General features: G+C 42.6%; 5 protein-coding genes and 2 long non-coding RNA genes across 31 annotated transcripts in view; 1 reads left to right on the top strand and 6 right to left on the bottom strand.

Moving 5' to 3' along the window:
• Positions 1-2,898: 2,898 nt before the first annotated feature.
• On the bottom strand, positions 2,899-18,015 carry TNNI1 (troponin I1, slow skeletal type). Its single transcript, XM_083745980.1, has 8 exons — positions 17,897-18,015; positions 14,192-14,226; positions 11,637-11,678; positions 9,785-9,916; positions 9,023-9,112; positions 8,088-8,264; positions 5,988-6,098; positions 2,899-3,516 (listed from the first exon to the last, which is right to left on the bottom strand). The coding sequence occupies exons 4-7, from the start codon at positions 9,908-9,910 to the stop codon at positions 5,991-5,993; spliced, it is 501 nt and encodes a 166-aa protein (XP_083602106.1). The 5' UTR covers positions 9,911-9,916; positions 11,637-11,678; positions 14,192-14,226; positions 17,897-18,015; the 3' UTR covers positions 2,899-3,516; positions 5,988-5,990.
• A 27,875-nt stretch (positions 18,016-45,890) lies between these two features.
• On the bottom strand, positions 45,891-52,798 carry PHLDA3 (pleckstrin homology like domain family A member 3). Its single transcript, XM_083746688.1, has 2 exons — positions 51,823-52,798; positions 45,891-47,488 (listed from the first exon to the last, which is right to left on the bottom strand). The coding sequence occupies exons 1-2, from the start codon at positions 52,181-52,183 to the stop codon at positions 47,340-47,342; spliced, it is 510 nt and encodes a 169-aa protein (XP_083602814.1). The 5' UTR covers positions 52,184-52,798; the 3' UTR covers positions 45,891-47,339.
• Positions 52,799-53,962: 1,164 nt separating this feature from the next.
• On the bottom strand, positions 53,963-55,339 carry LOC310848092. Its single transcript, XR_014566155.1, has 2 exons — positions 55,100-55,339; positions 53,963-54,741 (listed from the first exon to the last, which is right to left on the bottom strand). It is a non-coding gene; the product is annotated as an uncharacterized lncRNA (long non-coding RNA).
• Positions 55,340-61,272: 5,933 nt separating this feature from the next.
• CSRP1 (cysteine and glycine rich protein 1) lies at positions 61,273-86,789 on the bottom strand. The gene is made up of 6 exons (XM_083746686.1): positions 86,477-86,789; positions 72,153-72,265; positions 66,078-66,246; positions 65,145-65,274; positions 63,730-63,823; positions 61,273-63,011 (listed from the first exon to the last, which is right to left on the bottom strand). The coding sequence occupies exons 2-6, from the start codon at positions 72,262-72,264 to the stop codon at positions 62,935-62,937; spliced, it is 582 nt and encodes a 193-aa protein (XP_083602812.1). The 5' UTR covers position 72,265; positions 86,477-86,789; the 3' UTR covers positions 61,273-62,934.
• Positions 86,790-92,862: 6,073 nt separating this feature from the next.
• On the top strand, positions 92,863-204,099 carry PPP1R12B (protein phosphatase 1 regulatory subunit 12B). 24 transcript variants are annotated; one of them, XR_014566135.1, is made up of 27 exons: positions 92,863-93,330; positions 110,433-110,563; positions 111,691-111,809; positions 113,157-113,316; positions 116,146-116,290; positions 119,666-119,740; positions 120,248-120,324; positions 121,305-121,447; positions 124,068-124,180; positions 131,717-131,917; positions 133,783-133,865; positions 135,422-135,547; positions 137,483-137,665; positions 139,043-139,228; positions 148,126-148,216; positions 149,227-149,418; positions 150,587-150,767; positions 151,577-151,689; positions 152,429-152,470; positions 168,284-168,485; positions 181,445-181,461; positions 181,879-182,023; positions 183,647-183,751; positions 183,994-184,047; positions 185,858-185,908; positions 190,129-190,256; positions 198,117-204,099. XR_014566135.1 is itself a non-coding variant. In XM_083746497.1 (26 exons), the coding sequence occupies exons 1-25, from the start codon at positions 93,055-93,057 to the stop codon at positions 193,889-193,891; spliced, it is 3,141 nt and encodes a 1,046-aa protein (XP_083602623.1). In that variant the 5' UTR covers positions 92,863-93,054; the 3' UTR covers positions 193,892-193,936; positions 198,117-204,099. The 24 variants fall into 24 exon arrangements, 17 of the variants coding, with proteins under 17 accessions (XP_083602623.1, XP_083602622.1, XP_083602621.1 ...); XR_014566131.1 differs by lacking the exon at positions 137,483-137,665 and having other exon boundaries at positions 183,997-184,047; XR_014566133.1 differs by lacking the exon at positions 190,129-190,256 and having other exon boundaries at positions 183,997-184,047.
• A 1,402-nt stretch (positions 204,100-205,501) lies between these two features.
• SYT2 (synaptotagmin 2) lies at positions 205,502-229,152 on the bottom strand. 2 transcript variants are annotated; one of them, XM_083746609.1, is made up of 8 exons: positions 228,921-229,152; positions 227,561-227,721; positions 220,752-220,880; positions 219,229-219,396; positions 218,789-218,956; positions 216,866-216,983; positions 215,760-215,893; positions 205,502-213,182 (listed from the first exon to the last, which is right to left on the bottom strand). In XM_083746609.1, the coding sequence occupies exons 1-8, from the start codon at positions 229,129-229,131 to the stop codon at positions 212,976-212,978; spliced, it is 1,296 nt and encodes a 431-aa protein (XP_083602735.1). In that variant the 5' UTR covers positions 229,132-229,152; the 3' UTR covers positions 205,502-212,975. The 2 variants fall into 2 exon arrangements, with proteins under 2 accessions (XP_083602735.1, XP_083602736.1); XM_083746610.1 differs by having other exon boundaries at positions 220,752-220,871.
• A 23,307-nt stretch (positions 229,153-252,459) lies between these two features.
• Positions 252,460-288,358, bottom strand: part of LOC310848084 — a 101,133-nt gene continuing 65,234 nt past the window's right edge. Inside the window, exon 3 of the long non-coding RNA XR_014566144.1 lies at positions 252,460-252,513. This is a non-coding gene — a long non-coding RNA (uncharacterized lncRNA). The remainder of the gene's footprint in view (positions 252,514-288,358) is intronic.

Raw genomic sequence — 288,358 nt, 5'->3', positions numbered from 1 at the left:
CTACAGCTGGAGAGACATGTTAGCGCTCAGGCTTATCTTAAGCTGAATTCCGAACTAAACTTACAAAACAGCTGGCTTATATTTTGAGATAGCCAATGCAGTGTGCATGGATCTCCACTTATGCAGTAGAGCTTCTCTGTCCTGTCCTCCCTACACAGGTAAAAGGTAAAGGACCCCTAGATGGTTAAGTCCAGTCAAAGGCAACTATGGTGTGTGGCACTCATCTTGCTTCAGGCCAAGGGAGCCAGTGTTTGTCCACAGACAGCTTTCCGGGTCATGTGGCCAGCATGACTAAACCGCTTCTGGCCTCACAAGACACCGTGACAAGTGCCAGAGCGCACGGAAATGCCTTTTACCTTCCACTGCAGTGGTACCTATTTATCTACTCACACTGGTGTGCTTTTGAACTGCTAGGTTGGCAGGAGCTGGGACCGAGCAATGGGAGCTCACCCCATTGTGCAGATTCAAACCACCAACCTTCTGACCGGCAAGCCCAAGAGGCTCAGTGGTTTAGTCCACAGTGCCACCCGCTCCTTTTACCTTTCCCCACACAGCCCTATATGCCCCCCCACCCCTTACCACTGCATCATAACCCATGAAAAGCCACTCTGGAAAGGGGAAAGGCCTTAGAAAGGGGAAAGGCTCGTTTTTCAATCCCTGCATTCTTCTGTCTGAAACCCCAAAGGACTGCTGCCAGTCAGTGCAGAGTCAGCAGAGTCATCTTCCTATGTTAAAGTCTGGAGGGCTTCCAGAGCAGCCTCTGGCAAAGTGCATGGCCCCAGGGTGCATCTGGGAGTGCAAGAAAATGTGATACAGAAGGCTCAAAAAGTGACGAGACCTTCAGCAAAAAATCATTAGCAACCCTCAATGAAAGACCTGCTGTTTTTTGTCTGGGATTGTCAAGAGTTATCAAGCCATCCTCATGTCCTCTTTTTCATGAGTATGTAAAATGAGAGTCATCGATCCATAGCTAAAAGTAAGGTAAAGGTAAAGGTACCCCTGCCCGTACGGGCCAGTCTTGCCAGGCTCTGGGGTTGGTGCGCCCATCTCACTCAAGAGGCCAGGGGCCAGCGCTGTCCGGAGACACTTCCGGGTCAAGTGGCCAGCGTGACATCACTGCTCTGGCCAGAGCCAGAGCCAGAGCCGCACACGGAAACGCCGTTTACCTTCCCGCTGGTAAGCGGTCCCTATTTATCTACTTGCACCCAGGGGTGCTTTCGAACTGCTAGGTTGGCAGGCGCTGGGACCGAGCAGCGGGAGCGCACCCCGCCGCAGGGATTCGAACCGCCGACCTTTCGATCGGCAAGCCCTAGGCGCTGAGGTTTTACCCACAGCGCCACCTGCTTCCCTATAGCTAAAAGTAGAAGTCGGCAAATGTGTCCTCTTTTTTATTCTTCAAGATATGGCAACCCTATAATCTGTGCCTATATGATATAGAGGGTGTTGCCACCTGCTGGTAATGAGTGAGCTTGCAATTCTCCTCTTTCGTCTATGGCATTGCAATTCGAAAACAAGCTTTTCAGAATGGCAATTCAGGCAGATGGTTCCAAAGGCCAGAACTCTAATGTATCTGCCAGAGATGGATCAAATGATCGGGACAGGGAAAACTCTTCCCTCCCGCAAGGGAGATGGCTTGGCAGTAGGAGATGGCAAGCAACTGTGTGCACCTGGCCTCCAGTCGCTAGTGTCGGGAGGGTGAAGGAGGAGCTGGTGGTGAGCTGCAGACACAGGACTGACTCCTCTAGTGTGGCACTGACCTTGCCATGGCCTCGCTCCTACCCTTCTCTGCCCCAGTATGCAGCAACAATGTGGGGGACAGCTGGCCAGGTGAGCACTGCTGCCCCACCCCTGCTGCTCTCTGCTGCAGTGACTTGTGTTGCAGTAATACTTGTTATGATTATTATTATTATTATTATCATCATCATCATCTATTCAACTTATACACCGCCCTATACCCAGAGGTCTCAGGGTAGTTCACAACAAAACCACAACATATAAAATCAAACCAAAAGCAGGAACCCAAGAACCCCACCCCCTAAAAAGCCACATTCTAAAAGGGTGTTGGATGTCAATAAGACCAGCCAAAAGCCTGGTTAAAAAGGAACGTTTTTGCCTGGTGCCTAAAAGTGTATAATGAAGGCGCCAGGCAAGCTTCCCTGGGGAGAGCATTCCACTGCAGAGAAGGCCCGTTCTCGTGTTTCCACCCTCTGGACCTCTTGAGGAGGCGGCACATGAAGGAAGATGATCTCAGGGACCAGGTAGGTTCATATGGGAAGAGGCGATCCTTGAGGTATTGCGGTCCTGAGCCATTTAAGGCTTTATAGGTCAAAACCAGCACTCTGACACTTACGAAAGGTGAAGTGGTCAGAATGCTGTACCTAAACTTGTTTTCTAAAATACATGCCTAATTCTCACCATCCTGTAGCAGAAAGCTGTCTGGACTTTGCGTCTTCATTCATCAGATAGGAGTGCATATTCAAAGCTCCCCCACTCAAAGTAATTCTTCCACAAAGAAATGTGATGTTGGGTAGTGGATGGTCATATGTGATCTGAGCAGCAATTAATGCAGCAATATTGGGGAAGCATCACAGTACAAACCATGAAGCAGAATAAATCCATCACTAAGACACTATTATTGTGTCTAGAACATGTTGGGGGATACACCCACAATTAAACACCTGCCTGTAGGGCCCAGAGACAGGAGACAAAACAAAGCAAGCTGGTGCCCTATTTGTAGAGAAGCAGGAAGATGTGGAATGGGCAATATGGAAACAGTGAAATGGCTCAAGCGCTTCTCACCTCCGTTAAACCTCATGATCTCGCAAGCAACAATTCAATCCACCCACCATCATGTATGGCATTCAAGGAAACTAGAAAGAAACACATTCTGTGTATTCATTCTCAGTGCTGCTGTGTTGTTGTTTTTAATGTACAGAGAGAAACAATGTTTGCATCGCCCCAAACTGCATGTATCAGAAGAATCAGCAAGGAGAGGTCAGGGGGACTTTTTGATTGAGAAAGACAGAGCACCAAAGCTTCCCTAGCAATGACATTAACAGCATTCAGTCTGTAAGTTATAGCATAAATAGAGCCCTCTGTATGGTCAAAAGATTTGTGCAGGATGGTCATCTATGATACAGGATCCTCTTTCCTTTTGCACTTTACAGATTCATAATCTTAGACCTGGCATGCCTCTCCCTCTGCCCGTAAGAGAATGCAAAGTGCCAATGATATGGCCTTGGAGGGAAGACTGCAGTGCAAGATCATTGCAATAGTCATCATCAGGACTCATGCTAGCAAGATGCTGGCTGCTTCCACAGGAAGCTCGATGGGCTCATGAAGGGCTGAGAGGACATGAAGTGCAAAGTCATAGTGATCTTTTAATAATGTCTGTACATGCAGCGACTCTACAGCTAATGCAGGAAGATGAGGCAAGACGAGGGAGCATGGGGCGGGGGGGGGGAAGAAAGAGGTGCAGGCACTGTGGGACAGGATCTTCATCTTTCCATGCAGGCCCTGGAAAAGAATGGAAAGCAATTGTTCAATTAAACTGGAGTTGGCCTCACTTACAGTGATCACACAGGCACTGTCACGATCCTTGAAGCCTTTCCTTTGCACAAACAAATATGTTTAATAACAAACATTCCAAGCAAAATAAAATACCTCAAGTAACAATAAAATAAAATGCCCATCATGGTTGGACTAAGTAGCCAACACTAGGTGACAGCTGAGCGAGGACCAAAGACTAAGGAATAACGATCATTACATCCACGCTTTCTATGGCCACTGCTTTCTGCACTGCTGTACCACCCAGGTGCAAACTATGCTGTGTTATTGTCAACTCTGACAGCAGAATTTCTGCTCTCTTGTGCCAAATTTTTAATGACTGAGCGCATTTATACAGGCAGTGTGTCACTGGATCCCATCACTTGGCAGTGTATTACATGTCTGTCTGCACCAAGAGCATCATGTGATGACTCCAACTGTGAGGAACCAAAACAACAACAACAACAACAAGTGCCCATTCTATCAGGCTACCTTAACTGTTTCAATCCCAGCTGGTCCTAAGTGTTGCCCCTTCCTGCCCATCCTTTTTTTCCTTTTGTGTCATGTCTTTTAGTTTGTAAGCCTGTAGGAAAGGACTGTCTTGCTACTGATCTTGTAAGCTCCTTTGGGATGCTTTTTGGATGAAGAGTGGGGTAAAATGCTTTAAATAAAAGGAAAGAAAAATCTGGACCAACAGGAACCTGCTGGAAGGGGCAGCAGCAGGAAGTGGATAGGAGGAATGATAGTTGGGTTACACAGTCATCTCACCAGTCAGGTTTTAGCTGAATGAGAATGGAATATTTTTCCCCCTTAAGTATGAGCTGGTTGGCTATATATCTCTTCTCACAAAAGTCAGAATTCAACATAAAGGCTTTGGAAGATGGAGGGACATGAGGAGAATGTGGTCAGATTAAGTATTCAGGCTTCTTTTTGCAGTTCACACTGGTTTTCTTCATTTGCCAGCCCTTAGTTCTGTTTCCTTTCCACATCTTTAGTCTGGGAATGAGAGCTGAGCATGTGGTGCAGTGATAGCTCTCTACATTGTATAAAGAGAAGTGACTGCTGGACTGGTGATACAGATTTTCAGGACTTGATCCTGAATCATACAACAACCTCCAGCTGACTCTGACTGGTTCTAACGCAGCTCAGTGAGATTTGGATCACTGTTTCTGACACTGAATGGCATGCAGAAAATGTGAAATAATTAAAAGCTTTGTGTCTGGGCAGATATATTCAGAGATTCGAAAGTGGTTTCCCGTCATTATCTCAGAGACAACGATTCAGTGCCCTGATTGGTATGTCCATAAGTCTATCAGCAAGTCAACTTTCTGTGTCCCGGTTGGCATCTTAATAGGGCACTTTCATGTTCAGGCTTGTAAAGATTGTGGCAGGTATCATACCTCCTGTTTCCAAAGCTGTGAAGCTTCCACTATATTTTTTATGATTGTTGTGACATGCAAAGCACCTTGTAGATCTGCAGTGGGGAATCTGTGATGAACACCCTCAAGAAGTTGTTGGACTCCCAGCTCCCATAATCTGTAGTCAGCATGGCCAATGGTCAGAAATAGGGATGGGGAAGAAGTTTGATTCAGTTCACACTGAAAGCCAAATTTATCAATTCACACTCTCTGAAACAGTTTTGAGAATGGATACACAGCCATCCTCCAAAATCCGCACTTATTTGGCTTTTGCAGTGCAGTTCTCCAATCAAACAAAAATGTATATGTTAGGGGAAAATGTGTATGGAAATGAACAGGGAAAATAACATACAAAAATACACTATATTAGGAGAAACTGCTTGCAAAATGTGTACGTTAATCAAAACTACAAAATGTGTACATTAATCAAAACTGCATGCAAAATGCTTTTATTGGGATTTTATAGAAATTATCAGTAACATGCGGAAGTGGCTTCTGGGGGATTTTTTTTTTTTTAATGCAATTTTCTGCAGAAATGTGGAGGAACCCAAAAGAAACAAAATTTACAAATCCTTCCAACCCTATTCAGGGATTATGGGAGTTGTAATCCAGCCCCACCTGACAGGCTACAGGTACCCTATCCCTGACATATATTATCTAGTGTGTGCCCCAAAATAAGTTTGAACCTGTTTTACATAAACAGGCAGTAGTTATTAAAGAGCTAAGAAAGAAAGAAAGAAAGAAAGAAAGAAAGAAAGAAAGAAAGAAAGAAAGAAAGAAAGAAGGCACAGACTAAACTTCCACTATTGAATTGAACTCAATGGAGCCAGGAAAATGGTGATGCTTGTATCTCTATGATACAATGGTTCAATTGCCCAACGTTGCCCATTGAGTGGCTTCTGCATTCAAGGAAGTATCAGTCAGGATTTGTGATGATGCTGAGACTGGAACCCTTTACCAATGATAGCAAAATTGTTGTGGACAGGAAACTAAATATATAGGAGTAAATTAAGACTGTCATACTTCTCACTGTCCTGTTGGAGCTTTGGCAGCATCGAACATTTTCTTCCTGCCTTCCATTCCTGACATGGCCTCCACATTCTTACGCCAGTCACCCACTTCTACAGGACGCTCCTGTAAAGAAAGCAGAAAGCTTACCTTAGTACCATGAGAACAGAATAGGAAGGGTGAATTCATAGCACCAGAGCTGTATGTGTATTGTGTGATTCCACCTTAACCACCGATTAAGTGCAGTATGGTGCATGGACTTTGGCATCTTGAGAACTCTACTTTCATTTCAAAGTTTCTAGTCCTCATGGCTGCGGAGGTGAAGGTGAAAGTGCCCATGGCATCTCAGAATTCAGAGGGAAAAGATTAGGCAGAATTTTCAAAGGCCGTGAGTTGGGACTTTGCATTCTGCATTATAACATCTTGCCTTTCTCCAAGTCCAAATTGGCTTGGGTGTGTGTACACATTTCACAGAATCCAGTGCAAATGAACTTTTGAATGAATGAAATTCACACATACTCAACTCTATGAGGACTATGCCTCCTCCTTGCCCACTGGCAACCCATCATGAGCAGACATTGCCATGTCCAAGATTAAATGTTTGCATGTTGAGTAAAATGTGTTTGTGCAGACGTTCAGAAAGTCTAATCCTGAGTTTTGCCCTCTTAAGGTGGAAGCCAATAGTATCAAGCTGGCCAGATATAATCACAGCTAAACATGGAGTTTTAAGTTCATGTTTTAATCATTGTTTTGCTAAGGTTTTCATTGTTTTAAGTTGGTTGTTGTTTCATTGTGCATTATATATCTTATGGTTATCTGTAATCTGCCTTATGAGGGCTACACCCTATGAGGTAGCCTAATAATATCCACATAAAACAAAGAGACCAGGCTCATCACAAACATGCACTGACCACCACATTTTCCCAGCATGCCCCAGTGCATGCAGAAAACATTATCTAAACCAGCTTTTCCCAGCCTGATAGCCTCCAGATGTATTGGACTACAACTCCCATCAGCCCCAGCCAGCATGGCCAATGGTCAGGAGAGATGGGAGCTATAGGCCAGAATATCTGAAGGCTACCAAGTTGAGTGAAGCTGATGTCAGGCTCCCTCCAGGCTGGGAAGCAACACACACAGGCTCCTTGTATGGCTACCACACCCTTAGATGTTTGGAAAGAGAGACCCGCACTGGTGTTCAGGGAGCTTAGCATGCTCTGTTAACCATGGGATACTTTGAGTATCAGGTTCAAGGCATCTTCTGAGCCTAAATGGCATTGTGCCAGAGTTTGGGCCAGTGTTTGGCAGGCACACCAGAGTCTGGGCCAGCTCCTTATCAGGAATTTACCCCATGCTGACATTTTTTCAGATCTGAATGACTTTATGAGTAATAAAGACAAACAGTCAGAACATTAAAATTTGCTTCCTCCATATGCAAGCTTGCAAAACACACTGTATGTGTAGTGATCTCCTCTACTTATTATGAAATAGTTTCTGTTAATATTGGGAAAGATAATATTCAAAACAGATCCCCATATGCTGGCCCAAGCAGTGATTTCTCCTCCTAAGAAAAGCAAAGTGTGAAGACTTTCAGCTCACATGAAAGCTGCTTACAAATGTTACCATTCTGATAGGGATCACTTGGTGTGGGAAGACCTGGGTTCAGCAGCCTTCATCCATGATTTCAGCCGTTCAATATGTGTACAGCTGCCACAAATGAACTATTTCAAAAGTGCTTAGCACAACTCTTCAAACAGCTAAATCAATCATGAACTGTCTCGACCGCGAGTCAAAACAAGACATAGTAGAAAGGTCAGCATGAGTAGATGTACCGACCACAGATAATGAGCAGCTCAAATAGACCATCTCCCACAGAGGTGTCTGGCCATGTGTCAAGATTGAGAAAGCCTGGCCTCAGTTTTCCATGCTCTGGTGTCCTCCAATTTAGACTATTTGAATGTGCTCCTTGTAGGACTTCTTTAGCAACTGCTCCCTTCAATTTAGATGGTTGGGAATATCCAAAGGATAGCATTAACATGCTATCATGCAGCCAGTTGAAAGAAGGTCAGCACACAGGTAAACCTTTCCTCCTTAAACCTTTAAGAAGCAACCACTGACCTTCTCAGTGTCCTCCTTTTTGACAGATTTGAGGTTGGCTCTCAAGTCCATGGATACTTTGTGCTTAGAGCCAAGCAGAGCCCTAAGCATAGCGTCAGCAGAGACACGGACCCTCCGCAAGGGAGGACGTTTGAATTTCCCCCGAAGGTCAAGCACCTTCAGTTTCAGGTCTTTAATCTGCAGAACAGGAGATCAGAAAAGAAGCCTCATAAGGTCATCAATGGGCATGCAAGATCTAAGGCTAAGTTGGTCAAGCCTTCTTTTCTAAACAGGAAGGAGTCCGTGTGATCTGACTACCTTTCTCTCCTGCAGGTATGGATGCTCTGGGAATCCCCTAGTGCTAACAGTGAGCGCTCACACCTTCCTTTGGGTCACATGGGATGCACCAGCTGGTTGGGCTGGTCTGCCTCCCTGTGCTAGTCATTGGAGGTTCCCACCAAACCTCAGTTAACCAATCAGCTCCGCTGGGAGGTGGGGCCAGTTGCATAAATAGGAGGTGGAGCCGGCAGCAAGCATACAGTCGGCTCCAGAGAGGCATTCCTGGGGGCAGTTTCACGCCTGAATCTTTTGGCATGCTCAAACAAAATAGAAAAAGCACACTGGGTCTCCTTTTCCCACGATCTTTGTGTGCTTTATTAAACAGCTCCTGCACCAGGAACATCAAACCTGAGAATGTCAGAAGAACTTCTGTGTGGTGAAAAACTAGAACACATGATCAGCCTAAGGCCTTCATTAAAAAAATATATATTCCAGAATGATTATAGATGTTCCAGGAGGTTGTGAATTTTCCTATTTTCAGTTCAAACCAGAGATCTCCACCTCCATTCTCTCAGGCCTAACTGCCCTAAGAACCATGTCCTGAGCCCAAGAATACAACAATACACTTTTACTGTTATATTGCGAAGATTGCAGCAGATGGCATTTTGTTTTCTTACCTCCCGCATGTTGTGGTTACATTTTGCTTCAATGTCATATCGCTCCTCATCCACAACATCCACCTTTTCATGTAGCTCTCTGCACAGATCCTAGAGAGAGAGGTTAAAAGGAAAAGTGGTGAGCCGGCATTTTCCTCCAGGACTAGTTTTGATAGAACTACTACACAAGAAGACATTTCCTTTTCCTTCTTATCTGGAAGATATGGTGTATTTTTGTCATGGGGGGGGGGGAGTCTCTCAACAGCAAATTTGACAAAAAAAGAAAAATAGACCAGATGAAAGTAAAAATAAAACATCAGTTGGCATTAATATTACAACAACTGTCAATACAAACCATCTCAGTTTAAACATATAAATTGATATATTCCCCTTGAGACAGTTCCTTTAAGCACTTCAAAGCTCTAGTCTAAATAAGAACATCTCCAGTGTGAAGGAAGAGACTTCTTATCCACCTCTGGCTGCATCTACACAGTTATTTAAAAAACGCTCTATAAATGCTTGGGATGTTTCAAAGCTCACAATGGAAAATTTCATAGAGTTCCAATTTCAGCTCTACAACACCATCTGGTGTCACAGTGTTATAAAGCATTTATAACGTTTTATTTTTACTATTGTAGCTGAGTCCAAAGGCAAAAAAATACAGCACAAGCTAGAAACCTAACTCTTAGTATGGCTCATCAGAGCTCTATAATGCTCAACAACATCAGCAAGTCTTCAGAAGCCATCTTTACTTCCACACAGCTCCCTCAACCAAGAGAGTACCTGGAGTTGGGCAAACGAAAGTCCGCTGGTCCGCAGAGGTGTGACCCTCTCTGCCAAATACCTCTCCTTTTCTCCTTGTTTGTCCACTTGCTCTTGTTCCCACTGTTCTTTAGCTTTAGCCAGCATCAAACTCTGAGACAGAGAAGTCAAAGCATTTGAAATTTGTAGGCTTTGAGGTTTTGTTTCTCTTTCCCCCACCAACGCCCCCCCATCGCCTGCTCTGTTGGCTGCCTGTTTATTTTGAAAGGCATGGAGGCTGCAGTAGTTGGTACAATGGTCGGTAGGGCATTGAATGTTTATAGCTCAGGATGAGAGCCTGTGCAGTCAGAATACTGATGAGATAAATTTCCTCACTGCTGTTCAGAGAGAGAGTCTTATTGACATACAACTCCCCCACCCCATGTATGCAGTCCCCATGTGGGAAGTGGAGTAGGAGATTCATCTTATTAGGATTGCAGTGTAGCCTTACTGGAGTTCACCGATTGGGTCTGCGTTGCTCTGGGACAGGAGGAAGGAAGTCAAAATGACACCGAGGTTGGTTCAAAGAAAGAGTTTGTTCTGCTCTCCGGATAGCAGAAGGCACCTGCGTGGTGAGTCCACAGCAAGTACAAAGAAATGACAGGTTTCATGCAGTTTATATATCCTCCAGGCACCCTCTCACTCCTCCCCTAGGAGCCCAACCACGTCGGCGTACGTACACAGGTTGACATCACATATGTTCCTGCTCTGGTACTCTCAACCATAAAAGGATCTTCCTTCCTGTACTTCTGACCATAAAAGGATATTCCTGTTCCTACTCCTATCTTGGAGCAAGAGGTCACTACTTCCGAGAACATGCTCTGGCGTTAGTCCCAGACTTGGGTCTCTGCGTCATTTGTGGTCAGGACATATGTCTGTGTCTGTTCTACTGGTAAAGTCAAGGCCAGTCTTGCCGTCAAACTGATAAGGGAGAGAGCTGTGTTCTTGTTTTGCATTTGCTCAACAGCTAAAGTTTATGCATTTTAGCTAAGGAGAAATGGGGATTTTGGTGCAGTTTAAAAACTGCCTGCACAGTCAGTTTTGGGGTTTGGGAAACCCATTCCTTCACCAGGAGGTCTGTCCAGCTGCCTTTGTCATACAAAGTGACTGGATGGGATTTTGTACTGAGGAATAAGGATGTGTTTGTTTACAGGGAACCAGGCAGAGGGCCTTCTTGGTAGTGGCACCCCCCTGTGGAATGCCCTCCCATCAGATGTCAAGGAAATAAACAACTATCTGACTTTTATAAGACATCTGAAGGCAACCCTGTTTAGGGAAGTTTTTAATGTTTGATGTTTTATCCCTTTATTTTTATTATTATTAATATTCTGTTGGGAGCCGCCCAGTGTGGCTGGGGAATCCCAGCCAGATGGGCGGGGTATAAATAAATTAGTAGTAGTAGTAGTATTTGTGAGTGTTACTAATTAATAGTATAATGTTTCTTTTAATAGGTTGTTACTTGATTATTATTGTATTGTATTTGTTTTCTGTTTTGTACATTGCTTTGAGATTATTTTGTCTTGCATTTAATTTCTAGCTTTTACATCACTTTGAGATTTTTAAAAAATTCAAAAAAGAAAAGGACAAGGAGAGGGATCCTTCAAAACATCATATTTTTTTTTAAATCAGTGCTACCATATTTTCTGAGATGTGAGTTCTAACATAGGTCAATGCAAACGTCTCATAGGCTTCCCCTACAATGCACAAGGTGGAATTCCTACACAATCCCCAACATTTGCTTAGGCTAGCTTCTCTTGTCTGCAGATCACTTTAACAAAAGCACTGTAGCTGGTTTGTGACCTCTGAGAGGATCTGGCATCGCATCCCGACTCACCTTCAAAAGGAGTTTGCGTGAGGCTGTGATTTTGGATTTCCTCTGAGGGAGAAAGACGAATACGTAAATAAAGGAAAACCACTTTAAAACAAATACATTATGCAATCAGTTGCAGAGTTGCACCGAAAAATAAAAAAGAATCCAGCAGCAACACTTACCTCCCTGCAGAAGTTCATTTGGTTGGAGGAATAAAGACAGGAAAAAGCAGAATGAATATGAGGAATATAAACTTTTGCTCAAGAGAAGAATTGCTACTGTATGGAAAAGTAAATCCATCACACCTCTAGTCCCCACTAATCCAGAGATTTCCAGAAGAAGTTGGGATTTTCCTACCCTCCCTATGCTGTGTTTTGGGTCAAAAATTGTTTTGGGAAGTGCAGATTTGGAAGGTTCGCCTCAAAATGTGAATCAAACTGAATTCCCACCCCCATCCCTAGTGAGAAGACCTTATCTGGGAATATGGCTGTTTTGCTTTCATTTAGACATGCGATTTAGATGTTATTCAGTATTTCTCTACAGTTCAGCTGTTCTTGGACCCAAATTAAACATTAAACATTCTCACGGGGTTTTCCATAAGAGACACATCCTATTTTATATGTTGACATAGATGTCCGCAGCTGTTCTCAAACCTAGAGATCCCCACTTTATGGTCACATCTACTAGTGGGATCATGGATTAGTTGTCAGTGGGTGAGCTGTGCCACTCTTCCAGTAGTGGACAATGACATCCCTGAAACAAAAGGGTTCAATGGACTGGCTAGCTCCAGCCTAAGGGGCAGAGAAATGGCACAGTTCCTTTGGCAAATCTCATTTTAGAACCGAGCCTCTAAATTTGGGAAGTGTAGGTTTTTCTCTGCCATCTAGTGGCTGGTTTGTAGAAGTGGTTTGTGAGTCTTACTAATGCTCTCAAAACTCAAAATTCTCTTTTATAAGTAAACTCGCTAGGCAGCCTCTGAATATTTGCTATTCAGCCAATGATCACTGAGTTCAAAATTTCATATCTTACCCTTGATATCTGATTATATTTGACATGCAATGGCATTTTGAATTTGGCACTATTAGAAACTAATGCCTGATAGCTATTATTTCAGACTTTCTGCCTTTGGGGAATACTTTCCTCTTTATATTCTCTGTGGTTAGACTGACACCAAACCTTTAAAGCACTCTTATACCACTTCAACAATGATGGCTGCCCCCAAAGAACCTTGGGAACTGCAATTCGTCAAGGGTCCTGACGAATCCCCAGCATCCTTAACTAACTATATTTCCCATGATCCTTTGTGGCGAATATATGGCTGCTGAAGTGGTATATGTGAGCTTTAAATGTAGAGTGTGACCTACAACGGAACCTTTGAACATTGTGGAGAAATTAGAGGCATGCTCAGTTCACACTAGAGAGTGTTTGAGGACACTATTGCCCACTACAACATGATAGTATGCCCTGGCTTATGTCTGAGCTGGCATGCATAGGATTGCACTAGAGCAAATCTTGATATGGCGCTGGTCATAGGATTGCTACTGAAAGCAGCAGCCCTGTATCACGTTCTGTTTTCCTCCCATTGGTCAACTCTCCTTGTTTCCCCACTATGATACAGGTGAACCTATGATACAGGTTCATGTTTCTCTTGGGTTATCAACTTTGCGGGTCCTTGGTCACATGTGCAAACTGGAGAAACTGTGATGTACACACACCACACTGATGCACTTCCCTCAGACACGTATGCAACCATATACCACAACTGCACACATATGCAACCCCTCACACATATGCATGCACGCACGCACGCACACACACACACCCTGCTAGCAATTAGGCTTGGGAAAATAATTTCTGCATTTTTCAAACCAAATTTGGAGCAGTGGCCATCTTCTTGGAGTGCACAACTGGGTAGCCAACAGCAAATCTTCCCTCCTTAGCTCTCCAAGAAGATCACTCCCCAACCCCACAACCAGGGGTGCCAAATTGAATAAAATATTGTGAGGGGTCCAGGTAAACCCTACCCTGCATAATCGATCACATGGCACAGTGCACACACACCATTTGAATGGGAATGCCCATCAACTTTGTGGGGTCCCAGCCCCCTCAATTATTTTATTGTAGGGGCCGAAGCCCCCATGGCTCCTAGGAGTTGGCTCCTTATGCCCACAACTATTAGGCTTGAAAAATGCCTGCTATGGAAGCCAATGGAAGATTTCATTCACTCTAACTGCAGCAGCGAAGGAGCAATTGGAGGCTGCAGTTGGGGTGGGAAGTATTAACCATTGCTTCACCAGTTTGGTTGCCCAAAACTGCCCTTCCCTTGTGGCAATTAGGCTTGAAAAAAGCCTTCTATTTAGCTAAAATAGAAGGCTTCTTTCAAGCCTACTGACATCTTTTTCAGCAGCATTCCTCAGGACAAGTCTCCCAAATCTAGTTCTGCTCTAAGTGCTAGATGTCATGCATGAGTTAATTTAGGCCAAAGTCAGAAGAGGAATCCAAGAAACGAGATCCAAACTAGATGTAAATAGAGGACACCTCAAGTGGCGGCAGACAGACGTAGTTGTTGTTTATCTTACTTACTGTTCAGGCATCGTGCAGTTGAATTGTGTGCCTACAATTTGAAAGAAAAAGAATCAGCAATAAAGAAGGAAACTGAAACCTAACCTTCGAACACCAGCACAAGTTCAGGGTCAGCCCTACATTCATACAAACATATAGTAATTTTATTTGCATGTTGCCATTCCATAGTTCAAACCGTGCTCAAGGTGGCTTATAACATGAAAAAATACATAGTGACAATATAACAAAAGTAGTCATAAACAATAAATAAAACATCAAAATACCAAAAGCAAGTTGAACAATTTGCACATGTATCATAATAAGATCTACAATAAAGATACAGAAAATTAATGGCAATAACAGCAACAATCCCTGAACAAAAACCCCTAAACAATACCCCAGCCCAAGAGCCTATTCGGCAGCCTCAGCTTTTGTAGCTGGAGTCAGTCCAGGCCCCACCCTCCTAGTGCAGGTGCAAAAAGGCCTACAAAGCAGGGAGCAGTTTCTCCAGGACTCACAACCAAGGTGGTCTCTGGCCTCTTCAGCAGCCTCAGCTTTTGTGGCTGGAGTCCATCAGGGCACCACCGGCCCAGGGCCTACCCATAAGACAGAGTGCGATGACAGCTCAAGTGGTAGATGCTGGTAGGATGCATCTAGCTATGGAATAGACCAGAAGTGTAAGTGCCACACAGCCTCCCCTGCATCCCCAAAGCTAACCCTGCCACCTTCAGATGAGGTGGTGGACCTGCATCATCTGTGTAGAAATACGGTAATATTTATCTGTCAGTCCAGTCAGCTTCTGTATGTGGAAGAGTGTGTGTGTGTGTGTGTGTGTGTGTGTGTGTGTGTGCATGCACGCCATCTTGCAAAATGGCCTCAGGCATTTGGAAAAGGCAGCTTTTGAATAACAACAATCTGTTGAAACAGCAATTAAGCTTTCAATGTGTTTATTTAATATTTAATCGCTTGGTAATAGATAACACTAGAATCAGATAATTGTAAAGTTGGAGGGTCCAACCCCCCAGTCCAACCCCCTGATATACAGGTATCTCAACTAGGTCTGTACCTTGTTTGTAGTGTTTCTGCAAAACTTTATGGAGCTAAGCCAATGATAAAACTGCAGAGTGCCAGCAGGTCCAGACCTCATTATTCTATGTTCTAGATCAGGCATCCCCAACCTGCAGCCCTCCCGATGTTTTGGCCTACAACTCCCATGATCCCTAGCTAACAGGACCAGTGGTCAGGGATGCTGGGAATTGTAGTCCAAAACATCTGGAGGGCCGAAGGATGGGGGTGCCTGTTCTAGATGGCTAGAGATGATGAGGATACTTTCCCCCTACAGGTGCTGCCTGGTGCAGCTACCCTAAATCCAAAGCGTAGTCACAGACTCACATAACCTAGTTGTACCTATTTGATCCTACCTTTTAAATATCAGGTTGGGCACACAGTGTTTATTGTGTATCCATGGAACAGCATTTAGACTATATGGATGGCTTATTCCAATTAACTCCTGGTAAAATCATCCCACCAATTCTTGGAGGCCCACTAATTGAAGATGCAAAAAAAAATACAATTGTCCCACACAAGGTGCTAAGAAAAATGAGGTCCTAGGCAACCCAGGTGACCTTTTTCTACCTCTGCTTACTGTAGGCATTTGCCATGCTATTCCAAGCTGAATCATCTAAATGCATAAAAGGCAGGGAGAAGCAGTAGACACAAGACAGCCTAGCATCTGATCAAATTAGAGACTTCTGCTCAAGATGGAGCATTACCCTCCCAGAATGTCTCTGATAGCCAGCACACCTCTATTGTTTACTTTTTTGGACCTTCTGCTGCCATGGAGAGAGATACTAGAAAAGCTGTGATGTACAGGAGGTCAGCCTCAAATTAAGGGAGCAAGAAATGCCATAGACAGGAGGGTGTGCCATGTCAAGCATATCTACAATTCAGCAACTTGGCTTCAAGGGTTTAGCTACTTCTCGAATGCTAATTACCCACAACCCCTCTCAGTCGCTCAATTTTTACAAAATTATTTCTATTGACTGATATTTTGGAGGGTAAGATAAGGAACTTCTCCGAGAGGGATCAAGTATGTGAAAATCCAAGTCTTAAAATACATGTGTCTTAGATAAATGCCCACATTCAAATTTCAAATGTCTTTTTTTAAAATAAAAATTCAATTCAAATTCATAATGCATTTTTTGGTCTCACTTTTGCATTCCCTTAAGAAGCTGGTTTACACTCAGATTATTTGAAGCTTTCCTGCATCTGAGCAACTCTATAGGTAGCATAATAGATTTAAGAGCCTCAAAATTCCCTGCAGCATATTAGCTTTGGGCAAAATGACTGCATATCCGAAACCATTCTAAATAAATGTAAAGTAAATGTAAAATGGGGAATTCGATTGTAATGAAACCCATGATTCTCAGGATTCCTTTTACTATAGGGCTGAAGGTAACTTTGAATATTGTAGTATTTCTAATACTACTGCATACTTGGTAATATCACAATTTTGCATCCATAATTTGACCATAAAATTTCTTTTGTTCAGCTGCAAAAGCCTCATTTTCATTCCTACTCTTTGACGGCTCATATATATGCCTGCTTTTTGCTCAGTGGCTTCTATCTTTAAGTCATTCAGCGCATCTGTGCAGCCCATGTCTTCCACAAATAAGATATCCATTCTTAAGAACATACAAAAGGTCCTCCCATCTCAGACCCAATGCTCATCTAGTCTAGCATCCTATTCTCACAGTGGCCAACCAGATGTCTGTGAGAAACCCACTGGCAGGAGTTGAGCACGGCAGCATATTCCCCCCTTGTGATTCGTAGCTATTGATAGCCTCATGCTCCATAAATGTCACTTGGGAAAAGGTATGGAACTTGTGGAATACACATCCGTGACTGGATCATTCTGCTCTTTCAAATGAATTGTCCCAGTGGTCTGCGTATCACTACGGATGGCATTCAGAAACAGTTCCTCCAGTTTAGTTTCTGGTAGATAAATTACCCTGGCATAAGCAAAGTTCTCTCAAAGTTCTGTTAGGTGTCAGCAAATTTGTTTGACATCACCATGGTGTTAAAAAATGTAAGTATCCACAATAAAATAGAACAGAGAAGGCAACTTGAGAATAGACTTTTATAGATGCACTCACCACAAACGGAGACATAAAAATAATTAGCATCGTTTCTGCACCTGTCATCTACAAGAGAGCTGGAATTTGATGTGGGAGAAAGTCAATTTGTTTTTTCAGAGTTCCCATTTCCCCAAGAGCCTATTGGATCCTGTTAGACACCCATTCCCCTCGTGCAATGCCTTTTCCATCAGGGAATCTGATCACTGCCATCTGCTCTGGGGAATTTTCATAAGCATTTCTCTTCAGATCTAACGCTTCACCAACCGAAACCTGCCCTTAAGCTTCTGGCTAATCTATCTGCCTAGTATTTACAAAGTGCTCCGAGATTGAAAAGGGGAGGGAAAAAACCCATCTCCACCAGCCTGTGTCTGCATTAGTGCCTACATGCCATTGGCACTGCAAGTGTAATTGGTTTTAATGGCAGTTGCCTGGGTGCATCCCCTACAAAGCTCCTGCTCAACCAGCTGGTGTTCTCATTGCCTTGAGCAAAATAAGACGGTGATTTCTTTCTCTCTGCTCCAACCTATAAATCAACACATGACTACCTCCCACCCCAAGGCTACCCCTTTGATGAAAACACCTTACCTAGCACAGTCCAGGCGGGAGGGAGGTGCTGGCTGAAGGATGGAAGATTTCAGACTGTGAGGAGATGAGGAAAGGATGGGGGTATTAAGCTGAAGCCAGACCGCAACTGGTCAGTAAAAATAGAACAGATACAGATACCCTTCTGGGACGCCTGCATTCACAGAGCAAGAGGCGATGTCTAGAGATGCAGCAGACCACACACCCACACATTGTGTATACATTACGTGTGCACACTTTGCGCTGCATTATAATGAGAGTGGGGAAGCTTTTCCAGCCTGAGGGCCACATTCTCTCATGAGCAACGTTGCAGGGACCACATGCCAGCAGTGGATGGGTCAGGGATATGACTCTTGCCTCCCTACAGTATGTTGCATTCTGGCCATGCAAAAGTTAGAGGTTTCTAAACATCATCCCTTTATCTTCCAAGCAGACAAGCAGGAGGCATGATTGCTGCTCAAGGCACTGAAAGTCCAGGAAAGGTTATGGCCTGGAAAGACGTGCAGGAGAGTTAAGGAAGCCAAACTGTGAGACCTGGGGGGGGGCTTTTGGCCCCCAGTGTTGAGGTTCCTCACACACACACAACATGTTATACCTTTACATTGCATCCCCTGTGTACTCTGACTAGTGTACAAGGCACACATAACTTCTGCTCACATACTGAGAACACACTGCTCACACACTGAGAACAGGACACTGCAAGACACGGTTGATAAGAACAGTCAGTGAGCGGAAAATGAGGAGAGTGGATTACTCAGGATTGGATTAGTCCCCCAACTTCTAGGTTGTTCTTTTTCTCAATTTGAACCAAAGCTTAAAAAAAATGGGGGGGAGGGAGTGGACACATCAAAACACAGCATTTCATGAGGAAAAATATGGATTATACGGCTAATGTCCTGTGTGCACTGCCTCCCAAGCCAGCAAGGTGAATGTTCCAGATGCAGAGGGAAACAAAGTTTTGATCAACAATCAAGAGGCCATAATTGATTGCTAGAAGCAGCCTTTGTTAAGAAGAACCTTAGTCCCTTCCTGCGGGGGGAGCTCACTCTTTTGTCTCTAAAGTGGGTAGACTAGGGGCCCCTCAGGGTGGGGAGGAGGCCCAGAGAGCTGCCTTTGCACCTGTTTCCCTGGGTATTTTTGGAGCACATATGAGGAGAACACAACTCTATAGTCCAAGGAGGACAATGCTTGGCATTTTAATCCATGTTGCTATTATGGTGCGGGCAGAGAATACAGGAAAGATATTCAAAGGCAGTGACAGAGTGGTGAGCCCAGGGCCCTGCCCTGCAACACCAACACCCCCCTCTTTTCTGTGGGAATGAGCAGCAATCAGAGCAGCAATGAACCATCCTCATTCGAACCCAGCCTTCCTCAATCGGGTCCCATCCAGATGCTTTGGACTACAGTTCCCATCATCCCCAGCCAGCAGAGCCATGTTGGCTGGGACTGATGGAAGTTGTAGTCTAAAGCATCTGGACAGCACTAGGTGTGGAAACACTATTCTATTGTCTGTGTATTACATATGTATACAATTTGTCCATATATGCAGGTTTTGGTGTCCTCGGGTGTCTTCCCGTGTAAAAGTTGGGGTGTCTAGGCGACGTTTCGACGAGGTCTCACTCGTCATCTTCAGGCTGGTGCTTTCGGCTTCTTGTTACTGGAACAGAGCGGGATCTCAATGTTTGAGTTCCTATAAATACTGTAGAGGGGGTGTGGTGTCTAGCCTCCAATGTTCTGGGCAGAGAGGAAGTTCCCAGGCTAGTGTGCCTTTTCTTCTTTTGTTCCTTAATTACTTGAGAGATACCTTGAGTGATTTCTTGAGTGATATCCTGAGTACCACTTAGGTGGGTCATTAGGTGTGGATTAGTTGCTAAAGTCTTTGTGTCTTGACCTCTTGAACTTTGTGAAGAGTTTTCCTGAGAAGATGGCTGTATTGCACTTAGTTGTGCTTTGGCTTGGCTTCGTGTATAGGGGCGAGCTGTGGTTTTGTGGCTTGTGTCAGCCAGATCTGTGTAGGGATTGCAGGGGGGTGCAGCATCCGGAGGTGCCACCATGGATTGGCTACTGGATGGTGTCAGTAATTCATCTGTGGAGAGGGTCTGGGTTTGGGTCTGGTGTGGTTGATTGGTGTTGGCGTTCTGTGTGCCTCTGGATCTGGTGTCAGTTTTTGTGGGGAGGGCTAATTTCCAGATGTCTGGCAAGCGGGATGTGTCGTCACGCTTGTTCATGTTGTGAGGGTGTTTCTCTATCTCGATGGCTTCCATGATTATTCTCTTGTGGTGATGTTCCGTGTTAAAGAGCAATTTGGAATCTGCAAAATTTGTCCATATATATATATATATATATATATTGTTGCCCGCCACCCCAAGGGTTCCCGGAGCTCATCCAGGATTTATATTTTCTTTTGGAATGAGGGACAGCGTAGACTGTGGTGTCTTTATGATATATGGTTTATTTACACATATATACAAGCTGACGGAGAGGTTCACAGCATTAACACCACAAGAGGGTCTTCCTTCCCCTATAGCCACAGCCTTGGATTCAAACAGAAATCCAATGTTCCTCTGACTCTCTCTGCTACTTTTCCTCTGGCTCACATCACTTAACCCTCAATTCTCACCTTTGTCTTTTTCTAACTACCAGCCGGTTGATGCTCATTTCACAGACTCACTTCCTTTATTCTCCTGAATGGCCCATCACCCAGGAGGTCACCTCAACCGGGAGCTAGCCTGGCTTAGATTTTAACACTTACTGGATCCAGGGGTTTGGGGGTCTCTGTGTACAGCTTTATGCCCCAAACTCATAACAATACATAAAATGGTGTGCATGGCCCTTCCCTGCCCTCTTAATTCTCACGGCAGCTCTATGAAAGGGCAGTGAAAAAGTGCCTAGCCAATATCACCCCTTGAGCAACATAGCAGGGCTGTATACACTCAAGACATTTAAAGTACATTCTCCCACCCCATAGGAATCCTGGAAGCTGTGATTTATTAAGGCTGCTGGGAACTGTAGCTCTGTGAGGGGTTAAACTACAGTTCCCAGGATTCTCAGGGCCAGGGGGAATGTGCTTTAAATGTATGGTGTGTACACAACTGAAGTCTCTTTGGTCCTGACACTAGAACTTCTCACCACTAGGTACAAATGTCTGAAGATGGAGATTGGACTCAACCCATCACTAATTCTGAAACTTCCTGGCCAGTCCTTACTGTACTTGGCACCAAAACTGTTAAGTTGTGGGTGAACATATCAGACGACACAGCGATTCTTCAAACAGCTCTTGTTTATTCACAGGCCTGAACAGAACAGAACTGAAAGGTTCAGCCAGTCTGCTTATATAGAGCTCCACTAGAACACAACAGTAACCATTTTCTGTAACTATCCAATCACTGAACGTCACTTTCAATCCCTTATTTGCATATGTGGACCTGAGTAAAAACTGTCTACAGTATCCCCCTGCTGGCCCAGGGTGAGAACAACAGTGCATAACAAAAACAAAATCCTCCAATAAGATACATGCTCCTTATTAACATGCTGGGACGAATAGAAGAGCTAATTTCTTCGCTGAATTCCACCCCTATGTTTGGTTGCTAACCAATCACAATGCAGGAGGGACAATGGCAAAGTTAGATTTTAGCATGGATCTAAGCCACCACTAGCTGTGAGGTCCTGTTTTCTGATCCTTCCCACCATTTCCCTCCAGGCTGTATATCTGATGGTAATAGGCAGCTTTTTCTAACAAGTACTGGACCTGATAATAAGGACTGAGCAGCAGAAGTATGTCCATTAGAGTTCCAGGGGGCTTACTCCAGGTAAATGGGTATAAAATTGCAATCAAATATTGCAATCAAATATAGTCCTTTGTTCCTGTTGACATAAGGAGGACTTCCATTATAACTCAGCTGTTCCATTTATACTATAAAAATGTGACTGTTTATAGTTACCTTACGTAGATGTCCACTAGAATTGACCTTTTCTTTTAAAAAAGAAAGTGGGCCTTGCATATATCTTTTTTATTCTAGGTTTTACAGCACCCATATTTAAACACACACACACACACACACACACACACACACACGTTGCACCTTTTGCAACAGGTCAGGGCAAGATGAAGACAGTGCACACAGAGTGCATGGAAAACAGAGAAAGGATCTGCCTAGACAGATGAAAATTAGCCTGGCATCTTTGCCAAGACAGAGAATCCAGTATATGAACCTCCCAGACTGTTACTCAGAACATAATACAATAAAGATCTGTCTTACAGGATAAATACAGAGCTCAGTTTGGATTATTTCATGCAGGGAGATTTGGTAGAGTTAACAAGTTTAGTAGTGGAAGCCGTTTCTTTGAGAAATTTCATTAAAACACGGGATCTGTCTGAATGCCAGTTGCTGGTGATCAAGAGTACCTTCTCCTTAAGAGCATCTTCTTGCAAATCCTTGCCACTGGGCAGGAAGGGAGATTTGGAAAGAGTGTTTCCTGTGGTTTGAACCAAGAGCCAAACCATGGTTTCTCGTAATGTGAACAAAATGTGAGCTCACACATTCCCACCTCCACTCATGTCCTCCTTCATTGGTTCACCAGGGGTGAGCCAGAGCTTGTCATTACATCAGAACTAGCAAACCATGGGTTGTGTGTATCCTCCTTCAAAGTGAGGCATCATTGGGTGAGATGCTGGAGAGCATCTTTGCAAAAGAACAAGGGGTGGAGGGGAAGACAAGGGGATCAGGAGGACAGAGGAGGTTGATGTGTGTGGGGGGGGGTGCCTTTGGGTGCTGAATTTCCTGTGCTGGCCCTCATCACCTGCATACTTTTAGTCAGTCTATTGCAAAAGGCACAGGAGGAGAGCCAGGGAGAATGTGCCAAGACTGGGCTAAAGGAGTCAGCCAACAATCAGAAGCCAAGAAAGGTTGTAATCTCAGACTCTTTTCCCTGGGCGCCAGTGTGGTGTAGTGGTTAGGATAGGGAAGACCCAGGTTCAAATTCCTCACTCCTTCGTGAACCTCACTGAGGTGACCTTGGGCCAGCCTAACCTGCTACACAGGATAAAATTGGGATAAAATAAGCTCCTTTGAGGAAAGCTGACATATAAGTGATACAAATGAAGTAATAAATAGATAAACAAGCCCCATTTTAGTGAATGGGACTTACCACTGCATAGGCCTGTGTAGGATTCTGCTGTGACATGCTGGCCCAAAGTAATAATGGTGGCTCCAATGAAAACACTTTGAAAAATCTGTGGTAAACATGTGTAGTGTGCACTTATCGTATTTTTCGCCCCATAGGACGCACTTTTCCCCCTCCAAAAATGAAGGGGAAATGTGTATGTGTCCTATGGGGCAAATGCAGGCTTTCACTGAAGCCTGGAGAGCGAGAGGCATCGGTGCGCACCGACCCCTCTCACTCTCCAGGCTTCAGGAAGCTATGCGCAAGCATTGCAAGCCCGGCGGGAGTTCCCGCGGGCTCACAAGCCTTGCGGGCAGCAGCCTGCAGCCTGAAGCACGGGGCGCCCTCCGGAGGGCGCCCCGTGCTTCAGGTGGGTGTCCGCAAGGCTTGCGCGCCCAGCGGGAGGTCCCGCCGGGCGCACGAGGCTTGGGGCGGCAGCCTGCCACTCGAAGCATAGGCAGGTGTGCGCAAGGCTTCGGGCAGGTGTGCGCAAGGCTTGGGGCGGCAGCCGCGGCTGGGGGGAGAAAATATTTTTTTTTATTCATTTCCCCCAAAAAACCGAGGTGCGTCCTATGGGCCGGTGCGTCCTATAGGACAAAAAATATGGTAATTCTCCTAGAACCTGGGTTTTTTCAGCTGGAACTCAATGGAACTCAGTTCCAGCACCTCTCAGGTGGACGCCATTGCTATTCTAAGAGAATAAGGGAGGCGTTCATGGCGAGTTCCGGCACCTCTTTTTCTAGAAAAATAGTACTGCCTAGAACCAATTTGTTCAAGTACAAACAAAGCCTACAGCTTTGCAGCCGCCTTCAAAATGATAATAATAATAATGTTCCTCATTAACATGCCGGGACGAGTAGAAGAACTCGTTTCTTTGCTGAATTCCACCCCAGTCTTTGCACAGGGGATATTAAGCTTTAATCGGTTCTGCTGAAACCTTTATAAGGCAAGGGCCTGAGTGACTCTCTGTGTTCAGCTTTTGGCCTGGTGTCAAGATTGTGGTGACGAAGCCTGCTGAGAGGTTGTCTTCAGTGCTTGGGGAAGCTGGCATCAGCAAAGATGAAATGGGCTGCCCTTGGCCGGTTGGGCCCCTCAGTCACTGGCAAGGGGGACAGGCAGTCAAACAAAGAGGTTTTGCTCATCTCATTGACATCTCCTGTTCCAGAGCCAAGTTCACGCTTTTGTTGTGTGAGAGTGGGAAGGAGGACTGAATGACAGGAGAGTCTCGCGGAGGAAACAGAGACCAAATCAGGTAAAAGGGGGCAGAGAAATTAGAACAGTGCTTTCCCAAACTTTTGAACTCTGAAAGGGACATGGGTGGTGCTGTGGGTTAAACCACAGAGCCTAGGACTTGCCTATCAGAAGGTCGGCAGTTCGAATCCCTATGATGGGGTGAGCTCCCGTTGTTCGGTCCCTGCTCCTGCCAACCTAGCAGTTCGAAAGCACGTCAAAGTGCAAGTAGATAAATAGATACCACTCTGGCAGGAAGGTAAATGGCGTTTCCATGCGCTGCTCTGGTTCGCCAGAAGCGGCTTAGTCATGCTGGCCACATGACCCGGAAGCTGTACGCCGGCTCCCTTGGCCAATGAAGCAAGATGAGCGCCGCAACCCCAAAGTCGGTCACGACTGTACCTAATGGTCAGCGGTCCAGCAGTTATGCCTCTGAAAACTAGTGGCTGGGAAATACAGGTGGGCAGAGTACTGCTTCACTCATGTCCTGCTTTCGACTTTCCCACAGGCATCTGGTTGGCTGCTGTGAGAACAGGATACTGGACTAGATGGGCCATTGGCCTGATTCCTCAGACTCCCCATCCATTCTTAACTTCAAGGAGGCTTAAGAACCCCTCCTTCCCCATCTCCTAAGCCCACCAAATGCTAAACTTGCTTTTCTGCTGCATGTAAAGACCTGTGGATTAAAATTAAGTGGGGAAATAAATGAGTGGTTGATTGCAAAACTCTTACTAAAAGCGTTTTTTCTCCTGCCCTTTTATGGAAGAGATAAAGAAAAATAGACAACACTGAAATGTACAAAGCTTGGGGTGCCATCTTGGCAGGACTCCTGTGTCTTTAAAGGCTTGTCTGACAATGTAAGACTTCAGTGAGTGTTTCCCCGCCCCATCACTGCAGTCCTAAGCTGAAGAAAACTATTACTATCACATGTTTATGCCTGTTATGCAGTTGCTTAAAGGTACCAGGCCCCTGCGGGAGGAGGGGGCAGGCAGGAGAAGAGACTTGACTCTTCTTTGCTCTATATGGACACGTTCCAGCTTTTCTCAACTGCTTGATCCAGATCTCATAATAAAGTATGAAAACAGACGTTTGCTAAAAAATTCAGCCCTGTACCTCTCGGCAGGTTAGTTTCTGGGAGAGTAGCTAAGGTCACAAGTTTTTACGTCCCAAAGTTCAGGGGAGCAGATGCATACCGAATAACGCAGTCCTCTGTATGTCTACTCAGAAGTAAGCCTTAGTGAGTACAATGGAATTTGCCCCCAGGTAAGTGTGTATGCCATTGCAGTCTAAATAAAATTGTATCCCACCCTTCTTCTATAAAGCTCTGAGTTCTTTCCGCTCTCCAATTTCATCCTCACAACAAAATTGCAAGGTAGGTTAACCTGAGAGATGGAGACTGGCCCAGAGACTAAAATCCTCCCTCTGGGAGATCTTCCTGACTGTTGCTATTTTGTGGGTGGGACTCAATTGCAGAGGGTTGCCATTTTTCAAAAAGTAAAAACCAGGACACCGCGAAAGTTGTTGACTTGCCTAAGATCCAGGACAAAGCGCCGCCTTTTGTAAACTCCCCCCAGATGTCAATTTCACCTTTGAAATCCTGGCAATGTCCAGGAAAATCCAGACGTATGGCAGTCCTACAACTGCATTCCAGCACAATTAAAGTTAGTTTTGCCACTTTTGCACAAGAAACCTACTTTTTTAAAAAAAAAGGGGGCGGATTTTTCCAATAAGGAAAGAGATGAGGAAATGCAGTGGTAAAATATTTTTATCAAAAGGGGAAACTCTCTGCTCCGTGGGAATATTCATTCCTACAGCTTGTTCTAGAGGTTGAACAAACATTAATGCTAACTGAAGCATACCCACTTAGGTGATAAGAACATTCTCTGATCAATGATTAATTTCTTCCCTATGTCTGCAGCCCTGACATGGGAATCATTTTTTCCCCGCAAGCATGGTGTGCCAATGCTGTGTCATGGAAACTGATTTTAATTCCTGGAAGTTGTTTACACTATCTTAATTCACATTCTCCTTCCACCTCCCAAAAAAACACACACATCAAAACACCATCTTGCCTAACAAGTTGGTTGATGAGTAGACTATAACGATGCCCTCTTTTCACAGCACAAACTGATGTATGTTTACTTAGAAGTAAATCTCATTGTTTGGAATTTCACTGATCATAACTGTTCCCTCTCCTTTTATTATCTCTGCTTTCTCCTTCTTTTCCACTTTCTCCCATCTCACAGTTTTCTCAGTTCTGATCCTGCTCCTAACCTTGTAAGTATGGGAATCATATTGTCAAAATCCTTGGTACATGCACCATTGTTTTGTGATGTCTAATGAACAGGCTTTCATAACCACCTCTGCTTGTCAGTGGGCAAAACTGTGATCCTTCAGTACTTTTTTCAGTTACAGTAATTGGTGCTGCATTATCTGATTTTAAACTGGGCCAGGATTCCTTTGGGTCTTTCAGATTTATTTATTTGTTGCAAAAACTGCTCTTGGACAAGCACAAATGTGTCTCAGATTTTCCCTAGCTTAATGAAATGGGTGCTAAATATGAGGCTAAAAAACTCCAAGGAGAAATACAACACGCACAGAGAGAACAGTGTTTTATAACACTGCTAAAAACCTTGGAATGCATGGGATTTTAGGGCATTAAATACTTGTGATCCTAAACATGTTACAAAAAGATAATGCACTGGAGTGGAAAACTACCACAAATGTTATCAGAATAGTCTCATCACTGATGCCTCTGGTTTTCCAGACTACAAGAGCATGTAATGTTGTTGGCATCCATCTATCTCAGAGACAATGGAAGAATGCACCTTCGGGGGTGAAGTCAAACTGTTGGAGACTTACAGCACCTGCTGTGGCTGTGGAGACCAATACAGGAGAGACATGTTTTGTTGCAGCTGGGGCAGATGAAGGTGTCTGGTTGTGCTAATGCAGATGTACCATGGGGTTTCTTTTTTCTGCGCTCCTCTCAGCAGCCATTCATTCTCTGGTCACTGCTATGGATGCACAACCTGTCTTTCTCTAGGCACTCTAGGCTAGGCACTGTGGTCATCTGCAAGTGATCTGGGTCATCTGGGCACCACAGTTCAAGAAGGACACTGACAAACTGGAACGTATCCAGAGGAGGGCAACCAAAATGGTTAAAGGCCTGGAAACAATGCCTTATGAGGAACGGCTAAGGGAGCTGGGCATGTTTAGCCTGGAGAAGAGGAGGTTAAGGGGTGATATGATAGCCATGTTCAAATATATAAAAGGATGTCACATAGAGGAGGGAGAAAGGTTGTTTTCTGCTGCTCCAGAGAAGCGGACACGGAGCAATGGATCCAAACTACAAGAAAGAAGATTCCACCTAAACATTAGGAAGAACTTCCTGACAGTAAGAGCTGTTCGACAGTGGAATTTGCTGCCAAGGAGTGTGGTGGAGTCTCCTTCTTTGGAGGTCTTTAAGCAGGGGCTTGACAACCATATGTCAGGAGTGCTCTGATGGTGTTTCCTGCTTGGCAGGGGGTTGGACTCGATGGCCCTTGTGGTCTCTTCCAACTCTATGATTCTATGATACCCACATGGCAGGACTGATGTTGCCTGCCTTCCTGTCATGCTCGCAGATATCTTTGTCTGCCTGAATCCAGCTCCATGCAGAGGACATTCTTGGAGATCCTGCCTTTACGTTCTGTTTATAGTTGATTAAGGATATTTCTTCCTTTTGTTTAATCAGCAATTTTGTTTTGAAAGGTTTGTGCACTTATTATGTATATTTGACAAATGTTTAAATAAACAAATTGTAAGTGGGGGGGGAGAAAAGGGGGACCTGCTTGAATTCACCGGTGAACAAAAGTCAGCTACTGTATTTTTCCAAACTTGTTTAACAGAAAATAAAATCCACTGTGTGACAGGTGAAAAAAAATCAGACATGTAGAAAATTCTGCCTTTGCATGCATCTTATCAAGGGTTATTTTTTCAGATCATCAGTTTCACACATGTTCATTCTAACTCCGTCCCATCTGGTTTCTGCATCACCTTGATTTATTTTTAAACCTCACAAATATTTGCATTATTTTTGTACACACTTATCCTAATTTTGTGTGCATCATGTCCTAAAATGTTCATTCAAGGTCATTTTAACTGCAGCTTTATATGGACTTTTGGTACTTCTTTTGTCTGACAACAGTATTGCAAAATACATGAAAAAATATGGTTCTGGAATTGAAATATTAATAGAGAATGTGTAAAACATGCAGGGGTAAGCAAGAAAATAATAATTGAATCAACTGAATAATTATTAAATTATAACAACACAAGAAGATGGAAGAAGTAAATATTGAGATCACACTTGGGTGAAGGGGAGTGGGGGTATATGGGAACCTATAATATCATTTATAATATAATTTGTTAATTGCATTGTACTTACATGTAGCAAAGGGAAGCCTAGAGCAATTAGATATATTTTAATTTAGGTAATCTATGTAATAGGCATGTTAGACAATGAATATGGATTTTGAATTTGATGTTTGTAAATTTTTTTGGTTTTGAAAAAAAAACCAGACAGTATTGCAAAATTCAGAGAAAAACTGAAAGTGGGTGCTACCTCATCCTATCCATACATTTGTCTAGGAATTGCAAATCAGGACGGTTCATTTAAGCATGTGGATTGAATGAAATCCTTGAACATCCCTAGGCTACACGGGCCAGTCTTAAGAGATATGTCTTTAAAAAGCAATGTCCCAAACCAGTCCCATGCCCCGTCAAATGTGTGTGCCCTCTCTGTTTGCAGCTCTCTTTGAACAAAGGAATCATTCAGTCATCCCTCCCAGCTGACCTTTAAAGAGGTAATAGCTACCAAAGTGAATACTGTGTGGGACATCTTTAGAAACAACAGCTGAGCTTTTGTTGCCTTTAAAGATAGCTTTCTGGAGATAATTCCTCAAATATGTCTGTCCCCCTCAACCCTTGATTGCCCCCCACCGCTATTTTACATTGCCAGCTCCAAAATGTCAAGAGAGACTGGAATGCAGCCCAGACTACAACAGCTGCTGCCAGAAAAGTCTATTGTGTTGCAGAAGAGATATTTCCTAGGGATGCTTCTAAAACAAAATGAGGGTATTGCCAGGTTTTTAGCTGGAGCAAATGTCTCGTTACCTGTCTACATAGAAACTGAGTTATTGGTTTATGTATTTGAACGATGCCCCCACAGGGAGCTGGATTCAGGAACCAAGCTGATTAGCAGACCAACTCTGCTTTACAAAGATGTCTGCAAACATGGCATGAAGGCTGGCAACATCAGCCCCGCCCTGTGGGAATCCCTTGCAGATGACCGCAGTGCCTGGAGACAGGCTGTCAGGTCGTGTATCCACAGCAGTGATCAGAGGAGGACTTACCACTGGGAGGAGCACAGAGAGAAGTGCCAGGGTGCACCTGTAGCAGCACAACCAGACACCTTCATCAGCTGCAACAAAACATACCTCTCTCGTATCACAGCCACAGCAGGCACTGTAACTCTCTGATGGTTTAACTCCACCCCCAAAAGCACACTCCTCCAATTTCAAATTTCTCAAATTTCAGCCACACCCTGTGTGACACCAAAATTCAGCACTCCTGGCACCTCTCACCTTTCATTCTACATCATAGTTATATTGCCCCCTGTGGCACCCCCAAGACTCTGTGCCCAGTGTGACTGAACTGGTTGCGCTTCTCTAAATCTACCTCTGGTTCCATCTCTCAGGGAACTTAGGCATCCGTACTTTGGCACAGATCAGTGGAGGGTGGAATCCCTTGGGATTGTTAGGGCAGAAGGTAAGAAGCAGTGCCCAAGTGCACCACCTTGCCCCCGCAATTAAGGGCATGCTGATGTCATGCGCACACATCACACAATTTGCTGACATGTTGCGCAGACACCACAGGGCATGCTCAAGTGACACAGGCATGCCACGCGAGCTGCGCAATTAAGGTGAGCATGTCATGCAGTCTTGGTGGGCCCTTGGCTCCTCAGACCTCCCCCCCCCCCCGATGCTGTCTATGGTAGTGCCAATGGCAGACAGATTCAGAGTCAGTAATAGACAGAGCCAACTAATTCCAGTTCTGCTCTATCCTCCTTCCTGCTGAATTCTAAAAAGGTGACCCTGAGACCTCTCACCTCAAGGTGGGACGAATATATGAGGAGGAGCGGGAATGGGAAGGTATAAACAGGATGCAAGCTAAGGTTATCATTCTAAACATCAAAGAGATGGAGAGAAGTCTGCATAAAGATAAAGGTATAGGAATAATCTGGGAAGCGGGGGGTTCATCACTCTTATCTGCCTTAACCCATGCAAACCCTTCTCAACAAGCTGAGTTGCATGCAAAATTCCAACACTCTCAGGTAGGACTGGGAAAGACTCACCTGTCTGGAACTCTGGAGACCTGCTGCCTGCCAGTGTGTGGTCAGTACTGAGTTCAGAAAACCAATGATCTTACCAGTTATAAGTCAGATTCCTGTGTTTCTTATTCCATCCTCCTTTCCCAGATCTTGCCTTCCCAGATCTCAGCCCAGGTGTCACCCTCATAAAAATGCAGGGGGGGGGGATGATTAGTGGAAATGTAGGAGTCAGTGTCCCATGCTTTTTGTCTACTTGGCATTCTTGAATCAATGGCCCCAGTGAGGCCACAGTTCATTTGCCAAGCTCCTAACAATATGAAAGCAAAAAAACCAAGATCCCAACACAGGACTTATGCATAACGAAGAGAAGTCAATAGGGTGCCTCTAGAGGGCAGTGCAGAGCAGCTGATGGAGCATCTGGACTGTGAGCCAATTGGGATGCTGCCCAGGGAATGTCCCTCTTTGGGGGGTGGGGGTACATAGTGTTCTGATCCAAGAGGAACAGAGACAGCTGCAGTGTTCTTGACCAGAAGCCAAGGAAAGTAAACAGGCTTTGTTTTCTTATATATCGCAGTTCTAGCCAGCTTCATCCATGCCCACAAGGGATAGGTCTGGGAGCTTAATCACCTTGCAAAATCTATAGAAGACCCTCTGCCCTCTGGATTGAATCAGCATGCTGATTTCAGGATAGTTTGTTTTCCTTGCAGTTGTGTAGAATGGAGCCATGGGGAATATCGGCAGCCGTGCAGGTCAGCTTCTCGGGGAAAGTCCAATTAACCCACGCACAATCAAGCACAGATGCCACCACTGCTTTTCTCCATGAAAACCCACAATTTACCACTGAGTCATGCCAAATGGCAATTGGGTTTTTCGTGGATTGCTGTTTCTTCAGATTCAGGAGTGAAGAGTGTGTTATCCAGCAGAAAGCTGCGGGACAAACACAAAACAGCTCACACCTGTGCCCAGAAAGCATGGGGAAAGCAGAAAAACCACTTGGACCTGTCCTTTCTAGGCACAGGACAAGCAGATGTGTGCACAAAACACGCACACAATCAATTGTTGCTGTTGCTGTTGTTATTTGTACCCCTCCCATCTGACTGGGTTGCCACAGACACTAGGACAGCACCTCTTCTCTTTTGTGATCACAACATCCCTGTGAGGTAGGTTAGGCTCAGAATTTTATTTTATTTTATTCGTAAGATTTATAGCCCTCCCTTCATCAGACAGTGTCTGATCCAAGCAAGCTTCATGGATGGGTGGAGATTTAAACTTGGCTGTCCCCTAGCCACTGCACCACAGGGAGTGTCATAATCAGCTGTTCAGGTAAATAATACCAATGTTCTAAAAAGGTAAAAAGGTAAAGGTACCCCTGCCCGTGCGGGCCAGTCTTGACAGACTCTGGGGTTGTGCACCCATCTCACATAAGAGGCCAGGGGCCAGCGCTGTCCGGAGACACTTCCGGGTCACGTGGCCAGCGTGACATCGCTGCTCTGGCGAGCCAGAGCCGCACACGGAAACGCCGTTTACCTTCCCGCTGGTAAGCGGTCCCTATTTATCTACTTGCACCCGGAGGTGCTTTCGAACTGCTAGGTTGGCAGGCGCTGGGACCGAGCAGCGGGAGCGCACCCCGCCGCAGGGATTCGAACCACCGACCTTTCGATCGGCAAGTCCTAGGCGCTGAGGCTTTAACCCACAGCGCCACCTGCCTCCCACCAATGTTCTAGTTTAGTATAACTGTGGGATTTAGCTATATACTGTTTTACAACTGGGTAAAAAAAAAAATACAGAGGCATGCCTAATCATGAGGCTGAGGATCTCCATAAGGTGGCATATTTGGTCCATGATACAGGGGCAGCAACATTTTGAAAACACACACACACCAGTCCCACTCTTTTCTGGTTCAAATGTTGCTTAGGAGTGGGAGAAAAGAAGACGTCTGAGAGGCTACTGGGCACACTCAGTTTGCGTAGGATTTCTTAAAGAAGCTGCTCCCAGAAGGCTGAGGAGCAGAGCACTTCTTCCACTGTAATGCCAGAAATGGAGAATAATAATAATAATTTTATTCTTTATATGTTGCCCATCTGACTACGTTGCCCCAGCCACTCTGGGAGACTGATAAGGGTAACTGAGGACAGAGAAGTGATGCTGGCTTTTCACCAGTGGCATGAAAATGGCTAATGGTAGCCAAGCACATGGGCCGTGCTCAGAAGATTACCTGTTTGAGGCTCTGATCCTAAACACAGTTGGAGAAGCTCAGCCCCACTGTTTTTGGTCACAGAACTTAATTTCCAGATCAGTACGCTTAGGGTTGTTGCTTAGTGATATTTTTGCATGTATGTTGTCCAATGGAGGATTCATTAGTGCTGAATCTAGTCTGGTGATAGCTTGTGTACAGTGGTACCTCAGGTTACATACGCTTCAGGTTACACACTCAGCTAACCCAGAAATAGTGCTTCAGGTTAAGAACTTTGCTTCAGGATGAGAACAGAAATCGTGCTCCAGTGGTACGGGGGCAGCGGGAGGCCCCATTAGCTAAAGTGGTGCTTCAGGTTAAGAACAGTTTCAGGTTAAGAATGGACCTCTGGAACGAATTAAGTACTTAACCCCAGGTACCACTGTATTAATAAGATCATGCCTATACACGAGCTGCTTCTCTACATAAGGAATGCCACCATTTTATCTACATCCAGCCTCCACCCCAATCCACACAGCCTTCTGTTCACTTCCTTTAAAGGCTATGGATAGTAGAAGCGAAAGGCAGGCTCATTGCTTGGTTTTGCCTCACCCCATCCTAGTTCACTGACCTTAGTGGCTAACTCCCGTGACTCAGGCAAATCACTGGCAGAGTCCAAGGATGCAGTCATCTTGCTGATTGTCATAGTCTGTCAGGGTCCGGACAGGATCTAGATGGGGTGACTGTCCAGAAATCACCTTAAGGAAAGTGAGGGATAAATGTAATAAGTCATAACCAGTAATTAGTAATTTCTGCAAAAGCAGCCATAACAATCACTTCTTCATGTTACTTATGAGTACTTGTGCATTTGATAAAGCACATTAGGCTCTTAACTGGGTAGGTGGGATAGACTATGCTGGCTGCTGGAATCCCTACAAGCCAGAGTTTCCATTGAAATGAGGCTGTATTTTAATATTTTAATGTTTTAATGTTGTATTTTAATCTTATTTTTAAGTTGTATTTCAATCAATTTGTTTTTATATCGGGTGTTAGCTGCCCTGAGCCTGGTCTTGGCTGGGGAGGGGAGGGGAGGGCGGGGTATAAATATTTTTTTAAATTATTATTTATTTATTTATTCAGTCATTCATTCATTCCCCCATCACCTCTATTAAGGCTGTAATCCTATGCACTCTTACCTGGGAGAAAGCCCCACTGAATACAGTGGGACTTACTTGCAGGTAAGCATGTTTCACATTGCACACTAGTAGCATGGAAAACAGCCATACCAAGTTAGAGCATTGGTACATCTAGCTCAGCATTGTTTGCACTGATTGGCAGCTGCTCTCCAGGGTTTCAGGCAAGGACCTCTCCCAGCTCTCCCTGGAGATGACGGGGAATGAACTTGGGACCTTCTGCATGCAAAGCAGCTGCTCTCCTGCTAAACTACAGCCGTTCCCTGGATGATCAAAGGCTTCCGACCTCTCTCAGTTGCTATAATGTAGTGGAGATGGGGAACGAAGCCATCACCTCTTCCTGGAAGAATGTTTTTAGTCATCATTTAGAATGGAACCTGTGCAAACTTGCCAAGACTAGGAGCATTTAAGCTCCAAATATAGCTGTAAAACACACAGATGTACAGCCCAGAAGCTGAGTGCAAAGCTGCGGATGCATGCCACTGAAACAGACAGGAAGCAAAAGAAAGGGCTTGCTAAAGACCAGGGATAGTGATGGCTTATAGAAGAGGGAACATAAGAGACGGTACCAAGGCCGGCCCGCTGATAAGGCAAGGGGAGGCAACTGCCTCAGGCAGCAGAATCCACAGGGAGAGCAGATCCAGCTGCAAATCTTTATTCCCCTCTTGTTCCTCATGTAGATCTTCACTCAGCCCTTCTTCCCTGGCAGGGAAGGGGACACCATTTTGTGGTTCACCTCAGGTACCAAAATGTCTTGGGCTGGCCCTGGACAGTGCTATGGAGAGGACCAGAAATGCTTTGTGGAAGACAGTGCTTAGAAGAGGGACTTAAAGGGCGTGGTCTTGATGGATAGAAAGAAGGCCAGTGCATACAAATGAACTGCCCCACAGAAATCCCTTTAGATTAGGATTGCCATATTTCGAAAGGCAAACATTTGGACACAAAAAAGCCAGAGCCCAGGTTGCCCCATGCCAGAGCCTGAGCCTCAACCAGACCTGCCTGTGCACATTTTTTATTTTAAAACCAAAATCCAGGACATTTGCTTTGAAATGCAAAAATCCCCCAGATGGACATGTAGGATCCCACAAAGAGGACATGTCTGGAAATTTCCCAACATATGGCAACCCTACTTTAGATGGCTCCCTGGTTCAGTTGCCTCCACAAAGCAACCTGCTCATATGCCACTGCATTCCTTGGTTGGCTTTGTGCCACTTAAAGGTTTGAAAAAGGCCGACAAAACTACCCAATCAGTGCAGCAGGCCTCTGCATTTCCTCAAAGAAAACTTGCACAGGGATGGAAATATTTAGTTCCTTGTGGCCAACTGAAGCAAAGGTCGCTTCCGATGACCTCCTAAAGGTGCAGTCATCATGATCTGTTTGCAGGGAGGTTTAGATGACACCGGCTATTTACAGAGCACTCCTTCTTGTTGCTTTGTGGGGAAGTGAGATGATGTTGTGCCAATCAAGTGTTATCCCAGGGTGGATCTACACACAGGGGAAAAACACTATAAATAAGTCAGAAATTAAATCATTATAACAAAGGGGGGGAACGCTATGTAAAATTGCATAGAAAAGTTTTCTGCTCTACAGCACCATCTGGTGATACATGTTTATAACGCATTCAAAATGCTGGGTTTTTTTACTAATGTAGCTGAGTCCCCACACTTTCCAATGTACTTTCCTATCACTGTCCTTATTGCAAATAACCTGATGGGGTGGGGGAGAGCAGATTTATAGGGCAGAGCTTCTAAATTGACTTTAACTGTGCAACCTGACTTTGCTGGTATATGATTGAATCCCACACCAAAATAGTGAAAGGGTCCTTAATTATAGCAGTACTGTATATGCTATGAGGTACATGTCTTTTATGAGGTCAAGTCAATAGTCCATCTAGCTAAGCATCACCTGTACTGACTAGCAGTGGCTCTTCAGGGTTTCAAAGGTGAGTCCTTTGCAATTCTACCTGGAGATGCTGGGACCTCCTGTGTTTACCACTGAATGACTGTATCCTCCTTGCAACTGCACATGCTCACCTTCATGTTTCCCACCCTCTGTTGCAACCCAAGTTGTCCAGACATAGATTTGAGCACCTGCCCTTTTTTGCTTATGTGATTCTGTAAAGTTCCATTTACATTGATGGTGCTGTGATAGCAATACTAGTAGCAGTGGCAGCAGCATTGCAATTTATCTTTTTTCTCAAAAGCAAAAAGGTCATTGCTCTCCAGACAGGCTACCGTACTAAGCAATTTCCTGAACGCCTGTGGTTACTGAAAATAAAAAGCAAGCAAACTGACATCATTATGGCTGGAGAAATGTATTCCCACCATATCCAATCAATACAGAACTGTACATTCTGAGAAAACAGGATCTTAATCAGAATCATTAACTAATAATATCTATTGAGCAAATTGTGTAGTGTTCAAATGGACCACAAGAGGTCACCATTGGTATTCATCCCAGACATTTGGGATTATCTTGACAAGATGAAAAAGAACATCCGGACTGCATTGCTATGGACAAACAAGATAACCTAAAAAAGGAAGTTGCCATCATTCTCTAGCAACATTATGAGGCATGCAAAACACAACACTTTCAGCTAACATCTTACTGGTGATAGGAGACAACCATATTGTACACCTGTGAATGGTTAATAAATAGCTTCCCTGTGCATTTCTACTTAGAACTCCTGTTGAGTTCAATTGGACTTGCTCTTGGGTAGCTTAAACTCTTGTGCGGTTCCCAGCAGGATTTGCCCAAGAGAATTTCTCAGTAATTGCATCTGTGAACTTCAAATGCCATGTCATGTTTTGTTGTCTGTATTCACTCTATTGATATCTTGCTGTTACAGTGAGAAAGCAAAGTAAATTTCTTATGTTTGAAGCCAGAGTTGGTAATCATTTATTCATTTTAACAACAACAACAACACTTGTCTTAACTGCATTTTAGGAATTTAGAAGTGCATCAACTACTCGATAAAAAGCAGACCTCCAAAGAGTGGGTCAGAAACATAAACTGAACAGAGGATTTGTTGTTACTATTATTCAATCATTTATTAAATTTATATCCCAACCTTCCTCTCAAGGGAAACCTGAGCAGTGCTGCTGATGGATGGGTATAGAGTGTTTTAATCAGTGGCACGGTAACACCCAAAAAATAGAAAAATAAGTTTATTTAGAGAATCATTTCCTTGCAATTTGCCAAAAAAATGAAAAGAAAACACCTATGTTAAAATCTAGCAATGAAGTAAACTTTCACCCTAAAAGTCCAAAAGTTCATACTTAGGTAAATATTTGGTTCTAGTTGTGAAATTTCCATTTTTCAAAGCTTTGGAGCCAGCTGCACATGCTGTTCAGGACAAAAGTGCATAAGAAGGAATTTGAGCCCATGAGAGGAGAACTCCAGCGTTTCTGAAACTGATGCCATTTTCCTTGCTCCAGCAAGTTCCAAAAACCAAAAAGAAAATTGGATTTCTAGCCAAGGGAGATTGTCTCTGATTCCTTTCCAAAATAAAACTTGTGCCAAACACCTGGACTTTTCATGACTCCTTTGCCTTTATGTCTGATCCAGAGCATGCACGGATGTTTAGGTAACCTTGTTCTCTTGCTGCCACAACTAGCTCTGTGTGCCAGCAAACAGATCAATGCACTTGTTTCATTTAAACCACTGAATACACGAAATAAAAATTAAAGATAGGCAAAATACAATCAGAAACAAACACTTGGAATGCTTGGAAAAATCCATTCCCAGCCAGCTTGACCTCTTGACTGCTAAAAGTCATCCCAAGGGGGAAAGAAAAAGTCTCAGGAGGACTGGATTTTGGTTTACATGGTTGCATAACCTCACAGAAGCTGCTTTTTGAACAGCTTGCTATGTGTATCTGAGTAGTGCATTGGCACTGATATATACAAATGCACCATGACTGTTTACTAAAAATGAGTGTGAGAGAGCCTTAGCACACGGCATGTGCTGTCAAAGTAGCGGGGGGAGGGCACGTCATATGGATTTTCCTTTGAGGATAAACAATTGTCCTGCTCACGGGTGGCGCTGTGGGTTAAACCACAGAGCCTAGGACTTGCCGATGCGGTTCGAATCCCCGCGACGGGGTGAGCTCCTGTTGCTCGGTCCCTGCTCCTGCCAACCTATCAGTTCAAAAGCACATCAAAGTGCAAGTAGATAAATAGGTATCGCTCCAGCGGGAAGGTAAACGGCGTTTCCATGCGCTGCTCTGGTTTGCCAGAAGCGGCTTAGTCATGCTGGCCACATGACCTGGAAGCTGTACACCAGCTCCCTCAGCCAATAAAGCAAGATGAGCACCGCAACCCCAGAGTTGTCCATGACTGGACCTAATGGTCAGGGGTCCCTTTACCTTTAATTGTCCTGCTAGTCTGTGGTTTGGTATATTGCCAAAAATACATGAAATGTAATAACACTGAATTTGTGATAACATACATTTTGCTAGTGTGATGGGACAGTAAACAATGATCTTCAGCATGATGGGCCCACAGCCTTCTATAGCTTTGATACATTAGGTGACACTTTAACTCCGCGGCTTTCAATCATTACAATTGCTGTTTTTGTTGGACCACATGCAAAATATGCTCCCAAATGAATCATTATGCTGGGCTGTTAAATGTTTTCATAAAGACTGTAAAATCTATGAAGGATGGTTATTGCAGTTCACCGCCGTCTCCTTGATGGCGGTTGTTCCAAAGATGACAATCCAGGTATTATAAGCCCTTTCAGAAGAAAACCAAGCTTTCGTCTCATCCTCCCTTGCAGATTAGCTGCTTCCTCTGCTCTGTGTTATGATAACACAGAAAGATTTAAGGAGTGGAACACCTTGCCAATTGTTGGTGAATCCTCCTCTCCCTTTCTTTGGCATTCCCAAAATCACATTGTGTCCTTTGTTGTGGCAGCTTTTTTATAGGTCCCAAATGTTATTAAAGAGAATGTGTCTTTGGTTAATTTATTGATGGTTTCATAACCACAGGCAAGTTTTAACATTTCCCTGCTGGTTTTGTTCTTTGACATTTGCTTGCAGACATTTACAGGAGATGTTCACCTTCTGTAAACCCCAGAGGTTGAGAGCAAGGAGGAGATTCTTGGAACTTGGGGTCACCCCTAGAAGTTGATTGGCAGTCCTTTTCCAGGCAGTGCAAAAAAGAAGACGGTCTTCGCACGGTAACATTTGTGGGATGTGGTACAAAGAAATGTGGTGGTGATGATCACCAATTCAGATTTTTAGGCTTATTCAGGCTTATGGAAAGTTGCTCTGCCATGATAGTTTTATGAACCACACATTTGGAGAAAATAGACCCTGGAGTTCTGGATGGTAAAGACGGACAGCCTGGGTATTAGGAAAATAAGAAACTGCCTCATACTGAATCAAATCATTGGCCCACCTAACTCAGTCTTGTCTACCCTGGCTGGCAGCAGGGGTTATACAAGGAGCATTCTCAGCTCCTTGGTTGAACATGGGACCTTCTGCATGCAATATAGATGCCCCCCCAACTAAGCTACTGCCCACTTAAAGCATCAGGTTGTCCACTGATGCTGGTCTGGATAAGCCACTGCCCTAATCCAGCAGGGCTGTTCTTCTGTTCTTCTGTTTCCAGCTCAGTTCAGATCTTTGTGGGAGACCTTCCTCCATGTTCACTGAAGTGTTATAATGGGGGTCTCAAGAGCATGAGCTTCTCGCCATAGTACCTAAGCTCTGAAATGCCCTGACTCAAGAGGCCCAACTGCCTGCCCTCCTTGATGCTGCTTCATTGTCTGATCAAAAAAGGCATTGCTCCTTAGGGTTCTTGATCCACAGAGCTGGTATCATCCTTGGGGTTAGCCAGGGCACCTGTCACACCCCAGAAAGGGTCCACTGCTGACCCCTGGTCTCACTCCTCCTCTTTGCTGTTGCTATCTGGTTCACCTGCCCTCTCTGAGACAGGAGCAAGCAGGAAGAGGAACAGCTTTCACAAGCCCTGCCTTTTTCTTCTGTGCAGTGGTGTGGATTGGGCCCAAAGGAAAAGGACATGCAAATAGGCCTTGGATACAATTGCCAAGAAGTGGGTCCATTCAGGGAGGGGGAGTCCACTGAGTCCATCTTGCTCAAGGCCCGCCTCTGAAATCAATGTGGACCCAACACTGGGTCTGCAACTACAACTGAGTGCTTTCATACCTTATAATAGAAACACTGCATAGTGATTATTGTTTTGTTGTCTAATTGTTCCTTGCAATTTTTAAATGATTGTTTTGATTGGATTGTTGTTAGCAGCCTTGAATGCTTCCTCATTACCCATAATTTAAGCAAACCACAGTTCCTGATTTTCAGATGTCACAGGGAATTGTGATTGGTTTAAAACTGGCTTCTCGTCTCCTCTTCTCACTGTTGCATGAAAGAGAAAGATGGGAGTCCAAAGCTTGCCATGACTTGCTCTCATGGTGGAAAGCCTCAGTTTGAATAAGTAAAACTTTTCAGCTATGTAAGAATGAACCGTGTGTTGGATTTTAAGTGAAAGTGTGTGCCTCAGCTTGGATATCCCTCCCCTCAAATGCTGCCTTAGCCAAACACTACTTTTTCCACCTGGTCAGATCGTTGCTGTGCCCCTTTGGCAGATCTTACACAAGCTCTGCCCACTCAATTTAGGTGCTTGGTGCAACAGTTTTAAAGGTCAATATGAGAAGGATTTAACCTTCACAATACAAAAGCACAATGACTCAGAAGTTTGTTTGTTTTTCCCCCTGGCAAAACAGAACAGTCTTTATCTCCTGAACAATTTGCCATTCCAGCAAGTATGGCTCCTCACGGCTGCAGGAGTTTCCTGCTTTCTGGTTGCCTACAACCCAATGTTGCACAGTCCTCCTGCTGCACCATGGGTGCCCATTCCTCCTGCAGGAAGCTGACACCAGCTCAAACCTCACCCCTGGAGTGCCTCCAATGCAGATATTCTTCTGTTCTGTGTTTCCATGTGGCCCTTGTATAGCTTGCATGCAACGATAACACCATCTCCTTCCACGAGAAGAGAGGGTGTGGTCAGTTTTTGCTTCTGAAAGAGTGTTTAGTACAAAACTTAGGGCCTGGCAGCAAGGGACTTGGTGCATCTGTCTGTGTGGGTGAGATTTACGGACTAACAGCTGAGTCAGGCACTGATTCCTCCAGTAAGGGGAAAGCAGAAGAGGGAGTGTGTACAGTATTTAGATGTGTGCATTTGAATGTTTTGGAGAGAGAGAGAAAATTCCTTCAGGAAGGCAAAAGTTTATCCTTGTTTTCCTTGGGCAGAATCCCAGAAGTCCTACAGCAAGCACATTAGAATGATAAATACCACTTGTATAGCTTTTATTTCTTCATAGTCAGGACAAAGGCAGTTGTTTCCATTCAACTAAGTGCATTATACACTCAAGCCCACTTCAGCACATTGCAAGGAAGCATTTCATGGTGCCTGAAAGACTTAAAAAGGTAAAGGTAAAGGTACCCCTGCCCGTACGGGCCAGTCTTGACAGACTCTGGGGTTGTGCGCCCATCTCACTCAAGAGGCCAGGGGCCAGCGCTGTCCGGAGACACTTCCGGGTCACATGGCCAGCGTGACATCGCTGCTCTGGCCAGAGCCAGAGCCAGAGCCGCACACGGAAACGCCGTTTACCTTCCCGCTGGTAAGCGGTCCCTATTTATCTACTTGCACCCGGAGGTGCTTTCGAACTGCTAGGTTGGCAGGCGCTGGGACCGAGCAGCGGGAGCGCACCCCGCCGCAGGGATTCGAATCGCCGACCTTTCGATCGGCAAGTCCTAGGTGCTGAGGCTTTAACCCACAGCGCCACCTGCATCCCTGCCTGAAAGTCTTAACACATTTCAACTCTGGTGAGTTAGAACCTGCTTCTTTAAATGCATCTGATCATGCAGACTCTTCACCATAAAAGTACTGCGTATGTCACAATAAAAGTCAAAAATAATTGAAGTGCATGTGATGAAAGGTGGGACAACTGAGGGACCATTGAGAGCTGGGTTTCGTAAATTGACAAACAAATAAAGGAAACAATATTATGGTAGATTGTGGGTAGAAGCTGTCTCATATGGATAGCATTTATGCCACCAATATAGTGAAGTGCAGGAGTATGCAATCTTTAAAATTACACAATATTCATCATCCTTGGGTGAGATTTCCTTCCTGATATTTCACATCAATGGCTATGATTAAATGGGCACAAGACTTTGGTCATGACATTATGTTTGCGGATTGGGAACAGTTATGGACCACCAGTATAAAATTTACGGCATGTAATGCCTTAAGAGACAATATTATGAAAATGATTTAAAGGTGGTACATGACCCCAACCAAGCTTGCAAAAATTTATCATTTGCCCAATAATAAATGCTGGAAATGTAATGAGATGGAAGGAACCTTTTATCACCTTTGGTGGACCTGCCCGAAGATTAAAGCCTTTTGGGAAATGATTTATAATGAAATTAAGAAGGTACTTAAATGTACTTTTCATAAGAAACCGGAGGCATTTCTCTTGGGCCTGGTCGGCCAATTGGTGCCAAAGAAGGATAGGACATTTTTTATGTATGCTACCACAGCGGCAAGGATCCTTTTAGCAAAGTATTGGAAGACACAAGAACTACCCACACTGGAAGAATGGCAGACAAAGGTGATCGACTATATGGAACTAGCAGAGATGACTGGCAGAATCCGTGACCACGATAAAGAGACGGTGGAAGAAGACTGGATGAAATTTAAAGTATATTTGAGAAATTGTTGTAAAATTGATGAATGCTGAAATGTCAAGGGAAAGGAAAATATAGAATTACAGCTGTAATTGATTAAGTGTTAGAAGAAACTTAAAGAGAAAATAAGTAATTAATTAATTGGTGCGAAGAGGTGCTGAAAAATCTTAAAACAGAGATGCAGAAAAGGGGAGGTAAGGGGAAGTCCGAGAAGCAAGGTTATGAAAATATGTCTTTTTGAAATTATACATGTTTGTATGTTTTTGATTTGTTTATGTGTGTGTATTGTTTTGTCCTTTTTGTGTTGGAAAAATGAATAAAAATTATTATATATATATATAAAAAAAGATATTTCACATCAATGCAGCTAGTGCAAAATGTGGTGGCTAAGATGTTTGTGGGGTTACAGGCTTATTTTAACTCACCCACATTTCCCTATAAGCTACTTCTGGCTACTGGGGTCTTATCATTTTTTTGTCTTTTTTGCTGAGTTCATATCTTACTTACGTTCCTACAAGTCACTCTGGCTACTTTATGGAAAGGTGACACCACACTAACTAGCACTATCATCCTTGAGCATCTGCATCCCTTCTTTAAGTCCTTCCATGCTCTTTAGCCTCCGTTTAGGACAGGGGTCAGCAACCTAAGGCCCATGGGCCGGAAGCAGCCCGCGGAGGTCATTTGACTAGTCCACAAGCCACCCCCAAACTGAGCTGCCCTCTCACGCACTGTGTTAAACTGGCGTGGGGACTTGCTTCTGCGGCTCCGAAAATCGCATCTGCATGCGCGATCCAGCCCATAGAGGGATCTCCACGGGACCGATCCAGCCCAGGCAAGATAAACCTTGCTGACCCCTGGTTTAGGAAATAGGGAACATATGCCTCTCCAGCCATTCAATAACTATAATTCCCATCTATATTTTCCCCATCACCCCTAAGCATTGGCCATGCTGGCTTGGAACTGGTAGGAGCTTCTCAACAGAGGAAGGCCAGTAGAACACTTGCTCTCTCTTCACACACAAATGTCAGACCTGGGGAATGCTGGGGAGCTTCAGATGTTGTTGGACTACAACTCCCATTATCCCTGACCATTGTCCATGAATCCAGTAGCATCTGTAGGGTCACATGTCCCCCGTCCCTGTGAAAGTTTAGGCCAGGTTCTGTGAACCTGGGGTAACTCAGAAACTTGTGATTCCTCAATGAGAACAATAGAAATGATTGTTAGCCATCCCAGAAATATAGCTTCCAATCTTTCCCTGCATTGCACAGACCCAGGAAACTATTTGGCATGTTCCAGGGCACAAAGGACAACAATGAAACCTACTAGGCTTGGCCAGTGATCCATGCAGATTATGTATCCCAGAATACAACTTCCCAAAAATTATTGCCAATATATAAGAAGTTCTGAGGCAGAGATGCAGAAATTTATTGGCAATTTGGAAAGCTTTCCCTGCAAGTGGAAATATTTAAAACCACTGCTTTAGACCATTTTCTAAAATTCAAGATTAAAGCCATGTTAGTTGTGGTTGTTTATTAAAAAGAAAACACAGCACCTTGAAGATTAACTAGCTGTATTTTAAGAACCTGAGCTTTCATAAGACCACTACTGTTCATTTCGTTAATGCTGAAAAATGATTTAGACAACAGCAGTTGCTCTACCCTCTCAAAAGTGGCCTTGTTAGAAGGAGGAGCTATAATGCTGCGGATGATTAAGGAGAGCCAGAGGCCTGTCAAGATGGATGTAAAGGAAAACAAGATCTGGAGGATGAAAATCTGGTTTGAATCGAAGAATGGAGAACTGAGAGATCTCCTTATGTGGGGATCTGAAGACCTATGGATTACAAATTTGACCAAGGTGGAAGCTGGAGCTTTTGGGACATTTGGACTTAAAAAAAGTAAGATACAAGATTTGGGCTCCACTCTTAAATATGGAGGTCTGGCTGGAAGAAAAATAGACATTATGGGGACAGAGCTTCTCCGAGACTTGGTGTTTAATATAAAGGACTATCAAAAAAACCGGCAGAGAGGAACTGAGAGAGAATTAAGGGCCTCGGACGTGAGATCTCCAGGCTGATAGCAGTTGGGCTGACGAACATTTGTTGGGGATCAAAACCGGGAAAGGGGGGGTGAGGATTGGGAATCCAAAGGGTATACAATTATATCATGTTTTTAGTTTTTCTTGTGGGTGTTTGTTATCAGTATAAAAATTGGGGAATTCGTGGAAGGGAATTGAGGTCGACCTTAGAAAAAGATTTCAAGATTGATGCTTATAAGTCAAAATTGGTTATATAAAATGAACGAAATACAATAATGAACTAAATATAATAAGGTTAAAAAATTAGGGATAAGAACTTGTTGAACAAAAAATTGGAATTGGAATGCAAGAAGGGGAGGCGTGGGGAAGTCATGGAAATAAGTTATTGAAAATAAGGTTTGTAATTGACTGTTTTTTCCATTTTTAAAATCTTTTTTTACTTTTTTGTCTTTTTTTCTTTTTTTGTATCTTTTTCCCCCCTTTCTTTCTTCTTGGAAAATTTCAATAAATATCTTTTAAAAAACAAAAACAAAAGTGGCCTTGTTATTTCAACAATCCATTGCATTTTCCACTGTAGTCCCTTCTTTAACATATTCAGTTTTACACAGTGATTGGGAAACAGAGCCCAAATTATCTATTGCAGCAGTCAACCTTTTCCAATTCAGCAACCCCAACATGGGGTTACCACAGGAGCAGTGTTTAAAAAAAAATTGTGGTATATTCCCATCTTTCTTCTTGATTTTATGAGCCAGGATGACCAGGGAGAATGGTCAGCTTTAGCTTGTCAGGCAGGAGTTCACACCATCAAATACCAAAGGAGGCCTGTCCTCTATGCGTTCAGTTTCTCTCTCTCTCAACAAAAATTAGAAAGCAGGTGGCACCACAACCTACTTTGCTTCATTCCTACTTGAGGATCTCAATGGTCCAGTTAAAGGCCCATGGTCTAAGGCAGCAGGCGGGAACTTGTGGACCTCCAGATGTTACTGAACCACAACTCCCATCATCCCTGAGCATTGCCCATACATACATCAGGCACAATCCTTTAAGCAATGGCGTGATGAGCCCAACTTTTTAAAAAGAACCATAAAGGCACACTTCTAAAGAATGACATATGTGCATTGTTGATTTTCTTGAAATTTTATTAATAAAAGGTTATACATAATGACCAGTAGTTAGGAGTAAATGAGTACCCATTGTTTGGCCCTCAGACAGCCATCACCCTGGTAAAAATGAATAGCATCCTTTTCCCAGCTAGGGATTCTCAGACTGGCAGTTCCATTCCCAATGGATAAAGATGCTCTGCCAGGGCCCTAAGGCCTTCCTGCGCTTGCCTCCTTGCCATGGCCCATAGTAAGTAAATGGGCCTTGAATCAGGAGAAAGAGAAGGTGACAATGGCATTCACAGCCTCAAGGTGAGCAGGACAATCTTCCTTGTGCACGGTCAAATAGGATGCTCATTTTTGTGAGTAGTCCTCTTCAAAAGTTCATGATGTTCCTCCCTGTAATAGGCCCTGTTTAGTTGTTACCCACATGAAGGGGGAATGTGACTAAAGAGGTGGCCTTCAGCTTTATCCCACTTGTGCTGCTCCAACCAGTTTCCCACTCTTTCAGGGCAACCCTCTGCAGTGGGAAGACTGCTACTCTCATGTAAACATCTCAAGCAATCTAGAACCTGGTGCCATTAGGCCTCTCAGTCACATGGGGAGCCTACATGAGTGCAACAAGCTCCCCACTGCAGACACATGCCCTGAACATATGGAAAGCATGACGGTTTGGTTAAAGGTGGATTGCCCCTTCACACATGTAATGGCCAACAGTATGTAAGGGACCTAATGAAATGGATGTACAGTGGGACACCAGAGTGATTCACTGAGCTGGAGCTATTGGTCGTAAGGATGGGACACTGGCCCAGTCAGTGTTCTTCCTGTCCTTTAGTTCTGAGCAGAAGGCCTCAAGTGAGCAATACTACAGAGAAAACTCATTTAAGAGAGTCTCAGAAGTCCACACAGGCTCCTCCTTAAGGTGCTTAAATTTATATCCGGTCTGTCTGTTAAGTCCTGCAGGCATCTTCCTGGCAACATGTGACTTCTCAGATCAGAATAGCCGGTTCACCATTGCTCCTTCCAGGTCAGTCACTCAGTTCTCCGAGGAGGGATGCTCCCTTTCAATCATGAAGTCATCAGATGGCTCCTCGCATGCTCAGGAATTCCTTCCCAACGCTCCTCATGATCCAGTGAATTCCTGCATCGCCCATCCAGCACTAGGCTGGTGGCAGACAATGGAATGGAATGATTCTCTTTTGTCACTCTTGCTGTGTCTGTCTCTTCAGCCTAACCTACAAAGTCCTATGGTGTGGACCACCATAGGTATGAGAGTAGAGAAGCAACCTTTCAGTCCACAGCAGTTTGGAGGGGGCTTTGTCTGTGACTTAAGTATCATAGCAAAGACGCAGCCAGAAAACCAATGCCCATTCTAGCTATATTTGTGACCCAGGTCTTGCTGTACGCTTTGGGCATCACTTCGTTTTTCAGTAGTAATACCATGGAAGAGAAAAAATGGATCTAAGTTCAGTTGCAGCTGGAGATTGCCTTCTGTCCATTGGCAGGTGAATTCACAGCCATCAGTTCCTCTGTGTTCTCCATGTTCAGCTTAGGGTCTGGCTCCTTGGACCCATTCACCAGAATCTGGCCAGCTGGGGCTGCCTCATGTTGAAATGCTGCAACAGAAAAGGAAAGGAGGTGGATCTTTGGTTAGACTGGAGACAAGTTGGACAAAGGGCCAGACTAGTGCAGGTGCTGATGTGTGAGAATATTCAAACTTGGAAGACCTGGGAGCAGGCATTTCCTGTGGCAGCTCCTAAGCTTTGGAGTTTCCTCCCTACAGAGATGCATTTGGCACATTCATTATACAGCTCTTGTTATATGGCTTTACCCTGGCTTTTGACACCTATCCTATTCTTTTGATTGCAAGTTGTTTCAACAGCTTTTGTTACAGGGCTGTTACAATATATTGTAAAGAACTTTGTATACTAAAAGGTGTTACTGAAACAATATTAATAATATAACAATAAAGTTGATAGTATTTCCTTGGACTTTGTTATTTTAACTCATGAGCAACTACTCATGAGCCTATTTTATAGTTTTGTTTTTCATCTTTTAATTTTTGTCTGTTTTTATAATTGTTATCTCTGTTTTATATGCATTATAAAATGAAATAATAAAAAACTTTACTACTACTACTAATTATAATATAACAGTAATAATAAATCCAAAACCCCATAATGTCAAAAACATGGCTTGCAAACTAAAAATAGTGCTCTTCATTTGAACAATTCCTATCACTAGAGTAAGAGTGAAAGTTTAACAGGGACTGAAATAATTTTGTTACATCTGAAATTGTGGAGCACCTACTGTTATATCTGAAATTGCAAAGAGCCACTTGAGTCCTAGAAACTTTCTGTCAAAAAGCCATTCTTATATGAGAGGCTAGTTGGATGGAACAAATTATCCACAACTTGCTGGCCTGAGCAGGAACTGAACAATAGTCTCATGTTCACTTGCTGACTGATGGGGATTTGCAGTATGACAAGTTAGAGCAGGACAAGAGAAACAGAAACTGGGCAAGAATATATGCAAGGTATGGGAGAAATCACACAGCCTTGGCTGAAAAGACCAGTAACATTTTCTTCCTGCATAATACAGTCAACACTGGAGATCAGCCATACTTGCCATGTTCAGGGATAGACTAGATGCAATGGCAGCAGATCCTGGTGCTTATACATGGACCTGCCCCAACGTCACAGAAATATGGTTTCCAAGGCAGTAGGTGTGCAGGTGACGAATCCAGACTCAAACTTTCCACCCCTCTTCATGCAACTTTCTCCCCACGATCCCTCTGTCCACGTGCTTTTCTCCTGGTCATGATAACTTCTGCTATCAGGGTTTGGTTGCTGTGAGTGAAGGGTTAAAACACCCTTAAAAATACCCTGAGCCTTTGATATACCATACTATTTAAAAATACCCTGAGCCTTTGATATATCATACTATTAAAATAAGCATGATACCTCAGGAGTGAAGAAACCATGAAGAATTATACTGTTTTCCCTTCCATTGCTTAGGCTTCTTTGGCTGGGCGCAGCTCTAGTAACATGAGAACAGGGTGTATCACATGCATGGTCCAACTATCTGCTAACAGTGAAGGGCATTTGTCAGTCTACCTCTTACTAGTTAAAAGAGCAAGCAGGTGTAAAGGAAAACAAATCTGCTGATGGACAGAACACAAGAAGAGCTCTTGCTGGATCCAACCATCTGGTCCAGCATCCTGTTCTCACAGGAAGCACAGAAGCAGGACCTGAGTGCGACAGACCTCTCCCCACCGGCCATTCCGAGTATTTGGCATATGTAAGCATACTGCCTCCCAGTAATGAAGGGAGAACATAGCCATCAATAGCTCTGGCCCCCATGAATTAATCAGATCTTCTTTGACTGCCATCCAAGATGGTGGCCTTCATCACATCTTCTGGGAGCAACTTCCACAGATTAAGTAAGCACTGCATGAAGAAGTGCTTTCTTTTCTCTTCATCATACCTTTAGTTTCATTGGATTCCCCACCCCCCACAGTTCTACTATTATGAGAGAAGGCGTGGAAAGCCTCTCCCTATCCACTTTCTCTACAACATGCATGTTAGGCACACAGTCTGTTCCTACATGCTTCTTCATGAGTGGAGATCACCAGAGACAGAGGACTTCTATATATGCAATGGCTATTTGGTCAGCACCTAGCAAGTGTCAGTGAAAGGATCAGGGACTGCAAAAATTTAGCATAAATCAAGACTGCCTCGCACCTTTCCCATATTATGGCAGATTTCAGGGCACCATTAGGGGGCAACAAATATTTTTACAGTGGAACCTTGGTTTCCAAACATAATCTGTTCCAGAAGACCATTTGAGTTCTGAAACGTTCGAAAACCAAAAACTCAATACGGAAGTTACCTCGGAATTTCAACTTCTGAGGTGTGTTCGAAAATGGAAGCATTTACTTCTGGGTTTATGGCATTCGAGTTCCGAAACATTCGTCAACGGAGACATTCGAAAACCAAGGTTACACTGTATCGCCATGCAGGTACTATTTGGGAGGGTGGGGATAGAGGTTCAAAAGTAGAAGATTCACATGGATTCCTAAACTGAGACTGCTTTTCTCTCTCCCTCCCACCTCTCCATGTATTGTACTTAAACCTTGTGCCTGGCAAGGTTTTTTGTCCTGTGGTTCTCAGTCAGAGCATGAGATATTGCCCAACAACGTGTCAATAGAGCATGAGATGGAGCAGGCCAAATCACTGATGGAAAAGCAGGGTGTAGCCACTGGCTGGGCTTTAGGGCCACCTTGATTGTGACCTTCATGCTCACGTTTGCTACCAAGCTTATTAGTTATTTGTCAGGAGCTCAGGCTGTAGAGTACAATGCATGCTTGTAAGTGAGTGGATAGAAGTAGTTTTATATAACCTGCCTCCTGGGTGAGAGGCTGCTGTGGTATAGAACTGGGCCTTCTCAGATGGGAGAGGAGTATCAGATGGTCCAGTGCATATCCACATGATACATTTAAAGCACAATGAACACATATTTGAAGCGCATGACTTCCCCTTGCTTCAAACAATCCTGGAATCTGTAGTTTCCCTCTAACAGAGCTACAGTTACCAGCACCCATAACAAACTGCAAATCCTAGGATTTGTAGGGGGGGTCACGTGCATTGGATATGCTTTAAATGTACGGAGTGGTCATGAGCCCATTAGTGCTTCAGAACTGGGGACAGCATGCTTTGTATGTGGGCTGTAATACTGTCAGGTATGAGTGGCTGGGTGATAGAGATAATATTTAAGGTAGTGGATGATCATAGTGGTTGTGTGCAATGGTTGGCGAGTAAAATTCAGGGGGTAGTTCTATAATAATGTAATGCAAATTTTCAGCCAACATAACATACATTATACTGCCTTGTAATGCTCTCTGACTTTACTTATATTAATATTGTTTGTGGATATTATTATTAGTAGTAGTAGTATCTGATTTTATATACCGCCCTAGACCTGGGGGTCTCAGGGCGGTTCACAAAATAAAATCAAGATATAAAGCCACAATATACCTAATAAAAATAATGGATATGGATATTGCTTGTGTACATATCTACTGTGTATATACTATTTTTATCTGCTATAAACCATACTGTGAGCATCAGGTAGTATACGGTCTATAAATGGAAAGACTATTAATGATGTTTTGCCTTAGGCACCAAAACATCCTGGGCCTTCCTGTATAGTCTACCATACATATGAGTAGTAGAAACCCACCAGTGGCCACCAGTGGCAGGCGGTCAGTGGACTAGGGGGACTGGGCAAGTCCCCTAAACGCTCCCAGTAATTAGAGTATTAAAGTATTCATGCCTGGTGCCTTCTCTCGGGGAGCTTCTGCCTGGCTTAGGATGGTGCTCACAACATCACAAAGTCACACACACAATGGGGGGGGATCGCTCTCATAAACTGGCGCCTCTAGCCCTAGCTTTTCCCCTACAAAAAAAAAATCACCGCACACCACTGGTGCCCACAACTTCCTCTAAGCTCCCCCAGAACCTCCAGGGAGCACAAGAGTGGGGAAGAGTGCTCTCTAAGAGGCTACCTGGTCACATCCCGAGTTGTAAAATGGAAAGGAAAGGTGCCAATCTTTTGATGCAGGTTTCTGGATGAATTAAGGCATAAATGGAACCAGCGTGATAATGACACATCTTGTATGAACGCCTGAAGCCACCTTGTGCTGAGTCAGATCACTGCTACTCTGACTGGCGGCCGAATCTCGCCACCGTCTCTGGCTGGAGCCTTCTTCCACTTCTGCTACCAGAGATATTTTAAACTGGAAGTGCCCGCGGAGCCCCGGTGCGCGCAAAGCACGTGCTCTGTCTGCCCTTCGGCTCTGGCCATCGTTTCCTGGGCAGAAGGGGCACGATTTTCTTGCCCCATGCCGTGCACCATCCCCCGCGCGCCATCCCCGACGTGCTGGCCTTACCGGCTCTGCAGCTGTGCCTGGCGCGCACGATCTGCACCGCCTGCTGGTTCTTGAAGCGCACCAGCGCCATGGTGATGTCGGCGTTCCAGCTGGGCTCCTCCTGGGGGCAGCGGAAGTCGATCTCGGCGCCGCCGTCCGTCACCAACGTGAAGTAGATGTGCCTCTGCTTCCACTCCACGCACTCGAGAGCTTTGAGGCGCGCGAAGGGGATCTCCTTGCAGCGCGTCGAGCCCCGGCTGCTGGCCTCGAACAGCCGCAGCCCCTTCTCGCCCAGCAGGCAGCGCTTCCTCTTCCAGAGCTGCAGCAGGCCGCCGCTGCGCTTCTCCAGCACCCCTTCGCGAAGCACCTTCTCCGACGCCATGGGGCTCGGGCTGCCCAGGATGCTGGGAATCGCCGCCGCCGCCGCGTGGTCTGCCAGGAGCGCTTTCCTCTTCCTCCTCCTGCTGCTGCTCCTGGCCGTCCGGCTTCCGAGGGAGAGACCGAGGGAGCCAGAGAGAGCCCGCCCTCTGCCGCGTGAGCTCCGACGGAGGTTGCCCCGGCCTCTGGGCTCCGGGATCTGCCGCTACATGCCCGCTCGCTTGTGCCTCGCTCTTCCCACTCGCATTCCTTTCCTGCTTCGCCAGGGCCTCGCCCCAGCTCTGCCTGCCGGGGAGAGGCAGCGCTCACGCCCAGGCGTGGGGCCGGCTGCGCTGAGAGAGCCCGCGGGGCTGCTGGCGTGCCCAGCTTGGGCGGCTGGCGCACGGAAAGGAAGGTGGCTGGGGCTCGCCGGCATCGTGGGCGGCAGCGATGGCTATCTATATGCTGCTGGAGGGGCGGGCATTGGCAGGTAGATGGAGAATGGGGCTGCGGCTCGGAGGAGCCACGTCGGACAAGGAATCGCAGACGCGGCCAAATTCCCACGCGGAAGTGCTTGCCATGGACAGCGGGGGTCGTGCTTAACAGTCGCGCGCGGTCGGGTTTTCTTGTGGACAGAAAGCATAGGAACCATCTCCTAGGAGCCAAGCCCCTCCAATTGATGGATTCAAATGGTGCGCGTGTGCCACGTCCTGTGATCGATTCTGCGGGGCAGAGTTTACCTGGTCGCACCCAATATTTTATTCAAGTTGGCACCCCTGATCAGAAGTGTAATAAAAGCCAAATGGGCATCTAGACAAATAAGGCCAGTGGGGATTTGAACCCTAGTTTTCCAGGTCTTGACTCTAACCACTACACCACAGGGCTCTTGCATGGGGAAAGACCCATAGCCTGGCGGTAGAGCATCTGTTTTGCATGCAGAAGGTCTCAGGTTCAATCCCCAATAACATCTCCAGGTAGGGCAGGGAGTGAATCTTGTCTGAAATCCTGGAAAGCCATGGCCAGTAGACCAGGGGTCAGCAACCTTTTTCAGCCGTGGGCCGGTCCACCGTTGCTCAGAGCATGTGGTGGGCCAGACTATATTTTGGGAAAAAAAAAAACAAACGAACGAATTCCTATGCCCCACAAATAACCCAGAGATGCATTTTAAATAAGAGCACACATTCTACTCATGTAAAAACACGCTGATTCCTGGACAGTCCACGGGCCAGGTTGAGAAGGCAATTGTGCCGCCTCTGGCCCCCGGGCCTTAGGTTGCCTACCCCTGGTGTAGGCAATACTAAGCTAGATGGCGGCCTGCTCAGCCCACAAGAGTAAGGACCCCTCCCTCCCCCAGTGAGAACAACTGTTAGCTGTGAGCTGGGTGACAGTGTTCCCTTCTGCAGAATAAACGAGGGAGAAAATCTTTGAAAAAATTCTCCTGCCCCTTTTGTACCCACCTGGATATCAGCTGAAGCACAGCTCCTGAGCGAACTACAAGTGGCACAGAGCCCCATGCAGCTTCCCCTGTTCTGTTTATGTTTTGCTAATGACAAGCAGTAGCTGGAGGCGATTAATTGAGAGCGAAGAAAGAATTGGGGTGGTGGTGGGGTTGCATAATCCTTTTCTTCCGAGCCAATTTCTTCTCTCTCAAGATCATTTGGTTGCTTTTCATCCTGCTGCCTTTCTCCTTGCAAGGGAAGCTGCACCTTTTGTTCTTGGGGATTTTTGAAAAAGACAAAAGCTGGCAGAAAACCAATTATTCAAGCATCCATTGTGTTTGTGGTGGAAGTTTTATTTTATGATGATGATGATGATGATGGCATTTCTATCCCACCTTTCCTCCAGGAATATCAAGGTGTTTACACTCTTCTCCCTCTTTCCAATTTATCCTCATAACAACCTGGCAAGGTAGGTCAGGCTGCAAGGCAGTGACTGGACCAAGGTCACCTAGTGGGCTCCCAGGTCTCAGTCCAACACTCTAACCACTACACCACACTGCTTTTTACATGGGAAAGGGCCATAGCATGCAGAAGGTCCCAGGTTCAATCCCAAGCCTCTGCAGGTAAGACCAGGAGAGACTTCCTGTCTGAAACTTTGGAGAGCTACTAGTGGCAGACCTTCGGGTCTCAAATTTCATTGGTGCACTGTGTGATGCCAAAATTCACCCCCGCCAACTACCTTTCACGCTCCGTTCTAAATAATAGTTGTGGCATCCCCATCATCACTACCACCCCTAGGTTTTGTGCCCAGTGTGAATGAACCAGTCGTGCTCCCCTAAATCTGTCTCTGGAGCTGCTGGGAGTCAGTGTAGACATTATTAAGCTAGATGAACCAATGTTCTGACCCAATAGATGGCAGCTTCTCACTACCACCCATGTGCAGCTGGGACCATAAATGCAACATGGCATCGTGTTGATATCAGATTGTCTTTGCAATGCACAGGTGCTTTGTAACCCAGGAGGGAAAGTGTCTCCCAAATGATGGATAGCAACCGTAGTAAACCTGTCTCCAAGTTTACAGAGACATCATGTGCAAGATATTTTACAAGCATTCCACAATATGACTGAAAAAGAAAGGCTGAAACTGGGATACAAAGTTAGGAAAGATGGGCAAGGAAGGCACGTCACCCTGAAAAGCACCTTCTTTTTTATAATTTTTATTAACCGGCCAATCAAATCAAATTAAATCACATCACATAAATTCCGAATTACAAAGCCGAATTTTAATTTTTTTGTTGGGGGGACCCATATTTCAAAATCCGAAGGGGGATTCTGATCATCTTCTTGCTACTGCGTTAATGTCCAAATCAGTCCAAATCAATCCAAACAGAGTTCATAATTCTATCCAGTCTTTCTTGCTGTTTCCACACCACATCTTGTTCATATATTTTCTCTTTTTTCTTTATGATCTCTTCTGATAGTCTCCTTAAGCCGATAAACACCAAACCTGAAAAGCACCTTCTGAACCTTTGTGGTGTGTTAATGTTGGATAGACTGTAGAAGAGAAACATACGTTCAAGCCCTGTTGGCCTATGGCAGAGGTTTTCAACCTTTTTGAGTCCATGGCTCCCTTGACCAACTACATTCTTTCTGTGGCACCCCTGTAGGGCTCAGGAGCCCAGTTATGTTACCCCTTGCCCTTTTCCAAACACCCTCCCTTGTGCCTCCCTCAGCCTCCTCTCCTCTCCCCTCTCCTTGGGAGTCCTCTGGGCAGCTGCCATTGCCACCGCTGGTCTCTGAGCTCCCTCCCTACCCCCCAAAGAGGTGTCTCCTCACACTGCCCCACAGGGGCCTGGGACTTGTCTGTTCATTCCCAACAGCAAGAGCTGACAGGCTGGCTGGGCTTCCTCGCCTGCTTGCTTACTACGAGGCTGCCTCAGCTTCCTGGCAACCAGCACCCCTCGGCCAGCCCCAGAGGCACCATTCGCCTGTGGAGCTTGTAGCCTGGGCTGCTGCAACAAAGAGCTGTGCAAGCCTCTGGGAGGCAGAGATGCAAGAGGGCATCAGAGGAGGGAAGGAAGGAAGGAAGGAAAGAGGGACAGAGGGAAGTGTTGCTCACGGCACCCCTGACCACCATTCAAGGCACCCCAGGGTGCCACAGCACACTGGTTGAAAACCACTGGCCTATCGGATGCCTGGAGGAGGCTGTATGCAGCACAGGGCTGTCCCTGGGTGGCTAATCTCCATCTAATGTAGCACCCACACATGGCCATTGGCATCAATATGCCAACCAGACTCTCCCTTCTTTTATCTGAATCTACATTTTTGGGGAAATTCGGTAAGTAAAAAACACTTCAGCCCTGATGTCGGTGACCCATGTGTGAACCATTTGCAAATTAATCCCAGCCATGTCTGGAAGCACACAAAGCCCTCCCATGCGCTAGAAGCTTAAAGGGAAATAATTCCTACCTTCTGGTGGTACCTTGCAGAATGCCTGGATGAGCCATCCCCCACCCTAAGTAATTCAGAACTGGGTTATTCCCTTTGCCCCTCATATAAAGTTGCCCAGTCTGTATCTGGCCAATGTAGTCATTACATTTAAGTTAAATTTATTTTAAATGTAAAATCAATCAGAGTACTCTTCATGCCCTTTGGCATGGTACCAACACTTCCTGGAGCACTGAAACCTGGTCGCTGCCAGAGACAGGATACAGGGCTAAACTGATCAGACCCAATAAGTTTGTTCTCACAATAGAATGGAATGTCCCATGCATTCTTTATGAAATAATCATCATGGGAGAGGTAGAGGAAACAGAAGATCTCCATAGTATCTGACAAAGGCTATCGGTTTTCCCATCTGGCTTCCTCTCCACATCTTTTAAGAGCATTTTTCTTGCTCACAAAGTAATAAAGCACAAAGTAATAAAGCACAGGTTGCTGCTAAATATGCTGACACAGAGACTAGATTGAGTTGTGTGCAGTGCAAGAGTCTCTCTGTGCTAGATCCTGAGCATTGCTCTTTAGTTATTCTGCTGTTGAACCACATCTCAATAAATATGTATTTCACATAAGCAGTATGCAGCAGCTCCTTGGGTGGCTGAGTTATTCAACTACAAAAATGGCTTGCTGTTTCAACGGTGGAGCTTTGTAGGCTCCCATGGCCTAGAATGAAAGCTGACTCACATAAGCAGTATTCCATGCGCATACAAATGAATCCTTTTCTAGTAAATTTCCCATTAGGAAACAGGTCCGCACAATGCTAAAAGTGTCTGGAAAGTAATTTAAACAAAGGGGAGAAGCCAGATCATTACAAGGTAGTCCTTGGAGGAGAAGAGTGATGTGGGCACCCCCACATTATGTGAACCAAATAAGAAATTACTGAGGGCATTGAAGCTATTGTGTAGCTAAGGACAAGATTGTGGCATCATATGCTCAGAAATGCAGCTTACCTAGTCATGGTGGCACGATAGTGGTACCTCGGGTTACAGACACTTCAGGTTACAGACTCCGCTAACCCAGAAATAGTACCTCGGGTTAAGAACTTTGCTTCAGGATGAGAACAGAAATTGCGCTGCGGCGGCAGGGGGAGACCCCATTAGCTAAAGTGGTACCTCAGGTTAAGAACAGTTTCAGGTTAAGAATGGACCTCCAGAATGAATTACGGTAAGTTCTTAACCCAAGATACCACTGTATAGTGAGGGAAAACCCTTCAGATTGAATTCTCTCCTTTTATACACATTTGAGAGTTTTAGTTTTACTTAATAGAATCTGTAATGGGAAACTCTAAAGGGCAGTGATGTCCAAGATGCCGAAGGATCAGTTTGACAAATTGATTACATGCAACTGGAACTCGCCACCCTGAGACAACCTTTTATATTTTTGTTAGCTCAAGAGGGCCTCATTGCTAAGCTGATCAGAGAAAATATTTTTGTTGCTTCTAACTCCGTTTTTAACCTCCCTTTTCTCTCTGCACAGTGCACTAACTTTTCTCTGCACTGTGACAGTTCTCTCTAAGCTCCTTTCTGTTAACCCCCCTCCTTTTCTTTCTCCATTACATACAGCTTCCTTTTCTCTCTCAAATCACACACATCTATCTTCTGCTTCACCACAAATCTGCAAATCCCATCTATCCCCACCTTTTCCCATTTCCCCATCTCTGCTCCCCTTTTCTTCCTCTAGTCTTCATTCTCTTTTCTCCCCACCTTCCCATCCCATTCTGCCATTCCCTACCACCTTATCTGAAGTCCCTACGAGTTTTCATTAAGCTTTCAGTATCCCAGCAGCTCACACTAGTGAAGACTTCATGGGCACAGGTGAGCCCAAGCAGCTTGATTTGCTGGATGAAAAAGCTGTCACTAACTCTTTCATGTGCTTTTGGAATCTGGGCAATACTGGGAGGAACAGTACAGGCACAGGCACTCTCTTCGCTCCAAATATTGCTGGGGTTGGATAGGCTTTAGCTACTTCCACAAGAGACAGAAATGGGCTGCAACACCATGGGTGTTTGGAATTTCCACAGAAGCCCACAAATAGGGATGGAGCTGCAATTGACCTGTGGACTTTATGTAGCGCAGACCTGGCCTAGAGAAATAAACCCTGTTTTTCTAAGAAAACTGTTATTTGTAAGTTAGTGCATTTGAAAGAAGTACATGTCACGGCTTGAAATACATGTCACATATCATTCTGAGACAGGGGTTGTTTAAATTATCCATGTAACTGCATTACAGCAGATTTTTTAAAACAAATATCCAAAACGTAAATGTTCATAGCAGACCTGATACTGTATATTTGTGAAAACTAGGAGTCCTGCATGCCATGCTGTAATATTCAGAGCACTGCCAGTAGAGGTCGCCAGGCCACTTGAGTAAGACAAGGCAGGCTCAAAGCATGATTTGTTTGCTCACAATGAACCCTCACAGGAGGTGTCTCCTATTTCTGCTTCAATGCTCTAGCACCAAATCCAGATGTTCAAGAGAAATCTCTGGAACACCAGGCTCTGTCCACAGAAATGACAAGCCCCCAAAACGTAGATGAGGGAACTGTCCCTCCAAGTGAGAAATGAAGGTCTGTGAAGATTAAAATGTATTAAATCACAGCCCGGTGGCAGAAGGCATTGTGGGTTAAACCACAGAGCCTAGGGCTTGCTGATCAGAAGGTCGGCGGTTTGAATCCCCGCGACAGGGTGAGCTCCCGTTGCTCGGTCCCTGCTCCTGCCCTAGCAGTTCGAAAGCACGTAAGTAAGTAGATAAATAGGTACTGCTCTGTAGATAACTGCTCTGTAGTGTAAGTAGATAAATAGGTACTGCTGTGGCGGGAAGGTAAATGGTGTTTCTGTGCGTTGCTCTGGTTCACCAGAAGTGGCTTAGTCATGCTGGCCACATGACCTGGAAGCTGTATGCCGGCTCCCTCGGCCAATAAAGCGAGATGAGCGCCGCAACCCCAGAGTCGGTCCCGACTGGACCTAATGGTCAGGGGTCCCTTTACCTTTACCTTTACCTGGAGAAGGGGTTCCACTGGATGAGAAGCAAATATTAGTACAGTGTGGAGGAAAGAGGGAAACTCTGGAATCTCCTTAAGCATGACAAAAAAAAAATAGTTATCTACCTTGAAGTGCCAGGATTGATAAAGCTGTTGAACCAAAGTAAATGAGGTTGTATGACAGTCCTGTCAAAGAATCACAGAATCAATGAATTGTAGAGTTGGGACCATGAGGATAATCTTCTAGTCCAACCCCCTGCAATGCAAGAATCTTTCACCCAGTAGAATCTCATGCTCTACTGACTTTCCTGACATCACATTTTGGGTTATGTGTATGAAACAGAAAGTGGCACGCCTGGAAGAAGCGGACCATTTGAATCCCTTCCAGTCGGGATTCAGGCCTCATCATGGGACTGAAACTGCCTTGGTCGCACTGGTTGATGATCTCCGGCGGGCTAGGGACAAAGGTGAGAGCTGTTTCCTAGTTCTGCTGGATCTCTCAGCGGCGTTTGATACCATCGACCATAACATCCTTCTGGACCGTCTTGAGGGGCTGGGAGCTGGGGGCACTGTCCTACAGTGGTTCCGCTCCTTCCTCCTGGGCCGTGTTCAGAAAGTGGTGGGGGGGATGAGTGTTCAGACCCCTGGGCTCTCACTTGTGGGGTGCCTCAGAGTTCTGTCCTCTCCCCCATGCTTTTCAACATCTACATGCAGCCGCTGGGAGAGATCATCAGGAGGTTTGGGCTGGGTGTTCATCAGTATGCAGATGATACCCAGTTCTACCTCTCTTTTAAATCAGAACCAGTGAGGGCAGTGAAGGTCCTGTGTGAGTGTCTGGAGGCGGTTGGAGGATGGATGGCGGCTAACAGATTGAGGTTGAATCCTGACAAGACAGAAGTACTGTTTCTGGGGGACAGGAGGCGGGCAGGTGTGGAGGATTCCCTGGTCCTGAATGGGGTAACTGTGCCCCTGAAGGACCAGGTGCGCAGCCTGGGAGTCATTTTGGACTCACAGCTGTCCATGGAGGCACAGGTCAAATCTGTGTCCAGGGCAGCTGTTTACCAGCTCCATCTGGTACGTAGGCTGAGACCCTATCTGCCTGCGGACTGTCTCGCCAGAGTGGTGCATGCTCTGGTTATCTCCCGCTTGGACTACTGCAATGCACTCTACGTGGGGCTACCTTTGAAGGTGACTCGGAAACTACAACTAATCCAGAATGCGGCAGCTAGACTGGTGACTGGGAGCGGCCGCCGAGACCATATAACACCGGTCTTGAAAGACCTACATTGGCTCCCAGTATGTTTCCGAGCACAATTCAAAGTGTTGGTGCTGAGCTTTAAAGCCCTAAACGGCCTCGGTCCAGTATACCTGAAGGAGCGTCTCCACCCCCATCATTCTGCCCGGACGCTGAGGTCCAGCGCCAAGGGCCTTCTGGCGGTTCCCTCATTGCGAGAAGCAAAGCTACAGGGAACCAGGCAGAGGGCCTTCTCGGTAGTGGCGCCCATCCTGTGGAACGCCCTTCCAGCAGATGTCAAAGCAATAAACAACTACCTGACATTCAGAAGCCATCTTAAGGCAGCCCTGTTTAAGGAAGTTTTTAGCGTGTGATTTTACTGTATTTTTGGTTTTTATGGAAGCCGCCCAGAGTGGCTGGGGAGGCCCAGCCAGATGGGCGGGGTATAAATAATAAATTATTATTATATTATTATTAGTGGCCCCACCTGCCACACAGGTTAATGTGCTAAGCACATCTGATCCCTAATGTGTTCTTCAAATGTTGTTGGACTCCTGCTTGACCATCCTTGCCCTAAAGGAAGGCTCTTTCAAGTTCACTTTCCAATTGATTTCAGCTCGAGGACTGCCACAGACCCAGAGTTCCAGCACTCAGACTGGTCTGCTCCTCTTGTGACAAATCACCTTCGAAACCATGCCTGACATTCCTGGGTGGCCCACCCCAATTTTGCTAGAGTTGCTAGCTACAAATGCCCTCATCAGCTCAAAGTGCAGATTCAAATGTTTTTCAGCAGTGACAGGTGGCGGGGAGGGCGAGAGAATATCTCTGTGCATGTATTATTTCCCTCACCCGCATGCATTATTTCTGCCTTCATCTCTAGAAACTGCAAAGATGCAGGCTTTCCCACATAGATTCATGGCAGGTTTCCTCTTCCTTAAATACAGGACAGCCAGACACACAAACTCCTTTTAACCGCTTTATTGAATACATGGAATTTTATTTGCTCTAGTATGTAACAGAACATTGTAAAAATGTTATTACTACAGGTTTTCTGGCAAGTTTGTAACAAATGTGCATGGACCCACAGAAATGTAATCTAATTTCATGCAAATCCCCTAAAGCGGAGAGATTAAAACATTATTCAGACTGCATCCTAAAGGAAAGGATATGAACTGTGCATTTAGATCACACTGAAAACTAATATGGACCCATATTGTGCTAAATAAATTGGGGAACACGTGACCTAGATTATCTGTTAAAAAGCTCCAAACCCTTTGAAGGCTTATACATTGAAAGCAAGACTTCCCCTGAGCTTCATAAAAGGAAGTAGTAAGACTGCAAACATTAGACCCCATATATAGATGCTTATAAGATCTACAGCTTCTGTGGTTTGGAATCTTCCTTAATCTCTTCTTAAACTCTATAAAATGATACACTACAGGTCCAGTTAATCACTGGCTTCAATCTTCTATTACATTAAGAGCTTTGCAGGAAGTGAATTGAATCTGACAGCTCCTGTTTTTAGTGCTTGTTTGGACAGGATACTCAGGTGCCTGTAGTTCCATGACAATGCAATAGACAGGTCCTCTCCTGCCCAGGGAACCTCCCTAAGCAGAGACAAGAACAAACAGGGGCTACCCTCAAGGCAAAGAAGTGAAGCTGACCCATTAAGCACTTCCTTTGTTCAAGGGGGAAGTGACACAGAAAGGACTGGTGATAACCTTAAACAGTAGCAAATTGGACTTCTAAACCTTCTACTTCTCAGTGGTCCCAGTCGCCGTAAGTAACAAATATTGAATCTTTGGTTGTACACCTTCAAACTTGTACACCTTCTAGAAGTGACAGGAATGGTGGGCAATGCCATTAGGGAAAGCACCTGTGTATCAGTCTCCGAAACCTTATTTTGATATGATCTAAATTCTCCCAAATATGAAAATATATTAGTAATTTTTCTGAAATGTTCAAGGTTACAACAGTTTAGGATTTGCCTGCATAGTTCCTCCAAACTCTAGAAAAGTGCTTTATTTACACTTTTGTGCATGTTTACACACTTTCCCTTTACTTCGCTGTATCACTTGTACACAACTAAGTAGTTTAAGTTTTCAGCTCTTTATCCTTGTGGTCCACAATCATCTTTGATCAGCTTCATATTTTGCACTTGACTTTTCAATAAGACTTAATATCACAATATATAATATGTTCTCACAAAAATAACCTTTGCTAGGGGTGGGAGCAAGAGGTGTTTTGAAGAAGCTATCACAGTGTTTTATATATGGAAATGGCTATGCTCTCTGCTGTATATAGTTTCAGCTGTGGCTGAAAGCGTGAAACTGTATTTAAGAAGGCCACTGTATTAATGTGAGCCATGGTAGGTTAGAGCGCACTGCAGATCATGAGAAACTTTAGTGTCTTCTAGGGCATATGGGTCAGGACTATATGGTTGGCTGCTGAGCTAGTAAACAGGAGGTGGGCCAGTGATACACTGGAAAGCAGCAGATTCTGTTACTGTTAATACATTTGCAAGAACTGGTGAAATTGCCTTGAGGGTCAGTCTGGATGAGTTCAGCATTGGCAAAGCATTCAGTGCTGGAGAAGAGACTTCAAAGTCTCTCAAGGGCCAGCTCTTCACTGGGAGTGGACAAGTGCTCCAGCTCCCTGCCCAAAGCCAAAGCCCTTGGGTCCGAAGTTCTTGGCATAGCAGCCTGCAGGAGAAAAGGTGAAGAGAGACACAGTCAGAGTGTTGGCTATGCGGCAAACCAACAGTTCATACAGCATAAATCACTGAGCAAAAGCAGGAAAATTACACTTCCCTTTTCAGGGGCAAACTACACACATGTAACTTCTCCCACTCCATTTCAAACACTTTCATTATTATTATTTTTTTACAAAACACAGCTGTAGAGGCTGCAATCTGCAGCCATTGCATTTAAAAGTTTTAGTGGAAAACCCACTAGAGGCATAGAGATAAGAAGCCTCTTCCCACCCACTGTGATTAATAATTTTGTACAACAACAATGAGCATCAGCGGTAAGTTACACAAGACAAGGGCATTGTGAGTTGTTTAGGCCTTAAGACACACTGTGCTGATATGGAAAACATGTTTATGTATATACCTGTAGGTATCATTAGATATTATCAAGGTGGGCAAACTGATGAAGGGTAGGGGGAATTTATCGGTCTCACTATTACACTGCAAGTCAAGGAACAGTTATAAATATTAGAGGTTTGCCACCTATGGTTCTATGAAAGCCCTAAATAGCAACCTTTTGCAATTTTGCATCTTGGTCCTCCAAGACCATCTGGAGGCGGACAGAACACCCTTTGCATTAGCGTCATATTTGACACATTGACCCATGACTAACCATCACATCTCACTAGAAATCTAACACAAGCAAGATATCCTGAAATATAAATTCTTACCTTTGCAGTAGATTTCACCGTCTTTATCAGCCAAAGTAGTGGACTCTAAACTTTTACCACACTTTGCACATCTGAAACATGCTTTGTGCCATGACTGAGGACAACACAGAAGACAAGATGTTAGGGTGCAAGTAAAAGGATTCACCACAACACTTTTGGACTCCTACATTAGGTGTTGTCAGGTTCTTATTTTTTTAAAGACAGTAGTTCTCACTGGCAATGCACGAGGCCTGCAGCCCAGTCACCCATCTTCCCATCCCAAATACTGTTTTGTACTGAAATATTCCAAATTCCTAGTGATCACTCCTAGGTTTTAGCACTTAAGGTTTGCATGCAACCCAAGGAAGAGAATGAACACACCCCAAATATCTTCACTGATATTCCTATGTAATCGCTTAGCCTCATTTATGCTGCTAACCTTAATCATAATTTAGGGCAAGGAGTTCCAAAGATTAGTGTAGGTAAAGGGACCCTTGACCATTAGGTCCAGTCGTGACTGACTCTGGGGTTGGGGCGCTCATCTTGCTTTATTGGCCGAGGGAGCCGGCCTACAGCTTCCGGGTCATGTGGCCAGCATGACTAAGCCGCTTTTGGCGAACCAGAGCAGCACACGGAAACGCCATTTACCTTCCCGCCAGAGTGGTACCTATTTATCTACTTGCACTCTGATGTGCTTTCAAACTGCTAGGTTGGCAGGAGCAGGGACCAAGCAACAGGAGCTCACCCCATCGCAGGGATTTGAACCGCCGACCTTCTGATCGGCAAGTCCTAGGCTCTGTGGTTTAACCCACAGCGCCACCTGTGTCCTTAAAGATCAGTGTACACTGCAACAAAAAGATGCCACATTTCTGTCTTGATTCTGCAATAGATTACAAAAATATCCATGGTAATTTGACAGAGGATAAGTTTTGAAGGCTGCTTTAAGCACCTTCACAAAAAGTTGTTGAACACTCAAGAGCTGCTTCTTATAACATGAAGTTCTTACACAGACATAGTTTCCATGGGCAGGATTTGCCTAAGGAGCCTGTGAGTGGAAACCCTGTGCAAGGATTCTGTTTGTGTGATGGGCCTTCTCTCCCCCCCTTCCCCATGCCCCCTGCAATTGGCTCAGGGGGCACTGGAAGAAACCCAAGAGGAGAGGAGAGGGGAGGGAAGTTTGCTCTGTCTGGCAAGCTGAAATGCTTCCGAAAACGGAACATTCATAATACTGCAACATTAAATTCCACCCCATGCAACAAGTTTAGTGTAAACTGCAATGTGGGGAAATTCCACACGCGTGTGTTTCACTATGTATTCCCCAAATCAGGAAACCCCAACTGGAAGCGGTTTCCCCATTGCATCCATTGTTTTTGATTTACTCTCACACCAGTGTGTGATTTATGCTCTGAGGTTCAGCTCTTAACAGAGGCTCTTACCTTTCCAGCTCCAACCACCTTCTCGGCAGCATACACAGCCTGTCCGCAGCGGGGACAGCCATCAGCACCACCCACCTTCTGCGCCATCTTGGATGCATTGGGATTGTTGGTAGGCTGGTGGGGCTGGGGCCTGTGGAGTCCAGACAGGGAAACAATCATTATATGTCTGCAGGTTTGTACACTGTAGAGTCTGCAGGGAAGGAGGATATTGGTGACAGCCAATTCCGTTTGTGGCTATGGAAGGAGTGGGGAACAAAAACAGTGTGCCATCAGTATTCTAGGGACTGGTAAGTTATAGGATAGTGTTGTTCCCAAACTTCCATTTTTGCTGGTGAATGCCAGGTCAGTGTGCTGCGTACCATGGGGCATTGGGGACAAGACCACATAGTTTGTTTGCATCACAGAGATCTGGCAGGATGAGAATCTGGTCTGGTACTCATCCAGATAATTTGAGTCATATACTCAATACAGCAGCAGTCAAGGACAACAGCTTAGGAGAGGGTGCAGAAATTGTGTCATTCCAAAAGATAGAGTGCCCAAGTTTGCTTTTTCACTTTCTAAAATATCCATACAGTGGTACCTTAGGTTACATACGCTTCAGGTTACATATGCTTCAGGTTACAGATTCCGCTAACCCAGAAATAGTACCTCGGGTTAAGAACTTTGCTTCAGGATGAGAACAGAAATTATGCTCTGGTGGCGCAGCGGCAGCAGGAGGCCCCTTAGCTAAAGTGGTGCTTCAGGTTAAGAACAGTTTCAGGTTAAGTACGGACCTCTGGAACGAATTAAGTACTTAACCCGAGGTACCACTGTATTTGGCATAGTACCACTGTATTTGGCACCCTTTCTGCACAAGCAAGAAATAAAATCTTCACCTAAGACAGACAATATGATCACACTTGTTACCAGGATGCACAAAGATTTACAACTTACTGCTCGGGTTTGATCCCAAGTCCTTCCCCCCTGTCCATGCTCAGAGTCCCTGCTCCCTGTCCAAATCCATAGCCTTTTGGTCCATACTTCTTCCCATAGCATGACTTGCAGTAGATTTCTTCTCCATGCACAGCTACTGTGGTGCTGTCCAAGTTCTTTTTGCAAACCACTGCAAGGAAGGGAGAAGGAAGAGTCAAAAGTCAGAAGGCCTTCAGAAGCTTTAAGTATCAGACCTGCTTTCTCCAAGGAGCTACCTGAGGAGATTTGTGGGTAGCCATTCAATACCTGCAGTGCCACAGAGAATTAGGGTCAAAGAACAGATGACACTGAAGAGCTACTGTCAAGATACTCTGTGTGTGTTCGCGGTGTGTGTGTGTGTGTGTGTGTGTGTGTGTGTGTATGTGTGTGTGTGTGGAAATCCTCATCTCAAAGACAAAAAGGTGAGGGCGCTGGGCTCAATGGCTCCATCAAGGACAGCCCCAGCAATTTACTGTGATGAGCTGTGGAATACCATTTAATTCAGACATAACTGGCAAGCGAAGAGGCACCCTCCTGAAAATGTCCTGATTTATGCTGCAAGAGAAAACCATCTGTTTGGAAAGGTTTGGAAAGAATCAAAGATGCTTGTTTCTGCTTTGCTTGACAGGTGGAAGGAGAGGAGGGGAGGAAATATTTTAAGTCATTTTGGGAGGGTCTGCATTATCTACTCTCCTCTAAAGCAATGGAATGTAAAGTTTTTGGGGAAGAGTGACTTTAAAGATACCTCTTTGTGATGGCTTTATTCTATAACTAAGGACTTTGCCTGAAAGAAGATGGAGAGGAACAACCTTGAGGGATTTTGACCACTCCTTTGAACTTCGTATTGTGAAATTAAAATAATGAAGAAGGAAAGTTTAGGAACAACTGGATTGATTGTCTGCTAAGCACTAGGAAGAGAACAAACTGTGGGGTTGGATGTAATGGAACTGAGGATTGGCAGGATGGACTGCAGGAAGATTTATTAGTTTAGGGGGGAGGATGGAGAGAAGATATGGATTTTGTTGAGATTTTATCAACCCCACCCTCTTGAAGCTGGAAATAAGAACAGTGAAAGAGACAGGGTGGACCACAGTGCATACCATATTGATGGTGTCTGAGACTTTTAGACAGAAAAGAAGAGATATGGATTATGTTTATTTATTAATGATTCAATAATGAACTGTTTGTATGTAAAATGCAGGATTAAATTTTGGCAAAATGTGAGGGGTGGGTGACACTGGGAGATTGGTAGTGTGAGAGGGGGGGTGTTTCATTTTCACCCTCTGCATGCAGCACCAGTGAGGCTGAGTTGTTGATTACTGGGGCGAGATGTCAGACAGCAATGCTCAAGGCCATGTTAGGGAAGAACATGTGTGTGTTGTCTGGGAGGAAGCAAGATCTGTCTTTCTCAGACAAAGTGTTACTCAAGAGGTATCAGAAGGAAATGTTTCAAAATTGATGAACGACTATTACAGATAGATAAAAGAGGATTTCCTCTACTCAACTATTTTGAGGACAGTTTATAACAATGTATAAAAGCCAAAGCAAAAATTGGTAATTGAACAGGTGGTGTGTAGGGAGAAGGGGTGACTGTATCTTGAAATGATAGTTGGAAAAGTTATTTTATTGGGAGCAGGAAAGGAGGGAGGAAAATAGAGGGAACATCTGGGGTGTGTGGGAAATCAGCTTTTAAATTTGCATCGAATTTGTAGAAATTGTTATTATTTTGGTGACAATTTGTTAAATATTATGGAAAATCAATAAAAAATTATTGGAAAAGAAAAGAAAAGAAAATTGACAGAGCTTTCCAACTGCAGACAAAAATGCTTCTGCCTGGGCTATCCAGTATCTGACAGCTTCACAGTTGCACACAAACACATTTCCCTCTCTCAAATGTACATTCAGACCTCAGCATCACTCATATTGGTGTCCTCTCTTAACCCTTGCCTTGATTCTAGAGTCAGAACTGCAGAGGGTGAGGAGAGGAGAAGAGCGATGGCCGCAAGGATAAGAGGGATCAGAACTGAGTCCAAGAGCTAATGTTATGTTCCTCCCAGCTGCAAAGGAATTAGAGCCTTGAGTTCTATATTGTCCTTAAAGAGAGAGAGAAAGAGATGTTGAGTCTGCCAACAGCAGTCAAGTTTTAAAACCTCAGGAGGCTGGAGTTTGCCTCTTAGCCCAAAATAAAATTGCCTTACTCTTAAAGAATGCGAAAACGAAACAGAGCGCTCCCCTAGGAATGCCACAGTAGCAACAGTAGCAACAGCCTATACCTTGCAACTAAATATGGGTCTCCAAGACTGAATATCCCATCCTCATTACCAAATATGGTACTATTTTCCTCTGACTGGTCTAGCCCTCCAGCAGAGAGAATTAATAGGAGGAGGAGTGTCAAGATGTGCTGCCATCAAAGGAGGATTGCTGCAAAACTCTCTTCCATCAAAAACAGCTTACATTTCTTGGAGTGGAGTTCCAATACTTGCCTGGCCTCGATGTCTTGTACAATCACTACAAGTTAGGCTCAGCTATTTTGAACAGCGTGACATATTGGGCTGCTGGGTCATTATAGTAATCTTAAGGGGAATCAGCTATGATCAAAGATACTTGGTTCTATGTTTCTGGTGAAGGGGATTGAAGTGTGTCTTCTTTCCATTCAGAGTTTTGCCCTCTCCATATCAAAGGCCCCTTTTGCTCAGCCCTATATACAAATCTTTGAGAAGCCACTGCCAAATGCCTCGCTAAGATGCCATTCTCAATTATTTGAAATCAGGATATTAGCCGTAGTTCTGAAGCAGAGATTCCATACCAATGAGCTCAGAAAAGCTAAAAAGGACTAGGTTTGGGGTTGTTTGCAGATGACAGCTGTTTAGCGTATCCACACACTTCAAGAAGAATCTGGTGTTTGTTTTGATGTAACCCAAGCCCACCACTTACTTACACTTCCGTGCTCTACAATGCGTCACTGATTAACTATGTTGCTCTCTGTTGTAATCAGTCGAACAGGAACTGATTCACTGCTGGTGTGTTCCTTTTACTCTCATTCAGAGCAAATGAGGCCCCTTCTCAGTAACTGTCCAGGAAGCCGATATGTTTAGGAATTTCTCCTCCCACCCCCCACAAACAATGGAGCTTGGATCTTATTTGGAACTGGTAAAGGCTAATGGGTTTGATGAGCTACATCCTTTTTTATTTTAAGGGTTTTGATTTATCAAGTTCTCTTGACAGTTTACTGATTAAGACTCTGCTTAGTTTATATTCAGAGGAATGTTAATGGTGATTTCCTGCCATGCAATATTCTTCACTGTTTGTTCCAAACAATGCACTGCTCTGTTTATTTTTAACAGAAAAGTGGTATAAAAGTTTCATAAATAAATGACTTGGCAATTTTATTCTGTCTCATCTCTCTTCACATTTGTAACATGGCTGGTAATGCTGTTCATTGTTTGTGGGTTGGCAACCCTCCAACATAAACTTTGGCTCTCTGGTGAACAAATGGTGTGATCTTTGGGTCTCCTGGTTCCCCAAGCCTGGAAGTGTTCTTATTTGAGGCCATAATATCTGCAGGTCCACAAGTGTTCAGTTACTTGCACAGACCATTGGTCCATCTAGCTTTGTACTATCTGTAAACTGTCTGGCATGGCTCTTCAGGGTTCCAGGCAAGGTTCTCTCCCCAGCCCTACCTGGAGATGTAGGGGAATGAACCTGACACCTTCTGCATGCAAAGCAGATGCTCTATGACTGAGCTATGGCCCTTCCCCAGGAGCTGCAGCTTTCCCCCTACTTCAGACATTTACCCCCTGTAGCTTTGCTTAAGGTTGATGTAAAAAATAGATCTCCACACCCACATGAACAGGCAAGTCACTTGAACAACAGATGAGACTGCTCCTATTAAGTCTCCTTTGTTAGGGTCAAAGTGAGTTTATGTGGTCACAGGGACCAGAGGTTGGTACATATTGTGCAGTAAGAGAGCAGCACAACTTTTGTTTTAAGATGTTCATAGCTGCAGTAAAAATCACATTTTCCAGCTGCTAAACTAGAGAACAGCTGTTGCCCCAGGTCAACACAGTCCCATCACAGAGGGCATTTCCTTCAGTGCTTTGAGATTAGCAGATTAGCCGCATTTCCTTTCACCAGCTATTGTTTAGTTTATTCACAACCACAGCAAGCTGAAGCATATACAAGATTCTTAGAGGCGGAACACACAAACACAGGAGGTCATCAGACACACAGCGCATAAGAAAAGACAAACACAGCATTAGTGTGAAGATAAGCCTAACATTGGATGCAGTAGAGAGCAGAGCACAAGAACAGAAAGCTTTTTATTTTATTTAAAAAACAACAACCAAGTCAACACCAGCTGGCTAAAGAGGCTCTACATTTGACATTCAGCTTCAATAGGCAGGGCCTATCAGGTTTAAAATTCTGTCTATGAATTCACTGTCAATTAGAATGGAGTTACAGAAAGAGCAAGATCCATTGCCGTTATGAAACAAACTAATATAGAACTTTTTACCATCTATGACTAGCACTACAGTGCATGGAAATTTAATGGCTGTGCTTGCAGAGTACAGGAACTGTAAGGCAGAGTAGGACAGAAAGCTTTTGAATTACATGGAACACTTACTGCTGCCTGATTAAGAGTTCCATGCAACTTGAAAGCAGGCTCCCATATCTGTTAACACAGATGACTCAATAAAAAGGACCGTCAGAAACCTTTTTGTATGAAATAATAGAGCAGGAAAAATTTCATGACATTTCTGGCCATCAGTAGCACTTTACAAGTCTGATTTTAGGATTCAAAAAACTTTCACTATTTTAACTTGCAAAATAACTTGAAACATGAGCCAATAATTTGAACATTGGCATATGTAATGTACATGAAGAGATCAACAATGTTCCAGCTTTCAAACTCATCTAATAAAAGATTGGTAAATGTGCAGGAAGTTTAAAAAGTGCTTTTAAGAACATTTTTTTCCTCCAATTTTTGAACAGTCATATTACATGTTCCTTTGCAATCTGGGGGGAAACGACTGGCATGCTTTACTCAGGGTTACTAGAGAAGGCAATCCTTCATTGTTTTGGGGGACATTCTGAGCAGCAGATTTGTACTGCCAAAACGTGGTTGTGCATGCACAGTTCAAAATCTGAGGCAAGAATTATCAGGGTACTGCAGAGGTTCTGGTGGGAGCCACAGTGAATGCTACAAGCAAGGCTTATCCCTTTAGACAAGGTAGATACTTCCTGGGTTGCTGGGACCACTGGACAGGTGTACATAGTGGAAAGCAGTTTGGTTAGAACAGGGCTGTTGCTAACCTCTTTTTGAACAGAGGGCCACATTGACTCTTCAGACCCCATGTGGTAGACATAGGCAGTTTTCAAGATTGACTTTCAAATAATTTTCCATCAGCTATCTAAACTATTTTAAGACAATCTTTAATCACGTTTTAATTTTTTTAAATTAAATTCAGTAAACAAAAAAACAGATTTGGAGGGGCTTGGGAAGCACACACAAAAATCCCTATGGCATCACAGCAAGAGAGCCAGTAGAGAAGTGGATGAATTTTTTAATGACAAATTGGGGACACAAAAATCTTTTTGGGGCTGGATACAGCCTATGGGTTATTAGTCCCCCCCCCTTCCATTGGAATGTTGCTGCCCAGGAGCTCTTGGCCATGTACACAATTCTGTTTCATGTACATAATTTATATTCACAGCACCCCTGTGAGTGTGAGCCAGATCATGTGGCAAGATACATGACATGTGTTTAAGCAGCTCAGCAGTCAAAATACCAGGCCCTACTACGTGCCAACCTTCTGCTGTAGCTCTACAGTGCTCCTGTCCAAAGAGGAGAGGCAGTGTTGTATAGTAGTTAGACTGCAGGACTTCCTTACAGAGAGCTAGTCTGCATTGGCAGCAAAACAGCAAAGCCAAATTGCAACATACTCCCTACTAGCTGCTGAAGAAATCCCAGATTTTATTTACCACGTTGGCAAGAGTATTGTACATGTCTGCATGAAAAAAGAAAATCAGAAACATCCCTGGGGTTGCCATACTCACTGCATAAGAAGCAGGATTTGTGGAAGCTGTTGCCTTCACATTGCACCTCCTCAGCAAAGTACACCGTTTTCTGGCACACGCCACACTTTTTTCCTCCACCCCAGTTCGGCATCCTGTAAAGGGAACAAATGGGGGGGGGCAATGTAATTGACTGAAGACAGGGGAACTGGGGTAGCACAATGAACTTACCACAGGACTGGCCCACCTATGAGGCAAGGTGAGGCAACCGCCTCAGGTGGCAGGATCCACAGGGGCAGCAGATCCTGATGTGGATCTTTATTACCTCTTTGTTCCTTATATAGAACTTCACCCATCCCTTATTCCATCGCAAAGAGGGGGGCATCACTTTGTCATTTGCATCAGGTGCCCAAATGTATTGGGCTGGCCCTGACTTATCAGTTACCAAGGATGCATTCAAATAACCCATTAAAACCCAATAAGCAACCTGCATGAAGCTGTGAAGAGAATGGTTTGCAGACTTTATTGATGTGGCAGAAAGTACCTTTACTGTAGACCAGAGTGTGAGATAAACAGCTCGCATATTTCTATAACTAAGGGTTACATCATTAGCCCCATTAGCCACATCATTAGCCCCATTCCTGTCACCCTTATTTGGCTTGCTCTTTGTATTTCCTGCACACACTGGTTTTTATGCATTCACAGCACACTTGTGTTATGACGGAGGCGGGTGGGTGTTTATGTCAAGCATAGGCAAACTCGGCCCTCCAGATGTTTTGGGACTACAACTCCCATCATTCCTAGCTAACAGGACTAGTGGTCACGGATGATGGGAGTTGTAGTTCCAAAGCATCTGGAGGGCTGAGTTTGCCTATGCCTGGTTTATGTTGCTGACTTTAGTACATTGCGGGACGCGGGTGGCGCTATGGGTTAAAGCCTCAGCGCCTAGGGCTTGCCGATCGAAAGATCGGTGGTTCAAATCCCCACTGCGGGGTGCGCTCCCATTGCTCGGTCCCAGCGCCTGCCAACCTAGCAGTTCAAAAGCACCCCTGGGTGCAAGTAGATAAATAGGGACCGCTTACTGTCGGGAAGGTAAACGGCGTTTCCGTGTGCAGCTCTGGCTCACCAGAGCAGCGATGTCACGCTGGCCACGTGACCCGGAAGTGTCTTCGGACAGCGCTGGCCCCTGGCCTCTTGAGTGAGATGGGCGCACAACCCCAGAGTCTGTCAAGACTGGCCCGTACGGGCAGGGGTACCTTTACCTTTACCTTTTTAGTACATTGCAGACATGCACTAAAGAGATCTAGAGCTGCACTGGCCTCTGATGTCAGTAGCTTCCTTCACTTGGCTCCCTGTCTTCCACATCTATTCCAAGAATGTTGAGGGAGGAAATTAACAGTGGGATAATGAGAAATACCACATGCCTGTAATACCCCTCCCTTGCCTGGAAGAGTCACTCACTGGAATTAATGGCACAGATTCAGAAGGCTTCTGTCAGTTTGTATACTGTGAACAGTCTTGCCGCATAAGTTGCAGGAATTTCCAACTATGTTTTAAATAGTAGATACCCAAGTCTCATTGATTTCACATTTCTGAAATAAAGAATGGGGATGAGGGAAGTTCTAGTAGGAATGCCACATTACAGTTTATGAGATTCACATTATGCCTTTAGACACCACAGTAGTGCCAGGAACAAGGCACCCAATCATTCTACCTACCCTTCTGTCTTTCACCCTAAGGCCTTTGTGTAGGTTACAACATTAAAACAACTTACAATGACAGAAATAGGATGCATCCTAAAAATATACATCTCAAGTGTCAAAAGCCAGGGTAAAGAGGTATATCTACAACATTTGCCAGAAGCTGTATAATGAAGGTGCTAGAGACACCTTGGTGGGGAGGGAGGTCCACAATTTAGGGGCTCCCACAGAAAATGCCCTCTCCTGGACCTCCACCACCCCAAGCTTATGAAGGTGGAGACCTCTGCTGATTTTAGCACCTGAGGTGAAGCAGAAGGAGAATGTACAAAAGGAATGGGAGCCTGAAAGAAGCAGAAGAAACTGCCTCAATTTCATTAGGCTTTTTAAGGGCAGACTGCTGCAACTCTGTTCTTGCTGCTTTGAAGATCTGGATAGCAAAGCTCAAGGTAAAGCATTTCCTGTGAATTAGCTTCTTGCAGAATAAATGGCCTTTACCTTAATTTTGTGTGACGCAAGGAGGATGCTACCTTAAGATAAAGCACCAAGTGGCTCAGAAATGAGAAGGCCATCCATGTGCCAAATCTGTCCAAGGTAGCTTTTAACCTAGAAGGAAAGAAGTCTTATGATCCAGGCACAAGGCCAATACTGCAGTGATACATTCTCTTCCAGGATGTGCATAAACCCACTCATAAAAGGACGGGAAAAATAAAACAGAAAGGTGTGGTTAGAAATATGGAGCCAAGGCCAAAAATAAACAGATAAGGAACACGGAACAGGGCAGTGCATGGCTGAAGAGCGCAGGAAATCTCATTTTCTGAATTAGTGATATACAGTATCAGTCTGATGTTAGCAGTATTTCTTAAGCTTCTTTGGCTGAACTTAGAGAACTAAGAACTGAAGAGGAAGTCCATCTTGATCATGTCCACATGGTTCAAGAAGGGACACCCCCTCTCTTATCACATAACTACTCGGCCATCAAGTCTTAAGAACTGTTTGGCAGGAGCTGCCTGGTTCTCCCAGCCTCAATCTGATCTGGGAGTGGCAAGACATCCAGAACTGCCGCTTACACTGATGAGGGCAGAGGGCACCTCCATCAAGCCCTCTCCTACAAGGGTTGTTTTTACAATGAAAACAGCTTTACAAAGAAAGAACTGTGTGGCAGGAGCTTCCTTGTCCTACTGGCCTGGACATTGTCACCAGCTCTGCTCCTGGATCTGGCCTGAGAAGAAGACTATTTCTGGGGATGGACAGCCAGAATTGCCACTGACATCAGCTGTAACTTTAAGAACTTGTGCTTGAACTTGCCTTTTCCTCTTCCTTCCCATTCCCTTTTCTTTGTGTGCCATGTCATTTTGGACTGCGAGCCTGTGGGCAGGGACTGTCATAGAATTGATGTTTGGAAGTCACTCTAAGAAGTTTGGAAGTCACTTTCTGACTAAAAGGTGTAGTATAATTTCTGTAAATAATTAATAAATGCCAAAAAAAAACAACACAAATACTCCATGCAGAGGCCCAATTGCTACAATTGGTTCCTCTGAAGAAAAGGGGAAGAGGTCCTGAACTTGATATACAGCTAGAGTGCCCAGATCACACTTTTAAGTGAGACAGCTTATACTAAAAATTTAGAATCTTATGTTTTTGCAAAGCCAAGCTGAACATCTCTCTCTCTCCTCTACCATCCATTAGAATGAGAAAGCAGCTTGGTGTAAGCATCTTCTTTTTACTGACAATGCAAAATAATCCAATATATATCTCCACTTCTGCCTTTTGTGAGTTGGATAACTCCTTCTTCAACAATATAACACCTCTTCCAAAACAGAAGCATAAAAAACAGCAGTGGCAGCATTAGGCACAAACAAGGCAAATCAGGTCATGTCACATGTGGAAGCCAGGTGCTCAGGAGGACAGGGAGTCTGCAGCTTGGATAGTTGCATAAACAAGAGTTCAGCAGGTGTACCTGTGTAAACAAGGGGATTTCAGCTGGTGTAGCATTTTCCATCCCAGCACAAGCCACACCTGTTGAGATTTCCGCTTTTGCACAACTGTTAAAAGTACAGTAGCCCTTTCTCCATTGAACCTGCCTAATTTAATGGCTGTTTTAGGCATCTGTATCTATCTGCCTATCTGTATCTATCTGCCTATCAAACCTCTCCATTCTGAAGGAAATCAGCCCTGAATCCTCACTGGAAGGACAGATCCTGAAGCTGAGGCTCCAGTACTTTGGCCACCTCATGAGAAGAGAGGACTCCCTGGAAAAGACCCTGATGTTGGGAAAGATTGAGGGCACAAGGAGACGGGGACGACAGAGGACGAGATGGTTGTATAGTGTTCTCGAAGCTACCAGCATGAGTTTGACCAAACTGCAGGAAGCAGCGGAAGACAGGAGTGCCTGGCGTGCTCTGGTCCATGGGGTCATGAAGAGTCGGACATGACTAAACCACTAAACAACATCAACATCTATTTGCCTATCTCTCCAACTGCCCATACTCATAGTCTGCCCTCTTGAGCAAAGGGCTGCGGACCCTGGCTGATCTGCAAGTTGCTGCTGCCTGAGAAGCTCATCCAGTTTTGAAGAGTTCCTTTTCAAAACAACAACAACAACAAACACTGGACTAAGGCTGGGAGATTTTGCAGCAACTGAGTAAAAAGAATAAAAGCAGTTTTATTATCAAAGCACCTTTTTAAAATATTTCCCTCAGTTGTCTGTCTCAGCCTTCCCACCTCAATATCCTGCAAACTAGCTTTTCACGTTCTGTATCCCTCCCTCTCTGCCAAGTAATTCCAGCTAGGAGCCTTGGATTGCCTTAAAAGGAAATGTGGCTCAGTCTCTCTCTCATTTCTTTCTGCTGGGGCATAGCCCAGCAAGCTGAGCAGGAAGGAGGCCAGCCCTGGCTTTCAATAAAATGGAGTGTCCCTACAGAACAGCACCTTTCAGTGCTGCACATTGTATGACGGGAGCATAATTAGATTGTCTATACTATCTTCAGCAGCTGGGGTAAAGCCCTGATCTCTGCATGCTCCAAATGCAGGGCTGTTCAGATAGTGCAAAGGAGGGCAAGCCCTCTCATAGCTGTGTCAAAGAAGACATTTGTCCAGCCACTGAATATTATTGACCAGATACTAAATCCAGGCTATCAATAATCTGCAGACCAACAGTATCAGTGAACAAAAATGCAAAGAGAAAGTATTTGGGATTGTGCCTTGCCAGTGAGAAGTCCTCAATTTGCAAGATTCTTCTGGAGTTATCTTTACCCTGGCCAGGATTATCACACACAGTTTTATTTGGATCTGATCTATGCATTTCCAAATTGTCATCATTTTATTTGTAGTAATTTAATCAATAGCTAGATTACAGTAGCTGGGATTAGCACCAAATTACAGCACTAATTTACCAGGGGGAAGGGAGAGGCTATGAAGTCAAAAACAGAAGAGGCTTAAACTTGACCTGATTAACTAGATGCAGCTAGACATATCCTGAAATAAATTGAATCCAGGAGCACATTCTAGAGGTCACAATCTTATTACTGCTATTGCTATTACTACTACTACTACTAATACTACTCAAGTTCCAGATTATTAACTAGAATAACTCAAAAGAGATGCATTTATACTGAGTCAGATATAGGACCATGTCTCCTGACCCAAGATCCTTTAACTCAGGAATGAGTAAGTAACCTGTGGCCCTTGCTTGACTACAGCTTCCATCATTCCTGACCATTTGCCATGCTGTCTGCAGCTTATGGGAGTTGATGTCCAGCAACATCTGAAGGCCCAAAGGATTTCCTGTTCTACCTGGAATCGCCAAGTACCAAACCTGGGCCCTGCTCTATACAAAGCATGTGCTCCCTGACTCAGCTGTGACTCCCAACAGCTTCAGGTTCCAGGAAGAAATATAAGGCTGTGAACAAGGATAAAGCTTAAGTGAAATAGAAGATTAATTAGTTAGATGATTCTGCATGTGAAGCATTCTCAGCAGAGCTGCTTTTAAATAGTCACAGCATATAATATTTCAAGAACCAAGGCTTTATTCTGTGCTTCCCACAAATCTTAAGTATCTGTTCCATCCAAACAACACTGCCAACGCCAAACAAGTAAAAGACTGGAAGATGTGGGAAAAAGCAGCTCTTAAGTTAACGTATCTTAAAATGCAATGAGAAAAGGGGTATGTATCAAGAAGCTTAGGTGTGTCAAACAACTCCACTAATAAAAGAGGATTCAATAAGGTTTGCTAAGGTAAAAAAACAAAACCCTGCTCCAATCCAGAAATACATATATAGCAGTACATGGCCCATGAGCAGCTGTATAAACTTAGCTGCTCAATGGTTATCAGCTTAAAATGCACCAATTTGGGGTTGAGTTATGGCCTGAGTTTGCACTATCCTCTCTCCTCAAGGGGACAGCTAAATTTGCTCCCTCTACCAGGTAGAAGATTGAGGCTGTCAGCTTTGAATGGCCCTAACATTTTTTTGCATTCTCCACAGCGTTCCTATCTACATGCACCCTGCTCTCACTGGATTGGGGTTGCTTGTGTTTAAAGAGTACTGGAACTAAAGACAAACTCAGATAAAGCAAAGTATTGTGACCCATCATTGTAATACTTAAAACTATTAAATAACTAACTTTAACAAATATTTCACATTGAAAACAGAATTAATGTGACATATACTGGGTGTCATAAAACTGAAGAACCAGATAGGTACCGATCTGCCACTGGACTCACTGGTTAGCTTTTTAGGCCAAGTCTGATCTGGGGATTTGGAGACAGTGACTCATATTTTAAGAACGGCATAAATGGAAGAAGATAAACCAACTTTCCATAGATGAATAGAGTTGTGGGATATGCCTCTTTCAATTAAAACTCACAAATATGATAAGTGGTAGAAAGGGGAGGTATGACACAAGGTGACCCTACTCTATTTTGGGACGGGTCTGAGTACCACTATTCTATAAGGAAATAACTATCTTATTTGCAATAAACACCATATGGTCAGCAGTAACATACTTAATTTAAGTTCACACTGAGTAGACTGTAAATTATATGTTGTCTTCTCTTAAAGGTAAAGGTAAAGGTACCCCTGCCCGTACGGGCCAGTCTTGACAGACTCTGGGGTTGTGCGCCCATCTCACTTAAGAGGCCAGGGGCCAGCGCTGTCCGGAGACACTTCCGGGTCACGTGGCCAGCGTGACATCGCTGCTCTGGCAAGCCAGAGCCACACACGGAAACGCCGTTTACCTTCCCGCTGGTAAGCGGTCCCTATTTATCTACTTGCACCCGGGGGTGCTTTCGAACTGCTAGGTTGGCAGGCGCTGGGACCGAGCAGCGGGAGCGCACCCCGCCGCAGGGATTTGAACCGCTGACCTTTCGATCGGCAAGTCCTAGGCGCTGAGGCTTTAACCCACAGCGCCACCTGCGTCCCCTATCTTCTCTTACTCCACTCATTACTTATTGCTTCTTCTAACTCTTGTTTCCCTTATATTATCTTTCAAAAATAGATGATATATTAGTGTGCAAACTGCTGTTGTGTATCTTTTGTTATTTCTGAAATTAAAAAAAACAACTGATTAAGGATTTGTCAGGATTGCTATTGCTATAGTTAACTCACAGTGGTTTGCTTACAGTGAAAACACCATACAAGGATATATATGACGGCAGGGTATTCCTTTAAGTAATGATTTTTTAAATTGCTCCTTTTAAATGATAAGAAAGTTGAGATAAGAGTGATATGAAACATTTGAAAATATATTTGGCAATAATATCTGATAACCAGATTTCCTAGTTACATGGAGTGGGATGCACCTAACTTGGCTTCTGTTTGCACAATGGGGTTTACCACCCCATTCACCCTGTGAAATTGGCCCTATGGGGTTGGGAGAATCCCCAGAACAGTGCACGGGGGGGGGGGGATTATTCTGTCTGTCAAGTCGAAATGCTTTCAGATGTGGCATTTCTCGTGGCATTATGTTGAACTGCACACTTTTTAAATATGCATAGGGTGTAGATATATCGTATTTTGTAAACAATCTACACAGACATAGTTCCATATGGCATGAACTCTTATATGTAGTCCTCGGCACTTTGCAAATAGAGATCAGCAGTTCAGGAACAGCCACCAAGACACCCAATATATGTAATCTAAACCTAAATACTTTCCCAGAAAGATGGGAAGCACCTGAATACATTGTTATGGTCCCACTGCAATAATAAAGAAGTACAAGGGTGACAACAGCAACAGGTCAAACACAGTCAGAACTTTCCACTCATTACCGGTAATCAAAATGACACACTAAACATTTTGCACCAGGCAGGAACCAGCTATGTTTAGGCAGAAATTGTTGGTTCATTTCTAAAAATAATGTGTCAATAAGCATACAAATATGGGTGATCCAGTATACATTGTATACAGTATACAGACTTTTTAAAAGTTTTTGACAAAGTTCTTACTCAAAACTCCTGAAGAAGCTTAGCAGTCATGGACTAAGAAGGCCAGTCCTCTTATAGATAAGTAAAGAACAGGAAGCAGAGAGAAGGAATAAATGGACAGTTCTGACAATGGAAGAGTGTAAGAAGTGTGATTTCCTGAGGAACAGTATTGGAACATTATATATAAAAATATATACACACATACGCGTACATACAGTTGGGGGAAGGAGCAGCTGGTCACTGAGACAGCAGGAAGTTAAGAATCATGGTTATGCCGCAGCTGCTGCTTATCTATTTAGATCAAAATCATTATTTACAGTTTTTAAATTAATCCTTTGTTCTATTCAAATGGTGGCCTTCCCTTCTTGCCTGTCAAATCCTATTGCACCCAACTACAGAAATTATGTGGTTCGATGCTGACCAGTTGATGAATTGAAACAGGAAATTTATCTTTCCACCCTCAGTAAGATTATGACTATTTATAGTCATATTTATACTCCCACACTACATAAGTAAGTAGGCTTTATCTAAACTTTGCATTCACAAGTATCAATTGGATAACAGTATTTCTATTTCCCATGGCTGTATGTCTAACCTAAGAGACAATTGCCAGAACGTATAATTTTAAAATGGATTATCCAATGCTTTCCGGATGTTTACATTATCATTTGGAAGGGATTCCTTCTGAGCTATGAGTCACCACCTGCAAAAGCACAATAGGAGTAGAACACTCGGTGGCTGAGCCCACTGGGAATATATCCAATACTAATATGGGAGAATCATCCATCTATCAAGGGACCAGAAAATATAGCTGCAGCAACTTTGGTTTAAGTTCTCCCCCCCTCCCCCTGCATGCTGGGACACAACATGTCATGATACTGAAGGGGGAGGGAAAGAACTGTAGAGGGGAAATTTCACAAAACAATAATGTGATTATGAGATCAGCCCTCATCCATAATGCCCAGGAAGAAGCTGCAGGAGTAGCTTGTACCACATGCTACTTGATTATAGCAGGTAATGGATAAATAAAGTTCAAGCTGAGCAAGACACAGGGCACACTGTGACTTCCTTTGCAGCTCAACACTTTTTTTAAAGGAAGAAGAAAGTATTCTCAGGTGGGAGAAGTTTGCTTCTCTTCAGATCATGTATATTTTGCGTTATGACACCACTAAACCAGTCACAAGATTCTCATATGTTTGTTGCCAGATGCGCTACAGGGCATACACTGCAGGTCAGCTGCTGGTGAAATCAGTTTCAGAATAGCACTGATCTGTGTTAAACTGGCAGAATAAAAAAAAACATTGAAAGGAAATATTTAATGAAGCATGAGATCGCAACCACTAAGTTGAACAGCAGCAGAGGGTGGCCTGATAAATGGCACTTTAGAAAAACAAAGAGATTAACTGTACATCCCTATCCATAACAAAATTAAAGTAATTGGATTTAACCCACTTTAGACCCATTAACGTTAATGGGATTCATCACAGTTTATAAGTAAGTTAACTTAGAGCTGGTAAGTGACAACCAAATAATCTGTACAAATGTGGGGGGAAGCAGGAATGACATCCAGTACCTGGGGTCGGGAGCCTGTGGCTGTTTTGAAGACCACAACTCTCATCATCCCTGACCATTGGTCATGCTGTCTATGGGGTGATGGTAAAAAGTTAAAGGACCCCTGACAGTTAAGTCCAGTTGCAGACGACTCTGGGGTTGCGGCGCTCATCTCGCTTTACAGGCCGAAGGAACCGGCGTTTGTCCGTAGACAGTTTTTTCGGGTCATGTGGCCAGCAGGACTAAGCCGCTTCTGGCGCAACGGAACACCGAAACCAGAGCAGCTCACAGAAATGTCATTTACCTTCCTGCTGAAGTGGTACCTATTTATCTACTTGCACTTTTTTGGCATGCTTTCAAACTGATAGGTTGGCAGGAGCAGGGACCAAGCAACGGGAGTTCACCCTGTGGCGGTGATTCAAACAGCCGACTTTCTGATTGGCAAGCCCAAGAGACTCAGTGGTTTAGACCAGTGTTTCCCAAACTTGGGTCCCCAGCTCTTTTTGGACTACAATTCCCATCGTCCCTGACCACTGGTCCTGCTAGCTAGGGATAATGGGAGTTGTAGTCCAAAAACAGCTGGAGACCCAAGTTTGGGAAACACTGGTTTAGACCACTAAATGTTCCTGTTCCTGTTCTAGTCTGTCAGCTTCAGCTTCTGAAGAAAATCCCCATGCTTCCTTAAATGTAAATTACAACAGCTTCGTTATAAGCCTCATTCACATTCATGACTTGGGGGCAAAGAGAAAAAATAAAAGGCAGGAAGTAGTTGCAGGGCATACTTTTCAGGGCCCAGAATTAGAAGTTCCAATGATGAGGGGATATGGGGGGAATTGGGAGACTGCCTCGTCCTTAAGGGAGGCAATCCTCATAAGTCTGCATTATGAAAGGGGTATAGGGACATACCCATGTGTTGGCCAGGTTGGTCTCCACCTTGGGAGCAAACCCAGAGGGGAGCAAAATCGTGCCTCTCCACTCTGGCTCAGAGTGGCTAGGAGCCTGCCAGCCCTTCGGCACGCTCTATGGTCCGCTCCTCTGCTGATCTGGGTGGCAGGCAAGTGTGCAGGCTCCTCTAGGCACCGTGGTAGAGGAATCCAGTTGTTGGTGTGGGCCATCAGAGCAGCCCTGTGGGGCCCCCCCTGCCCAACTGGCCAGCGGCTGTATTTGAAATGTGAGGGGAGCACCCACTGGTGCTTGGAGGGAAGAAAGAGTGGGCAAGAGTTGCTGGAGGAGGAAAAATGAAGGAGGAGATGAGCAGAGTAGACCCCACCCACATGGCCACAGAGGAAGACACTGATGGGTGCATGAAAAGCAATGAAAAGCAAACATTTTGAGTTTCTGGTCCATGGTGTCTCTCAACTTCAGAGCTGCTGATACAAGCCAAGGGAGCCTAGGTACACCACTGCTAGTGTGCCTAGCGTCCCATTTCCCTCTACAATTTCTACAAGTATTTATCATTTAAGAAGCACTTGAATTCCCTGTGTGACAATCTCATTGTGTTCATGGTTCTAACACAAATCACTAATATTATCATGTTACAGATGAGAAACTGAGGCTGGCCAAATGGCTAAAGAACTGAATCTGAACCCAGGAGGCCTGGAGTAGCTTCACCATACAATCCAGCTAATTATTTCACGAGCAAAAAAACCTGATTTACGCAAACTCACAAAGTTTTCTGTGGTTGTTTTGCCACATTCTTGGAGCTAATAGTCACTTGTGGTCAGGAAGGTTCCAAGTCTGCTAGGGAAGGAACACAGACACTCATGCAATTATCAGATCATTGAGTAATAGCATGCTTTACCATAAATGGACATTCTTTAGTACTAAACAACAGTCAAATTCTTAAGTAAAAAGGTACTGCAACTAGACAAAGCATGATTATAGTAATTCCATTCAGCACAACGCACTCTGCTATCTGCCCAGTACCTTTCCACAACAGGCTTCAATACTGACTTTTCAATGTTCAGGGTAGATAAGGATTCCCAACACAAACTCTGGCAATCTAAAGTACTTGCTTCAATTTTTTTTTAAAAAAGCCAAACATTCTTTTAGGTGCACAGAGCTAGGCCTAACAATCTCTTAACTTCATTTCCAGTCTTAAAATGTGAATATTTACAGGATGTATACAGAGAATCAGTAATACTAATGAAACCTAAACTGAAGTTCCATAAACCCTTACAATGTCTTCTAAGTAAGCCAGGCCCAGGGTGTTTAGTTTTGGTTTTTTGCAAAGAAGTCAAGTGTTCAACAGGTACTCAGCATGCTCAATACTTTTGAAATTGTGGTACCAAATAGCTCTGAAGTTTTTAGTCAACCATACAAATTCAGAATGCAACTGCTGTTGAAGATAATTGCCAGTTATAAATACAACAATAGAAATAATAGCCTTGGGGTATTTATCAAGGAGTAGAACTGTTCCTTCTGTTATTCAAATTAAGAATTTACCTAATACACCACCCTAAATACTAATGCCAGCAAGATTTCAACAGACTGTATTTGTACAGCAAATGTACTGTAGTTGGAAAGCGTAGTGCTGGTGATCAACAAAAGAGGTTTAAAGACTGTCTCAAGGCAAATCTTTAAAAATGTAGTATAAACACTGGCAGCTGGGAAACACTGGCCTGCGAGCGCTCCAGTTGGAGAACAGCCTTTACCAAAGGTGTCATGGGCTTTGAAGACACTCGAACTCAGTATGCAAGGGAGAAACATGCCAAGAGGAAGACACGCTTGGCAAATCCACACCGTGATCAACTCCCGCCCGTAAACCGATGTCCCCACTGTGGAAGGACATGTGGATCCAGAATTGGCCTCCACAGTCACTTATGGACTCATTGTTAAAACCGTGTTTATGGAAGACAATCTTACTCAGCTACGAGTGATTGCCAAAGAAGAAGGTATGTCACACAGTATGCTCCATCATGCTACTCCGGGCACCACACTTTAAAGAGAATATAAATTGGGTGGGGAACCTGTGGATCTTGAGATATTGCTGGACTTCCCAGTCCCATCCAGTTAGCATGGCCCATGATCAGGATGGAGGGAGATGCAGTTCAGCAGCATCTGGACAGCCACTGGTCCCATATCCCTTTACGTCAGCAGTTCTCAACCTGTGGGTCCCCAGATGTTGTTGGACTACAACTCCCATAATCCCTGACCACTTGTCATGCTGGCTAGGCATGATGGGAGTTGTAGTCCAACAACATCTGGGGACCCACAGTTTGAGAAACACTGCTTTACGTTGTATGCCAGGCATGTCCAACAGGTACATCGCAATCTACTGGTAGATCCCCGGCTGATCCTGGGACCCTTATCAATCGTGGAATTAAATAAAGTTAACAAATAAAAGCTGAAGAACTCTGGGCAATTCTACCCCAAAAAAGCTCAACAACTCTGGGCAATCCACCCACCCCACCCATGCTTCTCCTCCCTCCAATGGCAAAGGGTAGATCACTGCCAGTTTTTTTATACTGGGAGTAGATCACAGTCTCTTGGAAGTTGGACGGCCTGTTGTAGGCAATTCAGAGGAGGTCAGTGAAGATGCACAGGGGTATAGAAAGTTGTGTTAGGAAAGCTTGAGAAAACTGGATATGTTTAAGCTGGAGATGAGAAGACTGGGAGGAAATGCAAAGGCACTCTTCAAAACCTGAACAGCTGTCCCACAAATACTTGTTCTTTGCTGCTGCAAAGGGCAGGACTAGGTTTAATAGGTTGAGTTACAGGGGGTAGATTTGGGGTAGATTTTGAAGAGACTTCAAGAGGAGAGCAGTTCAACAAGAGAGAAGAGCTCTTTCTCCTGGAGTTTCTCAGGCAGGGACTGGACAGCCATCTGATGGGGATGCTCAAACTCTGGATTTCTTGCACTGGTCTAGACAGTCTACAGGATGCCCACCATGTACTTTTTAGATGAAACACATCACTCATCAGCTAAGAATGAAATGTAGCCACACGCCTTTTGGACATCATATCACAATGAATTTGTTGGATTATCCAGAGGTATTAAGGTAGGCTCTGGAGGAGTCAGAGCAGGATTTTCTTCAGTATGCCCCCCCCCAAACTCCAAAAAAGGAGGCCCCATTCAAACGTTTAAGATGCATTCACAAAGGCAAAACCAGGTTCTGAACTGAAAAACCAAGAATCAGGTAGTAAGTAAGGCTGAGTGTGTTGCAATGCTTTTTAAAATTGCATATTGACCCCAAATAATTACCATTTCCCTGCAGGGGGAGAAAAGATGCGAATCATGTCTCACAGTCGAGGAGGCAGAGTTTGGTTTAGGGCTCGTCAGCTCTACGGGAAGCTGAAGCGTGGCTTACTCTCGCGTAACCTCCCCCCCCCCCCCGCGCGTGCGTTTTCATGGCGCAAACAAGGCTTGTGCGTCTCGAGGGATTTTATTAGTTCATTTGACGCACACTCCTGTCGCAGAGACGGCTGCTTCTGAGGGGAAACCAAGGGGGATCAGAACCCCGAAAGTTAGCTCTGTGACATAAGGGGAAAAGGCGCGGCAAGACATGGCGCCCCCGCAGCCGCAAGGGAACTTTCTTCAGACGCGCTGCAGCCGCAACAGCAGCAGCAGCAGCAGCAGCAGCAGCAGGGCGTTTGCCACCAACCCTTCCCAGGCAGTGCCGCGGCGGCCCAAGTGCCCCGCCCGCGGAACGGCGGGAAAAGGAGGGAAAAGGCCCGGCCTGGCGCTTGCTTACCTGGCGAATGCTGGCGCGCGTCCGGCTGCTGACTGCTGTCCCCTCTATGCTCTGGCTCTTTCTCGCTCAGGCTGGCCGGGCTCAAGCCTCCCGAGAGCGGGGCTTGTTTTGTTCTGCTGGGCGGAAGGCGTGTCCCTCAGCACCCCGCGCGCCCGCCCAAAGAAAGTCGCCGGGGAAGAGCGAGCGAGCGAGCGAGGCAAGGAGGGAGGGACCGAGGGCTGGCTGCTGAGGGCGCCTTTTTCGTCTGTTTTTTGCACTCAGCACCACAAAAGGCCTGAGGTCACGTTTCCTGAAGAAACAAACAAACAAGGCAGGCAGCGAGCGGGGCAGGGTCGCCCACCCAAGTGGATGAGCGAGGCAGCTGATGCTGAGGAGAACAGGGACCGGGGGGGGCAGCAAAATAATCATAACCATCTCTCTTATTTTTTAAAAAAATACTTTCCCAAACCACTTTGAGATTTTATTAGCATCAAGCGGCATATACATCTTGTGAAATAAAACAATAAAACAGAAGATTTTGGCGTCTCACAGGGCGCTGCTGAAATTTGAAAGTCCAAAGTGGGCCACTGCATAACATTTCCAAAATGCAAACAAGAACTCAAGTGATTAAGGAGCCCCCAATGGCACAAAGCATCAGTACCTCTGGCTGTTAACCAGAAGTTTGGTGGTTTGAGCCCACCCAGAGACAGCTTGAAGGGACGCGGGTGGCGCTGTGGGTTAAACCACAGAGCCTAGGACTTGCTGATCAGAAGGTCAGCGGTTCGAATCCCCGTGACGGGGTGAACCTAGCAGTTCAAAAGCAAGTCAAAGTGCAAGTAGAAAAATAGGTACCGCTCCGGTGGAACGGTGTTTCCATGTGCTGCTCTGGTTCACCAGAATCGGCTTAGTTCATGCTGGCCACATGATCCAGAAGCTGTACTCCCTCGGCCAATAAAGCGAGATGAGCGCCGCAACCCCAGAGTCGGTCACAACTGGACCTAATGGTCAGGGGCCCATTTACCTTTACTTTAACTAGGGACAGCTTGGGGCCGGATTCCAGCAGTGCAGGGGGTTGGACTGGATGACCCTTGGGGTCCCTTCCAACTCTACAATTCTATGATCATCACTTAAGCTTAAAAAAAAGATGTAATTCTTGGTGTGGTGCATTCAGTAACCATTTTTGGTATTCAGTGTGGTGTAGTGGTTAAGAGTGGTAATCTGGTGAACCAGGTTCGCTTCCCGCTCCTCCACATGCAGCTGCTGAGTGACCTTGGGCCAGTCACACTTATCTGAAGTCTCTCAGCCTCACTCACCTCACAGAGTGTTTGTTGAGGGGGAGGAAGGGAAAGGAGATTGTTAGCCACTTTGAGACTCCTTTGGGTAGTGATAAAGCAGGATATCAAATCCAAATTCCTCCTCCTCCTCCTCTTCTTCTCTATTTGGAATGAATGTCCCACAACTAAGTCTGAAAAGGAGAACCTCTCTTGGCAAAGGGGATGCTACCTCTCCCAGAGCTTGTGGTAATGCTCAAGTAATAACAGGCCTCTGCACCCCCAGCAAAGCTCCCATGCCTTTAGCAGCTGCATGACAACCAGAAATGCAACAGGTACATAATATGTATTGTGCCTGCTTGAATGCCATGCAACCGACAAAAGGCAGATAAATGTGCCAGATCTGTTGTCTTTTTTTCTTATCCCCCAGCCGGCCAGCCCACCTTTGGACCTCTCCTGATACATGTGAAAGATATGAAGGACTGTCTTACAGTGCAATCCCATGCGTATTTCCTCCAAAGTAAGACCCACTGTGTTCAATGGAATCAGCATAGGCTTGTAGTCTTAGTGCTTTCCTTTCTGATAACACATGAGAGAGAGAGAGAGAGAGAGAGAGAGAGAGAGAGAGATACTTCAAACAATACTTCTTTCTTACATGCTTCCCCCCCCTTCTTTCATTCTGTAAACTTTTGTTTTTTGTAAAATCTCAATAAATATTTAAAAAACAAACAAACAAAATGTGGAAGCTTCAAAGGGAATATTTGGAAATACTTCCTGGTTTGGTGTTGTTACTGATGGGCAACTATTTTTATTGATTAGTGAACATATCATAACATACCAGAAAGAAGGAAGAGGTAAGTAGGGATGTACATATATTTAAGGTTGCAATACTACAACCAGCCACCTAGAGCATGTCTAGTGCAGCATGTCAAAGATCCTCAGCAGCTTATTCCTAGCCATCTATAACCCTGGGTGAAAACTGCTTCTGAACATGGCAGTTCTATTTAACTGTCATTGATAAGCTTGTTCTTCATTAACTTGCTGGATCTTTTTAGAAAGCTACCGATTATCAGCACATCTTGCGCTAGTTAAATTTGTGTGTTAATTAAACATTGTGTTGACAATGTTCTCTATCCACATCTCTTTCCCATGCTGTTCTTATTTTATTTTGTTGCCTTTGTCTTGTGTTTTGAAAAGTATTGAGCCCTAACCTCTTTGGCTTTTCTTCATGGGAAAAGTCCTCCAACACTTTGAGCACTGGCTTGCTTTTTTCTGAACCTCTTCCACCTCTATGATCATTCCATTTAAATGTGGTTTTCTTGAGAAATGCCAGCAGGGCTAATTGCAAAAAAAAGTGCTAATGGTTTGCCGAAGCCCTTTATGCATCTTTTATTTGAGTTTTCTTTGAAACATCCATCAAGGAACCTTGTGTACTTCTACTACAGCGAGATGCATGAGTTACGGAATGTATCTAGCCCCACCGTGAACAGTGAACATTGCCTAAGAAGTGCCAACAGAGAATCTGTGAGTCATTCACACATTTGCTTCTGTGGCTTATTTGCTCACTCGATTCATTGATTATAGATGGTAATGTTAATGGCATATTAATATAAGTGAGGCTACTTAATGGTAATTTGTAATGCAAGATGGTAAATGTAATAAGTGAAAAATATTGTAGTTTTTAAAGAAATAGCAGCAACTATCATATGACTAAATGCCACCAGTTTCTTGCCACCTCTGACAAAGGCTTCCATTGAGTGCCAGTCTCAGAGGTTCTATAAGGCTGTGGAATGCTCAGAGCTTCTTTGTGTAACCATAAATAGCAACAGGAAATATATACAATAGTGGCAAAGGAAAGAAGACTAATTTCCACGCTGCATTTCTGTATATATCAGTAGCCTAAGGCAAAAACATTGAATGGAACACTGATTGTGTTCCTTCTTTTTATGCAAGTTTATTACAGTATATTAACTACAGCAGCATATCCAGAAGTAATGAAATAGGAGATGATTATTCATTGAACACCCCCCCCAAAAAAAAACTAGCACTAGAAAAATCTAGATCTGATTTAGTGTGTATGTGGTACACGGGCTAAATGTTTTATCAAAACGTTGACTTCTGATGCTTCAGTCTTGTGTATACATTTATTTGGAAATAAGCCCCATTGAATGCATTGTGGGACTTACTTCTGAGTAAATATGCAGGTAGGTATCAAACTAAATAATAGTTTAAGTGAAACAACTTCCACTTGCACAGTGGGAGGTGTATATTATGATATTATTGTTATATAATTTATGTTATATTGACTGTTTCTCTTTGTACTTTGTTGGAGAGAAGAAAAAGAAAGGAGGGATACAAAATAAATATATTCAACAAAGAAACAATGTGTATTTCAAATCTCAAGTGTTATTTAGTTGGATAAGGTAACATGTAACATTTTCTTCCTAAAGAGTCACTGAAGAAGAATGTTGCATTGTAATATAGCTGTGAGATTTCTTCTTCTCAAATTGATGAAGTCTCAAGGGTGCAGCTGCCCCCTGGTGTTTAAGTGGTACTGTTACACACAGTACTTAAACGATAATTGAGTGCCAGCAAGGTATTTTTTAATTCTATCTCATAATTACCAAATAACACATCAGGAAAAAAAGTTTAGAGGAGAATAGTTCATTTCTTTTTCCAGCTGGATAAAGTGTATGTTTTCACTATGTTCTTTATGTTTCAATGTTTTATTGTTTTTAATCAATTAAGCTTCTTTGTGTAATCATGGACAGAAATGAGAGGTAAAGATAATAAATCCAATCGTACCAAAAATCAAATCAGCCAAGACTCAGACAAAGGTCATGAAACTATTTACATGCATTGTCTGCAGTTAGCTATATGGAACAATGTTGGAAAAGAGACAAAGATGAAGCTGGTTGATCAAAGATTGAAATAACAAAATATATTTGGGGCTCTTCTGAAATAGTTTGAAAGCAATCCTGCTTTTCGTGTTGTGTTAGGTGGTTGACCAATATAGTGTCAGAAAAAGATCCTCAAGGACCCACTTTGAACAATGTGCACTTGGGTGCATGTACCAAGTAGCAGGCAACAAAGAGCTGGAGTCAGGTAGCTTGACTGGAGGCTATAGCAGATGGGAAAACGGGAGTAGGATTAGCAGCACCAGGGACAGCACCAAAGTTTGCTCCAGCAATGGACAACAGGGAAGTGAGCCTTCTTATCCTGCCAGGGGCCTGATAAGTGCTAGAATTTTTACGCTTTAGCTAAGGAGTTTGCAGCCTTTCCCCATAGCAGAATTGTGTGGCCTCTAGCTATCCTTTCTGTGATCTCAGTTGGGAGCTTGCAGGTGGCTCATTGCAGTTGGGGCTTGGAATATCACACTCCAATGCTATTTTGTTCCTCTTCCATTAGAATATCACCTTCTTCCTTTAGAATATCACCTTCACAGCCTTCAGTTCAGACCTATAGTTCCTTCTGTCCTCAGGACCTGTGGGAATTCTTAATCCCAGACTGGCTACCTTCCCTTCATTCACAGAACATGTGTGTAAAAACTCCATGATATCATACTGTGATTAGTAGACAGAGCAATTGTCCTGCCCCATGCCCAACACAAACAAATGGGGGCTCATATGCATAACTAAGAAAATGATCTTTAAGAAGGCAAGAAATGGTGCAGGTTAGACAGCAGACCAAGGCATGACATCATCAGTTACAAGACTTCCTTGCTTTATGGGAAAGTCGAGAGTGCATGTGCATGTTCCTCCATAGGGAGTGGGTCTGCTCCCATCTGCAGACGTTGAATCTCATTCTAGGTGATAATACAACACCCTCCTATTCAAGCCCCCAGTTCCAGCTCCTGGCTGGTGTAGCTGAGGGCTTCAAAGACTGGGCCCATTAGAGGGCTTTATGCTTGCTATCCCAGGTCATAGGGCACAGCTGGAACTTCCACCATAGTGGATCCCCTGCCATCCATTTGAAATGTCCCTCCTTCCTGTCATCAAAATTAGGATGTGAGTGTGTGTTGGGATCACATTCCTTTTACAGTTAGTATCAGAGGCTGCTCTGCTATAAGCACATATTATCCGCCTTTTAAAATGGCTGCCATGTTGTGAATGGGCTATTTATAGTGATTCTAGGGCTCCCCCACCAAACGAATGGTGACAGGTAATTAAAATAATGCCCAATGATAGCTATAATGTGTGATACTCATTTGGCCAATTATTAAATTCTTAAACAAATGCCAGGAATGCTAAGAGCTAAACCACCCACAAGATGGAGCTAATGAGAAAAAATAAGTATCAAAGCAACATCTTAAGCTGCTTTACAAATCCCAATACCCTCCAAGACCATGTTGCAGAAACATGCATTATCTCATGGGCTTAGCCAAGGGGGACGGGCGGGGGGCAGTTTCCCCCTCTAGAGCAAATAAAGCAATATAAATACTTAACTAACTGACCAATTACGTCGGTTCTCCCCCCCCCAAAAAATCCTGGCCGCCCTAACAAAAATCCTGGCTACGCCCATGCATTATCCTACACTTAACCCCACAGAATAAAGATCCCTTTACTCCACTGAATCATTTCTATTATTCTTGTTTATGATTTATACAAGATAATCGGTTTTATCTGCTTTGCATTCTGTGTTTACAAAAGCAATTTACTCTTTCTTCGTTTTGCTGAAGCTAAGAAAAAGCGACATACTCAGCGCTATGCCTGGGAAGAAGCGAGCTTTTAACGCAAATCTTCCAGCCCCCAGTCTAATTCCATTCCTCACCTCCTTAGGTAGCCATTCCTTATACTGGTGTATAAATGCAACGAGCAGAGGAAAATGTTGCCTAAATATGCTCATGTGGCAGCACTATTGCTGTTACAGGTAGTAAGAATAATAACAATTCAGCATTTCCCCTTTGTTCAAGGCACTCAATATCTCGGGGATAATGCCACAATAACCACCCACCCACCTTACATTCCTTCTCTCAATTTCTATCTCCCTCTTTTCCTACTCTCCCGGACAAAAAAAAAAAAAAAAAGTAACCTGGCAGACCTGGCGACGCAGAGAATCCTGGGAGGTGTAGTCCCCCCAAGGATCCTCACCGGGACAGCCCCCTCTCAGAACTACCTTTCCCATGATGCTCGGAGGCTCCGTCTGCGCCCGCGCCGCACTCAACTCCGGCGCTGCGGCCGAGGGGGGAGGGACGGGCAGGGGGAAGTTGTAAAGATGGCGGCAGAGCCCGTTCGCTCTTCCCCGGGCTGAGGCGTTCGGCGAGGGTCCCTGGTGCAGCGAGAGCGGCGAGGCGGTGTCGGCGGCCCAGCAGCAAGCGGCGCTTCCGCCATGTCTGAGCCGGGGCACTTGGGGGTGAAGCGGGCCGAGTCGGCGCGTCTGCGGCGGGCGGAGCAGCTGAAGCGCTGGAAGGGCTCCTTGACCGAGCTGGAACCGGCGGCTCCCGTCCGGAGCCGGCGCCGCGGCGGGCCCCGCGTCCGCTTCGAGGACGGCGCCGTCTTCCTGGCTGCCTGCTCCAGCGGCGACACCGAGGAGGTGAAGCGCTTGCTGGCCCGCGGAGCCCGCCTCAACACGGCCAACGTAGACGGGCTGACGGCGCTGCACCAGGTATCCCGGGGAGGCGAACCTCCCTCCATCCCTCCCTCGACCTGTCAGCCCCTCGGCAGGAATTGGGGGGCGGGGGGGGCCCGAGAGGGAGGGGTGGGCGTACAGGCCGCCCCTTCCACCCACCTCCTGTCCCCCCGCACCTTACGGGTGACAGCTTTGCCTCATTTCCCATTGCTTTTAGGGTAATGACCTATAGATAGGATGAATGGGGGAGAGAAGAAGGCTTGAAGGGCAGGTCAGCAGAGCCTGCCCGCTGCCTTCTAGAGAACTGGGATCAAAGTTTTCTTCACCATTCTTTCCCCTTTTTCCTGTTCCAACACCACCACCACTCCAGTTTATATTTTCCTGCCTCTTCGCCTAGGATTGACCCTTTCGCAGGTGGAGTAACGCTATTATTCCTTGTGGGAATAGTCAGCGGTGCACACAGGGTTGTGCCAAGGATCCATGGCATGACTCATACCCTGCAGGATCTGCCTCTCTCCCTTTCCCCCCTCCAATTTTCTGGAAGGACTGCACTATCTTTACTGGAAGTAGTCTTAGGTGAGAGCTGGCTTCACTTTACAGACACATCCGTGGCCCTCGCTGGGCACTGTAGGATGGAGAACAAGTAGTGAGTGCCTTGTTTTGTTTGTGGATGGCAAGGCACATGGTGATGGCATTGCAGCAGATGCTGGGCATCAGTGGAACTTGAAATCAGCTACTTTCTCCTCTGTTCTCCTTGAGTGCAGCCTTTAAAGTCCTTGTGCCAGTGAACATAGCTAACCTTTCTGTGGCTGTGCCAGTTGAATCAGACTTCTCTCAGCCGTATCTCTTGTAACTTACTGCTTTCTGTCAGCACCATGCTCTTCTCATTTATTCGTTCTGGCAGAGGTTTTGCTATCTGGATAGCAATATCCACCCAAATTGTGTTTTCTTTCTCCAGTTGCAGCACAAATGCAATGTTCTGCCATTTACTGTGAACACACTTACATTCTCTTACCAGAAATCCTCTGGGGAAGATAAGACCATACAAATAAATTCAGTTAGTCTTAACCTACCTTGTCTCCTCTTTCATCCAAAAAGAGAGAGGACTGAATATATGGGCAAAACAGACTTGGCTGGAAGTCCCCCCCCCCCCAAAGAAAAGATCAGGGCAAGGTCAAACTAGTTTGGTAAGTGTGGACTAAAGTTTCATGTTTACAGTTTAAATTGTGAATTGCCTGAGGAATTCGTTTAATACTAAGCTACCTTTTTCAGTCTTGACCTACAGGAGAGTTCATAACTTGATAGAATATGCTTCAGTAAAACATTATCTGTCACAGCTATTTATAAGAGGGACTTCCCTTCCTTACATTCCGCCCTTTCACTTACACGACTCTCCAGAGTTCTAAACCAGGGCACTAGATTGGAAGATACCATTACAAACTAAGAAGCTCCTAGAAAAGTTATATTTGACCTGGCCATGGTTTCAGCTTAGAGTCTTGGTGTGCTTCTAAAGCATTGAAATCTACTGAAATTATTATTGTTCTTTGTTAATTTATGAAGCATTGACAGTAACCTCAAGATTATGATTTGGCTACTTCTTTCCATATAAGAGTTTTGTGATACTTTTGACTTTCAAAACCTTTTCTCTTGGCAACCTTAACAGAGACCACAAGGTGCCAGGGTCTGAGATAAGCAACATAGAATTCTATTAATAGAATCCGTAATGTACTGCAAGTACCAAAAGTATCCTGGGAGGATACTCTTAAAATGACAAAAGCATCTTCATAGTGCAGTAGATAAAACATTTAAGACATTTAGAAATATCTAAATAACGCATGCATGATTCACTTGCCATGCAAACTGAATTTATATGTAATCATATTTAAGTGTTTGATACTGTGAGTGACTAGAACATGTTGCCTTGATATTCTTCTGCTATTTACCCTGAAATGATAGGTAAAAGTTTCATTGAGTGCCCAAAGAAGACTGGTGTGATCTTTTTAATCCATCCTGATAAGTACAGAAGAGCATAAACAAAGTTTCAGTAATGTGAAAAAGCATAAATTATGCATAATAAGCACATTTGTACTTATTTTGGCATAATTTCGAGCACGGGAATGGTCAAGGAATCATGCAGGGAATGCATCCCTGATTCCTTTTCTTCTTCTTTGGCGATCACTCATAGCTGAGTAAGATTGTCTTCCATAAACACGGTTTTAACAATGAGTCCGTAAGTGACTGTGGAGGCCAATTCTGGATCCACATGTCCTTCCACAGTGGGGACATTGGTTTCCGGACGGGAGTTGATCACGGTGTGGATTTGCCAAGCATGCCTTCCTCTTAGCACGTTTCTCCCTTGTGATCTGAGTTCGAGTGCCTTCAAAGTCCATGTCACCTTTGGTAAAGGATGTTCTCCAACTGGAGCGCTCACAGGCCAGTGTTTCCCAGTTGTCAGGGTTTCCCTGATTGGTGGAAATATGACTACTTATTCACCTTTGAGTTTCATTGCCCAAGAAGCATATATTTACATACTTACATAAAAGTTTTAAAAATGAAGAGCTGCTGATTTCTAGTGTGGCACTAAATGTTCTGTTTGCCAGTAACTGCGGAATTCAATGAATCCTTAATATAGGTAAGAAATCTTAATCTGAAGAGTAGTACAGCTTGCCATATAGTCAAATCCTTTTAAGGCCTATACATGTGATGTTCTCTTGGTACACCATATTTGGTAGCACCTTGATAATTCTTAGACTAAAAGTATTGTGATCTCCAAATGTATTTAAAACATAATTGAGAAAAATGGAGCTATGCCTGCTCTTGGGGGAAAGTGTCTGATTTAGCTGCTGGTCACATCAGGTTTGAAAGGATATGACATGTGAACAAGATCTGTGTTTTGTTGCACATAGCCAACTGTTATGTTTTGCCAAGCAAACACTTCCTTAATATTACAAAGCTCTAGAAATGACTTTGAGCCTTACATGTGGGCTGAAAAGAAAGTGTTGTACCAGTTGGGGGAAGTGACTGATATAATGGTGACATCCCTCTTCTTGGCTTGGATTTTTGTGTGATCCCACAGAGGTAGGCGTAAATCCCGTGCAATCTTGAGTAAACTGGAAATCATTCCATTCTATTTCAGAGAAGCGATCCCTGGGCTATGTATTGCCTTCTGCTCAGCTATTGGCGTGGAACATACTCTGTTCTGTGGACTTAGCAGTTGTGCTGAATTGCTTTATGGTTGAGATCTCTCAGAAGGTCAGAGTCATATGGGAACATCATCTGGAAAATATTCCCACCCCCAAATATTGTGATGATCATTGTTCTCCTCGCTGTGACTCTGCTAGTCTCAGCAACAGGCTGAGCACAAGGACTTCATGCCATGGGCTCTGCTGCTAGCTGCTCTTCATTACTGGCTTTAATACTTGGCAAGCCCACACCTCACATTCTGTGACATTGAAGCTGGGATTAGAGCTCACCATGTCCTCTTCTGTTTGGTGTGAATTCTTTGCTGCCATATCTAGTGTATTTTCTTCTGCCCCCCCCCCCGCCTCTGTCAGAAATTGTGTGTAATGAGCGTTCCAAGTCATTTCTATAGTCACATGGAAGCACTTTATAAAAACAAGCAGAGAATATCTTTTTTAAAAAGCTATCAGAATCTAATAGATTCTAGTTATTTTACAGATGCAATTCAAAGTTCTGGTTTCGACCACTAAAGCCCTTTAGGGCTTTGTGGCTGGGATACTTGAAGGACGTTTTCTTGCCCATATACTAACATTTTCAGCAGAGTCTGTTTTTTAGGATGTCCCCTCTATTTTATGTGTGGTAGATGGCCTCATGGAGGTTGACCTACTCAGTGGCAGTGACCTGAGTTTGGAAAGCTATTTTCATGGAGGCTAGCTTGGAATCTGCCTTGATGTCATTTCAGTACCAGATAAGACCCTTGCCCAGCGGTAGGCAACCTAAGGTCTGTGGGCCGGATGCAGCCCAATCACCACCTCAATCCGGCCCACGGACGGTCCAAGAACCAGCATGTTTTTACATGAGTAGAATGTATCCTTTTATTTAAAATGCATCTCTGGGTTATTTGTGGGGCCTGCCTGGTGTTTTTACATGAGTAGGATGTTTGCTTTTATTTAAAATGCATCTCTGGGTTATTTGTGGGGGGTAGGAATTCATTCACCCCCCCCCCAAATATAGTCCAGCCCACCACATCCTCTGAGGGATGGTGGACTGGCCCATGGCTGAAAAAGGTTGCTGACCCCTGCCCTTGCCCCTCTCCAGCTTTCAAATCCTGTGTACATTGTTTTTATGGTGTGGATTTAAAGAGATCATTATTTTGTACTCTATGGAATACTAGATAGGGGGTGTCCTTTTCAGTTTAGTAAGTAATTCTCAGTTTTTCTTGCAACTTCATTTTCTGTTATATAACTGGAATCAGCTGCTGTTGAAGACAAGCTTGTGTCTATTTATGAATCTCAGTTATTAGATTTATAATCTTCCATTATTATCTCCTGGTTGATTTATGTTGACTAGTTGAGTTAGGAATTTTTAAATGTTTTGTAGTTTGCCTGCATTGGATTGGATCTTGGTGTTTTAGAGGTCATTCCTTGATCTCAAATTGAGGTGTACTGCCCAGTTGTAATATTTAATTTCAAACATTCACTTTGGCTGCAATACTAGACCCAATTACTGGATAATAAATCCCATTATGACCTTAATGGGATTAACTTCTGAATCAACATGCCTAGGATTGTGCTGTTAATAGCTGTAGGGCAACAACTTCTAGCTTTGTAAGATAGAAATTGGGCTCTTTTGCACCACAGTTTGCCCTATATTTTCTGCTCTTGTGAATTCTTTTACCTGCACTTAGGTCACCCTGCCTTGCCCCTATACCTTATTTGTAAGTGGCAGCTGTACCAGGGTTGGGACACTGGCTCTGTGGCACTGCCTCAATGTGCTAGCCACCCCTTCATGTTGTTGACACAAGGAAGTAGATAGGAGCTGTATTTTTGGAATTCTGAAGAAAGGAGGGTGTTCCTTTCTGTCAGTAAACATACCAGAAAGCAGGCTTGCAGTGTCTTTCCACCACTTTTGAAGGGAGAAAATAACAGGAGACGGTACCATGGCTGCCTCATATCAACCAATAGCAGCTATCTTTTTACAGCAGTAGTTCCCCAGCAGTAGTTCCTCAATTGCTCTGGTAAAAAGGTAAAGGTAAAGGTACCCCTGCCCGTACGGGCCAGTCTTGACAGACTCTGGGGTTGTGCGCCCATCTCACTCAAGAGGCCAGGGGCCAGCGCTGTCCGGAGACACTTCCGGGTCACGTGGCCAGCGTGACATCGCTGCTCTGGCAAGCCAGAGTCGCACACGGAAACGCCATTTACCTTCCCGCTGGTAAGCGGTCCCTATTTATCTACTTGCACCCAGAGGTGCTTTCGAACTGCTAGGTTGGCAGGCGCTGGGACCGAGCAGCGGGAGCGCACCCCGCCACAGGGATTCGAACCGCCGACCTTTCGATCGGCAAGTCCTAGGCGCTGAGGCTTTAACCCACAGCGCCACCTGCGTCCCAATTGCTCTGGTACCCACTATCAAAAGATATGGGAATCTGTGGCTAGTGCTTGGTGCCACACCAACTGCTGATGGAAACAATGCCCTTTTCTTCCTTAGTATTCTAAAGATATTTTGTAGATATTTTTTAGAAGGTTGATAGGGACTCAGCTATTGTTTAAATGAAAATGTTTGTTACTTACATGGATGTCATAGTTCTGTTTAGTGGTACAATGTGACATCTTGGGCATGGTAACTTTTTCCACTTGTAAAGGATTTAAGATTCAGAAAACTTAAATTAAAAAACAATCAACGTTTACAAATTTGCTTCCTAAGGACAGTAAATAAAAATATGCAGTGGTCCAATTACAGTTAACCTCCACGTTTTACCAGGATTTGTCATCAAAATTAGTGAAATCTTTGACTGAAGAATGATCACCTGCTGTTAATCTTCTGTGTGTCAGTGGCCTTTCAGGTCCTCACTGAACTTGGCTCTTGGATATTCTGAAGTACTGAATTGATCTGACACAGCAACTGCTCACCATCCATTTCCGGACTATATGAAAAACAGGCTTCTATTTTTAACTTGTTCACTTTAGGCTTCTAAGCTACTGTTGTTTCTTTGCAGTGTCTTGACTTTAATTTGATCTACAAAGGTCTCACAAGTATCTTACCAGCCCTGTTTGCATGCAACAGTGAGCCATGTTTAGAAACAAACCATGTCTTACCACAAACAAGTAGCATGCATAAGCACCGTGTGTTTCTACACTCACCTCACTCTTCCTTTTGCCTAGTCAAGAAACAAAACCCTAAAGCAGCTGGCTTAGCATTATGTTACTTTATGTGTTTTGTTTGGAGAGAAACCACGAGCAGTGCACAAAAAGCCAAGCCAGCCACTCCAGTGTTTGTATTACTAGCTAAGCAAAAGGAGCAGTGAAGCTGCAATTGAGTAGCATGTGCTGCCATATTGAATCTTCAACCTGAATGTGTTTAGGATTGGAGTACAAGCTCTTTGAAGCAGCAGATGCTCTAGTTTCTTAGAAGAAAGAGTCTGCTCAGAATCTTGCTTGTGCCACTGTATGCCAGGGATAGGGCATCTGTAACCCCCCAGATGTTTGGCTCCCAATTCTCATTCATTGTAGCCAGCATGGCCAGTTGGCTGGGATGATGGGAGTGGCAGTACAACAACACTTGAAGGGCACCAGATTAGAGAAGGCTACTGTAATGTCAGCATAACACTTTGTTTCTTTTTGTGTGTGATGTGGCATTGATGTGTGTCTTGGGGTTTTCCCTCCAAGCCTTTTGTGCTGGGAGGGGAAAAAATCAATTTGAATGGCTGCTGTCTGCTCTTAATTGTGTTATTGAGCAGAAGACAGAAATGTGAAAGCCCTGGGGATGAGGTTTGCTCCCTCTCCCTTTTGAGGTCTACAAAAGAAAAAAATGGAAATTAGGTGTGTAAGAGAAAAATAACTGCTCTCATGAAGTATTTTCTATTTCAGAATATGAAACACTTCTCAATGTTTCACACTCCTGCAAATATTTGACACAATTTAATAACTTAACAAATGACTTCATTACTATGACATTTTACTGAATTACTAAAAAGAAAAAGAAAAGGCATACTTAGGATTGTGTGTTGGCACTGTACTTTCCAATGCTGCAGAATACAGAACACCTTCAGGTATTTGGTTCAGGAGTGCAGTCTGGGTGTCTGCCAAAGATGTTGCTGATGCTGGCAAAGCCATTATACAGCATAGTCTTTGCTTTCTACTCACTTTGGATTCCTGTTCTGCATTAAGGAAAAAAGCTAAGGACACTTGTGTGAGGTCAACATGCCCTCTTGATCTCTGCCCAACATGGTCAGTGAAATCGAGTAAGAGGGGATTGATTGAATGAGTGCAGGGGGTGGTTAACTACATGAGGAAGTTATGCCAACCACCTTGAAAGTAGTGGTAGTGTCACCTCTTCTGAAGGTCAGGTAGTGGTAGTGTCACCTTCCTAGACCAAGAAAAATACCACCTAGTCTTTAATATTCTCTTTCTGGGTAATGTGATTGAGAGGGTGGTGGACAGTCTTTTTGCAGGTATGCCTGAAGGAAGCAGATTGTCTAGACACATTTCAACACTTCATTCTGGCTTCAGGCCTAGAAACAGCCTTGGTCATCCTGATTAATTAATTGGGCGAGAGGGTGAATGTAGCCATGTTGGTTCTCCTTGGATCGCCTAGCAGATTTCAACACCATTGACCACAGTGTCCTTGTGGAAGAACTTTGAGGCCTGGAAACACTGTACTACAGCAGTTTCTCTGCTGCCTCTAGGCACAGAAAGTAGCATCAGTGACTTGCTGTGTTGCTCAGGGGCTATCTACTGTGCTATTTAGCATCTATATGAAACGTGAGCCATCATCTTGGAATTTGGAGCATGGTACCATCGTTAGGTACCTGTCCATAGCTTACCCAGTTAGGTTGTCTTGTCAATCTTGTTCTGTAAATAGGGAGAGCAGGAGGGATTATACACAATGAGCTTCCTGTCATTCCTTATTTATTACATTGATTCAATTCAGATGTCATGTTCTTAGTCATATAAGCCGGGGTGGGGGACCTTCGTGGCATGGTAGGCTGGAACTTTTTCTCCCATGCCTACGGGCCAACATTGACAAGTGGGTGGAATCGCCCACCTACCAATTATCTGCTATCATAATGATGTCAGGTGATGGACAGGTGGTTGGTCCTCTCCCATTTGTCACAGTGGGAGTGTTGCTGCCCATCCAGGATTGAACTTGACACACGTCAGCTTAAATGAAACTTTGGGCTCACATGCTTTACCATTCTCTCTCCTGCAAGTGTGGAACAGTACTTTTGCAACATTTACTTCTGCTTTCTGAGAATCCTGTCTTGTTATGTATGAACCAGAGGTTGTGATTTAAAACACTGATCAGTTTCAAAACAAGCCGTGTTTAAGTTATGTGAGACAGAGCTGGCTTGTTTAGTTGGAGTTTATTTTAAACCACAATGACTGGGTTGTAATAACAAGTCAAGATTGTCTGAAAGCAAAGCTAAACACTGCACAGATCCTTCTCCCAGGTGCATGGGAGAGGGGAGAGGTCAAGGCTACATTAAGCCTTGCTTGGGCTCCTACCAGTTTGTGAACATAGTATGAACCATGGTTTTGTGTGAATATGAAAACCAGTTCACTGCCTTTGTGCTAACTTATATTTCTTTTGGCATTGTGCATAATTTGATTCTTGTTAAAATATAAGTGTTAGCCTATTGTTGGTTGCTAAGGGTAGCTTCCACACATGAGAGGTGATAGGTGCAGTGAGTTGGAGTGAGTCAGCAGAGAGTGACAAAATAACGTATGTGCACTGCACTGTCACTCTTACTTGAATGTCAGTTCTAAAGTTCACTAATGACACAGCTTTAAAATTGTTTCATTGCTCTTTTAAGGAGTTATACAAGAGTAGAAATTCAGTTTAAGAATGTTCAGGTCAAGCAGCACTTAATGTAATATGGAAGACAATAAAGCCAATAAAAATATTAAGGCAACAATAGAAAGCTTAACAGGCAAACAGAACAATGCCTGGTATATGCTTCTGGAGTGGGTTAGGCTGCTGGAAGACTACTGGTAGTGGTATTTCCTCCGGCAGTATTCTTATTCCTATTACTGTTATCTATTTTTGCCATAGGCAACTCAAAATGACTTTTAAAAAGCACTGCTGAAATGAAATGGATGAGTGAAAGTTGGGTTGGCCAAAGATCCACTGGATCCTAAGTGACATTCTAGCAACTGGAGAGAAGTCAAATACAGGCCTTTCTTCTTCCCCCACTTTCTCCCTGAGCTGCAGGGTTGCAGAGGTGTCGGTGGCTCTGCGCCCTAGTCAGAAGTTAGGATTGTTCCTAGCATAGTAAATAAAGCTAGTGGCAGTAAAAAGTAGTACAATTTAAATATATTTATTCATGGGCTATTCCCTCACTTTCTGTTAGCTTTACAGCTTTGTTTCCCAGCCACATGTGATACCATGCACATGTACTCCATTCCCCAAGTTTCCCCTGCAGCTTGTTTTTGCTTCAGCTTGTTTTTGCCGCCGCTGCCACCACCAAATCTTCAACTGAACACCTGTTGTATGAGCCTAGAAATAAAATGTTTCGGGTTCTGCAGTGTTCTTCTCATTCTATTGCAACTATCGCAGCATGCTGCTAATAACTCTAAGGCTCACTGTCAGTTGGGAAGAATGTTATGTTGTGGCATTGGCATGGCTCAGCGGCAGAGCTAGAAGATTAAAGGATACAGAAGTGGCAAATAGAAATGATTTCACAGTACACGTTTGGGAAAATATTTAATGAGGAGCTCACTGCAGAAATAAAGCAGTCATTTAAGCTGCTTATAAGATATTAGATGGTCAAGATTATATTTTTCCATCCTCACAATCAATATAAAATGTTCCTTGAGGGCCTTATCAAACACTGTAGCTCCACTGGTGCAAGAGACTTATTTAGAGCATGTATACCCTGCTCTTCTGCCAAAAGCCTTCCCAGAGTGGCTTATATATAGTCAGTTAAAACAAGACTTCCATACATGCAACAGAACTTCCTCTTCCTTTATCCTTCAGCCTCCTGTGTGCTTGTAAAATTAGTGGACACTGTAGAGCACATTTTGGGGGCACGCGGTGGAGAGGTTTGGATACAACCTTTTGTGTTGGCATGTGGAAGTGCTGTTAAATTGGCACCTGCTAAATGGACTCTCTAAAATATTTCTGCCATCTCTAAGACTAATATAAGTTTTGCCTCATTTATCTTGTCAGGTACTTTGTGTTTGAAAATGATACCATTTTTCTTACTTATGGAACTGTGCACCCTCATGGGCTTCTGAATATGTTTGTTTGCTTTCGGTTATACATGAAGTTCATAGACATTTCTGTCATAGGATTTTTGAGTAAGTTACAGGAAGATGTCATTCAGTTTTACATGCATCAATATATACCAGAAGCATAAAGCCAATGAATGGACTGAAAATATGTAGTCACTGAGATTAGGTGGCCGGGCTTCCAATGATAGGGCACTCTCTAGAGCACATGGAGTGCTCAGAATGCAACAGAAATGTGTTACATCACCTAAGGGCTAATGAGCACACAGCTCATCACTTGGCAAAAAAAAGTAACTTTTTTAAAAATGGGGGTGGGTGTCCAGGAAAAAAGATGGTGGCAATCCTGCCCGCCATTGCACCCAATGTCTTTTGTTTTCGGGTGCGATCTCTGAAACATAACCCCTGTGTAAGTTGAGGGCTTACTGTACAGTGGTACCTTGTGTTACATATGCTTCAGGTTACATACACTTTAGGTTACAGACTCCGCTAACTCAGAAATATTACCTTGGGTTCAGAACCTTGCTTCAGAATGAGAACAGAAATCGTGCAGTAGCGGCGCAGCGGCAGCAGGAGGCCCCATTAGCCAAAGTGGAGCTTCAGGTTAAGAACAGTTTCAGTTTAAGAACAGACCTCCAGAACGAATTAAGATCTTAACCCGAGGTATCACTATATTGCAGTCTGGGACACAGTTTGGAGGAAGCAACACCCTGACCCCCCCCCATCTCAGGTGCTGAGCTCATTAAGGCATGCTATACCCCAGTGTTTCCCAACCTTGTGCCTCCAGATGTTTTTGGCCTACAACTCCCATCATCCCTAGCTAGCAAGACCAGTGGTCAGGGATGATGGGAGTTGTAGGCCAAAAACATCTGGAGGCACAAGGTTGGGAAACACTGCTATACCCTATTGGTGTCTCCATTGCTTTTGCTCATAAGTTTAATGAAACAAGCTCCAAAGTAGCTGGCATTAAAATAGCTATATTTCAGAAAACAAAATTGTACCACATATTTTTATCTTACTAAAGTAAGTTTGGAGAGGGTCCAAGCCTTGGACCAGATTTCAAGTTTCTGAGAAAATCCTAGGTTTCATTTTATATGTGCTGTATGATTTGGGTGAAGTTTGAACATGCAAATGCAAACATATAGAAAGAATTTCCCACAATAGTCCTCCCTGTACTCATACAGCTGAAAATAATTGTAAGCGCAAGGTAAATGTTTTGTTGGGCACAGTGCCATTAAATTCTTGACTGATTTTATTTTAACAATAGCATTTTAATCCAGTGTTACAAGGTTTGCGATATATCCATAAGCCATCTGTATGTCAATGAGGTATGTGATTACCATTTTAAGGGGAGAGTGAACTTCAATTTGAGTGGTGTAATAAATGATCTGTCATTGGCAGAGGGAGGTAATATGAAGGATGACTAGTGGGAAGCATTTTGAAAGAATGGGTGTGAGATGGCTAAGACTATTGTGTCAATAGTGATATAACCATTGACTGTGTACTGACGTTCAGCAGGGGTGCCTGGGAAATGTTTGAGGCAAGTTCTGACTATCTCCTGAAAAAACATTGAGAGCTGCCTAGACTGAAAAAATATTTGACAACTGTATTCCTTTCTGTTGTTGTTCAGAGATTTACCTGACTACTTTCTGGCAGTGCTACTTCTGATGAATGTTCTGAGTGGTGAGCTCTGTGGGGCATGAAGGCAAGGGCATACCTTCCAATGCTGACAATTGCTAGTGGTGACAGTTGCAAGGCTATTTTGGGAGTTTTATTCCTTCGTTCTTTGAACTCATGTGTCTGCTCCCAGACACTGTTAACCCTGACACTGTTCAGCTGTCGGGAGGCTTGCTTTATGTGAAAGATGCTTGCCCATTCACCATTCAAATTAAAATAAAGATGTTGCTTCTTTGAGTGAAACAGAAATAATCACAAGCCCCATTCTATCACACTTTCAGTGGCTTTATTATGGTGTGTGTGTGTGTGTGTGTGTGTGTGAGAGAGAGAGAGAGAGAGAGAGAGAGAGAGAGAGAGAGAATTAAATCCAGACGAGTGGGTTCAGTTGTATGGATGTTCCCAACTTAAATCAGAAATTAGATTTTTGCAGATATAGACATTTAGAGAGTCAAAGCATTACACTTGGACCATGGGGTCTGAATCTGCATCTAGGCCATGAAGTTCATGGGGTGACCCTGGGTCAGTGTCAAACTCTACCCTAATTCAAGGAATTGAGATGTATGGATAAAATGGGGTAACTCTTCCCATTTTATCCTGAGAGAGTGTGGGATATGAATGTAAAGAAGAAATAGAACCCAATGACACTGCTTCCCAAACCACTTGGATTGTATTTATTGCATAGATTAAGTTATATAGTCTTTAGGTTGGATGTCTTTAGGTTGGACACCAGGGCTGGCCCAGCCATGAGGCAAGGTGAGTCAACCACCTCAGGCAGCAGGATCCACAGGGGCAGATGGAAGTGACTTTCCTGCCCCTAAAAAACCCTCCCTGAGGTTTGGATGATCCTGCTGAATGGGGTTGTCTGTTGTGTGGGTGTGTGCTGAAGATGAAGTAGAACTCCAAAACTGGGCCAAGGAATCTTCAGTGAGCAGCTGCTTATCTGGATCCAATTCTTATAATTAAAATGTACAAGGTTTGATAATCAAATGAAACATTTATTAAACAATTTTAGTGTAGTTGTTTGTCAGCAATAGTGTGGTAGCCATTTGTGGTCGCAAAAGGTAGAAGGAATAGAGTTGTCTCCATAATTTCGACCTGATGCTAAAGAGACAGCCCATTGTTGTTGTTCTCTACATATTAATATTTAAACTGAAATGCCTTTTCTCTCCAACAGTGCAAGCTGATGTGTTGGAGACTTCAAATAATTGCCAACTATGTGGCCAGTTCTCTTTTTGTTCACACATCTTCACTGAAGCATGGTGATGAAGGGCAAATGTAGCAAGTTCTAATTCAGAGGGCTTTTAAGCATCTTACCCACAGAGGTTATGAAGTGCTAATTTAGTGATCCATAAAGAATTAACCAAAGTAGTTTCCAAACATCTGTGTTGTAGCTAAGTGGTATGAGTAGTTGATTTTTCCATTTCTTCTGAATACCTTTGCATCTCACTATTTTAAATGTGGAAAAACAGTAGCCAATGTTTTCTAAAATTAGTAACACTTTTATGCCCAAGATTCCAGGAATGTTTAGTGTCCTCTCTTCATGTATAGTGTACATCAATCCCTGAAGTGCTCAAACATGACCATTAACAATAAATACCTCTAAAGCATAGGACTACAGTTTTGTTTAATGTTTTGAATCTACTATATCCACAAATCAAGTTATTGTATTGTATATTCATTACAGGAACAGGTGGGGACTTAATTTTGTTTGTCTTCACTCCAGTTTCCATTCCTTAGTAATCAAGTGGGATATTGACTACTTATGACCAAGGCAGTAAGCGATCCAAAGGAATCTAGGCTTTTATTTTCTTGGATCTCATAAGCTTTCTTAGAACCCACTTAATCCAGTAATTTGGGGGGGGGGCATTTGCAGTTCCTTTGGCTGATGTCCAATCTGAGCGGCTATAGTTAGCCACAGATGTTTTGTAGTGTGGACGGAAGACACTGGATTGGATAAAAAGAATTGGGTAGAAATACTTCACTAATTAGCAGTGTTCTACAGGCTCGTGTGTATTACTAGCAACAAAATCTCTGCAGAATTGTGACATGGTGTATGATCCAGTTTGCAGCACATATGTGATGCATTGAGACATGGGAATTTGTTTATTTAATTCAAGATATTTGTTACTCACCCAGCATTGTACACATATAATCCCATTGCTAGAAGCAGTTGTGGTGGGGAGATGAAGGGGGCAAAAGTTTTTAGATATGTTCCTGTTGCAAAGCAAGCCCTAGCAGCTAGAGTGAATGCAGATATTCATTGGAAAGGTCTGCAGTGAGGGAATTCCATGTGCCCCAACCATAGTGGTTCTTTTGCAGTCTATTATGCCTTGGCTGTTAGTGTTCGCTTTGTAAATGCATGATCTGGCAACCTAAATGAAGGGCTTGTAAATGCATGAGGCATTTTTGGATTACAGTTCACTTTTCTTGTGTAACAAGCTTCCACTTTCCTTTCTTGATAGGGTATGTTTGGGTCCAACCCACTGTCTTTCTTTCTTTCTTTCTTTCTTTCTTTCTTTCTTTCTTTCATCAATCCATAACCTCATAGTGGTTTTGTAGCTAGCTAAAGGAAGTAGTGGTGGGCTGCTTGGTCCTGAATTCTTAGTCCTGCTAACTGCTGTTATCTTTATATGATATAAACTTACCTTCTCCTTTTCTTCAGAACCCAAGTGAACCTCCAGGTGCATTCTCTATTTGGATCCAAACCATTGAAAACTGCCTGTTTTCAGTATTTGATCAAGAGATACCTGAAGGAAGGAAATACACATTGCTTATTCACTGCCCTTCCCCTTGAAATGATAAATATGAAACTGTACGCATGTCTTTAAATAACTTTTTTGTGCCAAAAATTAACGTGGTATCTAATTGCTACAAATTATGCTAATGTGACTCAATAAAACTTGGAAGTATCAGGTCTTCCACAGGCCCCAAACAATTAAAGTGTATAGCCCTAAAAAACAAGTTTGAGCGGGGCGATTAAAAAATGTCACAGTAGCCAGTTAGCCAGATTGTAATGATCTTGATCCAAATTTGCAGTTATCTTTGGATTAGACAATGTAAATGTCTGTCTTAGCATTGGGCTTTTAGTAATGAACACTGACAGAGCCATGCTACCCTTCCCCATTTGAAACTTTGCTATAATGAAACTATTTTGAAATGTGTTTTAGAGAGATTTGAGAGCATATCTATGAAATGAATTAATTAAGTCTTTACTTAATGACTTGCTCAGAGTGAACAAATTTTTATTGTTGTTGAAAACATTGAAATGTGGCTGGATCAGGTGTTACATAAAGTGCTTTCACCTGAATTTGGGCAATGTCCATATCTCCACACTACAGATATTTGTCCCACACCCTGCTCTGTTCAGGAGGGCTCCTGAGAGGCTGCACATCTTCCAGTGAGAAAGAGTCTGCTAGCTCACTCTCTTCCCTTTCTTCTTCTTGCTGTTCACCTCCCAGTTCTTCCCACCTATTGTCCTCCAAACTGTGCCCCTCAGCAAACCATTGTTCCAGATCAACACTACTCCACTGCTCCTGTGGAGATTCAGGATCCTGGCCATGAGCAGAGGGAGGGGTAGGCTCCCACCATTCCTCATCAGAGTTGTACTCCTCAGCCTGGTCTCTGACATTTGGGGAGAGGTTGGGATGAGAAAGGTATTTGGATCTAACACTTACTTAATTGCTTAATGCTTACTTAAATTGCTTTTTCATGGTTAAGAAAAAGCAGTTATAGCATTTTTAAAAAATCAGTGAAAGTATGTTACAGCTTACACAGATTTTCTGAATAATTACCAGATATTTGTGAATTGTTAAAGTCTGATTTTCTATGTATAAAAACACCTGGTTTTTTTAGGGTGAGCATATTCACAGTGCATAGGTCCATGTATTATGTTTGTTGTTGTGGACTTTCTGCTGGAGCCAAGGATTAGTAAAATTGTCACAGGGTGCTAGGATCAAGGAAGTGGCAGCTTATAACTCCCCAGGATCATTTCTGGGGCCATATATGTGATCATTCATTTTTATTTTATAGTCTCTGATTATTTGAGCACAATAACTTCTGAAATAAAAAAATGTGTGACTTCACCAACCAAACAACACAAGTATTTACTTTCCGTTGACTTTTATTTTCTGATCCGCTTGGTAATGAAGCGTTTCTAGCCCTGGGATGAGGAGGTAGAGCAAGGTGAAATGGTTGTAATGTGAGTCACACACACCCTTCACTTCTAATATGAAGAAACCTCATGCTGAATGCTTGGAGCTGTAGTGCAGGTTCTGAAGGCTGAACTTCTTCTTTAGGCAACTGTGTTCTTATATTGAGTTCAGAGTAAACTTAGCTTCACCAAGTAAATTTGGCTTATTGTAAAGTACACTTTTCACTCCAGAGTGTGCATTGTTTAATTTCCTTTCCAATCTTTGCCTTTTATAATTAACGTGTTACCCACTCAGATTCAAAATAATGTTGATCTGGTCACCACAAAATATTTCTCTGTGTTCACCATGGTAGAGCAAAGACAACTGATAAAAATTAAGCGATGCTTTATTTTTAATTATGAAAGTGTTGCATGGTAAGCTATTAGTACAACATTCTTTTTCTACTTCTGTGGCTTGATATACAAGGAGGACAAGTGTCCAGTCTGCAATTGTTCTGATTTGTTTGACTGAGAATTTATTTGAATTCGTGCTTGGGATTCACTGCCTTAATTCTCGCCACATTTCATTCCATTGAGTGTGCTGACACCTTCTCTTTCATTGAAGCTTTCCTGGAACAGCATGTTCCAAACCTTCCCCTGCTCCATGGAATTTCATGCCATTCCTAAAGCAAATACCGAAAGATCACTTTACGGTGGGTTCAGCTCTGTGGAGGTGGGGAAGTGACAGCAAAATCTTATGGAGATGTCAGAGGGGGGCTGAAAGATAGGCAGGCTCAGTGTGGTAGAGATGCCCCTGGTATCATTTACAGTTGTTAAAACGGTAGTAGATTTCTAATTTTAACACCTTGACCTCTCTCTTTCCTTTGCTTTCCTCTCCCCTTCCCTCCCCTTCCCTTCTTTCCCCTAAGGCATGTATAGATGAGAACCTGGACATGGTAAAGTTTCTGATAGAATACGGAGCCAATGTAAATCAGCAAGATAACGAGGGCTGGACCCCACTTCATGCGGTTGCATCTTGTGGCTATCTGAACATAGCAGAGTGAGTGAGTTTCAGTGTGACCTGGATACTGGAAATAATAAATGACTTATCTCCTTTTCAGAGAAGTTGGTGTGAGGGGGGAATGTATGAATGGTTGATGTATCCTTCTGGTTACGTATCCTTCGAGATGGCACATGGCAAACCCGGAAGTATTTTTCTGGGTTTTGCGCGCGTGCATTCGCAGAAGCACTCTACCATGCTGCACGCATGCACAGAACAGGCACCTCCGGTTGTGAAAACCTTGGGATCCGACCGGAGCTCCAGAATGGATCCCGTCCGCAACCGGAGGCACCACTACTAATTTAAAATGACAGATCCAGTCATGTGTCTAAGCAAACTATAACCACCGTAGCTCAAAAAGGATGCATATTTCCTTTGGATATATAAACCACATGAAATGTTAACTACTGCCACAAAACTAATAGTTTATTAGATAATAATCTGGCTCACACTGAAGCAAGAGGAGGAATTCTGAACAAGAATGTAGGATAAATAGTGAAATTGTAGGATTATCAGGCCAGCTCTACGGATGACGATCTGTTTTTGTACAAAAGGTCTATACAGTCATACCTCGGGTTGAAGTAGCTTCGGGTCGAGCGTTTTCAGGTTACGCTCCACAGCGACCCGGAAGTAATGGAACGCGTTACTTCTGGGTTTCGCCACTCGCACATGCTCAAAATGACGTCACGCGTATGCGCGGAAGCAGCGAATCGTGACCCGTGCACATGCAGACGCGGGTTGCTTCAGGATGCGAACGGGGCTCCGGAACGGATCCCGTTCGCATCCAGAGGTACCACTGTATAAGTCAGACATGCATACTGAGGGGGGAAAGTCCTTTTAAAATAAACTTAAGCAAAAACAGATCAGGATTTTTTTTTTTTTAAATTGAATTATCTGATTGTTTGCAAAATTTGAAAGTTTTATAAAGAATTGTATCTTAATTGGTTAAGCAAATTAATAGTAATAGCTATTTGCAGGGCTGGTCTTGTGTTAAGGGAGGTCACTATCACTAGCTGCAAAAAATCTGAATTCAGTGTTTTGCTTTTTACTGGCAAAGTATAAACACAAAGCCAGATATTGAACTCATGCTGTGAAGTCCAGTCTCAATCTGGCTCTCATTCATGTAGGTATCTGATAAGTCATGGGGCCAACGTAGCTGCTGTGAACAGTGAAGGTGAAGTCCCATCTGACCTTGCAGAGGAAGCAGCCATGAAGGATCTGCTCTTGGAACAAGTAAAGAAACAAGGTAAGGAAATTGTATGTCTTACTAACCACTCTTCAGTCTTGTGGGATTTTAATAAGAAAAGCGTATATACTTTGGTTATAAATGGGGCCTGGAATTTCACTATAGTAAGTAAAACATTAGGAACAGTGACACCACGCAAAAGTACATTTCTAAAGTAAAGCATTTTGTTTGTTCTCTTAAGTTAGGCTGTACACAAAGGAAAATAAATATTCTGAAAATGTCGATCATCCATCCCCTCTGTATGTTGTTGGCCCAAACCAACTGCTGTTGCTTTTGTCTTGGGTTTTTATTTGTGCTAAATGTAAAAACCCATTTTATTGTTTCTGCTGGCAATTGCCAAAGGCCTCAACATCAGAGTTGTCACTTTTGCAGAGTGTGTGCATATCAATGTGTTGATCCTTGTTTGAAACAAACCTAAGGTATGTTTTGTATTGAGACAATGTTGCTTTCCTTTTCTTGGAGTATTTACAAAGCTTAAAGTTGTCTTACTGTCATCACCCTCCCTCCCTTCCCACACTAGTTATTTTTGGCGCTTGCAACTATACCAGCTTAGTCATTCTATGCAGCTCAGTCTTTCTGTGCAGGCATTCTAAAATGCTACCCTATGAGGAGATGTGGACTTTCCTGATTGACATGTGTAGAAGGATTGATGTACTGCTTCAGTTTTTCTTTGTAACAGCAAGGTTAACATTGCACAAACAGCTGGTCCACAGCACAGTACCTAGGTAAATTTATTTATTTGATTTGACAGTTTGGTGATAGCCCATTTAACATTAGAGAAATGTGGGAGATTGCCTGGAGGTCACACAGGGTGCTGCTGTGGAAAGTGCAATCCTTTCTGAATATGTTAACATGTTCCCTTGGAAATGAAACTGTTTCAATTCTACTTCCTTTTAGCAAAGCTTAGTAACTGTTTTTATTGTTGGAGTTCACATATTAAGATTTAACTTCTAAGTACTTGTGCTGTTCAGCTACACTGCGTGTACTTCCAGTTATGGAAAGTTACAAAGAACTTTAATTCTATGTAACTTTTTTTTTCTCATAATCCTAAATGACTTGAAAAAAATTTGATGTGCAAAAATATATGGCTGAGATTTTATCCAACTCTATTCTCAGCATCTTTAATGTTTTTGTGGTGTTCCTTCAAGTTTTAGATAAAATGAGCCATATTAATTGTTCAATCTTAGTTTTAAATACCCTGCCCCCTTCAACCCTTTGTGCAATTAAATTAATTGGCAGTACATTAAGGATGACAAAATTATGAACTTGTTATAAAACTTGTATCTTCTCCTCTGCATTATTTTTGTTCGCCTTCAGGCTTTTTACACCTGTTGTCTGTTTCTCCAGGATTGGATCTTGATCAAGCAAGAAAAGCAGAAGAGCAACAAATGCTTCAGGATGCACGGCAATGGCTGAACAGGAGGAAAATTGAAGATAGGAAGCAGCCCCGAACTGGTGCTACAGCTCTTCACGTAGCTTCAGCTAAAGGCTACTCTGAGGTGATGAGGTACTGATCTGTTTCCATTGTTAGCTGTAATAAACCATGGCCTAATGGTACTAATGACTCTGTGAAGAGAGATTTCTACATGTTTCTGGTATTGAAATATGAGACTATTGGATTGGATTGGATTATGATACTATTTATTCCAATAGTACTAGATGTGTTTTAATGCACAGTGATTTAATGCATCTGCCCTTTCTTCTTCTGTTTGGGATTTTCAGGGATTAAAGTTCAGTGCAAGTGGGCTTTCAACTTTTATCTTAAACCTAAGTGTAAAATTACTGCGTATTCTCTTGCTAGCTCTTACCACCACCAGCTAAGGATGAAGTCCCAGCTGCAACATATTAGTTGTAGAGCTAGCTGTTATTTGCGAGCCCCTTAACCTGAAAGAGGCTGTTGGTACACACTAAGAATTCACTGGTTGCTATGGTTTCTCCAAAGGAAATAGGAATAATAGTACTTTTCGTATGATGGACCTTTGATTAGTCTTGAGCCCTTTCAAATACCTGATTTCTCCATCCTCTGGAGCTAGCCTTGTAAGGATGGGACATATGCTGTATTTCAGTTGTTTGTTTCTATACTTGTTCACTTGTTTGTATATGAAGGTCTCCAGGATTTTCTGATAGTTGGCTTTGGTGGGATTTCTTTTGTTATAATTTATTGTCTGCAGCCTTTATAAGATATATACAAACTAACAGCATGGCTGGGAAAGTGTAAGGTTTTGTAGGGTTTTTACAGCTGGCTAATGGCTAGGATAGGTTTTTCAAGGATAGCTATTGCAGAGTAGGACTATAATTGCAATGTAGATGCTTGGTTGCTAGATCTTGAGCTGTGTAAGTATGAAATGTATTCATATTATCAACATGAGGAAAAAGTACCAGTTAACTTGTTTTTAGCTGATTGAGAGATTTAAATTTGCCTGCTTTATGTTACTTTTCCAGGGCATATATTCAGTTTGCTGACCCCGAACAGCAGTGTAGAAAAGCTTTATTGAACATTACATTCCTGTGCTTACTTAAGTGTTTAGTTTCTTGGTAAGGAGAACATTTGCTAGCCAACACTTTTCAGTTTGTGTTGGCATGCTTGCTTTTTTTGTTGAGGTAGCTTCTGGTAAACATTTTTACAAATGTTAGTTCTGTCAGTTTACTTACACAGCGCCAGTTTTTAGCTGCAGTGTTTGGATGGTATCATGGGCCTTTGCAGGTTTTCTGCACCTGGTTTCACCAGGTTTTTAGTGACGTTAATACTAAGAAATATCAGAATTCTTGGAATCTTTTCTGATGTGCTCCTTATTAAGTGATTGCACTGTGCCAATTGAAGGTGTCTGTTTTAAAAGCCAATCTCTAAATATTTAGCAATTATTTTAAAGAATAGTTTAGATCCAGACTCAGCTGAACTTAGATCCCATTGAAATAAGTGTGACAAGTTGGTTGCGACTTGACACCAATGAGACTTAGGTTTTTGTAGCTTGCAGTGCAATCCTATACCTGTCTGCTTGGAGGTAAGTCCTATTGAGTTCAGTAAAACTTACTCCCAGGTAAATTTGTATAGGATTACAGCCTAAGTCTGGACGTAGCCTAAAGAGGTGAAAGCAAAGTGGGAGCAACAAGCACATATCTGCTGCATAATTTTTGACAATTCTTTTGAATACTTCCTTGTTCATTGTTTCCCTGCTTTGAAATCTGTCCAACGCATCCTCTGAAAGTTCATTTATTTTCTGAGCTGTGCATTGCGGGAGTGATCAACAGTGGGATTTTTAAAAATGTGACCATAGCAACATGCAGATATAAAAGACACTGAAATGACAGCCGCCTAGTTGGATGGCAGTAGGGAAACAACCTTCACTGCCATTCACAACACAGCCTTATATTCACTTGTCTAGCCCTTCCCTCCTGCCAGGAATGTTGTGTAGGATTAACACCCCCCTCATATTCCAATATATGAAAAACATTGTAGAGTAAAATAAATGGGTGTCATTGTTTCACACTAACAGCAGTTCATCAGAGAGGAAGTGAGGAGGAATTTGGAAAAGTAAACAACATGCAGGTAATTTTCCAGTTGTTATGCTAAGAAGGAATTCATTGTTGAAGGGGGTGAAAGTTCAGTGGCAAAATAGATACAGAAGATCTCCTATTTAATATGGAATCTTCAGAAGAATCTCGGTTAGGAAGGTTAGGAAATACTTTTGCCTGAGACACTACTGCACAGTAGTTAAGGAGTACCATAGTTTCTCAAACTCCATTCACGTAGTCTATAAAAAGGTTGCAGAACAGTTAGGAATATTGGCTTTGCACTTTATTTATTTATTGGACAACACAAAAACAGGCACATCATCAAAGCCGACACTGTGGTTATTAATAAAATGAGTTATGTAAGCGGTTAGATTTATACAACAACAACAACAAAAGTTATGTGTCCCACCAAGGCCCCATGGAGTTTTAAATGCTATATGGGCCTATAGTATAAAACTATATTGTATATTGCAGGCATAGGCAAACTTGGCCCTCCAGGTGTTTTGGGACTACAACTCCCATCATCCCTGACCACTGGTCCTGTTAGCTAGGGATGATGGGGGTTATAGTCCCCAAACATCTGGATGGCCGAGTTTGCCTATGCCTGGTATATTGGGTAATGCCCATACTGGAGGATGCTGTTCCTGAAACTTCTTGCTTTTCTTTCCAGGTTTGCTTCCACCCATCACTGGAACACTTTGAGCTGTCTGCTTTACCACACTTGTCTTTCTCACAGAGTATAAACCTATTTCATAAAGCCCACTGCACGTTCTTAAGCTGCATGGTTGAACTGCTGCCATTCTTGCTCACTTGTTTTTCTTAGGCTCTTGATCCAAGCTGGGTATGATGTGAATGTCCAGGACAATGATGGCTGGACTCCACTCCATGCTGCTGCACATTGGGGAGTAAAGGAAGCTTGCTCTATCTTGGCTGAAGCACTGTGTGACATGGACATCAGGAACAAGCTGGTTAGTGAGCTGTAGACTAGTACAGAATTAATACAAGAGCCCCCAGTAGCAAAATGTTCCTTGACAAGCCAAACATGCACTTAAATTGCACATATATAATTATTGCCTGTTACTTGGCTTTAGTCAATTGAGTAGGTTGTATTATGCACATATTTTATTCTCCCTGTCAGCGGAAATGTAGTTTAAAAGGTGTTGTTGAAAATACATTTTTGGTGTGTGTGTTCTTTGACTACTGTGTCTATTTCTATTTTCAATGTGATAGGCCATTTGAAATCTTTCGGGCCAAAAGTCCAAATGGCTACTTTCTACCTTGTGTAATGTCTATTGCATATGATTGGACTCTTATCTGGTATTCTTTTTAGCTAAAACTGATGGAGAAAGGCCTTCCCACACTGCATCATATTTTGGCAGTGTGCTAAATTGTAGATGTGTCAATTGACTTCTGTGCTAGAGCAAATGGGTGCTTCCTGAAAATTTATAGGCTATATAAATTATACACACTATACACACACACACCAAACACTGTTTCGCCATCCAGCAGCAACTTAGAAAATTAGGCTTCCTCAACCTCGCCCCTCCAGATGTTCTGAAACTACAATTCCCATCATCCCTGACCACTGGTTCTGCTAGCTAGGGATCATAGGAGCTGTAGGCCAAAAACGTCTGGAGGGCTGAGGTTGAGGAAGCCTGATTTTAAGTTTCTTTCAAACTCAATCAGACCTGTGATGTCTTGCCTTCTTGCCGTGGCTGCTGCCACAACTGCTATACTTTCCCTTGCCTATGATGTCTACATTTACAGTGCCTTCTAGGAGTTAAAAGAGTAGGATAAAGGACCAAATCCCTTCACAGACCCCTGGGATAGTAGACTGGGTTCTGCACTTACTCTACAGTCCTTAGAGAGGGGTAAAAAAGGTTAGGCTTCGAGAATGAGACCAGTTACAAAGTGCTTTGGGGTATTTTGGTGGTGTTGTCAGTGCTGATAAAGATGGGAACAGTAGGAGGAAACCTTAGTTTATTTAACTGTCCTTGGTACTGATTTTTAAAATGCAACAGGGGATGGGGTTACAGAGTGGGAATGATAATTCCCCCCCCCCCCCCACTGAAGGAGAGAAGTATAAGTGTAAAGTTTTGGAAGGCTGAAAATATTATTCTGCATGAGGGACCATGGCATTGTTTCCCCCAGCTATATGTAAGCTGAAATTGTTTCTATGGTGGGTTGGGGTTTTTTTAATGGCTTCCATTAAAACCTCACTCCCAGTCTTGAATGTTCCTGGGGATTTGCCAGTCTTTTGAAGAGTTTTAGTTTGCTCCCTGGAGTGAGGATGGAGACTGACAGCAGGAGATGATAAACCAGTTAGTGTGTATGGGATAATGTGGTAAACAAGAAAACCCTTGGTGAAATCAGGCCAGACAAGTTGTACCTGCCATGAGCTTTGTAGAAATGTGCAGGGCTTTGTGCCAATAGTAGTTCTTGTCTTTGCATTTAGTGAATGGTACATGAAACATCATTTATGATATCATTTGCAAAGAAGGTCCTGTGCCTCACAAGTCATATATTTCCATGCCTGATGAAATAAGGCATCTGAATTAACGCTTGCCCTAATCATTCAAAGTGGATCATTTCTGCAGCATTAAAACTGTTGGTGGAGGTGGAAAGAGGTAGAAGCAGTAGTAATATTTAGAGGCACCTTTAGCTTGTATGGAACATATGGCCTTGATGTTGTGTCTTAAAAATATCCAAGTGTCGTTTATTGGTTTACTACTGTATAATGTAAGAAAGCAGGTGGTCAATGTCATCATTATAAGTTTCCATTTTTGGGACTGTTTATGGAGCAAGACTCAAATTTGCTTTAACTGCTATGCTTCTTGGATCTTCATTAGTCTGCATTATGACTTGGGTGTTGCTCTAAGACTGTGATTATGATTTGGCTGACAGACTCAGTTGGTAGAAAAGCTGCTTGAAGAAGGGCAGGTGGTACCTCGTCCTCCTCTGATGAAGCATTAATAACCCACCTAGTCAGTCCCCTTAAGTGAGCTCTAAGAAGACAAGATGGGCCAATGGTCAGTTGCACTTCTTCAAGCAGGGGACATGCTTTTGCTAGCTTCACAGTCCTCAGAAGTTCAGGGTGGGAGAGGGTATTCTCTGTGGCAGCTGCTTGGCTGTGGAATTTCCTCCCCATTGAGGTGCACTTGCTTAGTCGTCCCCCCAAATCTTTTTTTATTGAGCTTTCCATTGCAAATTTAAATTCAAACATTAAACATCAACATCATCATATAGGATTCCTTGACTCCTTTGACTCCGCTCTGCCGTTCCATGGTTACCATTTTCAATCTTTCTCAACTGCTTCACTTATTTTCACCATTTTTCTTAAGTCATCCATTCTTACCTTAATTTTTAGTACATTGCAAGCATTACTCAAATCCTGCCAAAGTTTTTAGTTACCTTCATTGCTTAGTTTCTGCCATAATTTTTTTTTTACCCTAGCCTTTGACACTTAAGATATATATATTGGGCTCACCCTATTCTCTTGACCGTAATTTATTTTAGTATTGTATTTTTAAATGGTTGTAACCTGCTCTGGGACTTCAAAGTGAAAGGGGATAAGAACTCTAATTTATTCAGTTACCACCAACAACTCTATTATTATCATTATGTCCCATTGATCCTGTTGCCTTTGCTATAATGTTTGATAGAGATGCTCATAAAATCCTGCCCATAACTGAAAGAATAGGAGAAAACTACAAGATCGTGCATTCCCTCCCCCAGTCCCTTTACTCTCAAGGACAAGCGTTCCTCTGACTCCCCCCCCCCCCCGCCCCAAAACATATTACATGGTTCAGGATTCTGTATGCACCAATGCTAACCATGGTTAATACTAACCAGGGTTTTAAAATGTGTTTCCAAACCCTGGTTATGAGGGATTTTAGCTAGTGGTTGTCTGGAAGTAGTAGTATTGAAAATGTTATATATGTACTGGCTCAGCCTAACCCAACTTTTTTTGGGTACTACTGATATCAGAAGCTACATGTGTAAGAATAGTACTCTAATTTTATTGCAAGATACTTCCTGATATTTTTGACAAATTCCATCATTTATTTCCTGTTCCATGCCTCTGGCTGGTCTATCCTACGATAATCAATTTGTATAACAAAATGCATGCTTAACTTGGGAGCTAATATATAATTAAAAGATATGGCCAGTCCTTTACCAAGGAAAAGTAAGTAAATTCTAAAGTTGCTTTCAAAGCCTTGCCAATTACTGGAATAAGAAATGTACTTTATAAACTTTGCTTAATAAACATAAAGAATCTCCTTTCCAAACTAATGAAATGCCATCCTAAAGTGCCTTTGTTTGCTAATTGCACATGCCATCAGGGTCAGACACCATTTGATGTTGCTGATGAAGGATTGGTTGAACATTTAGAGATGCTCCAGAAGAAACAGAACATGGTGAGTTTCTGGCTATTCCTTTTAACTAGTCCAGTATTCATGGACTTGTATGTCAGTAACCTGAGAGTTGCTTGTGAGATGTTAAATTGAAATGGGTCAGAGTTAAAAGTACCAACATGATGCAAATACAGTGGTACCTCGGTTTACAAACTTAATCCGTTCCAGAAGTATGTTCTTAAACTGAAACCGTTCTTAAACTAACGCACGCTTTCCCTAATGAGGCCTCCTGCTGCCAGTTCCCTTCCACTGTTCGGATTCTGTTCTTAGACCGAGGTAAAGTTCACAAACCGGGACACTACTTCCGGTTTTGCAGAGTTCATATACTGAATAGTTCTTAAACAGACTTGTTCTTAAACTGAAATACCACTGTAATGTCGAAATCCCTTAACTGTAGAAAAGGTCTGGGAAGCTTAATAATAATGCAATTTGAGAAGGGGGATATTGAAAATGATCTACCGGATCCATTAGTAGTTCTTTAAAACAGCTTTCTAATTATGCTTTTGACAGCTGCGCAGTGAAGAGACAAGAAACAAGCTAATAGAAGCTGATATGAATGGGAAACTTCAAAGTGGGCTCTTCAAAAAGTAAGATCTCAAGTATATGGTGTGGGTCCCTTGCAGCATTTGATGTGAGCATTGCTGTGGGGATGGGGTAGGAAATGGTTTTGGAGATTGTTGCATTCTTTTTATTGTTTTTAGAGCATGTGTTTCAGTGTCTTATTCCATTTTTACTTCCAGTAGCACCTTAAAGAACAACTAAGTTAGTTCTTGGTATGAGCTTTCATGTACATGCACACTTCTTCAGATACGACAGTCTGACTATGGCAGACCAACACGGCTACCTATCTCCATTTTTACTGTGTATTTTTCTTCAAAGACTTGATGCTATCAAGCGGCCTATAAATTTGTGAAAGAAAGTAACCCATTTTGAGCTTCTATAAGTCAAGTCACTAGCATGATCTGTAACATGGTGAGGCGCCAGTGAATTTTGCAACTGATGGGGCAGTCATGTGGAAGCTATTACATATTTGTTTTTAAATTACCTTTTATTGAAGAATGTGTTCTCCTCCCTCAGATCAGGAGCTCATCTAGTCAGTTTCACCACTCCACTGACAACAGAGCCACTGTGGAGTAGTGCTTAGTGACTTGCTACGACCTGGAGACTAGAGGTCAAATCCTGACTCAGTCGTGAAGCTCACTGGGTGGCCTTGAGTCATCAGCCTAACCTACCTCACAGGAATGTTATGAAGGGAGAACCATGCGCAGCACCTTGAGTTCCTTGGAGGAAAGATGTCATATAATAAAACATAAAATAAAAATGATTAAAAGAAGATGGCTGAAATTAAAAACTGTGGGGGGAAACATGAACATATGTACAGATAGAAGCTTTGGACCTAGGCTAGTGCATTGTTATATTAAGGGTGGAAGTTGCTCACATTGCTCTTTAGAAATGATTCCGTAGAAAGCCTTATCTGTGTTCTGATATTGTCAGCTTCTTAAAAGCACAACATTTTGTTAATTTATTCCATTGTGGTGAATACCTCTCTCAACCACTTGTACTTCAGCAAAGAGAAGATTCTTTATGAGGCAGACACTCTGAAATGTCTAGAAAGGGAAGAAGAAAACAAAGAGTCCAGTAGCTCCAGCTCTGAAGAAGAAGAAGCCGAGGAAGATGAAGCTTCAGAGTCTGATACTGAAAAAGAGGCAGGTAATATATAGAACTGAGTTTTGTTTTTGTTTCTTGCCTAGTTAAGTACTGATGGGCCAGGGAATTAATGGGAACATAATTTTCTCCCAGGTATCTTTAAATACTTGATTCATTCTCTAAATATAAGAATCCATAAAGATAATGTGAGATTTAGGAATAAGGCATACATATAGAACAATAGAATTGTAGAGTTGGAAGGGACCCTTATGGTCCCCTAGTCCAACCCCCTGCAATGCAGGAATCTCATCTGAAGCATCCATGACAGATGACCATCCAACCTCTGCTTAGAAAAGAGTCCGCCATCTCTTGTGGGAGTCTATTCCGCAGTCGGACAACTCTTAGTGTCAGAAGGTTATTCCTGATGTTTAGTCAGATTTCACCTTCCAGAGGAGATTTTTGGGGGGCTTGTGAGAAGCTGTAGTGGGGATAAGAGGAAAGTCCTGTTATATGAGTAGAAGTGTACTGTAGTCAGTACTTGTTCCAGACATACAGATTCTGGAAGTCTAATGTTTATAAGCAAAAATAATAATGAATGGAAAGAAGTGCTTCTGCATAGCAATTAAAAAATGAATATCTGAAATGTGAATTATTTGCAGATTTTGGATTTTCTGACTTGACTATCATCTTCCAAAAAGTTTTTAACCATTTGTCTTAGGGGTTTTCCAGATTTATATTGCTACAGATGTCCAGCTGTTGCTCTTTATTTAGATGGGATGAAAATATCTTAGTGCTGTTACTTCGCAATATTTATATATTGTAGCAGTATAATAGCCATTTTGGCGTGGTGTCTGGAATGGTTCTGAAAATGTTGTGTGGCTTGTCCTTTAAAACAAAGACCATTAGCAATATATCTAAGATGAATAAAGGATCACCAAGTGGGTAGAGCTCAAGAATAGAGTGTGAAGCTTTATTGCAAGATTACATGTAGCAAATACACTTAAATGTTTGTATTATGCTGATATTCCATTGTTGCTTCTGCAGGGTAACTGCAGATGAGTGCATGAGTGGGGTTATACAGCAGAAAAGTTACTAATGGTAGAAAAGTTGAAGTTCAGCTTTTTAGCTTTGTCTGACGATCAGCTTCTGCTTTAGCACCATAAATGAGGAGGGGAGTTAAATGAGGGGGAAAGCCATGTATACCAGCTTGATCTCCTTGAAGAAAAAGTTGTGATAGAATTGCAATAAGTCAATAAAGTTAGGGTGTAGGAAACTGCTGTAGGACTAGGTAGTTACAAATGTAAAGAAATACAAAGGGTTTTTTTTAGCTCTATCTTTGCCAAAGAGCCATAGTCTAGCACATCCCTCTACATAAGTGATTGTGTGCAGCAATGTCTATATCTATCATCTATCTATCTATCTATCTATCTATCTATCTATCTATCTATCTATCATCTATCTTATCTATCTATCTATCTATCTATCTATATCTATCTATCATCTTCTATTCCTTCAGATTCAGATACAGAAACACTGCTTTTTAAAAAAATAGAAAACTCATATATATGGATCAACCCTGCATTTTTTTAGCTGTGATCACCAACTGGAATATATTGCTGTCTAAAAACTGAATGTGTTTCTCAGCATATATTGCTGTAGTACAGAAATAGCCAAGTACCTGGCCAGTTCTTTATGCTATTAATAGCTCTCTCAGAAGCAGAAATTACTCATCAAAGCAGATACAGTAATGTAGTCTTATCTTATTATTGTCCACTGTCATGGACAGAAAGGAAAAAGGGAGTTCTGGGATGAAAAGTCTTTAAATGGTGGCTGGGGGGTGCGGACGGAGAGAGACAGGTTGCTGCTAAACATGTGTTTGGCCTGTTACTACAGCTATTTGTGATTCTCCTTAGCTGCTTGAGTTTTGCTGCCACCAGTCACTTGAGGGGCTGCATAGACACCAAGTAAGGAGACACAGCTAGACAAAGTTGCCCAGGCGTAATTATTCTAGTTAGATAAATATTTGTTTCATTTGTGCCTTAAGCCTTGAAACGATCCAATTTTTCTTTCTACTCTTCAGTTAATATATTTCACACAGTAGTATATGACTAGCCAGTAAACAAATGTGTTTGATCACTATGTGGAGACCTAATCCAGATTCATTTTGGAAGCAAGAGTCTAATCCAAAATGGATCCAAGTGTTGGGCAACCCCAGGTAAATCGCTATCAAATTATGTGCCCTCCCCCAGATTCATCAGTAACTCTCATAAGCAATTCAAAAACATGCTTTTAAAGTGAGCTCTTGATTCAAACATAAGCAGAAGTATTGTTTGCAAAATCATTTGGAGAAAGAAGAGAGTTTTGTAGGGATGTGCTTAAAACTGGATCAATAGTTCTTACTAGTTCAATGAATGAATTTATTAACTGCCATGGATAAGCTTTTTCAGCCATTTCTGAAAAGCTATTAAGAGAAAATATTGCTAGTCAGTAGATCTCATACAGATTTTTGCATTTTAAGCTAAAGTGTCTTTTTTGCTCAGGTTGTGGGGAAATGGCTCTTGCTTAAACTAGTCATACAGATGAAAGGAACTGTGACTTGAGTATCAGGGCCACATCACCCTTTTAACTGTAGAATTATAGTATTCTATTTTGTCACTTGTTTTTTCTTGGTCTTTCATTATAGAGAGAAAGGAAGAGCCTATTGCTAATCATTCCAATCATGAACCCAGAACTCTAATCACAGAACAAGTGCCACCACCAGAGCATAACTCTTTCACTATGGCTCCTGCCAGAAAAGTAAGTGGAGGTTGACTTCAGTCTTAAAAGTAACAACTTGCTTTGAATCCTAGCTTACAATACTGTGCAAACTTTGTTGTTTAGTCGTTTAGTCGTGTCCGACTCTTCATGACTCCATGGACCAGAGCACGCCAGGCCCTCCTGTCTTCCACTGCCTTCCGCAGTTTGGTCAGACTCATGTCTTCCACTGCCTCCCGCAGTTTGGTCAGACTCATGTGCAAACTTACTTACAAGTAAATTTTATTAAATTCAGCATACTTCCACATAAACATTTAGAGGATCGAGTGACATTGTACATTAATATTCAGCAGAATTTCTTAAATTTGCTGCATGGCTGTGATCATACTGCCCAGCATCTATCTAGTGCATAGACATTTCTCCAAACATTTGAGAAGATCATCTGAAGTGTAGCTGGGTGTTGGGAAGAGGATTGCACTCAGCGCCAAATCAGCAGCATTCTGCTTATGCAACAGGACTTCTTCCTTCACTCCTTTCCCCATGTACTCCCAAATTCTGCTCAGAAGGGTCCCCCATCTTCCCAAGACAGCCACAGAGGTGAGGAGAGGGAAGTTCTGTTGTGCAAGTGGAGCATCAACATTGGTTGGAACCTACAGTGTTGGATTTGGACCAAAGAGACCTGTCTGAAATCCCCACTCAGTCAACCTTATCCACTTCACCGTGTTGTTAGGATAAAATTAAGTAACCATATTTATGTCATCCTGACAGAATGCAAATGAGGTTGATTTAATCAAGATAGATTTAGGAGGGCTGCATTAATTGTTGGTAAAACATTGGGAAGCAATAGTATTCCGCCATTTTTACTTAAAAAGGTATGTGCCCAAAATTGATCTGAGAATCACATTTCTCTTTTGCAGTGAACCTGCAGAATTTTACATTTTTAGGCTGAGGAAATTGGTTTTAACATACTTCAAACAAAGGCCTCTTCTTCATTGTTTATTCCTAGAAAATATGTATATCCCCCTTTCCATCACCCGGCTTGTTTTCATTCTAAAAAATGAGCTGCACACTTCAGTTAATTTTATGTTGGACATTGCAATAATATGTTGTTTAATGCTTCATAAGAATCCTGGATTTCTACCTGTTTAGAAATCGAAGAGGAGTTCTTCCTGGTTTTTGTTTATTCTTGTGTTCTGTTCAACTGGAAATGCTGTCATCAAGTGTTGTGCAATAAAGTTTTTTTTACATGTAAGGGAGTTAACAATCTTCTGCATTTTCTTAAGAGCTATGTGGTTGTCATAGCAGCAGAAATCCCAGGTTATGTAATCTTTTCCAGATTTGAGAGGACCCTGTGTGCTAAGATATTATATAACTGAAAGGGCACATTAAAATATTTAGTAGTAGGCTTTTTTCTCCCCAAGTGAAACTCAAAATATTGCTGGGGGGGGGTAACCCCTTTCCGTCTTAAATTGCTGATTGATGATAAATAAAGCTAACATAGATATGCTCATTTAAAAAGTATGGTAATTAATTTGAATCTGTGCTGTAGAACCACTAGGATGAATGATAGAAGCAGAACTATCAGTAATCTCATGCTTCAGCTGGGACAGCCCACTCCATCTTTGGAAAACACTAATGGTTCTGTTGGGAGAAGATTAAGATAGGTCATTTATCCATATACTGGTCATTTGGAAGGACTGCCTGTGGAGGAGCCTGGGCTTTCTTTTCTTACACATGTATTCTGTCCTTGCTGCAAGGACTCAGAATAGCATTCATGGACTTTCTTGACTAACATCAGGCAGTGTCATGCTGTTCAGCTTTACTCTTCTTAGCTTAGATGTTAGGATGGGGCTGGAAATGTTTACAATAGCCTTGCAGTGGTAGAGTCTAGTGGATCGAAATGGTCCCTCTGCAGTGCAAAGCATATGTTTGAACAAATGTCATTTGGCCTTTAAGCATTTGCTAATATCCAACAAGCGGCTCCTCTGAGCTATGAATCATGCAAGAGAGTCCTGTATAAGCCTCTCACGTGTGAGATTCCACCAGAAAAAATAGTTAAATCATTCTGAATAATAAAAAGACTTGAGTAGTTAGATAATTCCCCACCACCACCGAGTGACAATGAAGATGGTTTATTCAGGGTGGTCTGAAAAACAGGCACAAAAGAGGTGTAAAAGATGCAAGCTTATGCTTCACTATAGTCTCTAAAAATGGCAACTTACCAGTTTGCTGAGCTTTAGGATTCAGAAATTAATGCTAGATGAGTTGTTTTTCATAGATGGATGATGTGTATGCCTGGCACTTCAAATACTGCACTACTGGTAAAATTGTATTAATTGGTTTAATGTGTATTTCATGTTCTATAGCTGAAATGATTTTAAACTGGAAGTTAATTATTGGAATAGTAAACTAATCTGGAAGCTTAAAAAGGTAAAGGTAAAGGTACCCCCTGACCATTAGGTCCAGTCGCGGACGACTGGGGTGTTGGTTTCTGCTTCCTTCACTGAGCAGCGAAGTGCTTGTCACAAGACAATGTTTACATTTCACAGTCAAGTGCTGTTGGGTTTTCTCACGGGAAAGGAGACTGGATGTGACGTACACTGGTTTCCTGTTTTTCACTGTTCTTTGCAGTTCAGTGTGATTCTCTCCGTGCTTTAGAGGAGAGAGGATGCCTTTCTCTGCTCCGGCAGAGGGAAGATGTTTTCCTGTAAATTACCAGCTTTGAAGTGTAAATAAAGTAATATAGAGCATGTTGGCACGTACTTTTCATCATTCCGCTGTGCACTGGACACTGCTTATCTCCAACATTTGGTTCCGGGCCCAGAAAAACGCAGTGTTTTGAGAATGGACTCCAGAAGTCGGGCTCCTGGCAAAGGAACAAAGGAGCAAAGAATTGGAGTGCCGGCAAAGGATCGGAATGCAGAGGGCCGGATCGGACGATATCTCTGCGCGTCAAGATGATTTGATGAGGTATGTGCTACAGCTCCGGGCAGCCTGCCAGCTTCTAATTAATGGCTTTATGGCTGGACTTTGAACTTTTATAGCCGGTTTTGCCGTGGCACAGGCAAAAGGCTAGAAGGATAAATTTTTCCTATGCTGGGGGAAATCGAAAGTAAAGCAGCTGCAGCAGTGTCGCAGCATGAATTTAAGACAGCAGAGAGAACTTTCACTTTTGAACTTGCCTTTGGAATGCGGTTTGAAGCAGCTGCAGATAAGCAAAGCAGTTAAGCAGAAAGGCACAGGTTCATAGGCAGAGGCTGTTTTTGAATTTGCTTTTGGATTGAAGCAGCTGTAAACAGACACAGCTTGTATGAAGCAGCCTGATTTAAAGCAGCAAAGATGACGCTAAAGGCTAATGCCAGAGTCATGATGGCTAGCTGCAGAAGGCTGGATGATGCAAGTGGGGAATTTGATGCCAATCAGCCAAATGCTCAACTCACAGTAGCCTGTGATACTGCCATGATTCAGAATGAAGCAGACCGCCAGGGTGATAGCTGCATGGGCAAGGGGGAGTCTTCACAGACGTCATCCCAGAGTGCAGTGGAACCACCAGATGGCGCCAAAGCTTTGAAGGCAGTGAAATGCTACACGTGTGGACGTCTAGGCCATATGAAGAGGGAATGCAGATATCCCAGGGCCAAGACAGAGCAGCGCAGCGAAAGCTCATCGCGTGGAAAAGGCCGAGGCAAAGGCAAAGGTCCGGTGTCCAGGACAACGCAGCACAAGGCAATGGTCTCACGCTTCACTCCAAAGGTTGCAGAGGTCCAGAAGACATCTAGATCTTTCTTCGTTGTTGATTCAGCGGCAACGCATCACATGTGCAACGATAAGCGACTGTTCGTGTCTTTTACATCGCAGGAAGGTGCGATTCACCAGGCGGATGACCACACAATTCCCAGTAAAGGCTACGGAACTGTTGTTCTTCACAGTTTGGACTTATCGATACAGGATGTGCTTTATGTGCCAGAAGCTAAGCATAATCTGCTCAGCGTTGGACAGCTGAATGAGCGGAAAATTGACGTTTCCTTTAAGAACAAAAGGTGCATCATCACAAAGAAAAATGATTATGTATTGCATGCTGAATATGTTGATCGTTTGTATGTTTTGTATTTTGATGATGTTGTGCAGGATGACACTTGTTGCATTGCAGGTTCTAACAAAAGTTTGCATGCAGAATGTATTCATGATTTTCATCGAAAATTTGGTCATTTGCATTTTGAGGCAGTATCTAAAATGCCTGCCTTGGTTGAAGGTATGACTATTAAACCCTGCAGGTACCACATGAAGTGCAAGGCATGCGCAGCAAACAAGGTAAAAATGGCTGCGAAAGGTAAGGTGTCTAGTAGGCAAGCTACAGAACCATACCAGGTTGTTCATGCTGATTTGGTTGGACCACTAGCGCCCTCTTTGGGTGGAAACAGGTACTTCATGGTTCTCATTGATGCATTTTCCAGGTATATTTATGTGTACAATCTCAAGCAGAAATCAGAGGCTTTTCCAAGGTTCAAGGAATTCTGTGCTTGGTTGGGAAATGTGCATGGTAAGAAGGTAAAGACTCTTTTCAGTGATCGCGGGGGAGAATTCACTTCTCAGCAGTTTGAAGCTTTTCTGACTGAGAAAGGAATTCAACACGATTTGTCTAGTCCTCGCTCGCCATGGCAGAATGGACTTGCGGAACGAGCAAATCAGACATTGCTTCAAGGGTTAAAAACCTTGCTGCATGATGCCAATCTTCCAGAGAGTTATTGGGCCGAAGCTCTCTCATGTTTCACTTACAGTTATAATCGCAGGTTATCTTCAGCGATTGGTTGTACCCCCTATGAGAAGATGTTTGGCAAGAAGCCATACATCAAACACATGAAAATTTTTGGTTCTGACATGTGGGTTCACTCACCACAAAACTCCAAGTTAGACAAGCGTGGATTGCATGGTATCTTTCTAGGTTATCAGAAAGGGTCTTACAGAATAATGATGACTGACTCTAAGACAATTAAGCTCACAAGAAGTGTTGAGTACAATGCCAAGTGGGGGGAGAATGTGGGAATTTTCCAATGTTATCCTGATGACAGTGATGAGACTGAGGATAGTCAAAAGCAACCACAACAACCCACACCCACTGATGAAGGTTCTGATTCTGAGTCTGAAACTGAATCGGGTGATTCAGAGGATTTCAAGAGTGCGAAAGCCTCTATGCGACCCTCTGAAAGCTCTGATCAAGAATTGGAGGAACCATTGTTCACAATAGGTCACTTTTCTCCTAAGAAGGAAGAGGAGAGTGTTGAAGACTTAAGGCTAATTCGCAGGTCACAGAGAGCAACAAAAGGCAGACCTCCAAAGAGATTTGCTGATGAGTTTGCTAAGATAGCAGTAACAGCTGTTAAAAGCACCAAGAAGGTGTTTGAACCTTCAAGTTTCCAAGAAATCCAGGATTTGGATTCAAAGGAAGCTGAGCCATGGTTAAATGCCATGAAGGCTGAGCTTGATTCCTTGGAAAGGAACAAAACATGGGACCTTGTTCCAGTAGTTCCAGGAATGAAACTGCTTGGAAGCAAATGGGTCTTCAAAGCGAAGACAGATCAAAATGGCAAGATAGTCAGACACAAAGCCAGATTGGTAGCCAGAGGTTTTGCACAGGTACCAGGTGAAGACTATCACGAGACCTACTCACCCACCGTGAGGTATGAGAGCATTAGGCTTATGCTCAAGCTAGCTGCAGAAGAGAATCTACACATTAGTCACCATGATGTGAATACAGCTTTTCTGTACGGATCTCTAGATGAATCACTTTATATGCTTCCACCTGATGGCGTACAGGTAAAACAGGGATTTGTTTGTGCTCTGAAGAAGTCCCTTTATGGTCTCAAACAAAGTGCACGGTGTTGGCACACAAAACTCACTGAAGTATTGTTTTCTCTAGGTTTTAAGCAAGGGAAAGCTGATCCGTGTGTATTTGTCAAAGAGGAGGGGCAAAAGAAACTGTATTGTTTGTTTTATGTTGATGATCTTTTATTCTTTTGGGAAGATGTCACAATGTACAATAACGCCCTAGCTCAACTGAAAGAGCACTTTGACATAAAAGATCTTGGTGAGGTAAACAACTACCTATCTCTGGAAATAGAGAGAGATCAAGATGGTAACATTCTAGTACACCAGTCACGTAAAATTGCTGATGTGTTAAGCAAACTAAACCTGATGGATGCTAACCCTGTAGACACACCGATGATAACAGGTTATCAGGTAGATGACACTGGAGAAGCATTTTCTGATACTACACTGTACAGAAGTGTGCTAGGCAAGCTAAACTTCATTGCCAGATGTTCAAGACCTGACATTGCTGTTAGCTGTAATTTGCTAAGCAGACAAGTCAACAATCCTACTGTTAAGGATTGGAAAGCTCTGAAACGCATAGCGCGGTATTTGAAAGGCACTATGCATTACAGACTGAGATTTAACAATCAAAAGTCTGGTGGTCTTGAGATATTTGCAGATGCAAGTTTTGGAAGTGACACTACAGACAGGAAAAGTACGTCTGGAGTTTGCTATAAGTACAATCAGGGTCTATTTGATTGGTCATGCAAGAAGCAAACAACAGTTAGCTTAAGTACTTGTGAAGCTGAACTGAATGCACTGTCTTATTCACTTAAGGATTGTGAATGGTTGTTACAATTGTGCAAAGACATAAAAATTCCTGTCAAATGTCCAATCCAGGTTTACCAGGACAACAAAGCATGTTTGGCTTTGCTGAATTATGAAGGTTGTAAGCAAAGCACGAAGCACTTGCAATTGAAGTTGCAACATGCTAGGGAACGTATTCAAAAGGGACTCGTAACGGTGTCCTATATGCCAGGTAATGAAATTCCTGCTGATGTATTGTCCAAGATTGTATCAAGGGATCAACACTGTACCTATGTGCAGAAGTTGGGTTTGTGCTGATATTGTACGAACACGCTGCCCAGTGATGTTCACAGAAAGGGGGAGGATGTTGGTTTCTGCTTCCTTCACTGAGCAGCGAAGTGCTTGTCACAAGACAATGTTTACATTTCACAGTCAAGTGCTGTTGGGTTTTCTCACGGGAAAGGAGACTGGATGTGACGTACACTGGTTTCCTGTTTTTCACTGTTCTTTGCAGTTCAGTGTGATTCTCTCCGTGCTTTAGAGGAGAGAGGATGCCTTTCTCTGCTCCGGCAGAGGGAAGATGTTTTCCTGTAAATTACCAGCTTTGAAGTGTAAATAAAGTAATATAGAGCATGTTGGCACGTACTTTTCATCATTCCGCTGTGCACTGGACACTGCTTATCTCCAACATGGGGTCGCGGTGTTCATCTCGCTGTATAGGCCAAGGAAGCCTGCGTTTGTCCACAGACAGCTTCCAGGTCATGTGGCCAGCATGACTAAGCCGCTTCTGGAGAACCAGAGCAGCGCACGGAAACGCCGTTTACCTTCCCACCAGAGTGGTACCTATTTATCTACTTGCACTTGACGTGCTTTCGAACTGCTAGGTGGGCAGGAGCTGGAACTGAGCTTAGTTTTTCCTAAATATCCTCCACTCTTCCTTATTGTCCTCTTTCTCTGTTGCAGTTTACTCCATTGCTCAACAAGTCTGAAGAACAAAAGGATGAATCTCCTTCATCATGGAGGCTAAGTCTACGGAAAACCAGCAGCCAAAACACACTTAGTGAAGGAAGTGGTCCTCGTGACATGCCAAGAGAGAAGGATGGTTCCATATATCGTTCTTCTTCGACCCCTCGGATTTCTGCATTATTAGACAACAAAGAGAAGGTGCTGAATAATCTGGCTTTCCTCACTTTGAAATGCAAGTTTTGTAATCTTATAAAGTGTTAGTTAAAGGCCTTTCCATATAACTATTTTTAAATCAAAGCTTTTTCTTAGGGATGTACACATTAGCCCCAAGGCAATGGCAGTAGTACTATATCTTTACATTATAACAGGAACATAGCAAGAGCTGTGCTGGCTCAGACTGGGGTTTGATTTGGGTATTGACAGTTTGGTTTTAACAGTGGCCAGCCAAATGCATCTGGGTTGCCTGAAAGCATGCCGTGAAGGAAACAGTCTTTGCTGTGGTTAGTTTCCCAGACAACTGGAATTTAGAGGTACATTACCCCTGAACCTGGGAGTTACATTTAGCTACCTTGACTTGATGGTAGCAATGCAAGGGTGCTGGCAAAGTTGTGCCACTAGTTATCAGATGTATGGGCACTATCTGGTACCAGGGACACTCATGCAATTTCCATGCTGCAGTCACAGTAGGCATACTGGAGAGGAGGAAATCAGAATACAGTGGTACCTCAGTTTACAAACTTAATCCGTTCCAGAAGTCTGTTCTTAAACCAAAGCGTTCTTAAACCAAGGTGTGCTTTCCCATAGAAATTAATGGGAAATGGATTAATCCATTCCAGATGATGAAAAACAACCCCTAAAACAGCAATTTAACATGAATTTTACTATCTAACAAGACCATTGATCCATAAAATGAAGGCAATAATCAATGTACTATACTATAAAATAAATAAGACAGTATTGTAAATGATAAATATTAAAATTAATCTTCTTTCTTACGTGCACTGATGATAGTCATTGTTTGGATGGGGGGGCTTTTATCCATTTCTGCAGGCACACAATCAACCAGTAGCTGAACTGGGTTCGACACAAAACAAGTCATAAAAACGAAGTAACTAGCCTCAGTCACAAGTCAGTCCCATAAAACGAAGACCAAGTCACAGTCAAAAAAATGAAAAAGCCACACAAACAAACATTAAAAAAATTGCAAAAACAAAAGCTCCAAATATCACCTCTGTGTTGTGTGGGTCCTCGGGCCTCAACAGCCAACAGACTCAACAGGAAGGCTCTGATTAGCAGCAGGGGCCTCAATTTACAAATGGAACACACTCAACAGGAAGCAGAACATGTTCAGCTTCCAAGGCAAAGTTCACAAACCATAACACCTACTTCCGGGTTTGCAGCGTTCTGATTCCAAGTTGTTCATAAACTAAGCTGTTCTTAAACCAAGGTACCACTGTATTGTAATATGTGTAGTAGAAAAGTAAAATCATTTTTGGACCACCACTGTCACCTTCGTTGATCTGGCCATTACATTTGTACTGGAGCAAGGAGAACAAAAATCCTGACAGAAGCATTGTGATGATGGTGGAATTGTATATCAGTGTCTTTTTTTCTCTAGATTTGTAAACAAAATAAATGATAACCATAGTGGACTATGTTAAACTTGATTGATTGCATTTGCACCCCACACTTCAGCCAGAAAGGCTCCCAGAGTGACTTCCATAAAATCAAAACAAGACACTCCCTACCCGCAGGCTTACAATCTAAAAATGACAACTTAGCACACAAGGAGGGAAGAGGAAAATCTGAATCAAAACTCAAGCCCCAATTTCTCACCAGTTTTTCCTATATTGACTAGCTGGCACAGTTCAGAGGCTGGATGTGCCTGATGGAGCTGGGCCTCCAGCAAAGCTCTGCTTCCTCCCTCTCCCGTTGAGGCAGTCTGATGGAATTTAGAATTAAACACTTAAACAGTGTATTTTGATTCACAAAGTGTTTGACAGCTCTATAATTTTTGACTGAAAAATTCACCATAATTAAGGAATTTATTTTTATTTCAACAGGACAAGGACAACAAAATCTATTTTGCTTCAATAGCCCCTCGAAGGTTGAACAGTGCAGGTGACATAGAAGAAAAGGAAAACCGGTAAGTATCTTTGAATTTGTGGCTCAACTCTTAAAGAGGTGAATATTTACGGGCTGAATCTTGTACGAGCTGAAGATTCTTTCTCTCCCTCCTTCCTTCTGCATCACATACATAAGTTTCACATCATCATTCCACTTATGTTTGAAACAAAGAAGAGCTGTGTTTTGGCCGTCTCCCAAATGAACTTCTAATATATTTAAGCTAAGTAAAAAAACAATTTAGCAATATACAGTCCTGTTACTTATAAGGCTTTCCTTTTTCCATGTTCCTCTATTTCTCTCTCCCTTTTCAATTACCAGATAAAGTGAATGTACCTGGTATTTCCTTTGTATAACTGGGCTGAATCCAACTAAATCATTGCATGCTCAGAAAGACTTCCGTGAGTGCAATGGAACTGCTTCCCCCACTTCTCCCCCCATGAGTGCAATGGAACTGCTTCCCCCACTTCTCCCCATAGTGTCCCTCTGCAAATCTGTCCCCCCCCCCAGTTCTCTGGAGTATATTTGGGGACAGTGCAAGGGGCACACGGAAGGAAGAGAAGTTTCTTTGTGCTTGCAGAAATAGTTCTGCACACACAGTGATTTTATCCCACTTGGATAAAACCCACTGTGTTCTTTCTCCTTTCATATGTTTCTTCTCACTCTTATTAAATCCAGGAAAAACAAAGTCTTATAATTAGAGATTCCCTTTTGGACTTTCTGTGTAAAAAGGAAAATGAATTAATCTATTTAGGTCAGAATATTGGGGAAATACCTCATATTTTGAATAATTTCCTTATGTAACTGACGGACGGAAAATTGGAAGTCCCTTTTATTTTTCTTCTCTTCTCTTTTTTGTTCCTCCTTTTCTGTTTTTTTATTCTTATTCAGGTTAGTTTCGTTGATCTTACTGTATTATGAAAAAACTTTAATAAAAACTTATTTATTTATTTATTTATTTATTTATTTTAAAGGGAGCGACCAAGTCTTTTCTGCAGGGAAAATTGGATAGCAACAAAAAAATTAACATGGAGAATAAGAATTGGTTTTCAATAACTGACATGCTTAATATCATGTACTATCATGTTCTTGGATCAACGGTCTTTGAAATCTATTTATCATTTGTGTATGTGATCTATTACAAATAGTCCTGTTCTTCACATTTGGCTGTATCCCCTATTACTGTAACATTTCTTATTCATAATTAATTCTTAGATTCTGTAGGCATTTTATTATTTAGCTGGAGCACATAATTCTAGTTTGTGAGCATGATATTTGCTTTATATTTTTATAGTGATATGACAATATATTCTGCCATAGGAAAGGTATACTGATCTTTACTTTTGGCCATGCTATCTTTTAGTGGTAGTTTGTTGATAATCTCAGCATTACATATGTACTTAGTACTCTCGAAATAGTTCAGAATGTAGAGCTATATTACAATTTGAACCATCTATTCACTATAGACTGGCATGTTTCTTAACACCCAGTTTGACTAGCAATAGGCTGTGGGTTGGCTTGAGAGTTTATCAGTATAGATTTCAGTTTAAGATCCCCCCACTCCTATTGCATTTGCAGAGAATCTGCTGTAAATTTGGTACGGAGTGGTTCTTATACCCGGCAACAGTGGAGGGATGAACCAAAGGGAAATGAAGCACCTGCAACTGGTGCACCTTCCACTTATGTATCTACTTATATGAAAAGGTGAGTCATGTTAAAACCTCTGCTTTTAAGATGTTGCATTTTGCTTTTCATCTAACATTTACATCTACAAAAATCTGAGAGATATTATGATTACCATGAAAACCAGTGACAACAGAAGCCTAAATGATTTGCCAATTGCATCAGTCTTATTTCTCTTGTATGTGTGCTGAAAGATGCAGGTTTCATATGCCTGTGTACTCACTGATTTCCTATATGGAGAAATCATATCTATTAGGAAAAGTGTCTTATGTGAAGTAGCAGAAAGTGTCACTTTATCTAGAGACTTAGTAGAGGTTGGATACATTTGTGGAAACTACAATAAGGCAAGCTTTACATTTTCCCTTGTAGAGCATCCTGTGTAATTCAAAATTACTCCTTACGGGCACCTTGTGTCCATAATAATTGCTCGGATCAATTGAAACAATGCACAAACACCTTCCTTTCAAATACAAACATTTATTTGTTTCAAATAATACCAATGTTCTTAAAAAATGTGAATAAATAAAAGCAAAAAGTTACTGAGCACATGAATGTGAGTCTGTTATGAACCAACAACCCAACTGATTTGGAGTATAGGCATAGAAAATAACCGTTCAAATCAGGAACGGAAATAAGAAATGATACCTCTATTTTCTGGACACATTTCTATCTTATGCTAGTCTTCGTTTGACAAAATGTGTGGTAGCTGCTCCAAGGTTTTGATAAGACAGTTTAGGTTTATATAAGAATAGCCTTGCCATGATCAGGGCATTTGGTCTCCCAGTTGCCAACCAGAGAGAGGCCTGTGGGCATCCCACGAGCAGGACATTAGCCCTTACTATACTTGGTGCTTCTTAGCAACTAGTATTCAGAGGCATATTATTGATCCTGGAATAGTATGCACCCATCATGGCTAGTAGCCATTGGCAGCTTTATCCTCCTGTGAATTTGCCTAACCCCGCTTTGAAGTTGTGCAAGTTGGTGGCCATCATTGCATCCTTTGGCAGCAAATTCCACAGTCTGTTCTGGATCTTACAACGTTCAGTTTCTTTGGATGATCCTGGGTTTTCCCCCAAAACCAACCAACCACAAATGTTATGATCTTTCCTCTTAGGGACATTGTTCTAGTCCCATTATCATTTTGGTTGCACTTCTCTGCACCTTTTTCAGCTCTACAGAACCCTTTTTGAAGTCTGGTATCCAGAACTCAAAACAGTATTCCAAGTGTGGTTGCACCATAGACTTGTATAGCAGCATTATAACAGCATTATGCCTGTTTTATTTTTGAAGGCCTTTCCTAGCAATCCCTAACGCAGAACATAATGTATCAATTCCTTAGCGTCTGAGCCTGAGTAGTGAATGTTGCCACTATGAATGTTTTAAACTTATCTGTGTTGGGTTCAGTGAGCTTGATTGTATGCGTTGTGTTGCACTGTGATAGATTTTAAGGCCCCAAATCATTCCGGGAATGTATTCGTGCTTAAATGACATGAGGCGTTTCAGTTTTAACTGAAGTTACTGATCCTTTTACCTGTGCCTGAACACTTTCATGTTGGCTATTTCATCCTTCCTCAAGCTGTACTTCAGCCATCTCTTTCTTTACTTGGATATTTCTGAGCTTTCCTTTCCACTCTGCTCTTTTTCATTTTGTTATTTTATCCAACAGAATAATTTGACATGTATACAGTACGATCAACTGAATTTTTCCATTTTCCTGTTCTTCTCTCCCCCCCCCCCTGTTTTCACCCTATTACTTTATCTCTCATGTTTCTTCAGTCTTGATACAATGCCTTGCTCATTTGACTTCTCCTTAGCCTAGGGAATTACGTATAATCTCCCTTGCCTTAATTTTGCTGATAGATAAACATTCCCTTGGCAATTAACCAGGGTCCTGTGCTGGTCTGCAACAATATTTTCAATCTTCTCTGAAGCAAGTGATTTTCTGCTGTCTTACAGTGCTTCATTTGGTAGAAGTAGTGACCTCAGCAGTCCCTATATTTCAGCCAATCGCAATGCATCTTCTGCTACCTCACCCACTATTATTGGTTCATCTACCTCATTGGGCACAGAGTGGCAACTTGCCTCTTGCCCTTCATCTGTCAATTCTAGCACTACAGCATCAGTACGCCAGTTTAACAGGTAAGGGCTCATAGTATATCCACTGAAGAGGGTTTATCAAAGTGCCCATAATTTTTGTGTCAAAGCAGTGATGCTTTATGGCAGGCATAGGCAAACTCGGCCATCCAGATGTTTTGGGACTATAACCCCCATCATCCCTAGCTAATAGGACTAGTGGTCAGGGATGATGGGAATTGTAGTCTCAAAACATCTGGAGGGCCAAGTTTGCCTATGCCTGCTTTATGGTGTGATATTTCAGTCTGCAAATTCTTTCCAAGAGGTTCTATCTCTAGTTAGTAAAGTATTCAGAATGAATGTTTGCAAACTCCATACAAACCAGTTTTCCCCCCTAAATACAGTGTTGAACTGTGTGTATGCCTTCCCCAGACCAATCAGGTGTATAACTTGAGTCATTTTGGCATTCAATGCCTTAAACTTTTATTAAGCAAATTACAAAAATATTTTAACTCATATGTATTCTTTTTCAAAAGGGACGCGGGTGACGCTGTGGGTTAAACCACAGAGCCTAGGACTTGCCGATCAGAAGGTCGGCGGTTTGAATCCCCACGATGGGGTGAGCTCCTGTTGCTTGGTCCCTGCTCCTGCCAACCTAGCAGTTCGAAAGCACGTCAAAGTGCAAGTAGATAAATATTTATCGTTCTGGCGGGAAGGTAAAAGGCGTTTCCGTGTGCTGCTCTGGTTCGCCAGAAGCGGCTTAGTCATGCTGGCCACCTGACCCAGAAGCTGTATGCTGGCTCACTTGGCCAATAAAGCGAGATGAGCGCCGCAACACCAGAGTCGGTCACGACTGGACCTAATGGTCCCTTTACCTTTTTCAAAAAATGTTGTATTTGTATTTTCCAAAGTGGCAAATAATAAAACTAAACATTAGAAGACAAAATAAAACAAAGTCATGCATAACATAGACATTTTCCTTCATTATTTACATTGGGAAGTAGTAGCCTTTCTTGTAAAACTGAATAACATGGCATTGACACATTGCCATTACAGAAACAAGCATTTTATACCAAGGTGTCCTTCCAAAATGGCTCCTGTCCTGTAGGAGGCTACATTTCCTGCATACCCATGTTTACAAAAGACATAGCTAGAAACCAAATAGAGGCAAATGCATCAGGATCTACTAATCTCCTTAACATAATATTATGTGTCAATTGTTTAAGTCAGCACAGTGCACCATACATGTTTCACCATGCTTGCTCTAAGCTTCTAGCCATCTTCACCACATAAATTGTCATTATTGCATGATGCACCAAGAGTAAATTGTTTCCCAAATCTTTAGATAATAACTGGTCTTTTAATGGTTTAACTCACTTTGTTTCCTATACCCCCTCCTTTAGGATGCCCATTGCACATGAACCCCTGTTTCATATTTTTCAGAACCCCTTACAGACAACAAACTGACTCTACAACAGAGAAGAGCACAGAGGGCATCTCTCCTAGCATTCCATTAAGTGTCATAACAAATCTCGCTGTACCCAGTAGTGCCAATGGTGTCACAACTGCCAATTTTAACTCAACGACTGGAACAGAGTCCTCTACTGGTGATGCTAGGGATCGGAGAAGGTGAGTGAGTATTTTGGTGGTATTCTTGTGAAGTGTGTTTTGCCTTCACCTGCTGTAACAATTGATTAGAAATGTTTTCCTTTGTTAGTGATCAGATTGTGCTTGGGTTACACTGAACTATTTGGACTAAGCTGTGTTGCAAATATTTGCAATGGTTTGAAATTATATTTCCTGAAAGGGTATTCACCCACTGTTGTGTGCAAGATTTCCTAATTTTTTGTATTTACAATCAAGATGTATTTGTGGTTAAGGTGACTTGGTCACAGCCACTATTTTGAGTTTGGATAGGATAGTGTGGGTGCACATGTATGCTTGCAAGTGCATTTTCTTATGTATATTATATGCAAACATATTTTATGCAAACAGTTCAAAGAAGATCTAGCATTTCTTTTAAGCTTTCCACTATCTATTGTCTTCATTCAAAGCATAGTACCTCCAGATTCTAAGTTTTGCATAACAAAGCCACATGATTCTGCTCATTCAGTTTCCTTTACTGTGTTTTTAAACATGCTGTTGATTGCATGAATATTTCATTGTGAGCAGTTGCTGGAATTCTTCATGGTACTATGCTGACCTGGCACTACTGAAATGTACATTAGTTTTGCCCACATATTTTTGGAATGGCCATAACTATCTAAAAGAACATTCTTTTATGGATATCTCATGTTATTTTGTGGGACACGGAAGGAGATGCAGTTGGTTTCAGAATTGCAAATCTATGGGCAGGATTCAACTAAGTTGCTGCATGTGCAGAATGAGATCTGCTCATGCATTGAGACTTCTCCCTGTGTGTGTTCCCTCTGTATCCCCTAAATTTGTCTTGGAGAGTTCTTAGAGGGAACAGGGGAAGGAGAGGGAGGAAAGTCCCAGTGTGTGAGTGGACTTCATTTCCCTCATAGATACCCCACTTAGTACTACATTGAATTCACCCTATATTTCTTTTTTATTATTATTACCTAGCGGTTAAGCTCTGTTGAGATGACCTTGGTTTCAGATGAGATTAAAGCAGATAATATTAAATGGTGACCATTTGTGGGGTTTCAACCATATTCTTAGTAATGTAAATCTGTCAGACATTTTGAGAGGAAGCCTGGTAGGTAGCTTAAAATGAAAAATAACAGGCATTTGCTAGATACCACAATATGGGTTTTCAGCACTTAATGGCAGCTGTCACAATAGCACATTCATCTAATTCAGTGTTCTCAAAGCTCCATGTTTCTCTTAGCAACAACAACATAAACTCCCAGACTAATATTAGATCATTAAGATGCCTCCATAACAGGCAGCTCCTACTTGCCTATTTGAAGCCACCGGATTAAAACTGAAATGCATTGCTAGGTTTAGGAGGAGAGAATAAGTCATCTGGAATGTCCTTCCTTTCAGAAGGGTGCTGCTACACTGACTGAAAAGCTGACTGGACATATGACTTTTGAACAAGTTCCCTTCATACATTTTGTTCTAAGTGCAAAAATCCAGAGGATCAAATGTCCAAATAGTTTCTATTCAGGTTTCATTCATTATTTTCCCACAATGGGGTGAAAACTTCCATCTGATCTAATCCTACATTGGTCCAGTAACGTCTGGATGGAAGAACCACATGGAAGCCCTGCACTTGTGAATTGTGTTCACTTAGCCATTGTGGTTTCCTCATACAAACAATTAGCGAAGCAATTTGAACTGTACTAGGTTGAAATGACTATTGGGTTGCTGTGGGAAATGAAACCAAGACTGCATTTGACCTATGATTAATAGCAGGTAGATTTGCGGTGTCTAACTGCAGAGTAATAATCCATCATAGAAATTAGATTTTGAAATGGAGCCTGCTATTGTACTCTGCTCTTGTTTCAGCATTAACTGGGGAAGCCTGGAAATTTGACTGAAGGCTTAGTAGTTTGCTGATGCATGTTTCTTTACACTGAATTATTCTGCTATATTATCTCAATGTTGTGCTGAGTCTGCTGTCTTAAAACCTTGTCTATGCTGCCTTAGCAGTTTGGACTTGGGTGGTGAAACAAGTTCATTTATACACATAAGCACTCTATTTTGATCTTGCTATTATTGCTTGCTCATCATTTATATTAAAAGCAGCGATTAAGACACATGGATGATGGGACTTGCAGTCATATGATTGAAAATATCTCACATCTAGCAAATTTTTAGATTAACCAGGGGAGATCAAGTAAATCATCCATTGCCAGAACAAATATGACTGATGTCCATTTCTTTTTTATAATGTAACTATAATTTTGTAATACTTATGGAAAAATCAAACTAAACTGTTTACCTTCTGAAAACGAGACCTTTACCTAGCCAGTTTCTGAACAGATAGTGATTGCATGGACTTCATTGATGTCAGTGCTGTGCTATGAACAACTGTCAGTAAGAGAGAACCATGTTGCTGATTTGTGCTATGTTGACTGTCAAAGTCCTTGAAATTATTAATAATAATTCTGCTTTTGCTGTTGTCATGATTTTCTCTCAGCTGTTTACATAAGGCTCCCATTTTTCCTAGGAGGAGTTTCCCCCTTTTCTTGCAATCTTGAGCTTTGAGTTAAGCTTCTATGGCTTGTTGGGAAGGAGGGGTATAGACATGATTTAATTTTGCAAATAAGATTAATTAATTAAAAAATTATATATTATTGTATGAAGGCCAAGAACTGCAAAACAAGTGGTTGGTCATTATATTTGTTTTTGTATTCCCTCCCCCTCATATATTTTGTGTTTCTTTTTTGTTTTTGTTGAGAACATTCACATTTTTAAAAGAAAATGGCTTGGTAGGTTAAGCGTATCCTCTTAAATAGTGAGTACTACTTTTCAAAGAAGTGTGTACATTAGAGGAATTGACCACAGCCTTGCTAGTGGCGGTAGAGTAGCTGCTATACTAGGTGCCTGCAGAAGTTGATGTACATGGGCTCCAGAAAACATAGGTTATTGTACCATTTGGTGTCACTGTTTGAATAGTTTCAATTGTTCTGCTAAATTCCACCACTGACTATGTGCAGAATTGCTGCCCGTTTCTAGTGTTTGCACTGATTAGCTATGATTTACTAAGTTATGAATGAAGGGAAAGTGTTTATTTCTAAGGAAGTGCTTGATAAGAGCAATCACTTCCTATTTCAAATGCTCCATAGATGGGTATTGTACTAATTGTCAAAGAGCTGTTTCTGAAATCTCAGCCTAGTTGCTTTCTGTGTTTTGGGGCACCACCTACTGTTTAGAGATTGTCCCTGCACTTGGGCCTACTCTGGCAAACATTTATAATATAGCACGTGAACCTCCAGGAGAGAGAAGCCTTAGTTCTGAAGGTCAGACATACATACAGTGGTACCTCGGGTTACATACGCTTCAGGTTACAGACTCCACTAACCCAGAAATAGTACCTTTGGTTAAGAACATTTCTTCAGGATGAGAACAGAAATTGTGCTCTGGCAGCAGCAGGAGGCCCCATTAGCTAAAGTGGTGTTTCAGGTTAAGAACAGTTTCAGGACCTCCGGAACGAATTAAGTATTTAACCCGAGGTACCACTGTATTTTGTAGATGTTCTTCTGTCTGCCTTTGGCCATTTATTTTTTGATTTGTAAAAAGAAATTGCATATTCTCTGTCTATATAACAAAGTAGCACAATAATAAGATTATATCTCCCCAAGAGCAGCACATACGTTAGCCGTCAAGGAAGAAAGATGGAGATGGGAAATATGAGAGAGAACAGGGAATCACGTAGGCAGTGTGCATGGAAAAGTGGTGGGACTGACACAAGAAGAAATAAAAATAAAAATTTCATGACTCTATGGGTATGGATGGGGAAGAGAGTTAAGGGAAGATTTCCACCAGGCCTGTAGATCCCAATAAGTGACCAAACAGTATAATCTAAACAATGACCCATGAATGAAGCCAAGGAATCTTCATGAAATTCTTACTGACTGCCCAAATTACTGTATCTGGATTTTGGAAGGAGTTATTTGACTAGTAACTGTTTCCTGGAATCTAGATTTCTCTGAATCATTCCCATAAGCAGGCTACCTGATAGAGTGAATCTCACTAGAAAAGAATGGAAATTACTATGAAATCAGATTCATATTGGATGGGGAAAAAACACACATGAGATGCAGATTGATATTGGTTGAAGACACTCCATGTACAGGATACAAGTTTCATGTATTTATTTGTTTGTCGGTTTGTATCCCACCCTTCCTCTGACATAAACAGAACAAAACATTTATAAAAAATAATAATATAATAATAAAAGCCATAATCACAAGCAAGCTTAACAGAGATAATCAATGACAAGCAATACCACCCCACTAAAATCACTACGATATCAATGCTTAACAAATAAAAATAAATTTGCAGTGTTGCTTCATCTTTTTATTTGACAAAGGTAGCTTGCCTTGGTAGAACTTGGTTGTTTGAAATCATTTTTCTTGTGTAACTATGAATCTGTCATTAGCTCTCCCATACTTCAGAATCATGGATGAACTGTTCTTGCTTTATCTTACCTTTCATTGCTCATTTCTTGATACCAACATGGCACAGTCTGCTTTATCCCCGTGCAATGAAAATATTTGGGACAATAATCAATATTCGATTATTCTAAGCGTGTTGTGCACAATTTATGCAGTTGTTGGTATTCAATTGTTGTAGAAAATCAGGACAGAGGAAGATAACCTTCTGAAAGTGTTAGGAAAACCTCATCTCAGATACTTACATAACTCCAAAGGGTTTTCAGGGGGCTACTCTATCTGTAAGTCAAAAGGTTGTTCAGAGCCCTTGTTTAAAATAGCATGCAGGCTGTAACATGTATCTCAAGGCTGCTGAGTTCAGTTATCATTGCTGTCAGAACTGTATGCATTGTGTGGTGACTCTTGGTCTTATATGAAATGGTGATTATGCGGCAGGTTAATTTGTTTGGTACAGTTGTAAGTTCATGCCACGGCACCCTTCATATCTCTCTCGCACAAGTGTGCACGCATAAACACACACATCACAAGTCTTAAACAGTTGCTGATTCTGTTTTTCGTCAAAATGAGGAATTATTTCATATTGAAGCACTTCGTTTACCAGAACAGTCTTGTAATTTTGCAAGGCTCTGACAGATTCCTACACGAATAAAGTACTCAAGATACTATTTCCCCTTCCATGCCACATACTTGGCACTGTGTTAGGAAAGGAGGGCAAAGGCTCTCTTAAAGAAGGAACCAGTCAGCCAACACCTGCTACTAAAAGTGCTTATCAGCCATGCTTTTATAGTTTGCGATAAAGTCGTTCTTTTATAAAAAGAGCTACCAGTGCTGGTGTGATGGTGTAGGAGGGGCAGGAATTCTGCCTGCTGTTTGATTTTCCTTGTTGGGAAGAGGAAAGGTTGTTGTTGCTTTATCAGGCACCAGACTGCATTTTTATGTGCAAGAGGTCAGGGTGAGGGCTTGCGTCTTACCGGAGAAAGCCTGGCGACCTGTGGAGTAACTGAGCAGGTATACATGAAAGGGTTTCAGCTCCTGGAGGGACTTTCTGACATAGTTCAAGGTGGGAGTTCTTATTGGCTCAGATTGTTGCATATTTGTGCTTAGTGCAAAAACAAAAAACTGTGCAGATTAAAGTAGACCAACATCTAACTTTACTTAACACTTATAGGCTTAGCTTGTGCTGGACTTTAAGAGAACTGCCCAAGAGAAGGAGTTTATGTGCTAGGAATTACTTACAGTTTGTACCCAGAAAAATGGCTTTAAAATCAGGTAAAGCTGCCTTTCTCTAGAGTCTGCTTTATTCCACTCTTGCCTCAGATACTAACTGAATGTATTTCTGTGTTTGCTAATGTTCGTTTAGGATGGGTGTAGTTGAAGGATTCTGCTCTTAACAGAGAGCATTTATGTATATTTTCACTGAAGACTAATAGAGAATTTGGTTAAAACTGTTGTATCTTCCTTGCCTGCTGTTGGACTATGAGATGTACATACATGCCCCCTCTAAGAATCCTCGGATCTGTAGTTTAAGGGTGCTGGGATTTGTAACTTGTGAGGGGTAAGCCACAGTTCCCAGGATGGCAGTGGTAGTAAAGGTTCTTAAAATTTGTGTTGTGTGCGCAGCTTGAGTCATGAAGGGGAGTAGTCAGGGTGGAGTTTTATCACTTTCCCTTTGTTATATTCTTCCACAAAATCAGTTTAGCCATACAGTGTAGATTTACAGTTTAAATAATTTTATGCACAGTGCATGTAAGTAAAGTGTGCTAAAATTCAAGGTACAAATCTTGAAGCCAGTGTCAGCTCCAGGTTTTGGAGGGGCCTTTGGGCAAGGCAACCTCCATGACCACCCTGCCTCACTGCATCTATTTTTTCATTGTAGCAGGTCCAGTAGCTCCCCAGTGAGGTGTGGCCCTTGATTCATGTTGATCCTTGACACCAGCCCTCATCAAATCAGATGTGGCTAATCTTTATGCCTTGTAAATATTAGTTTTTCCCTTTTTTTTGACCCACGAGGTGGTTACTTTCCAGTTTTTCTTTTCTTTTTTAAAGTTGTTTTTAAAGTCAGTTCTTTGTAAAAGGTTGATTCTGGTGAATCAGGAAATCTTTTTCAGATGGCAATGAATTTGTCATGATGCCAGCTGTCTTTTGTGAACAAGAATATGGAAGACTGTTGCTTTGTGGATATGACTGCTTCTTGTTCAGCACATTTCAGTCTCCTATTAAATGTACCATGGCTAATTAGACCTGGACTGTCTGTTCTCTTTGGAAGTGCTAAACCAGAATTGAATAAAAGCACCACCATAGTATCTGGGTTTTGCTTTCTGGACTAGGTCAGCTGGGCTGCTCCTTCTAGTCTCTGTTGTGTGGAAACTGGCACATCCTCTCTGTGGCTTATACCTTTGTAGCCTACACATTTCCTTTAAAGGATGAAAACTTGTGCACACTTACCTGTGCATAAATCCCAATTAAATTGATAGGGATTACTTCAGAGTTAGACACCTATTTATAGTAAATTATTATTATTAAAAATATATACATATACAATATCACATACAGATTGTTACAGTAAAAACACCACAGCTCCAGTCCTTTCCTTTAAAATAAGTGGTCCTAATAGAAAAGAAAGTTCCAAAGGGGTATGTGACTGTTTATAGTATTTTTACTCTATTCTTTAGCTGGAAAAAATGGTTCTCAGGGTGACTTGCAAATATGAATATTAATATAGTAAATATTAACAGTTTTCAGGCTTACACACTAAAAAGATAACACAAAATGAAAGGAGATTGAGAGGGAGGAGGAAGTAAGCAAACCTGTGCACTCAGTTTTAGTTTGAGGGTTTTTTTTTTGTGATGACCACCTGGAATGGTTGCATGTATAGCAGCCTTTGCCAAATCCTGGTATCTTCCAGATGTTTTGGACTACAGCTCCAATACTCCCTGGCCATCGTCCATGCTGGCTGAGACTGATGAGTCTTGTAATGCAAAACATCTCATGGCACCAGGTTGGCAAAGACTTGCATGTATACAGTGGTACCTCGGGTTATATACGCTTCAGGTTACAGACTCCACTAACCCAGAAATATTACCTCAGGTTAAGAACTTTGCTTCAGGATGAGAACAGAAATCGTGCTCCGGGGGCGCAGCGGCAGTAGGAGGCCCCATTAGCTAAAGTGGTGCTTCAGGTTAAGAACAGTTTCAGGTTAAGAACAGACCTCCATAACGAATTAAGTACTTAAACTGAGGTACCACTGTAGTGCCTTTAGTCAGTATTAACAACTTTCTTCATGCCTAAAATTCTGCACCCTACGCTGTTACACAGACCTGGTTTGCACATTACACTAAACCGTATTAAAAACAAACAAATCATGTTTTAATGTGGAAGGGTAGATCACTTGTGCATACCGCTGAAAGGTTTTCACTCCATTCATCTCCCATTTCTACAGCTGCCACACCTCAGAGAAAGAAGCTGCAGTCTCATTTATTGTGATATCTGAACTTGAGGTTGTGGTTTATTTCTCTCCAAGCAGTAAGTTGAGAGCAAACCATGGTTACTGCTTCTGGTTTGTAGAGATACAAGCCATAGCCCCTGGTTCAGATGTCATAACCAGACGGACTCTGGTGACTTTCCCATCATAGTACTTCAGTACTGCTTGTTTTTGATGTGTAAAGAGGAGCTATTCTTAGGGATAGAAAGAAGGCACACTTTGCTTTTTTCAGGCTTATTTTTGGAGGGGGAGAGAGACCCATGCAAGCAGGGTGCAGATGTAGAGAATCAAGCACTTCTTCATTACTTTTTTGTGTCTCTGCTATCTGAGTTACAGAAGAGTATGACCAGAATATCATGGAGGTGCTAATTTTGAAAACAATGGCTTTGGCTTGATTTCCACAGCATACTTAATGGTTTATTGATGAGACCCTTCTGTGCATTTCTGATTCAAATAAATTTTCAATCCAAATGCATATTTGATCTAGTTCTCTTGTACAACTCAATTATAAACTAAAATAATTGATTATGCGCCATATAAGAGCTTACATGGAGTCCTGTCAGTACTGGGACCCATGCTTTCGAACTTGTTCATAAGTGTTCTATGCCACTGTTTGTAGCATTAGCCCCCCACAGGGATTATTTCTTTTTGAAATTTTAGAACACAGCAGGATCCCTTCTAACCCTAGATATAAATTCTAAATTTTAATTCCGTTTTGGTTATCTCAGTGTAAAGCAGAGTTGCATAATTGTGGGTGGCTATGCCCAAATAAAACAGCTGATATAAATCAGTCATCTTGAAATAACTTAGTTATAAGGTGGTATTGTTAGTAGGTTTCTTCTATGCATGTGAGGAACTTGGATATGTGAACAAAACAACCTATATGAAAAGGCATAAAATCTTAATTTGCATTTATATATATATTTTTAAAAATCCATTCTGTCCCTTTCTTTTAGGTCATATCTGACTCCTGTCCGGGATGAAGAAGCAGAATCTCTAAGAAAGGCACGATCCAGGCAAGCTCGCCAGACTCGTAGATCTACACAGGTGTGGAACAATAACTCTTTATGGCCTGTTAGGTGTTGGGCTATTTTAAAAAATAATTATATAAGTAGAATTATTTAATGCATCCTGTGAAGATGCCTAACACTTCCCCACTCACACTTCATTGCTGAGTTCTCCTTTTGAATGAAGTTGCATTATTTCTGGAAGACATCCAAGATCACACACCTGTGAATCTCCAAAGAAGGGAATTACTTCCATATTATACATTTGAGAGATAAAAAAAATTGGTCTGTAAAAGCTCCTGAAAAGGAGATTATGATTTTTTTTCTTAATGGAAGAATGCTCAAGGAAAGTGTTGTCCATGGGTAGCAATGGTCTGTAAAAGGAGATTATGATTTTTTTTTTCTTAATGGAAGAATGCTCAAGGAAAGTGTTGTCCACCATGGGTAGCAATGTTCTGTAATGGGTAGCAATGGTCTGTAAAAGGAGATTATGATTTTTTTTTCTTAATGGAAGAATGCTCAAGGAAAGTGTTGTCCATGAGTAACAATGTTGCATTGTAATGTTCTCTCTTAAAAACATCTCTGTACCTGCCATACAATGACATTATCAACCACTGAGGTTTGTGATTCTGTATTTAGCATTTCTTCCTTCTTTTAAGCTGATTGATATATTAAAGTGGTGATTGCTAACTTTCATGCCACTGGGTCTGACCTATAATTAGGAATTGGCTGAGCTTGGGCTTTGTGGAAAAGGTAATGTAATTTGTGTTGAGCTATGGATTCAGTGTAAGAGGTGTAATGTTAACAAATACAGTCATACATCATGTTTCGTCCGCTTCATGGTTACTTTTCAAGTTGCATCCCGTGGCAACCTGGAAGTACCGGAACTGTTACTTCTGGGTTCACCGCTTGTGCATGCGCAGAAGCGCTAATTCACGCTTCTGGATGCAAACGCTTCAATTTGTGGACATGCCTCCAGGATGGATTACGTCCACAACTCAAGATTCCACTGTATAGGTATAATAGACTTGACTCTCTCCCATTTCCCAGGGTGTAACACTTACAGATCTTCAGGAGGCAGAGAAAACCTTTAGCCGATCTCGGACAGAGCGGCCCGAACAGCCAAGTGAAAAATTGGAAAGAACTGAAGCAACTGAGGAAGACCGTGAGAGGCAGGCACAGACTGCAGCAAGGGAAGCTGGGGAGACCCGCTCACGATGGAACAGAAACTTGGATGAAGAGGTGAGTAAAACTATTGTAGTAATGCCAAAGTTACAGGTTTGATCCCTGAATGAGACAGCTGCATATTCCTGCATTGCAGGGGCTTGGACTAGACAATCCTCAGAGTCCCTTCCAACTCTATGATGTCCAGCTACCTTTTTTCAAAATGTTTTTATGGCTTGAGATGAGCATCAGGTTTTTAATTATTCTGCTTTAAAGGTATTAGGAAAGATTGGATCCACTTTTTGAGCATAAGCACCGTAGTTTTCAGGTGTTGCTTTGCTTTCCACTTCACCATTCATTTATTATGCCCAACAGTAAGGAAAACATATAAGGGTAAAGGAATACAAAGTGTAATGAGAAAATCATGCTGAGTGTTCAAAATGAATATTTGTTCTTTCCAAATACTTGAACTGTAACTAATCAGAAAGCTGTATTAGCAGTGTTGTTGTTTTATTAACACTTGAAGGGCATGCCTAGATGACAGAACTTAATAAATGGCATTTTAAATAGTTTCCATACAGACTTTCAAGGGTTGTAATATTATTAACGGACAAATTATTTTCATCTTTGTCTACAACTGTGAGATGATACTACCTAATGCAGGTTCTCTGACCATACAGTAATTTTTTTCTTTTTCCCTTAAACCACAAGGCAATTTTTATAATAGCTTTGGAGATGTGCTTATATCTGTAGGCTTTCAAATGGTTTCTCTTGCATTTAGATTGTAGGTATGGTTCTTGTTGGGCATGACTCAAACTAGGTTTGCTGAATTTGCTAATCCACGTCTAAACACATGTGGAATCATTCGCAAGATTGGGATACATACAGATTTTGACCACAAGGTGACAGGGTGACAGTACAAAGTTGTGTTGCAGTGGGGGGAAGTGTCTTCACCCCTAGATACTAGATGATCTATGTTTTTCCTTCTCTGAAATCATTATGAACAAAGATAGATTTTAAATCCTCTTTTTCACACTGTCATTATTATAAGTAAAATAACCTTTGTCTCCTATCTCAAATGATCATTCATGTTTTTTATAGCCACCCTAAATCAGAATGGAATGAACCTTTCTGTAGTCTAACTCCATTAATAGAGTATGATTAAAGATTGAGGAGAAAACTTGTACTTTGCTAGCTGTTAATTATCCTCTTATTAAGTCATTAATTCTGCTCATTTGTCTTTCAGTCTGTTGGTCTACGATTGAGGGGCTCGCAGCAAGACAAACCCACAAGCCCCATCTCTCCTTCATTAGCTCCTTATCTTTATTCAAGTTCTCACCTTCCCAGGACAAGTAGATCTGTATCTTCTGATTCTGTGAACCCATCAGACTTCCAAAGTACATCTGCTGCTGACATGGAGAAAAATGGTATTACAATATTGTACAAATCTTTTGAGTTTGTTTTTGTACCAGATAGTGACTGTGTAATACTATACTTCATACTTGACCAAGAAAATCCAAGAATATCCAAGAAAAGCTTCTCCACCCTTAGTATATAGTACAATATATTACAATATATAGTATTTGGAATGCTGAATCTTCTTTGTCTGGGTTAACAAAGCCAGTATCAACTGCAACCCACCATGCCCTGGGCCCTCTGATCTCTCACTCCACCAGCAAAAATAAGACACCTATCCACATGATGCTGACAAAAAAAGCATCACTCATATACTCTGTGAAGAAGGAAAGTTTACACTCTCTCTCACCCCCTCTTCTCCATTATTTTCTTCCCTCTTCCTCCCCCACTTCTCTTATCTCCTCATTGCCTACAACATAAATGTCTCAAATTGACTGTAATTGACGGGTATGAAAATATGATTTGAAAATAGAGACACCGAATGTACTCTTGTTACTTATGGAAAATCTTTTAATAAAAACATTTTTAAAAAGCAATGAAATAACACCTCTAGGAATTTGAGCCCCTCCTGAAGAATCACGTTAATCTCAGTTGAATGTGTCTTTGAGCTAATGGCTTCGCATTATATTAAAGTACATCTGCTTTAGGGAGGATCCATTGCTTGGTCTTTGAAATTAAAAAAATAAATATAAATTGTTAGGTGTTTAGAATGGAAATCTTTATGTTGGGATTAATTTGCCTTAATTTGATAATGTTTCCATGGTATTGGCAAATCGATTTACCTGGCTATCTATAGCTAAAACTATATTTCTTTGGACAGAATATGAAGATCAGGATTTGGATGACAGAACTTCAAACAAGCAGTCGGTTAGAGAGAGGAGGCGGCCGAAAGAGAGACGAAGAGGCACAGGGATCTCTTTCTTTACAAAGGATGTAAGTAATGACATTCCTGGTGGAATTGAAGGAGGATGAAAAATTAACCAAGTTGCACATACCAATTGCTAGGGAGGCAAAATCTAAACTGGAAGTGCAAGATCCAGCTGTGAAAATGAGAATACTGTTTCAATGCTATTTAAAATGTAAATGAGTCAGCAATCACTGTCCTGGCCCTCAAACTCCCAGCTCTTGTTCTGCTAAATACTTTAATGCTCAGTTCAGTTCAGTACATAAGGCTCACAAAATGGCATACATTCTTTAAAAATGAAAGTGAGCTTCAACAAATGCCCTCCAGTTGCATGGAGGCTGCTCATGAACCTGAAGTTTTGCTGTAACTCATGCGCTAACCATAGTTTACTGTGGTGTGAAGGCACTGTCAAGATCTGAATTGACCCTGCTTGTAATATTTTTCAAATACTTTATTTCTTTCTTTTCTAAAAAGCAAGTTACTTTAAGGGAACATGATTGCATCCCATGATGATGAAACTCACTGTTTTCCTGTTCTGCTTGACTGAAGCAGCAATTTATCTGGTGGTGCATGGTTTCAAGGATTAAGTATTAGAAGCTTCCAAACTGTATAGTCTTCTACTTTCTGTTAAGATATTTTGTATAGATAGATATCTTAAAGTACTGCGTCTTGCTACCTAAACCTTTCTTACTACAAATATATAGGAAACCAGTGCTTCATTTGAAGTGTTCATGGTATGATTTCTTTCCCCCCCTTTTGATTTCATAGGATGATGAGATGGATGGTACTGAAGAAGTGAAAGAGGATAGGGTAAGTGAACAATCTAAAGCATATATGTGTATTTGTTTGTTCTCGTGAATCTTTGGCCACAGGATAGTTCTCAGTTCATTTGCATTTTGAGAATATGTACGTGAAAGTGCGCTTTGAAATGTTTTTCTGGAGTTTGTACCTGAATCTAGCAATAGGCCTGGTATTCTCTTCTGGTTCCATTATCATTACTTTAAAGTAATAAAATTCTGTAGCTCTTTTCCTTGTTAATTGGACTGTAGGATATTTTTCAGTGTGTTCAGTGTGTCAAAAACAAGAGAAGAGGTACTTAGGTTTGTGCTAAAATTCGAGGTTGACCACCAAGTTAGGTTTGAACCACAATTCAGTGCTTCAGAAATATACAAGACTTGATCTGAAATGCTTTGGAGACTGACTGGTTGTGTCATAATCCAAATTCCAGTTTGGAAAAAGTGAAGCTTTGTGCCTCCCCTAGTTACTAATAAGGGGAAATCCCAAGATGGCTGTAACTTTCCCCCCTTTGATAGAATTTAGGTGTCCTCAAATTATTGTACAAAATTCTGTCTGCCTTTTTTATAGTCTGTCAGTCTTATTATGCTTTCTTTCAGCAGCATTTTAGGCAAGCATGCTCCTTTCTACAAAATCACTGGCAGAGGGCCATTTTCCACTTGAGCCAGGCCCATCCACATCAGTAGCGGAGATAACATTCCCTGAGCAACATGTGAGAAAGAAATGCAAACTTTCCCTGGGCAAAAGAGCAGATGACCTCATTCTTGATCCTACAGCTAAATTTTGCACAGCATTATTTAATGTTATAGTAAATGAAACAATTGCTCACCTAGGTAACAGGTTTAAGCAAATGTTTCAGTTGAAGGAAAAGTATGAATTGATAGTTGATGTTAAATATTTGGCTAAATTGGAAGATGGTAACATTGGAAAGGACTGCAAAGATGTATTTTTGCTCCTTGAGAGAGAGAGAATGATTCAGCAGAGTTGCTGTCTCAGATCATGATTTTTGTTTTGTTTTGTTATATAATCATTCTTCAGAAAAATGCACAGGGACGCAGGTGGTGCTGTGGTCTACACCACAGAGCCTAGGACTTGCTGATCAGAAGGTCAGTGGTTCGAATCCCTGCGATGGGGTGAGCTCCCATTGCTCGGTCCTGGTCCTGCCAACCTAGCAGTTCGAAAGCATGTCAAAGTGCAAGTAGATAAATAGTTACCACTCCGGCAGGAAGGTAAACGGCATTTCCGTGCACTGCTCTGGTTTGCCAGAAGCAGCTTAGTCATGATAGCAACATGACCCAGAAACTGTCTGCGGAAGAGACAAATGTGGGCTCCCTCGGCCAGTAAAGCGAGATGAGCGCCACAACCCCATAGTCGTCTATGACTGGACCTAACGGTCAGGGGTACCTTTACCATTTTAGAAAAATGTATAGCTTCATAAGTGTAATAGTCAAGGTATTTATATCAATTTATGTGTGGTACTTCGCATTACTTTCACTTTACTTGTACCTGTTGTGTTTAGTGAGAGGACAGTTTCAAAGTTGGAATTGATAAAAATTATCTGTGCTCTTTTGTGTCGCAAGATCACTTAGTCATGCTTATGGTTCTTGGCTTCATCTGCCCAGACTGCCATTAATCCATTTGGCTATAGTCACACATGGTTTTGTTCATGAACATCCATGATGGTGTTTCATCAGACCATCATGACATCATTGACAAAAATCTCATAGGCTGCTGCAGCCAACTACATTAAATGGAAGGATGGGCACAATGAGGCTGTCAGGGCAAAGGAAATGGAAGGTGCTGCAGGGAATAGTATCAAAGCAGTGCAAATGTATTAAGAAGAAATGCAGGGCCACTTTTGGAAAGTTATCTGATGTCATGTTTTCATAAGTACTGCTGGCTCTGCCAAAAATGATTTTGATAAGATTTAATGATTTAGGACATCACTGAATGACCAAATCACATAGCAGAATTGCCGCTAGAGGGAGCATGTTCTGCAGCTTTCAAAGTATGAAGTGAGAAACTAATAACTTTATGTAAGAACTTCCAGTAAGAGTAATTGGGATTCTTAATACATTTGGACTGAAAATTGCTTCTCTTAAAACAAATAATAGTGCAGCATTTCTTCCTTCAAATAAGCTTGTCAAAGATATTTGATGTTAGAAGTGAGATAAATAAACAACAGTTGAGTAGTCTTGCTGAAATCTCTTTTTATTTTTTTTGGGTTGGGACTCATTTTGAATTTTTTCCTCTTACTGTAATAATTTGGCCAGATGTTGATCTTGTGTGAACCTCACATGGAATTATATGTACTGTTAGAAGCCTGCCAGATGGATAGAAAGCTAAGTATTAGCACAGGCTCAGAAGCTGGCTTGATTTGAGGGTGGTTTGTCTGTGTGTAAAAAATGCTACATTGAGGCTGTTATGAAAAGTAAATCTAACTTAATCTATTAAAGGTAAACACACTAAAAATGTAAATCTGTAACGGCTCATTTCAAAAATGTGGAAAAGTTGCACATGTGACCTTCTGCTTGTGCAATGCTTGATCCAATCCAGTTTATAATTCTGTGGTTGCAACAGGTGACATAAAATTTGTAGAGCATCCATCTGCTAAAGCAGGGATAGGGAACCATTCATCCTCAAAATGTTGTTGGACTCCATCTCCCAGCATTCCTGACCATTAGCCATGCTGACATGGACTGATGGGAGTTGGAGGCAAGAAGTGTGGAGGGTTACATGTTTCCTGTACTTGCAGTAAAGAGCATGCTAGGAATACAAACCGAAACTGGATGTGTTTGGAAATTATGTAGTTGGAATTCACCTGTCCCGTGGCGTGAGTTGCTGATCACCTGATTGGTTCAAATTCACAATCTTAAACTTGTTGGTGTTTTTCTACTTCTTTTTGAGAATTCAGTGAATTATCTATGCTAATATTTCAGCTTTAGAGGTGAGTTGAAGGCTTGTGCTGATCTCTTGTATATTTAACACTTGCTTTGTTACAAAAGTGCTACACCTTCTGTTCTCATCTTATACTTAACAGTTCAGCGGAAAGTTTCCCCCCCCAATTCACACTGCTACCCTACAGACCTTCCATAAAATCTTCCATTTCTTTGCTTTACTGTCATGGTGTTCTGCAAGAGCAAAGTCTTTTATGTCTGCCTGCAATAGCTTTTTGTTTTCTGGGATCAGACTACCTAATATGGTGAGGAATGCCCCAGTCAGACACTGCTACAAGTTCCTTTGAAGCAATGGAGTTTGCTTGGTAGTAATGTTAGGTGAGCCTCTAACAGACTAATATGGAAGAGCAACAAATAGTGAACAGTAACATGTTGTGCTTTTAACTATTTTTGTAAATAGAACAGTTGTGTGATGCACAATTCCTTTTTTGGGAATCCAAAGAGCATTGCCAGAAGATAATTTTTCTTGTTATTCTATTTCCTAGCAGAGAGGCTGTATAGCACTTGGAAAGCTTTCATCCTGGCTTATGTCCATTGCAGTGTAGGAGAAAAGGCAACTTTTAGATTATGATAAAATAAAACGTTTAATTATGAAAAATGTTGGGGACATACCTTTGAATTACTAGCTTTCTAATAAAGAACCCTGTGCTCAGAAGTAAATTGTAGGCCTGTTTCTCCCACAGTAAATACAGTTGGCAGGATATCAGACTCGTAAGAAGTGAGGACAAAAATGACAGAAAATTCATTGAAGTTGCTGATCTATAGCAGCCCTAAACTGAAAGCCATTTATGTATTTAAGTGTAATTTAGGACTCGTGATCAACCAGGATATGAGGAGCACAGTAAATTAGAATTCTGATATACGGGACCTTGTTGTTGTTTTTTTACACTATTATTTCATATGTGTGTGCCTGAGTACGTTCCCATATTTTGTTCAAACTTATGCTCACTCATAGGTGTAGGAAGTAAGTCTTCCATGCTATTTGGCAACCATCCTGATGCTGAACTTAAAACTGCTGAACTTTAAAGCCAAAAATAAAGCTAAGTGGCACCTGGCTAGTTCTGTTTAAAGGCACCTATCATTTTGGGGCAGAATGTTATTGTAAAAATTGCACACAAGTCTAAAAGTATGTTCTTAAAGTAAGGTTGTGTTGGTCTTCATTGCTGCCTGTGAATAAATTATAACTTAAACTTAGAATTGCTGTTGCTGAACCCTTTCCTATCCGGCTCATTACAGTTGGATGGGAATTGAAGTCCAAATGATGGATGGGAAACAGAAAAAAGATGGTCCAGTTAATGTTTCCAAACATAATTTGTGGAAGTTGGGCGAGCCTTCTCTACCTCAAACATCCAAGCTGATGTACCATGTCAGACTAATAGCCTCTGTAGCCCAGTCTATGTTCTTGGATGATGGCCAGTACTGAGCAAAGCATTTCAAAGTGTTCAGTAGCTGCAAGTCTATGGTGGAGTGGTTCGTCTCCTATAAACAAGGCTACTTAAGTCTGTCCCGAGTAGCTTTGTATGTCTTGGGGAAAATTAACTGCAAATGAGAGGGAAATCATTTATCCATTTATTTTAATTTTAAGGGGAATAAGCCTACTGATGAAATAGGGACACGGGTGGCGCTGTGGGTAAAACCTCAGCGCCTAGGGCTTGCCGATCGCATGGCCGGCGGTTCGAATCCCCGCGGCGGGGTGAGCTCCCGTCTTTTGGTCCCAGCTCCTGCCCACCTAGCAGTTCGAAAGCACCCTTAAGTGCAAGTAGATAAATAGGTACCGCTTTCTAATGGGAAGGCAAACGGCATTTCCGTGTGCTGCGCTGGTGCCGGCTCGCCAGAGCAGCTTCATCTCGCTGGCCACATGACCCGGAAGTGTCTCCGGACAGCGCTGGTCCCCAGCCTCTTATGTGAGATGGGCGCACAACCCTAGAGTCGGACACGACTGACCCGTACGGGCAGGGGTACCTTTACGTTTACTGATGAAATGTTTCTTTTCATTATTATTCTTTAAAGTAGAAATCATGAGACCATAATATCTTTAGAAACTTCCTGTGAATAAACCTATGCTTTCTAAATTACAGTATTTCAAAGTTGAATGTTGCCTTGCTTTGAATATAGTCATTCCTCTGTTTTGTGTGGACCAGGCATCCCCAACCTTTGGCCCTCCAGATGTTTTGGACTACAGTAACCATCATCCCTGACCACTGGTCCTGTTAGCTAGGGATCATGGGAGTTGTAGGCCAAAACATCTGGAGGGCCACAGGTTGGGCATGCCTGGTGTAGACTATTGGGCAGCAGGGTGGGCTGCACCCCCAAAACAGTCCCACTTTGTCCCTAGTGTCCAACACCAGGCACAAACCCTTAAAAGCAGTATCCAACCTGATGGGAAGCCTGGAAAGGGAATGCTTCTAGACCATTGTGATATTTCCCCAGAGCTCAAATGTGTGTTGATGTTGTACTAGTTAACCTGGAGGTCAAAGGTGGAAGATACCAACTCCATCTTATTTATCCTCCAAAGGCTCAGTGACACAGATCAGGTATATGCCGTATGTTGAGCATATACCCGTAAAATAAAGTATGCAATGAAACAAGTCTATCAATTGAATGGTATGAAAGTTCACTCCTTTTCATTAACACGGCAGTGAAGTGGAAGTGTGTGAAGTTTTATAAAATAGCACAGCTCTTCTTGGAAGACACCCCCACCCTTTTACATTTGTAAAAGAGAAAATGCAGGTGTGGTGTGAGCTGCCCTATTGAGAATGGAAATAACTATCAACAGCAGCTGTCTCTCTATTAAGTATGAATCAGTTAATCATTAGGAAGTTGATGGGAGTTTGGCTGCTTTTCAGGATTTTAATACAATAGACATTAATTAGTATTAGGCACATTTCAGCCCTAACTCATGAGAGTCAAATAATTTACATACATACCTGCCCACACATCCAGCCTGCTGTTCCAGAACTAATGTGTAGGAATTGCAGCCTGTACCAGAGGAAGTTGCAGTACCTTCTCAGTAGTCATGCCCACCCTGTGGAATGCTAAAAGATGTTAAAGAGATAAATAATTATGGTATATGACCTTCCATAGACATCTGAAGGAAGCCCTGTATCAGGATGCTTTTAATGTGTGATGTTCTGTTGTGGTGTTTCTGTTGTTCTCTTTCTGTATATCATTTTGGAAGCTACCCAGAGTTGCTGGGGCAACCCAGTCAGATGGGCTAGGTACAAAAAATAAATTATCACCATATTATTATTTTATACCAGTCCACGTATGTGGTTTAGAATAGCTACAAAGTGCCATCATGAATCCGACAATCTTGTACTGATTACTGAATTCAGACTACCATGTGGACATTCTACCAAGACTCCTCTCATTGTCTTTCAGACCCCAAGAATACAGTGTGGTGATGCAACTACTTTTAATAAAGATTACAGCATCACGAATGGATTGGCAGGGGTTTCAGCCCAGTTGGCTTGCAAAGCACCAAATTCATAACATAATCCAATGACTAACCTGTAAAAAAAAGGTTAGTCCACATTGCTGGGTGTGACATCTGGTTTCCTTGCTGCCACAGCCTGCTGTGCAGAAATGTGTTTAGCTTGAAGTTGTTTGCAGTAGTGATGTTTGGATTTGATGCTGACTCCTATTTATCTGGACTACTGTAAATTACACCCAATTCTGTGCATGCATTTTGGTCCGCAAAGTTCCACTGTATTCACTGTGACATTCTTCCTCATAAGACTGCATAGGATGGCATTCTTAGTTACTTCAGTAGTTTACATGGTTATAAATTAGAACCTTATATTCTGCCTGTGTTTAAGTGATGGCTATTTTTCAGAAAGCTATTCTGGAACTAGAGGAAAGCATATCCCTCTTACTAAAACAACATGGTGTGTTCTGGTATTTGACTTATAGGAAGCACCTGCTTTGTATTCTCGTTCTTTCTGAAGTAATGAATACTGTAAAATTTACTCCTTTTTCTTTGCTTTGTTCTTGGTTCTTTTGTTTTAATATATTTGTTTTTAGGTGAATCTCCTCACAGTATACCAATGCTCTATAGTCATGGTCTTTAGTCCCCGTCACCCCCATAAGGTGGTCAGTTTTTACTATAATTTGCTATATATGTGTATAACGTGGGGTGGGTGTGCAGTAATGTGCTGCCCCTCTGTAGAATCTATTTTTTTACCTCAAGCTCAGGAAATTGCTAGTCCTTTCTATAAACAGATTACAGGAGGCTTATTCAGGCACTCAAATACAGAAAAGCCCCGGGAGCAGATAATATCTCCCCTGAGCTTCTCAAAGCCAATATTGACTGGTGGGCCCCAGTCCTTGCCACCCTATTCACCAGCATAGATCAAACAGCAATAATACCAGAGGACTGGGGATTGGCAATCATCGTTCCCATATTCAAGAAAGGCTGTAAACTTGATCCAGCCAATTACAGACCAATCAGTCTCTTAAGCATTATTAGCAAACTTTACGCAACTCACTTACGTGAAAAGTTTGCGGACTGGCTGGAATGGGAGCACATCCTTAAGGAAGTCCAGGCTGGTTTCAGGGCACATAGATCAACTTTAGACCAAGGACTGGTATTGCAACATCTAGTGGAGAAATACACCTCAAAGAAAGGAGGCTCCCTCTATGTAGCCTTTATAGATTTCAAATCAGCTTTCGATTTGATACCCCGGCACAGACTTTGGGAAAAATTAAGTGCCACAAACATCGACAGACGTCTTTTGCTTCTTATCCGTAGACTACATGAAAATACTCGGATCCGTGTTAGATGTGACCGTTATGGGAACCTATCAAAGGAAATCCAAAGTTTCCATGGTGTCAAGCAAGGCTGTGTTCTTGCCCCTATTCTATTTAATTTCTACATAAACTCCTTAGTCAGAAAGATGGAGGATGCAAGTACTCATCCCCCAAACCTAAATAATATACCAATCCCAGTCCTTTTGTACGCAGATGATGCGGCACTTATTTCCTTCTCTTGTGTGGGTCTAAGAAAACTTTTACGAGCTCTTACAGAGTATTGCGAAGCTGAACACCTAATAATAAATTACACTAAATCAAAAATTATGGTGTTCTCCAAGAGAAAACTCCGACATAAATGGAAAATTAATAACCAACCTATTGAGCAAGTAACATCCTTTAGATATCTTGGAATAATCTTTGATGAGAAGGGATCCTGGTGCCATCAGATTAAGAATTCCATTGCAAATGCGCAAAGATCTTCCAGAGCTATCATAAGATTCTTCTATAGAAAAGGAGGTCAATATGTTCCTGCTGCCTCCCAGGTCTTTGTCGCAAAAATACTTCCACAACTGATGTATGGCACCCAGATATTTAATTGTCAAAAACTCAAGTCCCTGGAATCTGTACAAACTAAATTTTACCGCTCCCTACTAGGGTTACCTACCTGTGTTTCCAACACAGCCATTAGGCTGGAGGTAGGTCAACTCCCTATCAATGCCAGGATATGGATCCTGAAGATTCACTTCTGGCTAAAACTCATATTTTTCCCAGTGGGAGTGGCTCCATTGACTCTATTAGACCCGTTCCAGTCTAAATGGAGATTGTTGCTCTATGAAAAATTGAAGGGCCTGGGGCTTTCCCCACAAGAACTTATAGCCTCAGGTTTTGAAAAGGCTAAAAGGATGGTGAGCCAGCGAATAGGAGATGTAGAGCTTCAGGACCATATGAGCAAGATAGATAAATATCCAGCCATCCAAGATTATGGAAAAGGGTTCAATCTAACACCATATTTGCTGGATTTACAAATCGCAAAATACAGGCGGGCGTTTACCCTTACCAGATTTGATGTACTGCCATCTGCCTTACTAAAGGGCAGATACGTGGGCAAACCCTATGCTGAACGAGTCTGCCCATGTGGTCTGAAAGAGGTGGAAACGGTTTCACATGTGTTGCTACACTGCGACCTCTATGGGGATATCAGGTCACTGTTTATTTCCCCTATCGTTCAGAAATTTCCAGGTCGATCTGAATCTCAGCGGCTGAAAATCCTACTAGGAGATAAAAACCCAGAAGTAACACTGAAAGTGGCCAAATTTTCTGCGGCTGCGATCAAGCGGAGGGCATTAGCTGTAAAAAAGTAAAAGACTTGACCCCTGGACAAGCCCCCTCATTTTTTAAGTCTATACATACATACATACATACATACGTAGTGCGTGTGTGCGTGTGTGTGTGTGTGTGTGTGCATATGTGTATTGCTTTTATGTATAATTTTACAATTTTTAATTGACACCATTACTCCCCTTGTAAACTATCGTTGTTTTTTCTGGTCTATGACCGTAATAAATAAATAAATAAATAAAATATAAACAGATTACTGTTTTTAGTACATGCACATTCTGTTCCTCTTTAGCCACTCACATTTAAAAGAAACTGGCTGTTTCTAAAAGTTGCCGTCTTTAAGTATGATCAAACTTCTGCATGCGCTCAAGTAGGGGATTTTATTGGAGATGAATGAGAAAATGTTCTCTGGGTTACCATCTTTTGCTTCTTCTTTCTTACCAGCTTTATAGATGAACTGAGCAAGAACTATGGTCTGAGGCTATCTTTTAGATATGGAAGATTAGCTGGCTTTGTAGCAGGCCATATTAACTTTTGGACCCAGTACTTTATTCAACAACGATGAAGGAGATTACCTTTAATGATTTATTGTATAGTAGCTGATCAAGGAAGATCTCTGAATTACAGCTGGATTCTTCTGTATTTAATTGCTATGTGGGATCTTCTACTCTAATCCCTTCATTTCCAGGACTTGAGAACCTACTACATGGCAATAAATCAGCACTCAGTACATTGCAGGCAAAGGGCTTTGCTTGTCTTCCTTTTATGGGAAATCACTGCAGTGTTTTTCATCGTGTTTATATCTCAGCCTAGTGCCAATTCCCCCCTTCAAAAAATGTTTTACAGTCTCTGTTACAGGACATGAGCTTGCCGTCATACATTAGAATCAAAGACATTATCCCTGTAACAGTACAGCAGAATCATAGGTTACATGAGGGACCTGCCACATAGTGCTGCACTGTGGAGTGATCCTGTTGAGGGTTCCAATCAGCCACGACCTCTTTCAGAATGCAGTACTCCATTCCATTCTCCTGCTTCCTTTATTTCCTGTTTTTTCTTCCCTCCATCAGCCGGTCATCATTTTGTGGCCACTGAGCATGCTCAGCCCTCTTTGGAATTCCCCCACAAGCCTGCTGATAGCCTCCCTTTTTGAATGAATGGTGCCGTCTGAGCTGCCTAAACACCCACATTCATCCCTGAACTTCTGCCACAAAATGTTTTTTAAAAAAGTAGTTACTCTTTGTGGAAACTACCAAAAATTTTGACAGTGTTGTTTGCATTTGTAATCAAAATGCATGTTGCTGACCTTTGTTCTAGCTGAGGCCAAGTATAGGAACAAGTCAGTTCAGATCATGCGATGTTTCTTGTCATAAGGGTTTTCCTATGATTGAGGCAGTCTGAGATTTGATGAAATATTTTGCATAGGGCTATCTAGCACTTTACTATCATTTTATTTAAAAGTAAGAAACAATACTAAAAGTACTTTTTCTGTATTGACTTGAAATGTTTGTGGATAGGATAGCGTTCTGAAACTCTTACACAATCTACATAGTGTGGAATACCTTGTAGTACCATGTGATGAACAATAACAGGGTTGCCGACTTTTGGGGGCCAGTGGGCATACTTGGAATTTTGATAAAACGCCATAGAATTTTGAAAAAGCTGCTTACCAGAGTTATAGCACATAATGACTGTCCCATCTAAAAGGCAAAGAGAGAGAGAAAGCACTACAAGATGAGTGCGGGCAGGTTCCCCATAGCAGTCCCGCATCAGTGGAGAAGAGACTACATCAGCTATCATTACACTCACAGAGAGATGCCCTTTTTACCTTTCCTCTGTTCAGAATGGGTGGTATCGATCATGGTGTCTAATGAAATGCGATTATGTTTAAAGGGGCTTGTTCAATGTAGTTGACATCAAGCCAGTGCAAAGAGAAACTGAGCAGGAGTCTGCTGCATTGTGAATTTTTACGGGATATTTCCTGAGACCTTTTGTGAGTACCGTACGAGGTGTTGGCTGGCACACCTGTAAGTGATGTGTTGGTGACCCCCTGAACTGTGGTACATAAGCTATTTTAACTTCAGTTATCCTGCTTGGATCCCAGAGAAGAACCAGTGTTTCATTTGAGGAATATAAGTAAGAGCACTCTCTAAATTTAAGCTATAGCTCTGAACTGAAAGTTCAGATTCAGGGAAAGAGAGTACAAAGAGATTAAAATAACCCCATAGAATTAGAGGGGAAGGGTTATATATTCACAACCCAGAGGCTATAAGGATCTAGCACATAACTAATCTCAACACAGTATGGAAGCATGTAGATTGTTTAGGAGTTGTTGCTGTTTAGTCGTTTAGTCGTGTCCGACTCTTCGTTACCCCATAGACCAGAGCACGCCAGGCACTCCTGTCTTCCACTGCCTCCCGCAGTTTGGTTAAACCCATGCTGCTAGCTTCGAGAACACTGCCCAACCATCTCGTCCTCTGTCATCCCCTTCTCCTTGTGCCCTCCATCTTTCCCAACATCAGGGTCTTTTCCAGGGAGTCTTCTCATGAGGTGGCGGAAGTATTGGAGTCTCAGCTTCAGGATCTGTCCTTCCAGTGAGCACTCAGGGCTGATTTCCTTAAGAATGGATTATTTAGGTAGTGGGGAGAAAAAAAACAGGATAGAAAGACTTTGTTACTAAATCTACCGCCTTCCATGTTAAATTTTAGTAGATATGCTGCTGATAATAATAATAATAATAATAATAATAATAATAATAATAATGATAATAATAATAATATATTACTTGCACTCCGCCCTTCCAACTGGATAGATGGGTACTAGAATGAAGGGAATCAGCTAGAGAGTTAGAGAGTTATTGCATTGGAAACAGACAATGGGGAAAAGGTGGGAGTCCATGCTTTTTTAGGATGATGTATTTTAAAGCTTTGGGACGCGGGTGGCGCTGTGGGTTAAACCACAGAGCCTAGGACTTCTGATCAGAAGGTCGGTGGTTCAAATCCCTGTGAGGGGGTGAGCTCCCGTTGCTTGGTCCCTGCTGTTGCCAACCTAGCAGTTTGAAAGCACATCAAAGTGCAAGTAGATAAATAGGTACCGCTCCAGCGGGAACGTAAATGGCGTTTCCGTGTGCTGCTCTGGTTCGCCAGAAGCAGCTTAGCCATGCTGGCCACATGACCCGGAAGCTGTACGCCGGCTCCCTCAGCCAATAAAGTGAGATGAGCGCCGCAACTCCAGAGTCGGTCACGACTGGACCTAATGGTCAGGGGTCCCTTTACGTTTACCTATTTTAAAGCTATGGGAAAGGAAGTTGTGAGTGTAAGGTAGCTCATATCCCATTGTTAGTTTAGCTGACGCATTGGACATCAAGAAGAAAATGATTAAGATTGTCAGGTGGAATAACCAGCATTAACACATCTTATACACATGGTTTAGGTTTCTTGACCTAATAGCTTAAAAGCAGAATTATAAGCAGTCTTCCTTGCCCCTTTCTCCCACTGGCAATATAAGACACAACTATTCTGTGGGAGAAAATCATGAGAGGAAGGAGGGGCAGGAAAAATTCTATCACATGCCTGCTCCTGTTATAGTTCATAAATGTTGTGAGCAGGGATGCTGGTGAAGTTTCTGAGTGCAGCTGTGGGAACTCCTAAAAGCCCACCATAGGTACTTTAATATGACTTTGTCATGATAGAAGAGCCCTGATGAAATTTTTCACTGGCTCGGATTAAAATTCCTAGCTCTACATGCCTATCTGTTCTACCCTCCCCACCATTCTGTGATTCCCAGCACACACCCCTCTCGTCTTTTTAAGCAGCGGCAGAGGTGAGTAACAAGTTATAGAAAAGGAAAGGGATTTTGTTTCACTCCCCTCCAGGTTCTGATGCAATTGCAGGTGGAATCTTTCTGGAAGTAATCTTTCTGAGCCTCTCAGATATTATAAAAAATAGTCAGGTCTTTCCCCCCAGAATACCTTAAATCAGCTCTAAGTTAATTCAAGGCAAGTTTCAGATAGCTCTTCATTGGGAACTTTTGTCAAAAAGTGGGTTATAATAATAATTTAGCAATGATGAATCCACTTTTTAAAAGCTTCATATCTTCTGTCACCCTTATTATGTTCTTACAGGACTAATGTGTGGCTATTGAAGTTTGCGTGAAGTTCCTTCTGTAGGCTTGGGCACTGGGACTGGTGAATGAGACATAACCAGTGTTTGATGCCTTATTAGTAATAAGATTATACACAGTCACAATGTTGATGTTCCTCCTAGTGATTTGGCATTCCTACTCGGATCACTGAAAGGAAGCACATGGAATTGTGAGTGTTGTTGGCTCAGTTACTTCAGTTACTGTGGAAGAGTAGCAGTCAACACCACACAGTTCATAACTATGGGTAGGCTGATACATTGGGGAAGGTTTATGTTTGTAGTAGTTGGGTTGTAACCAGTGAAATTAGTGAGAAGGATGGTCTAGGAAGTTTTATGGGTGATACTGATTTCACAAAGTTTAAGAAGCTCTAGATTGATTTCAGTTCCTTTTTGTCTACATTGTTTTCAGTTCTTTTCTGTTTAAAATATCAACTGCTCAAAAGGTTTGGACTTTAATTGACAACATGCAGCAGCCTAAAACTGAACACTGGCATTAAAGGTTCAGTGTGTTCTAAATTATGCTATCTATTAGCTGTACTTTGTCTTTAAACACACAGCTCTCTTCCCCCCTACCCCGCCCCAGCTCTTTCTAGCAGAGTCTAGCCACTGCTGATTATGAATCACTCCATTGTTCTTGGTATATTGACATAATGTTAGAAAAAAGAAGTGGTGTGTGGAATTTGGAGATCCTTAACTCCACTTTGATGTCAAGCTGGGCTACCTTCAAGTTCTTTTGTATTCTGATACGACCTCTCTTGTCATGAGGTAGGCTACTTGAATAATTTTGTTTGGGAACACAAGCAATCATGGAAGAAAAAGCAGAAGTGCAAGATATTTAAAGAAATGAATTAAGGTTGTTTTGAGATATGGGCCAATTATGCAAATAGGCATATTGGCAGCTTCATATGTATAAGAGACTAAAAGTAATGTGTGTGCTTATTCTTATATTCTAACTCATTGCAAGAAGCTTTGCCTAAGAAAATAGGATTTAAAGCACCTGCTGTTCCCTTTTGTATCTTCAGCTGACTTGCTAATTCGTAGAAATTGTATTTGAATATGATAGTTGCTCTACTAGTTTCTTAATCAGGTTTGGCAAAACTAAATCTTATCAGTTATCTGATTACTCTTTTCACACACACCTCCTGCAGCTGCAGTGTAATAAAAGGTTTTTCCTAAACATATTTATTCCTGCCTTACTGTGGAACTTGAACTTGAACCTAAATTTCAGTCCCTTAACTAATCACATAAATTAGATTTTACATAATTCTGTAATGCAGAGCCTTGCATTTATACTCGGAAGAATACACAGTAAATTATCATTGTTAGCCAACATCCCTCTTGCATATTTTCCCAGTTAAGTACCTGTATGGATATTTGTTAAGCACAGTCATTATAATGCTAAGTGATATTTTCTCATTCTCAATTGTATTTTGACTTGGAGATTATTCAAGTGTTCTGAGAACTAAATAATTATCCCTGGTATTCCTGAGTGCTAATTTGCTAAAGGCAAACTTTATTTTAGGTTTGCTTTTGAATGCTGTTGGAATCCCATATAATAGTGCATAGATTGTGTAGGAGATACAAAATGTATCACACCCAAACCTATTTAGCATTAGCTTTACAGCTTGTACTAATTAGCTTTTCAGTGTACTTGTTATACATTCAGCACAAGTGAACCCAATGTTATGATAGAGTTAAAAGGAAATTAGAGTTTGCTTAGGCACACCTATCTAGCAACATGTTCATTTTTACTTAGAATTCAAACTTTTAAGAGATTTTTAACTTTCTTCTCCACAAATTTTGACTGCCTGGCAGTGGCCTAAAATGTGGAGAGAGAAAAAACCTTGTTAAAGAAGAAGCCCTAAATCACCCAAACATGCTAGAAAAACTAGTGGCTGGAACTTAGACCTTGCAGGCAAGCTGAGTTGTGCTCTGACCTCATACTTCGAAGCCATCTGGGCTTTAGGAGCTTTCAGCTTTCTTTCTCCTACAAGTAGCAGCCCAAATCCCAAGTTGAAAGTGAATCTATGCCTTTGGCCTCCCTCCAGCATTCCTCACTGAGCAAGTAAGGATTTGGAATGTCAGAAAATAGCAAGAGGGGAGGGTAGATAGAAGTGTGTGAAGGCGTTCCTAACTTGGAGCATGGAACAAAACACAGTTTCATCTGGACTGCCCCTTTCTGTAGCAGCATTTGTTCCTTATTTGTACTTTCTCCCTAATGATGCAGCCCTGCTCCAGCAACAGAGATCTGCCTCGACAAGGCTGTGGATTTAAAAACTTTTCTGCTAAGGCGTCTTCCTAGCTGGATAAACTAGTAATCTTTAGGCTTTTGCCAATTTTGTTACCAGATTTCGTGCCATCATCGGTTGTTTGGAAATAGTCTGGCTTTGCTGTGTGAAAGCTCTGAATAGCAGAAAATCTTTTGGAAGACCTGAAGGCAGGTTTCAGACCTGACAGTGACATGCTCTAGCACTGTCCTCTGCCAGCAGAAGCTCCTGGGGGTCTGTTTTGTCATGATTATGGAGAACAGCCCACTGTGACATTTGTTTCTACAGTCGTCAGCCTGGTGCCTAGAAACTTGTAACTTTGAACACTGGCTAAAATACTATAATTGTCAAACTAGTTTCTTCTTGCTTTAGAAGGCACCACCCAGCTGCACATAGTGAGACAGAGGTGAAGAGTTGGATCTTGTTGCTACTGAGAGGTGACCTGTTGCCTTGCCACCACCCTGAATGGACCATGTCGTCCTTGTATACCAGGAGTAAGGAGTTTACTCGAAACAGAAAGTCTCAGTCTGATTCTCCCCCATCGTCTCCTTCCCCGATTGCAAAGACACTCAGAGTAAGCAAAGAGCTTTTCATTTCTGTGTTATATTGTAACTTGCTAAGGGCTAATTATGTTCACAGTGCCTTTCCCCACTTGAGTCTTTCTTTGTGATTCATTTTTCTTCTGAAGGTGTCCCTGTGAAATAAAGCCTTGGCAAAGCTTTTCTGTAGAAGGAGCCTTCAACAGTATAGTTATGTAGGGTCTTCTCATCTTGCTATAGTTACTGATTCAGGGATTATAAGTAAATCACTTGAATTTGCTTCCTATCTCTTCACAGTCAACAGGAACTGCATTTGCTGAATATTTTTACTAGGAGGGCATAGGCTTTGAAATGAAAATGAGGCAAAACCTGAACAGCTTGCTAAACTGCTGTGTGCTTCTTATATTTCACAGTATTGCTAGCATTTTGAAGTTTGGACATCTGGCTGATGGAATATTATGACATGTAGTACTTTAAAGGTCCAGAAAATAGCCTTTTTGTGAGAGATACTGATGATATCCATAGTTCTAGCTGGCATTATTTTTCAAAGTGTCAAGAGTTCCTGTTTGTAAGAAAGTATTAAAACCTTCTGAACACAAATTCTTTGTGAGTTTTCCTGAATCACTCTTATTTCTTTTCTTTTTTTAATAAAAATGTAGCATGAGTCAATTTGAACATTCTTGCCATTTCTGATTACTTAATGGCACATAGAAACATTTCAAACTTGTGTTGCCATGACCAGCAGAGACTTCATACAAATGCAAGTCTGATATTAACACTGCTGTATCATATTGTAGGTGAGAAATAGTAGGAAGCTGATATAATAATCTAAAGCAGCTGCAATTGAATATGTGCTATCAAAAATTCCAGATGTTTCTTTACATATCAGCAGTCAGCAAAGTGTAGGGAACTGGGTTAACATTTATGGAAATTCATTTGCTACCTGAATAATGATCCAGAGAAACTGGTGAATTTCCCCTTGTCTCTTTTCCTTGTTTAGATTTCACTTTGATTTTAAAGCAAGCTGACTTTAGTGAGTATGCATTATTAGCAGCAGACAATTGTGATCTGGTACACTGAAAATTATCTTAGTATTTACCACGACATAAAAGCCTGTTAGATGCTCTTATGATTGTAACTTACTGTGCTTCCAAAGAAGAAAACTGGGAAGTAGCTATATATTTAAATTTAGGAACAGCTCTGCAGTACATCTTAGCTGTAACTAAACATAATGCTGAATACCTATTTTATGATGCATGTCTTAATACTTGATGTGTAAGTGGGTCATTTTGAGAAAAATGTATAAGTAATTGCATAGCATTTTCATGCATTTGGAGTCACAAAGAACATTTTAAGGTAATTTTGGTTAAGGATTAACTTCCTGAGAAACTATGGTGTCAATGGCAACTTTAAAGATTTTGTTTAAAGTTGTAATGCACCTTTCCTAGTGCCATTCCTTATGTCAGGGGCTCATGTATTAATGGCTAAGCAAAGATTTGTCATCCATGGGGATACCTGCTTAGCTTTCTCATCTCTTGCACTACTTCTTCACTTGAACCCACTTTTGCTGTGCTTCACATCTCTCATCCAGCTTCCCCTCTCTCACTTTTGTTCTCCTTTGTGGCTCTTTAGGTGTCAGGAAGGGATCTGTGACCTCGCTCATCCCTTTTCTGCAATTCCAGTTTGAGAAACACTGGGCGACAGGCATGTAAAGGCGCCATATAGAGAGAGAGGCTCCTTTCTGTACACTTGATTGCTTAATTGGGCAATTTTCCTCATCTGTCAATTAAACTGCTTATTAGGATCTATTGTTAAGCAATTAAATCATTCCTTCATACTCTGGAGAGCTCTTGTTGTACTGAAACAGTAAACAAGTTAATCAGGCTTCCATCACCTACACACCTTTCACTAGTTTTGTCTTATACAAGCACTAGTTCATTTCAAAAAAGTATGCCTCAAAATCCATGAAAGGCTTTTTTTCCCTTTCTTTTTTTGTATGTGGGACCGAAGCTTGTTCACTTAGGTAATTAGTATGCCCGTTGAGGGGACGCAGGTGGCGCTGTGGGTTAAAGCCTCAGCGCCTAGGACTTGCCGATCGAAAGGTCGGCGGTTCGAATCCCTGCGGTGGGGTGCGCTCCCGCTGCTCGGTCCCAGCGCCTGCCAACCTAGCAGTTCGAAAGCACCTCCGGGTGCAAGTAGATAAATAGGGACTGCTTACCAGCGGGAAGGTAAACGGCGTTTCTGTGTGCGGCTCTGGCTCGCCAGAGCAGCGATGTCACGCTGGCCACGTGACCCGGAGGTGTCTCCGGACAGCGCTGGCCCCTGGCCTCTTGAGTGAGATGGGCGCACAACCCCAGAGTCTGTCAAGACTGGCCCGTACGGGCAGGGGTACCTTTACCTTTACCTTTTATGCCCGTTGAGATAACTTTACATCTTCACAAAATAAACCTGTAATAGAAATCAATTGCATGCATATTCTGAAGTGATTCAGTCTTTGTACAACTTCCAGCATTCTTCTTAGCTCTCTGCATGTGAGTCAGTCTCTCAGACAGTTGGCGTTTGCATGAAGTTATTGCTGTTCATGCAGCAGGGTAAAGTATACAGAAAGGGAAAAACAGGTTTTCCTCATGCTCTGACTGCCGTATTAGGAGATGTGTAGGAAGGTTCTTCTAGAGCTAATTGAGCCGTCACGCTGATTTTCCTTTTGCTGGTCTTTCCCCGTGGTTTGACTTGTTTGCTTCAAATGAATCTTGACACTTTGCTCTGCTAGTGTTTCTTTGCAGTGCACCTTCTTTCTCTGACTATGTAGAGCTGGTGTATGTATAGTATTTTCTTTCAGCAGCATAATGGACTGCAGGGCGTTTAGTTCCATTTTCCACTCCCTGATTGAAAGACTAGATACTAAATCAGGAGCCTTGAAGATCTGAATTGTAGGGAGGTGACAGTTGGCTGGGAAGAGAAGCTAGCAAAAAGGATAGTTTGACCATACAGAGTGGGCATAAATGCTTGAATTAATTATCTCATACATTATTAGGAAGAGAATAAAACTCTTATTGACAAATTGCATGAACAGGATTCAAGTTGTTTTCTCACAAATGTTATGCCATGGCAATGGGAGATCAGATTGTTAACTTAGTTAAGTGTCTGTTAGTAGCTACTACCAAGGTGCCAAATTTGTTCTTAGTTGCCTCCCTGCAAAAGTAAAAGTAAAATCTTACTGTACTTTTTAAACCCTGAAACACTATTGTAAGGATGCAGAGGGATGAACAACGACATCCTCTTTTAAGTTTCCCTTGCAGAAGGTTGCCCCACTGCAAAAGCAGAAGTGTGTCTCTAAATATTCCACAATCCAAAAATGCTTCTAAAGGAAAATATTTTAGAGAGGAAATGATACCAATGCATATGCATGTTTTTGCCCCCTCTCTATGTCTACTCTATTTGTGTCTAATGATTCCCATGCCTCCTATTTAAACTTCAAATTTAAAAAACAGTTTGAGGGATTGGTTAGAAGGCAGAAATTTGGTGCATGTATAGAGCGCTGAAAATGGCTTATTTGAGCAGCTTATCTTTGTACTAAATAGGTTAATAATTCTAAAATACAACTAATTTTAATAATAACAGTAAACCACTATCAGTTCACATTTCAGATACAGTGACCATTGGTAGATGAATCTTACATTGAATTTAAGTTGATATGAGCCTTTCAGATGGTATCCATGTGAGGTTTACATCTATATTAAATATGTTCAGGTGTAGCCATAGGAATCCTGTGGCCCTTGGATGTTGTTGGACTTCATCTCCTGTCATCCAAGATCATTGACCGTGCTGTCTGTGTCTGATAGGAACTGGAGTCATCCTGCCTGCCTGAATAGCTCAGTTAGTTAGAGCGTGGTACTGATAATGCTAAGGTTCAATCCCTGTATAGGACAGCTGCATATTCCTGCCTTGCAGGGGGTTGGACTAGATGATCCACAGGGTCCCTTTCAACTCTATGATTCTATGATTCTGTGATTCTATGAACATTATGAGGGCAACAAGTTTACTCCATCTGGATTATAGGGTTCCAGCTGTTCAAAATATTTGGACAGGACTTTGGTACTAGAATACCCAGATTCAAATCTTAGATGTAGATCTACATGTAGATGTAGAGATAACTCTCTACTGGGATTAAATACTCATGTTTTAATACTTATAATGGGAACAACAAGGTATTTTGAAAATCTTTTGTAAAAGGACAGCATATTGCACATCTGTATATATTATTCATGACAATATATTAATCTTAAGCATATTAACCTTACCCCATTGTGATGCCCATTGTTCCAAATCACTGAAAACTTCCTTCATGAACCTATTCAGATTCAATATAATCATTTGAGAAATATCCAAAATACCTAAATAAGTTAAAACCCTGTTCACCAACAAAATGGCCAGTTAGCAAATAAGGTATTTCAGATTTTGATTAATTAATTGTATACCCTGACATTCTACCAAAACTATTTTTATTAAATAACGTTGCATTGAAGACTTTGTTTTCTTTGTTGCTCTCTGCCCTGTGTAACATGGCTCCAAGAAAATTCCTTTTCTACTAGTATGGCCCATCCATTCAGTTCTTAGTAACAGATAATGCAGAACTCATTTTTACTTATGGGTCCCCCCCCCCTTTAAGTCACTTTAAGGGAACAATTCTACAACTATAATTGACTTGACATAAGCCAGACCTAGACCTTCAGAGACTTAACATCAAAGTTCTGCACTGAGATACAGAACAACTGTTAACATTCAAGACAGCCACTAAATAAATCTGGCACACATTTCCAGTATCCTACACTGCTGGAGGCCTGAAGCTCAGTAAGAAGCGTTAATGAATAGCCAACTTTTAGGACTGCCAGTTGTAAAGCTGAGTTTTGTTTGAAGTGCTTTTACACATCAGTTATCCCCTTTTGTTTTTCATTTTTTTGTGTCATAAAGAAGTAATAAAGACTAACCAAATAGGTGCTGAGTGCATAGGGAAACTAGGCTCCGTTGACTGACACTTCCTTTTGCTGTGCATCTCATGGCAAATTGAACCAGACTTGAAGGAATGCTTCTCTAGTGTCAATAGCAATCTGCCTTTAGTTCAAGAGGCAATTTCCAGCTGCTAGCACTGTATAGCAGAGGGCCTGGTTCTCATGATGTACATGGCTCTACCTCGGCTCTGAGCTGTGGGCACTTACTTAAAATGTGGTATACTCATAGTAGACTTATTGAAATGAATGAACCTAGACTCCCAGCCTGGCAGAGAATGGCCTTTGCACTTGTGTCCCCAAAGAACCAACCTGAGAGAGCATACAATGACTAAAATGTTGCACTACAGCAGTATAGTGGCCATCCTCATTAGATTTGAACCACCTTACAGGAAATGTAAGCGTATTTCATTCTTCTGTAATACAGTGGTAACTCGAGTTATATACGCTTCAGGTTACATACGCTTCAGGTTACAGACTCTGCTAACCCAGAAATAGAACCTCAGGTTAAGAACTTTGCTTCAGGATGAGAACAGAAATCGTGCTCCAGTGGCACGGCAGCAGCAGGAAGCACCATTAGCTAAAGTGGTGCTCCAGGTTAAGAACAGTTTCAGGTTAAGAACGGACCTCTGGAACGAATTAAGTACGTAACCTGAGGTACCACTGTAAAAAGATATATTCCAGTGGGTGGGATAAAAGAAGGTACAGCCTTATAACCCTTCTCACGATGAACTGAAGAGAAGCCCTGTATCTTCTGTGAATGCCTGCATTTTATTTCTCTTGATACTGTCTTTCTGGAGAGCTTTAGATTTTATTGTCGGGTGAAATGTTTGCTCAATAGCATTTTTCTTTAAAGTGGTCAAGTAGGTAGGTTTCTGAATTCTGACCTTTTCTGAAGTTAAATAAAGTTCATCTTGATATTGTGTGTAGCGTTGTCTATCCTTAGGTTTGATGCTAATGAAGTGCAGCTGCACAGACCTTGAAGAGGCAGCTGGGGAAACTGAGGCAAAAGACAGAAATAATAAAGCCTTTTAATACTCCATGTTTCGGTCCTACTTGAGTGCTGTATTGGAACCATGTGCTAGTCAGATGTAGATGCCAGTTAGAATTACAGAACTTACTTCAAATTAAACAAGTTCTGTTTCTGTTGTGAATACCATAAGCTCTTCAACTAGATGGTGAAACTGCCATTCATAACAACTAATCCTTTATGTTCTAGCAAAACCAAACCAAAACAACCAGGGATTTTTCTGTTAAATCCATTGATTTATAGCTCCTGAAAAATCATGCTTTGTGTTAGACATATTGGGGTTATTCAAAGGTTGCTGAGTTACCCTGGGTTATTAATCACATGGATAGGATTGGAGATCCTTGTGCTAAGAGCTGAGAACACTGACTGGGTTTGAGAAATACATTGGGTGACCTTGGCTTTCCAGTACCTTGGCTTCTAAGTCCTCTGTCAAATCTCCAGTTTTTCACAGCACAGCTAACATAAAATGACTGCTTGTCGTGCCCAGTAATCTTCGTCAGGATGGGCATCATTGTGCTCAGACTAGTAAATAGTAGTTAAGTTTTTACCCTTCAAAGATGGAGTTTAAAAGAGAACAAGGAGTGCAGTAATTGTTCATGGAACAAGGTATGCAGTCCTTATTGTACTAATAGTAGAGTACAGTTGCATCCATGAAGATTTAATGCTAAGTTATGCCACCTGTTTTTTAACATTGGCATCGAATAAAAATCTTGTCCATTCATGTATATTTAAACTCTTCTTTTCAGCTTTTGTGAATAAAATTCATGGCCTATAAATCAGTCTTAAGTAAAATAGCATTCTTCTTGCCTAAAACAAGACAATTCATGGTCTGGGAGATTACTATAATGACATGGCTCCTATGGACAAAGACCATCCTTCCCTGAAGTTTCCACCTCATCTTAGCTGCAGTTGGTTAAGCTTTGAGCTGGGATGAAAGTCTATTGGAGAAAAATTTCTCTATGTTTCAGCCAGTTTTGAACATGATAATTTTTTAAGAGGTGGTTCAGCTACTTGGTCAAGAACAAGTTTGTTGGGTTATAGGCACGTAGCACTTCAGTGGATGTTACACACATAAGCAGGAGGGGAGAACAGGCCTGAAAATACATTTGCTTTTGTTTTGGAGCTTCAGGAAGTTATCTGAAAATAGTCGCTTGAACTGAGTCATTAAGTTACTTTTCAACATGACTTAAAAAACTTTTCTGTAAGAAATGGAAGAAGACAGCTCGGTTGAAACTGTGAACCAAGTTGGCAAGTATTTTTGCACCTTCCCAAAGACCACCTTTGGTAACTTTTCAGTGAGTCAAAAGGGTGTAAAATTGTTCTGAGGGCAGAGAAGAGGGATCATTCTAAGGACCTAAGCCATCAATGAAGCAACAGAGCCAGTGTTCTCTGGGTTGCCAAAGTTCATGTGTAAGCAGTGAAATCTCAATGCATCAAAATAGATTTTCTGGTCCAGGAGCAGAGAAGCAGGCTTAGTGTTCACCATTTTTCACCTTTTCACCCCTTGCTTTTTCCTGTAAGACCTATTGCAGTCGTTAAGAGTTGTCAACAGGCTCATCACAGCTATCTGCCAATCACCCATTCCCACCACCCTTCTGAGTAATACCCCTCCCCACCTTCTCACTATATAGAAGGGTCTGGAAACTTCTGTTTCAGTGTATCTGAAGAAGTGTGCATGCACACGAAAGCTCATACCAAGAACTGACTTAGTTGGTCTTTAAGGTGCTACTGGAAGGATTTTTTTTTGTTCATATAAGGGCAGTAATTAATACACAAAAATGCAAAATAGATTCTGCTATGCAGTCTAAGTAAGTCTTGTTTTCTGTTAGCTCAGCCAGTTGGAGAGGAGCATAAATGTTGGAAACATTCTGGTTTGCAAAACATGTAAATATCATACTTTCCCTCCTCTTTCCTTCCTTTTGGGGTCAGATGTTGGCCACAGAAGAAAGCATTTGCAGCCAATTAAGCCAGTTTCTCTTTTGGCAGGAGACTTCAGCTGTTCATGCCTCAGTCTTTTAAAATTGCATTGCTGCAAAAGGAGCATGGTTTTAATTACACTTACGCCATCTGTAGAACCTTTTGAGCTTAAAAGTAGGACTCTAATGTTCCATAATCCTGCATATATCTACAATCAAAATTCTATGCTTTTCCTGGCTCTTTACAATCCTTTTGTTGTCCAAATTCACAGAATAATTGCCAATACCTAACCCTGTTCTTCTACATTAAAAACAGAAATGAAGTATGTATGGTAAAAGAAAAAGCTATGCCGCAACTTATTTGCCCCTTTCTGTTTATTTTACTATCTGCTGCTACAGGTTCACAGTTAGGTCAGCTAAGCCCAATTTTATGAAGTTTTCTCTCAGGGTATTTCCACATGAGAATTAATTCTGGAAACTCACGCATGCACATTGGGGTTTTTTGTTTCTTTGCACCATTCATATGACATCGGTGTCATCAAAATTCCATCTCTTCATCTTTAGTCATTTAATCCAAATTTATCCATTCTGTAAGAAATCTGGCAAGTATAACATATGCAATCATTGCTGGTGTGGAATCCTGTCAGCAGATTCATTAATGGGTGATTTATTCTGTGCGTGGTGGGTGGCTTCTACTGTCACAGGGCTGTGTGCGCTTGCTTCTCACCTGAGCACAATCCTTTTCATTTATAGCAACACCTATAACTACTGATTGCTGCCTGTTTTGAATTACAACACCCCAGCTAGGAGGAGCTCATGTCTCCATTTTGTCTATTGTGAAACATGATAACCCAAAGCTTTGCTTTTTTTTACTCTTGCATGCTTCTTGGGTTTTCTTTGGGCTTTTTGTTAAAGGTGTGCATGCACAAGTGAAGAAAGACTTATGTATGTGCCCAGAATAGGCAAAGGGGGAGGAGTGATTGAGGTGAAGGATAACACAAATTGGATGCCCATATTCAAGGTATTTCATGGGCACACATGGATTGGGGGGCAGGGATGGAGAGCATCAATAACTTATCTTGCAGGGGGGGAAAGAACAGTGGAAGTGCCCCTGCCTCCACTCAAAAAACAAACCCAAGCATAGGAGATTATTGTCTTTATCAGGGGTCAGCGGGACGCGGGTGGCGCTGTGGGTAAAACCTCAGTGCCTAGGACTTGCCGATCGCATGGTCAGCGGTTTGAATCCCCGCGGCGGGGTGAGCTCCCATCTTTCGGTCCCAGCTCCTGCCCACCTAGCAGTTCGAAAGCACCCTTAAGTGCAAGTAGATAAATAGGTACCGCTTTCTAACGGGAAGGTAAACGGCGTTTCCGTGTGCTGCGCTGGTGCTGGCTCGCCAGAGCAGCTTCGTCACACTGGCCACGTGACCCAGAAGTGTCTCCGGACAGCGCTGGCCCCCGGTCTCTTGAGTGAGATGGGCGCACAACCTTAGAGTCGGACACGACTGGCCCGTACGGGCAGGGGTACCTTTACCTTTATCAGAGGTCAGCAAGGCTCACCGTCCATGGGCCGGGTCACTCCAGTGGAGATCGTCCGTGGGCTGGACCAGCACAGCGCAACGCCGGAAATCACATCTGCACATGTCTGTGGTGCCCCGGAAATCACTTCTGTGCATGCCCAGACACTGCAAATGATTTCCGGTATCTGCGCGTGCGCAGATGCGATTTCCGGCGCGGCTTGGTGAGTCCCTGTGCCCCTCTACGCTGGTTTAGCGCAGCACACGGGGCACTCACTGAGCGGGCGGCTGGGTTTGGAGGCAGTTCGTGGGCCAGTAAAATGGTCTTCGTGGGCCGCATCCAGCCCATGGACCGCATGTTGCCAACCCCTGGTCTTTATGATGTAATTCTAATTTCTAAAATTCACATAAAGTGTAGTTTGCACATATGTCTATTTATGTAGTACATTTTACCTAGGTTTATTCAAGAGAGAGAGAGAAATTGAGCTCCATACATGTTGTTTATACAGGGTGGTATTCATATCAGTTGCTCTTGCTGGGATTTGTTAAATGTGAGTTTCTTCAAGAAGTAGGAAATGAGTTTCTTTTCTCAACTCAAGAGGGGGAAAAAACATTTGCCAATCATTTTTTCCTCTCTCCCAAGAAAGCTTGCAGCCAGTTGTGCTGGCCTCCTGATGTGAACTGCTTAGGAACCTTGATTAAAATGTAGCCATTACCAACAGCTGCAGTAATGTCAAGAGTTGGCTTTGCTTTCTAAATAAATTCATAACACAGCTGCTCAGAGAAAGTTCGCTTTTGTCCCAACCTTAGTTTTCATAAACTTAATCATGAAATCTTGGTTTATGTGGGATACAAATAGGCCAAGCGTATCCAAGGATTCCATGTACTGGAAAAGGTCTAAGCTTTCCAAGGAGCAACATCTGAAATGTCAAATCACTTCCTGTAACTTGTTAAGTTTTTATTCACTTGGGTAACTCGACAATGCATCAGTTACAAGTCCCACTGCTTCAGTGGAACTTGCTTCCAAGAAAGTGTGGTTAGAATTACATCCTTTAGCTTAAAATTTATTATTATTATTATTATTACATTCTGTTTTCTGGGTTCAGTCTGGTCTTATTTTACCTTTTACATACACCATGTCTGAACTGGTAGAATGTCATTTTATGACATAAAATTGTCATTTTATCCTCACAGTGTTTTCACTTAGAATGCTGAGAAATTGGACAAAGGTCCGGTGAGATTCTGTTAGGAGAAAGATTCCATATATTGTCTCAGTTAGACTTCATTGAAATTGCAGATTATGGTTTTCATTTTGCTAGAAGCGATTCATACATGACAAACTTTTATTTGAATACGTGGTGTACTTCACTAAAACTTGTACGAAACAGTCCTTCCCTCACCCACAGATTGGCAATGTAACTTTTAAAAAATACACGCATGTATGTATTTCTATCATATACGCCCCTGTTTCTCCTCTCTCACCTGTTTGGAGAGTTTCTTCATGTTCTAAAACATAAATATTTAGGTTGTAGTACTGCTGATCTTAAAATAAAGTGGATTAGGTCTACAAATTTGACTTCGTATGAAAAGCTGTCATTAAAAGAGATTAGCAGATGAATATGCAGTGTGCTAAATGAATTTTGACATGAGTGACTTTTTTGCAGTCTTCAGACCGGGAAAGTGGTGATAAATGAATACTTTGGACCAATAAGTACACAATAGGAAGCAGGCTTCTGTACTACAGTGTGAAATTCTAGGAAGCACAGTACTTCCTAGAATGTGGGGACTTTCTGAACAAATTGCTAGTTAAAATAAATACAATCTTTAGAAGTGCCCATAAAACTAGATTTAACTTCTAAATTAGGAGTATTTTATGATGGTCCTAAGAGTTACTATGGCCCAATATGGATGAATGGTGATACTGAACTTAGGATATCTGGTTCAAACAGCTTTTTCGGTCAGACTCGTGAGGAAACCATGAGCAAGTTGTGCCTTGGCTTCAAATTTCCCAGTATGCAAAATAGAAAAAACAATTGCCCGCCTCAGAGAAGAGTATTTATTATTTTATTGTTTTAATTTGTCTGTTGCTTTTCCATATGAATGTGCTCAAAGCTGCTCACAACAGAACAGCAAAAATGTTATTTAATGTGTCATTATAGCAATCAAATGCTAAATTATTTCAAAATGTAACAACACTCTAACAAATAAGTCAAGTGAATGCATCAGGACTAGCAGCAGTTGCACATCGACATGTGATAGATTATATTTGGGATTAGTATTAAGCTTCGTGCTCTAAATGAACGTAGAAAAAGAAGGCTGTGTTCACAAATCTCAGCATTGTGGTTGTGGGAATGTAAACCAAGGTTCACCCTTCCCTTCCCGAGTTCTAATGGAATTATTCAATTAAGATTTGGATCATGCTCTCACATGGAACCTAATCAATCACAAACCTCTATTAACATTAGACTAATAAATATCTAAACTCACAGACCTAAGTAAGAAGGGAAACAAGCTATTTATAGGCATTGCTAAATATTCTGAGTATTTATAGTGCTTCCAGAGTATAATCAATGGGACACTAAAGATGCTAGTTTGACAACTCTAACCTTTTGATCAGATGCAAGTCTGATAGCCGTGATGGATGCTTCTGCACTCACAACAACTCATTTCCGAACAGTATAAATATATTTCCCCATCTGTCAAGTCACAAAACTGCTATTACACAAACATTTCAAACCCTTTCACCAAATCCTTTGGAACCCTGGATGCCATGTGTAGAAGTTGCTGCTTCGGACACAGTTTTGTTTTTCTCATCTTTGGACAGGTTCTGAGGCATACACTTCTTCTGTAAGCTTTGATATTGCAGCCCTGTTTATGGAAGATTGTCAGGATTTATTTTTTTTATGTTTTTAGATATGTTGCAAGCCAGCCAGATGGGCGGGGTATTGGTGGTATTATTATTATTATTATTATTATTATTATTATTATTATTATTACTACTACAAAAAAAAAATAGTGTGAATGTCTAGTTATGAATGTTCCACTCACCCTTATTGTGTGGATTACTTGGATGAATATGAATCCACTTACTGCATTTATACATGTAAGGATGATGAGAGCTCATCTTCATGAAATGGGTTTAATTCACAATACATACAATCCTTCAGAACAGAACTTTACAAATATCAGTTTTTATATATCACATATATTCACACACACACACACAGAGAGAGAGAGAGAGAGAGTGTAGGACAGTAATAAAGGTCCCCTTCATGTAAACTGTGTGTAAAAAATTTATGGAGATTGTATGTATGTTTACAACAGGATTTTCCCTTGGCCTTGATTGTTTTTCAATTTATTTAAGTTGGTTCAAATGAACCTATAGACAAGGTGCAGCAATTTCACCCCATTGGATTTATGGTGCAGTCACTTGTCAATTGCTTTCACAATTGTCGGGCTTCAGTAGCTGTTAACACTGGTATCTTTGTTTTGTTGCTAATCGTGTTTTCTTTTTTCTCCCTCTTATAGCATGAGAGGCTTTCCAGGTAAGCTATTCAGAATGTCTGCTTTTCTTAAAGCATACGTTTCTATATGTTTCTTCCCAGCATTTTTCTTTAAACAGCTTATGAAGCTAGAATCAGGAATCCTGATAACCTGTTAGTGACGTAGTAGGCACCCCTTACATAATATGAACTTGATTTCCTTTCCCCAAACTAAGTTTGTTTTAACAGTGAGCAACAAAAGCATATAAATGTTTTTCTATTTACTTGAAGATTCTGCCCCCTTTATCTTTCCCACACATTTCAGTTACAGGAAAGTATTTATTGGGGAACACTTTTTTGTCACATATAATAGGGTATCTCTCTGCAACTCTCCTTTGAAAAATAGTGATTGAGAAGGATACAGGTCTGTAAGTGGTCTTAAAGTGAGTAAAGCTGTTTTTATATCATGTTTGATGCTAGGTTGGACGCAGCAAGTTCAAGTACTGGCACCAGCGATGCCTATGGGGACCGGCCCTCTGGTCGCAGTGCCTACACCAGAAGAGAGAATCGCCTGGCTGCCCTCAGCAGCAGGACGGAGGATGACAGTAGCAAGGATTATAAAAGAGTGAGTAATTGAAATGGGCAGGCCTTCAGGCCTTCTTTCTTCCCCACCCCCACCCCTACCCCTCATTAATCTAATAAGTAGCAATTTCACGTAAAGCTAGACTCTGTTGGAAAAGAAAAGAAAAACAATAAAAATATATATGCAGAAATGCCAATACAGCATAGTCCCAACAAAGAGCCTGCTAAAGACAAATAAGGATCCACTGAGAGAGCAAGTTGAATGAGGAGAATTAAGAGCATTCAACAGGGCTTGGCACTGGTACATTTGTGTTTCTACCCACTGCCTCTTCCATAGGTGTGCTGAGCAGCCTTGGGCAGGTCACCAATCTTTCGCATCTGTAAAACGTGGATTTGTTGCACTGTAAAACTCGAGATGGCGTACAGATCTCTGGAAAGTGTCTTAGAAAACATCCAACTTTCTGAATAGGTCACTTGGAAGATCACCATTATTTCAGTTGCTAAAAAATGTTCTGCCGTTTTGCATGTTACGGAGCAGAATGTGCACAGTGCCACCTGGTGCAATTGCTTGTTGAGTTGGTGCTGGGCAGGAATGGATTTGCTTCTATTTGTAGAAGTTTCCACACAAGATCTGCTTTAATGTTAGTAGTAGTAGTTGAAAAGGCAGTAGGAGTGACCTGAATGGAGTGCTGTGCATCACTTCAGATTAGGATTCATTGAGTTAACAGAGTAGTGGCATTCACACGTTTAGGGGACCTTTTCCTTGGTGGATTTGCCTACATGGAATCCTTGAGCGTGGCATATTTTCAGGTTCTTCTATGGAGCGCTATTGGAGCTTGTCTTCATTTCACATGAACGGAAAGGATGTACTCTGGAATAATGATTAGATCTCTTTTGAGGCCGGGCAGGATCAGTTGTTCAGCTTCTTTTAGGGAAACCTGTTTGCCATTAAGGTAAAGGTAAAGGTACCCCTGCCCGTACGGGCCAGTCTTGACAGACTCTGGGGTTGTGCGCCCATCTCACTTAAGAGGCATGGGGCCAGCGCTGTCCGGAGACACTTCCGGGTCACGTGGCCAGCGTGACATCGCTGCTCTGGCGAGCCAGAGCCGCACACGGAAACGCCGTTTACCTTCCCGCTATACAGCGGTACCTATTTATCTACTTGCACCCGGAGGTGCTTTCGAACTGCTAGGTTGGCAGGCGCTGGGACCGAGCAGCAGGAGCGCACCCCGCCGCAGGGATTCGAACCGCCGACCTTTCGATCGGCAAGTCCTAGGCGCTGAGGCTTTAACCCACAGCACCACCTGCGTCCCATCTCCACCTGCGTCCCACCTGCGTTTGCCATTACCAGTCTTCTAATTCAGGAATACCTGATAAGTTTCCAAGGAGCACTAGGGTTCCCCTGAAAGAGAGTTGTTGTTTTTAAAGCAAATATACACAGGAGTTTGCACGAGAATTTTTCTGCATTGTTTGTTTAACTTCCTATTCTACAATAAATTGGAGAGGATACCTGATGATAATGAGTTACAGTTAATATGGCTGTGGTAAAATCTGGTCTCCAGGGTCTGAAACCAGCAGGACGAGCTCTATTTAACTGCATTATATGACTGTTGATGTTTCAGTAGATGATAAGTGTGATAACTCCACTTCTCTTTTTTCTATCCAGCTCTATGAAAGTGCCCTGTCTGAAAATCAAAAGCTGAAATCAAAACTGCAAGATGCTCAGTTGGAACTCGTCGATATCAAGACAAAAATTGACAAAATAGCCCAGGTGAAGAGACCTAGGAAATGGGATGCACTGGGATTGCAGCCAGACGGAAACAAATGTTTGGCCCTGGTGATAAGGAGTTAATAGCATTTGAGGAGGGCTATCACTGCTTCTCAGACAAATGATAAAATAGAAGCAGTTGTGCTGTAATGTTATATCACTTGGTTTCTTAAGAATTCTGATTTTATTTGGAAAGGATTTCTTTGTTTTTCATTTGTGATAACTTTGGTTTTTCATTTCAATAGCAGAAGCAAGAAAAAACCTCTGACCGTTCGAGTATGCTTGAGATGGAAAAGAGGGTATGTGTTTCTGCTTTTTGGTGTCCACTTACTTAAAACTTAGCATGGTTTTAGAATGCATACTCATTTTAAAAGAGAAATATCACTACAGGAAGCTGATTCTGTTCCTCCTTCAAGAATCCTTGGGTAACCCTGATCTCCTTGGCTTCTCATACTTGTTTACAGCATTTTTGTTAACTATAAAACTGTTCATTTCGGCATCCTGGCATAATAAGATACACGGTTTGATAAATCACCACTAATGAAGTCCAGAACTTACTGTTCTAGCATGGTTGTTGATGTCATATAGTTGATTAGAGACGTTCCATTGATTGTGGTTATATTTTGAAAACATGAGATCGAATAGAGTCAATTTTATCATAAGTTATCAAAATACACCAACTCATTGTATTACAATTATTTAAAATGTGCAAGTTTCTTACGAAGATGAGTACCAAAAATACTTAAATTCCAGCAAAGTTTAAATCTAAAGATGAACACATAACAAGCTTAGTATGTAAGCATATTATGTTTGTGCTACTGAATTCCCTTTATCCAATACAAAGCTCTGTTTCTTCTTGGGCTTATTGGCATGTAAGTTCTTAAAATACCTTCCAAATACTTTCCTTGGAAAACAGTAAATCGTTTGTGGTTTCAGTGCCCCGTTTTGATTTTGTTTATTATTTGCTTGTTTTTTCCTGAAAATATTGCATTTGGGTTTTGTTTTTTTTTAACGGAGACCCTAAAACAGAGCTTTGTAAATGTAGGATGAATGGTACAATTGAAGTTGGAGTTCTTGGTGGCCCATAGTGAAAGCAGCACTCACCTGGCTTCTGGTTGCATGCATAGCTGTTGCAAACTGAGAGGGAGTTGGCAACAAAGCCAACAGGAGCATTGGGTTGGCTTCTTGGTGTGTTTGCACTGGACCAACCTTACAATCACCTTCCCACTCCCGTTTTTCATCTCGGTACTTAGCAGCAAAGTGGATCAGGTGTGCTACTGCCTTGAAAGCAATTGCCCCATGTTATTATCCACCAACAACTGGTATTCAGTGCCTCTTGCCTTGGAACATAGAGGTTTCCTGTAGCCATCTTGGCTCAATGCCATTGATTCTCGCCTTCTTGTCTAACGCTTTCCAGTATGGTGTGTGTGTTCTTTTTAAAGAGGTTTTTTCTTTGCACTTGGAACTCTCAGCCAGAGGATAAATAAGAGAGAGTAACTTGGCACACCTTCTATCCGCTATAGTAAGATGACGCTATGCCAGTTTTGTTCGTTTGGGAAATGGTACGTCCAGTACGCAGCTTTCAAACTAGTTAAATTAAGTATCCTCAGGGTGCAATTCAAACTGTCCACTATCCATAGGCTGGGACTGAAAACTGAGCTCTTTTCAATGAGCCCACTCAAGCTAACTACAAGACAATTGATTGTCTGTGAGGTGAAAGGAGCTGATAGGTAGTTGTGGCTAGTCTAGAGCTGCAGGAGGAAACAGCAAAAGGGCCTGTATAGAGCACAGGTGACCCTTAAGATTCTGGATTACAACTCCTCTCATCCCTGACCATTGGCCATGCTCTCTAGGGCTAAGGGAGTTGAAGTTCAAAAATATCTGTTCCCCTATCCCTGGTGCAGAGGTTGGAGATGAGCTGTGGGAACACACCAAGAAAAGGTTTTTTGACATTGTTTGTTCTTAGTGTAAGTCTTGAGATGTTTGACAACCTTATTAATGCTATTAATGATACATTTTTCTTCACTGAAGGAAATACAGCCATAGTGTACATTTTCATGTAGAAAAATTACACAAAAAATGGTAATTGTGAAAATATTTTTTAAACAGGAGAAACGAGCTCTGGAGCGGAAGCTCTCAGAAATGGAAGAGGAGATGAAGGTATGAACAATTCTTCATTTATTTTCTGTACATGCCTTCTGTACATAGTAGCATAATTTTGGATTGTCACGTGACTCTGCTGGGGTTTTTTGCTGCAACAGATTAACAGGTGCCCCTCAGAAAATATTAGAATAGTGTAAGTCATTGGTCTTAGATTAAATGTTGGTCTTAGATTAACCATTCATGCATGCACACCACTACTAGCTATTGGGAATTTATTTATTCATAAAAATATTTATAAGCCGCCTTTCATCCCTACAGGGCTCTCATGATGGTATTCAAAAACAAAAACAGATTTAGGCTATGAACCAGATTAAGAACAGATAAGAAAACACATTAAAACCTCTGCATACTAAAAATTCAGAGCCATGCAGAATGGAAACCGTTTTACTGCCCCCCTGAAAAAAAGTAGAGAGAAGCCATTTTTACCTCCCTTGGGTGAGAGGGCCACCATTTCGTTACTGCCACAAAAAAGGCCCTGTCTCCTGTAGCCACCTCTTTAGGCAGTGGAACCATGCCGCAGGGCCTTAGAAGATGATTGTACACTCCTATGGGAAGAGATGGCTTTTCAGATATCCTGGCCTCAAGTCATCTAAGGATTTAGAGGTTAGCACCCTGATTTGTGTCCAGAAGCATATCAGAAGCCAATGCAGTTGGTATAAAACAGAGTGAATGTGGTCTGTGCCGTGCACATCAGAAAGCAATTTGGCTGCAGTATTTTGCACCAGCTACAGTTTCCAAACTGGGACGCGGGTGGCGCTGTGGGTAAAACCTCAGTGCCTAGGACTTGCCGATCGCATGGTCAGCGGTTCGAATCCCCGTGGCTGGGTGAGCTCCCGTCGTTTGGTCCCAGCTCCTGCCCACCTAGCAGTTTGAAAGCACCCTTAAGTGCAAGTAGATAAATAGGTACCGCTGTATAGCGGGAAGGTAAATGGCGTTTCCGTGTGCTGCTCTGGTGCCAGTTCGCCGGAGCAGCTTTGTCACGCTGGCCACGTGACCCGGAAGTGTCTGCGGACAGCGCTGGCTCTACAGTGAGATGAGCGCACAACTCTAGAGTCTGTCAAGACTGGCCCGTACGGGCAGGGGTACTTTTACTTTACCTTTCACAGTTTCCAAACCCGGCAGCCCCACACAGTTCATGCTGCAGTAACTAAATGCATCACTATAGCTAGATCCAAGCATGCATCACTATAGCTAGATCCATCTTCTGCAGGAAGGGGCACAGCTAGTGCACCAGTCAAAGGCATTCCTAGCCATAGCAGCAACCGGATAATCGAGGACCAATGCCAAATCCATTAAAGCACATCCAAAGCAGACTGTAGTCCAGATAAGATTGCTGACTACAAGAACCATTGGTCTTGCTTGGATCGAGCCTGTTTGTTGCCCACATCAATCCATCTCTGCATCCAGGCAATGGTTCAGGACTTTCACAGCCTTCTTGGGGATTAGTTGATCAGGTAGAGCTGAGTGACAGGGAGTTCGGGATATACCAAAATTTAAAGTGCGCTAAAAAGTCTGCCCCAAACTTCACCTGCACAGAAAATAGAAATGCTTCCCAGCTTGCAAGATAAACATTCGGGTTTCATGTTGCATTTTCTCTTGAATTTTGTATGCAGTGCCTTGCAAATGCCTCCTGCGTTTGTATGCTTCATAACTCTGAGGCTCTTACTCCTTTAGGGTGATACCATTATATTATGAAGCAGGGTGAGGGTATCAGTTTATGTAGCAACGTGTGCTCTCAGTCCCCAGCCAACTGTTAGAAATACAGTGGCCACCGAGTATACCAAAGTTCACCCCTGCTTTAGTGACATCACTTCAGACACAATTTGGAGAGTGGCTTTTCCTGATGAAAGAAGGGATTTTTTTCTTGGTGCTCTTGCCATAGGGGTAAGAGGCAAAAGTGGACACAAGCCCTGGCCACGCAGTACTATGCATGTCTACTCAGAAGTTGGTCCCACTGAGCTCAGCTGGGATTACTTGTGTGTAATATATGATTGCTGCCTAAGAGAAGCACCCACTGCTGTAACATGCCAAAAACCATGCCTTTGCCAAACTAGTTCTTACTGTATAAATGCATCCAATGCTTTAGGTTTCTAAATGGGAACGCTATTAGTAAATGTTATGAATGGTAAAAGAAAACAGATACAACAGATTCCGTTATTGCACAGCACCTGCATGTAAAATTGCAATATGGACATAGAAAAGCCACTGCCTGTACATTGTCTGGGAAAATGCAGTCAGTTATAGTTTTTCCATGTCTCCAAATGAACCACAAGCTGCCGCCAAGGTTCCTCTTGGCTTACCGTGCTTGGTTTGTTTGCAGAAAACAACCTGTGAGCCTGCGTTCAGACGTAACACTAAGCCAAACAACAGCTTAGTTCCAGGTAGTGTGGCACCAACAGAAGCAGGAGTGGAAAGAAGTGGTGGTGATTTTTGCTCTGTGTCCCTGCACACTTGCTTATCCACATTTAGCTATGGTTTGGCTTACTGTTACAAGCAGACTGTTCACTCTGTGTGTCTGTACACAGTTTGATTGTAACTAAGACTTGTATGCTTTGTTTCTGCCAGTAATACATTAAGGTCTCTGGCCTTGAAATATAAAATGCCTAGTGGGTCAGACTTACTTTTGCCTTCCACTGGTTATAGTATCTCGCAGAATCATTCCTGCTAAAGTTAAATAAAATTTGCTTTGGTATACAGATTCTCTTTTACTTTGAAACACTGTGCAGGTCAAAATGTGCAGCTGACACTTGTATAAAAAAGTCATAAGTGGAGATGTGCATTCACCTCAGACTTGTGCCTCATCTATGCTGAGGATCCCCACCTCTGGGACCCCCTTGGGATCTGAGGTGGGCACCCAAGTCATTGGAATCACCTCAGAGGGCTTCAAATGTGTTTGATATAATTTTGTAACCTTCCTCAATCTCGTTATCAATAGAAGATGACAGGCAAAGGAGGCAGGCAAGCAGGCAGAAAAGGAGTTTTACAACTGAGCACTCTAGCTTCCAGTTAGGAAATTTTACCAGGCTCCTCCTTTTACTTCCAATCACAGTACTTTTGGGAGGGATATAGGAAGAATTCCCCACCTGAGCATCCCAGCAAAGGAAATGTTGCTGCATTTCTCTAGTGCACTTGGTAAAGGCGTTTCAGCTTGTTGATTCGTTCTCTGACAGACTCCACTCTAGATTTGGGGTGGAGAATACCCTTTTTGCATCTTTCCCCCTCATGTTCACAAGTCAGGATGTATGTGCAGCAGCAGCAGCAGCAGCAGCCACAATGTAATGGGCTACTATTCTCCCACCACAATTCACTTGCTGGCTTATCCAGGGACAACAGCACTGTAGCATGTTGGGAGCCGAACAGCTGCTCTGTTCTGCTCTGCTCCTTGCCCGTTACAGTGTCACTGCTGGGTTGGCCTGCAAGTGAAAACATGGCGGGGAGGTGACTTCAGCAGCATCACTGCCAGGAAACCCAAGCAGTGTTGGGTGCTTGGGGCAGGGAGGTAAGTGTTGACTCCAGCACACTCTGCACTGGTCAGGTCCCAGCATATATGCTCTAGTTGTTGGAATATTTTCTACCTCATGCAAGAATTGTTTTGTGGGGCTTGGTGATTGGTACACTGAACATGCCAGGTCTTACACACATCGATATTTAAACTCAGTGTTACCTTTGTCTTCTGCTGCCTCTGCCTGCCGTTCTTTCAGTGCGCTATGTCAACTCCGAACTTGAAGCAGTCACTCTTCTCCAGCATGGTGTCTCCACACTGATTTGAGGAATGTGCCTTGTGAAGGCATGCACCTTGCTCCTTCCTCTCTCTCTTTCTCACTGTCTCCAGAAGTGTCTGCTAGCCCCCTTGCCTGCCTTCCTCTTATCAGGCTTGCTGGTAAAGGTGCATGCATTGTTTCCTGCCCTCCTCTTATGCCAGGACTGGGGGTGGGGGGTGTTGTGGGCCTAGCTGCTCACTTGGAATGCTAGACATGCAAGTTTTGCCTCATGCTCACATCAGCCCTTTCTTCTTCAGCTTTTCACTTCCTGTGACTTTGGTGCAAGGGCACCTCTACACCCACAAAACCACAGGGACAGGCATGACACCTCTTTTTTTTAAAAAAAAAATAACCACCACCCTCGGTTTGGTAGACTTCATCCCCTCAGAAGAGACTACAATGGAAATGTCATCCAATTCTGCCAAAATATAGGTCTTCTTGATTTTCCCCTTGTAGTCAATGGGGAAGACATCGGGTGCTTCGGAAAATGAGGCGAGGCGACCCTCTGCCTTGGATCCGAGGCGAACTGCGATGTTAAGCCAAGCCACCAAGCCAAGGCAACCCCCAGTCCGAGCCAATGAGAGGTGGGTTCCAAGGCCATTTTTTTTTCTTGTGCACAGCCCTAGTCATGAGGTATGCATTTTAAATCTCATGGCAGTTTTGGGCAAAACTTTTATAACTGCATTTCTTCCCACTCATTCATACTTCATGGCTCCAGAATATTGCTTGAAGGACGATTGATAGCACAAGTAAGTACATGAGAGGAGTTATCAAGCTTCCGGTTTCCTTGCACCACCATTTGAGCTTTCTGTCTAAAGACATACAGATTGGTGCTGGACTGGGCAGGAATTTGCCTTTTCAGGCAGCTCCTTTGACATGTCATCCCTTTTTTGGACATCTGCTATAAAGAAGTGCTGTTTTCTGGCGATCGTGTTTTTCTGGTAAAGGCAGAGGCAACATCTTGTGCTTCCCTGGTGACCTGAAAATATTAAGCTGGCTTCACTGTACTATATAGGTTTACACAGTATGCAAATACTTCTGCTCCCCAAATGTGTCTTTTCTTTTGTCTGCCTCCTGGTGTTTATTTCCCTAGAACCTAAGTTCATTTCTTGGTGGTGGTGGGGAGAAATGTTTCTGCTTCAAGAACAGGAGCTGCTGCACCCCTGAAACCATAGTAGTGATGAAAGCCATTTCCTGCCTTGCTGGAGATGGTTCCAATTTATGTCCTTTATGTTTTTACTGAGTGTGATAATCCTTTGAAGTCAAGATCTGTTTCGACTTGTGGGGGGGGGGGGGGAGTTTCAAAAGCGGAAATTGCACTCCATCTTACAACATGATCCTCAGTTGCGGGGGATGGGTTGCACCATTGGCCTCTCTAGAGGTCTTATTAAAATGTAATTATTTGAAAGCTCTTAAAGAATTAAAATGAGAACGCACAGAGGGGCAAACACATCACCTTGAATTCAGCTACACAAAATAGCTATACTGTACCTTGTTCTGAAGAATGGTGTGACTAGCAACAATAACAAAAAACCCTCCTAAAAACGTACTAGTAAAAAGAACAATGCTGTTGTGATACATGTAACCAATATGCAGTAGTTACCAGGATTTTATCCTTCAGGTGTGATTGCTGAAGTGTTCGGCTCTGGAAACCCTAAAGCAGCAGTACTGATTTGTGTGAGGTGGTGAAACTATGAAAATCCTTGATAACCTTATTTACTATTTTTCTTCTGAACTACCTTTTCTAAATAAATGTAGTGCCCTTGAGTGGTCCGTCAACTTTGGGTGTGCTGCCATAATATTACAGGCCATTTTCAGCATGTCTGCTTCTCTCGAATGACATCCATTTCATGCATTACACGCCTTATCTGTCCACAACTTCTTTTTATAGCCAAAGTCACCTTGAGTTGACAAAGCAAATATGCACACATCCTGCCTCAATCCCTCTTGCGCTGTGGTTGCATTTTGGCTTTCTCCTTGTCCAGGAACTGTTTTTTCAATTTACATTCTTTCCCTGCTGTACAGTCACCTCTTTTCTTGCTGTCAGCAACTCACTTGGAGGAAGGAAGGTAAAAAACTGAGTTTGACACTGAAGCAATGTCGTTAGGCTCTCTGGGCTGCTTGATCGCTTTGCGACTTGGCTGAACAGAGACACAGCTCAGCTATATCAGCTTAATCAGCTGGAATGTTCAGCAATCAAGCCCTTTAAATTATTGACAGGTTGGACTTTATCATTTTTAGTAGTGAAACCTTTGATGCACTATTCAGTTTCTTTTCTGGCCCTGCTGCCCCATTTATGATCTGTCCTCCTATGCAGTATAATTATTGTGAGCTTCTGAAGAACTAAATTAATGAAGCATAAACCAGGCACACCAGCATTAGGATTTCCTAATAGTCACAGCATAGATGGGCGAGATAAGGATACTGTGTTGTGTGTCCCTCACAAAAATGTTTGCAGAGTTTGCTAACCTTTTAGTGTTTTTGTCTTATGGGCTTAGTGCCCTGTGCTTTAAAAAAATAAAATAAAATGACTCTCACAGTTGAAAGTTAAGTAAATTATATCCAGATATCTGTTTAGCCAAACGGTTATGGAGAGCTTTTGGTTGGAGCCTGGATTTAGTCAATAAATCTCTATGCTTCAGTCAGTGAAGAAGAGAAGAGTAGAATGGAATGCAAGCTAATGGAAGATATTTGCTTCTGCAGAAAATTCTAGGTTGCTGTACAACAATCATCCCAGAAGTTACAAAAAGGATGCTGTTCTATTGGATTTCTGTTGCCTTTTCTGCAAATTGTTGTCACATGGATGTTGTATCTCATATTTTGAGATTATGTCAAGATTATTCCCCATCCTACTGGCCCAGTAAAACTTTCTGTAGGGTGTTTATATCCTCAGTTATACCTTCATCATTGTGTTTTCTTCACTGTCTTACAAAGGCATTTACCTCATGTCTCAAGTAGACAGATTCAACTGCTCAGTTATACCTTTGAATGAACACAACAAAATAATATTCCAACAGAATCCCTACACCTTTCACAATCTGCCCATGTTGTTTTATTATTACACCATATTGAAAGTGAAGTGCATTAGACATTTATTTCTTTAGGAAATTGGGTCATTTTAGAGTCTGCATTGGAAACCCTTCTGAAGCAATTGCCTTTGATGCGATAAAAGCAATTTCAAAGCACTTAATTGTCTGTATACTTGGCCTTTAGTGTTCATACAAGATTTTAGTCCTATTTATACTAGAGAAAATTGCCATGAACACATAAATTAATACTTGTGTTTCATGCCAGTTTGGGATAGTAAGGGATGCTGACCATTTTTTTCCATACGCATATATGAAAAAGTGTGTGCTTGTATTTAGAAGGGTGTTTTTGAAGATTCTGCATCAATGGTGTTTAGTGTAAAGCTACTGTTGGGCTAAATTGTGGAGCACAAATTCAGCACGGGGACACTAACAGACTGCAAAGGCTATAAGAGTTGTGTATTGTGACAATATTCAGCATTGTACAAACCAGTTTCCCTTTCCACTGCAAATACTACCACATGTTGTAAAGCAAAGGCTAGCATTAGACTCATTTTAAAGCAGTTTACTTCAGCTGCTATAACTATCCCCTTTTGCTATGCAAAGCCACTTTGGCTGGGATGTGGGTCATATAAAGCTTTTATAAAGATACTTAATTGCCCTGTTGGTTCTCTTCCAACCAGCATTAGTCATCTGTCAGTACCTTGCAAAAGGACTTTAAAAGTGCTGTGCGCAAGGTTTTCCTGATGTGGTTTTCAGCCATGGTGAAGTTTCTCACTCCATTTAAGAGCTATAATTTGTCACCTTTATGGTGTTTCGTTAAATTTGAAACTTGGTTAGGTTCAAGCCTTAAGAGAATGAACAGCATTCTCTGTGGTTTCTTTTTTGGTTGGTCTAGTGCTTTAGTATGTTGTCCAGCTTCTTCTGTGCTTTCACTGCTCTCCACCTCTCGTTGCTGCTCTTCTTTTTTTCTTGCTTGCCAATTGAATTCATGTTTCTGTGCTGTTTTATATTCTCTGTTTTGTCTTTGTCTATCTCCTCCATGTCTCACTTTGCAGAACCTTCACCAGCTCAAACAGATTCACACTTTGAGGCAGATGAATGAGCAGCTGCTGGCCGAAAACAGGGCTTTGACCCGGGTTGTAGCCAGGCTCTCGCAATCCGCTGAGACCCCAGAGTCAGAAGAGCTATAGCATCTCCCCCTCCAGTTGATCTCTCCTCTCCTTCCAATCTTCCAGGCAGGTCTTTGCTCTTATTGTCTGACTGAGCTATTCCCTACCCTTTCTACATTCTTCCTAAATGTGGCAGATAAGGAGCGTGACACTCAAATAGCAGTATGGAAGTCACTGCCTGTTCATATACTAAACTTTGCATTTCTAATGCGTACAAGGTACTTCAGTCACCTCTTTTCAGGTATACATTTCCCCCATATGGGTTCTGCATCTCAGGATGATCACCAGCCTAATAATAGTTTCGTTCAGGCTTTATTTTGCCTTTATTTTGGATGAATGAAAGAGGCAGAACAAACACACAAAAGTCCAGCCACCTGGTTTTCATGACTGTGAAAAAGAATAATGCAGTTCTGAAGGTAAATAATTAATACTAACAAAATATATGTGAGTGATCAGAACTGGGACATACGGCTCAGTGTTAAAGATGGGTTTGTATTGAATATTTTTATGAAATGGTGTAGTATCTGGTGTGAGCTAACACCAATGTAATCCAGCAATGTTAAAAAAACAGAGTTTTGTCATTGGGGAGGTAGGTTGTATTCTAGCTGTGGTTTTGTAAGGATCTAAAGCTTTTAGATGGCGGGACATGGGTGGCACTGTGGGTTAAACCACAGAGCCTAGGACTTGCCTATCAGAAGGTCGACGGTTCGAATCCCCGCGACAGGGTGAGCTCCCGTTGCTCGGTCCCTGCTCCTGCCAACCTAGCAGTTTGAAAGCATGTCAAAGTGCAAGTAGATAAATAGGTAGCGCTCCAGCGGGAACTTAAACGGCGCTTCCGTGCGCTGCTCTGGTTGCCCTTGGCCAATAAAGTGAGATGAGCACTGCAACCCCAGAGTCTGTCATGACTGGACCTAATGGTCAGGGGTCCCTTTAGCTTTTTAAAGCTTTTCTGCTAATTGTGCATGTAAGTTGTGAGAGAGAAAGTACCGGAAACTGCAAAACAAAGATCCAAGTCCTCATGTTTGTTTGTTTATTACAAAATTTTCATACCACACAGATAACTATCCCCCCCAAAAAAATACTAAATATGGGGGGGGGACAAATTAAAGAACATGCAGCATTTTTATTTAAAGAAAGCCATTTTTGAATAGTAAAGCTTATAAATGATATGTGTTCATCAAAAAAAGTAGGTATAGGTTGTTTTTTAAGTACTAGATAGCTTCATGGAAGATATGAGTATTGATGCCTTTGTCAGAGGTCAGGTCTACGTGAGTGGGAAAAAAATTGAGTGGCCCCCAGTAAAGCAAGAATGCCTCAGGTTTTCCCAACACTATAAAGATTCATGCGTACTTTTTGCAAAGCACGCATGAACAAAATAAAACCAATTGTTTTGTTATGATGTTCTTTACTGATGCTTTGATCTCTCCTGAAGCTTTTAAAGTTGCACACGGTGTTTGTTTTATGTGCTCGATGTCTTATAGGTTGGCATGCTATGCTTGCTACATATAGCAGCTCTAATGCAAAAGTGTAAGTCTTTTTTTCTCTCTTGAGAACTTGCTTCAGTGAAGCAACAAAGCAAAGATTTGGTCCTTCGATACTTTTTCCCTGTATGTTGCAATTCATCTGACTGAAATGTCACTATAAGGTACCATGTTTCTTTGCAGATGCTAAACATTACAGGGACATACCATTCAGGCACATTGTCTTCTATTTCACAGTTGTATTACTTAATATACCTGGGATCTACATTTGTACTGTACATGCAGAAAAGTGCTTTTCTGGGTATTCATGGAAACACCACTAAAGCTAGTTGATTCCCCCCATACATATATTTTCATAGCTTGTGTTTAGTGTGAATGTTTTTAATGGATATCATGTAGTGAGTCCTGCATAATAGTTTTGGGGAACACCAGATGTGTTGTGTTATAAATTACACATTAATCTTTTTGTCCTCCTTGCCCTAGTTAGACCAGTCATCTCTCATGTTTGGGCTAATTTGCTTTGAAGGAACTACTGAAGGATGCCATTGGACTGATGGTAGAACTTGTTCTGACACCCCATGTTTTGTTAATAATCTCACTTGGGCCTTGCTTTCCTATTATAAAATGAAAATAATGGTTGTACTTGTCAAAGTTGCTTGAGACATTCTAGAAAGTGTATGTCTGACTGTTGTTTGAAGGCTCATCCTATAACTACCTATATAACATTAACTATTCACACCATCGTGTGAAGCTCAGGATGAAACTATGAAGTTCAGCTATCATTTTTATACTGGAAACCTATTTGCATATTCAGGCCCCACAAAGAGAAATGTTGAATGCTGATTTTATAAATCCAATACCATTCCAATCTCTGCTTGCAATTTTTGGCGATTTCCAAGCAAATATTAAATAACTCTGCTAACCTGGGATGAAATACCTCACCATTAAGGTTTTGTTGCTACTGAATGGTCAAATAAACGTGACTACATCTGTTGCAAAATGTCCTAAATTTGCAGCCTCTCAGTTACCTGTAGCAAATCATAAAGCTTGTCCTTCCAGTATTGACAGTAAATCTGTGGTGGTTGCCTTTCTAAATATACAGAATGCCAAGTACTGTATAAAAATTGAAACACTGAACAGGATTTGGGATTGTACCTCTTTACCCTTCTCATTGCTAGGCTAGGTCAAAGGGTCACCACGTTGGCATGGATGGAGGAGAGTGTGTGTACTTCTTATCCCATGCTGTGTCAAAATAGCAAGGTCAGCAAGCTGTCAGTCATGTATTCCCATTAGCAACATGCTCCCAATAAGTTTGTGTGCAGAAAGGTGCACATAACATAGCCCACCTCCCCCTTCTGCCATGGTTGGAGTGTCCTTTGTGGCTTTATCTTGACCTAGTCTCTTCTGCCTGGGCTAGAGGTTGTGCATCATTTCAATATCCCTGATCAGGCCAAGCACCTGGTCATTTATTTCAACAGAGGCCAACCTCTAGGAATTCCTGGGAGCTTGAGGGGCTGGCAAAATGCTCAGGAATCTGGAAAGCAAGCTGTCATAATTAACCATGTGCTGCATACCTCAATTAGTAAAGGCATAAGAATTCCAGACTTAAGCCATGGCCCAAAATAGATCACTCTTGGTTGTCCTTGCCCCAAATCACTTAGCGTTTCTAGGCACCCAGTACTAACCCTTACTTTTAATGCAATATATAAATATATTTCATTTAAAACAAAACTTTTATCTCGTAAATTAGTTGTTAATCAAAGAGATATTTTATTTTATTTAAAGAGCCCAGTTTTGGTTTATGATCTACTGTATATTTTGATTAGTTGTTCCTGAGATCAAGAAGTAGGCTTTCATCTGCGTTGAGATGCAACTGGATGCCATTTTGACACAAGATGCAGACGGAACCTTTCAAAACTGCTCTGGTTTTTTGTTTTGTTTTGTTTTGTTTCCTGAGCAATGCCGGGTATGAAGCTGCTAGTATTTCATAACTTGCCCGAAACATAATTGGGTGCCTACTGTCAATGGAAAAACTACTGGCTGGATGTTACCAACACTTTCCAAAAGTGAATCCACCTGCATAAATTGCTGCTTCCTAAGTCACTGGTGTGGGTGGGGTGCAAGGATAGATTTGAATCATAAATGTGCATGATAATACCGAGACCTTGTGAGCAAAGTATCCCTTCTTGACTATTGCTTGCATATGTTGAAAAAGACATTAATAGAGGCACACAGCATGTAACAGAAATCCCACCCAACCCCACTGTTGGGCTGTATACTTCACACATGGAAGTATAATGTGTGAACCAACCCTAAGTTTTCTGAAAGTATGCAACTTTCCCTTCTGAGTTTAAAAGTGAGAGATTTCTTTTGCATGGGATTTATCCAGGTGTGAAGGAACGAAAGAGTGCAAGTAGCATTTTCCAGGACGAAATGCCTTTCAAGTTGTGCTAGATTGCAATTGTTCTCCAAAATGTATTTCTTTCTCATAATATTTCTGGGTATAATTTCCTGGGCTTACAAATGTCGTCCACGATTGTGACGTCTAATCTAACATACTCGCTCAAGTAGATGCTGCTCTGTATATGTGAGAATGGAAGAGTCAAATTCGTTGGTGTGGCTTAGTTGCTTTTGAGATCAAATCCATTTTCGATTAACACTAGAAATGCTTTCGTTTGAGTGGTCGTGTGTTTCTCCCCCACCAGAGCTGCATAGGAATTTCAGGACAACCAATACTGAATTGTTTGGATCTTGTCTTTGAACAGGTTTTGACAGAACTGAAGTCCGACAATCAGCGGCTGAAAGATGAAAATGGAGCCCTCATCCGTGTCATCAGTAAACTCTCGAAGTAGTATATTGAACATAGGATGGGCAGAAAGAGGAGATATTTGTGCACATGCTGCCAACCCTGCCACCTGCTTCTGATCTTCCAGTTGAAAGAGCAGCTGGCATTTCAGACACGGATCAGCTAGCCCCACCCTTCACTGCTCTTTGCACCTTGCTAGGCATTCCCATATTGCACAGTGCTTATCCTTCCCCCCAACACAGCATGCCCCGCCATGTTTTAATATTTTTGGAATGTTGAAGTAACTCATTTGAAGGGACAAAGACTGGGTTGGCACTGTCTGAGCTGCCCAAATGATCTGCTGTAAGCTCCATAACCGTCCACCATAATCTGATGTAAAGAAGAATCTACTGTAATAAGTGATATAGAAGTGACTCCATAGCGTTGACCCAACATGTCTTAAGATACTGTCTTGGAGTAGGAATAATGAGTGAAACTAGGAATTGCCACTGAGGATTTATCAATCTCCATTCTGGAATTTGGAAGTCTGCGGTGCTGGTGAAAGCCATGATGACTTATTTCTCTGGGAGTCTGACAACAGTCACTTGGCTTGGAGATTCGTGTTTTCCATGTGTCTCAGTAGCTGATTTATTTAATGTAAGATTTTTGATAATTTAATTTGGTGATCCAATCACTGGTTCTCCTTTCTGTTTTGCTTCACTTTTGCCTGCTACGCTTTGATGGTTCTTGCTGTTTTTTCCATGGGTGCCTTCTTTGGTACTGTTTAATAACAACGCAATCTTACAGCCTCTGCATTCTTTGGCTAACAGTTTGCCCCTTGATTTTTCAAGACTTCTGGTGGAAAGAGAGCTAACCAGCAAAAAGTGCTTATTGAATGAAATCCCATAGACACAATGCCAAAATACTTCTTTATTAGCAAGATGTTTGGTTTTTCTACATGAAAAACCTCACAAAAGACCTGGGCAAATAAATCACATTTATGTTAACTTGCCAATAGATACGCATTCCGTTGAATAGGTGAGTGTTCTCAGTTTTAACATCAGCAAGGTTTGAGGGATGATGGATAGATGTGCATATCCCTGTGGAAAATGATGAGCCTCAATCTTGGTGGAAAGTCTTTGCAGTAGCATTCTATGATGTCTGAGAATTTTGATACCATGATCATTTGCACAGTTGTAAGACATGAATTTGCATTTAATGAGGGCATCAACAGCAGGACCTACATTTCTCAAAAAACCATTTCTGTGCATACTGGAAATGAACGAATTCGTGTTTATGGGTTATCATGATGTAACTAATTTGCACGCTCTCTTCTTCTGGATACTACAGAGCACCAGTTTTCATCTGCAGAACATGTTAAGGAGATTTCCTGTCAATATGGCAACTTGCCAGTGGACTTGCTCTGTTCTTTCCCTGCATTCTTTTAATTCTCACAGTTATTTAAAATAAGGAACTTTGTGATCTGAGAATAACCACTCTTGAAAGCATACAAGTGAGCAGTAGAAATTCAGACATTTCGTTCAGCATTTATCAGAGGGGAAGGTGCTTTTTTGATCAGTTATGGATCAGCTCTGAGATGAAGACAGAATTGTGCAAAGAGACTCAGCAAGACTTCATCTTCCTTTCTTACCCCCATGACCTCTCAGAATCTCCAGAGGGCCCCCCCAACCCTTGAGCAAGTTTGAGAGCATACCAAGGACCTCAGAAGGAAGGAGAGGACGTTGAAGTCCCATTGCACGATTAGAAATCTGTTTCACTCAAATATGGAGACTCCATATGTTTGCACTCCGTTTCTGAGTAGAACTGTATGAATTCAGTTAATAACCAGTGGATATCATCTATGCATAGAAGCATCTCAAAAGACTAATTCAGGCTTCTCCTATGGTGAACATAGCTTGTCCCTTTGAACAGAAACAAGGTAAACTCCGAGTTCCTAGCAAGCTATTGCTTAAAAAAAAGAACGAAGCACCAGAAATATTTTCTGACATTATGTTTCATTTTAAGAACAGCAGATAGTCAGGATTCTGGATGGGTCAGATAAATTATCTGGTACAACCTCTTATACTCTACTAATATTATGTGTTGCTTTTCTTACATCCAGTGCTTTTCTTCAACAGTTACCTTCCGACCAACCTTGTTTCAGGGCTAGAAAGGCTTGTGGGGGTTGTTTTATACTGGCCACAACATGCACTGATCTCTGTGAGTGGTATCTTTCAGCTCAAGCATTCTAGCTCACCAGTCTATCTGATTTTACACCGGTGAGAGTATTTGGCTGAACTTTTTCAGACTCTGCCATGAATAATCATTTAACAGCACAGAAGGAGCAAGCATCTGGTGCTTATGGTCCATTCTGTAATGATCCCTACATTCTCCTGTTGCCAGTTCTCACTTAGCATACAGTAGGTTAAGTACATCTCACAGTTTCATTGTGTGGACCTTAAAAGACACAGACTATGGTGGCTAATGCAGCAAGGATGGCTTGCCTGTGGCCCTGCAGAAGTTGGAGGGCTCCAGTTCCCCCCAGCCCCACACAGCATGGCCAGGGATGGTGGGAGTTGGACTCCAGCAGCATCTGAAGGACCACAGATGGCCACATTGATACAGCATGAAGGATGGTGACCTATGAAGTTGAGCCTTTTTAACGTTGGGATTTGATATTTAACTTGAATTCTGTCCAGCCTGAAATTATGTGAGCAAATTAATCCTGTTGACAAGCCAAAACACTATGCTAGCTAGTGCTACTGAAAGTTACTTAAGCAGATTATTTTTGGGGTCGCCGATATCAGTGTTGTCCTCCAAGTATCCTGTGTCTTGACACTCTGGGCTTCATGTCATGTAACAGATGATCAATTTTTTACTTATTTTAATACATAGCTTTGTCTTCCTTAGTAAGGCTTCCCTAAACCAATCACCTGAGAACCCATTTTTATTTCAGTATTAAACTTAACACTGGCCTGGATTGGACAACCATCTCACCTTAAAAAACTGAGGTATGAATGAGAGTTCTTGCCCCCCCCCCCCATCATGCTGTTATTTTATCCAAGCTGTGACTAAACCAGGAATAACTTGGGGGAAAGCCTGAATCTTAAATCTTAGTTTGAATTTGGTTTGACAATCCTGTCTTGTTCCAAAGCTGGTAGCCATAGTTTCACAAACTGGAAAACACTGGTAAATAGAGGCCCTTGCTGAAACACAACTCACTCAAAAGGGAGCAGCCAAGGGGCTGTGTACAGGAGCAAAATCATATCTTGATTGATTAAGCTGATATATGATTGTTCAAATGCAGGCTATTATTTTAATATAATGTTTTAACCAAGGGAGTAGACAATTCAGGACAGTCCACTCATAAGCAAATTCATGCCTGTTTTTAAGAAAACCCAGAGAGAAAATATTACTGCTACTGAATTATGATTGCTTTGTACTGGTGCGTTTTAGTGTTCCAATGGATTTTATATAATGTTAGTTATAATTGTGAAGTCTGCTAGAATATTCTCTACATAAAGTACAAATTATGCGGAGAAAGCACTGCAAGTTTATTCTGTGAGCTGTGAGAGCTTTTAACTGGAAGGCACTGGGTAGTTTTTCTTTAAACTCTTCTGCCTTACTGCTTTCTTACTCCCAGAAGCTTCTACAGCTCAGTGTATATCCTAAGACGTACTTGCATGTCGAAGGTCTTAGAAACCTCTTCCGCATCTCTGTTTGAAGTTCCCATGCAACTTTTTTGATATAAGAAGCAGAGCTTGGAGTAAGGAAGGAGCGGGTTTCATTGCTTGCAAATTGTGAACGCGAGGTTTATGTGCGGTGGTTTGTTGGTCTGAAGCAAAGTTTCAGAAGAAGCTAGAGGCATGCAAAAAGGGCCAAGTTGAAGGAAACAAATGCAGATACAGAAGTAGTATTGAGAGCTGACATATTGTGGTTGAATGCCTTGCATTAAAGGAGGTTGTGTTGTACTGCTAAAATACAACATGAATAATATGGATGAACAGCTGTCATATGCAGAGAACTCTTAACCAGTGGAATGGAAATGGAATTTTAAGTGTGGGGGGGGTAGATTTAGAGCTGCAAGAGCATGTATACTTGATTTGATCTGTATTTTGTGACAGCTGATGATGCAACATCTGTGCACTGTCCATATTGATTTACTGTTAATGGAAGGAATTAAAGAATGACTCTAGAGATCTGACCAGATATAATTCAGTCAGTCATCTTCAGTAAGTCAGGGTTTAAGAGTGCACTGTGTTTTATCAAATCAGCTAATTTCAGATTTATTGGTGGTTTCTAGTCCACATAGGAATAATTATTATCAGAAGCCAGTCTATAGAAATCTGATAGCAACGTATTTGATGCCATAGGACTGACTTCTTTTAAGGGCTGTGGATACAATCCAGTCGGTGGTTGTTCATTAGCATTTAAAAGTCTTATTCTCATGGGATAACCAGGAATGATACGACTCGCCATGATGATATTTGCCAATAGGTCAAATCGTATGCAACTCCCTGACTGTGCTTGGGAGACTTAACAGTTGTTTTTCATTAGGGAATAGCTAGTCTGTTCCCAAGGCTGGTGAGCTTAATGTATGCCTGTAGATGGTAAAGTGCAGAATGTAGTCCTTTCCCCCACAAAGGATATTGACTGAATATCTCTCCCCTGCCCTGCCAATTCTGCCATTACCAGGTGATGGTAGGTTGCCAAGGCCTGGGATTTACTGACAGTGAATAGAAATCATGATTGAAATCAAAATATACTTGAGAGATGATTTCTACTGTAACATGTTTGCTTTCCCCCATAACCACTATAATTCTTTCTGAATTAGAGAGCCGTTTGTGAGCAGGGTCTTAGCACGTTTCCGGACGACTTCCAAATTCCCACTTTGATTCAAATGCAGATTCTCCTTAACAAACATGTCTCCGATTTTTTTGAATGGGTGTTCATCTGTATCTGAGAGTAATCATGTTTTGCTGGGACTCCTTGTAAGCGAGTCAGAAGGCAGAAATCTCTCCCCCCGCACACCCTGAGATAGAAATTTGTCCTTTGCACTCACACTGATGCCCCCTACTTTCATCTTTGTTTTCCTTTATTCTACTTCACTCCTGCCATATTAGCCTACCTGTTGCACAAAGCAGCTTCTCAACTCAAAGTCCAGCATTTTTGGATGTACTCCTTCCTTCAGCGATGTTAAGGGGCCTGTTTCAAAAGGCAATTTTAAGTTTATTTCAAGCTAGCAGACTCCCCAAGGCCTTTTCCCTGGGTGACTTAGGTTTGGATCATGATCACCTTCATGTTTGGAAATCCTTTTGCATGATTTTCCTAGAAGCAGCATGTTCCATGAAGGGCTTTTTACAAAGATTAACTCCACAAGCAGCTCACAGGTGAAATTTAACCCAATTCCTAGGGGCAATTCTTTTCTTCCTCTGTTCCTTTCCCCTGACAACTGTTCTCTCTTTTCCTGGGGCAAATCGGACCCTTGGCGTATGTGACTTTCAGAGTGTTCTCAGTAAATACTCTCGAAAAACAGCACAGCCCGAGCTGTTGCCACAGGGTCTCTTGTGTTGTCCCCTCCCCTTGCTTCCCTCATGTTGTTGAGGAATCTAGTAACAAGTCCCCTCTGCAAATGCTAACTCGTGGAAAAGAGTGGTGTTATGCACTTGGCTCGCTAACTTCCCAAGCTGCAAGTATTCTGTACTTACCTGTTTTAAGGAGAGTTTTACAGATTGTTGTAAATACACTACTTGGAGAAAAGACTAGCCTGTGAGTGATGAGAAAGAATGTATTTTTATGCAATTTTTTGAGTGGCCTTTCAAACTCTTGAGATGAATGGTTTTTGTTTTCTTGATTGTTATATAGTATTCTAAGTATATGTTTGAACGTTTGGGGATAATATTCACATCTATGATGCTTGTAAACACAACAGTATTTATAAATGAATAAAGTGCTTTAACACAGCCTGAGTCTATCTTAATAGTGAGAGCATGGTCTCAGGATGCTTTGGTGAGTCACTGGGGGAAGTAGAAGTTTCCCCATCTCCTCCTGAATGTTTGCTCTACTTTGAACTAAGGTTACATTTGTCTTAGTCAGATGGGAAACTTGATGCAGTGGCCGAAAATAATGGCAACACGTGAAAGTCTCAATCAAACTGCATGAGGATCCAAGTGATGTAGATCCTATCATCCCTCTTAACTTAGCATTTGCTACATTTCCTTGCCATTGCAAATATGGACCAGAACAATATGAAGGGGCTGTTGAACTGTGATAAAGAGACATGTCACTGAAACAATGGCAGTATGCCACGTTTTTATATCTAATGGCTAACGTCGCAACCCCAGAGTGGGCCATGACTGGACCTAATAGTTCAGGGGTCTCTTTACCTTTACCTATGCCTTCCATACATGGGAGTTGAAATTGACTAAAACGTGGAAAGCCTTTGCTTGAGTTGAATGTTTGCCAACACATACTTTTTAGAAATGAATAGAACAGAAGCTACATTTTATGCCCTGTTGTGAGGATTTTCAATTATTTTGAAACTATTTTGTCATTAGATTAATGAAGTCTTCAGTGCCCCTCACCAGCCCCCCTCCCCATAACAATTAAAAGCTGCCTGCATATAGCAAATTAGCCATTGGGCAAAGGTCAGTCCTTTTCCCCTGGTAGTTTGGTCCATGGCCTTTTCAAAAATTGCTAATATGGGAAGAGCATTAATAGGATCTCCCCTGCAGTCTGCATTGGTACAGTGCAGAATTCTATAACAGTGGATGTAATAGATGGAATGACTCCCTACGAGCACTGCAATTGGAGAACAGCCTTGACCAAAGGCATCAAGGATTTTGAAGCACGAACTTGGGATGAAAGGGAGAAACGAGCTAAGAGGAAGGCACGTTTGGCAAATCCTCACCGCTATCAACTCCTACCCAGAAACCTATGTCCCCACTGTGGAAAGATGTGCAGATCCAAAATTGGCCTCCACAGTCGTCTATGGACACACTGTTAAGACCATATTCATGGAAGACAATCTTCTTCAGCTACAAGTGATTGCCAAAGAAGAAGAAGACAACACTGGATGTAATATATGAGATGACTCCATGAGAAAGGTATGATGCCTGACACTTAAATCACTGATTTGCCTGTTGGATGTTTTTACTGTGTAAGTTGTTTTGAAAATGCAAACAGGGACGGTTCTCCCCTCACTATCCACTGATTTCTTTTGAACATGGGATCTCTGCCAAAATTCCCTCTTCTATAAAGGGACTTTGTCCTCCAGCTGAGTCTCTCTTAATTCTGAGATCCAATAAGTATTCCTATTAAGAAAAATGCACTTATGTAAATAACAGGAAAACAGAGAACGGCTGGGTCTTTCAGCTAGTTTCTTTAATAAGGAGACGCATATCATTACAAAATAACAATTTAACAATAGAGACAGAAACGGTCCACATGAGGACAGGAAAGGGAGCATTAAAAGCAGCTTCCTGCAGAGAGGGTTGAGGGTGGGGGTTGGAGGTCAGTGCTGCAGAGCTCAGGCTGCACCAGAAATGGTGGGAATGAAGTGGGGCCAAGAAATGAGTTGGTTCAGGACGTTTGTATGTGACAGAGGGCCTGGCTGGAAGAGGAGGCAAAGGAAGCAAACGCCTTGTCTCAGAATATCAAAGGTCTGAAGCCTTTCTCTAGCCTTTTTTGGGTGTGTGGGTGTGTATCACCTAGGCCACCTCTTGAGTTTATGTTCTGTATATCTGCCACCCCTCAAATGGACTTGCCAACTTTTCAAACTGTTCCTTGAAGTGCTGCCTTTAACAATCCCACTTTGCCACATTGCGCTATACACCTGCATGAAGGATAGGAGCAGATTTTAGCAGCCTGCTGTGACCTGGGTCATCATGTTCAAATCTGTACTCCATCCATTCATAACGTTCCTGCTACCTGCTGCTTTTTTGATGTCATCCTGCAGTTTTATAGTGCTGGTGATAAGCTGAGATAAAGCCCAGTTCGCACTATGTTGTTGTTTTTTTGCCAAGCTCATTGACACACGCCTCATGGAGTGGTGCTATGGCCAGAAAACTTGGATCAACAATCGCTTGGAACAGAGGCTTTTTCAAAAAATAGTCCTATAATTCCTTTCAGAACTGGGTGTTACAGAAGTAGACAAAAGGGCCCCAGCAATCTCATCGCTTGAGGATGCCACCATTTTCCTTTTTTCCCACAGACAGCCCCTTGTTCAGACAAAAGCTCACTGGCAGTGAACACACAATGGGAAATGCTTGACCCCAGATAAGATTCCTGTGAAGCCCTGCCATGTATCGATGGGCCATGTTCAGACTTTTAACTGCATGTTGGGGGTTCACAGCCAATGCAGGTGTGCCCCTTCCTGTTCTGCTAAACATGCATTCAAAGAAGATGTGAGAGTTTTGCCTAAACAGGGTCGCTGTCTGGCCTAGCTCGAAATAAACTATCCCACTTCCTATTCTCCTCCCCAAGGTGAGCACTACTCCCTTTGAATCCTTCCCATCCACTACCCAAAACTTCCTCTGGGCATGGTGTCATCCAGCCATTACTGGACTACAGCTCAAGGTGGCTGAGACTGATGGAGTTGGGAGTCTGAAAACACCCAGAGGGTGCTCCTGCTCTAGATGAACACATCATGCTGATACAGGAACTATAGACCTTCCCCATGCCTGCCCACTGCTCCAATTGTGGTTTTAAAAACTCCAATTGTGGTGTTTAAGAAAAATTATTGGCTTATCTGGTAGCAGTTGAGGTGGCTAAGAACCATTGAAATTTCCCATAATGCTATGTTGGGTGTTCCAGGGCATCATGGGAAAGTATTAACAGTGGTCTTCCCAGATCCATCCACTGCCACCGGATAAGCCTTCAACTGGGGAAGATGGGTGGACAAGAGGGTTAATAGAGACACCAGCACTGATGTGATCTGCCAGGGTGTTTTGATCCCTGAATTGCTGCCTCAAATGCTGAAGCTAATCCTGACTGTTGAGCAAGAAAGACCGCCAGAACGATGTTATTCGCAGCCAGTGTCGAAAGGCCTATACTTGACGGCTTTCCTTCAGAGCTCCAACCCAAAGTGAAGCCACAGCCTCCAAGTTGGGTCTCTGTCATGCACAAACGTCCCCAGGAATAACGTAAGACATGGACAGCACGATAGACAAAGACAGAGGCGGGGAAACATTAGCGAGGGAGAGGAGAGACTGGGGATCACCTGTCAGCCAATCCCAGTTTCAGGATCCTGGCAGCCTGTGATCTAATATGGCTTCTAAATTTGCTTCAACAGTGAAATGCTTCAGCACGACACAGAACATTGAAGCGGCAATGTTGCTGCTACTAGGACATGGTAAAAATGCAACAAGTTACAGTTTTGTAAATATAGATTACAACACACTGATGAAATCCACTGCCATATTGTTGGTGTTGTATCCCCCACCCCACCCCATACAATGCTTCTATATTTTTTTTTAAATGGATCAGGCATGCTTTGTTGCTTTTTTTATTAAAAAAATTATTACTTTTTATTGAAAATAAACTTACATTGTTACAACCACTCTCTCTCATTTATTTTTTTACAGTCCCCTCCCCCCATCTTATTAGGTAAAATAAATTCATTCACACCACATTTTAAAAATAACTCTGTAGCCTGACTGTATTCTAGAAAATGGGCAATGACACACATGGTCTATGGGTTCTGCTCATTGCATGCTGCTGCTACTTACATACTGGCTAGGCATCATGCATTGCTTACAAGAGGGTTTCATTTATGTTAATAGATCTCTATATCATTTTATATATAAGTACACACAAATGATGGGATTAGGATGAGGCTCAGATGGCTTGAGTTGGTTCACTTTTTCTCCCCTTTTATAGAAAAAGAAATTAAAACCAAAATACATTTTATATTGTGTATTAAAGTTACAGCTCCCCCATTTTAAACTGTATAAGTTGGAGACACCATTCATTAATGGCTGTGTGTTCTGACCTGGTTCTTAGTGCTAATATTTCCACATCATTGGTTTCAAAGAGGACACCCTGGATCGTTTATCAGCAGGAGAAGATTAACAGAACTGGGTTTGTGTGGCGATGTTGCCATTTTGCAGTGCAGTCTGATTCTTTTTGCTCGCAAAAATTCAAATTCTTCAAACATATTTGTTCTAATTCAGTAAGATTAATCTATGCCCATAACCACTATTGATATGGAGGCATCTTCAATGCAATGCTCACCTGAGCCCTCACAAACTGTCTACATGCCTCTTGAAATATCAATAGATATATGCATCCACATGCACAGTATCTTATTATGAGGCTATAGATTACTTTGTATCTTACTGCCTTCTGTTTACATAGACATCACCTTTATAGCCACATGTGAATTGGCAATATAAATGTTAACTCAAGGTAAATTTAAGCTATGAGCTGGATCCAGACTTCCCACAAGCAGAATTCCATTCCAGACTGCAGGAGGCCAGGAAGACTTCATCCTGAAAAGCTCTTCCAGAGGACATGGAAGATGGGGAATGGTGAAAGTTGCCCCAATTCCTTTCAGCAAGAGCCTCTGCTGGATTCCAGTCCTTTCCATTCACAAAAAGGCAGCTCTCTATCCAACCTTATGAATTTTGCAGCCATTGCATGATTGTCAATGAGGCAATTTGGAGTGCCACATAGATTCTGCCACCCACACCCACACGCACCCCTTTCTTTAGTGTGAATTAAGAACCGGTAAGCCTCAAGTGACACTGCTTAGAAGCATGAATTGCCAATCCAGGGAAGGAAGTGACGTTTGTAAGCTTTACATAACACATCACACAGTTGCAAATCAACAAAATTTATATTATGGTATATATTTGTTTGCACCATAATAAATGTATTGGGCTTTAAAGGTGAAACAAGACTCTTTGCTGCTCTCCTTGCAACAGACTTAACAGGGCTTCTGCACTAGAAACAGTTATAAATGTTAGTATTTTGCAGATCAAAGCAAAGTAATCCCACCAAACGATGGTGGATCTGGGAGAGAACTGGCGTCAGGTTCTACAGCTGTAGGTAAGAGGCGGCAAAAGAAGCATAACCTGGGAAGATAATCAGCACTGTAATTCACTGTAACAAAATAATACAAATTGGTTTGGCAGCCTTTATCCAAATGTATAGATGCCTGCAGTGACTAGGAACTGTACACAAAGACTGGCACACTGGCACAAATGCGCGCGCACCCATAGATTCCAGTGCTCACCCACTATTTAAGAAAGCAGGACATTGCAGAACCTCATGAGAATCTGTGCGGGATGAAGAGCTCATTATTCCATCATGCTTACAACCTGCAAAGGCACCTTTTGATTTTGTGGACAGAAACATGTGATCCTTCCCTCTGCTATTGGGACTTCCTGGCACTACAGTGGTGCTGTTGCGATCGCATCTGATTAGGGATGGTGCCATGTCTAGGTTAAGAAGAAGAATCTCATGGACAGATTCAGAACTCCACAAGGACATCCTTCTGCAAGGATGCCTTAAAACCCTATCTTTGCCAGTGGCAGCATTAAAAGCTAAGAGAGGCACAAATTTTATCTACCCTTAATCGGGAACAAATTTAATGTACCCTTTAGTGGGGATGGACATATTTGTTTATGTTTTTTTTAAAAAAAGAACAAACCAGTACCAAAGCTATCTTTTCAGAGATGCTGCAGTGATCTTTTTTTCTGATTAAGCATAGGCACTATTGCATATGGTCCTGCAGGTCTGATTAATAAATAAACCCAGGTCTCACTTCATGGGGCTTAGGAGCACAAGCCACAGGTGGTGATACCATGGTAGCAATGTGCAGAGTGGACAGGGCTGCAATTGTAGCTTTTTAGGTTTGATTAATCCAAGAAGGAAACTTGCAGGGAAGCATGCTGAAGACCTTTAAAGAGTCCCTCCCATTTCTTTTCTTCATATTTCTAGAGCATTTTTAAGCAGCTGGTGATGGCTCTCCCTTTCCATCTCTGTAGTAAAGTTGGTGAGGAAGGAAAAAGAAGCAGAGCCAAGGCCCAAAGTGCATTAACATCAAGGTATTTACTCACCCCTACAACCAAAGTGGTTTAATTCTGTCTGTACATGAATGATCCTGGGATTACTCTGCTTGCAATGGCCCATTTGGGCAATAACAACCTATTTCTAAGGGCTAGTTTCTGGGCTGTACCATTTGAGTTTGAAAGGGGAAGATCACACAATGGAATGCTCCTCCGTACAAACAAACCAACAAAGGAGATGCCTTCTGTCATGCTAGTTTTCTACACGGCAGGATTCTTGTTTCATTTTTATATATGGAGGAACATTCAGTTCTCATCTGTGGGCAGGAATGGCACAAAACAGAGAGACGGCTATTGCCGCCCAGCTAGACCTGAGGCCTAATCCTAGCTAGCTGAGAAACGAAGAATTCAAAGAACCCTACAACCCATGGGAGGTCAGCATACAACACCCAAGAACCCTATGCTTTGCCTGCATTAGCCAAGCTCAGAGTTCCTTACAGGTGGCTGACAGGCAGCTGAGAACCTTAAAGCCAATATTGGTACTTAAGTCTTGCCTTGGTGGCCAGAATAGGAAGGGAGACATTATTGCCACAGAGGCTGCTGAAGCACAAGGACTGCCTTATTCTTCATGCTCAGAACTTCACCAGTGCGCTCTCTCTCTCTGTCTGTCTATTCCTACAAACACAAAAGTATAAGTCACTATTTTAAAATGATCATGGTAAGCAGGACTGATTTGGTCCAAGCTAAGCCAATGAAGAAGCTTGCACAAGAGATCTTCCTTGGCTAAATATTTTGCCCTCACAGGACAGTTTTTTGAGGCCTTTTGCTCCCTGAATCTGCAACTTGTATAAAGCCTGAGCCTTGCTCAACCATCTTCTTGGCTAGAATCTGTTTTCCCCCTATCAGCACCAAAAGGTCCGAGGACCACCATGGTGACTAAATGGAACACAACCAAGGCAAACATAAAAGCATCAGGCCCACATTCACTGCTGGGAGTGGTGCCAGTGTCTACATCCTTCCTGCTCCAAAAACCTGAACAGAGAGTCAATACATCCAAGACCTTGGTATCTGGTGCAACAAATGAAACAGGCAGGCCCTTCAGGGATCAGTGCAAACACTAGGTAGCAAAGATAATATGGCTTATCCCTCTGGGATCAGCAAAGAAACCATAAATGTTTTTGGCAGCCGGACAATATTATATAGAACAGGAGATGCTGCTGCCTTTGGTGCATCTTTGGTCCTTAGGTTGGAATGGATTCGCTTTCCCTCTAAACTCGAACATGCACAATGCTCCCTCTACTAGCCAAGAGCGACGATGCAGGGGTGGGGGGTGGGGGAGAAGGCTCCCAGCCAAAAACTGCTTCAACTCTCCTAATTGAGAAATTAGATAAATTAATCTAAGATCAATACATCATTCTGTAGGCCTTTGGGCAAATCTGCTTGTCCTACCTGCTCTTCCCATCTATCAGATCATCAGAGCATTAGAAAAAACACAGGTACTTCCCATACGCCTTTGGCTGAAAAAAATCCTTAAGATGTTAAGAATGTAGGAAACTGTCTTATACTGAGTCAGGCCACCTATCTCAGTGCTGTCTACTCGGATGGGCAGCGGCTCTCCAGACAGAGGACATTCCCAGTGATACTTGAGGGCACAATGGGTGGAACCTGGGATCTTTTTGCATACAATGCACGTGCCTTACCACTGACATATGGACGCAAATTAACCTTCCAGCTAAATATCTCTACATCTCTTCAGATTTAGGTTGCTGTGTCCACAAAAGAGAGATGGCAGTGCAAGGCAGGATGAGAACTGTATGCAAACCAACCCAGGGCTGCCGTTTTCTTCAGGTCTCAAAGCTGCACTGAAGTTCTTGCTACGGTTTTCCGCTATGCACCCAGTTTAACACCGCTATCTAGAAGTTGACTTACCTGCAGGGCTGGGCCTTCTAATTTCCACATGGTAAGGCTACTAGCATAAATATCCCGTGGTGCTGTCCTTCAAAAACAAAGTGTGTTTTATGCTCTGCCCTGCACTTAAGACAGAAGAGTGGCAACTCGCAAGTGCATTTATTGCACTCCAATAATCTCCTAGTACCACTCCACTGTTCTACTCAAGAACTGAAAACTATAAGGGAGCAGAAGACCGACTGCATTACCTAGATAATACAGGGCAATTAGCATTAGGTAATTTGTATGCTCAAAACCACACTCCCCTCACCAAAGAGACTTAAGCCACCAGCTATCCACATAATCAGGGATGTTCCAGTGCCAGAATTGCTCCTTGTCCTCTCTGCTAGGTGGCCGATGGCTGAAGGCCACCAATCTCGAAGTGTGAGGATGCTCGTATGGTTCCCAAGAGCACCACTTCGTGCACCTTGCTGTCTTCCAAAGCAAGCACAGTGTATCTGGTCAACTCACATTGTCAGGCTCTGGTATCATCCAAGCACGGTATTCAAAGGTCCAATTTAAGGAAGAAGATCCCAAAGCGAGTAAAAGCAAAGCTTGCTTTGTGCTGCTATTCATGGTGGTCTTGGGGAGAAACCCAAGAACGAAGCTTGCTTTGCGCTCGAAGAGAACGACACAGAGAGACGATGGAACATGCAGCAGACAAAACTACTTTGAAGAATGCGAAAGGAACAGCTGTGTCTTTAAACCTTCCCCCTCTGGATGCTCTCGAGTTCATCCAGAATCCCTCTACAGCCATCAAAGAAAGGGTATTGCAGCTTAGAAAACAGAACGGAACAGAAACCAAACGTTGCCTAACTGAGGTATTGATAGCTCTGGATCACTTTGAATGTTCAGAAGGTGATGCTGGGGTATGGAGCTGCCTATTTGTTTTTCCCAAGAGCTGCATCCACCTCCTCTTCAGGCTTCAGGGAATGCCACTGGGCAATGGGACGGCGTGGGTTGGCCAGCATGTCAGACCAGTGCCTTAGCTCCGTGCCAGTGGATTTGTTGCCGACAAATACTTTGCCAATGGCTTCATTCTTCCCCAGCTTGTCATAATCCAGCACAGTAATCACAACTTGCACTTTCTGGATGGGAGGCAAAAAAGAGAAATTAGTATTATGGTATACTACTTCCGTTTGAAGTTCAGCAGGTGCTCAGTTGATCTTATTTTTTTAAAGGCTGGAAATGATAGTTGCTGGTTTGTTCCCACATGTCAGGCTTTAGGAGCAATGGGATTGTTCTGGGATTAATGGGCAAGGAGCAGCGGATCACAACAGGGTGACAATCTCATTGGGGGGGAAATCCTGATCAGAAATAGCATGTATTTTTGGTTGAACAAGAGCTTGCTGCAAAGATGAGATGATGCTCGCAAAATTTGATGCATGTGATTTGTATGTGACTAGGGCTGCAATGTTTAAATCACTGGATTGCTCAGATTGAATTTTTACAGTGCAATCTTATGCTTGCCTTCTCAGAAAGGAGGCAATGAGTTCAATGAAACCTGTTCCCAGGCAAGTGCTTATAGGACCGAAGCCTTAATCCACTCAAAAGAATTGTTTGTAACTGGAAATATTGATTTTAAAAACTCTCTTATATGAGGAAAAACCTCTAAAAAGTATCTGCTATGCCTGCATTATGTAAAAACAAAACAAGAAAGTACACTTATTCTGTCAAATTTTAACTGATAAATTTGATGGAAGCATGTACAATGGCTGCAATCCTATATACACTCATGTGGGACCAACTCCATGAGGCTTACATCCAAGTAGGCATACATAGCATTGCATTGTGAGCTACACCTGCAGCTTGAAGTGACCCAGACCAGGTTAAAAGCTTTAACAATGGATTCTGCAGAATGCTCCCTGGATGCAGCTACAGCGAGCTAGTTACTATGCATCATTTACACAAGTGATTATATGTTAATAGGACTCTACATCATTTTATGGATAAGTACACAGAAATTATGGGATTTGGACAAGGCTCGGATGGCTTGAGATGGTTCATTCTTTCCCCCCCCCCTTTGTAAAATCCCTAAACTCATTACTAGGCATTAACATCAAAGCATGCTATTTTAAACAGTTCAGGTGGGCAATGCTATCATAGAACAGCTATGTAATCTAATTCTGCTGTGTGTCTTACAGCTTTACTATCATTAGATCTGAAAGGGGGCCCTATGGATCAGGAATGGCCGACTTCTGTATTCACAAGAGCTATCCTATTCCCCTATCACTGGTTCAGCCACTGCAGAGTCGTCCCCCCAACACACACTACAATCCCTTCACAGATGGTTGGGCACCACAAAGCCACAAGAAATCCATCAAAGCAGTGGTGTACGGGCAACACAGCAAAAGATATTAAATCCAAAATCTCTCAGTGTCAAAACACCTTTAAAATCAAATCTTGGCTGAAATGTGGCTTGCAGGAAGACACAAAAACAGCTTGTGGGTTCAGTATGGTTCAGATGGCACCAGCTAAACAATCATCACCTAAACTGATGATAGAAGAAACAGAATCAGAATCAGGTAGGGATGTGGCGCAGGACTACAAGGACTGCCTGTCTCCATATAAACCCACTCGGACCCTGCAGTCACCATCTGAGGCCCTTCTTTGTGTGCCTCCTCCATGAGAGGTCCAGAGGGTGGCAACACAAGAGCAGGCCTTTTCTGCAGTGGCTCCCCATCTGTGGAATGCTCTTCTCAGAGAGATTCGCCTGGTGCCTTCATTACACACCTTTAGACACCAGGCAAAAACGTTCCTTTTTTAACCAGGACTTGGGCTAACTGACATCCAATACCCTTTTGAATATGTTGTGGAATTATTGGTTTGCTTTTGTTCTTTTTATTATATGTTTTGTTCTTTTTTTATGTTGTTAACCACCCTGAGGTTTATGGAGGACTTAATTTTGACACAAGCAAGAGGGCAGCTGTAGCTCATGCTTCCTTTATTCCATATAGTGTTTGGACCGAATGAGCAAAATGTGCACAACCGAGCTCTGGTTGGAGACACTGAAACTGCACTCTGGCAGGCTTCAGGTTGCTCTTTACAACATTGGTGTCCTATGATGGGAAACAATGAACTGAGTGCTGGTGCAGCAATTACGAGGGTTGAATGAGGGTGACGGAGACTTGGGTTCAAATCCTCATTCATCCATGAAGCTTGGGTGTCCTTGGGTGGGTTGCTATATCTCAGCCTCACTTATCACAAAGTGTTGCTGTGGGGATAAAAGGGGAAGGGGGAGGGGGAATCATCTATGATGCCCTTATCTCCTCAGAGGAAAAGGGGAGATATAAATGTAGTAAAGAAATAAAATAAGTGCAGTACAAAACATGTCCCTCATCAGAGAATGGTTGGACCAATCAGGCCTGGACTTGTTAAAAAAATGCCTAACTTAAATCAAATCTTTTACAGGATTCACCCTGTACAAAACTCACCAAGCTTTTTAAAGCTTATCCCTTGAGAACATTCCCCTTCCATTGCCAACAGGGAGGAAATGAGGCTAGACTATTCAGAGATTTGGCCCATGCACTTTGAGAGGCCAACATAAGATCCCATGATACAGGTAAGATGTCAGAGAACTTTATCAGCCCACGGATGAGCTCAGTGACCTGGGAGCCCTTTGCATGGCCCTCCCCCAAACTCCCTCAAGTGAGAAGCAGGTGAACCTGTATCTGCTCAAAGGGGATTTCAAAGCTGAACGACTCGTTGAAATAGGGATTCAGAGTCTTCTTCTTGACGGTGGTCTTCTTCTTCTTGAGCCTCTTGCCATTCTGCAGCAGATGGATCTTCACATAGGGATCTGAAAAGCAAGGCTAAGCAGTTCAGACTTCTCAGGCAGCTAACACACACTGAAAGGAAACCTCAAGGGGAAACAGCTAGGAATTAGCCATGGTGCACAGAGGAACAGGACAGACAGAGATGCCATTAACTTTTTGCTCCATAATCTGGAATTGTTGCTCATTTTGATGCATTTCCTGTGGATCCTCCTCCTCTTCCCAAAGAGTTCTTATCTCTTTTGTAAAAGCTCAAGATACCCACCAACTTGGGATAAGAGGCTTAGACAAATGCATGGAGCACAAGGCTACTAGCAATGATGGCTGCGCTCTACTTCCACCATGTGGAATCGCAAGTGGGGAAAGTGCTTTCCTCAGCTCAGGGGATGCTTGTGGGCTTCTCACAGGCATCTGGTTTGCCACTGGGAGAACAGGATGCTGGACTAGAGGAGCCTTTGGCCTGACCCAGCAGGTTTTCCTCACATCCTGGGGCAGCATAAGGCTGGTTCATGCTTCTCTAGTGGAATGGCTGACATCTCAAGATTGAAATGGCCACAGTCCTATGCAGGAAGCTGAAGAAAGCAACTTCCCATACAGTTGCAGGTATTTCAACTACACCAGTACAACTCTCCCTTTTGGGGTGGGTGGGTCAAGAAGCCATAGCTATAAATGGTCACAGCCATATGGGAAGTTGGTGTCACTCAGACTTAAGCAATGTGAGGCCAAGGGACCCCCCCCCCCAAAAAAAAAAACGAACTCTGAGACCTTAGGGTGAAGGGCAGGTTAAAAAAAAACCAAATCAAAATAAAGTAATTAAGAGGAATAATATAGAGAAAGAGGAAGAAGCAGCATTTTGGCAGGTGTGGGTTATACCTTCATATTACAAAGCAATGAAAGTAATAACTACTTTATGCCTCATTGTGCAAAAATGCCCAGCAAATCCTTTGGTCCTGGCTCTGAGGTGCCATCTGGTGGGCATGAAGGTGTTCTGCACTCACCTGAAAGTCCTCCGACATCCATCTTTTTCAAGTTCTTGGCCTCCAGGATGCAGACAGTGAGTTTCCCGGCAGTGGGAACATATCGTAACGAGATACAGATGTCTCCCAGTTTCTCTGGCTGTCAAGGGAAACAGGGAGAGCAATGAAATCTGGACTTCTACTCAGCGCCAATAAAAGCTCAGAGTCCTAAGGCGGAAGTCATGGCATAACGCAACTGCCCTGTTCACACTGTGCTGTGAAGGTGCTGCCCCTTCTCACCGTCTAGCAGACAAATAATTTGAATGTTGCCCTGTCACTGCAACTATGGCCACCATCGCCGCCTCCAGCCAGGAAAGCAAAGGACCTGGCGTCAGGAGCAGGAGAAGCATCTGACACCTTCCTTATGTTGTCTGTCACATGCTGAAGATGCACCTCTTTATCCTGGCCTTTGACATTTGAGATGCCATATTTTTCGCCCTATAGGACGCACTTTTCCCCCTCCAAAAATGAAGGGGAAATCTGTGTGCGTCCTATGGGGCGAATACCAGCTTTCGCTGAAGCTTGGAGAGTGAGAGGGGTCGGTGTGCACCGACCCCTCTCGCTCTCCAGGCTTCAGGAAGCTATCAGCAAGCCTGGGGAGCCTGCGGGAGTTCCCTGCGCTTCGGGCAGACATCGACCAGCCCCACAAGCTCGGGGGACAGCGGGGAGGCGGAGCGCCACCATACCGCTGTTCCCTGACCTGGTTTGGTTTCCCCGGGGAAATAAAGGGGGGGGGGGAGTCTTTAATTCCCCCCCAAAAAACTAGGTGCGTCCTATGGGACGAAAAATACGGTATATACTTTAAGGACCATCCTATTCTCTTGACCGTAATTTGTTTTTAACTTATTTAAATATTGCATTTATAAATTGCTGTAACCCACCCTGGGACTTTATGGTGAAGGGTGGGTGAAAATTGAATAAATAACAGCGAGATTATTCCATATTTTGATACGCTTATACACAGGCATTAATACTAAAACCAGAGGAACAGCGGACAATACATTCAAAGTACAATGAGCTGTCTTTATGCATTTTTAGTTATTATTACATTTATAGCTCCCCGTTCCTTCAAGGGGTCAAGGTGACGTATAAATTTATTACCTTCTCTATGTTATCTTCACAGCAACCCTGTGAGGTAGGTTAGTCTGAGAGATAGCGACTGGCTCAAAATCACCCAGAGGGTTCCTGACTGAGTGAGCCTCCCCTGGTCTTACAGGTCCTAGTCCAACACACTAACCTCTATACCACGCGGGCTGGATGCACAGCTCCAGTCTAAGGCAGGAGGTATAACAAGTTCCTCCACCCCTCGGAAATCATTGAGGTGAGAAACCCCATAATGATGTTAAGATTTATTTCCTGAAAAGTAATAAATAGCCAATTTTGGACTCAACATTGTTTATATGTAGTTAGGGTTTAGGGATTTCCCACCACCACACACCAATATGCATCACTTTTGACTTATCAATGTTACATTTTTTAATCCAAGACCTTATTCTTCCACCTAGGCAGCAGAGAACTTGGTTTTTAGACTTGACCAATCAGTTTCCATTCCTTTGGTACTGACAAGAGGCAAATGATCTTCCACAAAGACCACTTAGTAGCAGAAGGCTGAGGTGCAGAGATGCTCTGCTGAGAGACTGAGGGTTTCCTTAAAGAAGGCAGCTCAGCCCAGCAAGAACCTAAGCCTTCTAAATCTGCATTTCTCCAATGCCAACTTCCTACCAAAGACCTCAGGAACCTTAGCAAAATTCACCTTCTGTGTGGGGCTCCTTCATACAGTGCTAAGTATCAGTACCCACATTTGCACAGCTGAGGTAAAAAAAAAGCAGTAAGGTAATTGAAAAAAAACAGCAGCAAAAGGCAATGAAAGAAAAAAAGATGCTTCCACTTCCACCAGCTCCTTACCTCCTCTTTTTCTGCACTCTCCAGATCCCTCCATTCTTCAATGGGCTGTCCCAGGTCCACCGTGTTCATGGGCACCTTGACTTCTCCAATGATGTCATGTTTGGAGAAACGGTCAAAGTCATAGATAGCCATCACCAGTGTCTTGCCACCCAGTTCCTGATATGGAATCTGTTACACAGAACAGAAAACTGTGGTTCAATAACTGCTTTGGCACCCGGAACAAACTCTCTTAAGAGGCTGTTGGAATAATCTTGCCCAATAATACATTTTGTTTCAATTGCCAGGAATTATTTTTTTCCCATTTTTCTCCGAGTGACACTGGGTATTGCTCCCTGCAGTACTTCTTTCTTTCTTTCTGGGGGCTACCACAAATATGTCAGTGTTCTAGCTGTGTGCAATATATCCTCTGCAGAGGACGCCTAGGCCAACAGAAGTCTTACCTTGAAGACAAAGGTCTCATTGTAGGTTGGATTAAGGGTCTTCTTTTGCACTTTGGTCTCAAACTTCTTCTTCTTGTCAGGAAGCAGGAAGACTTTGACGTAAGGGTCAGATGTGCCCCCCATGTCCAGTGCTGGGAGCTCAGCTGCTTGGAGGATCCCTACTGTGAGCTGTCAGGGAAAAATAGGTCTTAGGAAACGAAATGGCTTTGCAAGACCACATGCCAAACAGCACAATGCATAACGAAGGAAATTGACCTCAGAACTAATATGAACTACCACCTTCCTTCTGCTCTTGCTAGATGCCCTACGTTGTCCTACTCTTTTGTGTTACACTCACAGGTGTTATTCTTCACTTAGCCTAGCAATACCATATTATTTAGTTTAGTTTATTGCTATGATATATAACAGACATAACTGTACAGTGTAAACCACCCTAGGAAGAAGGGCAGTATAGTAATTTAATAAATGAAATAATGATGAAGAATGAAAAGCAGCAACTAACCATGTGTTGCTTTTTCCTTATGCTTGCAATAAATACGGACACTACCCTTCTGTAACATTAAAACAAACCATGATTCAGCCCAAACAAGCAGTCTCTGGGAGAGATCTCAGCCAGTCCTTATGGCTGTTTTGCTGCTCTACCAAACTGAGCCAAGCCATGATTTCACTTCAGCCTTGCCAGATAAACCATGAGCTGCAAACCACAGGGCAAACTTCGGTTAAAGCTCATTATTTGTTGAGAAACCAAAACTGCAAGCCAGGCTTGGATAAGATGCTAAGCCAAACCACGGCTTTGACCAGTGCACCAGCAAAACAACCAGAGGAGCCAAGCAACTTCAGTCATTTTTCTGGAGCTTACACATTTTGTCATGCTAAGCCATTATGTTTGGCTTAGCACCATGCACAAACTGGGCCTATAAATCCACTGGCCACTATGTCATGCCCATGAAGCTGATTATCTCATTGACCATCAAGAGATAGCCATTCACATTACTTCTTACAAATAAAAGTATACTGGGAAAGTACCATTATTCCATCACCTGGTTTGTAAAAGAAAAGGAGCATAAAATTGCATGCCTCTATTTTTAAAGGAAAAGCAGTGTGTGGAGAGAGAATTTGGAATGGGAGAAGGGGATGTTTAATCTTTTCCTAACCTCAACTTCCCTGCTCCAAATAACTCTTCCTTCACACACACAAGCTCCTTCACCTGGTACATTTGTGAGGGTAAAAATCAGCTTTAGGGGGGTCTGTAGTGGAAAAGCTGTGGGCAGGGAAAGAGCAAAGCTTCTCTTTCACATGTACTGCTTCTCAACGATACTGCCATCTCGCTGAAGCTGCTTTCCCTCAAAATCAAAATGGCACTGAGGCTCTCTGACATGTGTTGCTAAATAACACACAGCTACCAACTGTGTTAACTGCTTCTGCTATCATTGCTCTCCCTCTGGGTGACATCTCTCCAACAGCTTTGGGTGCATAGCCTTTCCCCTTCTCTCTCGCCCCACCTATTCATTTGGGTGCCTTACCTGGTTAGCCTGGAAGTCATAGTCTAGGGAGAACTGCAGCTTGCCCAGGTTCTCTGGTTCCTTCTCCTCTTCCTGTTCCCCCTCTCCTTCCCCTTCTTCTTCATCATCATCGTCATCATCCTGTTTGTCCTGGAAGAGAAGCAATACCATAATGTTTTGCACAGGAATACCATGCACTGAGAACCTAGTTCCCCTTCACACATGCGTATCCTTTCTCCCATACCTTGCCTAAGCACTCAAATGCATGTACATAATCTATAAAGCGTTACTTCAGGAGTAGGAAAAGGAGAGTTGGCGAAAGGGGAGCCTAAGGTTCCTTAACAGTATTTTGGGTCTCTCTGACTTCAATCATCCCCACACAGACAGGGCACATGTGTATTCCAGTCACGACAAAGAGTTAAAAATTTCTAGATACCCTAAATGACGGAATCATTGAAAAGTTGGGTTGAGGGGTGGCGGTCCTGGAGGTAATCTTAAGTGGTGCCCAGGACCTGGTACAAGGTAAGGGTTGTTGGACCAGATAGTGACAGTAACTGTAGTGGTGAAAAAGTCAACATATATGTCAGTGGGCAAAGTCCAACTTTGAAGGAGGAAATTCCCCCAAAAATGAGGGGATTGGTAAAAAGGGAAGTTGAAAGGGAAAGTCAAGAGGCGTCAAAACTATCTAAAATTCTTGGGGGTAGGGATTGTTCAAAACTAGAAGCTCAGCTAGACTGCATACAGATCAGGAAAGATGCCCCCGGAGCAAAGAGGAGGCCAGCAGAGTCAAGAAAGCTATCCAAAAAGGCTTCCTTCAGAAAATGATGGAAGCCTTCGCCAAAGGAAGAGAACAAAAAGGAACACGGATTTTGGCAAAAGAAACGAAGCCAGATGGTGGCCTGGTTCATATGTCACAATAAGGCAAACCATGGCTTAATGTGAAGGTGTGAACATGTCGAACTCACAACCACTTTCCTCCTCCCTGGTCCTTCTTGCTCCCTGCTGAGGTTTGGCATTATGTGGCACCTACAGTAGTGCCTATCCAGTAGCACCTGGATTTTGATGCATTTAATATTCCACTTTGTTAGTAATGGTCTTGTTCTGTTTTATGTGGTGTTTTTATTGCATATTTTTATTTAACTGTCTATTGCCTTAGAGGGATTGATGAATTAATCATCATAATCTACTACAGAGATTATAGGCCTGAGGCCATCCAAATGTTGATGAACTCACATCAATCCCAGACAATGGTCAGGGATGAGAGATGAGAGTCCCGCTTTATCTGGAGAGCCACAGGTCTCCTATCCCTGGTCTACTGGATAGCAGATTTAGTGAAAGGAAGAGACAGAACCCACGGCTCAGTTAAGACTATTGTTAATTGCACTTTAAACTAACCCTGGGCTATTGTGGCCAGTGAAGTTTACTCTGGTTTGTAAACGGTTTCTGTTGTTTCTGTTGCAAATAAAAGTCTATTTTTTGGATGCCTGAAATTTCTTAGTGTTGATTTTTATTATTACATGCTGTATTTAATATTGATTTGCTTGTAAACTACCCAGTATATATATTGATAAGCTGCTACATAAATTTATCACCTCAGTAATTTTCTGCATAAATGCTGAATGCTCTGACTTTCAGAATATAAAGATTAGCTTTCTGGCAACTGTGTACTCTGAGAGATTTCAAGGAGAACAGTGTAAGCAATGGAACTGTTGTTATCTGGTTTGTGTACAAAGGGGACCAATCTATGGCAAGAGGATTATGGGAAGTGGGGTTGCCATGATGCAGCAAGGGAAGGAGCCTGGCTGTTCAGTAGCTTTAATGAGAGGGTGGCTGGTGCTCACTATGGGGTTGGTGCCTAGGAAATAAATCCAATGTTCTCTTTTTGTACCTTGCATAAAACAAATGGGACTGGAACACTCGCACATTTGTATGCATGCATACATACCCTCAATGTACATGTTATTCGTTCAAGCAATTCACATATTTAAAACGAAATACATTGATCTAACTTGGTCAAATGTACTGCATATTTTCAAACTAGTTCCTTCCCCACAAAATTCTTGCAAACACAATCAGGTCACCGATACATGCAAATTCATTCAGAGTTTCATTTCACCTTGTGGAGTTTATCCACACACTTTCTTGTCCCACTGCTTCCCCCCCCCCCCGACCTTTACTGCTTAATCAGAGCAAACTGCAATCAGGTTTTCCACATATTGCTGTTTGCTCCGATTTAAAGCTAAAGAGCAGTATTTCCCTGGGAAAGGAGTAAGGGGAAAACTGCTCAGCTCAGGCACAGGACAAACGGAAGTATGGACAAGTCTGTTGTCTTGACAGAGAAATTGATCTGCTAAGAAACTCATTTGATGATGCACATTATCCAACAATTAACACAAAACAGACTTTGCACTCAACCTCATTTACAACTGGGTAGATTTGCAGGAATTTAATGTCCCCTTAACCAAAATTTGTAAGAAAAAATTGTTTACCTTCCCCAGTATAAGTCCCATGTCACAATTAACTCCACCATCTTTACAAAGCCTGCGTAGAACTTTGAATTGTGTGTTAGTTAAACCCTCTTCCCTTGTCCCTTTAAGCCTAAAAGGGAAGCGACGTTTGCATCAGGACCTACCGTGAGTTGACATCCAGGTTAGTCAGATAAGATGGAGACAGAACAACACAGAAGGAGAGCAACGAGAGCACAGAGAAGGAAGAGAAGGGCATTATAGAGACAAAAACTGCACACATCATCAACAACACCTAGTGCTCCTGAGAAACCACAGACTCCACACCTTCAAAATGTATGCTATATGGGGGATTGGGTAATTACAATTTCAAGAAACCATTTTGGGGGTGGGGTGAAGGACTAACTACGCATTACATTAAGCTAGTTGCTTCAGTTTGAAAGAAAAGCATCTGTATGGGAAGCTGACTCAGATCATGTTCCTGATCCAAATTGGGACCATGCACCAATTTTCCACTGGAAGTCACACCCCTGGTTGTAATTTTCCACTGCAGGTCTTGTTTGCTGAAAATTGCATGGGCCCTCAAACTGGACTGGGAGCGTTTCCTTCAAAACAGAAGTTGCCATTCTGGGGTTGCTTCTTTTTAAAAAAACCTGCTGTGAATTTTGTCCCTTGTGACACCGCTGTATCTGCACTCATGTTCATTTTGCTTAGAAGGGTGCAAACAAGGTAATTTGCCACTGTGTGTTTTGAATCAGCCAATTTATTCTCCCCGCTTTATTGTAAATTGTCTCACAAAACTGAATGAAGGTAACTACTGGACCTGGATTTCTCTGGAACCTGAAAAGCACAGAAGTACATAGGGGAAAAGAGAAAGAAAGAGAGAAAGAGAAAACATGACTTTCTATGCACATTAGTAACTTAGGGACTGCATATTTGCCTCTGCTTCTAGAACAACAACAAAGAACAAAAAATAAAATGCAAAGAAAAGACACATAGCTGTTGTAATGATCCTGCTAAGAGGGTGCGGTCTAGTGCTTCCAGAGGCTTATAGACAGAAAAAGCTCCAATACTGTCTGTTGCTATTGGCATTCATCCTCTGTTTGAAGCAGAAGATATACAGTCACTGGCCTGGTTTGCATCAACTATGTCTTAGCCCAAATATGGGAACTATTGTAGAGATCATTGACACTTTGCTCTTCCCCGGGCATTTTGCTGGTGCACCAGGACTCATGCTTTAACTATCTCCAGACTAATCATGAGTGGCAACCAAGGCTTGTCCTATGGCTTATGCCTCATGGTTCATTTGGGGAGCAGCAAAATAACCCAGGGAGGAGTGAAGCACTTGCACTCTCCTCTCCAGAAGACCATGCAATCACACTAACCCATGATTTGCCTTAGTGTGATGTGCAAACTAGGCCACTGAGTTCTGCACAACAGAGTTCAGTTCCCCCAGCACAATGACAGCTACACATTTGCGACTGGTGTAGCTCAGCTAGAAGATATGTAGGAAAATCTTATGTTGTACCCATTTAGTAAATGGCTCTTACTATGACCAGAGACTCGGGGCAGATTTCTGCATCGAACGCATTCCACAGAACTGTGCCTTTTTACGTTATCCTTACACAAGTTATCCTATTTGCTAGGGAAGCATTTTTCCAGAGGTTTTTATGTCTCAATTAACTGATGCATCTAGGCATTCCACATTAACATCTAATCTATCCTTCCTGTCTGAAAATCCTGAATACTGCAATTAATATTTGCTCAAACATTTGCTCAAGTTAATCAGCAATGGGAAACCCCAATTTAATAAAATCAGAGGATTACAGAATAGTTGAATTCCAGTGGTGGTGGTTGTGCTCAGGTGCTGCTTGTGGGTTTCCCACAGGCATCTGGTTGGCCAATGTAAGAACATGATGCTGGACGAGATGGGCCACTGGCGTGATCCAGCAGGCTCTGTTGCAATAGTTTCCCTAACTACCGAGTACAATCCCAGGATGGAGCATGCATGTATTAATAAGGTGGAAAGAACCACGCAAGTCCATCACCCCACCCCACCCTGGAATACACTTGGCTTTGCATTAGGCAATGTGGTTACACTAATGGCATGCCCATTAGTGGTTACACTGGGAAGTTACACAATAATGAAGCTAGCAGGGAAGGCATAGTTGCCTTGCCATGAGTAAGGAGCCTTAGAGCTGAGACTGACCGCTAGCCTTCCACGGTCAGAGGCAGTAATGCTCAGGAATACCAGTTGCTGGAAACCTCAGAAGAGAGCATGCTCTTGCCTCTGGGTGGCCACTGTGAGAACAGGCTGTTGGATCTGATGGACTCTTGGCTTAGATCCAATAGGCTCTTCTGGTGTTGTTAACCTAGCAAACATGTCCAGGTCATGTGGGAAGTGAGAGGGAGGGAAGTGACTGCTCTGTCCCATGTTCAGGATGCACATCCTCCTTCTGCGTATGATGTCCAGGAGCAAGAGGAGTCATTCAGCTTCCCATCATTCCTTTCAAATGTCTGAAGTGGGCTAGGTACCAGGCTAAAATGATGAATGTCAACCTTTCACTTGGGACTCTAAATGATGCACAAAACCACCAGATCACTTCTGTTAGGAAGGCAATTTATACCTGGTCAGGTTATTTCCATATCTATCCTAGTCCCCTGCCTGACAGCAGCTCTCCAGTGTCTCAGATATCTTTCTCATTGTCTGCTACCCAATCCTTTTTTTTAAGTGAACATGCTGGGGATCAAACCTGGGATGTTCTACATGCAAAGCATGCACACTCTTTTACTGAGCTATGTCCTTTCCATTATTCCAGACTGCCTAGTTGCAAGGAAGTGGGTGTTGTCTTAGTAATTTGTTATCTTGGTTTTGCATACATTTTCTGGGTCCTGCTACCAACAATGCTGAAATGCCTCAAGGAATTTAACTGTTTAGCCTTGGCCCAGCTTCCCTCATTTTCCAGTGTCTCTGGAAACACAACCAGTTAATGACATCCAAATCTTCCACTGTTGGATTTGGCAAGAGAAGTGACTCAAGGCAGAGAATCATGAGGAAAGCTTTGTGACATCTCTTCTCCACCCTCCCTTCATTACATGCAGAATCTCAGCACACAGCAGAAGGATCTGGATGACTAGGCACCTCTGGGCTGTGCTTCATTAAAGCACCTCATGCAAATGGCCTCATTAACAGAGAGAGAAAGAGTTCCAGCAATATGGGCTATAAAAGTCCCATTTCTGAGCCTGCTACCCAAGTTACCAAATCAAAAGTCTCCAATATGGGAGAAGAATTTAGTGCCCATAAAACCTTCCAAAGTTTCACAGGTTTGTCTATCTTTAACTGTTAATGGGATTTGCTGCTGAGTTAGTTTGATTGCTGCCAGCAAAGCAAACATTATAACCCTGAGCAGTAAGAAGCGGGGGAGGGGGAATTGGTGTGATGGTGGCATCAGGTGGGACACTGCACCAGACACTTTTATGAGCTGGGATTTAATGACTGTTTTGTACACATTACTTCCTGGGAGCAACACCCTTTCAGATCCTCTAGTGCATTTGTGGCCTTTAATATTTTTCATCTGCAGGTACTAGGCAAGAGAAGTCACCATTGCTGGTGGGAGAAAAGGTCTGTATTCCTACCTTCCATTGACTTCTAGTGCATTGCAGGCTGTAGATAAGGCTCACAGGAAAATCTACTACAAAATACTATAATGCTGATAGAACCATAATCTACTTAACTTCCCCCTTTTAAACAGAATATTATCCACTACTCTAAGTCTTGCGTAGCTTCCATTCATGTCCAGTAGGGTTTGCCCAACGGAACTTCCTAGAAAAGCTGGAATATACATTATAACTAAGGATCTGCCCATTAAAAACATACTCACATGAGAAGCATAATGCTTTTTCCTTTTTTTTTTTTTACCAGCCAGCATATGTATATTTTTTATGGACCAGAAAGGCTGGATATCTTGATCCTGAGTGTTCTCTAACAGCTACTGGTCTTCTGTTTGATGCAGGTAAGTTCTCGTAGCATTTACTTACCAAAGAGGAACTCTGTGAGCTTTACTTCTACACAGACAGGTTTTAGTGTTGGGTTGCAAACTACCCTGACTAAATATCAAGGCTTGCATTTTGATGGTCAATCTTTTATCTTAAGGCGGCTGCTGCTACAAGCAATGAAGGGCCAATTTCAAATCTCACTGCTGGCCCTACCTGGTTGGGGCTCTCATGCACTCCCTGCATAATAAAGAACTGAGCTCTTTGCTTGTACATCTGATTTTCATCCCGCCAAAAGCACAAGCAAGTCCTCACCGCATCATGCTAACTGCAGCATCATAACCGATCCTCTCCCAGGAGGTGTCATTTTACCTGGCCTTTCATGTCTTTCATGTTCATTGCGTTTTTCATCCCCTTTTTGTCCTTCTTGTTCTTCTTCTTCTTGCAGCAGCATTTCTTGCAGATGCAAAAGCAACAGGTGAGGATCAGCAGCCCAGCAACTACAGCAATGGCAATCAGGGCCCAAGGCGGCACTGAAAATACAAAACACTCTCATTGCACAGTTATAGCGGAATTTACTGGGATGGCTGAGTGCCTGAAATGCAAGCATAGGTCACACTACTCACAACCCAGGAAATGTATTTAGTTATTCCAAGGGTAATTAACATGTACCCTGATTGTTGCGTCCAGGGTTCCCACCAGCACCACTTCTAAAGTCACCTCCATTTTTATTTTATTTTTTTAAAAAAACATAAAACTAAAAGTAATAATTTACTATGCTTGCTGAAATGCACGACCTTTTGCTGCATGCTGACAGGCATTCCATTATTTAGATGCCATAACTTAAAAGACACCATCCCTACCTGCTGCACTTCTGACCATGGGTTTTCAGATGTTGACCTGAATACAGGGGCAGCCCTATGCAGCAATGACCATTCGTATCCTATGAAACTGCTATGTATACAACATTTCCTGTCAACAGTTCTGTTATAAGTCTCATCCTTCCAGGTGTCTTCTTAAAGGCGAAAAATCAATATGCTTTCCATTAAATATAGAGTGTATTTTCTCTTTTTTTTTCTAAAAACACAATTATTTTCTTAGTCTCTTTCCTTCTGCAAACCACACATATTTTTCAATAAAGCTCTTTTTTTAAAGCAGAAAACCATTCAGTAATGTTCCTGAATAAGGTTGACTAGGTCAGGGATGAGGAACTTGTGGTTCCCCAGATGCTGTTAAGACTCCAGTTCCCGTCATCTGCAGCCAACATGGTCAATGGTCATGAATGATAGGAACTGCAGTCCAACAATACCTAGAGCAAGTGTGGGGAACTGGATCTGGTCTGAGGGCCAGAACATCATCTCCTCAACCCCCAGTGGGCCAAACTTGACTTCTCCAACACCTGATGTTGCAATGACATCAGGTGCCCATTTTAACCCTTGTGTTCAGCCCACAAAGCACCTACAACATGGCAAAGCCTTAAAAACTTTGGTCTGTACCACAATGATGTCCTGAGTATACATCATTGTCATTTATCACACAAGTAGTTAATTGCCCACAAGTAGTCTTCTGTCAAGAGGGAATTCAGGCTTGGTGCCAGCCCAGCCCAGTCCAGTCCAGTCCAGCCCAGCCCAGCCCTTTGCATTCTACAAACAGGTTTAGAAACTGCAGTGATGGAGCAAGCAGAACATTTCTGCAGTCTCCAAAAAAGGGGCAGCATATGCAAGCTACTTACAGGGAATCTTGTTTATCTCGTTCATGAACTTTTCTTTAATCTTGGCAAAGACATCCTCCTGGCTCTCTACTGGGCCCGAAGGCTGTGTTGTGTTGTCCATTGACACTGCTGGTGCCACTATTGTGGTAGGGATATGGGGTGCCGCAGTGCCCGGGGTAACAGCTATGATGGGCTCCGGCTGGGGCTTCTTCTTGAAGAGGTTCCAAGTCATCTTGGCTACTCTTGAGGGTCACTGAAAAAATATAGGCACAATGATAGTTGCTCTACACTATTTGACAGAGTACTAAGAACGACACTGAGAAATAGCTTCTTACATATGATGAAGTAGGCATGGAAGCATTTGTTTATTTCAGCTCATTTTTTTTTAAAAAATAGATTATTAAAACTGCACTCTTATAACCTTATGAAGGCCCAATGCCTAATGAAGCATGTCAAAACAAGTGCTCCTTAATAATGAAGCAGCCAAACATGTTCCAACTCTGAATCTTCTTCACTAGCCACATATTTATAATTAGATAAAATGAACACAATTAGTTGTGGTTAGTACCTCAGAGGAACATGCATCTAGTGGCATAGTCCTAATTCTACCACTTGCACTTAGGTTTTGAAGTCAAAAAGGATCATTAATAGACTGAGAACAAGTCACATCCAAGTGCCTTAAATCCTGCATGAACATGACTACAAATGGAAACCTTAAGGAATGCATGCGAAGATTGGTACATGATCAACAGGGCTTTCGCAGAGTCAAAATAGTACTCACATCTCAATTTCTTATTCTAGTTTTGTCATCAGAAAGCATCATAATAATTCCAAAGAGCATGCAAAACCCAAGAACACACTGACATGAGATCAGGTCCATCTATCCTTCCCCAAAGGTCTGGGCCAAATGCCAAGAAAAAATAAAAAGCAGGTCACAGAAAATACCCCGTTAATGTTTCTGATCTGAAGAGTTAGCAGTCCATTTGCACATGCAAATTAGGCCACTCCGGATTCTGGGCAGGACAGCAGGGAGAGGGAGAAGAATTGGGATACAACAATCCTATACTGGACTCATGTGTGCATGCCAAAGGTGTCCCCAAAGGAAGCCCTAAAGATTAAAAGAATCCACTGCACTGCAGTAGGAGGAACATATTTTCTCTCACCCCACCTCAACCTCCCGGAGGGAATTTATATCTATTTATTGCTCCACTACAAACCTGAAAGAAGCACAGCAGGCTCTGCTACAGTAGCTGAAGGACTGGCGATCTCATGCAAGGAATTCCTGCCTATTAGAACTCAGGTAACACAGAACCCTAGCAATGGCATTGCAAAAAATGTTGTGTATCCTCAATGAACAGAAATGCCAGATGTATTTTTCATCCTGGACCATGTTCTTCTGTTCTAATTTATCTTCCTCACTTTCTCTGCTTTCATGTGCCATTCTCTTTCATGGCAATGTTGGCACTGCATCAGAACTGATCACTTGACCATCAGAGTTTCAGCACTTGATTCTGGTGGGCTCACCTCTAAGTCTGCTGCCAGAGTGGAATTTAAACAGTGCAACTGTAGGCATGTTTACTCAGAAGAAAGTCCCATTAAGTTCAATAGGGCCTGCTATCCAGAATAGCCTTGCAACCTAAAAAAGTGGCCATTTCCCAACTGTATGTATTCATTCATTTTAAATTTAAAGGTGAATGTATCTACACACAGCAAGAACTAGGGTGACTACCTGGGCAATGCCCAAAAAGAGGTCAAAGATTTACATGGGATTTGTACATGCAAATTGATAGTCATAGATGCAAATTTAGAAATAATTACTACAATACACCTCACAATTGTGGGGAAGAGTGGTCAGGCACCTTTTCAGTCTGCTGTCTAGATGCTAACTGCTGGTGGGCAACTTGAAGGATACTGCAGAGATCATTCTGTCAGGGGAAGCATTTCAGCCTGCCAGAAGGAATAATCCCCTTCCCTCTCCTTGCATGCCATTCTGGGGGTTCACCTGATCTCCCTGCAGAGCCAATTTCAGGAGGTGTATGGGCAGAGGAGAACGGGGAAAGCCCCAAAGCACATGTGGAAGTTCTTGCACTGGGCTTCTCTTGTCAGGACACTTTAGTTGGATCCTGCCCCCAATTTTTAATCTGAACTTGGACCAGACAGTTCTTCAGGTGATGGTCCTTTGTGAAGTCAGATACATAACAACACTAAGAACAGCAAGACCAGGTCAAAACTGGCAGCAGCAGCAGCAGCAGCAGCAACAACAACCCCACTTAGTGGTATATAAATGTTGTTAGATAAATAATGTGACATGCTTACTCACCTCACAAGACCTCAGTTTTTCTTTTTACATTATTATAATTTTGTTTTAATGTAAGTTGTTTGGGGTCACTTTTGTAAGGAAAATGACATTATTATTATTATTATTATTATTATTATTATTATTATTATTATACCCTTCCTTCCAAAGGAGCCCAGGGCTATGTGGTCATCTTGCCAGTTTCTCAAAGAGTCTCAACAGTCTTTAAAATGAAGTGGATACATTCTGAAGGGCATTCCATGGTGAATGTTAATATAATGCATATTAGAGGTCAAAGCAGATTCTTCCTCTTGATAATCTGAGTTCTCTTTCCCCTGTTCCACTGAAGCATCAGAGAAGGCCACAGTTAGATACAAGATGCCAGAAGGGGTAGGCTATTGCTGAGAAACAAAGAATAAATTTATAATGCAGGGTGCATACTGCTAAATAACAGGTAGGTAGCCGTGTTGGTCTGCCGTAGCCGAAACAAAATTAAAAAAATTCCTTCCAGTAGCACCTTAGAGACCAAATAAGTTTGTTATTGGTATGAACTTTTGTGTGCATGCATTGTTCATACCAATAACAAACTTAGTTGGTCTCTAAGGTGCTACTGGAAGGATTTTTTTTCTCTCGATTGCTAAATAAGTTTCTTTAAAACCCACTGCAAATTGTTTTTTACTCTCATGTTTGGAGCATAACCGACCACCATGTTTGTCATCGGAAAGGTGTCCTCCCAACTAAAACCAGATTTTCCGGTCATTTTTCTTTTTGTTAAAAAAAAAAAGAGGAGAAAGAAGAAACAAGCTTCCATGCAATTCATTCCTTGCGCAGGATAAAGTGGCAATTTAATATGTAATATGAGTCAGAGGGAAGAAGACGCTATACCCTCCCTTTGCCCAGGCTTCCCTGCATCCCTGATACTATTTTTAATTTCTTGCACAGTGGGGAGAGGGATGTCAGCTTCCTTCCCCTGCCTGGCCATAATTAACTTCAAATCACATCCTTCCACCCTCACATCTAGCTGGTGCCTAAAAGGCTGCACAATCTCGACTGTCCCGCTCACAAATCCCCTCGTCTCCTGAACCTGTCATTTCACTTTTTCACGTAAGAGGAGGCCTGCATATTTATGAGTCAATATTTATGGCTGACTGGTAAACAATGAGAGCGCCTGTGGGCAAGCATCTCATTTTTGCTCTTTGGCGTCTCTTAACTGATTAATGCCGGTACGATAGCCAGCCACTGGTACGTGAGAGCCTCTGTAGACCAAGTGTAATAGATTATTCCCCCCGTGTAATAATTTAACATTTGAGAGCAGAGGGAGTTGGGGAGACAGAAGACGAAGAATGAGGAGATGGAAGGGGGGTGGGGTGGAGGCGAAGTTAGAGAGTCATCTCTGAAAAAGCCAATCTGCCACTTTTCATGGCAATGAGTGAGTCAATCTCTCCTTTTTCTGCTTCTTCTCCATTGTTAACATGGTATATTTCAAGCCTCCATCAATCAGGAACGGGGTGGGGGCTATTTAACAATCGTGCTTCAACGTAAAAGACAGCTTCTTAAGGCTATAAAAGAAATGGAAGGGGAGGAGGGAAAGGAGGGAGGTGAGCACCTATCCATCAGGCCCAATCTGCTGATGGAGAAAAACAACAACACAAGCTAACAGATGCTCTTCAGCAGCTATTGGACACAATTCGGGAAAGCAATGCCAGGAGGAAAGCTGCCCTTTTAAATTTCTTAAATTACACAAATGTCAACAGCAAAGTACAGATTGTGGAGGTGGCTGAGAGTAGCAAAGGCCTTGATCAGTGGAGCCAAACAGGAAAATGCAAAGCAAAACTCATATAATGCCTGCGCAACTGATTTAAATTGTGCAAACAGCCTTTTATATATATATATATATATATATGCAGGTTTTGGTGTCCTCGGGTGTCTTCCCGTGTAAAAGTTGGGGTGTCTAGGCGACGTTTCGACGAGGTCTCACTCGTCATCTTCAGGCTGGTGCTTTCGGCTTCTTGTTACTGGAACAGAGCGGGATCTCAATGTTTGAGTTCCTATAAATACTGTAGAGGGGGTGTGGTGTCTAGCCTCCAATGTTCTGGGCAGAGAAGAAGAACAAGCAGAACAAGAAGCCGAAAGCACCAGCCTGAAGATGACGAGTGAGACCTCGTCGAAACGTCGCCTAGACACCCCAACTTTTACACGGGAAGACACCCGAGGACACCAAAACCTGCATTCCTGTACCCGTGAAAATCTACGAAAGCAAATATATATATATATATATATATATATATATATATATATATATATATATATATAAAGATGTGTTATTGAAATAAAAGTCATCTAATGTCCTTCTTTGCACGTGGTTGGGGCAGGGAAGGATCAGACCCATACATCTTTCTTACCTTTGCTACTGAAGTGGTTAATGAATTGGAGGCAATTGACCCAAACTAGCCCCACGCACCTCAGTTCTACTTTATACACTGAAACTTGCAAACACCAATCCAGAGTAAATTGATAATTCACAGAATAGGTTGATATTCTCTTTAGGAGACAGGACTGTAGTGGCAATTCCCTTCCATGAGTGCTCCAACTCCACTTCCTGTGCTTGTTGTTGTATAATCAGTCCCCTGTTCTTTTTAATGTCCAGGAAAAAAACCCCATACAGTTGCCATCTTGGAATCAAATTATACAAGACAATGGAAGACCTGTGGTCAGACTGCTCCCTGCCCCTCATGGTTTTCTTCAGTACTGGACAGCAGGTCAAAGTTGGCTATAGTCACAAGGCTGGGATTGGAGAGGGTTTCACCTTCCCACATGGCCCCCACTCTTAATCTTGTCTAACCCCTAAAGCTGCTACAGGGTGGAGCTATTAGCCCTTCACTGATCTGTACCTTAACAGAGATTCTTTTTTACTTTTTTTAGTGATCATAGAACTCTTCTATCTCATCTAGTTCAGCACTTATTTTCAGATCCACAAAACTGGATCTAAGGTCTCCCATCTTGGTTCAGAATCAGAGCTGATTTAGCAACTTATTGTTAAAAGAGCAGAAAGAGGCCATTTTAAAAGAACTGGCCAACAAAAAAAATAATATGTCTTGCTTTTCAAAGCCTTTAGAATCACCACTCCTGTTGCAAATTTTAAAAGGTTACCTCTAAATTCCTTTGTCCTACACAGTGCTTTGGAGTGTTTCAAATGCTCAGAGCCCTTCTTCCCACATTCAGGCTTGTTGAAGCTCTATGCCAGGGCTGAGGAAAGGTTTAGGAAAAGGTAAAAAGGTAAAGGACCCCTGGATGGTTAAGTCCAATCAAATTTGACTATGGAGTGCAGCGCTCATCTCCACTTTCAAGCCTAGGGTGCCGGCTTTTTTCTGCAGACAGCTTTTCTGGGTCATGTGGCCAGCATGACCAAACTGCTTGTGGCACACGGAGCACTGTCTAGAATGCCAGAGCACATGGAAACGCAGATTACCTTCCCACCACAACGGTACCTATTTATCTACTTGTGCTGGTATGCTTTCAAACTGCCAGGTTGACAGGAGCTGGGACAGAGCAATGGGAGCTCACTCCTTTGCACAGATTCTAATCATTGACCTTTTGATCAGCAAACCCAAGAAGCTCAGTGGTTTAGACCACAGCACCATCCCCCTGTAGCCTTAACAGCATGCCAGTTTGCGTCAGAATAAGTGTGTAAGAGTCATTCATTTCCAGAAACTGAGAGAAGATTCTTGAAGATTCTCAAAGCATCACAGTGCAAGATTATAGGCTGCTGTAGACTAAACAAAGCCACTTCAAAATAATATATATCATATACCACATCTCACAAAATATACAAGTAACTGCAAGTTGTTATATGTATAACAACAAAGTCAAGCAAAGACTCAAACAACCAATGAATAGCGAGGAACGCTGAAGTGACTTATTAGTATATTTTGAATGACATCATACCGATTATATATTTACGAACAGTTATTAGCCAGCATGTTACGTTTGCATTTTTGTACATAGTCACATTTTGCAACACAGGGGTTTGTGGTTGTAGACTAAACAAATAGCTGTGGAGCTTTTAACTATGGACATGCACAATTCTTACAGGGGAGAGTCTGCAAGCTTTGTCTCTGCAGTCAGGCCTGAGCTTTATACAGGCAACATGTAGGGTTGAAGTGTGCCTTGCTATTTGTGTGGTAGCAAAGTTGTAAATAGTCTTCTACCAACATGATTGTTTATTGCCTTTCAAGTAAACAATGCTTGACTGAGTTTCATTGCTTCCATGAGTGATTTATTGCCATCGTCTATGCACAACTTGATCCTTCGACATGGTGTTGTGTGATTGCTACTCTGCTAACTAGCACACACATAAGGAAACGTGCTGGACCACGCTCATGATTTACGACTGGAGATCGTAAAATCTTCTACGGTTTGTTCCCTACTCTGTGGTTTGCTTAACATCCACCCTGATGGAGAATTTGCTCTTTTGTCAGTTTTTGGTTGGTTCTAATCAAGGTATTGCTGTGCTTCACATTCTGGATCCTGTCTCCACCTCCCCAAGGATCACCACAGATGTCTGACCTTTTTCAACAATTAAATGGTTGCATTGGCTGCATGGGGCTTTCTACATACCTCTGCAGCGACTGAACTCTGCCTAGAAACAGCAGCAACTCCAAATTCCTGCAAGTGTTCTCCAAATAGCTAAATTCAAAATTGCAAAAAAATGTAGGGCACTCAGGAGGAAAGTGCAGTGTCAGAGGGTTGTAAGGAATAGATAAGTGCAGCAAGCATGGTGAATGAATTAACAGTGCCTGTCGTTGCAGTTAAAGAGAAATGAGAAGGGCTTTTATGTATTTGCCTCAGAAGAAAAGGACAGCAAAACCATTAATAACTTGGGGGAGAAATAAAATGGGCCATTTAAAAATTGCCAAGATACTGAACTTCCCCAAATCTCCCTCAATGAAGAAATAAGTAAGTTTGGAAGATGGGATCAGTGGCACCACAGTCTAGGATGTTTATATCCTTGGTTTGTGTCAGGGGGAAGCTTTGGAGAAAAATTAACCTTATTGGCACTGCTGTTGGTTTCATTTAAAAAGCAAATGTCAAGTTCTTCTCCACATCCCACAGAATTAAACACAGGTCTGAAACAGAAGATTAAAAATGCTAAACAAACAAATAGAACAAACAATCCTTCACAAGTATTATAGCTTTGGGATGATCCAATCTAAGGATATCTGCAGTGTGCAGGCTTCCCACTTCTTGAGCAGTGAGAATTCCAAGGGCAGCATTCATTAGGGTCTGACTTCCTTTGGAGAAGAGAGATCTATGGTGTTTTTGTATGATTTGGTTCATTTGCAGACATACAAGTAGAGCACAGGTGGAGGAAAACAGCACGAGCGTTCCTAGCATGCAGCAGTTCTGCTACCCTACATGTAAAAGGAAAAGGTACCCCTGACCATTAGGTCCAGTTGTGGACGACTCTGGGGTTGCGGCGCTCATCTCGCTTTACTGGCCGAGGGAGCCGGCGTTTGTCCGCAGACAGCTTCCGGGTCATATGGCCAGCATGACTAAGCTGCTTCTGGAGAACCAGAGCAGCGCACAGAAACGCCGTTTACCTTCCCACCGGAGTGGTACCTATTTATCTACTTCCACTTGACATGCTTTTGAACTGCTAGGTGGGCAGGATCTGGGACTGAACAACGGGAGCTCACCCCATCACATGGATTCGAACCGCCAATCTTCTGATCGGCAAGCCCTAGGCTCTGTGGTTTAGACCACGGCGCCACCCACGTCCCCTACATGAGACCACCCCAATATCCTTTCAGTCTTCTACTCAAACTTCTCTGGCTGTCACTCTCTGTCTCTCTTTCAAAACCACAGCCTCCCACTAATTTGGGCTCGCATTAAGAATACAGTAACCATTCTGAGCTAGTAATAACTAGTAATCTGCTTAAGAAAAAGAGATGGCCAGCAAGACTTCCTAACAAGATGACTACTGGACCAGACAAGCCTTGATGAACTCCCTACCTTAGCTACGCTTCAAGCAGTGTGTCACAGTGCCTAATGGAGAGACCTTCTAAATCCTTCTGAACCCTAGTGAAGGCATTTACAACCTCACTGGTGCTGCTAATGAGCCGTGACTCTGCAGATCCTAAAAGGCCTAAGTCTTCATCCACACCAGGGCCTTATAAACAGCAAGGTGTGTCCCCCCTTTCCCCTCTATCTTAGAAGAGGAATTCCTTCCACTCTTGGCAACAGATTTAAAAGCAGCAGATCTAAAAACAATTCGGGGGGGGGGGGAACCCACGGACATGCTGCAGCCCTTGGTGGTTCAAATAAGCTCTTTGAAAGATGTTGAAATATGGCTGGTACAGAAGGAAGGAAGAAGTGATTCCCACACAAATGTTATAAATAAGCAGTGATGGGCTGGGTGTGGGCCAATAAACTGAAGCCGAATCCTGAAAAGACAGAGGTGTCATACATCCCAAACTCTCAAGTCTGGGAGGTGGGGAGATGGCCTGTCCTGGAGAGAACTGCACTCCCCTGGAAGGAGCTGGTCCACAGCCTGGGGGTGCTACTGGATTTGACACTGTCAGTTGGAGGCTCAGGTGACTTGGATGGCTTAAATTGCCTTTTTCCAGCTCCAACTGGTTTGCCACTTGTCTTGATGCTTCATAAAGCTGTGAAGGATCCACTGTCATGTGTTAATTATTAGCTTACTTCTTTGACAAATGAAGCTTGACAGCAGTGCTAGCCAAATGCCTACAACAGGTTACACCCCATCCCATCCCATGCACTCTGCACAAGCACCAAGGCTCAGGCAACATAAGACTCCTTTTTAAGCCTGGTTGCCCCTTTATCAAGAAAATAAAGAACTAGCAGGAAATTTGTCACCAGGGTAAGCAACAGAATTGGAAATTTATGCAAGCCACCCCTTCAAGCCTTGGTTTCCCCCATAATCCACATGACTGTTTCAATGTATAATAAATGGCATGTGCTCATAACACTTGCTACTAACGGGTAATTGACAGTGAGGCCCAGTCTCCCTCCTCCTTTTTGATTTATCAGACTGACTTGTGGAATCAGAAATACAGACGTGAGTATGGTGGGGCAGAGCACAAACTGGTTTGACGTGCAGATCATGCATATTAAAATGTTGGGGTTCCTTGCAAAGATCTTTTCAAAAATGTGCTGTCTTGTGTATGTCGGTTAGAGTTCTGTAGTGAATAATACTGAAAGACAATTTGACTTCAAGAGATTTGACTTCATGCTTCTGTGAGAATGTCTTAAGATATAAGGATGTCATAAGATATAAAGATTATTAAACTGGAAATGTCTAAATGGAAGCAGGGTGTGAATAAGAGCAATACATTTATTAAATATATATTATGTATTTGAGTGATAATTTATTTCTTGAAATACAAAATTTTTAACTTTCTTTTTTCAGTTATCTATCTATCATCTATCTATCTATCTATCTATCTATCTATCTATCTATCATCTATCTATCTATCTATCTATCTATCTAATCTATAGAATACATGTTGCATGTGTTTGAATGAGTGGAGCAGAACAGTCATCTCAGTTACCAACCTGAGTCGACTCCAGTAACTTCAGTGCCAGAATACATATCAGAGAGTGAGTGGAAACAAATTGCTAGGTAAAAATCCAAGATGCACATGCAAGGAGTGCACAGCCCTTGGCAAGAAAACAAGCAAATTATGTTTGACATACTCCTTCCCTTTGTTACCAAATTGCAGAATGAGCGTCAGGGAAGATATTCTTTTGTGGACTTCCTGCAGAGTATCTGTTTACGATGTCTCACGAGATCACATTTGGAAATACAATTCATGTAGATATGGAAATCTGTATAGCTGGACGAAGCTAGAAACTTAATTGGCAGGCACACTACAAATTGGGCATAGTGCTAATTCAGTATATGAAAATAAAATTAGAAGACAACTCTCTTTTTTGATTATGAAAGCTCAACTGTCTCTCATTTTTATGAATAGCATTGTCTTCAAACAAGAATTAGTTCAGTCTCATTCTCCATGCACGGCTCTCCTTTTCCCTTCTTCTTTTAAGTTATTTTTATCAAGGCACTCTTTATAAGCCCTAGATAAGGTTGAAGGAAAGTGATCATGTCATACGCAGCACTGGGTGCCATTCACTATAAATGAATTCTGAGAGAGCCCCAAAGAAGGAGAGAGGACCCATGAAAAATGCAAATACATTAATTTTAATGGGGCTTGCATAGGAAACCTTCCAAGTATAAATTTATACCCATTCTGAGTGTTCCAAAATGGCCTTACAGACAAGTAAAATGCAGTGTTCTTACCAGGAACTTCTGTTCCATGAAGCATGTTTGTAATGGCACTCCAGGCCCACAATCTTACAAACTGGTAAGAAATGACAGCAATGTAGGGAAATAACTAGGGCAATTACCAACACATATATATATTATTTGGTTGGTCTCTTTTATCCTCCTTTACGAAGAGGTCACTTGCAATATGATCTTGTTAACAAATTCATTGCAGAATAAAGTTTCATGATCTAGGGCTCATTTTGTCAAATGCATAAACACACACACACGTCCATGCAGACAACACTTCATGTATCTAAATCAAGCAGGTGCTGGTATATGAAGGCTTATGCCAAAATAAGTCTGTTCATTTTTAAGATATCTGGGATTATTTGGTTTGCTTTATGTTCCTGGTGCAACAAACTATGGATTGTTAGAGCAGGAACAAGCAACAAGCTCAAGCAAGTTTCTGTAGTGTGTGTGGCCTGTCTCTTTAAGAAACTCCCCTCTCTGTCTTCCTTCCTCCACATCTCAGTGGGAACCATAGGCTTGTCCCAGCTGCCATGCTGAGTTGTTGATCTGTTGTTCACAAATAAATACAGTTGCAGAAGTTTTCCTGATTCTTGCTGCTTCATGGTATTAGGGTAGACCCCATTAAAAGGTTTCCTCACACTTTCACTGAACCCCATGGGATTGTACAGTTTCAGATTGTGGTTTACAAATGTGGCTTGTAAAGTGCACTTAAGTCAGCTGGTGCTGGTTTGTGGAGTGCACTTAAGGAAGCTGGTTCAGATGTCAAGGGGGAAACTCTGATTTAACAAATGAAGAAGTATTTTCTGAAGATCAAAACAAAAAAAATTCCTTCCAGTAGCACCTTAAAGACCAACTAAGTCAGTTCTTGGTATGAGCATGCACACTTCTTCAGATACACTGAAACAGAAGTCACCAGACCCTTCTAAATAGTGAGAAGGTGGGGAGGGGTATTACTCAGAAGGGTGGTGGGAATGGGTGATTGGCAGATAGCTGTGATGAGCCTGTTGACGACTCTTAACGACTGCAATAGGTCTTACAGGAAAAAGCAAGGGGTGAGAAGGTGAAAAATGGCTTTGTCATGTATAATGAGATAAGAATCCAATATATATATCCACTGGAGATATATATATATATATATATATATATATATATATATATATATATATATGCAGGTTTTGGTGTCCTCGGGTGTCTTCCCGTGTAAAAGTTGGGGTGTCTAGGCGACGTTTCGACGAGGTCTCACTCGTCATCTTCAGGCTGGTGCTTTCGGCTTCTTGTTACTGGAACAAGAAGCCGAAAGCACCAGCCTGAAGATGACGAGTGAGACCTCGTCGAAACGTCGCCTAGACACCCCAACTTTTACACGGGAAGACACCCGAGGACACCAAAACCTGCATTCCTGTACCCGTGAAAATCTACGAAAGCATATATATATATATATATATATATATATATATGACCCACCCTATACTTGTGACTAATTTATTTTAAACTATTTTTAATATTGTATTTTAAATTGTTGTGTTCCACCCTGGACTTAGGGTGAAGGGTGGGTAATTAATAATAATATTAATAGTAAGCATGTTAAGTCAAACCACTGGGTCATCATATCCTACTCCAACTGCAAATCGTATCTCCCCACATCTCTCCTCCACCAAAAAGGCACACTGGCTACTGCTTGCCCTTGAACTAAGAATTACTGCCTCCCACTTCCTAGATGCTGCCTTCAGAAGATGTAATAATCTACACCAAGATAGCCTCTACAGATGCTGTGGAGCCACATGGTAGCCACCACTTCTGCAGTAGTTCCTACATCACTCCTAGGAAACTATTTTTAAACAGCACCTGTGTCATTTTGGTCCATCACTTCTGTGTTATGTAAACAAATAAGGAAAAGGAAACCCAAAAGGTCCATTTGTATCAACTGCTTTTAGTGTTTTCCTAATTTATTCTTAATTTATTACACCACCCAGATATGCATATCTAAATAAGTGAATAAATAGATTAGGGCCCAGTATGCATGCAAAGGTAGCATGATCTCTACAGACCACTGTGCCTAGTAAACTCTAATACAGGGAATGCAAGTCAACAGGACTCCTAAGCAAGCCAAGAATGCCCCAGCTCTTGGCACCTACAATTTCAGTTTCCCTTATGGGAAAGGAAAAAAGAACCATCATAGCACACACTTAGTGTTGGAATATACACAGTCTAGGACATGTTCAGGTTCTGGGACCATAAAACAGAATCATGGTGGCATAGCCATTTGCTTAATGGAGAGCCTTGGGGGGAAAATGGGGACCAAATTCAGAATAAAGGCCCATGGAGCATCACAATAAGGTAAACTGGGTTTCTTTGTAAGCAAAGTCACCTCTGTCTTGATTGTGTTGAAGTTCAAAGCGAGGGGTGATTTTTGAGGCACTTAGCATGTTTGCTTGGAAAGGAAGTAAAGGTGCATCTACTGTAAATCCAACCCACAATCTTCATGTTCATGTTCCCAGAGCTGCTGTCTCTAAACACACCATAAGATGCCTACTAAAGTAGCAGCGTTGTCTACTTCTCCCAACTCGGTTCCTGCATGCACGTATCAAACTTGTACTGTCTTTCAGCCCTGCCCCACCTCTCTATCTCCCCCCTGCCCTGAGACCAGACCACAGATTGTTCTCACCGGAGATCTAAACTGATCACTTGCAGAGGCCAAGGGCAGCCTGCAGGCCTCCATCCAGCCATAAAATGACCACCAGAAAGGCAAGACTGCCCACCTTTAATCCACCAGGCCACTGCAGCACAGCCCTGTGGCTTTACTGCATGCCTGGTGCTTGCAGGCCACAAAACATGACTGGTGGATTGCATTTGGCTTGGTAAGCCCTAAAGGTCTCTTAGCCAAATGATAGGAGGTTTTAAATGCCCTTTGCAAGAAATGTTTGAATGCTTGGCTGTTGCTTGCTCCAGCTCAGTTCTGTTTTTCAATACACATACTTGCTACAGAAATGGGGAATAGTGTTCACTTATTTATGATATTTTTTAGGCTGCCTTTAAGGCCAAATCCTCACAAAGAGCCTTCCAACATTGTTTGAATCTAATCCTAACACACCATAAGGGGCACTAAGAATACTAATGTAAACAGCAGCATTGATGCAAGTACCATAGAGTCCAGAGATCAACTTTCAAATAAATAAAAATAGCTAAGAACTATTTCATTTTTTTTTAATAATAATTTTTATTAAGGTTTTCCAAATTAAAACAAATTAAAACAAATTAAATCCAATTTATAAACTTTTTGCCAATAACCAGGACTTCCCCTCCCTACCCCCTCTTGTGTTCCAAATCTTCCAAATAAGCAATTAAATTCAACAAGTTCTTATCCCCAAATTACACTCATCATCAATAACCCAATTTATCCAAATTCCCATCCCCTAAGATCGATCTATACCCTTCCACGAGTTTCCCCCTTTCAAACATAGTACAGATGGAAATAAGATAAATATGAATAGTGATTTTACAGCCTTTGGATTCCAATTTTCCCTCCCCTCTTTCCCCTTTGCGTTTCACCTATCCCTCTACTTCTAATATCTTCCTGGAGTTCCCACATTACACTATGTCCCTCAGGTTCTTTGCCAGTCTTTGATTACGGGTGTCCAATCGTAGAAGGAGTCTATCAAAAAAGGGGCCCATTTCTTCTATCCAGGTTTTTATATCCAGGAGTAAAAACTCCAATTTTATTTCCATAAGCTTGTCAAACCTGAATATCCCAAATGTTCCCTCTCCCAGTTCTGACCAGTTCTTGTTATTTCCTTGTTCTTGTCAATCATTCTCCTCCTTTTTATTTCTCTGTTCTCCCACAGAAATGTTCTTTTTCCAAAAGTTTCTAGTGTCTCTGCAGAGGCTTGTTATTCATGGAGCAAAGCATTGCATCATGTTCCTTTCATTTTCCAACAAATAGTTCCATTGTTTCCTGTAGTGTGTAGACCTCTGTAGACAAAATAATGTTCCATTCCTGCAGTTTCCCAGGAGATTAAAAGTTCCATTCAACTGTTCAAGTTTCCTGCAAAAACACATGCAATATCCCTCGGCTCCTCTAGGTGGATTACAGTAGCAAAGTTCCCTTCCAGAATCACATCCACCAGTCCAAGTAGCTGTCAAAACCTCCATCGCTTTTCTCCAGGCAGTTTCACGAATCGCTCCAGGGATTCCGGGGGGGGGATTGCTTTTTTTAAAACAATTCCACTTTTCTCCTCCAGCTCAATCTTATAATTTTCCCTCGCGAAGTTGCTGATTCGGCAAGATAAGGTTACACTCGATCTTAGTTGTCCAGTCCTTTGTTTTGGCTCTTCTACAATTTAGGGGTGGGCTGACTTCCTTTTTTCCGCCTCCCCCGTTCGCTCCGAATTTTAAAAATTTATCCCTTTTTTTTTTTAGTCCATATTCCAATTACTCACGGGTTCTTCTTTAGAGCCAAATTTTCAATAGAAGAAGTCAGCGCTCTCCGCCGGATGGCATGCGGCTGCGCTCGGCAGGGATAGCAGAGAACTCAAAGCACCACGCTTCTCCCCGGCACCCGATCCGTAGCCTTTAAAAAGGCTCCTTCACGAGTCGGGAGAGCGCTAACGGTGCCAGCCGAGTCTCCATGTCCACGGCCTCCTCTGGCCGTGGTTTTTAAGGGTCCCCGCATCGCCGGTGCGGTAGGACCCAGCCCCTGCCAAGCCGGCTGCCTCTGGAGCTCGGAGGGAGTCCGCCATTCGGCGATGGCGCCGACCCGGAAGTCCAGAACTATTTCAGCACCAAAACAAACAAGCAACATGATAATCTCCTAAGAAGAGTTGCTTCTAAACTAATGGGTCTTTAAGGACCACTTTAAGCCCTAACCTGCAGTCCTAACCTTAAAAACAAGACACTTTTGCACCTGAACCAATATCCCATCTGTATGCTGGTCTCTTTATCCACACAAACTCCACTGACTTTGCATACACTTACCCTGCCTGGAATGGTTGCATATTTATATTCCCAAGTAATGGAGTCACCCGCATCTAAATCAGTAGCCCTGTTCCACGGATATCAAGTCAACACGGGAATTCAGACACATTTAGAAGAGAGTTATGAAGAGAGTTATGATTGAGAATGTGCAATGTTGTAATGAAATGTTTCAGACACGTTCCTAGAATTATCACATTGGGCAGTAGGCGGCATCTTGCTGGTGGCCTCAGTTGAAAAGCTAAAGAATTACTCTTCTCTGATAACTAAATCACCCTCTTCCAACAGAATCTGCAGCACAAGTTGGAACACAAGTAGCAGGGCTGTTGGGGATCCTATAAAAGTGAAGCTACACTGAACTTTCCAAAGCAGATAGATCAGGGTTGGGAACTGGATCCAGTCAGGCCAGATCCTTATATCTCCTGCCCCCTGCAGGACAAGTTTAGCAGGAGGGTGACACCACATCAGGTGACCTGCTTTCACTCAGCCATGCAGTTTGAAATTAAAACACATAGGCACCAGTATAACATGTTTGATGTTTTGAAGTCTTGGCAATCAGCTGATCATCAATACTTGTATAGAGTTGTTCAGGATGCTTTGAAGCCTCAGTGATTGTGAGGTTTGCCAAGAGCAGTGCATGAAACTTTGCAGGTACAACACCCTATTAGGCCCAACCGCATCTTTACCTGCTCCTCACTCACAGGCCAAACAGGGAGGTCTGGTTGACCTAATAAGACCCATGTAGAGGAGGTTCCCCACCACTGAGATAAGAAAGTTAAGACACTCAGAGATAGAAAAATCTGTTAAAATTTTCAGTTGGCCTTAAAATGCTCTCAGGCCAAAAGCGCTTGACAAGAACAGAAGCTGTAAGTTGCACTTGCTAGAACATAAACTTAGAATTTCACCAAACGAAAACTTCAGTGAAGCATAGCACATTCCACCTTGTTTAGCTTTTGACCTGCTATGATCCCTGTAGCAGAACAAGCTTTTAGCTCTTAGTTGCCTCACACTTTATGCTTTGGGTTTCTGACTCAAGCAAGTGTTTCTCCCAGGTCATTCTGGTAATTAAAATTGTAGCACAAAAAAAGGATTTTTATGTAAAGAAAGGCAGGAGTGGTTCACCTTCCCGTATTCTCAACACACCTTTCTTGAGACCAGATACACTTATGTCCCAGTTTCAGTCATGGGACTGATATTCTATTGGCTCATATCTCTCTTCAGCTTTCTTGAAAATTCCAGAGATCCTACTTCAAAATGCAACATGCATAAAAAATGCCTTGCACCTACTTGGATCACTAAACCACCTATTCCAGTTCCATCATAACAACATGAGAAGTGCCTGCTGGATCAGGCCAATGGCCTAAGTCCAGTCCTGTTCTCATAGTGGCAAACCAGGTGCCTGTGGCAAACCCACAAGCAGAACATAGTACAAGATCACTCTGCCCTCCGGCAGCTCCCACCAACTCCTATTCAGAAGCATTACTGCCTCCAGCCACTGGTTGCCATATCCTCCATGAATTTCTCCAACCCCCTTTTTAAAGCCATTCAATTTGGTGGCCATCTCTGCTTCCTGTGGCAGTGAGTTCCACAGTTTAACTATGCACTGCATGAACGAGTACTTTCTTTTCGCATTCATCTCTCAACAGTCACCTTCATTGGATGACCACAAGTTCTAGTTTTAAGAGAGGGACAAAAAAAAAAACTTTTCTCTATCCACTATCTCCATGTCAAAATTTTATAAACTTGTCTCATATCATCTCTTAATCACCTTTCCCCTAAACTAAAAAAACAACAACCCCAAAATGCAATCCTGCTTTTCCCATGTCCTTATGAGCTTCCAGAACAACCACCTCGTATTTCATCAAGACATACTGGCTAAGAGATTGTCACAGCACCCATAGGGGAAACTGACCTCCATATACATCAATGTGCATCTTTACTACAAGTTGTAATAATTTGATCCACTGTTTGCCTTCCTTCCCCACCCCACTCTCCTCCATGCCACTTCCAGAACCCTTTCCACCCCAGTCTGAGCACAATAACCACAACTACATTCCTCCTTTCCCCTCCCAATCCTAGTCTTATCTTTTTTTTTTAATGTCACAAATTTTTACTTGTGGTATGACAGCATTCAACAATAATGCTGCATACTTGATGAGTGGTAGATTAACAGTTAAGGGCAACTGGTCCAAAAGCGATGGGTGCAAGCATCTCTCCTGCTGCAAAAACAACAAAAACAAAACAAGATTCTGGACATTTTGCTTGCAGTGCAGTTCCCCTGGAAGAAAGGTGTTTGGGCACCCTTTGCATGACGACTTAAGAGGTGCCTGGCTATTCTCTGTGCCACAGCCCTGTGAAAGGCAACAGAGACCCACGAGTGCAAAGGAAGGATGTCCCGATTGCCTCTTGTTCAATGCAACATGAGCTTCCAACACTATGCAGTCCTGTCCTCTTAAGACTTCATGCCAGTCCACCAGCTGTCACTGGAGAAATGAGCAGGCAGGTATCCCGCACCATGCAAAGAGAGAGTTAATACTGCAGCAGAGAGAAAACAGAGAGAGCGCAAGAGAGAGAAAAGTGCTGAGTCACTAAGCCACCTTCCACTGCAGCACTTTCATCCTGCCAGATGCCTACAGCAGTCCCAGAGCAGGAGCAGCTGAGCCAATCCTCTTTGACTTAGGTCATTGGAGCTGCTGTGACTCTCCCAGGACACCACCGCTACTCAGAGCAGGGCAGGGAGGGAGACGTAGCTGTACATTTATCTCCTCCCTGCAGTTATTGCAGCCACCTGACTGCAGAGGCTGTGGTGCAGAAACTCCCACTTCATGCTTTCCCCATGCTTGCAGACCAGCTGCAGCCTCAGACAGACCGAGGCTGCCTCTGTGAAGCTGCAAGCTCGCTTCAGAGCCCTCGTATTCTGCAGCCCATGGAGAGTCTCCCACTCCATTAAAACTGTTGTTTTAAGCACACATTTCAAACTTATTTTTGTGAATAACACCTCCGAAATAACTCCTTGCACCACCCATGTGCAAGGGCAGGAGGGACACTTTCTGTGCACTTTCATAGATCAGCAAACCATGTTTCTACATGTGAGAGTTTGTAAATCAACATTCCCTGCAATGTGTATTTGGCACCTTTGCATTATATTAATAATACAACAGCAGAAGCAGCAACAACAAGCATCTATATAGGAATTTTGAATGTCCGGGTGTGCTGCACAGCCATTATCTTTTTTGAAAATATAGTCTTATAGTCTCCAATATATAACAGTTACAAAAAAGTGGGGGGGGGGGGCAAATGCAAACACAAAATCCCAACTCCCCACCCCGGATGGATAAATTTATTTAAAACAAAAAAAATTCTTCCAACTAAGTTAGTTCTTGGTATGAGCTTTCATGTGCATGCACACTTCTTCAGATACTTCTTTTCGTGTGCATGCACACGAAAGCTCATACCAAGAACTAACTTAGTTGGTCTTTAAGGTGCTACTGGAAGGAATTTTTTTTTTTTTGACTACGGCAGACCAACACAGCTACCTATCTGTAGCTAAATTTATTTAAGTTTGCCAACGCTGAATCTGTGAATTTGGTAGTTACCATTTTTCAGGGTTATCAATAAAACATTTTATAAAAGGATGCCATATTTCAACAAAACCATCTACATCACATCTATTATCGTGTTGCAATCTGTACAACTCTTAAAGGTAGGTCAGTCTTATCCTCTCCATATTCCCAATGGAGGCTGAAGCAGAAGAGAGTGACTTGTGAACAGCTAACTAGTGAGATCATGCCAGGGGTGAGGTTTGGTTTTGTCCCCTTACACTTGAGCAGTGGTGGCCAAACTTGGCCCTCCAGCTGTTTTTAGACTACAACTCCCATCATCCCTAGCTAACAGTGACCAGGGATGATGGGAATTGTAGTCCAAAAACAGCTGGCAGGCCAAGTTTGGCCACCATTGCACTTCAGTCTCTTTTTGGCAGCAAACTCCACTTAACTCAACTGAACTTACTTCTGGGTAAGTATTGCAGTGCACACCTCTAAGTTTCACAAGCTCTCTATCCTACATTAGCAGCATTCACAGATGACACAAATAATACAACGGTGGATTTAAAGCCATGCGGCTCTTTTCTGCTGCCTAAATTTGACCACATCCATCACAACATCTTGATTATTTTCTGTTAGGTCTTGTAATAAGCTGTCTTTGGCTATATTTTTAGAGAGCCTGGCGAGGAACTTTAAAATCTGTTTAAATTCTTAGATTGCCACACAATAGATAATTACATCAGTAACAATACCCACACCCATGTGATTAAAAAGAGCAAAAGGAACTTGCCACACAGGGAATTTTTCCCTTTCCTACACACACACACACACACACACTGCTACAAAGGAGGACAAAGCTATTTTTATCCCCACTTGTTAGTCAGGAAACTGATACCCAGAAAGGACACAAAATGAAAAGAATTTAGCAGGGGAAGGGGGGGGGCCTTTGTACACACACACGCTTCTTTTAAGCAAGCAGACTGTTCTACTGGATCAACCTTGGCTAAATGGTCCCACAAGGGGTCAGCTCAAGGCTGGCATGCTTTCTGCTGCCCAATGCATGAAAGTAATCAGCAGAAGTGTAGGGGCTGAGCACGAACAGAAGCATACCTTTGAAATTACGTTTATTGGTTGGCAAGGAAGGGAAAGTAGAGAACAGCCTTCTCATTTTCACAGACAGTAGTTAAAGAGAAAATTCAGCACCAGCTGCTGTCCAGTCCTACCCACTCCCTGATGCATCTCTCCCTCCTTTGGTGAATGGCCTGGTTGTTGTTGGGTTTTTTTTTTAAAAAAAAAAAATCCCTGCCATCCCATAATAAGAATTCTCTGCGTGGCTCACAAAGCCAAACATTAAAATTCAGTGTGAAATAAAAACCGTAACAAATGAAGAAAAGGACTGAAACGCAATTTCAGGGTACCACAGTCTGGAGGGTACCACATTGACTACTCTATGACATGTTTGGTCAGGCTTCCCCAACCAGGTGTCCTCCAAGGAGTTGTTGGGCTTCAACTCTTACCAGCCTCGGTCAGAAATGCTGGGGGTTGAAGCACCTGGAGTTGGGGAAGGTTATGCTATGTTACTTGTTGGCTTTTGGGGGGTGGGAGTCAATTTCTTTCCACCAGGACTGCAGCATGTGGAGAGGGGAGGTTGGAACCCCTCTCAATAATGGAGGTTCTTTCCTTTCTTCTGTTTTTAGGTGCGGTGCAGAGGGAGAGGGTCCCACCATGACTTTAATATATGGACTCATGCGCTGGTAAGTATTCCTGCGGAGGACCTGAAGGCAAGGATCTGGCCCATTTGCTAATCATCTCTTAATTCATATCCAAAGACAACCTCAACCAGCTTTAATAGACTGGGCCCACTAGGCTGCCTAGTCAAAGGCAAATCTGCTGTGGGGTATAATGTGCTAAAGTCAGCTCCTGTTCTGAAAAATGGCAATTAAGTCAGCGAAAGGAGAGTTATCCACGCCATGCCACCCCTGACTGATAGGCAGCAAGCTGAACTAAGGCACATGAGTCTAAATTACTTGATCAAAGTCATAAGTGGGAATCAATCAGTCACTGTAAGGTGATTCCTGAAAGTTTACCCCACCCGGTAAACACAGGTTCATCCTTCTTTCTTTTGTAGGATTCACAAATCCTCATTCCTGTGAACACACAACAATTATCTCCACCCCTAACCATTACCCTAGCATGACCCAAGTACAATTTATTAGTGCCAAGGAAGTTGGATCTCTTGTACTCTTTGTTTGCACTGTGACAAATGGAATTCTGTTTGCTTGATGGAGATTTTAATGACACCAAAAGGATCTAACTTGCTTGCCATCCATACAAAGGATGATTCATTGTGCTGGGTTGGCCCACTGAAATTTTCAGCAATGGGAGGAATTAAAATGCAGCAATGTGCATTCATAATACTTTTGGTCCCACAGTAAGCATGCCATTGCACTGGAATGCGGCAGGCTGTGTAAGGCTCAATCCAGATGTTAGGAAACAGGAAGACAAATGAGTCCCTCTTCTTGGCACTTAAACCCAGCACAATGTAGGAGAAACCAGAATTGAAGGGGAAGAGCCAGCAAGGTTCCCATCTATCTCCAGCAGCTACACCATCCACTTCAAACTATTTGTGTTCCTGGTGCACCTCATATGCAACTCACATGCCCCTAACAAAGGAAATCCAAGGTCACCTGCAACATTGTCTAATGATTTTTCATCCTACAAGCAACTCACCTATCCTTCCTCACACTCAAATTATTGAAGTATCTGTTCTCTTCCTGTATCTTTAATAAGCAAGTGCTCATTATTATACGCAAGCCTTGTAATGTCCTGAGGCTCAGCAAGTCCTAAGGCTCAGTACATATCATGTAGCAGGCTGTTATAAAGAAGACAATGATGACATTAATTTCACATTATGGGATCCAGGCAAGATTTTGGTCCTTTTAGGAAGCTGCAAGCAGATTTGAGTAACTAATTCTGAAGTACATTATTTCCTATCTGATTTTTACTGCATCCTGGGAGACCCTGATAGCCTACACCAGGGAAAGAAATATTGAGCAGAGGCATCAACAAAGCGGGATCTGGTGGTGTGTGAGAGAGAAGCCCTCTTCAGGCATTCTCAGGGCAGATCACAGATCCTCCGAGCTGCTTCATGGTGGCAAGACTTCCCAGATCCTACCAATGTACAGTGCTCTGAAACATCCCCTGTGTTTTGAGTGTCACTCAGTAGACAGAGAAGCTGCTTACCAGCAAATTGAACAAAGTCCATTCTGCAGCCCTTGGAGGAAAGAACAACCATTCTCCCTAATCACAATAGCCAGCATATAAGGGACTCACTCTACTACACTACTTTCTCATGCAGAAAACAGGAAGGGTATTCCTTCCCTGCCGGCATTAATAGGAGGATAAAAGGGATAGAACTGAATGGCATGTGCACTAAATGAATGATTGATGGGAGAATCAGTCAATATATTCACTCACATATAAAAGTTTGAGGGTGTAAAGAAAAAGTGTTTCTAAAAAACAACTACACAAAGCTCTGATTTGCCCACTATACCCTCTGTTCCAGGAGCTGTGTTTAATTTTTTTTTTTTAAAGTAACAGATGCTCTGATTGTGGTTCTCTGGATATCTGGTCAAGTTTGGGACATGGAGAGCCTTTCCCAAAGGTCTTCAGGATCACACTCCATATGTTGAAGCACAAAACACTTGAAAAATGGCGTATGTGCATGGATGGGATAAGAAGCGTAAAAAAATTAGGCTTGGCCAATTCACCCAAAGAGATACTGTGAGGTCAAGAAAAGTAGTTACGCTCACCAGATAACATATCTATCATGCAAATTGCTGCCCTCAGATGCAGGCCTCGTAGATCTTTTCTGCCTCTTTATTTGCAAGATGAAATACATTGTTATTCTGTGTATTCCTCAAAGGCGACAAGGAAGCTTCCTTGGGTAGGTATAAATCAAGACATTCTGGCTAAAAGATTGTCACAGCACCCAAAGAGGCAACTGACCTCCATATAAATCAATGTGTTTCTTTACTACAAGTTGTAATAATTTGGCCCACTCCTGGCCTCGAGGTATGATTTAGCTAACAAATTTCAGTGTTATAACCCAGGTGTCTTTTAAGTGACCATAATGCATGGGCACCTTGCACTTCTCAGCGATTTCATGTTTTATTATCCATCAGCTTTATGCTGAGACACTGGAAGCCTTCAGTTAGATCTTTCTGTATTAATTCTTTGAATGGGTCTGTAATGCCTGGTGCATATGAAAGAGATTGTGGAGATAGCGTGCCTCTTTGAGCCGTTTTTCAGTCTTTTAACTTCTTACCTCAAGACCAGGATCCAAGATATTAGAGTTATACAAGGGGGGGGGGGAATTTTGAGTATCAAAAGAACAGAACACCATTGTGCAGGACTCACCACAATCACTAGCTAGGCTAGCTGCTAGGCACCTTGGAAATCTTGTGACGGTTAAGAAAGATGAGTGACCTGCATAGAATGAAACATCAATAGTCAGTATTACTTATCATTTCTCTTTGCAGCCTCCTAGAATTCCCATCCAGCTGGGTCATTTAAATCTGCATTCCACAACCCGTATCACTGAGTAAGAAAATGTATATAAATATAACAGGGTATAGCCAATGTGCTATAGGAGTATTTCTGCAAGAGCAAAGCAAGGAACCCTGTGTTCATCAATCTCTACTATGCCACATCCCAAACCATTCCAGAGGGTCCTCTAAACCTCAGTAGAGGTTTTTGAGGGCACTGGGCTGAAGTGCATAGGAGAGATTGGCAAAAATCAAGTGATCTATCTTCCCCAAGTAGAAGTGCTTTCAATGGGGCAAAGCCACTGTGGGGTGCAACACATCTCTATCCTACAACAGAGCTCAAGTTGGTATATATGAGGTTGCCAAGTGAACTTGCAACCAGCAGTGGCGTAGCGTGGGGGGTGCCGGGGTGCCGGCCGCACCGGGTGCAACATCTGGGGGTTAGGGTTAGGGGGCGCAATCCACGGGTTAGGGGGCACAAATTACTTGCCTTGCCCCGGGTGCTGACAACCCACGCTACGCCACTGGCAACCAGCCCCTGAGCTGCTTAGCTTCAGCAAGGTGGAGGCATCAGTTTCCTTCAAAATGTAGCCCTGGTTTCATAGAAATGTTCAGTTTTACTTAGATGAGTTGTTTGTAGAAGCACTACTGTAAAATAGGCAGCAACCCTTTGGAGGAGCCATGAATAAACTGGATTTCTTACTGAATCAGTAGGTGGACAAATTAAATAAAGGGCAAGGAAATTTAGTTAAGGTCTAAAACAATGCATATGTAATTTTAAATACAGGCTGGAAGCAATTCTGGCATGCAAAGGTAATTCAGCAGCAACACATTTTCACTTATTTGTAGACTTTTAATCCATATTGTATTCATGTATTTATCCACCCCACAGTGACACACTTCCACTCCAGGAAGGATGTGGCATTTGTGGGAGGAAAAATGGCATCATGAAACAGAGAGAGAATATTTTTAAATTTTCAATTGCATTCAACTTGATCCTACATAAATTGCTCAGAAACAGGTGTGGCAAAAATGTCAGTTTCAGTTTCTCATTTTTCTGGTCCTAAGTTCAGTTGACATTTCCCCATCAACTTGCATTTAAAAAACAAAACAAAAAACAACATTCCTCGTGAAAATTCATTTAGTGAGCACTTTTCATGATATAAACCTTGTTGCAAGTAATTTCCCCTAACACATTTTTGTGTGTTATTTTCACTAACATATATACTTGCCCATAATATATATCCATCACTGTGCCCATTTTTTGGTTGAAGAACTGCACTGCAACATTCAGGAAAGTGTGAATGCCAAAGGACAGCTGTGTTTCTGTTTGCATATTGTTTCAGGGAGTGCAAATTAGGTAGGTTTATTTACAAGCATGAGCTAAATTTCTCTCCCATCCATACTCAAAAGTAAACCCTACTGAGTTCTGTGTAGCTTCCGTTCAAGTAAGAGTGCAGAGAGTTTCAACCTTACAATGCAATGCTATACATGTAAGTCTTCTCTGGTGTAACTGCAGTTTGACTGAATCATGGTGTAATATCCTGTTTCTGAACAAACTGTGCTTTGAACAAACTAGTTTACTATACTCAGATGCCAGAATAAGCTGTAGAAGGATTAAATTTAAACTTTATCCCCTCATATGTGGAGGAAAGGGGAAGGCAGAGAACACAAGCCTAAGGCTCACACCTGCCACCAGTCCTCATAATGCTAAAACATGGTTTACTGTTACATATGAACAAGGTCTAACAATACAATCCTGTGTCTGGTTCGACACCAAATAATTACAGGGTAGTACTGCAGCGGTTTGATCCAGGTTCAGTTGGTGTATACAGCCAAGGAAATCAAGGATCCAGTTCTAAAGACTGAGCTACTATTTGTGATTAAAGGCAGCTAACAATTTTAAACATGGACTGCTACATGCAGACTCATTAATACTTCACCTGCTCAGGGACCCAATTTCAATGCCCTTCACTAATCATCATTCAGGAGAGACTATCCACTAACTCAGAGAAGGCAACAAAACACTCCACCTCAGCACACTGAAAAACCGAATTCTGGAAGAAAATATAATCCACTCAAAAATATCATTGCTACTTGGCTTGGTTCAATAGCTTTGGCCTCCTCTGGACAGTGGAACATTCAGCAGTGAAAGATAAAAGTAGCAATAAAAGTAGCTCACTTCAGAGACCGGCACAAAATTATTAGTGTACCAAGTCACGCTATATTGAAGTGTGCAAAAAGAAGCATGTTTACAGTTGTCTTTTGCAGAGATGAAAAGTAATACAATGGAATGGGAAAACTGGTCATTAAAGATACTTCCACTGCATGTAAATTGCTACACAATATTCAAGGCCAGAGAGAGGAAATAGAATGTAATGTAAAAATATACATTAGCCTGGTTCTCACAAAACACTAAACCATGGTAAATAAAACTGTGGCTTATTAAATTATGGCTTAGTGTTATGTGTGAATCCTGCCCGGTAGCTTAAATATGTTTTGTTTGCTTACTTCCAACAAACCACAATGTGAAACCATGTTTTGTTGTTGGCTGACGAACTTTGATTTATTTAAAACATGTATAGGCAACCTTTCTAGGTCAAACCTCTGGGGGTAGCTTCCAATATGCAAACTGCCATAAAAATTACCCACAAACCAGCACTAACAAGAAAACATTAAAACCAGCATAACAGCACAAAGACAAATGACTAATAGCTAAAACACAACTCAACCAAGCAGCAGCCCAATTAAAACTTGTGCAAAGGTAGTTTTAAACAAGTGGGCCCTTGATGCCCTCTTAAAGTTCTGCAACAAGTGGTAATAATTCAGTGAAATCTTTAGGTTGTCATCATTATAAGACTGCATTCTACCTTCTGCCCAACAGGTGACCACCAATTAGGAACTTTAGGACTGAATGCCTTGACATACTGCATACTGCTCTTGGGTTCATGTTCTGCTTGTTGGTTTCCCACTGGTCACTGTGACTAGATGAACCACTGGCTTGTTTCAGCAGGCTCTTCTTACCTGATCATGAAACTGAATGCAGTGCATCTGATCGTCACCTACACAGTTCGTCCCCACTGATTGATGGGGGGACACTTGTAGGATCAGCGTAAGTTATTCAGTGTGCACCACTGCCTTCTCACTTTTCCTGTGGAGGTGGTCCAGGAATGAGAACATGCTTTCCAATGAATGTCCCCTACAGGTACAGCCCAAACCCAGAAATGCCCAATTGTGTGGCCAGTTTGACAAAGGAAAAGCAGCAGCAGAGAAATGATTTTCTGCATAGGAAGAATACAAAGGCAATATTTTCCTCAGATATTTGCAAGCAAGTAGGGGAAGCACTGCCTGACCCTGTAACCTGATGGAAGCAGTCACTGTGTCACAAACGGAAGTGGATGACAGAAAGTCAGAAAGAGGTCACCAGTGGACACAAAGGTCCTTTCATTCAAAGCTTCTCTGCTTTATAAACAGAAGCTTCTTCGGTGCTTTTCGTTTTCACTGCACATGATTCTAATTCTTAACAGCCTTGTCTGTGTCTTCATTTCTTAGAGGAGAGGAGCACTGAGCCCAAGGGCTGAGCTAAACTTTTAGAAAGAATGCACTAGACATATAAAGCAGTATCATGCCATTTTAAACAGCCATGACTTCCCCCAAAGAATCCTGAGAGCAGTAATTTGCTAAGGGTGTAGAGAGTTGTTAGGAGACCTCATTCCCCTCACAGAGTTACCATTCCTGGGAATTGTTGGGGGGAACCCAAAAACTGGCTTAGGGGCCACATGGGAGCAGGAGATGGAAAAGGGGGAAGTCCCATTGTGTGAACGGACCTCGTTCTCCTCTCGCTTGCCCCATTCAGCACTACATTGAGTTCCACACACAGGAACACAAGGGCTTTTTCTTTTGGATTACAAACTCGTTTAAGCAAAACCCTGCTCTGTGCTGCAGTGCAGAAAAACAGAAATCAGTATTAGAACCGAGGCCAGTGGTCATGTTAAACCAGCACTTAGCACATGGCTGGCACTGCATAAATGTTAACAGTTTTGCCAGTACACCAAGCAGGCTTCCAGGTAGGTGACCTATCAGACTTTTGGGAGGGCATTAATCCTTAAACTGAAACATTTTGTGTTCTGGCATTTGCAGCTGGGATTCAAGCTCATTAGGCTTGTTTTGCATGCCTATAAATAGTCCAGGTTGTCAGTTTTGTAAAGTTTAAACAGCTATTTTAAGTCCAATAGGTTCAAGGTTACTGGTTTCTGAACCTTAGTTCCTATGATTCACTGTGGAAATGTTTTTTTCCTTATCTGCTTTTCATTAAGCAGCTCCAAACAGCACGCTAGCTGTTGAGCAGGCCTGTCTGCTTCTGCTTTTACCCTGCGACTTCTACACAGATCTTCTGGTCCCACCTTAGATGCACAGTGTGGAGACAAAGTGTTCACTGAGAGAGTGAACTGGTTTGCACATAACAAATGCTAAGTCAAACTATGGCTTAGTGCATATGTGCAAACATGAGGGTTCTAGAGAGATTCACATTGCTGTGCTCCTCTGCCAGTCCTTTTTCTGCTGCACTGCAGCTGAGCATAGCAATGGTTTGATGTTGTATGTTGTCTGAAATCAGATTCATAGTTTGTCTCCTCCAGACAAACCATAAACTGTAAACCCAACACAAACCACGAGCCCAAGTTGCAACCACACACTAAGCCAAACCAAAGTCCCAACTTTATAAAGAAAAATACTTTACGAAGTCCAAATTTCTAAGCATTCCTAAACAAACGTTTAAAAAACATTTGTATGTCTTAACAAGAAACAAAAGCTGTTTTCTAAAACAAATCAACAAATAATTCTAGCTTTTAATTTATTATTACTGCCTATAGACCAAGACTAAGAACATTACAAATGCAAACACAATTGCTCTATGCAGAAGCAGAATATAAATACAGCACTCAGTAGCAGGCAGTATGGTGTAGTGGTCAAAGGACTTAGGTTCAAAACCTCACTTAGCCATGAAGCTATCTGTGTGACCTTGGGCCAGTCACTGTCTCTTAGCCTAACCTACCTTGCAAGAGGAATCAATGAGCACAAGCTTCATTCCAAATTCATCCCCTTAGCCCCAGTTTGGTGTTGCATCTCAACCAAGTTACCATACAGCTGTACCTTTCATACTGCAATGGTTTGTTATCCCTGCCTTCCCTCTGCAATGGTTCAACCCCCAGTAAATAAAAGGAAGAAATGAAGTATAACCAAGCTCTGATACTCCTAGGCACTCTCCTGCACAATGGCAATCTGTTTGAAGAGCTCCCTTGCAGTGCAATTTGCTGCAACAGCTCTCCAGGCCTAGGCATCTGTGCACCTGTTAAGGTATTTTCCTCTTCCAAACAGCTTTCAGTTGCCAAAGGGGCAGCTTTCCAAATCACATCCATGTTCAGCTCTAATGCAGAGTTAACTTCATTAAGCTAGAGGAGAACTATCCTGTACCGCTTACAAGGACAATTACTATGACAGCCTCTAGGGGGCTCCATTTGATAGAAAAAGGAAACTAGAAAATGCTGCATAAAATATATTTTTTGCAATGGTCTGAAAAAGACCCAGTTGCCACTAGATTTCAAACAAGAGTTGGCACAGAACTTCTTGGATGTCTCCCTTTGCCCTTCCTTCCCCCCAAATGACAGCCTGGAGGATAAAAAAGAATCTCCCATTATTGTAACTGATTATTAAGTACAACATCAATTTACGTTGGGGTAAGAGTCAGGAGCCCAAATCTTGAACAGGAGACCTATTGGGCTCAGCAGCATGCAAACACAGAAGCCAGCAATGATCTTTTTGCCATTAAGAAGAGCTCAGTCACCAAAGCAGAACAAAAAAACCAGCATCTGTTGAGTTTTCCAATGGGTTCTTACGCTTCAGCTTGTGTAAATTGAAGGGAAATAAATCCTTTGTAAACTATTACAGTGACTAGACAAACTGTGCTTGAACCTGTGAAATGGATAGAATTGGATAGTAATGTAAGCCTTACAGAATGCTGCATCCCTCAGAAATCCTTAAAACAAACCTCTAAGGTAGGTTAGCATCATTATCCCAATTTGGAGAGGGAGATGGTGTCCACTTCTGCCTATCCTCTGTAATCCTGAGCGAATTCATGGTGGAAATGAATCTTACATATAGTAAGATATTTTACCCTTAATATGGGGGGTATCCACAGTATAGGGGTAATAAAACTGAACGAACCTATAAAGATGTTGTGAAGATTGCCGAAGTAATATAAATGAAAAACTTTTATTATTCATAAGCAGTATCTAAACACAAAGCCATTATCAGCCCGCACAGTATGACAACTTCACAGTGATTCCTAACAGTATTTATTTATCCCATTATTTGTCACTCTATAAGAAGGGTTCTCTGGGCAGCATACAAGATGAAAACAAAAATAATCTATTACAACAAAATACTATCAGAATGGAGCAAAAAATAAGGGGGGGGGGGTCCCACACACAACTCTAAAAATAAAAGCAAACCATTTGAAAACACAGGGTAGAAGAATAAGACACCACGATACAAAGCAGATAAAATGGAGAGCAGAGGATAAAACATATTACAGGACAAAATTAATGGGATACCACAGCACAACAACGGTTTCAGCAGCCCATGAAAATAACAAAAAATTTTGCCCAGTGCCAAAAAGACATCAAAGCAGGTGTAAGACTGTCCTCTCTTGGATAACCTGCTGCAACCAAGGGGCCACTGTGGAAAAGGCCCTGTTGCCTGTAATTCTTCCACAATAGTTTATTTTTTGAGTACTCAAAAGAAGGGCCTCAACCAATTATTTCAAGGCATGGGGAGGTTTATGTGAAAAGAGGTGATCCTTCAGACACTAAAGTCTCAAGCTTGTGCTTTAAAGGTTAAATCCTGTACTTTGAATTGGGCCTGGAAATAGTCGGTATTCTGTGACAATAATGAAGTACTAGCATACCATGCTCATAAAACCTGGTCCTGTTTATACTCTCCCAGCCTTATTCTGCACCAACTGGACTGTTTTCAAAGGCAGCTCCATATACAACACATTACAGTAATCCAAAATAGTGCATGGCTCACTGAAGCAAAGTTCTCGCTATTCAGGTAGAATCCTAGCTAAACAGGTAAAAGGTGCTGTGGGCCCCTGATGCTATGGGTTTCTAACGACGAAGATGGATCAACAAGCACCCCCAGACCATGATCCTTATGATCCTGAATGATCCTTAAGAGGGAATGTGATCTCCTCCAGAACAGGTTCAACACCACATACTTGATTAAAGGAACCACCCACCAACAGTACTTCCATCTTCTCTGGATTAAACCTCAGTTTATGTAGCCAGACTCTGCTCTAGCACCTTCACTCGTGTTCAGTGAAAAAGAGAAACAGAGCTTGGTGTCATTCACATGTTGTTGTTGTTTAGTCGTTTAGTCGTGTCCGACTCTTCGTGACTCCATGGACCAGAGCACGCCAGGCACTTCTGTCTTCCACTGCCTCCCGCAGTTTGGTCAGACTCATGTTTGTAGCTTCAAAGACAGTATCCAACCATCTCGTCCTCTGTCGTCCCCTTCTCCTTGTGCCCTCCATCTTTCCCAACATCAGGGTCTTTTGCAGGGAGTCTTCTCTTCTCATGAGGTAGCCAAAGTATTGGATCCTCAGCTTCACGATCTGTCCTTCCAGTGAGCACTCAGGGCTGATTTCCTTAAGAATGGATAGGTTTGATCTTCTTGCAGTCCACGGGACTCTCAAGAGTCTCCTCCAGCACCCTAATTCAAAAGCATCAATTCTTCAGCGATCAGCCTTCTTTATGGCCCACCTCTCACTTCCATACATTAGGTCACATAGTGGTAACCTAACACTCTTAAATCCCTGGATGACCTCAGTCATGCAATGGAGTCAAGCAAATGATATGTTGGGACAACACCATGGTTGCTTTGGTGGTTTAGGAGCCCTAAGCCACCCTGGATATGGTGAGCTCAACATGAATGTTAAGATTCCCACACAGAGAGACACAAACTGAGCAATGACCTTGAGAGTCCTCAACACCAAATCAAAAATCACCTATACCAGCTTAGGCAGGGATTCTGATGTACAATAAAAGGTACAAATACTCCAAACTGGCACTCAAAAAATGGACAGAAGTCTGGGGAAATAGAATTCCTGTAGATTGGAAACTCCCCCCCCCCTCAACTTTATGCTGCTGCTGAACAGAGAACCCAGAGAGGGACCAACTCCCCAAGCCCACCCTAACCCATCTCAGTTATGCAAGCTAGTCCTAACTCACATCCAAATCAAAGATGAGAGCGATTTTGATATGAACCAACAGATTGGAGGGCATACTGGTAAAGTAACACGAGACAGAAGGGAGACTTCCTTGTGCCTATGTCTAATAGAACTTCTCATTACTCATCATGTGAAACTCATAGCACCAGAGTTATAATTTCTCTAAGATCTCATTATTAGTAAAGTATTACACCCATATATGATGATGTGCTGTGACAACTCTTTATCCTATGATACATATTTGAATAAAATAATTTTTAATCAGATTGAGCAACTGAAACAATTCATGGAGCCAGAATACAGATGTCAGCTGCCAACAATACCGAATACACATTCGGGAATAGGCAATATATTGTCTAGAGCATAAATCATACTAGATGCCTCTTCTGAGTCATTTGGGTCATTAAATTCAAAGGGTTACAAATCTTTTATAGAAATGCTCATTCTTCCAAGAGAATCTAATTTTTATGTGTTTGTTTATTTTTAGTCATCACTGTGGGCAGTGCCACTTGCTGGTACAGTCCGGAAGAACTTCCATTTTTAATCTTCCACTGGTAAATGGATCGAAAAGTCCTTATGCCAAAGGGACATGTGGCCTGATAGAAAACTCCAGGATGGAATGTTCCATTTTGGTGCCAAATGAACTGAATGACAGGACTGTAACTCCACATTAAAGCAAACACCCGTTTCATTCTTAGAAATGGTAAACAGACATCCAGTGAAATCGATGAGCACTTTGCATAATTAGGCAACCAACTCTTTGAAGTGTGACCAGCACATGTTCAATTTTTAGTTACATTATTTGATGTGAAAACCTGGAATATTCTCAAAGATCAGACTCATCTTTCCTTTCTTGTCTGAGATGTTCTGATGGTACCATATGAATCTTTGCATATGGTAGATGTGGGGCATTGTGGCTATGTATCCGACACAATGGAAGGAGTGATAAAAACACATAAATCCCCAACTGCACAATTCATATTTTTGTCAGTACTTTTATTTCCTACTTCTCATGTGCTAAGACACTGGACTGGCAACACAGGAAACTCCTGGAAAGATCGTGCTTATGTGTCTAGGACTGATCTAGGGCAAAATTCTTCCCCCCCAGGCTGAGACCCTTATTAGAAGACAACAGAATTAAATGAACTGAATATCAATCAATGAGAATTTATCCATCACAACCCCCCGTTTTTCAGTAGGTACAACCTTGCTACACAGAGAGATACATTAGAACAGGAATAAATGCATGCTAGTTTAAAAACTAACAAGCACAGCAGATGCCAAGGCCATATTAAGACATGCTGTTTGAAAAGAGCTACAGCTCCATAGTTAAGTAAGGTTCTGTGCTTCCTGCGTTCAAAATTCACTAGGCGCATTTTGCACCTGGCTATCGACTACTTGAGACCAAGTGAAGATGTCCAAGTGCCAGGATGGCATCTGAAGTCTCCACCATCTGGAGGTGCATGCCTAGGGATCCTTGGATCTTGACTGTTTTCACATTCTATCTGTTATATTCTATCTGCACAATTAGAGTGAATTTCAGGAACCAAAAAGTCGTATTGAAAAATATTATTCTCAATAATTATTCTCATCTGGCCCCAAAATGGCAACAAGGCATTCTATTTTGGTGACTGTAACCCTGGTTTAAGGAGCCATTTGGTGTCTAGCTTATATATCTGAGTTTCTAACACTGATTCTAACTCCAAGCACCCAGCATGCACAGTCAGTGAGCGACCTTCTAGTTCAAAGATAAGCCAAAGACAAATTTCTTACAAATGAAAAATATTGGTTTTGGTCCATATGAAACAGAAGCTTAAAAGAAGGATAGGTGACATAATTTCTTACCAATCCCCAATTCTCTTTCTCAAGGTCCCTGGAGTGAATTAAGATTTTCAGTTTCAAAGCCATTAAGGCAGAAAACTAATTTCCCACAGACATTCCCCCAAGTTAGGAAAAATTAACCGAGGAGCAGACAGGAATTTACACTGCGCTGTGTCAAGGGCTGTGAACTTGACTGGCTGTTTATTTGGGCAGACTGAGCAATCCTAGCCAGGAAAAACCATTTCCACTGGATAAACACTTTCTCTTGATCAAAGGAGGAAGATTTCGTGACCTGCCTTCATGCTTCCCACAGCAAACTGCTGTCTGAATTGAGAAGAACAACACATAGCTGTTAGCTAACACTACAGCATACCTGACAAATCAGGTTTGTATCTTTCTATACAGACATGAAACTAGGCTTCCTTCATGTCATTTCTGGGCAGTGTCAGAATTCACCCTTCAGCAGTGGCATAGCGTATGCTACTGCTGCCTGGGGCCAGGGTGTGTGCATGTGCCAGGGGGGCAGGGGGCAGTACAGAGGGAGCCCATTTCAGCAGCCTAGCGCTCCCCACTAACACCGCTAACTTCAAGACCACACTTGCAGTGGTATTGGTGGTGACAGTGTTGTGAGTGCTCCCAACAAGCTTCTGTTTTTGGTTCAAAACTTATTTTCTAGACTTCAAACTTTCTGCCTGGACCCACAGCCCAGCTCAAATCAGATCCTGATCCCAGATAAAAATCCTGCAGAGGCTCCCATACATTTGCCCTCAACTTGGACTTGCTGTTATTCATGGATGTGGATAATTTACATTTTTGCTCTGTAACAGTAATAAGTGACAATTAAACCATTTTAATTTAGATAGCAAGGAAATCTTGGGGAGGACCAACAACCACAACTGCTTATAGACTTCAGCCTGTTCTCTGCAGTGCAGTATTCCAGGTGGGACAATGACTTTTCAGTCTCTCCAGCAAGTCAATCTCTTCAGCTTACTCGCAAAAAACAGAAGCTGTTGCTCCACGCAGGCTCTAACTCCCCAGTCAATACATGCTAGGGATACAGCCTGGTGCTATGCACTTTCTAAGCGCCTGGTTGGGTGATTTTTGTTTGCTATTATAAGCTACACAGAACCACAAAGAGTCTTGAGGCACTTTGAAGACTAGGTATATTTAATATGGCATAAGCTTTTGTGGACTGCCACTAATGCCATAATAAATATATTTATAGTTGAGAGCAATCCTATGGAAATATCTGCAGCTTAGGATACAGCAGTTCCCCACCTGATTCCCAGCTCAGCCTGTGTTAAGTACCCAACCGCAGCTCAGCCTAAGATACACCAATACATCGTGCGTAACTTGCTCATCCTGGCTCAGCTGGCTGGGCCAAACCTGCCTGAACTGAGGTTGGCATAAGCCCCAAAAGATGGCATTCCAGTGGCAGGACCAGAAAAGGAGGACTTAGGCTGGATTCTAAGCCCATTCAGCCTGGTCACATGATCTGGCAACACAGTGCAAAACTTAAAATAAAGGCTTGTTTTCCCCTCTGCCAGGCTTAAGCAGAGCAGCAGCAGCAGCCTTGTTGCTGAAAGGGGTTTAGATCTGGTGCAACTTTATGCCAGCATAATTTATACCTGCTTGCCTTAGACCATCTTATTGTGCGTATGACAATATTCTGTTGTTCTTGATGCAACAAACTAACATGGCTACCAATTTGGGGGGGGGGGAATGCAGAGACTTAGCATTCTCAAATAAAAAAATCAAACAATTAATGGATCATCTTGAAAAGCATGGCATTAAGAACACAACTGAATAATGTATCTTTAGATTTTAAGATGTGTTTTTGGTTTCTATGGGCATTTGCAGTACGTTTTTTCCTGAGACAAAGAAGCTACTCCCACAATATGCTTCATCCGGTGCTATGGTCTACACAAGTATGCTAGTTGCACCCTTACAAGAAAGGATGAAAGAATGGTGGTGACTCCACTATGCTTTCATATTAAAAACACTTATTCATACTGGGTTGTTAGAAATTTGCCTAGTAATTTGCACTGAAATAGTGGAAGAGCTGGAGAGACTTCCGGGTTGGCGCCATCGCCGAATGGCGGGCTCCCTCCGTGCTCCGGAGGGAGCCGGCTCGGCAGGGGTTGGGTTCTACCGCGCCGGCGACGCGGGGACCCTCAAAAGCCATGGGCATGGAGCCCCATGGACATGGTGACTCGGATGGCACCTTTGCGCCCCTCCCCGGCCCGCGAAAGAGCCTTTTTAAAGGCTAAGGAACGGGCGCCTGGGGGGGTGGTGCTTTGAGTCCGCCGCTTCCCCTGCCGAGCGAAGCCGCATGCCATTCGGTGGAGAGCGCTAGCTTCTTCTATTGAAAATTTGGATCCAAAAGAAAAACCCGTGAGTAATTGGACTATGGACTAAAAAGAGGGATAAATTTTTAAAATTTGATGCAAACGGGGGAGGTGGAAAAAGGAAGTCAGCCCCCCCTTTATTGTAGAAAAGACAAAACAAAGGACTTGACAACTAAGATCGAGTGTAACCCTATCCTGATGAACTAACAACTTCGCGAGGGAAAATTATAAGTTTGAGCTGGAGGAGAAAAGGAGAATTTGCATTAAAAAGTAACCCCCCCCCCCCCGGAATCCCTGGAGCGATCTGCGAGAATACCTGGAGAAGAGTAATGGAGGTTTTGACAGCTGTCAAAGAGCTGTCAAAACGGAAGAACAAAATAGAGACGGTGTTTTGAGGACTTTGCCAGTTACATTTGGATATAAATTGGATACAAATTGTTTCAAATAAGGATTAACAAGCTATTTGGACTGGTGGATGTGATCTGGAAGGGAACTCAGTTACTGTAATCCATCTAGAGGAGCTGAGGGATATTGCATGTGTTTTTGCTAGGAAACTTGAACAGTTGAACAGAACTTTCAACCTCCTGGGAAACTGCAGAAATGGAACATTATTTTGTCTACAGAGGTCTACATACTACAAGAAACAATGGATTTATCTGTTGGTAAATGAAAGGGACATGATGTAATGTTTTGCTCCTGAATAACAAGCCTCTGCAGAGGAATTAGAAGCTTTTGGAAAAAGAACCTTTCTGCGGGAGAACAGGGAAACAAAAAGGAGGAGAGTGACCGACAAGAATAAGGAAACAACAAGAACTGGACAGAACTGGAAGTGGGGACATTTGGGATATCCAGATTTGACAAGCTTATGGAAATAAAATTGGAGTTTTTACTCCTGGATACAAAAATCTGGATAGAATAAATGGGCCCTTTTTGAGATAGACTCCTTCTAAGATTGGACACTTGTGATTAAAAATGACTGGTAAAGAATCAGAGAGATATGGGTTTAGTGAAATGTGGGAACACCAGGAAGATATTAGAATTGGAGGGATATAAGGAACGCAACAGGGAAAGAGGGGAGGGAAATTTGGAATCCAAAGGCTGTAAAATTATTCTTTCTTTCTTTTTGTACTTTTTTTTCATCTGCACTATATCTGAAAGGGGGGAACTCGTGGAAGGGAAGACAGATCTTAGGGGATGGGAATTTGAAAAAATTGGGTTATTGACGATGAGTGTAATTTGGGGATAAGAACTTGTTGAATTTAATTGTTTATTTAGAAGATTTGGAACACAAGAGGGGGGGAGGGGGAAGTCCTGGTTATTGGAAGAAGTGTATAAATTGGATTTAATTTGTTTTAATTTGGAAAATCTTAATAAAATTTTTTTTTTAAAAAAAAGAAATAGTGGAAGAGCTGCCCCTTATCCACAGTTTATTCATCCTAGCTATTTTCACATTTATCTGAATGTTAGCCTCATCACCTGTCCAAAATGCCTAAGATAAGCCACAATGTTTGAAAGTGCCAAAAGAATAAAATCAATTGCATGTAGTATAAGCAGGAATATAAAGCCTCGCCAAATCCCCTCAAATTAATAGTCCAACTCTGTGTACCCTCCTGACTCAGCTTCGCCTAACTCACACAAGAGTCTACAGGACTACAGGAATATGCTTAGACTTGGACCATTTCCAGGGAGAAATATGTTCTAAAAGAATCAACAGCACTCACACACCACACTTCTCCAACCCCAAATGCATTGAGGGTAGCAGAGCCAAGTGGGGGAGAGGCAAAGCAGTGGGATCAATGGGGACACCCCCCCTCTCTCCCCTCACCTCAGCCTAATTAAGTGAGACTTTAGACATCTGCACAGAGGTACAGCCACCTACTGTTGAAGAAGAAGAAGAGGAGTTTGGATTTGATATCCCGTTTTGTCAGTACCCAAAGGAGTCTCAAAGCGGCTAACAATCTCCTTTCCCTTCCTCCCCCACAACAAACACTCTGTGAGGTGAGTGGGGCTGAGAGACTTCAGAGAAGTGTGACTGGCCCAAGGTCACCCAGCAGCTGCATGTGGAGGAGCGGAGACACGAACCCGGTTCCCCAGATTACGAGACTACCGTTCTTAACCACTACACCACACTGGCTCTCATGTTGTCTTGCTATCATGGTAGAACTGGATTTCATAGAAGACTAGCAGAAAGTAATGCTTGGCTATCAAGCCCAGCCTTAATTTGCCAACCCCTGCTCAATAACTCCCCACAACATAAACAATATTCAACTCCACTATATAGTATTGTGGTGGGGTTTAAAGGGCACACTTCATTTCTAACTGGCATAAGAAAGTACACTATATTCTTCCTTACCTGTCATGGTGGATCCATCAACAGCAGTAGCATCCCCAGGTACATGTACTTAGAAGCAAGCTCCACAGACTTACCTTGAGAAAAATACAGTCAGCTTTCCATTCTAATTCAGCTTAAATCCTTTATCAGAGCAGGAGTAGCCAATGCATTAACCTCTAGATGTTGTTGGACTACAACTCCCATCAGTCCTGATCTTTGACCATGCTTGCTGGGGTTGGTGGCAGTTGTATTACCCTGCCCATGCGGGAGGGAAATTAAATTTGTCCTTGAATTTTCAAAAGGAATGATCTGATTTTATACTGAAATAATTGTAAACAAAGCAAGCATTGACTCTGCCATACTGTACATCTACAATAGAGTTCCCAAATCATAAATCTATGGTTAGTCCTTGAAGCTCTCCAGACAAGGTCCTTTCCTCCCAAGTCAGCAAATCATTTATCTGGGGGAAAGTCATTCAGTTTAGATTACTTTAAAGAAGTGATCTAGTCTGAAAGGAGACACAAACAAAGACAAAATATGGTGGCTAGCAATCGTCTTTGTCATGCCCTGTGTAAGAACCGCAAAACCTGTCTTCCATGTTCAAAAAAACATGGGAGCAAAAAGCAGGTGCACAAATGACTCCTGCTTATTGCACTGGAAGTGGCAAATGCGTGCACACCTTTCCTTACAATGCAGCGATTCACAGAGCAAGTGTATACATGCTGACTCTGAAGTAAGTCCCATTTAATTCAATGGGGCCAACTCCCAAAGAACATTCAGTTTTAATCCAATCTTCTGTAACAGCTGCAGTTCTTCCTAATTTTTAATCATCAGATAACTGGACTAGTCAGACCACAGGCACATTTTGCCCGATGCTGTTAACCAACTGTCGTCATCAGCAGCAGTTGGGATTATTGGTGCTTGGAGCAGCAGCTCTCCAGGGAATAAGGTAAAGGTCAGCTTTTCATCATAAGATCCTTCAATTAGAGATAAGCACGTACAGTTGCCTTAAGCCAGCCTCCCGCAACTTGGTGCCCTCTAGATGTTTTAGACTAGAGCTTCCTCCATTTGCTCCAGCTACCACAGCTGCTGGTGGCCAAAACATCTGGAGGGCACCAGGTTAGAGAAGGCTGCCTCAGACCAAGTCATACCATTTGGTCCTGTGCTGTCCATTTCAACTGGCAGCTGCTCTCCAGTGGTCCTGTGCCACCCAAAACTCTTTTATGCAGATGTGCCAGGGGTTGAACATGAATTCTTCTGGATGTGCTCTACCACAGAGCTACGCTGGGAATGGATCTATCTGGAATGCTTTTACTCATTTTAGAATTGCAATGGTTTTAGCTGTCCTTATAATTGCATATTATGTGGTTGTAATGCAACCTGGGACCTTGCGGTAAAGGGCAGATAGGAAATCTGGAAAACAAACAAGCGATTTGAAGTTGATGATTTAGATTCCACAAAGCAGGCATTCATCAAGTGAGCTATGCTCCATGCACACAAGGGAAAGTCTCTGTTGTTTGTTTGTTTGTTATTGTATTTATATCCCACCTTTCCTCCAAGGAGTGCAAGGTGACATACATAGTTCTCCTCCTCCTTGTCCTATCCTCACAACCTTAAAGGTCAGGCCTCTGCTCCAGAGAAGTGGACATGGAGCAATGGATCCAAACTACAAGAAAGAAGATTCCACCTAAACATTAGGAAGAACTTCCTGACAGTAAGAGCTGTTCAACAGTGGAATTTGCTGCCAAGGAGTGTGGTGGAGTCTCGTTCTTTGGAGGTCTTTAAGCAGAGGCTTGACAACCATATGTCAGGAGTGCTCTGATGGGGTTTCCTGCTTGGCAGGGGGTTGGACTCGATGGCCCTTGTGGTCTCTTCCAACTCTATGATTCTATGATTCTATGCTACAGTGAGCTCATCCCATCAGTGGTGCTCCTCTCTGCCAGTGGAGACTGGTGGAATGAGGCCCACACTTCCTCCTAGCCAGTCATCAGCACAGGGGAGATTAGGATTGCATCCCTAGTACATAAATGGCTTTAATGCATTCACTACTGTAGTTTCTCATTATAATACGTATGCCAAGGCCATACAAGGGATGAGGTTTTAGTAGCTAGCACTCTGTTTAAAAATGAGCACCTGGTTTTAAAACTGTAATGCGTATCTGAATATAAATTTTATAAGCCTTGCTTTAAATCTGATTCCATAATAGTGTTGATGTTACTTAATAAGATTTAGCCTCACACCATGCTTTTCTCATGTCTCAACTATTTCGAAAACTCAAACCCTGATGCATTTTGTATGCTAGGATGATAATGATGAGTTTTACACTGTTTCAGAATGTTGAATACAAGCGCCCTTTGAACTGTTTTTATACAGCTACCAAATAATTTCTGTGCTAATAGCTGTCCTTGAAGTGGAGGCTTCTGACCTGAAGCACTTTGATGTCCACTGTCTTTCAAGTGCACTTCCGAGGTCCCTTTGTGCAGGATCTGTATACAGAGGAGCTGTCCATTCAGCTGGTGCTACTGAAGCCCCTAGTGTCTGATGCTAGCAAATGCATCCTAGCACAATACTGGTAGACCTTACACTGATTTCAGGCGTTTGCAGCTTTACATGGATTGCCAATCAATCAATCAATCAATCAATCAATCAATCAATGCATGCAGGGAGGAAGAGAATGGGAAAGCTGTAAAAACTGCTGGCATTCGCATCAGCCATTGGGAGAGCATTTGGGTGTGGCTGGAGTCTCAGTGGAATGTGGAGGGTGAAGGAGGTTGCAAAGAGATTAGAGGCTACTGGAGAGATTTGAAGAAGGCCTTGAAGAGCTATAGAGAAGGTTGGAGGGATTTGCTAAGGGTTTTTAAATGGTTTTCTGGGTGGTGTTCTGGCTTTATGCGCTTTTGCTTATACACGCAATAGCCAGGGATGTAACTTCCACATAAGAAGCGATCTGCTTGTAATAACATTTCCACTTAAGTTTACTCACACCCTCTCATGCACTGAATAACATATGAGAGTCCAAGGGCCCTCCTCTCTCCTGCTAGGTGCACATTCAGAGGTTGTGCAGATGTCCATGCATTAATTTCCTTCACAATAAGGCATTTCCGGAATGGTTCAGGGTCTTGCTTGCATTTATGAGCTCTACCCATAAAAATCTATGTGGAGGGACCCTCCACACAGCCACCAAACACACATGTGATGTTGCCCATGTGCACATCAGTAACAGTGGGTGAGGCTTTACAGCACAACTCCTCATGCATTTTTTCAATGCATGAGGAAGTTTGAAGCCTGTCCCCCAGCATGAGTAAGAAATGCTGATTTTCTAGTAGCTTCAGAGTCTCATTTGCTCCTGGTCTTCCTAAGGAAACTGAAAGTTTTCCCAGATGGACAACACTTTATTTTTCTGGTTTCGAAAAGACTGAAGAGTAGACTAGACAGAACCCTGAACAAACAAGGGTTCTGAGATCCTAGGAACATAGGAAGCTGCCTTATACTGAGTCAGGCAGTTGTTCCATCAAGTTCAGTACTGTCTACACTGACTGGCAGCAGTTCTCCAGGGTTTCATTCCCATCTTTTAACAGGAGATGGTGGGGATTGAATTTGGAAGCTTTTGCTTGCAAAAAATAATAATGCTCTACCACTGAGCCATGGCCCTCCTCCTGTTCCTGTTACAGAATAAAACCTAGTTCAGATTTATCTCACCTTCATGAATGAGTGCACAGGCCAAGGATGCTTTGGCTAGCTGCACAGCTGGCACTGACACAGGTTTCCTGAGACCCTACACAGCATTTACATATTTAATATAAAGGGAAGCTGTGTCCAGTTTTCCTGACCTTCAGCAAGGTTTAATTGCTAGTGATTGCTAACCCCAGAATATCAGAGCATCTGATATTCTGCTCTCAGCCTCCTGGAACTAAAATATCATATTCATTTTGCATGTGACTTGCATAATGCCACTGAGAAAATAATATGCAAAGCCAAGGAATTTTTTTATTTTAATTTAGCAAATTTACACCATGCCTTTTGAGGCAAGGAACTCTCCAAAGCTGTGGGGGCTCACAGTGCCTTAACTCTACATGTTAGGTAAGGAACTGCACTAGGATGAACCTGCAGAGACCCAGAGAAATCACAGGAGGGTTACAAATGGGTACATGAATCAAGAGAATGGACTAGAACATGGATGGCTTTAAAACCCTGATGGTTTTTTAAAAGGAACCAGAAAAATTCATGGAAGGTTAAGGCTATCAGAAGCTACTAGCCATGATGGCTGTGCGCTACCTACACTGTTGAAGTATGCCTCTGAACGCCAGTTCATATGTTCTTATGAACTTTAGAGGCTCCAAAAACAAGCATGCGATTTTGCAGCAAATCTCAACCATAGGTCTCCAGCCCCACTTGCTAAGACTTCTAATCTGAAAAGGCATTCCAGGTTTTTCTGCTGTTAGATGGTAAATGGCACTTTAGGAAGTCAGAAAGACATTTGTGAAGTTAGCCAAACCAGGCAACAAGAGTACTGAAATATATTTATTTCCTGCAACACCATCTTATGCATGTTTACCCAAACATAAGTACCACTGATATTCAACGAGGCTTATGCCCAAGGTACTGTTCATAGGATTGTAGCCTCTCTATCCATATGAGCCCAGGCTCTGCATGCAGTGGTGGTTCTGCTGGTCCACAAAGCCCTGCCTGGAGAGAGGGGTGTTAACCTAATCCTAAATATTATTACTATTGTTATTAAGAATTTATATGCCACATGGATTGGATTACTTTTCTTTTTATTTGCAGAGTAAATCTATCAGGCAATATGTAATCTTCACACCAGTCACTTAGCAAAGCTTAGCAAAAGCTTGCAGACTAACATTTGCAGACTTCATTTCAAACGCATTCATTTCAACGAGATTTAAACCAGAAATGATTGCTACATCCAATGCAAAATTGCAGGTGTGCTATAAAACCTATAGATTCCAAAACACCACTGAACTTTGTACTATTTATCAGTATTTTCTCTTGACCATGGGGAATTAATTGCTTGCAAGGCTCAACTGGTTAACATTTACACAGCATCTTGAGACCCTTGGAGCGAAGAAGCTATTGGCAGAGATTCTAGCGATGCAGAGCACAATGGTGGAATATATTGTATTTCTAAGCAAGGTATGCTCACCAGGGAGGCATAAACTAATTCTAACTTGGGGCATGTTCTCACTAGCACATATTCCTTTAGGGCACTTTATCCCCAAGGGCTTTTTAATAACAGAAGAGAACACACAAAGTTTGAGAGTTAGCAGTTTCAGTTCTAACTCACCACTGTCCCAGATGGAGCACTTGGGGAGAATATATATCCCTTCGGTAATCACCATATGCAATAAAGGATGCTTGAACAGAATGTATTAGAGATAATAAATGTGATGCCCTCCCTCCAGATATTGTGAACTACAGTTCCCATCAGCCCCAGCAAGCATGATCAACACTCAGGATTTATGAGAACTGGCATTACCCAGCTTTTAAAATACTGCAACCCAGTTTGTGAGTTAGGATCCATCGGCTGAGGACCAGTGATCTAGAAGTAAAAAGGATGGTGTAGAATCAGCTAGTTGGGACCCTGCTGTCACAGTGACCTCTGCTGTGAAATGTTCAGGTCAATGTAGGTGTAGAACAAACCATCACCCTGTGCAAAGAGTGTCTGGTAAGGAAGGGCAGCAGGAGAAAGCCTATGGTCCCACAGAGAAGCATCTTTGGACAGCTGTCTTAATACACCTGAATCCATCATCTCACCACGCATACAAATACATATGTTATCCAAATGTTATCTTTCCCAGCTACTTTACCTGTTTTGAGGAAATTTCATCCTCCCGGCACTCAAGAGTTATTTTATAAGTCTGACAATGAAATCCCCACCTAACACCACACATCTATTGTTGCGTGGAGCATGCTCACATAACTATTTATCAGCACTTATTGGCTATTACCTGTGACATCACTGGTGGCATGTAATGCCTTCCCTACCCGATGCAAATGATGTTTTGTGAACTTTTCCCAAAAAATGGTTACTTTTTAAACAACCTTTTGGTCCTCACCAGACTGAATACTTCTTAGTGTGCCATTCCTTAAACACTGTTTGTGGAGTCTTTTAAAAGGGAGACGATAAAATCAATCAAAATAACATAGAATCATAGAGTTGGAAGGGACTCTGATGATCATCTAGCCAAACCCCCTGCAATGCAGGAATATGCAGCTGTCCCTTACAAGGATCGAACCTGCAACCTTGGCATTATCAGCACCATGCTCTAACCAACCGAGCTATCCATTTATTGCATACTGTATATCTTTTTTTCTTTTTTTTGGCAAGCCTTCTCCCCACTCCCATCATTTGAAATTAGTTCTAGGTTGTACAGTCTCCCTCCCCAATATTGGAGTGCTCAATTGTGTTTAAATACATACACACACACAGAGCTGATCTGTTTCAGCATAGCTACTACCACCTCCCCTTTGCAGCAAGGCCATTTCCCCATCCCCTACTGTGCTACTCTTATTTAATGAAGGCTAAGACTAGCACAGCAATTAAAAACGTGAGGAGTTTTCCTCTTGCTATCTGTTCCCCACAAGATAAACATAACTCCATATGGTCCAATACAATAAAAGTCTTGATATTGAAAGGAAGTTCAAGATCTTGAGATTCCTTTTTTTTTTTTAATGGATATCCCATCACACAAATTCTGCATACACACCCTTACCTGAGAGCAAGTTCTATTGAACTGAATGGAATTTGCTTCTAAGTAAGCATAGGATTGTACAGTACTGCGAATCTGAAGGGCACCATCAAGCTTTAGTTTAGCACTTCACTAGCAGCGACGCTTCCTCTTATGCACCCCCCCTCCCCGGTTTATAAATCCGCAGCGGGCTAGTCAGGCTTTGCAGCCCCAGGTGTCTGAGCCAGGACTACATCGGGCAACCTGTGAAATGCATCTGAGCCTGTGCAGAGTGCCAACTCCCTCCCGCCCAGTGTCAATGGCTTCTAACGGACAGCTCGAGACGAGGCACACCTCTCTTCTTTTGCAAATGACCCACTGAAGACCGCCCCACATTGATTTTTTTCTGCTGCAGGGTTTACAGCCTCGGCTTCGTTTCTAAAACAGGAGGGCTGAGGCGCGGGTATGTGGGGCGGGGGCCAGAAAACACTCTGCCTATACTCAGCGGCACTATTTGGGGTTGAGCCCCAAACCCTCTCCGGCAGGAGCCCCTGTCTGAAGCCTTTACAGGCTCGGGGTCCCGGCAGGGAGGCGCCAAAAGGCGAGCGAAGGCGCCGCCGCCGCCTTCTGCAGCGCGGGCCGCCCGCCCTCTGCCTCCTCCTGCAAACTTTCGCCGCAGAGCCTGCCGCACTCCCGGGGACGCCACGCCAAGGCCGGCCCCCTCCTTCCCGCCAGCCGGATTCCCCGGCCACGCCGCCTAGTCCACCGCCTCGCCTCCGAGTTTTCCAAGGCACTTAGCAGAAGGCGGGCGGAGAGAGCGAGTGTGTGTGTGTGTGTGTGGCGCGCTCGAGGTCTGCTGCACTTTTGCTGGCGAGGAAGAGCCGCACTGCTGGGGGATTCCCTCCTTCCTTCCTTCCTTCCCTCCCTCGCGCGGGGTCTCCACAAGCCACGAGGAGCCGCAGCCTTACCGGGTGGGTCGGTGGGCGGCCGGGCGGGACTCCTCTCAGCGCCAGCCTGGACGCCGCAGAACTTGGGCTCCTCGCGAAGCTCCCATCCAGGCAGCGGATGCGGCGGCGGGGCCTCCCTCGCTCCCTCCCTCCTTCGCTCTGCAGTAGTACAAACACACACCGCGCGCCCCGCTCCCTCCGCCTCAATTGTCATGCTTCTCACATCCGGCTGCATACAGCGCGGATGGGCCCGGCCCTCCCTCCCTCCTCGCTGGGTGATCCCGGAGGGAAATCCGGAAGGCGGACTCCTGGCCCGAGCCAGGGGGTCGGGGGCAGCCTCGCCTCAGCCCCTCCCCCGGGCGAGGGCCAAGTCGGGACAGGCAGAGCAGGCGCCTGGAGCCTCACTGAGGGCTACTGAGGGCCACACGCCTTTCCCTTCGGTGGGTGAAGCTCGAGGCAGCAGTGGGCACAGCAGCGAATATGACCGTGACTTTGGTACTGCAGGGCTAGTTTACACTCCTCCCTGTCCTCTATCCGCTGGACAGAGTTCAAGGACGCTATTGTTTTCTTTATTTAAGGTAAAGGGACACCTGAACATTAGGTCCAGTCGTGCCCGACTCTGAGGTTGCGGCGCTCATCTCGCTTTATTGGCCGAGGGCGCTGGCGTACAGCTGTGGCCAGCTTGACTAAGCCGCTTTTGGCGAACCAGAGCAGCGCACGGAAATGCCGTTTACCTTCCCGCCAGAGTGGTACCTATTTATCTACTTGCACTTTGAGGTGCTTTTGAGCTGGGACCGAGGAACGGGAGCTCACCCCGTCACGGCGATTTGAACCACCAACCTTCTGATCAGCAAGTCCTAGGCTCTATGGTTTAACCCACAGCGCCACCCGCGTCCCTACATGACTTTGGTACTGTAGGGCTAGTTTACACTCCTCCCTGTCCTCTATCCGCTGGACAGCGTTCAAGGACGCTATTGTTTTGTTTATTTATTGCATTTATATCCCTCCTTTTTTCCTCCAAGGAGCTCAAGGTCGTGGACATGGTTCTCCCCCACCTCATTTATTGCCCACACTAACCCAGTGAGGTAGGTCAGGCTGGGAGGCTGTGACTGGCCCAAGGTCACTCAGGGAGCTTAGTGGCCAAGTCGGGATTTGAACCCTGCTCTCCCAGGTCCTAGTCCAACACTGTAACCACTATGCCAGCTAATAAAAGCACTCAGAGGGGGCTGGCGCCCACAGACAGTATTGAGAGCTGCATTTTACCCCCTAGACCTGAGGTTCCCTACCCCCAGGGTTAGAGAGACAAGGGCACGACAGCAGTCATTTCCCCTTTCCTCCCTCTAGCTTGACAAAGGTTATGGTCCAGAGAATTCAATTTCTTTTATTGTGAGATATAAAATATTGATGCAATCACAGTTCTGCTCCAGTGCAATGTGTGATCTGCTATAAGGAACTGGTTTATATTCTGGTGCATATTTCACCAACAGCGTTATGAGCATGTGCAAAATACAATTCTATATAGTTAACTTAAATTAGGGCTATCCCTACACATTTGGGACTAGGAGCACAGCTGAGAGATCGGACAATGAGATTTACAGCACAATGTGCACTCAGAAGTAAGCTTATTTCTAGCTGGCATACTTCCAGGTAAGTGTGCATAGGATTTGAGCCATAAACACTATTTTATTCAAGAATTTATAAACTACACTTTAAAGAGTTTATAACTTTGTTTCAAAAGTTTAAACAAATAAAAATGTCAAATGCTTCAGTATAAACTGGTTTGCAAAATCACGCTGCTATATGTTGTCAAGCACTGATTTAATTTAGCATAGAGGGGAGTGATGAAATGTTTGTGTGTCAACTTGCTTTTTAGCACATTATCCACATGTTACATCACAAGAACTGGGTCCATGACACATGCCTCATATAACTTCAGTTTCTTGCTTTAAAAACTGCCAACAGATTTTTTTAAAAAACAAAACAATGTTTTTACATTCCACTTTTCTGTATAAAGTACACCATACAGGCTATGTAAGTAGAGTAATAATACCATAGGTTGGGGTACTAGTGTGACATGATGTGTGTATAAAACCAACAGCATGCACATCTATGTTGTGGTAGTTGACTATCAGGAAGAAAAAGATATCCTAAAATAGAAACAATTTTACTTGCCTGGGAATAACAGCCTTTCTTTAGTAGTGGGTTTGCCTGTTACTGACAATTTTTTAGCGACTTTACAATTTATTAAAATATTTACAGTCTGCCCAATATCAAATGATAGCAGAGTGAGACACACAAATAATGAAAACTCCAGATCCTCTTAGGTCAGTTGTCTGAGCTTTAATTTGAACCTTTCTCTTCTGTTTGAACCTAAGCTTCCTCATTACTATAACTTGGGTAGCCAATGTGGTGGCTTTCAGGTGTCATAAATTACAACTCCCACCATCCCTGACCATTAGCCATTAGCTGTGGTTGATGGAAGTTGGAGGCCAAGAAATCTGGAGGGCAGCAGGTGGACTACACAATGCATCCACATTATCACCCCTGCTGGAGGTTGTATGTTGCTGAGTGAATGCAGGAAAGGAGTTCGGGTCTGATTTCCAACACTGGTTTCAACTGGATGGCTGCTGTGCCCTTCCACCGCCCAAGGTGGTGAAACATGCTGTGAAGCAAGAGAAATGCCTTCCATCCTTTTTGCCAAGCACTGTGGATACATTAGGGGTGCAGTCCTGTTCACTTGAGAGTAGGTCCTATTGAATTCAGGTGTCCATGTTTCCATAAAAAGTTTCCTAGGCTTGGTCTACATGGCTGTGATCGTATGCTCCATCAAATATAACAAACACTTCCTAGTACATGCAAAGGATTGTCCTCTAGGTTCTCTTGTTCACTGCAGTTAGAACATTGGAAACTGATTTATTCTGAGTCAGACCACTGCTCTGTCTAGTTTAGTATAGTATAGTCTGGCAGCAGTTCTTCAGGATTTCAGGTGGACATTCACAGCCCTACCTGAAGATGTAGGGGATTGGACCTGGGCTGTTCTGCATGCAAAGCAAGTACTCTGCCACTGAACCGAGAAGGTCGGCATTTCTGCTCTGAACAATAATTCCCATTTAGGATAAGGTGCTTGAAATTGCAAGCAATTAGGCAGGAATATTTAGAGGTTCTATGTCTGGGTGTCACACAAGTGCCTTCTGAAAATGGGACAGTCTGTTCCAATCCTCCTCCACATCCAGAAAAATTGATTTCAATTGATTTCTGAAAATAATTGATAATGCAATAAGGGGAAGAAATGTAGCTAATGCTATAAGGAAGTTGGTCAGGCTATAAAGCTGCCTGGCTCGAGATGTACAGCAGCAGCAGGAGAAGCCATTGCAAACTGCCATTGATTTGATCATAACCAGCTAATTGATTCTAGCCAAGGTCTTTCTCATCTCAGAGACACAAGATTCCCTTATTAAGCCTGGCATTAGTTTTTGCCTCAGCCTACACCACAAATTTAACAAGAAACAAATTACAGGAGTGGAGTCCTGTAGTTCATAAGTCTTCTGAGGTTAATTTCTTTGTACTTCTTGCAAAATGGGGGAAAGTTCTCACTTGCCTTAGTGCACAGCCAAAAACACCAAAGAAAAGAATGGTATTTCAGTTGCAAAACATGAAAACCAAATATATAAGATTACATGTGCAGTTGTGCGCAGGGAAGGCAAATATATGAATCCCAGTGGTCTGCGTGTATGGGATGGATAACAAAGAATCAGCTTTCTGGATTCAAAACGTGAACAGACTTTCCAACAGGAAAGAGCTCCAGTAGCAGAGTTTAAACTCACAAAAGTTAAGCAGCAGCATAGTGTTAGGAATATATGTTACTAGACTTATCTTATCCCATTTACAAGGCTCCCCTCTTTCTACTCCTTTTGCAAGGAACAGACCACACACTTCTAAGTTTAAAATGCTTTACTTACAGATTCAAAAGACTGATACATGTGTTGTTCCATGCATCTGCAAGGAGAACACAGGCAAACTCTTATTAGGAAGAAAATACAGAATATAGTTCCAAACATGTGTTCTAAGTTTGAGAGCAAACTTAACCAGAGAGAAAGTGGTGCAGAGAGAAAGGAAAAGAAAGACACTCATGGAGGAAAGGGAGTGTGACCTAGTTAAGTCTAGGAACAGAACTCTGTGGTCCCAACCCCTTCATACACTAACTAGCTCTCAGGCATAGTAATGTTTGACTGCAATTTCCCACAGTGTCTATAACTTTAATTCTACGCCTACTTTTAGTAACCCTGTGCACTAAAAGAGACATAGAAAAATAACTCATAGACCTCCAATACAACATCATAATGTACATACAAACGGAATTTTCAGATCTGTATTTTTCCACATACTACACCAAGTTGATTGAGTTATACACATGGATGGCAATGTGCAAATCCATCATTTTTTTAAAAAAAATCTCCATTTATTTCTAGAATAAATAACCATTTTTGCATGCAGAAATGCGCAAAGATTTGTACTAGGATAGAGTGTTGGCAAAGATTAAAAACTGATAACAACATGGTCTAAAGACAAGTGAAGGGTTTTCCATACAGAAGCATACTGGATTGCTAGCAGAGACCAATGCAAATATAATTTGCTTCAGCTGTTTCACTGCAATTGCAGAGATCTGGGTTAATGTGGGAGATTTTCAGTGCCTAGAATTCTTAGCTGCAGTCTTTCTGGAACTTCCAAACATGGTGTATTTTGCTCATCCTGTGTCATTGTGCAGATGTTAGGACCTATAGGCTAAGCAAGATTAATATCTTCCTGGGGAGGGGCAATAGATTGCTCAGGAAAATATGGTTTGCATACAGAAGATCATAAAGGCAGTTTCAGGCATCTCCAGATCTGAGAAAACCCTATGCCTAAGGTCCTGGAGAGCAAATGCATTTTGAGTAAACACCACTTTCCTAGATGAACCAATCCTGGACTCAGACAGCTTCATATGTTCATTGAGTCTGATAGAGGTCTATACTGATCACAAGTAAGAAGCCCATGCGCTGCCAAAAAGGAGGATTTGCATCACCAGAAAAAGAGGACAAAAGAGAGCATGCAATTTGCATGTGCTGATTTATATGTATATATGCAGATATATACATAATTACTAGAATTTAAATACAACTCACCATATTTGCTTTCCCAGCACACTAGGAATAACTGCTACGAATTAGGCAGTGCAGTATTGCAGGTACAAACACAGCAGCAACTTTGTGTCCCATTCTTTGAGCACTTACAATTGGCTCTGTCCTTTGGGATTGTCTGTCTAAGATGCACCCCACTGTATTGAACATTGACAGGGGGTGGCCTACATCTGGGCTGCACCGAGAGTGGCTAAGACATAAAACAAGGGGTATCCCATGGCACCTTTAAAAACATACAGATTTATTGCACACATGGCATGACATTTCTCCTTTCCTTTTTATATTCCCATACTTTCTTGGTGCTGTGGGAGACATAAACTCTCACTGATTCAAACATGGGGGCTTACCTGTAGAATAAGAGAATAGGAAGGGACCTTGGAGATCAATAAGTCCAAACGCCTGCACTGTGCAGAATCTACAGTGCAGGATGCAATTACAGGATCCCTGATAAGTGATGGTGGTTTAGCATCCTTTACACTATTTCAATATCCCTTACAACAGTCCCATTGTGTAGGCTAACATTATCCCCATATTTCATGAGCAAGTTGCTGAAAGCGGGTTGAATGGCCAAGATGCAATTTGGACCAAGGTCTTCCTGGAGTACATATCACACCCTCAGCCACAACAGCACACTAACTCCCAACTCCTAACCCCATCTGAGCTCTGCTATGTGATACACATCACAGCATACATTGGAAGCCACCTGCTCCTGCATGGTAATTGATTTTTCCAAGGAAGGCGAATGATGAATGTCAACACAGTACAAAGAGGAAGGGGAGTGAAACATCAAGGGGAGTGCAAGGTATCCAGCAAGCTATGTGACAGGATTTTCCAGACTCATCACACAGCTGATTGCTTGCAGGATGAGGACCTGCAGGGTAGCACCAGCCTGGGCCTATTCAGCTGTGGAGGTGGTTAACTTCTTAATTAGAAAACACTGGAACCGCCTTTTATTTCCCCCACTGAGCAGATGGATTAAATTGCTTGTGAAGACACTTCATTTCTTGCTCTGATTATGGAGGGGCTGCACTGCTGCCCTAACAGCCTCTCAGGGACAGCACTTGAGAAGCAGCAGTTAGGGGTGGCACTTTTCCCCATTTTTAAGTCTCTTTCTGCTAAAGCAAAACAATTCCCATCCATTTCCCCCCATCACTGATTGCTAAATGACTTTTGGGCTTTCTTTTAAAGCTTGTCTACAAGGCAATGTTGTGTCGTGTTAACTAGAAGGATGAATTTAAAGTGTTTTTATTAAACCAATGTCAACTCCTGCTTGAGCAGTCTGCAGGGTGCTTTGAGGGCCTCTGGTGGGCTCACCTACTACCAGAGGCAGGGATTTAGTAGGAAATTAAAATGGTGGCTAGCGCTGGCCTTGAGATATATTGGACAGACTTCATTGGTGGGGCCTGCTGGGGTGCTGGAACATCTGCAGGTGCCCAAGGATGCTATGTTCTGATGCTGGCCCTGGCATTCTAGAACAGACTCCCACGAGAGGTGTAGGACTCTCCTTCCTTGGAGGTTTTTAAGCAGAGGTTGGATGGCCATCTGTCATGGATGCTTTGGCTGAGATTCCTGCATTGCAGAGGATTGGACTAGGTCCCTTCCAGCTCTAAGATTCTATGATTCTGCTCTAAGAATAAACTCATTGGGCGATACCCAGCTAAGTAATATTCAAAGCAGATCCATTGAAATACATTTGTTACTGAAGCCTGTTGATTTCAATGGGTCTCCCCTGAGCATGACTGACATTGGCTTCAATTGTAAATGCATACTTTTCCAGTTCCTGTTTCAATTCATTTTCTTCCAGTGTAAAAGGACTTTGATTTTGCAGTAAAATAAAGAGAGGAATATTCATTAATTTAGCAGAGGCCTGCTGTATTATTAGCACAAGGGGACATCAGCCCCGTGCATTAAGATCAGCAGAGGAGGCCCTACTTGTGGTCCCTTCGCCAAATGGGATCCACGATCCACAGGACACGAGTGTGTTGCAGGGCCTTCTCTGTGGTGGCTCCTTGTTTATGGCATTAGTCATATTCCCAGGCTTCCAGGAGGGGTGAAGTTTAATGCTGATTGACAGAATTTGCTTTATTCATTCCCTGCTGCCGTGTAGTTTTAAAAAACTGATGTTTTATGTATGACACGATGTTCTATGTAGTTTAGCCTTCAAAATATTCTTAAGTATGCTTTTCATGTTATATGCATTTGTGCACTGGGACCATTTGCTGCTAAGCATGCTAAATAAATACTGTAAATGTGGCCCAATATCCTGTTGTCAACCAAGAATCTCCACAAGAAGAAGAAGAAGAGGAGTTTGGATTTGATATCCCGCTTTATCACTACCCGAAGGAGTCTCAAAGCGGCTAACATTCTCCTTTCCCTTCCTCCCCCACAACAAAGACTCTGTGAGGTGAGTGGGGCTGAGAGACTTCAGAGAAGTGTGACTAGCCCAAGGTCACCCAGCAGCTGCATGTGGAGGAGCAGGGAATCAAACCCACTTCACCAGATTACAAGTCTACCGCTCTTAACCACTACACCACACAAGGCAATGGCATTCCTTATACGGAACTCCTGAGCATGGTGAGCTAGGGTGGCTGGGTGGAGAAGAGGGCTTCTGCACTTTTAAAAGCTGTGTAGAAGAGGGAATTTTGTAAGGTGTAGCTTAGGGATGAGGAGCCTCAGGTCCCGGAGGGAGGTCACATCCATCACCAAGCATGCTTTGCGCCCTCCTTGAGTTCTTTTTACGTACACTCCAATATTTCTCCGATGAAAATAGGGATGTCCCGTTCCACAATAATTATACTACTTATACCACACACATCTTACTGGGTTGCCCCAGCCACTCTGGGCAGCTTCCAACATATATAAAAACATTAAACATTAAAAAAAACCTTCCCTATACAGGATTGCCTTAAGACAGCTCAGGAGTTGAATAACTCCATACCCGCCATAATTTTTCCAATGAAAATAGGGATGTCCTAAGGAAAAGTGGGACATCAAGAAGAGGTGGCAAGAATACACAGAGGAATTATACCAGAAAGATATGGATGGCTCGTACACCCCAGGTAGTGTGGTTGCTGACCTTGAGCCAGACATCCTGGAGAGTGAAGTTAAATGGGCCTTAGAAAGCACTGCAAATAACAAGGCCAGTGGAAGTGATGGTATTCCAGCTGAACTACTTAAAATTTTAAAAGATGATGCCGTTAAGGTGCTACACTCAATATGCCAGCAAGTTTGGAAAACTCAGCAGTGGCCAGAAGATTGGAGAATATCAGTCTACATCCCAATCCCAAAGAAGGGCAGTGCCAAAGAATGCTCCAACTACCGCACAGTTGCACTCATTTCACACGCTAGCAAGGTTATGCTTAAAAGTCTACAAGGAAGGCTCAAGCAGTATATGGACCAAGAACTCCCAGAAGTGCAAGCTGGATTTAGAAGAGGCAGAGGAACCAGAGACCAAATTGCAAACATGTGCTGGATTATGGAGAAAGCTAGAGAGTTCCAAAAAGACATCTACTTCTGCTTCATTGACTATGCAAAAGCCTTTGACTGTGTCGACCACAGCAAACTATGGCAAGTTCTTAAAGAAATGGGAGTGCCTGATCACCTCATCTGTCTCCTAAGAAATCTCTATGTGGGACAAGAAGCTACAGTTAGAACTGGATATGGAACAACTGATTGGTTCAAAATTGGGAAAGGAGTACGTCAAGGCTGTATATTGTCTCCCTTCTTATTTAACTTATATGCAGAATTCATCATGCGAAAGGCTGGACTGGATGAATCCCAAGATGGAATTAAGATTGCCGGAAGAAATATCAACAACCTCAGATATGCAGATGACACAACCTTGATGACAGAAAGTGAGGAGGAATTAAAGAACCTTTTAATGAGGGTGAAAGAGGAGAGCGCAAAATATGGTCTGAAGCTCAACATCAAAAAAACGAAGATCATGGCCACTGTTAAGTTGTGGGCAAACATGTCAGACGACACAGCGATTCTTTAAACAGCTCTTCTTTATTCAGATGCCAGAACAGACCTAGCCTGAGGAGCTCAGTCAGCCTGCTTATATAGAGCTCCAGAACAATGCAACTGTTGCCATTTTCTAAAACTATCCAATCACTGAATGTCACTTTTCGATCCTTCATTTGCATACAAAACTATCCAATCACTGAATGTCACTTTTCAATCCTTCATTTGCATAACTATCTACAGTATCCCCCTGCTGGCCCAGGGTGAGAACTTCAGTACATAACAGGGCCCATCACCTCCTGGCAAATAGAAGGGGAAGAAATGGAGGCAGTGAGAGATTTTACTTTCTTGGGCTCCATGATCACTGCAGATGGTGACAGCAGTCACGAAATTAAGACGCCTGCTCCTTGGGAGAAAGGCGATGGCAAACCTAGACAGCATCTTAAAAAGCAGAGACATCACCTTGCCAACAAAGGTCCGTATAGTTAAAGCCATTGTTTTCCCAGTAGTGATGTATGGAAGTGAGAGCTGGACCATAAAGAAGGCTGATCGCCGAAGAATTGATGCTTTTGAATTATGGTGCTGGAGGAGACTCTTGAGAGTCCCATGGACTGCAAGAAGATCAAACCTTTCTATTCGTAAGGAAATCAGCCCTGAGTGCTCACGGGAAGGACAGATCCTGAAGCTGAGGCTCCAATACTTTGGCCACCTCATGAGAAGAGAAGACTCCCTGGACAAGACCCTGATGTTGGGAAATATGGAGGGCACAAGGAGAAGGGGCCAAAAAGGACGAGATGGTTGGAAAGTGCTCTCGAAGCTACCAACATGAGTCTGACCAAACTGCGGGAGACAGTGGAAGACAGAAGTGCCTGGCGTGCTCTGGTCCATGGGGTCACGAAGAGTCAGACACGACTAAACAACTAAACAACAACAACAACAAAGGAAAAGCGGGACATTCGAGGACGTCCCTGGAAAATAGAGACACTTGGAGGGTCTGAGAGTGGATGATAAAAGGGAGGGCTGTGTGAGTGTGTAGAAATCAGCCTACAGGAAAAATTCACATTTGTTGCTTTGCCCCTGGCCCCATCCACCGGTGGCAGGTGGCCCCCAGAATGTTATCCAAAGCGGAATGTGGCCCTCTGGCTGAAAACAAGCACACAACCATGATTTAAAGGTACAGAAGACCTCTTCTTCTTTTCACTTGGCCACGCTAGGGTGAGCCCTGAGACAAACTAAGCTGAGGCTAAGAAAGCCAAGATGATTCAAGGCTGCTCAGTGGTTGAAGGGGAACCTAAGTGGGAGGAAGATGGGTTGCATTATAAAGTGTATTCTGTTTTACTGTACTTTAGGTAGTCCTGAGATTGCATGTGGAAATACAAACTTTATAAATAAGTAACTTTAGGGCTTTGGGGTTTTGTACAATCCACTGGAATGTAATGTAAAAGATAGTTTGTTGGTACTGCTTCAGGGCCAGCCATTTGAGATGAATTTATGACAAGATTTGCACCAGCATTAATAAGCATGTGCCCTTCCTGACATACTTTGTCCTCAAAGGTCATATTGCTTTGCAGACATTTGTGGGGAATGCTTTGCTGCCCCCCCCCCGAGATAGAGCAGTATTAATAGCCCTAATTATCGCCATTTATGAATCCTCGGAATTGCTGCCATCTGTCACAGGCACTGGGGTTTTCCGAGCTATGCTGCTCGTCGACTCAATTTTCATACAAGCCACGTTCATGGAAATCACAAGGCTACCCTGGGATGGTCCACTGCTGCCTGGTTTTGTGTGATAAAAACCATGCTCACCCCCAAAGTTATCTAGGATTTATTGAAGGTATTTTATCTTGTGCAAAGAAAAGCTTCCCCCGGACTGTTTCCCCTCCTCCAATCCAAACACACACACACAACTAAGCACCCATTATCTGAGTTGTACATGATGGGAAATGAGATCAAATGCCACGAGGCTCCTCATTCTTTCCCCAGGCCACTGATTCTCAAGCAGGGACCACATAGTGTGCCCAATGGCCACAGATGCCTTTCACCCACCTAACAGGTGCCTCTAGCCTGCCTTTCGTATACCAGAAATCTAGGCTGGTGCATTTAAAGCCGATTAAAGGTCTCTGTTGCTCTAGCACAACAAATCCACTTTAAAAATCACACAGAGAGACTTTTTGTGGTTTGAAAAGTGATGGGGAAATGAATGGAAAAGAACGACTAGCTGGAATACATGCAAAGGACGGGTGCAGGATGAATGCTCATGCAACTGCCTTGTAAACAGATCAGAAGGAATGCTGAATGAAGACTGGAGACAGTCGGACCACCACGTAAGCTTTGGACAAGCAAATCAGGAAGAATGCTAAATAAACAGGTGATCCATCTGCAGGGGCACAATGCCTCTCCTGAGTGATTGGAGTCTGTTCCTCTTCATCCATAATAAGTCCACGAATGAAGCAAGGCAATGTCTCTGCAATCGGATCAATGAAGGCAAAGAATCATTAAAGCCTCATCCCTGGTGGTGTTTAGGCAGGCAGTGCAAACATTCCTCCTCTGCGTGGCTTTAAAGGTTTTGACTGCTCCTTTTGTATTCATGTTTACAGTTTTCGTATCTGTTATTTGCTGGCATTTTCTTCCGTTTGTGCAATCCGTTTTCGGTTATTTATATAAAGTGGTATATAAATATACTTTTAGATAAATATAGTAGGAAAGAGACCATGCTTGCATCACCTAAACCCAGACCCTGTTGTACCCAGGATGCAAGGAGAGGTTGAGGGTAGCTTTCCCATCAATGGTGTTACTGCAGCCCTGATGATTGGCTCCTTTTCACTTCTTTTCTCTGATTCCTTTCTCCCCTTTGTCCCTATTTCTACTTTTACATCTTAGGAACTACGTCCCCAGTACTATGCCCTCGGAGACAGCTATCTAGAGAAAGCCAATATCGCAGGAGCCTCGCCACATGGTCCCCATAGGTAGCTCATGCCGTCTGGCTGCAACAATGAATGTTATACACAAAGCATGGGAATCAAAGGTGAAAAGGGAAGACTCAGTCCTTTGTGTTGCATTCCGCATAACAAATCCTGTTAGTCCTTATGTATAATGCTGGAGGCATGAATCCATTTAAAAATCTATTTCATACTTTCCTTTATATGATCAAAAGAGCCAAAGGATAGACTTGATCCTATTTTTCAAGCAGCTTTCCCCACCAGCCCACAGGGGTCTCAATATTTTAGTTGAGGAATTACAAATATACAGAGGAACCATGCTCATCCCATGCTGAAATGCAATGGGTCCTAGATAGGGACAGCACTCAGGAGCAGGTACACAGTCTGGGAGTGCTTCTAGATCCAGCTTTGGTACTAGAAGACCAGGTAGCTTCAGTGACTAGGAGCTGTGCCTGTTACAACAGCTTTGAATGTTCCCGGAATAAGGGAGCTTGGTAGTTCAGGCATTGCTGACTTCAAAACTGGATTACTGCAACATACCTTATGTGGGGCTTCCCTTGCACTTGACCTGGAAACTGCAGTTAGTACAGAATTTTAATTTTATTAAAGAAATCAGCAAATGATCTCTGCCTCAGCTCAGGGTACAGGTTACAAGGTTCATTGGACACATCAATGGGATCTAGAATACCAGTCTTGAAAGACCTACATTGGTTCCCAGTACGTTTCCGGGCACAATTCAAAGTGCTGGTGCTGACCTTTAAAGCCCTAAATGGCCTCGGTCCAGTATACCTGAAGGAGCATCTCCACCCCCATCGTTTCGCCCAGACACTGAGGTCCAGCACGGAGGGCCTTCTGGCGATTCCCTCACTGTGAGAAGTAAAGTTACAGGGAACCAGGCAGAGGGCCTTCTCCGTAGTGGCACCCGCCCTGTGGAACGCCCTCTCACCAGATGTCAAAGAGAAAAACAACTACCAGACTTTTAGAAGATATCTGAAGGCAGCCCTGTTCAGGGAAGCTTTTAATGTTTGACGGACTATTGTATTTTAATATTTTGTTAGAAGCCACCCAGAGTGGCTGGGGAAACCCAGCCAGATGCGTGGGGTATAAATAAATTATTATTATTATTATTATTATGGCGGCAAAAATGTCCCAACACCACACACACACACACACACACACACACACACACACACTGCACTACTTTTAAAGAAGCAAGGTGGGACCCATCATTTACAAGCGAGCAAGACTGAACTTACGATCATGCGCTCCTAGGGGGGAGGGGTGCT

The sequence above is a fragment of the Podarcis gaigeae genome, assembly GCF_964106915.1.
Source record: "Podarcis gaigeae genome assembly, chromosome: 6".
Taxonomy (NCBI): domain Eukaryota; kingdom Metazoa; phylum Chordata; class Lepidosauria; order Squamata; family Lacertidae; genus Podarcis; species Podarcis gaigeae.
Note: the sequence above shows the minus strand (reverse complement) of the source record. Positions and strands in the feature narration are given on the sequence as shown.

Bases quoted from the DNA above. Each gene is read 5' to 3' on its own strand.
- SYT2 (XM_083746609.1), bottom strand. From the start codon at position 229,131: ATGACTTGGAACCTCTTCAAGAAGAAGCCCCAGCCGGAGCCCATCATA. The intron at 216,984-218,788 runs GTAAGGAGCTGG...TTCCCTTGACAG, and splicing joins AGAGTGCAGAAAAAGAGGAG to CCAGAGAAACTGGGAGACAT. The intron at 213,183-215,759 runs GTTCACCTGCTT...CCTCCCATCCAG, and splicing joins TCCCCTTTGAGCAGATACAG to AAAGTGCAAGTTGTGATTAC.
- PHLDA3 (XM_083746688.1), bottom strand. From the start codon at position 52,183: ATGGCGTCGGAGAAGGTGCTTCGCGAAGGGGTGCTGGAGAAGCGCAGC. The intron at 47,489-51,822 runs GTAAGGCCAGCA...TTTCTGTTGCAG, and splicing joins CAGGCACAGCTGCAGAGCCG to CATTTCAACATGAGGCAGCC.
- PPP1R12B (XM_083746495.1), top strand. From the start codon at position 93,055: ATGTCTGAGCCGGGGCACTTGGGGGTGAAGCGGGCCGAGTCGGCGCGT. The intron at 119,741-120,247 runs GTGAGTTTCTGG...TGCTTTTGACAG, and splicing joins TCCAGAAGAAACAGAACATG to CTGCGCAGTGAAGAGACAAG. The intron at 184,048-185,857 runs GTATGTGTTTCT...TTTTTTAAACAG, and splicing joins TGCTTGAGATGGAAAAGAGG to GAGAAACGAGCTCTGGAGCG.
- TNNI1 (XM_083745980.1), bottom strand. From the start codon at position 9,910: ATGCTGGCTAAAGCTAAAGAACAGTGGGAACAAGAGCAAGTGGACAAA. The intron at 9,113-9,784 runs GTACTCTCTTGG...CTCTCTCTCTAG, and splicing joins TTTCGTTTGCCCAACTCCAG to GATCTGTGCAGAGAGCTACA. The intron at 8,265-9,022 runs GTAAGAAAACAA...CCTGTTCTGCAG, and splicing joins GTAACCACAACATGCGGGAG to ATTAAAGACCTGAAACTGAA.
- CSRP1 (XM_083746686.1), bottom strand. From the start codon at position 72,264: ATGCCGAACTGGGGTGGAGGAAAAAAGTGTGGCGTGTGCCAGAAAACG. The intron at 65,275-66,077 runs GTAAGTTGTAAA...TGGACTCCACAG, and splicing joins CTTGGGATCAAACCCGAGCA to GCCCCAGCCCCACCAGCCTA. The intron at 63,824-65,144 runs GTAAGAGCCTCT...TGTTGTCCTCAG, and splicing joins AGGTGGTTGGAGCTGGAAAG to TCATGGCACAAAGCATGTTT.